General features: G+C 40.3%; 2 protein-coding genes across 3 annotated transcripts; both read right to left on the minus strand.

The window, feature by feature from the left end:
• Positions 1-48437: 48437 nt before the first annotated feature.
• On the minus strand, positions 48438-59632 carry LEPROT (leptin receptor overlapping transcript). Its single transcript, XM_082833282.1, has 4 exons — positions 59599-59632; positions 54350-54425; positions 53112-53298; positions 48438-49742 (listed from the first exon to the last, which is right to left on the minus strand). The coding sequence occupies exons 1-4, from the start codon at positions 59612-59614 to the stop codon at positions 49626-49628; spliced, it is 396 nt and encodes a 131-aa protein (XP_082689408.1). The 5' UTR covers positions 59615-59632; the 3' UTR covers positions 48438-49625.
• Positions 59633-71571: 11939 nt separating this feature from the next.
• Positions 71572-224074, minus strand: DNAJC6 (DnaJ heat shock protein family (Hsp40) member C6; the record flags this gene model as incomplete). Of its 2 annotated transcripts, none has more annotated exons than XM_082833866.1 (19): positions 223965-224074; positions 118097-118247; positions 117080-117129; positions 116822-116970; positions 107254-107376; positions 102858-102991; positions 102158-102352; positions 101145-101262; positions 96674-96753; positions 95599-95792; positions 95418-95498; positions 92733-93167; positions 89367-89501; positions 85234-85302; positions 84103-84222; positions 77641-77904; positions 75366-75508; positions 73192-73368; positions 71572-71673 (listed from the first exon to the last, which is right to left on the minus strand). In XM_082833866.1, exons 2-19 carry the CDS (start codon positions 118228-118230, stop codon positions 71572-71574), a joined length of 2703 nt encoding a protein of 900 aa, XP_082689992.1. In that variant the 5' UTR covers positions 118231-118247; positions 223965-224074. The 2 variants fall into 2 exon arrangements, with proteins under 2 accessions (XP_082689992.1, XP_082689993.1); XM_082833867.1 differs by lacking the exon at positions 223965-224074 and adding an exon at positions 163554-163764.
• Positions 224075-251701: the final 27627 nt, after the last annotated feature.

Below are 251701 nucleotides of genomic sequence, written 5' to 3' on the forward strand. Positions count from 1 at the left end.
TAAACTGAAATTCAAAGAGGTAAAAGAATAAAAAAACAGAGCAGAACCTTTGAGACGTACGAGACAATCTCAAAAGGGCAATATTTGTGAAATTGTAATGGCAGAGAGAGAAGAAAGAGATAATGGAACAGAAGAAATTGCTAAAGGATAAAAATTTTCCAAAATTAATGAAGGTCATCAGACCAAAACATAGGAAGCTCAGAGTGTATCAAGCAGAAAACATTTTTTTAAAAAATAAGCATATCATATTCAAACTACAGACAAGCAAAGACAAAATCTTTAAAAAGCCAAAAGAGAAAAAACAATGTACCTATATAGAGAAACAAGGTTAAGAATTACAAAGGACTTCTCATCAGAAATCATGCAACCAAGAAAAAAGTGGAATGAAATATTTCAGTGTTGAAAGAAAAAAACCAAAACCTAGAATTCTATATCCAGTGGTATTATACTTCAAAAGTGAAGGAGAAATAAAGACTTCAAATGGGCAAAACTGAATGAATTCATCTCCAGCAGAACTAGAGATGCAAGAAATATTACAACAAGTTCTTCAGGGGAAAAGGGAAATGATACACATACACTCATTCAATGGAATACTACTCAACAGTAAAAAGAAATGAGCTATCAAGTCATGAAAAAAACATAGACTAATGTCAAATGTATATTTCTCAGTAAAAAAAAGTCAGTCTGAAAATTTTATATACTATATACCAATTATATGACATCTGGAAAAGGCAAAAGTATAAAATGGTAAAGATCAGTGGTTCCTAGGGTTCAGAGGCAGGGGACAAGAAATGGATAGGTGAAACACAAGGACCTTTTTAGGACATTAAAATTATCCTTTATGATAGTACTCATAGATATCATTTGGATTATGCATTTGTCAAAATCCATGGAACTTTAAGCATGATGAGTGAACTTTTATGTGTGCAAATTTTAGAAAATTATTTAGGTGATCTCAGAAAGGAATTCAGAATGTGAAAAAACAATCTAACTATATTACAAATATATGAAACAACCTCATTGAAGGGAGTTAGGGAGAAAGGTGCAGCCTTAAGTATCTTTGGAAGTGAGAGGAGGCTTAATACTAAAGGCAAAAGAAATTGAACATAAACATTGCACTCTAGCTAATAAAGTTGCATTCCATGGGGGAACAGATTAACAATTCTGAAACTACTATACATGAACAATTAAGTAAATGTACAGCAGATGGCAAGAGCCAGGTTTCTCACCATCAGAGTGGGAGGAGAAGAATGATCCATGATCAAGAATGATCCATGTGGGGACTTCCCTGGTGGCGCAGTGGTTGGGAGTCCGCCTGCCGTTGCAGGGGACACAGGTTCATGCCCTGGTCCGGGAAGATCCCACGTGCCGCGGAGCGGCTGGGCCCGTGAGCCATGATCGCTGAGCCTGCGCGTCCGGAGCCTGTGCTCCGCAACAGGAGAGGCCACAACAGTGAGAGGCCCGCGTACCGCAAAAAAAAAACCAAAACAAAACAAAGAATGATCCATGTGGTAATGGATTAGAGCTGGAGACATCAGTATGAACTCATGTTTAGCTTAATACAGATATAGGTTGATACAAACATAAATATTTATAGATATAAGTATACACAAGTATTAGTATACACACATATTTTTCCTTGCTCTGTCAGCTGAAAGGGCCTAGAAGCCATGACAACCCAGTAGCAATGAACTCACCTAGCACCTAGATCTAGGTTTCTAATACCATTATCCAATAAAAGGAACCAAGAATCCTTGGAGAAATGAATGATTCTGTAGCTGGAGCAGGAAATGTACAAGATGTAGCCGAACATCTTATAATACCAGAAGGTAAGGAAGTCCTAAAACAAATAAAAAACCAAAAGCCCCACAATGATAGGAGCATGTCAAAGAGAACCAGGAGCCCAGGAGTCAATGGAAAAATCTCCCAATGGCTAAAGATGGAATAATTTAAGCAACAAAATAAGTAAAATTTTGTAAATAAAATAAGTAAAATAGCATTGGATTATAACCCAGAGCATAAAATAAATATCCATGAGTCCAAATGATATAAATAAATGATTGAATAAATAAATTAATGAGGGAGAAGAGACAAATCTACCATGCAGAAGGACTCTAAATAATTTTTGTAGAGGTGGGGCACAATTCCCCACTTCTTAAGTGTAGGCTACACATAGTGACTTCCTTCCAAAGAGTACAATATGAAAAGGGGGGAGAAAGAGTACATTTACTGTGGAGAAACCCAATAAACACTACCTCAGCCAAGTAATCAAGGTCAACATCCACACTGATAAGTCACGTTGATGAAAATCACGCTTTACCTTTGTGGTCTTCCCCCAAAAAACACATGACTCCAGTGTAATCATGAGGAAAAACATCACACAACATCAGCTGAGGGACATTCTACAAAATACTTGACCAGTACTTCTTAAAACTGGCAAGGTCATCAAAAATAAAGTTTTAGAAACTATCATAGCTGTGAAGAGTCTAAGTAGACGTGACAATTAAATGTAATGTGGTATCCTGGATGGCATACTGGAACAGAAAGGGGACATTAGGAAAATATTAAGGAAATCTGAATAAAGTATGGACTTAAGTTATGATCATGTATCAAGAGCAGCACATCAATTGTGACAAAGGAACCATATTAATGTAAGATCTTAATAATAAGGGAAACTGGGTGCAAGGTACACGGAAACTCTCTGTACTATCTTTGCAATTTTTCTTTAGATCTAAAACTGTTCTAAAACAAAAGTTTTTTAAAACTAAATTCCTTTCAGGAAGATAATTATCTTTTTAGTAAAAACAAACAAAAAATATTTGCCACTATAATTATGGAATGATAGTCCCAGGGCATGATAGATAGAAATTTGGGCAAGATAAACAGAGGACAAAATTTGGAGGGAGTGATATTCCAAGAACCAACTTGCAGAAGGAGATTAGGGGCCCAGAGGTGAGCAAAAAAGGAAGTGGACAGAAATCAGTGATATTTCAAGAGACCCTGGAAATTGAAGGGTGAAGTCAGTCCCCAAAATATTTCCAGTGGTAAAAATGGTTAAGGAATTTTAAGAACATCGTGCCTAAAATCTGATTTTAAAATGTTTTGCACCATTATTATGTAAGGTAACCTCCACCTCTGTGCTACCTCTTTCTCCATTTAAATAACTCTTCTAGACAGCTGCCTGGTATTTTTGAGAAATCAAGGAAAATGGGATGCTTTGGGGCACATTTTGGGTAGAGGAAAGAGAACAAAGCCACAAGAGACAAAATGCAGACAAGAAAAAGAATTCCAGGGACTTCCCTGGTGGCACAATGGTTTAGAATCCACCTGACAATGCAGGGGACACGGCTTCGAGCCCTGGTCTGGGAAGATCCCACATGCCGCGGAGAAACTAAGACCGGGTGCCACAACTACTGAGCCTGCGCTCTAGAGCCCACGAGCCACAACTACTGAGCTTGTGTGCCACAGCTACTGAAACCTGTGCGCCTAGAGCCCGGGCTCTGCAACAAGAGAAGACAAAGCAATGAGAAGCCCGCACACCGCAACAAAGAGTAGCCCCCACTCACCGCAACTAGAGAAAGCCCTCACGCAGCAATGAAGACCCAACAACAAAGACCCAATGCAAGCAAAAATAAATAAATAAATTTATTTTTTTAAAAAAAGAATTCCAGAAGCAGTAATACGGAACTAGAGGTGACTATGTGAGACATAAGCCCTCTGAGTACCTTCAAAGATATGGACAGGAAGCAGGGAGATAACGGGTTTCCCCTAAGTCTGGAGAACAGGGGTGACGTGTACAGTATAATTCTGTGAGGCTGTTATGTAAAGAAACACATTACTAGTAGAGTGTAAATTTAGAGGCTTTTTTAAAAAACAGGAATCATGAAAGTATTTGTCACTTGGCAACTTCACGAGTGTAAAATATTAAACTCCAGTTCACATCAACCACTTCAAACAAAAGGAAGTTTCAATTTATTTGTAACCATCTTAGTTACAATAATAAGATGTCAGCACAGAAACTTCCTTTCAATTATGTGTTCCTGGCTTTCTGCCTTCTTAAAATAAATAAAACAGCCTTCCCATCTTCCAGAACAAACACAACAGCGCCATGTAACAGTTAAGCCAAAAAGCAAAACCTCCTAAGCAGAGGCAATACCGCTTAGGCCAACTTCTAACTCTGTTGACGTTCATCTCCCTTTCTTACATAAGTGGAAATGTTTTCAAGATGCACTCTGTTTCACTGATGGCAGAATCTAGGTCTGTTAGCAAAGCAACGTTCCTGTGGAGAGCACATTAGAGGAGAACACAGGGGAAGCTTGGGTCAATTCAACTTTATGAAGCAGTTATTCATTGATTGTAACAGGCAATTTGATAAGGCATACAAAAGTCAGTAACACAGCCTTGTCCTCAAGAAATGTCCAGTCTAATAAGCGAGGTAAAGCAAGCAAATAAATAGCTGTTTAAAAATACAAAGTAAGTTTGCAAGATGAAAAGAGTTCTGAACATTGGTTGCACAACAATATTAGTGTACTTAACACTGCTGAACTGTACACTTAAAAATGATAAAGATGGTAAATTTTATGTTACATGCATTTTCCCACAATTAATTTTTTTGATTTTAAAAGAGGGAAAAGAGTGTGAGAAAAAAGATAATTGATTGACCACCTCCCCACCTTGGGGGAATACAGAGGGGAAGGTTAGCATTGGTTTGGCTCCAAGGAAGATTGGAATTTGAAGAGATTGGAAGACAACGAGGATCTTACCCAAGAGTATCCACTTTAAGAAAAAAATGACACACAAACTAGTTCAAAATCCAGTATGGGGAATCAACTATCAAATGCCAAGAGAACAAGTAGAAATACCTAAAAATCAGAGGTGCAGAGAAAAGAGGACAGAGATGGGCAAAGAACTGGCAGAGTCTGAGGAGAACTGGCAGAGAACAAGAGTGTTCCAGAAATAAGAGAAAAACTGCTGGGGCAGTCTCTGACAACTTAGGGCAAGTTTAGCTTCCTTTCTAGGTTGTTACGTAAGCAATTCAGAATGTGTCGGGACAGAGTTTAGGTAGCTAGATAATAAAAACCAATGCTGGAAAACAAATCCCAAGGGTCTGCCAAAGAGGAAGGAGGAAGGAGATCACGAAAATCTTTCTGAAGAAAGTGATCATTAAAGTGAACTTTAAAAGTGGATGGATTTTGTCGTATGGGATGCGAGAGGGGAAATCCATATGAAAAGAACAACATAACCGCTGAAACCAGGAAAGGCCACGGATCATGGTGGCATACGTAGCAGATGAATTTACCCAAAATGTAGGAAAATTAAGAGAATAATGTCAGATTACCCTGGAAAGAACACTAGGGCCACACACTCTTGGTCCTGCAAGCCAGAATGAAGCATTACACAAAACTAAACTGGCAGTAGTGTTTTTAATGTAATGTAGGGAGAGAGACTACATAAAAGACCTATCTGAAGGATTTTGCAGTGACTCAGTTAAGAAGATTGTACCTGATATGAGGTTTCATCTTGATTATTGCTGGTATTTCCAGCTGCTAATCCCTAGTACATAGTATGTAAATAATAAATACTTGTTGAATGAATAAATTAATGCAGAGTACACATTTAATGAATGAAGTAAGAGGGCTTGGGCTAAGATAATGACAATAGTAATGGAAAGTGGGGGAACAAATAGAAAAAATATTGACAAAATCAATGTAATTTAATATTAGATTAGAAGTGGAGAAAGAATATATGATTTTGAAATTAGGAGCCTGGGGACTTGCCGGGTGGTGCAGTGGTTAAGAATCTGCCTGCCAATGCAGGGGACATGGGTTCAAGCCCTGGTCCAGGAAGATCCCACATGCTGCAGAGCAACTAAGCCCATGCGCCACAACTACTGAGCCTGTGTTCTAGAGCCCGCGAGCCACAACTACTGAGTCCACGTGCCACAACTACTGAAGCCCATGCACCTAGGGTCCGTGCTCCGCAACAAGAGGAGGCACTGCAATGAGAAGACAGAGCACTACAACAAAGAGTAGCCCCTGCTCACCACAACTAAAGAAAGCTCACACGCAGCAATGAAGACCCAAGGCAGCCATAAATAAATATCAATAAATAAATTAGGAGCTTGGATGCTTTGAGAAGGAAGGGAGAAGATGCTGTCTTCCATCTCCACCTGTGGGTAGAAAAGATTTTTTACCTCTAATCTTTCTCATTAGAGGTAGAAACTCTGGTTGAGCTTGGTAAATACCTACAGCACAGAAAGAAGCATAAAAGTAGATTATAATTGACATGAAATTGAATTTACAAATTGTCTAGCTACACTTTTTAGAGTGCCCATAAACAGTGTTCCTAGCTGACTTAAGAACCTAACCTTTTAACCTAAAAGGATTCTAAGCAACCTGGATGCTTCAATGAATAGATAGCTTAGGTCCCACCCCATTTTTCTCAGCAGAAAATACAAAAAGAAAAAAAGCTAATTAAATAGAAATGCTGCCCTATAGCTCATCTCACAATTTTAGAAGCAATCCATTTTACTTTAACTACTCCTAACAGATACCTTCTAAAAGGCAAGAATACCGGTAAAAACGAAACTCAACGTTCCCAGCTCACAATGTTTCCATCTCTGCCCTGACGGATGACAAAATAAGCAAGATGATCTACATACTCATTACCGTCATATCTGGCTATTTGCTAAAAAGGATGTTTGCTCTTTATACCAGAGATTCCCCTAGGCAGTCAGTCAGAGGAAAATGGGGCTCTCTCCTAGCAGAGAAAATGTTAGAGAATGAATCACATTGATAAATCTGACGACACTTCTCTTTGAAGTCTTAAACTAAAGGGCAAGTGAAGGTTATCTTAAGAGTCTGTTATTTAGCAAAAGTGAGTTACTTAGTGAGATATTCACCAAGAAAGCACATTTCTTGCTTCAGAGTAACATGAGAAATTTGAGGTTTCTCTGAAGTTTTACAATCTAAGCACAAACAGATACAGACCTGTTAGCTGGATGTGGGACCTCTTCTGAAGTTCTTTGATCTCCTTGATACATTCTGTGTATATAGGAAATTAATTCCCTGTACCATTTACCATAAAGCGATTTTAAGTGCATAACAAATATTAACCACTTCACATCTGAATTAGCAGCAGCAAATTCTGATGACCAGGCTGATCTCCCTGCCAGCAGCAAGGACTTGTTTGGAGTAAGGGAACAGAAGCATATGATACACCCATATATATGATTGTATATTGCTCAACCAACAGTTTTTATCTTGGAGTGGTAACTTTGTAGTCATCTGGTTTATCCAATCCCCTGCGTTCCAAATAGTGTTCCATCTTATTATTAAAAGTCGAGGGACATCCAGATTCCTCAGCCTCCCCTACAAGTTTGGTCCAATATTCCAAGAACTTGATCAATTATTTACACTTCTGAAATCAACTACATCATCACAGTCCTTTCTGATTCTTAGTTTAAGTCTGAGGAAACTCACTCCGTCAGGAGGTTGGAAAATACTTCCACAAGTCATCCAAGAGGGTGCAAACCTAAATACAAGCACTTCAGCCTTGAAATGCACAGCAATTAGCTGGTAAGAACTTTTTCTTAGATCCAAGGATTAAAAATACACAGGATAGGCCATTTTCTGCAAAATGTCTAAGAAGGGATGAAAGATTAGTAGAAAATGATGTGGGGTCTTAAGACAGTGTTCATGGTAAAGAGCTGCTATTTCTCCTCTTTCCTCTAAATATCATTCTTGCCACAGCACAGACTGAAACTAGTAAGATTGAAAAGAGAAACACTGAGAAAGCCCATGGTGCATTAGGGAAAACAGACTCTCTACCAAAAAACAGAAATTTAAGAAGCACAAGGGAATTTGTTCTCACAGAAGAAGAAGCCTGGGACAGTCCTCGTAAGAGAATTCACATTATCCCTAGGACGGGCCTCTAAATAAATTGTATTACCACTGACAAATTTTTAAGATTTTCTAAACTAACATCAGGACTATCAGAAAATGTACTATCTTCTTATAAAATGTGTCTCTTAGTCCTCTACCTCACATGGTGTTTTCTATATTTATCTTTGGGGGCACTGACAGCAGACTCTCACCATCTATTGAACACTTGCTGGTGCCAGGTAGTATGTTAAGTGTTTTATAAACATGAAGTCTTTTAACCCTCATAGCAATTCCTATAAGTTGGTAGTGTTAACTCCATTTTAGATATAAAGAAACTGAAGTGCGAAGAAATTAAGAGAACTGCAGAAATGCTGTATGGCTAAGAGATAACAGAGCTAGGATTCATCTCTTATCCCAGCACGGTACTGTTTTCATTGCTATGAAAATGAAGGATAGACCAAGTACAAGCTTGACTACTGCGCTGCCATTTGGGCTACAAAAAAAAAAAGCCTCCTTCCTCATGTCCCTCTCACCCCTAAAACTGAACCTACAAGTGATGGGGGCCAGGAGGGTCCCATACAAATTGGAATTGCTGAAAAGCAGCTTGGAAATGGGTGTTTCAATGTTGGTTAATTCGACTGAAGTAAAGAATGGTATGAAGGGCCAAGTTTAATTTTCAGTTTTATTCAAGGTGCATAATCAAAGAGGAAAAGTGGGCTTCCCTGGTGGCGCAGTGGTTGAGGGTCCGCCTGCCGATTCAGGGGATGCGTGTTCGTGCCCCGGTCTGGGAAGATCCCACATGCCGCGGAGCTGCTGGGCCCATGAGCCGTGGCGGTTGGGCCTGCGCGTCCGGAGCCTGTGCTCTGCAACGGGAGAGGCCACAACAGTGAGAGGCCCGCGTACCGCAAAAAAAAAAAAAAAAAAAAAAGAGGAAAAGTCCCAAGTACATCTGCTGGTCCATAAATGTAACCAATTTAATTTATTTAAATGTGATTGAAACTTCCTCACTGTTGGATTCTGGTAGAAACCTTACTCAGTTTTTCCCTAACTATGTGTATTCATTTAGGTAGACATTTATATGAAATATGTATATGCATGTATAAAATCTCACATAACACTCCAGTTATCCACTATTTATTTACTACACTTTCAACAATCCAAAATCTAAAAGGAAAACAGGAAGTAGGCAAAATGTTCTCTTTGCACCCAAAATAAATAGAGTAAACATCAGGTGCTTTGAGCACTGTGTCATCCCTGCATGTGCCCACACTAAGAGCTCTTATCCTACTCGTTACTGCTCACGACCTCGGTATTTGGTAACCTGTTTGTTTGTTTTTCCACTGCCGATAAGAAGTTAATAGAAAGGGAATATTATTAGAGGCAACAGTCCCTGTCAGCGGCAAAAAGTGACAATTGACAGGCAAATAGCTAAACTATAAAGAGTACATTCGCATATAGTAAATAGCTTAATATACTGCTGCTGAAAGAATGGGTGAATGAGCAAACTTTCCCCAAAAATCAAATACACAATTATTTTAGCAGCAATTCATGTGAAAAAACCTGGGCCTTTTAGTTATCTGTGTTCAGAATATAAATCAAGAATTAGTGTTATACAAACTTATGTTTACCAGAGGGGAAAGGAAGGGGAGAGATAAATTGGGAGATTGGGATTGACATGTACACACAACTATATGTAAAACAGATAACTAATAAGGACCTACTGTATAGCACAGGGAACTCTACTCAATACTCTGCAGTGGCCTATATGGGAAAAGAATCTAAAAAAGAGTGGAGGTATGTATATGTATAACTGATTCTCTTTGCTGTACACCTGAAACTAACACAACATTGTAAATCAACTATACTCCAGTAAAAATTTTTTAAAAAAGAATTCATGTTATATTAGGTTGAATAAACTGTTCCATGCTAGTTTGGAAGGAATAGAATTAACCTAAGCAACCTTTAATAAATGCATGTGTGTGTGTGTGTGTGTGTGTGTGTGTGTGTGTGTGTGTGTGTATCCCTCTGTCAGAGTGGGACAGTGATTACTGCAAGAATTCAGAGATCTCACAAAGTGGAGAGAGCTGACCCTCATGGAAACTGGAGCCAGGCACTGGGGAGCCACGTGGTCTGTAGGCAGCTATGTGGTCTTTCCTCAATAGGGCTGTGTCTCTCCTGTGTTTCTCCCTGTCGAACTGCACTGTTGCTCTTGGTTCTGCTCCATGAGGCTGTAACTAGTCATGTCTCTACTTCAGCCTCAATGCTAGACCTTTCAGGTCCTCTCCTTAGAGACAGGTCTTTATTCCAAATTCCCAGGAAAGGAATCTAATTGGCCCAAACAAAATTAGATATTTACCATTATCTCAACCAGTTGTGGCCAAGCATGGCAGGGTTAAAAGGTACCCAATAACTGTCTAGAGCCCTTAAGCATTTATTCATTCAACCACTCATTCACCTGTTCCCTCACCACATAGAGCTCACATTTAAGAAAAGTTAATGGTCATATTTCATGTTTCACATTCAAAGAAATAGATGTCAAGAAAGTAGACCATGTTCATAAATGAATCACTAAGTCCATGAGAAATTTAGAAGCCATATCTCATGAAGAATTGTTCAAGACTCTGAGGCTGTTAGTGTAGAAAAGAGAAACTCATTCAGTCATTCATCAAGAAATTTCACAAGTACCTTCCTACTTTATTTCCCACACTGTTCTAGTTGCTGTGGTTATAATGGAGCACAAAATGAGACCCAACTTTCTCACATAGGAAACCTGCCTCACGATCAAAACCTGATTGCTGTCTTCAAATTTTAAAGGTTTGTCATGTATAAAATACATAATTATTCTATGCTGCTTTAGAAGGCAAAACTCATCAGAGAGTGAAAGTTATAGAAATGAAGATAGAAGAATGAACTATCTAACCATCAGAGGAGTCCAGAAATGAAATGAAAAATCCCATGAGATTGCACCTCCCTCCCCAGCTCTCACAAGTGGTGATATAACTATCAGGAATACTGTCAAAGCGATCTGGCAGAGGAGAAAAGTTGAACTAAGATACTTGCTAAAGTCCCTTATAACTCTAAAATTCCAAAATGGAGCATCAGGGAACGGAGTTCACAATCATAATACCCACATCTGAACCTCCAGTTTACCTCAGAGAGAGGGCTTCCCAACAGGCTTAATTATGTTATTCCCCATCCTCATTCTTCTCAGATGTACTCTCTGTACAGACGGCATTGCAGATATGCTCAAAGAGACTCACAGTGGCTCCAAAACAACATTTTTATGAGTAATGTTGTAGGCTGACTGTACAAATTGGTAATAGAAGCACTATAGGATCTATTGTCAGTAATCTGTTTTTAGAACAATACTGAAAAATGACACAACTTCTAACCAGAAAGGGAAATAGGCTGCGTGTGTGTGCACGAGCGTGCCTGTGATGGTAATAAAGGATTTACGTAAGCAACCTTGGAGATCATCTGTAACCCCTAAGATGCAATGCTCTCTATGGCAACAGTGGAAGGCACAAAAAGCCAAGATTTTTACACGCAGATTTCGGAGCCACCAGATGTGGGTTTGAGTCCTGTCTCCCTCTTCTCGACTCTATGCCTGTTTCCTCATCTGTAGAATGGATATAATTACATCACAGATGACTAAAAGAGAATAATACATCTATGGCACTTAGCCCAATGCAGTGCCTGGTCCATGGCAAGCACTCAACATACTCTAGTTACAAAATTTACATAATAGTGAACATGCAGTGAGTGTTCTTTTTATGCGCAGGGCAATGTGCTGACAGCTTTGCCTACATTTTCTTATTGTTCTATTCTATTTTATAGATAAGAAAATTGAAACTTAGAGGTGTTCAGTAAATTGTTCAAAGTCAGATGGGGAGTGACAGAACTGGAATTTCAACCCAAGAAGTTTTAAACCAGGAGTTTAAAGTTGACTAGTTTCTGACTACTGAATACAGCTCCACATCAAGCGTATTCTCTCTGCCTGGCATCTTTAACACCAGGCTTCTGCTTGAAATAATATCTTATTGTGGTTTTAATTTGCATTCCCAAGATTACTAATGAGTTTGAGTACATTTTCATGGTTTTGTCTTTCTCTCATTGATCTGTAGAAATACAGAATACTAAATATGTAATTGATTGCCTGATACACACACACAAATACATGTGATATATATGTATGAACTATATATATGTGTGTGTATGAACTACATACATACATATATAGCGCAGTTACACATTACCATAACATAACATATATATGTATGAACTATATATATATGTGTGTGTATGAACTATATACATACATACCATGCAGTTACACATTACTATAACATAACATATAACACGCAACATTTGCCACAACAGTGTGTGAGTGTGATTTTTTGCAGTCCAGGTCATTTTATGACACAAATAATCTTGTATCAATTCTTTCATATTATGAAAGGAATTAAATGTTGTAAGCATTTAGTTGTTTAAAATAAAGTTCCCAGGGATATGTTTGTGCGTAAAATTGCTATTGCAAATAGAATCGTACCTTTTTTTTTTTCTTTTTTTTTTTTTTTTGCAGTACGCGGGCCTCTCACTGTTGTGGGCTCTCCCATTGCGGAACACAGGCTCCGGACATGCAGGCTCGGTGGCCATGGCTCACGGGCCCAGTCGCTCCGCGGCATGTGGGATCCTCCTGGACCGGGGCACAAACCCGTGTCCCCTGCATCGGCAGGCGGACTCTCAACCACTGCGCCACCAGGGAAGCCCCATAGAATCGTACCTTTTAATTTCAACTCCTTTTCTAAGTTTTTGTTGCTATTGTACAGAAACACAACAGATTTTTGTATATTAATTTTTATCCAACAACTTATCTAAACTTGTAGTCAATTTTAGTAATGAATTTGTATTCTGTACCAATTATAAATTCCTCATAATTAAAATTTCCCTCTTTCCTGATAATTCTTACATTCTCCTTTTTCTTGTTAGTTTATTTCCTTCTGTTTGTTTGTTTTTCTTTTGTAGCAGTAAATATCTGAAGGATGTGTCTAAAGTTATTATACTTACATTTGTCAGGTTGCACATTACATCCCTAGTACTTGTTTATCTTATAAATGGAAGTTTGTACCTTATTATTTTGAGCTTTATTTTCATCTCTGTGCCTTAATTTTGTCATTTGTAAAATTATGGTGTTGGGATACATAATCTTCAAAATCCTGCCTACTCTGACATACTGAGATTCTGTGGAAGCTATAGCAACGCTTAGTTTCATGCATCCTCTGGGAGCGGAGATCCTTTATAAGAAGTCTGTATTCAACAAACTTGTCTTTAAATCCCACGAAGCAGAACTGGGCCTGGGACAAGTACTTTAATACAAAGTCCTATTTGTCTTCAAGTGGCCCTGATCGAACATATGATGCTTTTGCAGTACGTCTTTCTTTTTCAACTTCTTCCTTATCTCCTCTCTGAGGTTCTTTCCCTCTCTCTTAGTAGCTTGGGGCACTATAACAAGGTAGCATAAACTGGGTGGCTTTTAAACAACAGAAATTTATTTCTCACAATTCTGGAGGCTGGAAGTATGAGATCAGGTGCCAGCACAGTCAGGTTCTGGTTAAGTGCCCTCTCCTGGATGACAGACTGCCAACTTCTCCTTGTATCCTTACATGGAGGAGAGCAGAGAGGGGAATCAAGCTCTCTCCTGACTCTTATAAAGACACGGAACCCATTCATGAGGTTTCCACCCTCGTGATCTCAGCAAATCCGAATTACCTACCTAGGCCCCACCCCCATAATACCATCACACTGGAGGCACAGGGTTTCAACTTATGAATTTCAGGGGCACATAAACATTTACTCCATAGCACCTTCCATTTCAAATTCCTGGGTCCTTTTCCTTATCATCTCACTACTCTTTCTTCTCAAAATTGAGCTAGTTCCTGTACCAATTAATTCATTGACTAATTATATTTTAGTATATAGTATGAATGCTTTAGTCATACTATGGAATCAAATTTTTCTTATTCACTATACTATCTAGAGCTCTGTCTTCCTGGTAAAGGAATCTCAGGCATCATTAAATATGTGTGAAAGAAATTTGGAAATGGAAAGAGGTCAAAATAATCTTACAAGTTACACATATATAATTTCTCCTACCAAGATGAGGCTTTATCGTCCATATTACCTAAGTCAGGACCTAACCCCATGATGGCAGAGTATTTTTTACTAGGGTTGTGCAGAACCTATCATGAGAACACTGGTCTAAACTATCAAAGCTGACTTCTTCTTTCTTTTTTTTTTTTCATTGCTTTAGCACAGGTTACACAGCCATCTTCACTTCCCAGAATCAAAACTCAATTCTACTCCCTCACCTTGCCTTTAAAATTGCTTTGCTGAAAGCATTTGGGGATTTTTGAGCACAAGCTACCCATTCTCCTTGCATAACCCTGCAATAAACCTTTCTCTGTTCCAAAACAAAAACAAAAACAAACCCCTCAACTCTACTACAACCTACTGTCTACTGCAAGAATTCCAGATACTTGAAATAATTTCAGAGCCAGGAGTCAAAGGAAGGTCTAGTTGATCCAAAGCTAGCTTACTCGATGATTGTTTAATTGCATACTTGGGAAAAGCATTTCCCAAAGTGATTCAGCAAACATCTAGTCCATGAAATATAAATGGGCTTTGTGAAGTACAGGTGAAAGATACTATGGTCATATAAATTTGGGAAGCACTATGCAAAGCAAAAGCAAACAAGTTTATTTAGACCAGGAGTCCTCAGAAACTTAATATGCCATTGTATACTGGGAATATTTAAGAAATTCCCAAACACGCTCCCATTTTTTTTTTCCAAAGGACATCCGTGAAAGTTTGGATTAATATTTAGCAAACAGTCACTCTCTCTGCATCTACTGTAGCTAAAGTATACTTTCCAAACCCATTGATGTTGGGCTTGGAAATGTGACTTGCTTTGGTCAATGCAATGTTAGGGATATGATTAGAACAGAGACCTTAGATGGTTCTTGCATAGATCAGTTTCCCTCTTGCACTTCTCCCTTTGCCCTGAGAACCTGTCCTGGTTAGCCACTTGTCCAGAATGATGACAGATACACAGAGAAGATCAGAACCCAACCAGTCAGTAGCTTGGAATGAAGCCTTGGTGACTGGAACTCTGAAGTAGAGCCACCTGATGGAGCCCGGTCTAGATCAGCCTAACTGTTGTTGAACTGCCGACCATAAGCATAAAAATAAATGTGCATGGAGGATAAGCCACTGTGATATTGAGGCTGGCAGTCAGCAAAAGCTGACTGAACACGTCTCCCTAAAGTAGTGTGCCATGCAAAGCAGTTTGAGAAAATGAACTCTAACACCCTTCAAAATTCCTCTTTCTACCATCCTACCATCATTCTCCAGTGTTTAAGAAAATTTGTGCAGCCTTTCAGATGTAACATAATTTTACAATTTTCATGTGCTTCACATATATAAATATGTGGATGGGGAACTATAAAGTCCCCCACAACAAAGCTCACGAGTTAGGATGAGCAGCCCCATTTCCCAACCAAATGGGGGGACTTGCAGGGCTAATAATGGGCAGAGATGCCTGTGGAACTCAGATCTCCTGAGTCCTAGCCCTGCTGATTTTCCACTAAACCCTGCTACCCCTCTTAATTCTTATAAAAAGCCCTTCATGATTTTCTGTGTAATTAGTTCCAAATTTCTATTTTCAGATACAGGTCCTGATTTGGAAATTCTGTAATTAAAGAATGCCTTCAAAACAGCCTCCAGTTGAATAATATGAGTGTGGGTTGCATGTTTTGAACATTACTAATACCAAGAAGCCTCCCATTTATTTAGTTGCACAAAAATAGTCATCCAATGTACTCTACTGAAATGGCCCAAGTGACTTTAAAAGCTATTCTAAAGCGACGGAGAGTGGTGGGAAATGACTAAATAGCACAGAAAGCAGTGCTCTACTCGCCAAAGTTCAAAAATTAGTCAATCTGGGTGGTAGAAAGAAGTGAACTAAAGGAACCAGGACATAGTCCTGAGCAAGTCCCAAAATTTATAATGTGGACAAGTTATGGTCTCAAATGCTGAAACCAATAACTGGCTGAGCATGTTTTTAAAAATATTCCTATTGAACTCGTTTGAGGGAGGGTGATCTTCCGCATGGCATTGCCCCGTGCGTAGCCCCTGCTGTCGGCCAAGCGGCCCCAGGCACCGCCTGCTGCTTTAGTACTGCAGGGTTCCTGACTCCTGATGTCCTCCACAGAGCTCCTAGGAAGCATTCAAGCAAGGCCTCAGAGTCCTACCGAGCAAAACTATTTCTCTAACGTGGACACTGCCTTACACTTCTTGTAGGAGTGGCAATAGTGCAGCGTTTCTGAAGAACAATTTGGCAATTTCATTCATCCTTTTATCCATCATTCGACAAAGACGTATTAAGCCCTCTTTCCGTGCCAGGCACTCTTCTAGAGGCTGTAGATACTGCAATGAACAAAGCGGACAAAAACTCTCTGCCCTTTTGGAGCTCACATTCTAGTGGCAAGGGTGGAAAGGGCAGGAGGAACTAAGATACTCTGGAGGAGAAAAATAAATGAATTAAAATGTCTTTAATAAGTAACAGGTAAGAAATTCTATGAAAAAAACTTAAGCATAATGGGGGAGGGAATGGAAGTAGGTTATAGTTTTAAATAAGGTGCTCAGGGAAGCTCTCAAGGATAAGGTAACATTTACCCCAAAGTTATGTTTAAAAGTTTATAGCTACAAAAAACAAAGACCTAATGGAAACATACCAAGTGCTCTTTGCGATTATCTTAAAAAGATGGGATTTGGGGTAATTTTTTGTGTGCTGTATTCCATGTCTGTGTGCTTGTGTGTTTTTAATAAATGGGAATTTTTGAGAATGTCAGGCATCTCAATTTTTTGAAAGGTCCCCCAAGGCAATTCTGATGGCACAGTCAGATATAAAACTGTTTCCTTCCCACCCTATATTTTAGATTCTAGGTAATTCTAAATAAAGATCTCAATAATTCTGAGCATACTGAATTCAATATTTTATTCTTTTTCCACATCTTTATTGGAGTATAAATGCTTTACAATGCTGTGTTAGTTTCTACTGTACAACAAAGTGAATCAGCTATATGTATATGTATGTCCCCATATCCCCTCCCTCTTGCATCTCCCTCCCACTCTCCCTACCCCATCCCTCTAGGTTGTCACAAAACATCGAGTTAGATAATTTAAATCTTCCTAATATTCCCATCAATTAGTTTTCTAAAGAGTCATACATAAATACCTCATAGTGCATTGTGACAAATAAATGATGTAGTTCAAGTGAAGAGGTTGGCATCCTGCTCAATAAATGTTTAGCTACCATCACCGTTGTTATTAGTGTATGAGGCTTAATGGAGAATAAGCTATTTGACCCAGATCTTGAAAAAAGAATGGGAAAAGGATGGGTAAAAGATGTGGTTAAAGGTCAGATATTGGATTTTCTAGGCAGGAGAAATGCAAGGCCAAAGACATGGGCAATGAGCTGATCATGAGCAAAGGCACTCTTCCTTTCATTCCGTACACACTGCTGGGCCATTAGACCAGAAGCTTCCACAAGTGCTGGGACTGCATCCACCTTGTTCACTGCTTTATTCCGGAACTTAGCACAGCACACAAAAGAGATACAGATATTATTTGAGTGCTCAAAGTATTTTGACCACAACAAAAAGGTATCCATTTTAGATGTGTCCTAAAGTCACTCTATGACATCAGTCATCATTTAAATAAGGTGCTAACCAGAGCCATGCTAAGAAAAGGCGTTAACCAAGATACCCTCAAGCTATAAGAATAAAATGTAGGGCTTCCCTGGTGGCGCAGTGGTTAACAGTCCGCCTGCCGATGCAGGGGACACGGGTTCGTGCCCCGGTCCGGGAGGATCCCACATGCCGTGGAGCGGCTGGGCCCGTGAGCCATGGCCGCTGAGTCTGCGCGTCCGGAGCCTGTGCTCCGCAACGGGAGAGGCCACAACAGTGAGAGGCCCGTGTACTGCAAAAAAATAATAATAATAATAAAATAAAATGTAATCATTTGTTGGATTTGTATGCAATAACAATTCATTTATCTGACATGGTTAGGAAATTAGTAAATTCTTTAGAATGGAAATATCTCTTTAATGTAAAATGTTTAAATTTTATTTTAAGAAAGTTGGATGGAAATATTTAAAATTTTTATTACAAATACTGTGGCATACAGAACAAAATTGAGCCTTTCCTTTAATGAATCTGAGTCGATCACAGATCACAAATTGTGAACAGCCAAAAAATACCTTTGGCTACCTTAAACAAGCAAAGTATTTTATTGGGATGTTCTAGAGTAGTACCCCAAGTTAAAGGAAAACTGGACGACCAACCTTGAAGAGATCAGAGACCATGCAGGAAGCTGTGGTCTAAGTGCAAGGGAAGAATGAAGCATTTCTTCAGGGTACCACCACCAGGATAAAGCAGCTCCACTAGCTTTGAGTCACTCTACTCAACACCCATATTCCTGCAAGAAAACAGCTCAACTGACCTGGCTTGGGTGATATGCTCGACCTTATCCAGGAGAGGAGAGGACACCTTAAGTGATGGTTCCACTGGAACTGAGTACAACTTGGGAAGGGTAGTTTTCCAAAGGGAACTCACAGTGCTGCTTCCAAAAGAGAGCAGAATGAAAGCTGGACACCTGAAAACACAGAGGTCCAACACAAGAATTAGTGATCATTTTGAACATCAATTATAGCACCAGTTTATAATCCAGTGATATTCTTGGAACCTAGTCATCTGTTCAAGGTTACTTTTCCCCTTCACTTAATGGTCTCAGACTTCTGTACTTCTGGGAGTTCTAATTTTTATAATTCTTTTATCTCTCTTTTTCTTTTAAAATGATTATTTCTTTCTCGCTATTTTCAATTTGCCTCCTTTGGGTACTTTCAATTTACCTACTTCACTACTTTTTTTTTGCAGTACACGGGCCTCTCACTGTTGTGGCCTCTCCCGTTGCGGAGCACAGGTTCCGGATGCACAGGCTCAGCGACCATGGCTCACGGGCCCAGCCGCTCCACGGCATGTGGGATCTTCCCGGACCAGGGCACGAACCTATGTCCCCTGCCTCGGCAGGTGGACTCTCAACCACTGTGCCACCAGGGAAGCCCTTCACTACCTTTAATTTACTTTCCTCCTCTACTTGGCTATGCCCTAGGAAATGAAAGAAACAAGCTTATTAGATGTATGTGTATAATGAGACTGTAAGTGAGTATAGGTCTATGAGTAAAATTCAGGTGATAAACACAGACTTGGTGTCATCTACATTGCTGCTCAGATACTTATCTTGCTAATGTTTACTTGTTTAGCTGATTTGATAGCAACTAGATGGGGAATTTCTCTGTAAATGGTATGCTTCCATTTTTTTTAAAGGACACGATGTTCTTTTATCATTTTTTATTTCTTCTTCGTCATAGCACTGAAACGAAGGAAAGGGCAAATATTTTCTCAGTTTGACAAGTATACAAATGGAGCTACAGAGAGTTTGAAGTACATGTATGGGAAGGGGCTAGTGCTAGGCCCCAAGTGTCCCAGTCTCCATTCTAGTTAATAGATTCAGCTATGTCAATATCAGGAGATCTACAGCATCATAGGTCAGAGGCAGCTTAAAACTCAGGGATCACTAAGGGATAGAACAAGTAAGTGTACGGTACAGACAGAAAAGCACAGAGAAAATGTCATATGTAGAACAAGCACAAAATCCCGAGACCAGTGTATTGATAAGTAAATGGGAACAAATATAGAACAGCTTAAGTTAACTAAATGGAAACAAACATAGATTTCATTGTGCAATCACTCTCAGCAACAACTTGGAGGAAATACTGAAAATATGTTTGCCAATTTTCAGGTGACACAAAATGGGAAGTATTACTAACATGTCAGATGACAGGAATAAGATTCTAGGTGGAACTATTGGCTAGATGAAAGTTAACATGAATTTATAAAATTATATATGTGTATCTATGATTTAAATTTACAATCATGGTACAGGGGAAGCCTGGCTTGACAACAGTCATAGGGATTTTGGTTTACTGCAAATAAAGAAATAATAATACTAATATTTACTGAACATAGTGGTTGGCATCATACTAAGTTCTTTACATGTATTATATCAATTCTCACAACAATTCTGAAAAAAGTGGGCTCTATCATCAACAGCATCATTATCATAATCTCCATGTTATAGGTGAGAAAACTAATAATTTGGGAAATACAATTTCCAGAGTCCAACAGCTTATCAGTGTCAAAACCAGGCGTTAAACATACCTAAATCCATGCCTTAACTAATATGCTACCGTTATTGTTGAAAAATAAATTCCACTAATAAAAGACTCGAAGAAGTCTCTTTGCAATGCTCACATTTCTATTGGAGTACTGTGTGCATTTTTCTGGGAATCAATAACTTTTTTGATCTATATATACCTTTTATAAAGATTCAGTCACAGTTTATCCTGAGAGCGTCGGAAAGCATGCATATAAGATATGAATGAGAAAACTAAGAAAAAGAGTTTGAGATGCCTTAAAACACACAAATATGAAACAGAATTATGCATGGTGTTGAGGCAGGAGCCTAGGTGTTGGAGTTAGCCAGACTGGATCCACCCCTCTTCGCTGTGTGACCTTGCACCAGTTTCCCCACCTGTAAAATGTGCATGATGGTCCCTTCCTGACACTATTGCTGGGAGCACTGGAAACAATGCATGTGAAGCTCCTTGGTTCAGTTCTTCTGCACAGAAGTACTCGAGAGATAGTATTATTACTGCTCTTGGTGGAAGTTAAAGGAAAATGGACTTTACCTTGATATTAGGAAGAACCTTTAAAGATGGCAACTGTCAGAAAGGGAATTAGCTGCCTCATGAAATAGTGAACTGCCATTCTGGGCTGGAATAGGGGGGAGGTGGGGAATGACACTTAGTCAGTTTATACATGCCCTTTAGGAGAATACGGCGCTGCATTAGATAAGGATTTGGATCAGGTGTTCTCTGAGGTCCCTTTTAAAGCTGAGATTCTGAATAAGAACAGGTGTGCTTTCTTCCATCTCCAAACACGTGCTGACTAACCATCAGTGCGACCCACGATTTGAGATGCAGCAGTGGGGTGAGGTGAGTACATGCAGACACTGTCACCATCTTACCCACTCCCCACGGGCTCGAGGACACACCCTTTCCATAAGTCTGGCAAAGTAAAGGACTATTTATAATCCCAGGTTAGCAAGAAGTCTTTGTATTGTTAAGCAGGTGACTTTGGCATCAATCATGTGTGTATATATATATATATATATATATACATATATAAAATTTATAGCCACAGCTAAATAACCCAGATGGATAAAGTTAGTTGAATAGGGCAAAAATGGAAAAAGAAAGGACAGACAGCATGACTGCTTGTTAATATTTCTTTGGCCACTGCACCCTTCACCCTTCTCCCAGATGACAGCCCTGTTTGTGAATTATAGCATCTGGTCTGAGTTGCTTCATTTTACTACCTCACACTAGCATGCCATTGGTGAATTGATTTTATTCTTTTTGTTTTTAATGACTGTTTGGGAGTAACTCATATTTACATGATGTTTTGAAGACCTGAGTTGCCCTTTGCTTTATCTTTTGAGCCAGATTTCGTAGTGGTGTCTCTATTTACAAAGGCAGAAGAAAAGTTTTACTAGGTTACTAAAGTCTGGGAATTCATCTGGGATGATGAAAAAGAGTAATTACAAACTGACCTCAAGTGCTGGGGAAGTGTTCTGAGCATTTTGTTTACCAGCCAGAGAGATGAAATCTACCTCTTTGAAGTTTTCTGCCTGACACATTTCTGGCCAGTCTAAAGTAAAGTTATGAGATTTTCTCATGTCACGGGATGCTGAATTTCTATTTTGGACTTTGGATTTTTCACAATATGAAATTTATTAAAGTCAAAACATACTCTGTCCCATGCTGCTTGTCCTGCCTGGAAATCTCTTCCCCTCAGTCTTTTTCACCAGGCCATTTTTTACTCATCCTTCAGGTCTCTGCTTCAAGATACTACTTCCTCATAGAGCCTTCCCTCTCTACCCTGCATTAGGTCTCTGTGTTCCATGCTTTCTTAGCACTCTTCCATTTTTCTTCTCTATCTCCTCAACATTTGTAGTTATGTATTAAAGAATAAAGTAAGACATGTGGACCAAAGTTGAGCAAACAAAAAGCAGTAGTGAGGGGCTGAGTTGAACTTTTAACTTTTAGAGGAGACTTACCCTATTAGAAACTTAACATTGAGTTACTTTTCTTTGAATTAATGTCATGAAAAGTTAGAATGCACTCAATTCATTCAACATGTATTTGTAAGTAGTTCCTTCCTGAAAACATGATTCTCTGTTTGTCCATCAAAGATTCGGACAAAGGTCTTTCAGAAAAACAGTTCAACCAGATTATTTTTTGACTGGCCATGTGGGCAGAAGCATTTATGCACAAAGGTCACAAGCAAGGCAAACATTACAAAGGTACAAGATCTGCCACAGTTTCATTACTGCTTTCCCTAATACTTCCTGGGACTATATTGTTGTCAAGATAATGTTTTGGGGGAAAGTGAAAATTTAACTCAAAATATGGGCGTATTTAACCAATAGCAGTGGTTTCCAGTTTGCCTCAAAGATTTGCTTTTTGGTTTTTCCGTACCCTGACCTCATAACCCCACTCTTACTATAGATTCTTTTTTCTTTTTAATTAATTTTTTTTAATTTATTTATTTTTGGAGGCATTGGGTCTTCGCTGCTGTGCACAGGATTTCTACAGTTGCAGCGAGCAGGGGCTACTCTTGGTTGAGGTGCGCGGGTTTCTCATTGCAGTTGCTTCTCTTGTTGCGGAGCATGGGCTCTAGGTGTGCGGGCTTCAGTAGTTGTGGTGCGAGGCTCAGTGGTTGTGGTGCACAGGCTTAGTTCCTCCACGGCATGCGGGATCTTCCTGGACCAGGGCTCGAAGCCGTGTCCCCTGCATTGGCAGGTGTATTCTTAACCACTGCGCCACCAGGGAAGTCCTTACTATAGATTCTTGAGGTCAGGGACAAAGTCCACAGTATTCTTCATCTTACTCTTAGTGCCTGGCACAGAGAAGTTGCTCAATAAGCAATCATTGAGTAAATGAGTGGATCCTACCATAAGTATGGTTCTCCTTGCACAGAAGCAAACTAAAGTGTAATCAAAACAATAAATGATCCAGAAATTCCACTCCTGGCTATGTATCTGAAGAAAACCAAAAACACTCATTCGAAAAGATACATGTACCCCAATGTTCATAGCAGCATTATTTACAATAGCCAGGATATGGAAGCAACCTGAGTGTCCGTAAACAGATGAATGGACAAAGAAGATGTGGTACATATATTTACAGTGGAATGCTACTCAGACATAAAAAGGAATGAAATTTTGCCATTTGCAACAACACGAATGGGCTTGCATGGTATTATGCTAAGCAAAAAAAGTCAGAGAGGGAAAGACAAATACTGTATATTATCACTTATATGTGGAATCTAGTTAATATTACAAAAAAAGAAACAGACTCTCAGATATAGAAAACAAACTAGTGGCTACCAGTGGGGAGAGGGAAGCGGGGAGGGGCAAGATAAGGGTAGGGGATTAAGAGGTACAAACTACTATGTATATAACATCTTATGGAAAACCCCGAACGAACTTTTTGGCCAACCCAATAAAAAAACTACAAGGCCATTTTGTACAGCCCTGGGAATATAGCCAATAGTTGATAATAACTATAAATTGAGTATAATCTTTAAAAATTGTGAATCATTATGTTGAACAACTGAAACTTATGTAACATTGTAAATTAACTATACCTCAAAAAAATAATGCTACAAAAACAATAAATAAATAGAAACCTTTATATCAGCAGGGGAAGTTTGATTATAAAATAGGTAGCTCTTTAATCCAACATTACTTGATTACCATTCATCACAAGTATTGTCTTTCTTTACCACCACTTACAAAGAACACCTTTGGAGTTCCTCTATGTGAATTGTCTTCAGGAGCTGTTTTTAAACCCATGAAAAAAGACTGTCTTGATTATTACTTGTACCCTGTTTACTGCTTCCAGATGATTATCAGATGTCTCAATTATCCACTTTAGTCATCATAGTTGACTTCAAATAGTCCTTGATAAGTGTTTCTTATTTCTAGGTTTCCTATTCTATTCCATCGATCCTTGTCTACCTCTCTGTCAGCACCACACTATTTTGATTAATAAAGCTGTATAGTAAGCATTAACATCAGGAAAGGTGATTCTTCCCACACAGGTTGTTTTTTGTTTTATGTTTTTTTTTTTTCTTTAGTACGCGGGCCTCTCACTGCTGTGGCCTCTCCCGTCACGGAGCACAGGCTCCGGACGCGCAGGCTCAGCGGCCATGGTTCACGGGCCCATCCGCTCCGCGGCATGTGGGATCTTCCCGGACCGGGGCACGAACCCGTGTCCCCTGCATCGGCAGGCGGACTCTCAACCACTGCGCCACCAGGGAAGCCCCACACAGTTTTTTTTAATGTAATACATTATATGTTTGAAAATCTTTTATTGCCACTCTATTGTATTTTTCCTCAACAAAAAGTTATCTATAAATTGAAAATAAATTTCTCTTTACTTTCTGTAATAAAAGACTTTGTGTTAAAACAAACAAAACAAACCACAATTATTTAATTATTACAAAATATTTTGGACATTTTTGAAATAAAGGTAGGACCCTCCCTCATGCTATTGCTTGGATATAGAAAACACTCATTTCAATATCAAGAATGTTCATCACTTAAGGTTTCACATGAAGTTTAATTCCTATTACGTATACATAAAAGAGTTTTCATTATAAATCTTAATGGCAAAGTCATAAGCAACTTTGGGTTATCAGTGGTAAATCATCATGACTAAAATCAGAAAAAAATTTTTTCACACACACACACTGTATTTTATTTTTACAAGAGATAAATAAACTGACACCAAAAAGCATTGTAAATGGATGACCACAACAAAAGCAACAATGATCGCAATTACCAAACACAAAACACACTCATACTATGTCATAATATTGACATTCAGTCCAGGAATCCTTCACTGTAACAGCTCCTTTACTTCGCAGTGAAAATTGATTTGTATATTTTTTGCCTCTGAGTGCTTGTGGGATTTTTTTTTTATTATTCAAACAGAAAGTCACAAAAATTATAATCATCCTCATCAGTTCACTCAGTCCCATGTAATTAATTTTTTTTCATCTTGATCTTTTGTTAGCACTTTTATGAATTCATCAGTTTTCCATTAGAGTTCTGAAAATGCTTATTCATTCAGTTCAGCAGTATAGTCAGTTACCAGAAACCTGTACTTGTCAGAGTCTTTTCCATGAATTCCTTGAAGATGAAACCCTTTTATAGGAACATTTTTGCAAAAGCATCAGAGTACACCCAGAACTGTCTGTAAATGACAAAAGACTTAAAAATGACCACGGTTAAAGATTTGATGAAAGTTCATAATAATGCAATTGACAAGGAAATTTACTTATTTCTGAGATATACATTTTAAAGTAATAACTAGAATTATGACTTACAACATTATACCAGAACATATAAGATTTTTAGAAATTTCATGTAACGTCTGTAACATTTATATTAACATATTTCCATACAAATAACCCAAAGAAAGTTTAGTATTAATTGTTTTTGTTTGTTTGTTTGTTTTATACTACAGGTTCTTATTAGTCATCAATTTTATACACATCAGTGTATACATGTCGATCCCAATTGCTCAATTCAGCACACCACCATCCCCACCCCACCGCAGTTTTCCCCCCATACGTTTGTTGTCTACATCTGTGTCTCAACTTCTGCCCTGCAGACCGGTTCATCTGTACTATAAAATCAGAAATTTTTCTCTGTTTGCTTGTTTGGTAAGGAAGCAAGGGATTAGGCAGAGCCCACTAGGGATTTACACTATTTCTTCAGAGCTTTATGAAGGTTGCTAATAGTTGCTGTTATTAATTCATGTTCTTTCATAGGAGGGAAATGAAATTAGAGCTGCTCTGATTTGTTTCACTGGACAGAACTAGAACCAATGAGTAGAAGTAACAAAACACCTACTTTAATTCATTGTTAGAAAGGTCCACCATTAGCAAAATTCTACTTAAAATATGTAGCTGCCAGTTTCCTGGCCTCTGGTTTTGTGCTTTCATCACAATGGAAGGAGCTTATCATAAATCCTAGAAATGATATTTGATCTCCTCGATGATGGTGGTGAGGTAAGGATAGTTATTTCAGCCTCTTGTGGGTGAGTAAAAGGCCAGCATTAGAACAATAAGAATTTGAAATATAATCTTATTGTTTAGGGAGGAATGTGCTTATCTAATGGCCCTGTAGAATTTGAAGAGTTTCAAATAAAAATTGTGGACTAGAATTTAGGGGAAGAGATGCCTGAGGGAGGGTGAGAAGGGACAGCCAGGCGGAGAGGGAAACGTTTCCCCCCCAGATAAACTTTTTTCATTTTGTTGGCTGTATGATGTACTTAAGAAGGCTCCCTGGCTGAGTCTGCCCTAATCTCACATCAAATATCACTGCTGTGTGCTGTGTGCACAGGTGAGGCATGGGTTTCTCCCTTTTTGGCAGCTCTGGGTCAGTGCAATAATCCTTGAAGGGGTTCAAGAGGCACAAAGAGAGGAGTGAGAACGAGAATGAATTTATGGTTTGCTTATCGTTATGAAGCTGGAGTGCCCGCGGAAGCTGATCTGACTGGGCCCACATAGGCCAGCCTAACCCAGTTAGAAAGGTTATGTATGTATCAAGTAACTACAGAAGGATACACACACACACACACACACACACACACACACACTTTGGCTAATTGTTATTAATGGGCACTCTCACCTGAACCCAATTACTCTAACTGGACTCAGTATATTAATTTACTCTGTCTTTCTCTTTCTGTCTAGAAATTCCAGATGCTAATGTCAAATTTCCCGGTATAGCGCCTGACTTCTGCCCTGTGCTTTTTCGGGACGACCTAGAGATAGTCATTGGTCGCCAACAGCTTAAAGTCCAAATGCCCAGACCCAGCATAATCTAGCTCCAACCTAACTTTCTAGCCCAGTATCTTCTTTTGATGAATCTTCTCCAATCATCCAATCCCCTAAACACACCCTATGATGCTGTAACTCTTGATGTCAGCTCATGCTACTTGCCATCAATGCCTTCCAGCTGTTCTCTATATTGTCCAAAACTTTCAAGAAGATTAGGCATTGATTCCCACAGATTGATCTTCTCATAGCCCAGGACCCAGACTAACTCCACGCTTTGTACACAGACAAAGCTCTGGCTCCCCCAGGTTGGCCCACCTGGCTCAGCAGAGCCCAGTTTTATAGAGAGTAGTTGCAAACTGGCAGTGTGATGACCATGTTTACAGAAGCATTTCCTTTGGCACAGTTTGAGTATGCATGACATTTAACAAAAACTTTCTGAATTAGTTGCCAATGCTTAAAAAGTAGACCATTCCACATTATTTTTTTAAAGCTGGATTTCCAACTTCTTTCAAAATATCAGGAAATATGCATCTGAGTTTACCTTCCTGAATAGCAAAAATAAGCCAGCACTGACTGAGTAGGAGCTGTCCTTTCATTTGAGGCTCGTCTCTTTTATTTGCTACAGTTCTCAGTGCTCCCACATTTCTTATAACCAACTTGCTTTACTCATTTATTCCACCTAACTGGATGCTGTGGGTATTTGAATTTGTACATCACCACCCCTTGCACCAAGGAATTGTCAAATTTTATCCTCCAGAACCCATGGTTCTATAGAGCTATAGCCTTTCCCAGGAAGAGCCACGAGACAGCAAAGCAAAACAAGCTGGACACCCTAATTTGGTTCAGTCCTTCTCCCAACAAATATCATCTCCTCCCTCCCACACCAGAGAGGAATAGATGTCCTAGTCTGATGTGAATTGTGTTCCAACTCTCTTTTTTCCAAGGTTGTGAGACAAAACTATTCATCCTCCTCTGCCATCCATTATTATAGTAAGCTTTCTATTTTAGAATAGTTTTAGATTCAAAGAAAATTTGCTACCATAATACAGGTTGTTTCCTTATACTACCCCAGACCAAGTTTTCTCTGTTACTAACATCTTACATTAGTATGGTTTGTTTGTGACAACTGTAAACAAAAATTAATACATAATTATTAGCTGAAGTCCATACTTGATGCAGATTTCCCTAGTTTTTAACCTAATGCCCTTTTTCTGTTCTCAAGATTCTATCCACATGACATTTAGTCATCATGTCTTCTTAATCTCCTCTTGGCTCTGAGAATTTCTCAGACTCTCCTTGTTTTCGATGACTTTGACAGATTTGGGAATACTGGTCAGGTACATTATAGAATGGCCCTGACTTAGGAGGTGACTGAGATTTTTCATCATGATTAGACTGAGGCTGTGGGTTTCAGTAAGGAAGACCACCGATATAAAATGCCATTATCGTCATGTCATATCCAGAATATAAACTATTGATGAATATAAACCTCGATCACTAGGCCGAGGCTGTATTTGTCAGATTTTGGCACTGTGAAATTTCTCTTTTTTCCCCTTTCCACACTGTACTTTTTGGAAGAAAGTCACTATGTACAGCCCATGCATCAGGAGTGGGGAGTTACGCTCCGCTTCCTTGAAGACAGAGGACTTACATAAATAATTTGGAATTCTGTATGGGAGATTTGTCTATTCTCCCTTTGTTTGTTTGTTTGTTTGTCTATTCAATCATTTATATCCGTATGGACCCAAGGATATTTATTATATCCTTTGGATTATAGTCCAATGCTACTTTATTTTATCACTCAAAATTTGTCATTGGGGGGCTTCCCTGGTGGCGCAGTGGTTGAGAGTCTGCCTGCCGATGCAGGGCACACGGGTTCGTGCCCCGGTTCGGGAAGATCCCACATGCCGCGGAGCGACTAGGCCCATGAGCCATGGCCGCTGAGCCTGTGCCTCCCGCAACGGGAGAGGCCACAACAGTGAGAGGCCCGCGTACCGCAAAAAAAAAAAAAAAAAAAAAATTCATCATTGGGAACTCTTTCCCTTAGCTCCTGCTTCACTTTAACACATCCCCATTACTGTGGGATTTTTCTTTTTTTGAGCACTTCCTTACTTTCTGGTACTTCAGGCACATCTTCAGGTATAGCAGGCTTATCTTTTATTTCCTTCCTTGATGCTAAAATTGACCATTTGTCCTAGAAGACCTAATTCTTTTTCTTGGAGAATAGCATCAGAAAACAAGATTTGGTTGTTGCCAAGATTTGGTTGGTTGCCTATCATCCACTGTATATATTTTTATTTACTGACAATTCATTGTACTGGTGAGGATGCAGAACTGGGACTCATAACATACATTGCTGATGAGTATGCAAAATGGTACAGCCACTTGGGAAAACAAAATGGCAGTTATTACAAAATTAAACACACACTATTCAGTACAGAAAATGCCCTCTTAAGTATTTAACCAAGTAAAGAGACTCAGTGGTGTCTCAGACAAGAATACAGCCAGCAGCTCAGCTAACGTCTCTGGTCATTACACAATCTCATTTGGCTAAATATTATCTCCCCAAATTACTTGAGATAACATACATTTTTTCTTAGTTGGAAAACAACTTTATCCTCAGATTTTAAAATTAAGCATTGAAATGTTGAAGAGAATCGGCTCCATAATATTAACATTTTTGTATTAAGTCTTCATGTTGGATATTTTATGTACTTACAGTTTGTACTTATGTACTTAAAGTTTATGTACTTACAGTTGAGTTTCACTTGTTAGAGTTAGGAGGTTGATATAAAACATGTCATTAAGCAGTTGATTTAGTCTTCTATTTTAAGTTGACATTTTCTTGTTTATTTGTAGAAACGGAACATGTTTTTTGTGGTTTTTTTTGCGGTACGCGGGCCTCTCACTGTTGTGGCCTCTCCCGCTGCGGAGCACAGGCTCCGGACGCGCAGGCTCAGCGGCCATGGCTCACGGGCCCAGCCGCTCCGCGGCATGTGGGATCCTCCCGGACCGGGGCACGAACCCGTGTCCCCTGCATTGGCAGGCGGACTCTCAACCACTGCGCCAGCAGGAAAGCCCCGGAACATGTTTTTTAAAAAATAAGTTCAACGTCTTTACAGGTTAGAGTCCACTAACCTTAAAATTGCTAATATAGTGAAAAATTTGCAGTTAAAGAAAATTCTCTATTAGGTTAATGTAATCACTAAAAGCACCACAGGAAAACAAGTATTGACTGTTCCTGGTAATGAGTTTACCCACACATCTACTCATTCTCTTCACATTATAAAAGTCTTCAAGAAAGAAGATAAAATTCTTCTTTTTAATTCCTTTTTTAATGCCATTCGGGGTTAGGAGGACAATGGAAAGAATGATACTCGGCAGCAACTTGGCCCTACATGCAGCATATAAACCTCTCTAAGCAAGTGGCATTTCTTCTACAAAAAAGCAAATTTCAATTCTTAGTTAACCTTTATTAAATTATTTATTATTGGCTTTGCTCAAAAATGCAGTAAACATAGCCAGGGGCAGCATTTAGAATCTCTGTAGCTTGATAAAGGGCTTCTGACCTGTGCTGCCTATAAAGAGGGTTAATTTATACTTAGTTTCTGTCCATAGTTAGAGTTACTGTATCTCAGATATACCTCAGACAGTCTCAGTGTACACCTGTTTCCAAGCATAATGAATGGTACCTATTTCCACTATCAAAAGTGTCCCAGTTAGGATGGCAATCTATAACCTAGCTTGCTGTCCATATAGGTTGGCATTTGTAGAGTGCAAAATCACTACCCTTGAAGTTAGAAAACTTGGGTCCAAGTAATAGCTAGGTTATTTCTTATCTAAGGCTGGAGAGCCCAGAGGTTTTCCAAGGATGTTGCTGCTTCTTCACAGTGTTATATGCACTACATGAAAGCATGGAAATGCAAAGCTTTGTAAGCCATAAAGGACTAAACAAATACAGTATTACAACAATGAAGCAAGTGGGTGGTAGCAAAAGTGAAAACTATAATGGAATACAAGGATTTAAAATGTTTAATAATTTTTTCACCCAATGCCACACCTCTCACTTAAAGTGGTTCATCCTTTCCTCCTCTCCCCTCCTTCCTTTGTTTTCTTCCTTCAATAGTTTTGAGTCCCTACTATGTGCCAGATACTATTCTAGGTGCTATATGAAGAAAGGATACCAAAACAAAAGACTAAGATGCAGCCCTTTCCCACATTAATTAACCCATTCAATCATTTATTCAATATTCATTGAAAACTTCCTATTCTATCCCTAATACTCAAGCATAGTATATCTTTTTATTCATTTAGAGATTATATGTCCAGCAATGAAACTTTGAAATTTTTCCCCAAGTATGTATTATACATTTTTTGTAAGATTTATTTTCCTAGGCATAGTCTCTCTCTCTATATATACACACATATATATAAATTCTATTGAAAATTTGAAAATTGAAAAATTTGGAAAATTGTATTTCTAATTAGTTGTTACTGGTATATAGGAAAGTAGTTGTTTTCATATTGATATTGCATCCAGTAAGCTTGATAAATATGGTTTTTTTCCTAATAATTTATAGATTCGCTTGCATTTTCTAAGTAAATAATGACATAGACTGCAAATAATGACTTGTTTATTCCTTTTTGGTCTTTCTACCACTTATATCTCTACTCCGACAGTGAGCAAGTGGTAACATAAGCAGCCATGTTGCCAGAACTGAACTGTTTGACAACAGTATGTGTTAGTTTTGCCTGTTTTTGTGCTGTCTTTAATTTGATACGCACCCATTTGTATCTGGTTTTTTTCACTCCACATTATATTTGTGAGATTCATTCAGATCTTTGTTGTGGTTATGGAGGTTTATTCTTATTGCTGTGTAGCATTCTATCATATAAAAATTCTGCAATTTACTTATCAATTCTACTGTCGATGAATAGTGGGATTATTTCCAAGTTTGAGCTCTTATAAATAGTGCTGCTAAGAATGTCATTAAATTTGAAGCCATATTTTTCACATCATTTCTTTCAAGTCAGAGTCCCAAACCCTTGAAGGTAGCACACACCCATATAACCAAAGGATAACTACCTCTGTGTTCCCAAGTCCCCCATTATTTGGGGAATTATGTTTTCATCTTATAGTTACAGAACAAAACTAGCTTGAGCCTCAACCACATCAACAAAAAATTAATCAGTCAATCTAAGATAGAAATGGAAAAATTTATTCGAGTCACATTTGAGGATTACAACCCGGGAAGAGCATCTCAGAAATCTCTGAAAACTGTTGTGCCTGTTAGAAGTCAAGACACAGTTACATAAGGTTTTTGAGACAGAGGGCTGTACATTGGATGACATATTATTGACAGTTTACATAATCCAGATTAAGCTCCTTGTGACCCCTTATCAAGAAGGAATGTTATCTCTAAGGAATTGTCTTACTGATGCTAGCACAATATTGGTCTTTATGGCTGAGCAGGTATTTCTGACGATGGGGAGGTCTGGTCGATGCATAATGCAGGTACACAGTGCACAATAGGCAGGAGAGCGGAGGCCAGAGGGCAGAGAAAATTTTTTATGTTTAAAATTTTCTTGTCTTGCCATAAAATATGAATTCTATTTCACAACCACATAGAGCAGAGTTTCTTCCACTGGCCTCACTGTCCATTTTACTCTGAATTCTTTATCTTCACCCCGTGACTCACAACAGCTCTCTCTCTCTCTCTCTCTCTCTCTCAGCCCACATTAACCTCAACCTCATTCTCCTCTTCTTCAATCCCCCACTCCCTAGATGTACCAGAACACCAGAGTCAACACGCCAGCGTGTATCATAGGTTTGAGTGAGAGTCTGGCCAAGGGAGGGAGAGGCAGTGGGGAAGCCAGAGGGTTTCACCTCTGCTGGGCAAACGACTGAAATGTTATTAGATATCTTTGTCCTCAAAATCCTTGAGCTGTCATCTTCAAAGGAATGTCTCACTGGCACTGTGTTAGCCTCAAGTCCCAGTCCTTCCAGCCAGGATTTCTCTCTTCTTCCCCGGCCTCCTTCTCCTCTGGTGTATTCCCCTCCCCTTAGCCACACCTCTCTCATCTTTCTTCCGCGAAGCCCAATTTTCTCTCGCTTTATTATGCAAGACCCTTCCTCTGTTCTGGGTCCCAGCCCTTGACACTCAAATGGCTCCTCTGAGTATAAATAAACAAAAAACCATTTTCTCCTCAGAAAAATTGTTCTGCCAGTCAAAACAGAAACTTTCCGTCTACACATTAAATGAATTTAATAAGTGCAATCCAAGGACTAATACTAAGAATTCACTTTTCTTTTACTGACAATTGGAATTTAACCAAGTGTGAGCCCTGACAGCAAATATGCCCAAATCACACGGAAGTTAATTTTTGTCAATAGAATCGCCACCAGGGGACGGTAACACCAAAGCATTTGTATATTTCAGGACTATCTCCTACCCTCACCCACCACAGTATCCCTGCCCCTTCTGCTAAACAAATGTCAACATCCTCAGCCTTCCTGCCTCAGGCACAGACAACTCAAGTGGTCGCTGCTGGGGATGTGGACCACCAAATGCAACATTATTAGGACGTGGTTTCGGTTATTTGGGTTTTACACAGTATTCTTTGCCAAATGTATTGAAAACATGTTTTCATGAGAACCTATCTCATTCCACCTACTGCTGGCTAAATTTATCTCCTCTGAGTTTAACAACATGGAGTGATTAATTAGGGACCAAACCATTTCCTGAGTACTTTGGACATAACCGGTTCTGTGACTGTGATTCACCCTCATTGCTTCAGCCCTCTGTCCCTAATAAAATGCATTTATTTATGCTTTCCGTGGTTTGTTTACCTCTTTTTACCTTCTTTCAGATTTAGAAAAGCAACGTTGCTTATTCCTCTCTTTCTTTAAAAAACAGTTTTAATTAAAACACAATTAAAGCAGTCCCATTAAGAGCTAAGTCATACATGTTAACTTCTGCTCAAATTCCTCTAGTGGCTTCTCATCTCTAAGCAAAAGTCAAATGCTAACAGTGACCCAAAAACCCCATAGGATCTGTCTAGTCCCTGTACACACTATCTTATCTCTTTCCACTCTCCCCCTGAGTGCTCCTTGCTAGCCAACAGGCATGCTCCACCTCAGGACTTTGCACCTGCTGGTTCCTCTTCTTGGATCATCTCTCCCCACTGCCACCCCCATAACGGCATAAGTCTTCCTTCACTTCCTCCAAATATCATCTTCTAAGTAAGCCTTTCCTAGCCACTGCATCTTAAATGAAAACCATCATCACTCACCCATACCTATGTGCACACTCACTCTCTCTATCCCCTTCCTTTCTTTTTTTGCCTTAGCATTTCCACTAACATCCCATGCCTTTTACTTATTTATGTAGTTTATTCCTTGTTTCTCTACAAAAAAGTAAGCTGCCTGGGTGTAGGCTTTTAAAATATATTTTATTCACTGCTCTCTTTCCAACACCTAGAATAATATCTGGCACATAGTAGGAGCGCAACAAACATGTATTGAAAGGATGACTAAACAAAACAGACAGAAAAAAAAAAAGAATTGCATGATAAAAATAGTTCCACCACGTTTGTTCCTTCTCATTATTCACATCTCTGCTCAATAATCATCTCTATCTACACTATTTCAGTAGCCTTTCCTAAAAGTCATTCTCTATGTCTTTATCCTGATTTACTTCTTCATAGCATTCATCACTGCCAAATTTAATTACTCAAATATTTGTTTACTTTGAATAAATAAATTATTTGTCTTGCCCAGTTGAATGTAAACTCCATGAGGGCAAAAAAAAAAAAAAAAAAAATTTTTCCTGTTCACTGTTGTATCTCCTCAGCTTAGAATTTTTTTTAATCAAAGATCTTTGACCATATATGTGTGGGTTTATTTCTGAACCCTTGCTACTGTTTCATTGATCTATATGTGTGTCCTCTCTCTAATTTCACATTGTTGTAACTAATGTATAATTTTATAGTAAGTCTGGAAATCAGGTAGTACATTAATTTCTCCCCAAAATCTTCCTGGGATTTTGATTGGGATTGTACTGAATCTATATATCATTTTGGAAAGAATGGACATCTTAACAATTTGAATTCAGGGATATATGTTTGAGGATCCCATAAGCAGAAATGACTCATGCCCTATTCCTTGAAAGAACTCTAGGAAAGTGGCAACACCCAAAAGGAAAGGAGTTGATGGTTTTAAGCTTCACCAGAGATAATCTTGCACCAATGATGGCCCCAAACGTGCAGAAACGACTGCCCCTAAAGAGATCAAGTAATCAGAAGCGATGAGTATCTCAGCAGTGACTCATGATGGATAAATGATCAGGGAGGTAGAAAACTTGTTCCTTGTCTTAAGGTCTGGGCTCTATATGCTGCCCTAGGTTTCAACTCCAAGAAAACTGGAGTTGAATTTCCCATCAGTCCAATTTGATGGGAAGCACTGAGTTGAAGTTAAGGCAATATAAGGAAAATGAGAAAATTAGATGTATTAATCTAGATTCTCCAAAGAAACAGAACCAATAGGATAAATATACATATACATATATAAATATATATGATTTATTACAAGGAATTGGCTCACATAAATATAGAGGCTAGAAAGTCCCAAAATGTGTAGCTGGCAACCTAGAGATGCAGGAAGAGCCAAAAGTCTAAGAATCAGGAAAACTGATGGAGTTTCAATCCAAGTCCAAGGCTCAGTGCTGAAGACTAATGTCCCAGCTCAAAGACAGAGAGAGTGATTTTTCCTTTACTCAGCCCTTTTTGTTCTTCTCAGGCCTCCAATGAATTGGATGAGGCTCACCCACACTGGGCAGGGCAATCTGCCTTACTGGGTCTACTGGCTCTACTGTTAATCTCACCTAAAAACACCCCCATGAGCTCACCAAGTATAATGTTTAACCAAATATCTGGGCATCTTGGGGCCAGTCAAGTTGACTTGACTTGAGATCACATGAGATCATTGTTGTACCCTAATTTCTGGATTGAAATTCATACTTGTGACATTAGAATCACTTTTCTGACTTACTGTTTGAGACATAGATCCATTGGCTAACCTGAATAGAAAAGTGGAGAGGAGAAGGAAAGAAATTGCATCAGTTTTTTCACCATTTATCAAAAATGAAGGTAGGGCTTCAAGATGGTGGAAGAGTAAGACGTGGAGATCACCTTCCTCCCCACAAATACATCAGAAATACATCTACATGTGGAACAACTCCTACAGAACACCCACTGAACACTGGCAGAAGACCTCAGACTTCCCAAAAGGCAAGAAACTCCCCGGTGGGGGAAGCTTCGGAGCCACGGAGGAGAGCGCAGCGACAGGGGTGCAGAGGGAAAAGCAGAGAGATTCCCGCACGGAGGATCGGTGCTGACCAGCACTCACCAGCCCGAGAGGCTTGTCTGCTCACCCGCTGGGACGGGCGGGGATGGGAGCTGAGGCTCGGGCTTCAGTCAGATCCCAGGGAGAGGACTGGGGTCGGCTGCGTGAACACAGCCTGAAGGGGCTAGTGCGCCACAGCTAGCAGGGAGGGAGTCCGGAAAAAGTCTGGAGCTGCCGAAGAGACAAGAGACTTTTTCTTGCGTTTTTCTTTCCTGGTGCGCGAGGAGAGGGGATTCAGAGCTCTGCTTAAAGGAGCTCCAGAGACGGGCGTGAGCCACGGCTATCAGCGCGGACCCCAGAGACGGGCATGAGACACTAAGACTGCTGCTGCCGCCACCAGCAAGCCTGTGAGCACTTGTTATCATTGGTGGATTTGTTTCCTGGTTTGGTTGCTCTCTTCTTTCTTTCTTATTACTTTTTAATTTTTTTTGATAAATATAATTTATTTTAATAACTTTATTTTATTTTTTTCTTTCTTTTTTTCTCCTTTTTATTCTGAACTGTGTGGATGACAGGGTCTTCATGCTCCAGCCAGGCATCAGGCCTGTGCCTCTGAGGTGGGAGAGCCGAGTTCAGAACATTGGTCCACCAGAGACCTCCCAGCTCCACGTAATATCAAACGGCGAGAATCTCCCAGAGATCTCCATCTCAACGCCAAGACCCAGCTCCACTCAACGACCAGCAAGCTACAGTGCAGGACACCCTATGCCAAACAACTACCAAAACAGGAACACAACCCCACCCATTAGCAGAGAGGCTGCCGAAAATCATAATACGGTCACAGACACCCCAAAACACACCACTGGACATGGACCTGCCCACCAGAAAGACAAGATCCAGCCTCATCCACCAGAACACAGGCACCAGTCCTCTCCACCAGGAAACCTACACAACCCACTGAACCAACCTTAGCCACTGGGGGCAGACACCAAAAACAACGGGAACTACGAACCTGCAGCCTGCAAAAAGGAGACCCCAAACACAGTAAGTTAAGCAAAATGAGAAGACAGAGAAACACACAGCAGATGAAGGAGCAAGGTAAAAACACACTAGACCTAACAAATGAAGAGGAAATAGGCAGTCTACCTGAAAAAGAATCCAGAGTAATGATAGTAAAGATGATCCAAAACCTTGGAAACAGAATGCAGAAAATACAAGAAACATTTAACAAGGACCTAGAAGAACTAAAGAGCAAACAAACAGTGATGAACAACACAATAAATGAAATTAAAAATTCTCTAGAAGGAATCAATAGCGGAATAACTGAGGCAGAAGAATGGATAAGTGACCTGGAAGATAAAATAGTGGAAATAACTACTGCAGAGAAGAATAAAGAAAAAAGAATGAAAAGAATTGAGGACAGTCTCAGAGATCTCTGGGACAACATTAAATGCACCAACATTTGAATTATAGAAGTCCCAGAAGAAGAAGAGAGAAGGAAAGGAACTGAGAAAATATTTGAAGAGATGATAGTTGAAAACTTCCCTAATATGGGAAAGGAAATAGTCAATCAAGTCCAAGAAGCGCAGAGAGTCCCATACAGGATAAATCCAAGGAGAAATCGGGCAAGACACACTTAATCAAACTATCAAAAATTAAATACAAAGAAAAAATATTAAAAGCAGCAAGGGAAAAACAACAAATAATATACAAGGGAATCCCCATAAGGTTAAGAGCTGATCTTTCAGCAGAAACTCTGCAAGCCAGAAGGGAATGGCAGGACATATTTAAAGTGACGAAAGGGAAAAACCTACAACCAAGATTAGTCTACCCAGCAAAAATCTCATTCAGATTTGGCAGAGAAATTAAAACCTTTACAGACAAGCAAAAGCTAAGAGAATTCAGCACAACCAAACCAGCTTTACAACAAATGCTAAAGGAACTTCTCTAGACGGGAAACACAAGAGAAGGAAAAAACCTACAATAACAAACTCAAAACAATTAAGAAAATGGTAGTAGGAACATATGTATTGATAACTACCTTAAATTCATAACTACCTGGAACAGGAGAGAAAGCCCAGAGATAAACCCACACACACATGGTCACACTATTTTTGATAAAGGAGGCAAGAATATACAATAGAGAAAAGAGAGCTTCTTCAATCAGTGGTGCTGGGAAAACTGGAGAGCCTAGATGTAAAATTAGAACACTCCCTAACACCATACACAAAAATAAACTCAAAATGGATTAAAGACCTAAATGTAAGGCCAGACACTATAAAACTCTTAGAGGAAAACATAGGCAGAACACTCTATGACATAAATCACAGCAAGATCCTTTTTGGCCCACCTCCTAGTGTAATGGAAATAAAAACAAAAATAAACAAATGGGACCTAATGAAACTTAAAAGCTTTTGCACAGCAAAGGAAACCATAAACAAGACGAAAAGACAACCTTCAGAATGGGAGAAAATATTTGCAAGTGAATCAACGGACAAAGGATTAACCTCCAAAATTTACAAGCAGCTCATGCAACTCAGTATCAAAAAAACCAAGCAACTGGGCTTCCCTGGTGGTGCAGTGGTTGAGAGTCCGCCTGCCGATGCAGGGGACACGAGTTCGTGCCCCGGTCCGGGAAGATCCCACATGCTGCGGAGCGGCTGGGCCCGTGAGCCATGGCCGCTGAGCCTGCGCTTCCGGAGCCTGTGCTCCACAACGGGAGAGGCCACAACAGTGAGAGGCCCGTGTACCACAAAAGACAAAAACAAAAACAAAACACCTAAATAGACATTTCTCCAAAGAACATATACAGACTGCCAAAAAACACATGAGAGAATGCTCAGCATCACTAATCATGAGAGAAATGCAAATCAAAACCACAATGAGGTATCACCTCACACCAGTCAGAATGGCCATCATCAAAAAATCTAGAAACAATAAACGCTGGAGAGGGTGTGGAGAAAAGGGAACCCTCCTGCACTGTTGGTGGGAATGTAAATTGATACAGCCACTATGGAGAACAGTATGGAGGTTCCTTAAAAAACTAAAAATAGAACTACCATATGACCCAGCAATCCCACTACTGGGCATATACCCTGAGAAAACCTTAATTCAAAAAGAGTCATGTACCACAATGTTCATTGCAGCACTATTTACAATAGCCAGGACATGGAAGCAACCTAAGTGTCCATCGACAGATGAATGGATAAAGAAGATGTGGCACATACATACAATGGAATATTACTCAGCCATACAAGAAAAGAAATTGAGTTATTTGTAGTGAGGTGGATGGACCTAGAGTCTGTCATACAGAGTGAAGTAAGTCAGAAAGAGAAAAACAAATACCATATGCTGACACATATATATGGAATCCAAAAAAAAAAAAAAAAAGGTTCTGAAGAACCTAGGAGCAGGACAGGAATAAAGACACAGACGTAGAGAATGGACTTGAGGACATGGGGAGGGGCAAGGGTAAGCTGGGGTGAAGTGAGAGTGGCATGGACGTATATACACTACCAAATGTAAAATAGATAGCTAGTGGTAAGCAACTGCATAGCACAGGGAGATCAGCTCGGTGCTTTGTGACCACCTAGAGGGGTGGGATAGGGAGGGTGGGAGGGAGACACAAGAGGGAGGAGATATGGGCATATATGTATATGTATAGCTGATTCACTTTGTTATAAAGCAGAAACTAACGCACCATTGTAAAGCAATTATACTCCAATAAAGATGTTTTTACAAAAAATGGAAGAAAAATTAGTGTGAACTTATTCTACCAAATTTAAAAGTGTTCTTATTATAAAGCTACACATTTTTTTTTAACGTAGTACCAGTTCAGGAATAGATAAGTCAAAAAGAAGATAAAAACTAGAAATAAACTAGGTGGATATAAACTTTTACTATATGTTAAAGTTGATATTTGAAATTAAATTATTTAACCAACTTACTAGCCAGCTGAGCTACCTGGCTAAAAACACCAGGGGAAATACTCTTGTCTGATATCATTTACGCAAGTAAATTCTAAGTGAATGAAAGATAAATATTCTGTCAACGAATCTATAACAGATCTAGGAGAAAATATTTTTCTTCTCTTAGAGTAGAGAAGACATTTCTAAGAATACATACAAATTCACATTTTTAGGAAAAATTAATGTATTTGCTACACAAAACTCAGAAAATTCTGCAGGTAGGAAAATCATATTACTACCTTTTGCTAGTCTGTTATCTGATATTATCTGATTAAAATACATATATTTGTAAAATAAAAGGAAGTGTTTATAATCTTAATATGTAAAGAACTCTCACAAATCAATAAAAAAGATAAATGTCCTAAAAGGTATGTAGGCAATTCATAAAAGAGAGCGAATGGTTTTAGGAAAAGGTATGAAAAAGAATTCAATATCACCAGCTTTCAAACATGCAGTCAATTAAAAATAACAATGAGGTTAGAGTGGTTTTTTTCCTGAACAAATTAGCAATTCTTTTAAAATATGAAAACATGTTTTTTCGGTGGGGAAAGAGTATTCTCAAGAACTGCCTAGCAGGAAGATGATTTGGCACCATGAAAAATGTGTTCACTCTTCTATCCAACTTTGCTCTTCTAGAAAAGCATCTTAAAAGAGCTAATTAAGGATGTGCACAAAGATTGACTTGTGCCTCAATCTACGCAGCTCTGTCTTCTCATCTCTTTTGGGTCTGAACTCAAATGCTTTTTTTCACAGTGAAGCCTATGCCACCCAATCTAAAATTGCAAGGACCCACATACTACTTATTCCCCTTCCCTTCTATATTTTCCCCCATGGCACCTGTCATATCATGTATTTTATTTTCTTATCTAGTTTTTATTTTTCTTTTCCCACTGAAATACGAGTTCTACATGGCAAGTATTTTTGTCTGTTTTGATCACTGCTCTGGCCAGGGACAGTCCTACATTTTATGGATCCTGACACACAATTTGGGGGTTCTCCTTAAAAAAGAAGTGTTTTCCCCCCAAAATTTCAAATTTTAAAAACCTGATAAAATAAATATTATTAAATCTAGAAAAATGACAGTGCTGGTAAATTAAAGCTCAAAATTTGAATTATTTTGGTATTGGCTGGATTTCTAAAGGTATTCCTAAAGGTAAGCCTGGGAATAATTGATACACTTTTACTTTTCTTGTAGTTCAAAGAGTTCATTCACTCATTCATTATGTTTTGCAGATTTATTGAAATGCAATTCACATACCATAATACTCACCCATTTAAAGTGTGCAGTTCAGTAGTTTTTAGCATAGTCAAAGAGTTGTGCAAACATTATCACAATCAATCTAGAACATTTTTATCACCTAAGGTAAGTTTGAACCACACTTTTCAGTTGATAGACATTCAAGTTGTTTCCTCTTTTTGTTTGTTTGTTTGACTTTTTGGTTTTTTTATTAAGTTGAAATTTACCTACTACACAATTCACCTTTTTAAAGTGTACAGCCCAATGACTTGTAGTATATTCAAAAGCTGTGCAATCATCACGCTAATTCCAAATCATTTTCATCACCACAAAAAGAAACCCATACCCATGAGCAGTCATTCTTCATTACCCCTTCCCTCAGTCCCTGGCAACTACATGTCTACACTCTATTTCTGTTTATTCTGGACATTTCATATAAATAGAATTATATAATATATGGGGTTTTGTGACTGTTTTTTTCCCCACTTAACATGATGTTTTCAAGGTTCATACATGTTGTAGCATTTATCGACACTTCATCTCTTTTTATGGCTGAAAAATATTCCATTGTATGGATAGACCACATTATCCATTCATCAGTTGATAGACATTTGGGTTGTTTCTACTTTCCAATTTGGGCTATTATGAATAATGCTGCTATGAACATTTGTATTCAAGTTTTTGTGTGATATATGTTGTCATCTCTCTTGGGTATGTGCCTAGGAATGGATTTGCTGGGTTGTATGGTAACTCAATGTTTAACATCTTGAAGAACTTCCAAAATTTTCTATAGTGGCTACACCATTTTATATCCCCACCAGCAATTTACAAGGGCTCTGACTTTATCCTATCCTTGCTAACACTTGGTATTGTCTGTCTTTTTGATTCTAGCTATCCTAGTGAATGTGAAGCCCATACTGGTTTGGATTTCCATTTCCCTGATGTCTAATGATGTTGAGCATCTTTTCACGTGCTTATTGGCCATTTGCACATCTTTGGAGAAACGCCTATTCAGAATCTGTGTCTATTTTTCAACTGGGTTGTCATTTTACTATTGAAGTGGGATGAGACGTCAGTGGAGCAGAGGGGTGACATGATCTGATTTACATTTTTACAGGCTCACTCATGCTGCTCTGTTGAAACTAGCCTTAAGCGGGAAAAGGGCAAAAGCAGGGAACCAGTTAGGAGGTTAGTGCAATAACCCAAGTAAGACCATACGGTCTTGAACCACTAGCAGCAGCAAAGGTATGAGAAGTGTTTTCATCCCAGATACATTTGAAGCTAGAAGCAACACGATTTCCTGATGGAGTGCCTGGGGGATGTGCAGTAGTGAGATGTTCTAAAACACTCCAGGTCTTTTGTTCTGGAGAACCGGGAATAATAGGAAGTGTCAGGAGTTTTGATTTTGGACATGCTAAGTTTGAGATACCTATTAGGCATCCAAGTGGAGAGATGATGTTGGCAGTCAGATATACAATTCTGGGATTTAGAGAAGTCCGGGCTGGAGATTAACATGTGTGAGTCAGCTGCCTAGAAAAGGTAAAGCCATGAGGAAGCATAAGCAAGTCAGTGAGTGTAGATACAGAGTAGGAAAGGTTTTTGTTGAATAAATGAAAAGTTGACTCTTTGATGTATGTTTTACATATATGTGTGTTATAATTTTCTATTAACTAAACTTCAACTTAGGTTTGTGGGAAGGGTATTAATCCTGTAGTGACTTATGCCACTAATTAGCGCTCATAAATATGTTTTATGTGACACCTCGCATTCATCCCTCAAAGATGGGTCCAAAAAGTCCCATCTTCAAACAGCCTGTGTATCTGCCCCACAACCTTCAACTTCCCCTTACTGACAAGCTGCAGAAAAAGAGGAGATAAATGTTGATGCCAGTGTTTGGTGGGGACCCTCTGTTTCAGAGCCTTTAGCTAGGTGCTCTCAGAGTGACAGGAAACCTCCATGACATGAGAGACATGCGCAGGCAAAGTGGGTAGATTACAGAGGTGCTCACTAGCACACTGTGGGGACGTGGGCTATAGAGCATCAGCTTAGGTACCACTGTAAGACCCCATGGCAAATACTAAGTGTGGTACCTTGAGTAAATCAATCATCCAATTAAAACCTACATTTAAATTTCATTTGACTCAATTCCATCAGCAGCAAGTGGATTTCAGCAAGAGCATCGCCAAGGAACCGCAAATGGTGAGGCAGCAGGAGTGATGGTTAGAAGCGCTGGAGAATTCTGGATTTGTCAGAGGAACAAGCATACAGTTTTGGGAGGCAGGGCTGTAAGAATCATGAAACTTTACAGAATATGGTGATAAAATTTGTTTCTCAACTGCACAGGACATGAAGGCAGAAGCATGGATATGCATTTATGCTTTAAATTATTAAATGAAATAATTATCTAGCTAAGGGTGAATTGATGGTTTTATTGTTTAATTATTCTGAAGACAAAAAAAATGAATGAGCAGCTTTTGATTTAATAATATCTAATAATTTGGAAGTGTGAGAAACAGCTATAAATATCCAATTTCAGGACTTCCCTGGTGGTCCAGTGGATAAGACTCCACGCTCCCAAGGCAGGGGGGCTCAGGTTCAATCCCAGCTCGGGGAAATAGATCCCACATGCATGCTGCAAGTAAGAGCCCGCATGCCGCAACTAAGAAGTCCACATGCCACAACTAAAAAGATCCTGTGTGTCTCAACTAAGGCCCGGCGCAGCCAAAATAAAATAAATAAATAAATATTTTAAAAAATTATCCAGTTTTGATAAAGAGATAAGTCAACAGTGAAGAGCTACTATGTGCCATGTCTTCAGTTGTGTTCTTTCCCAAGTGAGTAATCTCAAGATTAAGACCACTTTGCCTATATGCCCAGTATTGAAGATGAATCCTTGTTTCAAAATGGTTGTCTATTAATTTTGCACTATGCCTGGTGACTACAGGGGAATGAACTGAAATTCATTTTCTACAAAGTTAAACTTTTAAAAAATGTGGGGAAAGGCTGGACATTTTAATTCTTTGCACCTTTATTTCTTTTTTAAAAAACAGACATTTGTTTCCTACTTCAGCAAAAACAAAGGAGGATGAAACTTGACTGATAACCTAAATGGAAATTTTTAAGAGGCATTGTAGGAAGAAAAGAAGAAAATAACTTGCCAGGTATGATTACTGGATAACAGATAATACCTTTTTATTTACATTTAGCTGACCAAAAAGATAGGCAAGTATTTTTTTAAAAAAATCTCAAGACAGAAGATGCTATGTTTAAATAACAGGTACATGATTTCTCCAGACACATTCATTCTCAGCCCCAGACAAGGTCTCTCGATGCATCCAGCATGCTTTTTCTAAATGAAAATTCTTTAATACAAGCCCTTGGACCAGAGAAGCTTCCTTGGGAACTATTTTTTCTTATGGGCATTTTACAGTGATGTTGGTATAACCAAATTTCTACTAAGAATTTAACTTTACGCTTAGTTGGGTAATACAATGAAATATCTAGCTCACTTTATTTATAATCTAACTAACTGCCTCAATCCACCTGTGAAACATCAGATCTTCCCCAAATGCTCTGTGTATAAGGGGGACACGTTACTCCTTAAGCAGTACTTTACATGTGTGCATTCTTCACTGTAGTGTACAAAACGACTCTTCAGAATATGTACAGCACTTTTTAAAAGTGTTGACTTTTTCTCTTTTCCAAAACAGCAAATTCTTGATTAACCATGTCCCACACAACCACCTTCAACCCTGGGATGTTAAGCAAAGCTGTAACTAGGGACTCGATTCCTCCCGGTTACACACATTCTTGGACTACTTCTATCAACCACAATAAATACGGGCTCAAAACTAGACAAATTCTCCAAGTTTAATTAAGATTATCCAAACAAAAACACCGGGGAAAGAAATCTGCTGGTCTCCTTTCCAAATATAATGCATCCTAAAGTAAAATATAAAAGTTTTAGTTTAATAATGTACATAAAAGTCTTTGTTCAAGTATAAATGACAAGCTTGATTTTAAAGGAAATCACCCTCTGGTGGCCTAGCTGGAGGAAGAAAAAAAAAAAAAGAAAGAAAATCATCCCCATCATATGCACATAATTGCATTCTAAAGCAATCTTGGGGACCTTGCACAGTGGGGTCACATGTCACTGCTCTACTCCAGGAACATGGCCACATGAAAGCAGATTGTAACTCATGAGTTATTATACACTGAGATTTTTGCATATAAGGTAATTCATGAGGCAGAATGGCAAAAAGAACATTTAAATGCAGAACTTATATTCATCTACAGGAATAATATTTCCCAGTTGTGAACTAATTACTATACTTGGAAAATGCTAGCATCCTCATAAATATTTTGGTTAAATTATGGTGCAAAACCTGAATTTTGCAAACTTCAAAGAGGCACATTTTTGTGACATCTCCTAAGCATTTCTCTGAGAGCCTAAGGAATGCTATTAACTTCATGAAACATTTCACTCCCTAGAAGAGTCTTCACCAAGAAGATACCTCAGAGGTAAAGACTTCCTGAGGACTGTAAGAAAAATCTGTGGGTTCATAAGTGGAGGGAAAAAACAACTATGAAATGTAGGACCAGCTGAGAACTCACCGTGAGGAACGGATGAAGTGTGATAGGCTTGCTCCTGGCCGAAAATATTACTGTCCTTCTATAAACTGCTGGAATGCTTTTTTCACTTTACTGTGAAACATTGCCATTTCTGCAAATGGGTTCCAAGGCATGCCCTTGTAAAAATGCAGCTGCAGGACTTCCCTGGTGGCGCAGTGGTTGAGAGTCCGCCTGCCCATGCAGGCGACGCGGGTTCGTGCCCCGGTCCGGGAAGATCCCACATGCCGTGGAGCGGCTGGGCCCGTGAGCCATGACCGCTGAGCCTGCGCGTCCGGAGCCTGTGCTCCGCAACGGGAGAGGTTACAATAGTGAGAGGCCCGCGCATCGCAAAAAAAAAAAAAAAAAAAAAAAAAATGCAGCTGCAGCCCCGCGTGGTAACTGCACGAGGCAGGTATGGATGCGTTCCAGATGTGGGGAAGATGATCACAGTCATTCTTTCTGGGAAAGAGTATGAACCAACTGCTTTCTCTTTAAACATCACAAGATATCAGCTCTACTAAGAAAACTGATTGGTAGCAGTAGAAAGGCGGGTGATTTCGGAATATGAAGAACCCCGGGAGGTGGGGCAGACTAAGAGGAAGCCTCTGAGTCAGGAGAGGAGGCCAGCAAACATCACAGGTTTAATGGACCCCAAGGGCATTAGGGGATAGAGAGGGCTGCAAAAATTGAAGCAAGAAAGACCTTGTTCTTAGGAAAGGAGGTGGAAATTTACGTTTTCCTTCATTCAAACTGTTGACACTACCCTGTTGCCAAGATCCAAAACTCAGGCAGGTTCCTTGAGTATTAAAGGACAGCTATGTTAGGGTTTAGCCTTCCTCAGAAAACTTGGCCACGTAACCCATGGTAGCATGATATTGTTTCTGTAGAAGTGTTTCAAAGTATAAGCCAGTTGTTTGGAACATGATAGAGAATCTCTTCATAAGATTACTCACTTCTGGGCAATTCTTTATGTGCATTCTCAGTTTTAGAATGTAATCAACGTGCTTTGAATCTCCAAAATATATTCTATGGTGTATAGAAAACAAATGAACCTTTTATAAGGAATTTAAAAATGCCCAACATTGGGCTTCCCTGGTGGCGCAGTGGTTGAGAGTCCACCTGCCGATGCAGAGGACGCGGGTTCGTGCGCCGGTCCGGGAAGATCCCACTTCCGCGGAGCGGCTGGGCCCGTGAGCCATGGCCACTGAGCCTGCGCGTCCGGAGCCTGTGCTCCGCAACGGGAGAGGCCACAACAGAGAGAGGCCCGCGTACCACACACACAAAAAAAGCCCAACATTTGTGTTACAGAGATGAAACTTTTGTACCATACATTCATATACAGCAATACTCCCTACTGACATTTATTACTTAAATGATACTAGGTGCTGCAGAATAAATGTCTCTGTTTCATACATATGGCAAATCCAATAATCCATCACTTCGATAAACCATTCCATTAGTAGGGAATAACTACAAATATTCTATATGCAAGTGCTTTATAGCATTCTGGAAATACAATCAAGAGGCAATGCTTTAGGGCTACACATTAAGGCTACCTTGGTTATTTAAAATGTGTATAAGCAACAAGGGCACTTTTGCAAAAGATAGTATAAATTAAACAGTATCTCCATCTTAGGAAAAGAGAAGCTATTACAAGCCAACTACACATCGAAAATGGTATCTTACAACTTCCTGCTATTATTCTAATGCAGGACAGATTATTGCTCACAACTGCACATTTCAGAACACAAAGAAATTTTCATATTTTTGTTACCTTTTAAGCAAGGTGACATCAGAATAAAAACTTTTAAAATTAAGCTTTTCTTTTCTGTTAAAAGTAAAATTTATTACAATACAGTAAGTGTAAGTGTTATTAAAAATGCTGGTTAAAATTATAAAGTGTCTATATAATTTTTCTAATATAAATGTTGGAAATAACTTTAACAGTTCTATACGTACATAGTACACTGAAAACATAAAATCATGCATAAGGCTGAAATATCACTTTGCATATTATCCTTTTAGGTATCACTCTTGTCTTTTGCTCCCAGGATCATTCCAGAATATGAAGGGGTTACAAACTTCAAGCTTTCAGTGTTTTGAATGTATGTCTGTTATCACACATTAACAATGCTTTAAAATCACTGCTTACATTCTAATCACGTGGTTCTAGTTCCCATATTTCCCTTTCTCGATAGGCCTTGGACAAAAAGTTGAGCTAGAAAACCTGTGATTACAGGACCCAGCATGACATGAATTCTCAATGATTCATTTAAAAGTGGCATAAAGTGTTATATATATATATATATATTTTAAAAGTCCTACAGGACATGAAAGACAAGTACATCACATGTAAATAAAATTAAGCAGCTCACCCTCTGCTTGCTTACTTGGCTCCACGTCTCTATAGAAAGGAGAAGCCGAGCCATGAAGAAGATAGGGCAAATCAGAACTGCTGGGAGTGCGTGTGTTTAGCGGGGCTGGTGAAGGTGGGTGGGCAGCAGCACAGGGAAGGAACTGGGGAGAAATGTCAGATTATGAAGGGAAATGAAACAGTGTTACTTATCCATTCTTCCCCATCTTGCTAAAGCAGGGGCCGGTTCCAGCCCAGCCTCCCTCCCCTGCCTCCCAGTGAGGGATCTGTCCCCCCAGCACTGTGAAGGCAGCCACTGCCTTTCAGACAATGTGAAGCCATAGCTGTTGCCTACTGAGAACACTTCACAAATGTGAGGAACAGCCTATAAAGTATAGGTTTGGACATTTCATGAATTCCAAGGACAGTCTGAAGTAGGCCTCAACACGAGGGGCAGGGGAAACAGTTTTTACAAGCAGCTAACAGCCAGAGAGGCTAAGGGGTTCAGTCAAGGGGAAGGCAATGCTTCTTCCTTCATGACAGCGCTTCTCAGACTTTAATGTGCCTGCGATTCACCTGGGGTCTCATCAAAATGTATTAGGTTGAGGATGGGGCCCCAGACGCTGCATTTGTAATAAGCTCCTATGGACCACGCTTCGAGATGCTGATGCTCTTGGTCTATGGACCACACTTGGAGAAGCAAGAGTCTGCAACATAAAGAGGGAGCCGCCTCTGTCTTTCTGGGCCACAGGTATATCTTGGAAGTCCTGGGCAGAGCTAAAACAGCCCCAGTGCTATGTGCCCACCCAAGCACATCCCCGGGCCAAAGGTGGAGACGCAGCACACTGAGTGAGCAACTGTCTACAAGACTGAGTTAACGTATTTTCTGAGAGCACCAGGACTCTATGAACAGCTAAACAAATAACATAATTCAACTTGAGTAAATGGAGAGGTCTACTGGCTGGGAATAAAACTAACCTTTTCCCCATGTAGTCCTCCTTAAAGTGAACATGATTACAAAGGTATAAAGAAACAGTATATTAAATTTCATAGTAAAAGGCCACATGTGCACACATATACATACAGTATGAATTCTAAGAAATTAAATGCATTTAGTCAGAATAGAGCACGTGCTACCACTGCTCCCAGCTAAAATCATCTCCTCTTCCAAATACAAGGAAAAAACCTTGAATTGTAAGGAAAATCACTGCATTGCCTGCCAGCACCAGGCCACAGGCTCCCCACTTGATCTGAAACACAAAAAAAGAGGATTAAATCTTTACTTTCTTTATACTGTATTCTTTGCAAATCTGTTATTTCCTGCTTTAGAAACATCCAATGAAATATTACATAAAACTGCTAAAAGGCTTAATAATCTAATAGACAGGAGAGAGTGAACTGTTCAGTAATTAGTCTAATTACTTCGTGATGCTTATTAATTAAGTCTGGTATCATCCTTAACGTTTTCCCCATTAGACATAATTCTATACTTGTTTCAGTAGACAATGACTGCCTTAAGTAAAATACATGAAGCAAGATTACAAAGGGTCCAATTACAAGATTGGGTACTCAAAGTTCTGTATGTATTGCCTTCTTTCATGAAAATAGGAATTGGAGAGTTACAGATTGATTTGTTTCTTTTCTAGGCAAGAAAAGGTTTTAAATAATACTCTGCATGCAAATAAAAAGAGCTTTCCAGCAGGGCAGATAGCTTTCCAGAGGCACAGTTGGGGATGAGAGTACCCTCTAGTGGGCATTTTTTGTTTTAATTTAACAAATAGAAAACATCAATGAAAGTTTCCTCATAAAACGTGATGCAGTATTTGAAAGGTAAAAATAGAAATCTTTAGGGCAAAATTTAAGAAGTACTAGTCTAAGGCACAAGAAAAATAAGATAATGAAAATATGACATCTAAAACCTTCCATGCAGACTTCCCTGATGCCGCAGTGGTTAAGAATCTTGCCTGCCAACGCAGGGACGGGTTCGATCCCTGGTCCAGGAAGATACCACATGCCGCAGAGCAACTGAGCCTGTGCACCACAACTACTGAAGCCCATGTGCCGCAACTACTGAGCCCACGTGCTGCAACTACTGAGGCCCGCACTCCTAGAGCCCGTGCTCTGCAACAAGAGAAGCCACTGCAATGAGAAGCCCATGCACTGCAATGAAGAGTGGCCCCTGCTGGCCGCAACTAGAGAAAAGCCTACGTGCAGCAACGAAGACCCAACACAGCCAAAAATAAATTTTAAAAAAACAAAAGACTTCCATGCTTCTGTTATCCAGACAGAGTTCAAACTGGCCTGGCATTCCAGACCCTTCCCAGTCAGGCTTCCCCAGCCTTTCTATCCTCAATCTCAACCACTCCCTTTTTGCTCCATCATATTGGACTGCTCTTTATTCCACATACTGCATTTTTGCACTTGGATGCCATTCCATACAATAGCCTTCCCTACTTTACACAAAACATTATTTATCCTTAGAGGCCACATCAAATGCCAGTTGTAATTTCTCTCTTCTCGGTGCTCCTATGGCATTCTGATCATGTTTTAATGACCACGCTTGGTATATTTATAGTACACTTGCCCATCAGGCAAGTTTCTGTGCTCTTTGAGAACAGAGACAGTATCTGGTTCTTATTCTTAGTGTCCTATAAATAGCATATGCTCCAAAGATGTTTACTGCATGAATAAATAACACTTGTGCAGATCTGATATTCAATGCCCCAAGTAAGAGTTTCATGAACTTGAAACAGTATGTAATTGGGGGAAATAAAAGCAAATAGTATGAAAGACAGTGAATGTCAAAGAACTGAATAAATTATACCCATAATGTGTATTTCAGAGACAAAAAGAAAAATATTATATTTGATATCGATGAAATAAGGTGTATATTTTATGTCAAGACAAGAAAAAATTAAACATAAAATTTTTCTCTGCCTGTTTGGGCCTCCTCCCTCCCCTTCAGTGTGTACTGTGCATTTGCATTAACCAGACTTCCTTCGGAGATAATTTTCCTTTTTAATCTCATAAAGGGTCACAACTGCTTAGGAGATAACCTTCCTTCTTAACCCTGTAAGGGGCCACGATTACCCATGACCCACTACTTACTTTATACATGCCAATCTGGATTGCATAAACTGTCAATAGTATGTCATTTGATATATAACCATTTGTCTCTAAAACTTATGTAACTGTGCTTTGATCTCTAACATGTGGAACAGTCGTCTCCTGGGTTATAATCCTCAGGTCGGCTCAAATAAAATTTTCCATTTCTTTTTTAGTCGATGATTGATTAGTTTTTTTCTTCAACAATATGAAGATGTCATCTTATTCACTGTATCGTCTAGTAGCTGTACAGTTGTCCCTCAATATATGCCTATTGTGTTGAGGACTGTGTCTATGATCCCATTTGCAGGAGAAGAATTTGGTATGTTGTGATTTATAATAAGAATTTGGTCTTTGTCCCCATTTCTTGCACAGAGCTTCTAAAACCCTTGGAATTTCCTAAGTGATGAGAGTGGTAAAGGTGACTTTTTTTATGTGAATGAGGTAACTTTGGAAAGCACCTAAGGATGGAAGCCGGTTGCAGGAGGAGACAACCATGGGACTAGACAGTTAGAACTTTCAGTCCCACCCCCAACCTCCAGGGACAGGGGGCTAGGGGGCTGGAGGTTGACTCAATCTCCAATAGCCAATGGTTTGATCCATCATGCCTGTGTAACGAAGTCTTCATAAAAACTCAAACGGATAGGATTCGGAGAACTTCCAGGTTGATGATTTGCTGCTCTGGGGAAAGTGGTACCCTCAGAGAGGTCATGGGAGCTCCATGGTCTTTCCCCACACCTTGCCCTATGCATCTCTACCATCTGGCTGCTTCTCAGTTATATCCTTTTACAACAAACTGGGAATCCAGTGAGTAAATGTGTTCCCTGAGTTCTAACAAATTAATCGAACCCAAGGAGGGGGCCATGGGAATCCCTGATTTATAGCCAGTCAGTCAGAAGCACACGTAACAAGCTGGACCTGTGACTGGCGTCTGAAGAGGGAGGCAGTCTTGCGGGACTGAGCCCTGAACCAGTGGAATCTGCTGTTATCTCTAGGTAGACAGAGTCAGAATTGAGCACAACTGTAGGACACCCAGCTGGTGTGTAAGACTTGCTCCTCAGTGGTGTGGGGAACAACCCCCCGAACCACACACACACACACACACACACACACTCACACACACACACACTCACACACACACACATTGGAATTAGGTGATCAGGACCCCTTTTGATGTTGACTTTGGAACTAGCAGAGTATTGCTATAGTAGTCTCTGGATGGCCCTACAATAAAAGGTAAGGATTTCAGAACAATTCTAGAAAATAGCTTACAGTAGAAAAAGCAAGAAATCACTTGGTCTGGCTAAAAGTTGTAAGAGAAACAAAGAAAGCATTCTGCAAACATGGGCAAGATACTGACAGGTGGCTCTAAAGTGGGGGAATAGAGAAACTAAAAATATGCCTGGCCTTGAGGCTTAAGTCAGAGCAGGGGAAATGAAATTTGTGGTTCCAGACGCAGGCCTGTGGAGTAAACTCAGCAATAACTGGGCAAAACAATAGACAACAAAACTTACCACGGCCACACGAGCAAGAATAACAGGAAATCCAAAGGCAGAAACAACAATTCCGGTAGTGAAAAAATAAGCCAGTTCCCGACAGGCACTACTTGTTGCATCGGAGTCATATGTTGCTCGTTTGGCAATGAAATAGGGGATGGGAGAGATGGCATGGAATATCAGGACAAACAAGGGCCAGTAAACACTGTTGGTTGCACCCAGAAGAAACCCAAAAGGAAAAGTTACAGTTACATCATAATTAAAGATATATTGCTGTTTCAAAGTTAATATTACTTTAAATGTCTAGGTCAACAATTATTTTCATTTGTCACTATTAATACATGAGATGATTTCTACCAGGAACAGTTAAGAAGTAGCCATCATTAAAAATTACTAGTCCATTAATCTGTAGATAACTTATATTGTGTTAAGAAACAACTACACAATGTAAAATCTAGAATCTTTATTGTTTTCTGTATTATTGAGCTGTCATTTCTTTAGGGACAGAATCTTAACTCAGTCATCTTTGCTTTCCCTATAGAACATAGCACAGTGCCTTGCACATGCTAATTCAATAGAGATCTTTTGAATGCACGCAGGTGGAAACTTTCGCTTGCTTGGAATAAGACCCAGATTCCTTGCCCTGGCCTACAAAGCCTCACATGATTTGGCCAATTTCTTCCATTCATTCTGTGTCATCTTCCCTTCATTCGCTCAATCTGTAGCCACACCAGCCTTTCTGTTCCTTAAACACTCCCTCTGCCTGAATGCCCTCCCCTGACTCATCAAGCCTGATAAGCTTATTTATCCACCAAGTCTCAGCTTAAAGACAACCTCTTCCATGCAGCCCTCCCTGACTCTCCCAGGGAAACTCAGATTTACCTTCTCAAAGCTCTCACTGTACTTTGTACACTCTCTACTAGAGCTGTCAGCTTACTGACTGGACTGTTTACCTGTCTCTCACTCATAACTAGAACTGTAAACTCGTTGAGGACAGGACTGTGTTTCTTCTTTCTTGTGTCACCAGCTGGTCCAGAGGAGGTTTTCAATAAATGCTCATTAAATGAATACATCAATTTTAAACAGAGCTTTGGTCTGCACAAATACAAGTGACCCAGGAAGGGACTGGGTTCATAATTTGGACTTCATTAACTCATCGGTTAGAGCTTGGTGCTAAACTGACCAAACTCCCTAATACCCATACTAACAGTGACAAAGACACACAAAAAATAGTTCTTTTGGAAATGATAACTTACCCATAATCCTCTAAGGCACATCCCAGCATAAGAAAAGTCAGCCCAATAGCCCCACTGAAGGATAATGCCACAAGAGCTGTGAAAAATAAAACCAAGAGTTATAGGTCCCCGTGGTTGTCAGAGACTGGGGGCGGGGGGAGAGGAATGCGGAGGGACTCTTTTTGGGTTGATAAAATGTCCTGGAATTAGAAAGTAGTAATGGTTGCACAACCTCGTGAATATACTAAAACCCACAGAATTTTACACTTTAAAAAGGTTAATTTTATGTCATGTGAATTATATCTCGATTTTAAATGTTTTAATAAAAAAAAGAATGCAGTGATTTACTTATTTCATTGGTTAATGTTACATTTGACTAGCAAATGACCACCTATGTGCATTTTTAAATCATCAGGTGGCGAAAGAGCTCAAGCCTTTCCAGTACTCAACCCCTATCTAACATATGAATTCCCTCTATATTTGTCCCAAGAGCCAGCCAGCCAGTTGATACAACTCCACTGAAGGGAAACTCACTACCGCTGAGGAAGGTCATTTCATTCTGATAGTCTTTAAATGCTGAAAACACTTTTTCCTTAAATTGAACCCCAAACTGCCTCCTAGCAATATATACCCTTTGATCATTGTGCCCTCCAAACCACAGTGCTTCAAGTATTTGAAGATTGGTGCTTCCCAATTAGTGTCCCCTGAATATTTATTCCCTGCATCTGTTACACTAATCTTTGAGGAGGCAGGAACATGCTTGTTTTGTCCACTGCTGAGTGGGAGACGGAATGTGAGTTGTTAAAAAATCTTGAGCTCTGAGTCACCAACATGGGTTCAAATCTTAACTCCGTCACTGACTGGTTGTGTGACCTTGGGTAGAAGGTGAACCTCTTTAAATCCGATTTTTCACCTGTAAAATGCGAATCATGGTGCCACCTTATTAGGGAGTTTATGGGAATCAAATGAGATAATCTATGTAAAGTGCTTGGATGTGCTTTGATAAAGGTAGCAATCAAAAGCACAGGACACTGAATTATCCAAATATTCCTCTGAAAAAACCCCATAATACTCAAAATTAGTCACTGACTAAACTAATTAACATTTTGATTGCTTCCTTTTACTTTTTTTTTTTTTTTTTTTTTTTTGCGGTATGCGGGCCTCTCACTGTTGTGGCCTCTCCCGTTGCGGAGCACAGGCTCCGGACGCGCAGGCTCAACGGCCATGGCTCACGGGCCCAGCCGCTCCGCGGCATGTGGAATCTTCCCAGACCCGGGCACGAACCCGCGTCTCCTGCATCGGCAGGCGGACTCTCAACCACTGCGCCACCGGGGAAGCCCGCTTCCTTTTACTTTAAAGGCAATTTGGGGAGACTTTTATAGGAAGATACCAAGGTGATTTTAAAACATCTGGGAGTATACAGATGGTAGGGGACAAGGAAGCACTGTCAGTTTTATGTATTTTTCCATTTAGCACATGTCACTTTTGGGAAAAAAAAAATGTACAAAAGTAACTTGTCCCGTATTGTTTCATTACAGATGGCCTTTTCCTCATTGGCTTTGTCCCCTGCCTGTGCCTGGTCACCTGCACTACTCTGTCCTCCGGGAGACCATTCAAAGCTAGGAATCATAGATCTCTTCCTTCTGTTCTGGGACACCAGTCACTCAAAGGTCACAATATCGCCAGTGGATGTTCTTTACCCCCCTTTTTCTTTTTCAGGAATTGCATCCTCGGCCATCTCTTAAACTTGGAGCTAACCAGGAATAGAATTTCATCTCTCTTGTCACTTTACACTCTTGCTGGGACATTGCATTCAACCCAAAGCTCCCTGGTACCACAAGGACCCAGCTACATCTGAGGCTGCAGCCCAGAGCAGGTTCTAAGAGCTTGGCCTGCACCTCCAACTCCAATCTGGACTTCTGTGGGTAGCCAACAAGGACTTCAACTTCAACATGTGTAAAACTGAAACAACCCCACCTTCTCCTCCCAAACACACACTTCTTCCCTTTGAAGGCTCTATCTTCAAAGACCGACACCAACCCTACACTCTGTTTTCTAGAAAATCAGTAAGTCAAGGTGACTCAGTCTCCCAGACCTCACTCAAACACACTGCTGAAGACTGAGTGATTGGGCTTCCCTGGTGCTGCAGTGGTTAAGAATCCACCTGCCAATGCAGGGGACATGAGTTCGAGCCCTGGGCCAGGAAGATTCCACATGCCACGGAACAACTAAGCCCGTTCACCACAACTACTTAGCCTGCACTCTAGAGCCCGCGAGCCACAGCTACTGAAGCCCGCGGGCCTAGAGCCGGTGCTCTGCAACAAGAGAAGCCACCGCAACGAGAAGCCCACGCACCGTAACAAAGAGTAGCCCCCGCTCGCCGCAACTAGAGAAAGATCGCACACAGCAACAAAGACCCAACTCAGCCAAAAATAAATAAATAAATAAAATTAAAAAAAAAAAAAAAGACTGAATGATTGTGTCCCTCCCCCCAAATTCATATATTAAATCCTAAAGTCCAATGAGATGGTGTTAGGAGGTGATAAGGTCATGAAGGTGGAGCCCTCGTGAATGGGATTAGTACCCTTATAAAAGGGGCTCCATAGAGCTTCCTTGCCCCCTCTGCCATGTGAGGACACAGCAAAAAGATGGCTGACTAGGAACCAGGAAGCAAGTCTTCACCAGACAACAAATCTGCTGGCACCCTGATTTTGGAGATTCCAGCCTCTAGAACTAAGAAATAAATGTTGTTTAAGCCACCCAGGTTATGGTATTTTTGTCCTAGCAGTCCTAAAGGACCAAGACAACCACCTCTTCTCTTGTGCCCCCAGCTACTGTCCCCGTGAAGACCCTTATCATCTCATGCCTGCCTTCATCTCATGACTCTGCCAATCCATCCTCCACACAGCAGACAATGATGTCTCAAATACATAAAGCTGGTGTCACCCCTTCACAGTTGCTTTCACAGCCTATGAGTTGTTTGAGCACTGGAGGCGCACCTCTGCCATTGTTCTAGCACTGGAGGCGCACCTCTGCCGTGCGTCACATGTTCTCTCCCCTTGGAATAAACTCTGCCCTCACCCCATCCTTTGCCAGGTGAAGCCTTACTGATCTTTTTAGATTCAGGTCAAGAATTGCCTCTTTTGCGAAAGTGGTCCCCTTCCTCCCTGGAGCAGGGTTCAATAATCCCATCTGTATTAATTTCCCAGGGCTGCTATTAATAATGTACCACGAACTGGGCGGCTTAGAAGAACAGAAATTTATTCTCTCACAGTTCTAGGGGCTTGACACCTGCTCCCTCTGAAGGCTCTAAAGGGAAGACCCCTTCCTTGCCTCTTCCTTGCCTCTTCCTAACTCCTGCAATCTCTGCTCCTCCCTGGCTCGCAGTTGCATCGTTCCAATTTCTGCCTCTGTCTTCATATGGTATTCTTCCTATATGTCTCCATGTCCAAATTTCCCTTTTCTTATAAGGACACTAGTCCTTGGGTTAGAGTCCAACTAATCCAATATCATCCTAACTTGATTACATCTGCAAAGACCCTATTTCCAAATAAGGCCAAATTCACAGATACTGGGGAGTTAGAGCTTGAACATATTTATCTGGGGGACACATTCAACCTACAACGCCATCTTTGTGCTCCCATTGTATCTGAGCACACCTTAGACATTTAAACAGTAACAATTATTTCCAGCTCTGTCAAACAACAACTTCTCATTTATCTTTTTATTCCAAGCCTCAGGCATACAGTAGTCCCTCTTTAAAAGTTGAATAATCTGCAAAAGGCTTCCTTTCCTTAGTCCTTTTCCATTTCATAGCCTATCTTCCTTGTTACTGTATCACAATTTCTAACACATTCACACATAAACATTATTATGTGATAGTTTCCGGGCATGACTAAACACAGTGTAGTGCTGATACTTGTCATCTGCCTTCTGCATTGGCTTCAAATGGATATATTTCACAATGGACACTATCCAAGTAAATCATGTTTACTAAATTAATGCCGAATATAAAAGTCAGCCAGAAATAATTTTAAAATGTGTCTGCTACTAACAGTTTCACACTCAGCTAAATTTCATAGTGAACACACACATGTGTACAAAGACACCCATACGCATGTTTACAGCACATGTTGATTAACTGGAGAGGGAAGATCTTTGCGTACAAATATCAAGGATAGGAACTCCCACGTGGAAAGAGTTATGCTACTCTATTCTAAAGATGAGAAATCTAAGGGTGTCCTACCAAACCAACAGGAAGCCTTCCAATAGCCTCTCCTAGAACTGCCATTCCCCATTCCTCTGAAGACAAATAGATGAGGGAACTGGTGTTCTTGGTACCCCTTTTTAAATCAACTGCCCCATTCAAAAACACGTACTGCACAAAGACCTACTGTATAGCACAGGGAACTATATTTAATATTTTGTAATAACCTATAAGGGAAGAGAATCTGAAGAATACATAACATACATACATATACATTTATATATATATATATATATATATATGAATAGCTGTGCTGTAGACCGGAAACTAACACGACATTGTAAATCAACTACACCTGAATTTTTAAAAAAGTCCTGCACAAACACTACCTTCTTGTCTGTCCATAAATGAATAAAGGCTGATGAAAGCAGCGATAAAATTCCACCTAATCTACTCTCCACAATTAAGACAAATACAGCATTTCAGGGCGCTTTCTGCTGACACCCGCCTGCAGCCAACTCTGCCTAGTTGGAAAAATCATCGGGAACAACAGATTTAAGTGCCCCAATGCCGAGACAATGGTTCCTCTGAAAGAATCGGGAAACTCGGCGAAGCGGCAGGAAAAGGGAGGAGAGGCATTAGGGTGGACATGTCAGGAAGTGAAAGCCCAGTTTAAAACTCGGCAGAGGAGGGGGTGGGGGGACGCTCCCAGGAACTGGGAAGGAACCAGGGAGGTGATGCCCCCGGGGCTAGCCGGGGTCTCCCAGGGAGGGACTGCTCCCGGCGAGGGCTCCGCCTGCAGCGACCCGGACACTCCGGGCGAAACGTGAAGGCCAGTATCCTTGCAGAAAAAGGGTTGAGGTTCCCCAAAACACGTCTCCACCCGTACCCCAAGGGGCGAAGGAAGCAGGCGAGCTGCTTCCCACCGGGAAAGGAGGGAAGGGTGGCAGGTCTGAGGGAGGCCGTTCCCCACCCACGCGCTGAAGGCGCAGCTCCAGCCTCATCCCAGAGCCGAGGCGGCGATCCCACGGCAGGACCAGCGAGCCGGGGACCTCGGATGTACCTTTAACGCCCGCCATGTCTCCCGAGCTGGGGCCGCGGCTGCTTCCGGCTTCTTGCCACGGCCCCTGCCCCCGCCCAGGCCCGGTCCATGGCCGTACCTAGGGTGCCGAGCCCGCCCCGCCACGCAGAGCTCCGCCCCTGCCGAGCCAGATCTCCCCCGTCCCCGCCGCTCAGAACCCCTCCCCTGCCGGTTCCTATAGATCTTCCCCACGGCTCAGCCACCCAGAGCCCCGCCCCTACTGGTCTCCACCCCCGCCACTCTGAACCCGCCCCTGCCGGTCTCGATCGACTGTCCCCCAGGCCCAGCCACTCAGAGCCCCGCCCCTGAGGGTCCCGATCTCCGCCTCCCACCCCCCTGCCCAGCCACCCAGAGCCCCGCCCCTGCCGGTCCGAGCCCGCCCCCGCCACTCAGAGCCCCACCCCGCCCCGCAGAACCCCGCCCCTACCCCGATCGCGCTGATAGGCTTGCCACGCAAACCCTCTTTCTTTCCGTAGCCGCGACTTTGCTCCACTAGCTCTCCTGCTAGGTCCTAAGCATATGCATAATCCCGGACTGGCCCCACGCTCCTCTCTTCCATCTGTGGCTGGGACCCTGGCTGCGCCGAACCGCTAGGTACGCGGGCCCAGACGCTCACCCACAGCCCACCAGGACGCGTCCAGCACGGCGCGGAAGGAATCTCTGCGTGAGGGTGGAGAAGATGGAGAGAGGACTCGGAAAGTTACAGTCGGTAGAGGAGGAAGGAATACCCTCTTACTCTGGCATTACATTCTCCAACCCTAGCGTGCGTTTGTGTGCCTGTCTGCGTTTACGTAGCTGTGGCTATGGCGGAGGTAGGGATGGGGACACCAGAGAAGAGGCCCCAAAGATCCTGTTTGTCTGGCCTTGCCTTGCTTAATACCAACTTGAGCACTTTTCGAGCACTAGCGTTTTCTTCGTTACACCCTGGTGTATCTATAGAGACAAAAACCAATAAGCTGTTTTGAGTCTGAGGCTTTCATGAACCTTTAAATAAATAGCTATTATTTTTATCCTTGGGGCCTCAAGGTCTGTAGGTAACCAAGGCCAATTTAGACTTCAAAGGGCCATTTCGTATTTTTCTTACAGGAACAGAGAGTTCTCTTGGTGGATACAATCTGCAAGAGACGTTAAACACTATCTGGTCCAAGCGCTTCATTTTACCTTTACGGAAAGAGGCTCAGAAGGGACAGGACTTGCCTGCTTCACACAGCTCTTTGGAGAAGGTTGGATTATGGGCCACTTATCTCTTATTCTAGCTGAGAAGCCCTCCACCTTATGGTGCTGCGCCTCTTCTATTGCTTTTTCTTAATTTTCAACAGGACTGAAAGATAAAGGGGTTCGTGGGAATCCAGGTTCCCCTGACTGTATAAGTACAAATTCTCACCACCAGCACCTTTCAGGATCCCTGCTCGGTTCCCTTCCCTTTTTCAAAACTGTACACTGAGCATATTATTGTCTCAACACAACGTTTAATTACTTGTGAGTTTATTTTTCTAGCTCCTCCCATTTCTCATAGATGGAAAGTACACTTATTAAAAACTGTGTTGCTCTGAGGGTTGCCAGAGGAGAGGGGCGTGTGAAGTGGGGAAAACAGGTGAAGGGGATTAAGAGGTACAAATTTCAGGTTAGAAGATAAGTTAAGTCATGGGGATGTAGTATACAGCACAGGGAATATAGTCAATAACACTGTACTTTGTATAGTGACAGATGGTAGCTAGACTTATGGTGATCATTACTATGTTGTACACCTGAAATTAATACAATATTGTAAGTCAATCATACTTCAATTTTAAAAATTAAAAACAAAACTTTATCACACACCCATGTATGCACCACCAAGACTTAGAAATACAATATTATATATACAGTTGAAGACTCCTGTCATCCCCGCTCAATTCTATTCCACTCCTATTCTCTAAAGAGGTAACTATTCTTAATTTATTTATAATTCCCATACATACTTCTATCCTTTTATAATATAAATGTATAAAAAAATTGTCTTGCACATGATTACATTTTGTATAGATGGCATCATACATGCTTCTATAATTTGTTTTTTCCCTCAACACTGTTTTTGAGATATATTGATAGTGATATAGAAAACTCTAGTTAATTCATTTTAAGTGCTGTGTAACATTCCATTAAATGACTATACCAGAAAACAAACAAACAATACTGTGTTGCTAATCCCTGGCTCACTGCAGAGCTTGCAGATCCAGAATTACACTGCATTCTTTACTTTGTAGCCGGCAATCTATTCAGGGTCATTGAGAACTTCTCTTTCCCTATGCTGAGTTAAAGCACTCAGGGGAAAGTGCCTACCACCCAAACCCTGGAAGCCTGGGTTTTTGCTCCCGTACTGAAGTACAAAACTGCACTCATGAGAAAGACTCTCCTTAATTGATGATTTTCCATGGGGTCAAATCTCCCATTTCCCCTTCCATTCCCAATCACCCAGCAGGTGTCTAGAAAGCCATATGTAAGGGTTTGCTGAAGCCTTCCATGTCAGCCTGAGGTCAGTCCCGTGGAAGGGAAATGATTTTGGAGAAAAGTGACATTACTTCAGAGGCACAGCTTGGTTTGAGTACTGCCTTGGGCTTAGTAGTTAGAAACTGGAAGATAGTGAGAAGCAAAAAGGTAAGGAGTTTGTCCCAGGGTAATGTCTGGAATCAGAAAAATGCAGAGACATTGTCTCCAACAACTTTTCTGCCCATACCAGCTGTCCTTTCCAGTTTACAAAGCACTTAAAAGAGAAAGCCATCTTGCCAGAGGCTTTAACCATCCTGAGAAATCTACTTTCCTCTTGCCAAGTGTTCACTGAAAAACTGTTCTTCTACTTACCCATTCTACATTTCCTCAACAATTAAAGAGGGGCCTGTATTGAGGGGGATTGGTTCAAGATGGCGGAGTAGAAGGATGTGCGCTCTCTCCCTCTTGTGAGAGCACCAGAATCACAACTAACTGCTGAACAATTATTGACAGGAAGACACTGGAACTCACCAAAAAAGATACCCCACATCCAAATACAAAGAGAAGCCACAATGAGACGGTAGGAGGGGCACAATCACAATAAAATCAAGTCCCATAACCGCTGGGTGGGTGACCAACAAACTGGAGAACAATTATACCACACAAGTCCACCCACTGGAGTGAAGGTTCTGAGCCCCACGTCAGGTTTCTTAACCTGGGGGTCTGGCAACGGGAGGAGAAATTCCAAGAGAATCAGACTTTGAAGGCAGCGGGTTTTGATTGCAGGACTTCAACAGAACTGAGAGAAAAAGAGACTCCACTCTTGGAGGGCACACACAAAGTAGTGTGCGCATCAGGACTCAGGGAAGGAGCAGTGATCCCACAGGAGACTGAACCGGACCCACCTGCTAGTGTTGGAGGGTCTCCTGAAGAGGTGGGGGGCAGCTGCAGCTCACTGCGGGGACAAAGACACTGGCAGCAGAAGTTCTGGGACATACTCCTTGGTGTGAGCCCTCCCGGAGTCCGCCATAAACCCCATCAAAGAGCCATAGTCTCCAGTGCTGGCTTGCTTCAAGCCAAACAAAGGGAGAGAACTCAGCCCCACCCATCAGCAGACAACCGGATTAAAGTTTTACTGAGCTCTGCCCACCAGACCAACACCCAGCTCTACCCACCACCAGTCCTTCCCATCAGAAAGCTTGCACTAGCCTCTTATATAGCCTCAGAGGGCAGACAGCAGAAGCAACAACAACAATCCTGCAGCCTATGGAACAAAAACCACATTCACAGAAAGACAAGATGAAAAGGCAGAGGACCATGTACCAGATGAAGGAACAAGATAAAACCCCAGAAAAACAACTAAATGAAGTGGAGTTAGGCAACGTTCCAGGAAAAAGAATTCAGAATAACGATAGTGAAGATGATGCAGGATGTCAGAAAAAGAATGGAGGCAAAGATTGAGAAGACGCAAGAAATGTTTAACAACGACCTAGACGAATTAAAGAACAAACACCTAGAAGAATTAAAGAACAAACAGATGAACAATACAATAACTGAAATGAAAAATACACTACAAGGAATCAATAGCAGAATAACTGAGGCAGAAGAACGGATAAGTGACCTGGAAGACAGAATGGTGGAAATCACTGCTGCAGAACAGAATAAAGAAAAGAAATAAAGACAGCCTAAAAGACCTCTGGGACAATATTAAATGCACCAACATTCACATTATAGTGGTCCCAAAAGGAGAAGAGAGAGAGAAAGGACCCAAGAAAATATTTGAAAAGATTATAGTCAAAAACTTCCCTAACATAGGAAAGGAAATAGCTACCCAAGTCCAGGAAGCGCAGAGAGTGCCAGGCAGGATAAACCCAAGTAGAAACACGCCAAGACACATAGTAATCAAACTGACAAAAATTAAAGACAAAGAAAAATTATTAAAAGCAACAAGGGAGGGCTTCCTTGGTGGTGCAGTGGTTAAGATCTGCCTGCCAATGCAGGAGACATGGGTTCGATCCCTGGTACGGGAAGATCCCACATGCCGCGGAGCAACTAAGCCCGTGCACCACAACTACTGAGCCTGCGCTCTAGAGCCCGTGAGCCACAACTACTGAGCCCATGTGCCACTATACAGAAGCCCATGAATCCAGAGCCAGTGCTCTGCAACAAGAGAAGCCACCACAGTGAGAAACCCGCACACTGCAGCGAGAAGTGGCCCCTGCTCGCCGCAACTAGAGAAATCCCGCATGCGCAACAAAGACCCAATGCAGCCAAAAATAAATTAATTAATTTAAAAAAAAAGCAACAAGGGAAAAATGACAAATAATATAAAAGGGAACTCCCATAAGCTTAACAGCTGATTTCTCAGCAGCAAATCTACAAGCCAGAAGGGAGTGGCATGATATATTTAAAGTGATGAAAGGGAAGAACCTACAACAAAGATTACCCAGCAAGGATCTCATTCAGATTCGACAGAGAAATCCAAAGTTTTACAGACAAGCAAAAGCTAAGAGAATTCAGCACCACCAAACCAGCTCTACAACAAATGCTAAAGGAACTTCTCAGTGGGAACACAAGAAAAGGACCTACAAAAACAAACCCCAAACAATTAAGAAAATGGTAATAAGAACATACATATTGATAATTAGCTTAATGTGAATGGATTAAATGCTCCAAGCAAAAGACAGGCTCGCTGAATGGTTACAAAAATAAGACCCATATATATGCTGTCTACAAGACACCCACTTAAGACCTAGGGACACACACAGACTGAAAGTGAGGGGATGGAAAAAGATATTCCATACATATGGACATCAAAAGAAAGCTGGAGTAGCAATACTCAGATAAAATAGACTTTAAAATAAAGAATGTTACAAGAGACAAGAAAGGACACTACATAATAATCAAGGGATCAATCCAAGAAGAAGATATAACAATTATAAATATATGTACACCCAACATAGGAGCACCTCAATACATAAGGCTACTGCTAACAGCTATAAAAGAGGAAATCGACAGCAACACAGTAATAGTGGGGGACTTTAACACCTCACTTACACCAATGGCCAGATCATCCAGAAAGAAGATTAATAAGGAAACACAAGCTTTAAATGACACCACAGACCAGATTTAATTGATATTTATAGGACATTCCATCCGAAAACAGCAGATTACACTTTCTTCTAAAGGCCACATATGAAAAATCCACAGCAAACATCATTCTCAATGGGGAAGAACTGAAAGCATTTCCTCTAAGATCAGGAACAAGACAAGGATGTCCACTTTCGCCACTGTTATTCAATATAGTTTGGGAAGTCCTAGCCATGGCAATCAGAGAAGAAAAAGAAATAAAAGGAATACAAATTGGAAAAGAAGTAAAACTCTGTTTGCAGACGACATGATACTATACATAGAGAATCCTAAAGATGCCACCAGAAAACTACTAGAGCTAATCAGTGAATTTGCTAAAGGTGCAGGATACAAAATCTCTTGCATTTCTATACACTAACAACAAAAGATCAGAAAGAGAAATTAAGGAAGCAATCCATTCACCATTGCAACTAAAAGAATAAAATACCTAGGAATAAACCTACCTAAGGAGGTAAACGACCTCTACTCAGCAAACTATGACACTGATGAAAGAAATCAAAGATGACACAAACAGATGGAAAGATATACAGTGTTCTTGGACTGGAAGAATCAATACTGTGAAAATGACTAAACTACCCAAAGCAATCTACAGATTCAATGCAATCCCTATCAAATTACCTATGGCATTTTTTACAGAACTAGAACAAAAAATCTTAAAATCTGTATGGAGACACATAAGATGCTGAATAGCCAAAGCAATCTTGAGGGAAAAAAACGGAGCTGGGGGAATCAGGCTCCCTGACTTCAGACTATACTACAAAGCTAAAGTAATCAAGACAATACGGTACTGGCACAAAAACAGAAATACAGATCAATGGAACAGGACAGAGAGCCCAGACATAAACCCACCCACATATGGTCAACTAATCTATGACAAAGGAGGCAAGGATATACAATGGAGAAAAGACAGTCTCTTCAATAAGTGGTGCTGGGAAAACTGGAGAGCTACATGTAAAAGAATGAAATTAGAACATTCCCTAACACCATACACAGAAATAAAATCAAAATGGATTAAAGACCTAAATGTAAGACCGGACACTATAAAACTCTTAGAGGAAAACATAGGAAGAACACTCTTTGACATAACCACAGCAAGATCTTTTTTGAGCCACCTCCTAGAGTAATGGAAATGAAAACATAAATAAAGCAAATGGGACCTAATGAAACTTAAAAGCTTTTGCACAGCAAAGGAAACCATAAACAAGATGAAAAGACAACCCTCAGGATGGGAGAAAATATTTGCAAATGAATCAACAGACAAAGGATTAATCTCCAAAATATATAAACAGATCATGCAGCTCAATATTAAGAAAACAAACAACCCAATCCAAAAATGGGCAGAAGACCTAAATAGACATTTCTCCAAAGAAGAAATACCGATGGCGATGAAGCACATGAAAAGCTGCTCAACATCACTAATTATTAGAGAAATGCAAATCAAAACTACAATGAGGTATCACCTCACACCAGTTAGAATGGGCTTCATCAGAAAATCTACAAACAACAAATGCTGGAGAAGGTGTGGAGAAAAGGGAACCCTCTTGCACTGTTGGTGGGAATGTAAATTGATACAGCCACTATGCAGAACAGTATGGAAGTTCCTTAAAAAACTAATATGACCCAGCAATCCCACTACTGGACATATACCCTAAAAAAACCATAATTCAAAAAGACACATGCACCCCAGTGTTCATTACAGCACTATTTACAATAGCCAGGTCATGGAAGCAACCTAAATGCACACTGACAGACTGATGGATAAAGAAGATATGGTACATATATACAACGGAATATTACTTCGCCATAAAAAGGAACAAAATTGGGTCATTTGTAGAGAAGTGGATGGACCCACAGACTGTCATACAGAGTGAAGTCAGAAAGAGGAAAACAAGTATCATATATTAACACATATATGTGGAATCTAGAAAAATGGTACAGATGAACTGGTTTGCAAGGCAGAAATAGAGACACAGATATAGAGAACAAATGTATGGACACAAAGGGAGAAAGTGGGGTGTGGGGGTGGGATGAATTGGGAGATTGGGATTGACATATATACATTAATATGTATAAAATAGAAAACTAAAAAGAACCTGCTGTATAAAAATAAATAAAATTCAAAAAATAAATAAATAAAATAAAGGAAGCAACTTTCACATACACACACACAAAAAAAACCCCCAGAGAGTAAGACTTTAGAAGCTGAACCCTATCCCCAACTTGCCATCAGTGTTACTTAGAAGTATATCCATGTCCTCTGTCACACTGTCCAGGACTACACAGGACTTCTTGGATAAATTTTTATATTCTCTCCTTGCATTCAATTCTCTCACACTATGAACTAGGTTTTATTATCTCCACTTTACAGATGGGAAAAACTAAAGCTCAGATCAAGCCCTAAACAGTTTAAATATGAAGTCAGACAGTCAGCACTTGAACTGTTCTCCATAGTAGATCTTATGCACTAAGAAGGCAGGAACTGCCATAGTAATTAGAAATAACATCCCTTAATGTTTAACAGGGCAATCAAATCCATTTATTGGTTTGATCTTCCCATACAGTATACACAAAATATTGGTTGAATTCACAAATATTAATAAAGTTCACCATATATAGTATCATCTTTCCCTATCCTACAGAAAAGAGCTAACCTCAACCTCAGCTCTGGGTAAACCTCTCTGTGCTTCCATTTCCTGAGCTAGGATTTACAAAACATGCCTCTCAGAACTTTTTGCAAATTAAATGAGAAAATGAATATATATAACAGCACCTAGGGTAGTGCATTCAAGATAGAGGCAGTGGCACCCTATCTGCACTGGGGTGGCTCTCAAGTCAGTGCTTAAGTTAAACGCAAGTTCGATGCAGCACTATTGTAATCAGTCAGTGTTAATTTTCCTTCCTCAATCTTCACCACCACTTTTTTACACATAGCCACTCCCTTTATAGAACCTACAATGTAAGTCCGCCATTGTATGCAGACAGATCTCTGTCAGCCCAGGGAGATAGAAAAAAGGGCTAAGGGACATTTTACTTCTGGTTGCCTTTTCCCACGCATGTTATCCACTCCCTATACCACCTGAGGTTTCAGTGTAATTCCAGCCCCAGTACCGACCTGCAGTGATACTTTGTTTTATCGACTATCAGTAACAATAACAGTAGCTACTATTTAGTGAGTACCTACCCACTTGATTAGGGACAGTTTATATACACAATCCCTAATTCCTCCATTGCAGGGTTGCTAGAATTGTCTCTGTTTTACAAGCAATAAAATTAAGATTTAGCGAGTTTAAGCAATTTGCCCAATATAACAGTCCTTAAGTGGAAAAACCAGGATTCAAACCCAGTCTTTTCGTCTCAAACCAACATTGTACCATTATGCTGAAACACCATGGTTTATGTATAGAACAACCAAAACCTGTCTACTTGACCTAAATTCCCCAATAGATGTTTCCAGCAGGGAAACTGTCCTGTTGCTGCGATAGCTGGTTCTGGAATTCAACTTGCATGTTCATTCCTTATACAAGAAGTGTTTCATCAGCATCATTAGGGTCTAACTTGAACGTTCTTCCAGACAGAGACACAACGCTGATAGTTCAAATGCTTTTGACTTGCAACATCTGCTTCCAAATGAACATGCTGCTTCTCTTCTTAAACACCTAAACGATCTGTTTTCTATGACAAAGTCTCCGACTCCCAGGATCAATCCCTTCGCCTCAGCACACAAATGAATTAATATCCTAGCTAGAACACCAGGATTTCTATGCTGATTCTTTTTGAAACATAGCATTCATGCAGCATGATCGAGTGTGTCTGTAAAAAAAAAAAAAAAAAAAGTGTGTCTGTGTATGGGGGCAAGGGTGGCAACGGGGGTGGTTAAAGTATAAACCAAGAAGTCCTGTCAGATCATGTTTTGGTGCAAATGTATTATACGCTTTTCATATTCTTTCTCCATAACTTTTCTTAAAAGTGAATCAGAAGGTATAATTCAAGCTTGTCATCATATTCCCATGAGTGCAAAAATAACTTACATTTCTACAAATATTTTTGAGCCTTTTAATATACATTACAAATATTTTAGACCAATCACATTTTGTTGGTGTAACATATTTACAAAACAAAAAATATATTACAATAAATATGAACGAAACAGTGAATCTGATCAACAACGAGCTCTGTCACAACCAGGTATTTAAAAGGAATGCGAAAACCTGTTGGTCTGCATATGTTAAGAGTTTTGAGATGAATAGGGGTCCAGAATTATAATGTATCCAGAAAAGAGATAGGGAACGTCCCAAATTTAAGTTAGGTAAGATTCTTTCTCATTGCTAATTACATAATGTTTAATGATGTTTTAAACTGTGAACATTGATGAATTATCCAAACATGATACAAAGCTAATATAGTTCTATCATTTCAAAATGTATGTGACATTCACATAATATCCTTTTAATTATTATCATTATATACTGTAGTTCACACAATATCTACAAATGTGAATGAGAAAAAAGAGTCACAGCAACATGTCTCACATTCCAGTTTTAAATAAGACAAGCACATACTGCATCAAACATTATTTTATGTTAATAAATAACACCTAGTTTTTTATGGTTACTTTGAACAGTTTACAGCTGTATATTTAAAAAGAGAACATTTTAGGCGAGTTTCACATTGTCAGCAAAAGGTAAAATAAATAATGAATCTTTATAACAAAAAAAAGAAAGAAAGGAAAGGAAAGGAAGAAAGAAAGGAAGGAAGGGAGGGAGGGAGGAAGGAAGGAAGAAAAGGAGAGAGAGAAGAGAAAGAACGAGAGAGTTGTATATAGAACATAAAGTATTTTTGACATGCTGCTTTTCTGGTACAGTCTGCCACAAGAAAATGAAAATAGAAACAAAAAAATGATTGTCGTTTAAAAACAAGTTTTGAAAGCTTTCTACCATACCGAGCACGAACCTTTTAAGACTAGAATGGAGATCTTTTTTGCCATCTGCTTTGCATATATATCTTCTGCACACTGTGTGTGTGCACACCCAAAGAGATCTACTAAAGTCACAGGCTAATAACAACTGCTTGCCCCTTAAAATGAGAAACAGCCAAAACACTGAACTGAAATCCAACCAGTCTGAAGGCTGCAAAGGTTTCAGCCTTGCTTTACTTTCACAGATGTCCCTGTGTGACTGTTGTTCCTGTGGACCCCCAGCAACTTTTCAAACAATAAACCCCACTGTAATAATCCAAGGGGTCCAATTTCCTCAGGTGGGAAAAGGAACCTGGTTCCTCAAAAAGCCAGTCCTGACAAGCCATCGGACTCAGTCTGAAGGGAGCTCGGCTCTCTCTCTGCAACTGCCCCTGTCTGGTTACTAGTGGTTAGTGTGTTGTCGTCTATTCTCTTCCCACAGCTACTCACAAACCCGGAGGACAAGGGGGTCCATACTACACATCCTTCCTGATCGACTGTGAATGAGCCAAACTGCTTCACAACCTGCTCCCAGCAAAGAGCATTTTCTCTGCTAAGCAAAAGGAAAAGCGTTAAGCCTAATGGCAAAATTAGAGGTTTCCTTCCAATCAGGTTGTTGTTACGGTATTAAGACTTTTTGTTCAAGCATCCAGTTTTCTAAAGGGAAAAGAAGGTAGCAGCCCAACTTTCTGACCAGGAATACAGATTTCTACACTCTCAGAGTCCCTATTTTTCTTTAGCCAGCATTTTCACGAAATTTTAGCTTATCCAGGAAGCGTTGGTAGTAATCACTGGATTATAATATAATCACTTCCCACATAATTCAGGTTCTTTTACATCTGTCAGTCCTCTTGACCAAAAGAAGTATACAGTATTATGCTAGAGACCATAGTAAATTTCCACTGAAAAAGATACTTGGTGCTTGTGTTCCTGGAGTCTATGTGAAGCCATTGCTCAAACAATATCTTTCCAAGAAAATATGAAAACCATTTAAGTCCACCATGTAATCTTATTATTAGAACTTTTGCTCATCGTCCTATCCTCAGACATTGAGATGGGTGCTATGCCTTTGGTGGCCTCTATTTTCCATTCCCCCACAAAACGCTGAGTAGGCTCCCCAAAGGGCAGGCTGGAATGCTGTAAAACTCTGCAAGCTCATCGGACTAAAAGTTCCTCTCCTGCTTTGGACCTTTTATGGGGGGGATCTGAGAAAACAAACATCCACATTCCTTATCAATGAGGAATTAATTTACGAGTAACTTAACAGTTAAGTACTGGATACACGTTGCTGGAGTTTTTTGGTTCACCTGTGAAAACCTCAGAACTGTGACACACACTAAGCATTAGCACAGGTCTGCAGCAGAGATGGAAAAGCTCATACATTAATACAAGGGCTTTTGGCCTTGATTTTCAAATTCAGACCAGGCATCATTGAGCTCCATGAAAATCATCTTTGCATATTGTTCATAAGGTTGCCCAGTAGCCTATGGAAAAAAAAAAAAACACACACACACACATTAGATACCACAGACCAAAGTTTTATTTCTATTAAATTTTTCACTGCTAATATGTGGGCTCTAAGGAATTGAAATGTTTTTCTATTAGGCCATTTCTCTTTTTACAGCCCCATCTACATGCCCCTAATTACTATGACCTCCCCAGAAAGCCCTCCCCCTAGGGATTCACATTTGGTAGTAGTGATCAGTCACTGAGTAGGTAACAGAGAAGTTACTGGGCAGCACAAAATGTATCTCCATTTCCAGAATTATCTATCAAATGACAAAGGTTCATGACTGCCTATCTCCAATTGATCAGCTATATTTTGAAAAACACATTTCCCCATTTCTTTTTTTTTTTAATAAATTTATTTATTTATTTATTTTTGGCTGTGTTGGGTCTTTGTTGCTGTGCGCGGGCTTTCTCTAGTTGCGGTGAACGGGGGCTACTCTTCCTTGCGGTGCTCAGGCTTCTCATTGCGGTAGCTTCTCTTATTATGGTTGTGGAGCATGGGTTCTAGGTGCACGGGCTTCGGTAGTTGTGGCACAGGGGCTCAGTAGTTGTGGCTCAGGGGCTTAGTTGCTCCACGGCATGTGGGATCTTCCCGGACCAGGGATCAAACCCGTGTCCCCTGCATTGGCAGGCGGATTCTTAACCACTGTGCCATGAGGGAAGTCCCCATTTTCCCATTTCTGAAAAAAGTTCTTGGAGACCCATAACATAGGCATATAGTTTGTGAATTTTTCTGGGCTGTTTCCCTTTCTCTTTGATTCACTGAAACACGTTATTTCTTTAATACTATCCAGATTAGTCACAAGAAGTGTGGAGAGATGAAAATCAAATATATCAAATTCAAGTACGTGTTCCCAACCAGGACTTCAGTCACAGCCTCACATCATAGGACTGGTATCCTCAGTCCACAAGACAGCAAGGGACCCAATTCTGTCAGGGAGGTTTCTGTATATTATGGTGATCTCAACTGTGCCATCCAGTAGCTGAAGTTTCTGACAACGTGCAGCACGTACATGTGTACGTACTTCAGTGAAAACATAAACTGGCATAATCAATATAGTGAAGCGTTTAGTTCCATTCTGAGTATCTTGTTAATTCTCACCAAGTTTGCCAACTACGTTCTAAAGCTTTTTTCACTTTATAATCCTGGCTAAATATCCTGCTATATCTCTAAAGGAGAACATTTTCCTGTCCAGCTCTTAGCCCACCCGTAAGTCAAGACACAGTTTGTATCTGTTCCCTGAAAATTAGTCAGTGGTGAAGCTTACACCTAAGGAAGGCCCCTATTCCATTATTTGTAATATATTATTTGATTCCTTTTCTTCTGTTTCATAAAGCGTAACTATTTGTTTAAATACCTTTTTGGAGCCCATGGGATTTATTTTATATAAATGGTCTAAGCAACAAGTTGAAAGTATGCTGCTTTGACGCATACTTGTAAACGAACGACAGGAGGCCCAGACACGCGGTGGCGGAGAGCAAGCTGTACTCACTTTATCTGGATGTACCACCAGCACAGCCTTCCTGTACACCTTCTTCACCTGCTCTGGTGTGACCAGGTCTGCCATGCCAACTGGTTTCCACTTAGTCTCCCCAGCCCACAGCATGGTATGCATCGTGGACAGAAGGGCTCTGATATTTCTCTCTTTGCCTTCAATCCATTCCAGAATCTGTAAACACAGGGGCAATTAAGAGATCCAAATGCTCTCGAGTCCAGAGGGTCTCCACTGTGACTCTGGAAACCCCTCCCGCTCCAGCAACGTCGAGTACCTGCATACTCCAACCTGCCCTCTACCTGCTTTTCTTCCTCCACCCCCGACCTCATCTTTCTGGTTAACTCTTCATCATCCTTCAAGAGCCTGCTCAGGAATTTCATACTGCTCTGCCTTTGAGAGTTTGAATACTTTCCTTCTTCTCTGGCCTCCCCCCCGAGTTAATTACTCACTCCTAAAGTATAAACTCCATGAGTGCCCACACCATGTCTGTCTGGGTCCCTGCTAGCTGCTCCATCTAGTATAGTGACACAGAGACACTAAAAAAAAAAATCCCTTGGAAAAAAGAACAAATTTCTCCGGGCTAACTTTTAAACATGCTTCTATCATAATATGTGTGACACTTTATTGTAATCATGTGTTTGTCTTTCCCTGCCACTAGGCAGACCTGTTTGAGGAAAGGTAGTGTTTTTAACATATCAATGTAACTCAGAAATCAAATAGTATGCCTGGCATGGAACAGAGCTCAAAAAGGTTGTTAAATGAGTACATTTAGTCATTCATTCCAACTATGAGCATTCATAGTTTGAATCTTCATAGTTTGAACAAATGAGATGATTAAATTGAAGGGTTTGTAACAATGCATCAGCATTTAGCACATAACAGAAGCTCAGTCGAGGTAAATGATGGCTACTCTCCCAAACGATTTAATACCCCATACCAACTAAATAACCAAGCATGGTTTAAAAGACATAAATGACTTCCTTTTATAGAAAACTGTCAGAGTTTACCTAATGAACAAAGGTTCTTGAGATGGAGCACAAGGTTTTTGGAAGGAATATAAAACCTTTTGGACGTTGTATGAAGTGCAAAGCAAATACAAACAAAGGATCCTATATTGTACTCCAAATAGTACCTGTACATCTTCAACAAACGTTCATATCTGTAGGGAAATTATGGCGAAGAACAGTAGTATACTTTTTCAAAATGTGTGACACTGACTAGCTGTACCACTCCTGATTTTGGAGTAACAGATTAGTCCCTCATCTTCCAGGCTGCTACAGGGTCAGTATATTTCGTCTTGTGGAAATTCAGCCTCTCTGTCTGTGAAGAGCAGTCCACTTGTCTTGATCTTCACAAACTCTTTCACTATCTCACACCATTCATCAATATAACCACCCTTTTGTTCCCAAATTAACCATCATCCACGATAACATCCTCAGCTATAAAGTAATGTCTCCGTTTTCTCATCTATGAAATAAGGGCATCACTGGTTTGCAAACTTTAAAAGAAAAGAAGATAATAGGGAAACATTCTCCTTCCCCAAATAGAATCTTACCTAGACTTCCAAGAATCAAAAACAGATAAAAGCAGAAATGCTCTGGTTAAAAGTGGAGGGAAGCAGTGGGGAAGCCAAGGACCTCATTTCCCTCAGCCTTCCTCCCTGCCACCTTCCCAAACCTCCAGATGTAACATTACAGGAGTGAGTAATTCCAGGTACATCAGTATTTCCCTCTCTGTCAGCAAAGAAGAGATCCTGAGGGCTTCAGTTGATCTGGTCTAATATAAAGCTCTCAAAGCAGAAATAGAGAACATAAATAATGCATTCTTCTTACCTCCAAATCATAATGACTTACCTACAGATCGGAATGCCATCTGAACAATAAGATCACCTCCTAAAGAGTGCCACTGCTTATTTGAAAATGTAAACAAAGAAAATCTATACTACCATACCATGGAATAAAGTGCATTTTATTAAAGAAACGAAACAGCATACACAGTACTCCCTGAAAGTACTTTGCTATTAAAGGACACAGTTGTACTCAAATCACAGCTATAGGAACCAAATGAAATAAAGTGGATGCTAGAAACCTAACACGGCACCTTCTATAGGTTAGTCCCACACTGACATCTCCACACACATAATAATCATCCTGGGTCAGAGGCTCACTTACCTTTAATTTCTCAGGATCCATCTCCTTAGCCATTTCCTCCTTTCTCATCTCAGCTATTGTTCGAGGGCCCTTTTTGTCTTTGTGAGCATTAAAACCTTGACCAGAGAGTAGGTCTTCAAAGTCAGCTGCTTTTTGTTTCCCTTCTGCAACATAATATTTTAAAAATTATTATGGTTTTTACTCTGAAACATAATATCATATCATTATATCACAACACTTGGTCTTCAAGGTGCTTTCACATGCACGAAGCCCTTAATCCTCTCAATTACCCTGTCATGTCCATTTTACAGATGAGGAAAGTAAAGTCTGGAGAACTTAAGAGATCATTCAGAATCATATACCATGTCCATGGCAAAGCTTGGACTCGGGGCGGGATTGCTAGATTAAGTCTAATTCCATAATTCCATATCCACTGTTCCATCTCTTTATAGATGAGGATATTCATGATTCTACCCCCTGCTCCCTCCCCCACGCCCCCCAGACCCCAGTCACACAACTAGTTAGTATCAGTGATGGGACCAAGACCTGGGTTTTGGTACTTGAAATCCATGCACGCCACTGCTTTCCTGCCCACACTCAGCTGACACTTTTAGTCCATCACAGTGCTCTTTTTTCCCAAGTCTGGTTTTAGCCTCACAATCTTTATCAGTCTGTTTGGAAAAGCAGCCTAGCATAGCAGCAAAGAGCAAAGACCCTGGAGACAAACTCTCCAATTTTGAATTCCAGCTCTGCCCTTATTAGCGATGTGACCTTGGGGCAAGTTCCTTGCCATCTCCATGCCTCAATTTCCTCATCTGTCAACCAGGCATGGTGTGCTTGGAACAGTGCCTGGCTATTTAAATGTTTGTTGTTAAAACAGAACAGAACCAAAACACAGGAGTACATGCAGTCCATGCCCTTCAACCAAAGCTAGTGTTGGAATTGAAACCCACTTGCCAGCTCTATACTGTAAGGCATTCTGAACGTACACTGTCATACGCACACACTAAAATGTGAGTGCTCTGAGACTAGGGATTTTGTCTGTCTTGTTCGCTGCGTATCCCCAATGTTTTCTACACTGAAGACGCTCCGTAAATATTTGCTGATTGAAGACATTCACCCCACATCTACTCAAAATAAGAACGGAGGGGAAGCCAGGTGACTCTATGGAATTATCCAGGAATATCCACTGCTAACTAAAGAACAAACATGATGTTGTATTCCCAATAAGAGGGTCCCTGTCATGTTAGTATTGTGAGAAGTCACCCGTGTCATATGCAGTAGAGTGTGGCGGTGAAGAGCAGGGGCTCTAGAGGCACACTGTCCTGGTTCAGATCTTGGCTGTGTCACTTACGAGCTGTACGGACTTAGGAAATTATTGACCTCTGTCTACAACATGGGGTTGGTTTGGGAAGATTATATTAAATAATATGCGAAAACTGCATAGAATAGCACCTGACGTATAATAAGCACTCAATAAATGTCAGCTACAGCTACCAGAAAAAGTAGAAGAATTTCATTTTCCATGTTCCATAGGAAGGCCTGTTTCCTTATCATGTCCCTAAACGTTTCATTCTTAGGTATAATCAAATCAACTGAAATGTAAAATATATCGTAACAGGCCTTTTAGCAAACTCGAGTTTAGCCATCCCTGCTATCCAAAATATATTATTTTTCACTCGCTGTCAAGAATCCCATTTGAAAAAGGAAGAATCCCATCCAGAGTATCCTCCAGCCTTAGCTGTTGGGCCATTTTGTGTTCTTGTAACTTTCTTCTCAGAAGAGAGGAAAAAACCATCACAGGAAACCCAATGATCTCAGGAACATCCCCCAACCAGAGGATAATCAAGACCAAACGTCCAAGATACGTCCACTCCTCTAAATGGGGTCCAAGAGCAAATGTGAACACAGTGCTTGAAAGGTTCCCAACCTTCCTCTTCTACCCTCTCTTCCAAAGGAATGACAGCTTCAAGATGCAACCACGCCTCCACTCACATCCATTCCATACCCATTTAGTGCCTACTACATGCCAGGCGCTCTGCTAGGTGCTAATGACAATGAGGCATTGGTCTCAGCGTGGAGAGAGACAGACAGGTGAGCCAGCACTCACAAGGCGATCTGTGTCAGGAGCCTGGTAAAACCTGGAGCTCCAGGCACCACCCTGGTGTAGGGATCGTGCTCTGTCTCTACAATTCAAAGACTGCCTCAGAAACTACCAGAATTGCTTCCTATCTCCTTCTTCAGACATACATACATTTGGGTACCCTACAGCCAGCCTCCATACCGTCATCCTTACCTAAATTAGCTGCTCCTTTCCCACGTTCGTTCTGGCCCCCAGGCACAGATGAGAAGCTCACGTTGTAGTTGGGTCGGTTCTGGGGAGAGGAGTGGGGCATGCTGGACTGTGGCTTAGACTGTGTCTGCTGCCAGCTGTAGCCACTTCCCTGCTGCCACCCTCCACCCATAGGCTGGGGAGATGCTTTCTGTGGCGAGCTGAGAGGTGGAAATCCTCCACCCAATCCAGTTGGTGTGGAGGGTTTGCTGGCAAATGAAGAACCACCTACAGAACAAATTAAAAAAACAACAAAAAAAGGAGAGAGCGAGAAAGAAGGTAATGCTATTTTGAGGAGCCTCTAACTCCTGTGTCTCAAGTTACTGTTTACAGTGACTTCAGTGGAACTTCCCTTGACTGGTGGCACAATCAGCCTTGCTAATAGTTAAATAAATTGCAGTCATATATTTCCTTTAATCCCCACAATGACACTTTTAGGTATGTATTAACAGCCCCATTTTTTCTTTGGATGAACAAACTATAGCTCAGAGTAGTTAAGTGACTTTCTCAAAGTCACACAGCCAGAAGGTGGCAGAACTGGGACTTCAGTCCAAGTCTTTAACTCCAAGCCAGAAGAGCCCTGGCTCTTCCACTACGCCATCCCAGCCCTCCTTCCCACCCTCTCAGCAGACTCTACTTCACTGGAGTAAAAACTATCAAACGACAAGAACAGGGAATAAAATAAAATACATTCACTCATGAAGGTGCTACTTAAACTTCAATGAGCAGGATCATTCATGGTCTGTTATAAATACAAGCATGGTTAGTGCCCATGAGTAAACCAAGAGGTTTTGAAATTTCATAAATAGGTTTCAATTTCACACTACTTGCATTTCAGTGCAGGAGAGTAAACACAGCTAACACTCTGACAGCCTTGAATAGGGCAAAGAATCTTATTCGAGATTTAAGAAATATTACTTTGTGCTGGGAATTTAAGTAGAATCCTGATTCTGTAACTCCTAACTTTTAAGTACTCACTGCATATATGCTGGGCTTTTTCTAAAATATGAAGACCAGGTGTAGCTCATGTTTAAAGAGGTAAAATGAGAAGCTGAAACATGGTGATCTACAGGGACCCTTTCAGGCACCAATTCCAAAACAACAGTGATAATAAAGTAACATTTGTATAGCTCTTCAGAAATTATAAAACATGTTTCTAAATATTACTGCCTTCAATCTATACAACACCCTTCAGAAGTAGGTAGTATTACTAGCCTCACTTTATTTATTTATTTTTCTTTCTTTATCAAAATTACCATTTAAAAATTATTTATTTATTTATTTATTTTTTTGTGGTACGCGGGCCTCTCACTGTTGTGGCCTCTCCCGTTGCGGAGCACAGGCTCCGGACGCGCAGGCTCAGCGGCCGTGGCTCATGGGCCCAGCCGCTCTGCGGCATGTGGGATCTTCCCGGACCGGGGCACGAACCCGCATCCCCTGCATCGGCAGGCGACTCTCAACCACTGTGCCACCAGGGAAGCCCAATTTTTATACAATTTTTAAAGGTTACTTTCCATTTAGTTATTACAAAATATTGGCTCTATTCCCTGTGTTGTACAATAAATACATCCTTGAGCCTGTCTTACACCCAGTAGTTTGTACCTCCCACTTCCCCACCCCTATATTGTCCTTCCCCTACTCCCCAACACTGGCAACGCCTAGTTTATTCTCTATATCTGTGAATCTGCTTCTTTTCTGTCATATTCACTAGTTCGTTGTATTTTTTAGGTTCCACGTATAAGTGATATCACATAGTATTTGTCTTTCTCTGTCTGACTTATTTCGCTTAGCATAATGCCCTCCGAGTCCATCCATGTTGCTACAAATGGCAAAATTTTGTTCTTTTTTATGGGTGAGTAGTATTCCATTATATATATATATATATATATATATATATATATATGCCACATCTTCTTTATCCATTCATCTGTTGATGGACCCTTGGTTGCTTCCATATCTTGGCAATCATAAATAATGCTGCTATGAACATTGGGGTGCATGTATCTTTTCAAATTAGTGTTTTTGTTTTTTTCAGATATAGACCCAGGAGTGGAATTGCTGGGTCATATAGTAGTTCCATTTTCAGTTTTTTGAGAAATGTCCATACTGTTTTTCCACAGTCTGGCCCCATTTTAAAGATGAGGAAAGCAAGGCTCAGAGAGGTATACTGATATGCTCATGATCACACAGCTAGTTAATGGAGCTGGGACTTGACTATGGGCTTCCTATCTCCACATGTTATGTTCATTTCCTGCAGCCATAATCCCTAATCCCTCCCTAAATCTCTGAGTCTTTCACTACAACTCATCCCTTACTTACAGTGTCTTCTTTATATAGATACTGTTCCTCTGCTCTGATCTGGGCTCCTCTTTCCTTTCCTACTAGGAATGTTGTGTTATGACCATCGGACCCAGAGTCACTCTGAGTTTGAGTCTCTGCTCTGTTGCTCACTCGTGCATTCATTCTTGCATGCACTTATTCATTCCTTCATTCATAGAGTCATTCATCAGTATCTGTTGAGCATTACTAAGTACCAGATACTGTGCACTGGGAATATAGCTGAAAAACATCTACAGAGAATCCTTGCTCTTCTGCAGTTCAGTGAAAAACTCATCTCCTTGACCTCAATTTTGTCACCTGTGAAATCAGAACTATGTCTAAGTCACAGGTATATCATGAAGGCACAATGGCTACGTGAAAGTTCTTCACAATCCCTGAGTTAAGCGAATAAGAGACGTTATTTTAAAATAATGCAATTTCACATGCCCAGCATGCACCAGGACACCATAAGGGCTCAATAAATACTTGGTAATAGGAAAAAGTAATGACAGGGTTATATTCTGCAGGTAGGCATTGCTGTCAGTGTCTAACTCAGAACATGAAGTCCCTCTTTGTGAGCCCCTGGGCCCTTCTGCCAACAGTGCATCAACATATACCTTAGGCTGGGTTTGCTTTCTGCACTGGGAGTTCATTTTATATTTTAAGGATGCTTACTATCTTCTTTCTGAATATATATATGTTTATTATTTAAAAATTCAGTAACACAGAAAGACCTGAAGAACTTAAAAAATACTTCCATATTCCCACCACGCTGTCATTTATTTGTCCATTTATAAAACACCAGCGAGCATCTTCTCCACGCCAGGCTGCAGATACAGTGGTGAACAGGCAGATGCTGACTCTGATCTCAAGCTGTTCATCAACATTGTAGGACTTTCTGATGTCTACCCTTCCGGAATATTTTCTACCCATGGTTAGCAATTCTAATTTTCAACGCCACCGAAGCGGAGAGCTGACAGAAATACAAAGCAGTAGCTAAACCCAGAGGCCACTGCAATCCTCATTAAAAGCAAAAGCAGTGGTCGTCAGACTCAGCTGTGTGTTAGACTCACTTTGGGAGCTTTAAAAACTGTTTATAACCAAGCCACAGCCAAACCAATTAAGTCAGAATATCTATGGGAAGACTACAGTGTTGGTATCAGAACTGTTCAATGTGAAAATACCTAAAGTTCTCAGAAGGATACTACCTTTTTTGAAAAATTGCAGCTACATAATTTGGAGGTTTAATTTTTACTCTAAAGCAATTACCTAAGAGTCAAAAATTCTAATGTGTAGCACTTGCTTATATACCTGTTCACTGTGCGGCTTCAGGAAAGTCACTTACCTTTCCTGAGCTATGTGAGTTGAAAAATGGGGAAATTTAGGAAACTAGTTTCCCCAGCAGTTTTTAAGAATTACTGCATTTTAAAAACAACAAAGAACTCTTGAACGCTTCCTAGTAGGTATGCTGTTGCAGTGATATGGACGCAGCTATTCTGAAACTATTTTTGTTGTCTGTTAATGTTGAGATCCAAGGAAACGGAAGATACACATATGGAATAGGGGAAAGTAAGGAAGAACCCTGTGGTCGTGGATGGAATTATATATTGATATATGTATTTATATCCACACATCACCTATCTCCATCTCCTGAAAGGCAGAGCAATGACACCCACCCCCATACCAAAAAACATACTTAGAACAGATTCTGGTTTCTAAATACCACTCCCCACAAAAAGGAATGAGGATGCTTGGAAATGCCTGATTCCAGGACTGGGGTGTAAAAAGTTCAAGATAAGCCTAGAACATCTTGTGCCATAAAGAAAGAAAGTTCTCAAAAATGATGGAATCCAGTGAAAAAGATATAGAAGCCAGAACAAAGGAGCTTTCACAAACTAAATGTGGGACAATGTAAACATTAAATAATGACAATAATAGATGATAACCAACTGAGTCCAAAAAGAATCCACTAGTCTGTTATGATGTGAGAGAGGGAGGGAGTCAGAAAGGAAGGGGGGAGGGGATGGAGAGAGAGGAGATTCTGCCTTAGAGTGAAATGCTAATTAATATACATAGAAAGAAGGACAGAATCAGACAATCACAATTCTGCAGATATCATGGTAATGCCTGCTTTAGGCAAGAATCACTAATGAATGCTAAAATGCTAAAATGAATGCTTCCCATTCCAAAACCTCCTGGGTAAAAGTCAGATGGAGAACAGGATATTCTCAAATAGAACAGTCTCAAATTATCTCCCCAGATTACTCATTAATTACTATAGGGAAAAATGGTAACTTTATGGTGAAGAAACCTGGCAGACATCACCTTAACCAAGCGATCAAAGTTAACAAATCGAGACGTTCTCAACTGGCCTGTACCCTTCAAGTATCGATGTCACGAAAGGCTGAGGAATGATTCCAGGTTAAAGGTGTCTAAAAGGACATGAAAAACCAGATGCAAGACACGATGCTGGAGTTTTTAAAAGAACTTCCTATAAAGGTCACCTCTTCAGAGAGGCCTTCCCTAACCACTTGATATCTAAAATAACACCCCAGCCCATCCCCTACTCGCCATCACTTTCTGCCTTATTTTTTTCACAGCACTCTGCACGGGGCTTATAGTGCAAACTCCAGACCTAGACTTCATGGTGTTGAAACCTTGTGATTTGGGCAAGTTACTTAAACTTTTGTGTCCATGTTTCTTCATTTAAAAATGAGGACTATAACAGTTCCTACTTCAAAAGATTATTGGCAAGATTAAATGAAATGATACGTGTAAAGCACTTAAAATAGAGCCTGGCACTTAGTAAAACCTCCAAATAAACATTAATTGTTTTTATTACTTGACATTATATTATATATTTATTCATTTAGTATTTGTTTCCCCTTCTAGAATATAAGCCTTACAAAGGCAGGAATTTTGTTTTGGTTTTTTTAGTTTGGTTGGTTGGTTTTTACTAAAGGAGTGTTAGCACGTAGAAGGCACTTAGTAAATAGTTGTGGGATGAATAAATGGGTAAAAAATGAACAGTGGATAAGATTTTATTTGAAGTAGAACTTTGCCTGTTATATATGATGTTATTATTCTAAAATGTGAAGTTTATTTTAAGATATAAAAAAGAGAAATAATTTTGAGAGTTCTTAAAAGGAAAAAAGGTCTAAAGGGTATAAAAGAAAAGGTCAAGATTCTGACATAACTACAGGCAAAAAATAAAAAGGCAGTCACGTTCTCATTCTCTGCAGACAATTTGGTTCTAAATGCCTCAGGAGGGCTTTCAGAGAAACTAAACTATCAACGTGCCTCATTTAATCCTTCGTGTGAGGGCTGCCCCACCTTTATTTAACAACTCTGTACTGCCCAGAGAAGGAAGGAGGAAGAAAAGGTTTCAGAACACACTAGTCCAATGAACTACTCCTTGAAGAAAGGTTCCTTGGTGAAATAGTTTGAGAACCCTGCGCACTGTGTTCCCCTATTGGGAAGCATCTCCATGAGCACTGATTCTCAGAAGTTTTTGCAGTAACCCAACTCCACCGAACCCAGTGTTTCCAAAATTACTTCCTCATGAAACACTTATTTTATAACAATAATTAACATATGATGAAAAACGGTTTGGATATACTATAAAGAGAGTCTATTTTCTGTATGGAATTTTAGAAACGGACCCGAGAGCACTGTCGCCAATGGAGAGAAGAGGGGGACAGTACGGGGATCTCACTAGCAACTTCACAGTAAGGCCTATGCACAGCTGGCCCTACATGGCACAAATCTGACCAGCCTCATGTCTCAGTGTTTTTCTACACATTCATTACTTTTGCTGCAGCCAAACTCTATTGTCAGATGCTCCTGGAAGTTCTAACTTTATTTATGCTACTACTTCAAAATGAGTCATTAGAGAAACGGATTAATAGGGGTTAGTTCCAACCCAATATTTGAAGCCTGCTTCCTTTTTTAAAAAGTCAATCTCGGGTTTTAGAGTATAGCTTAAAAATACACATGATTTTAGATCCCAGGTAACAATACCAGCTTATTTTAACACCAAAGATTTAGATTTGAGGCTTGGTAGCCATAAGTAAATGTTATTTATATCTTAACCTGCTACATTTATACCTAATGTCCCAAGGTCGGCAAAAGGATCCAGAGTCCGGGGTTTGTTTTGATGGGTGGGAGTACCATGCAACGAGCCTGTTGGGCTGGTGGCAGCTGACTTGCTTCCCATTCCAAAACCTCCTGAAAAAAATAATAAGGTCATTGAAAATGAGTTAGTTGTCCAAGGCTGAATTCTGAAATTCAGAAATCCAGAGCTACTGCTCACCTTGTCTCTAAAGGCAAATTAGGACAGGGTTTGCAAATGTGTTAGGAGTTGCTAGATTTATTTCCCTGACTACTAAGTGAGTAGCGGCCTGGAGCAGAAACAGGGAACAGAGAAACCATACGTTATTTCCTGGCCACCCCTGCAAACTATTACGTCTAGCGTTTATCTCACATGTCACCTGACTTCATTCTTTCCTATGGGATTTGGAGTCAGGCCTGAATTCCGGTTCTGCCACTTCCCAGCTGAGTGACGTTTGGCATGTTGCTTAACTTCAATATTTTCTCGTTGGTTAGATAAAGAAACAGCAACTGCTTTAGAAGGTTCTGTGATAAACATGAAGTGTGTGTGTGTGTGTGTGTGTGTGTGTGTGTGTGTATGTGTGTAACTTGCACAGCATCAGGAAACAATCACACAAGATGGCTCTCAAGAAATACAGTACTAGCCATCAGAAAGAGAATTTATTTATTATAGACAAATCCAGCCCCCAAACAAGTCCTTTGTGAAGAAAGAAAACCATTCAGATTATGCAACACCTACTCTATGCCAGAAAATCTCACATAAGTTATTTCACTTAACTGTGTGGAACAAGAATTAGGAGCCCCATTTTACAGATAAGAAAACTGAAGTTAACACTTGTAAAAAATCCAAGAGCTTCTAAACGGTTGAGTTAGATATAAACCCAGATTTGTCTAACTCAGTTTATTGTCAAGGCATTTAGCAAATGAGACTTAGACAAGTTAAATACCATATACCATGCAGCACAACCATGCCATCAAGGGCAATGTGAAAAGCTCCGCCAGACTGGGAGCCTTTAGGAACTTTCTTAGGTGGGCTTAACCCTCTGTACGTACTCACTTCATCTTGGGTAAAGGATTATGCTTCGGCAACCGGTTAAGTGTGCACAAAATTAATCTGCTGACCATTACCTGGTTTAGTATGCCAGTCCCAACCTCCTGAAACATCTGGCTGAATGTTCACAGCAGGTGTACTAGAAGCTGCAAATGAGGAGAAGAAGAAGAATCAGGACAACATAGCTCAGAATCCACTTTTCTGTTATACACTACCAAACGTAAGGTAGATAGCTAGTGGGAAGCAGCCGCGTAGCACAGGGAGATCAGCTCGGTGCTTTGTGACCTCCTGGAGGGGTGGGATAGGGAGGGTGGGAGGGAGCGAGACGCAAGAGGGAAGAGATATGGGAACATGTGTATATGTATGGCTGACTCGCTTTGTTATGGAACAGAAACTAACACACCATTGTAAAGCAATTATACTCCAATAAAGATGTAAAAAAAAAAGAATCCACTTTTCTGAATTCACACAGGAAAATGCTCTCCCTCTCATGAGGCCTCATGACCTGTCCAGGTCCCAGGTGATTCAACTCCCCCTCTGAGCTCTCCCCACATTCTGCAACATTGTTATTTCGTGCTTCATCTATGGTTACTTACATGAGCACCGGAAGAAGCCATAAACTGTCTCTGCTCCTTCTTTGGCTCACTTTTATTTTACCTCATAACTACACTTTGAATTATAACGGTGCACATGTCTGTCTCCAATAAACTGTGAGTTTCTGTGAACTGTGTAACTGTGAAAATTATATTATTCATCTTTGTGTGTCCCATCTCTACACTTAACACAAAGTCGGCTGGCAATTAAAAATAGTGAAATGAAACTTAAACTCAATTTGCCTTGAATTGGCATTAACAAGTGTACGAGAGGCACGGGCAACTTAGAACTGAAATTTTGTTTTCACCTCCGCTGTGACATGAATGGAGAATGATGAGTCAATCAGAACATGTACTGGGGACTGACTAGACACCACCCACCATGCTGGTGTCAGGTACGTACATACTGTCACTCAAAAAAAAACTCACTGCAGCTTCAAAATTGATCATTCTGACCCTTCTCGAAGTTCCAAATGTAGAATTTAAAAGAAATGTTCAGCTAAAGAGAATGGGATATATTAGAGGAGCACACACTGGTAGAGTAAGTTTTTTTCTACATCTATAAAATTCAAATAAGAAATAGGATGCCATAAGACAGAATTTCTTTCTAAGACTCTTCTAGGTTCTGTTCATTAAATCAGTGAGTACAACACAAATACTAAAATAACTTTGCAAGTAGGATTTAAGATACAACACACACTCCCCCACCGCCACCAAAAGGATCATGAAAGGACCAAGATTAGCTTTACCAAGCCTCACATTTACCTGTTTTGTTTGCTTAGTACGAACCAAGACATTGTGTACCTTCCCATCATTGAGTTAAACAGAACATGCCATTATCAAAAATAACAGTTCTTCCCTTTTAGCTCTCCCCTTCCCTTGTTCCATAGTAATCCATGAAAACTGAGGTAGAAATTAGACAATTTTACTAACACTTGCTCTTTGATTTCCTGTAAACTCTGACCTTAGTCTTACATCTAACTAGGATGCAGAACTAGGAATTAGTACTTCAACCTTATTACTAATCAAACCCTCAAATCCTTACCACCTACCACACATAAGGCACCACACTAGAGAACAGGGAGCTTAAGGACACAGTACCTCTCCTTAAGAAACTTAAAATCTGCTGGAGAGAAAGGAATAAACAAATGAACCAGTAATTACCCAATATTTTAAACTTCTATTTTGCCTTTTATTATGGTTACTTGTTTAGTTTTTCTTCTCAAATTGTGCCCCAAATGATTATTCTCTTCAGAGTAGATATTCAATAAATATTTGTAAAACTCAAAGGCAATATTTCTTGATTCTCAGAAGAGATTGATGGTGCCTTGTAGAAATCCAAGGTGGGCAATCTGACCTCCCAATATGACACCTGAGTCTCACCTGTATATGAAGAGGATGCAACTGACCCACTAACAGTGGAGTAATTCCCTTCTCATCAAGGATAGTGGAAAATTCTTTCACTCACCAGCACGGCACAGATCAAAATAAGAAGTGTAGCCACAAAACGAAGGAGTGCTAACTGTCTGAAACTGAGCTATAAACGTCTTCCAACATGCTCACAAGACAGAACTGAGTCCACTACTGCCATGCCAAAGTATGAACATCTATACCCATGGGACATAAAAGGTAGTACTCATATGAAAACAGTAAATTCAAAGTATTAAAGTCAGGAAAATATATAACCTTACTAACATTATCATTATGCATCGAAGAGACTTAGATAGGAAAAAGTTACAATTCATTTTATATTTATATATTATATGGAAAGACAGATAGATAAAACCTACCGTGTGCCAATAACTCTTCTAGGCACTACAGAAACATTCATAAACAAAACGAACAAAAATCCCTGCCTTTGTGAGCTCATGTTCTAGTGGGGAGAGAAAGACAACAAAAATAAACAACACATAAGTAAATTATTGAGCATATTAAAGTTGGCAAGTACAACGGAAAGGAAAATGCAGAGAGGCAGGAGGCTGGGTTTTAATGTGAAATGGGGCAGTCAGAGTAAACCCCATCGGGAAGCTGACAGCTGAGTAAAGACCAAAGAGGTGAAGGAATTAGCTATGCCGATGTCTTGGGAAGAGGGGACACCCAGTGCAACAACAGAGAGGCCAGTGTGGCTGGAATGGAGTGAGCAAGAGGGACAGAGTGGGGAAGGAGGTCACAGCCCTGGGTGCTAGAGCACAAAGGGCCTACACAGGCCATTTCAAGGACTTTGGCTTCCATGCTGATTGAGGCATGGAGATTTTGAGCAATGACGTAAACTACACTTCAAGTAAGTGAACAAAAACAACAGCTTTAACCTATCTGCCTGCGTCTTGCCTCTCAGGGTAGCCAACTTCCAATCAGGAGATTCTTTTAAGTGGGCACTACTCAAAGGTCAGAGGTGAATTTCTTGTATGTTGTCCTGTGGACCCGCTTCAAATAGTTTGAGATTTAAGACCAACAGGAAATCACCCATAAAGGTTGTTCTTGGACTGCTTTCTCCTTTTCGGTCGTTACAGTTTGACCAGTGTTGCACAACTCATCTTCCTTTTGCATTTGCATGGCTTCCATGAAGTCAAGCTGATGACTGGACCACATTCTCCAAGGGGACTCAGGGTGTCTTCAACAACAAATACATCGTCCTCTAGGTTGAGGCCAATGATGTTCAATATCCTTCAACATCAGGAATGAGCTTCAGTTTTCCAGCTCAAAGTCATCTGTCCTTCACTGAAGAGCTTTGGTTTTAATCAGTGTTACCTAAGTGATACCTTTTCACTCTTGCAAATAGATGTGTTTACGATTCTTTCTACACAACCTAATTCTCTAACACAGAAATATAATGTGGGCCATGCATAATTTAAAACTTTTCTAGTAGTGACATTAAGAAAGTTAAAAAGACACTAGTAAAATTAATTTTAACAAAATATTTTATTTAACCCAATATATTCAAAAAATTATATCAAGTGACCAATATAAAAATATTAGTAAGATATTCTACTTTTTTTTGTACTGAGTTTTGAAATCTGGTATGCACTTTACACTTAGAGTGCATTTCAAATCAGACTGGCCACATCTCCAGTGCTCAAAAGCCACGTGTGGTTAGTGGCTTCATATTAGAGCTAGTCTAATATACCAGGATACTGTATTCTAAACTGTTCTGTGGAATACTAATTTTGTGAAATGCTCATCATATCACCTTTTATTAACCTGGGACTCATTTTTTCACATTTCAAAGACTTCAACTAGTATGCACCTTCCAATCAACTAAAAGTGGCAGTGTTTTATTTCTTTCTTAATAGTACATAAAACAAAGATATGTGCTACAATTAATGATGTCCTATAATTCTGTGCATGTAGCTCTAATGTAAAAAAAAAAAAATTCCAAATTAAATTTTAGGAAAGCTGAGTAAAACAAAGTTAAGTAGACTTCTTTACTGTAAAATATCTCAGAGCTTTTAATATGTTAATGTGAACTGTTAATTTTCAAAAGAGAGATGCATTATGTAGCTTTCCAAAAAAACAAAAACCAGAAAAACCCCACCTACAGGGTGCTTTTATATCTGAGCACCTCCTGCTATCGGTGGAAAACCATGCTCCACTGAACACAATATAAAATACTTCCTTACCATGCACTGTAGGTGAAGGGCTTCTCGTAGGCTGAAGAAAGGGGTCACTGGAAGCACTGGCTGTATTCAGAAAAGAACCCAGCAAATCCTGACCTGATGGTTTAGCAGGTGCTCCAAATGGGTCAAAGGTGGCACCTAGAAAACAAGAGGAGAAAGATATTTCTCTGTCCTATGAGTTCACACATTCAACAACTACTGAAGAGCTGTCACTCTTACAAGGCCGTAGGCCAAATACTTGAAAAATCAGGATGATGCCTGCCTCACAGTCTGTTCTACAGACCCATCCTATCCTTATAGCTTCCTCCAGGGTTAACAATGGATCCCAAGGATTCCTGACCACACATGAATAATCCCTTCTTTGTGGACAAAGGAGAACTCTGGATTTACCTGTTGGATGAACCATAAACACTACAAGCAAGGGCCCCTTGGGCCTTCGGGCGTCTTAATAACATAAAATAAGTCAGCCAATCTTACAGACTAATAGATGAGTGGTGAAACAATGCCTGGACTATAGGAGATACCCAATGAATGCACTGTGCTCATATTCAGTGAATTCGTGGACCAAAACCAGGCGGGGGGCCCTGCTATTAAGGTGAACAATAGAAAACCTCATTGACCAGGTTTTGTTTAGTTTTGTTTGTGCTCTTAGTGGTCTCTGGCTCACTGAAAGTTAAAAAGGGAAGAAACTGAGCATGACAAAAACTGAACTCTTATCATACCTTGTCCTGTGAAGCTAAAATATTTCTGAAACATTGCCTGTCAACAACTAGATGCAGATGTAGTGAAATGAGAAAACATTGCCAGAAACTAGATGCAGATGTAGTGAAATGAGAAAAAGTTTGTGAATGAACCAAGGATACTAGAACAAAGTGGCAGCTGAGGTTTCTAGCAAAAATGCAATAATATTAATACTGTATCATTTCTTCAGGGTTTACCGTTGTCCTACATAAAGAATACCTCAGTTGATCCTTAATCTCTCCCTGTCAGATAGAAGCGATATTATCTTCATTCAACAGACAACAAAACTGAGGTTCAGAGAGCCAAGTTTCTTGCCCAATGTCAAGCAAATGATAAGGCTGGACTCATGTTCAAGTTTTCTGACTCCAAATTCCAGGAATTTCCCAAAGGCATCTCACATTCCTCACAGGTGTGAAGTGAATGTGATGAAAACCACGCAGAGAGGCACGTATATAATTGGGCTTTAATTTCTCATTATTGGTCAAGGGACAAAATTCCCTTTAGCTCCCTGTAGTAAGATGTCACTTCCTAATTTGTAAGTATCAAGCTAATGGGCTCTTCCTGGAGTGAGAGTGACCTATTCTAGGAACAGACAACTAGAATCAAACAAGCTAAGGAATAAATTCCACTCTCAAAACCCAGGTAGGATATATGATTTAATACGTGTTCAGCTATGACTTCATTGGCATAATGCTCTCCTAATATCTGCTGGGCAGCAGATGAGCCTTGTGTAGCAGCAATGAATCAATGATATGTCAGGCACTCTGTTACATGATGTATATCCCTTACCTCATTTAAGACTTACAAAACTTTATCCCTTCTATAAAATGAGAATACTGAGATTTATAGAGTAACTGTAAGAGGACATTGGGTTAATTCTTCTACACCTAAGTTTGAAGTCAACCAGTAGAGGATGCTAAAATCTTTTCACTATTACTTGGTATACTTTTAGTATCAACTTACGTTAAATTAGCAACATTCTCTAATAACTAAAAGTGAACTTCCCAACACAAGACAAGAGCTAAAATTTAGTCTTTACAACAGTGCTGATAGGTAAGTATTTCCCCATTTTACAGCTAAGAAGATTAAGGTTTTCTAATAAGCCTACACAAATAGGTAAGTGTCAGTCCTGACATTCAAATCCAAGCCTTTAACTCTGGACTCAGTGTTCTTTCTACTTCCTCTTGGAGGACAGAATACCTGAGTTCCAGATCTGGATTGGCACTAATCAGCTGTGTATCCTTTGACAAGTCAATTAATACAGCTGGCCTCAATTTCATTGTCTATAACCTGAGGCACAGATTTACCTAATGTCTGAAAGGTCCCCTCTAGATCTGACTCTGGAACATAATTACCTGCCTGGGACTATGATGAATTAAATCAGTGAAAGTCACATAAGGTACACGGTCTTAAAAACATGACCATTGAGTACTATGCTATCTTGGATCCCAGGGACTTCTTTTCCTGACAGAGCTTTTGTTCACTGTGGTGAGTAAGATCTGCTGAAGGGTAGAGGAAATGGCCTGGGATTCAGGGCACCTGGCTTCACATTGTGGCTCCATCAATAACTAATGTAGGAACGTGAGCCTCAGCATCTACAGTCCATGATTCTGAAACTCACTCATGTAAAGAATGGCTCCAGTTGAACCACCATAAATCAAGACCAGCCCAAAGCCTTCTGAGAAGTGAAGGATGATCCTGGGAAAGAAAGTTCCTACAGGTTAGCACATGCCTGGAGAGTGGAGACACTCCTCTCTACTCTTCCTAATGTGATGTCATCTTGGTTAATGGGGGATGATAACAAGGGCGGCTAGTTCTTTAGAAGCTATAATGGACCTCTGCTTACCCAACTCTACTGTCTTGCAAATGTTAAAGAACGGTGGATGACCAGTCACAGAAAGGGTTGAGTCTGTGGCAATGAGCAGAGTGAAGCTGACTGAGCCTCATGGGGCTCCAACTCTGTATCTGGCACCAACTGCTCTGCTCTGCCAGCTGTGCTGCTGGCAGCAGTCCCTTAAATATATCTTGAAGTAAGCAAGTACTTCTCTGCACAGCCAAAGTGTATTCAGAAAACTACAATTCCAGGAAGGCATTACAGGAAAACTGAGGGAAAGCTCTGGAGTCAAACGGCCTGGTTTTGGACCCTAGGACTAGCTGTATAAAAGTATGCTACTAATTTGACCCTAAGCCTCTATTTCCTCAACTATAAAATGGAGATAATAGCACCTATTTACTGTGTTTTTATAAAGATTGAATTTATGGTTAGTGTCAAACTCCATGTTTGGCAAATAGTAAGTAGCCCACAAATAGTACCTGTTATTATTAACAACAATTCATCAATTTACATCTCCGAGCAGAAATAACTAAAGCAGCTCAGGGAAAAAAGCCCTGAAAAAAAAGTTAAAGTAAGGGTGACAAGTTCAAATATTCATTCTTAGACTGTCCTACCAAAATGGACACTATTTCTATTTCCTCTTGTGGTCCCCACTGAGATGAAGATACAGACCTTTTGGGGACTACTAGGGAGATCAGAGAAGTCTAGATTATAGGAAAGTTCGATTCCACCTGCTTGGCCCAAAAGTTATAATTCAACACTGAGAGGTACAGCGCAACATGAAAAACAATTACCTTCTCCTACTCTCAGTGTTGGAGACGCAGAGGTGGAGGCGGTGGACCGGCGCGGTGTTGACTGGGTAGATGTAGGTCCACTCGGATGAAACACGTCGTCCACCCCTGACTGTCCAGCCCGGGCAGGGCCGGCTGCACCTCCACCCCCAAACAGGTCACTCAGAAGTTCGGAATTGGTGGGAGGAGCCGCCGGTGAAGAGAAGTTCTTACTCACTGCAGACCCTTCTAGACCCAGAAGGTCCACGTCCTCAGTGGGTGGAGGGGCAGCTGGCTCCTGCTGCTTTTTGCTGGGCTTCCTGGCTCCATGAGGTTTGTCGCCATTGGCATTGCCATGTGGGCTGGAAAGGGTCAGAAGTTCATCATCCGACTGCTCACTTTCCTGATTCACTAGGGCAGCGTGGTCCTCCTCACAGAATGATTTCTCCGATTTCTGATCTAAGGAAGGCCATTATGCCAGGAAACAGTTAGTTACCAGCCACGGCATTATTGCTTTTTATTAGAGTCTATGTACATAACTTCAGAAAGAGAGGAAGAGAAGCCTGAAAAACACACAATGCTTTTAGACCCTTACCAATGGAAAACCTGGATGTATTTCACATTACATTCAATGACTACTTGTTGAGTATCTGAGAGGCAGTATAGCATAGGAGTGAAGAGCAAGAACTCTAGAATCAGCCTGAGTTTGAATCTCATCTCTGCTACTTACTGGCTCTGTGACACTGAGAAAGTGACTTTACTTCTCTGTGCCTTGGTTTTCTCCTCAGCAAAATGGGAGTAATAAATAGAACCTAGCTCACATTGACTATTGTGAAAATTACATGAGATGATATATGGAAAGTGCTCAGATCAATAGGAAGTAGTACTTAAGTGGTTTTTATTATTTTTTAAAATTACTACTATCATCATCATCTTCTTCTTTTTCCCAGCACTATGCTCGGGGCTTTGAAAAAAACATTATATCCTAGTCCTCTGCTGCCTCCTCTCACTTTTTCTTCTCCACGTGGCCTGCAGCCAAAAGCAAGGTCTTTCTCCCACAGTCTGGAGCAGAAGTGAAGCCCACACCTGATAAGTGAATAGAGGGAACGGCTCTGCTTAGGATGGTCCTTACACCAACCTAGGAGGAGATCCTTTCTGCATAAAATGGGGCCTCTTCTGGGGAAGGAATGGAGAGGCTGGTGAGTGACTTTCCAGGCCCTCCTTGAAACAGATCCCTCTTTCTAACTCTGTTACTTACTGTCAGATGGACCCACGTTCCAAATCAAGTACAGATCCACATCCCTCATCCCCAATTCTGAAATGCAAAAAGCTATGAAAAAGGAAAGGTTTCCCTAAACTGGTGGAAAAATCTGACTGGGACTGACATGAAAGTTATTTACAGTCTTCATTGATTTCACTCAGGGTTATGAGTTATGTTTCACTACAGACATTTTCACATGTTTGATAACACACTGTCTGAGATGCCACTGGGGGTTCTAAGTAATATGCAGTTTATGTACCGCATCATCTTTCTAACTTGCAAAAAATTCTGCATTCCTAAACCCATCTGGCTCTGCTGGGTTCAGATAAAAGATTGTGCATATGTGCTTAACCTATTTTATAGCCTGATAAGAATGATTTCTAAATTACTTACTAAAATAGCAGTGGAGAGTAAAAGTAAAGTTTTCTTAAAAGCCTTTATGTGAGGAAGAAAGATATAGGTGAAACTAAGAGGGGGTTGGGAAATCTACCTGCTATCTAGATTTCACTGGGTATTCCAATTTTTAAAATGTTACTGGTCCCATTTCTCAGTAGAAAATTCTGAAAGCAAGACTTCGATTCAAAGGAATGCTGTGAACAATTTTTTTATCGAACATGGAAAACTCTGTGTAGGCAATGGGAATCCTGTCTTATGTTTACATGGCAAAGGAAGGTCAATCAGGAGGATTTTAAGTACACTATCACCAAAGCCAGTTTCCTACCCTTTTCTTAAGAAAGTCCTTACCATGGAATTCTACATCGAACTTTGCAGTTAACCTCAGCAAACTCTAAAACAAGGATGGCGAATGGGTATCGATCAGAATGCCAATGCTAGTCTACTAACGGTAGCAGTCTGAAGTGTCACATCGGGAAGGATTCTAAACACATCTCCAGGTTTGGCAAAAAAGGATACTGTGATCGAGCCCAATTTCTGCCAAGGTTGTTAAAGCAAGTAGCGGAGATATGTAGGCAAAGTTTTGCCTTCCCTGTCCCAGGGGAAGCTCACCTCTGCCCTGCTAGTGGTTAGAGCCCTGGGCGGGGTGGGTGGAGTAGTGTGCCAGGTTTTATATTTTTAAGGGCAGGAGATAGAGTCCTTTGATAATTTCTTTGTGTGTCAGCAGTGTAAAGGGAGATCCTAGAAAATATCATGATTATTCATAAATCCAGGAAAGATGTGATCCAAAACACTGCATAGATAGAAAAGATAAAGTTCAGCTTAAAATGGCCTTTGGCATCAATCTAAGACATCCATGGAGTTCAAAGCAGGGAAGCTCCTGATCTGGAAAAGGAATGAGCAGGAAGACTGTGAAACAAAGACGACCCTAGATGGATGACTTCCAAATGCTGCTTTACTTTAGGCTGCTTCGAGGACGCATCCTCTTTATATATACAAGAACCACATAACTTAACCACCTAACCATGCAACTTGGAAGAAATGCTTAGAAGTACCTTGCCAACAGAGAGTGGAAAAGAAGCCGCCTTGCCCAAAATGTCTGGGGTTGTCTGGAGGGATGTCTATTGGAGCCTGTCCTATAAGACAAAAGACATCAAGGAAGCACAGGAAATAAGTCAATGTGAGAAATCACACAGAGGCTTCGTCCTGAAAACAAAACCACCAGGTGACTCATACCTCCTAAGACCAGAGTATCTTGATGCTCCTGGTGAGAAGAGAAGAGGATGCTGGGGTTGACATCTTTTGTGCAGTAATGTTCCCATGGGGGGGTTAAGTCTATCACTTTGTCATGGGGCTGTAGTTCCACATCCAGAGTCACCTGAAATAGCTGAGGATATTTTTCTGGTACATCACATGCATCCAACTCAGGCCTAAATAGGGATTTCAAAGAATAAGATCAGTGAAAAACAATGAAACCAGTATGATGTTCGGCACAGAAACCATTGTAGATTGATTCTTAGTTTCACTCTGAGACGCATTTCTAGGGAAAAATCAACCATTAACCAGATGAGAGACTTTACTTTTCTGAGTCTCAGTTTCCTTATCTAGAGAAAAGAGGAAAATAATGCCTACCCATAGAATTTAAATACTACTGCATGTGAAAGCATTCTAGATAGCAGGGTGGATATATCCAGACAGTAAGCACTGGCAGGACCAAATCAGTTGTTAAAATAGTGAAATAAGCCCAGAGCTACCACCTTGAGCTCTTGAATGTCTACTCCTAAGCTGACCCCAGCAACTCCCACCTATCACCCCACCTTCAGCCACTCCCTTGAGTTCTCTAGGCCACACTTTAACAATAGCAACTAAGGGTGCTATAATATTTGGTGCAGGGGGTCCCCCAGGACCCTGCTTCAGTGCTGTGGCCTGGCACCCATTCTGACTGGTCATTGCTCATATCACACTGCTGATTCCACTGCCTTCCGTGTTGCAAAACACAAAGGGATACACAGACGCAAAGGATCACGGTATTGAAACTTTGTTCCCTCTTTGTTCACTCTTGTTCCCTCAGATGGTATTTTAGACCTTTCAATTTGAAGTCTGATCCACTTGTGTTTAGGACAAATCACACCCAGCTGAAAGTTATAAAATGCAACCAGCCTCTGTATGTCGCTAAGCCACACGCTACAGCCCTGAAGCACAGGATTTGGGGGGAAGCTACAGCATGGCACTGATGAGCCTTTAGCACTTGACTCCTAGCATTTCACAGCTGCTTGGATTGAAAAGGGATTTTGGCCCAAGTAGCACTCACTTGGTGAACTTTAAAACTGTTGTGTCCAGTGGAATGAATCCAGTATGAAACTGAAGCTGGAATATCTGAGTGTTGGTCACCTAAAAATACAAGAGAAGCACATTACAATCAACCACTGAAAAGGGAATCAGATCAAAAGATTATGTTTGGGGGAGTCATACACCATCAACTGTTTCTATAGCGTCTTTGTTTTCTATGAATATTAAACAACCTCCTCATTTGGAGCTGACCCAGGTTCATTTCTAGCCTCTCCTCTCCACGAACTCTGCCTTGGCAAGCCATTCCTTTATCTGCTAATGCCCTATGTTCTTACACCTTGCAAACTTTGACTCATCCCATTCCCTCTGTCCAGGATGCCCCTGCTCCAACCGCATGAACTCATCCTTCAAGGACCACCTTGAAAGGTCACATCCTCTGTAGCCTTTCTGAACCACCACTGGATAAAACAAACTGTTCCCATTATGACATTTCATCCTACCTCTACAATGGTAGTGGATATTTGTACATGTGTGAATTTCACCTGAGCTCCTTAAAGGCAGAGATACAGTTTTACTCTTGTCAATCCTAAACCCCTAGGCAATGACTGGCACACAGTATGTACTTAGCAAATATTTAATGAATTAAAATACAATTACTTGCTATGAACATTAGGGTGCATATACCTTTTTGAATTAGTGTTTTCATTTTCTTCAGATAGATACCCAGGAGTGAAATTGCAGGATCATGTGGTAGTTCTACTTTTAATTTGGGCAAGGGGGCGGGGGGACTCCATACTGTTTTCCATGTTGGTGTAGCAATTTACATCCCCCCCAACAGTGTACTAGGGTACCCTTTTCTCCACACCTTTGCCATAGTAACACTTGTTATTTCTTGTCTTTTTGATAATAGCCATTCTGATGGGTGTGAGGTGATAACTCACTGTGGTTTTGATTTGCATTTCCCTGATGATTAGTGATGTTGAGCATCTTTGCATGTGTCTGTTGCCCATCTGTATGTCTTCTTTGGGAAAAAAGGCCTATTTAGGTCTTCTGCCCATTTTTAAATCGTGTTTTTTTGTTTGTTTTTTAACATTGAGTTCATAGCAGCATTATTCACAACAGCCAAGATATGGAAGCAACCTAAGGGCCCACTGACAGATGAATGGGTAAAGAAGATGTAATATATGGTTATTACTCAGCCATAAAAAAGAACGAAATCTTGCCACTTGCAACACAATGCATAGACCTGGAGGGTGTTATACCTAGTGAAGTAAGTCAGACAGAGGTAAATACTGTATGCTTTACTTATATGTGGACTCTGAAAACAAAACAAATGAACAAACATAACAAAACAGAAACAGACTCACAGACACATGGAACGAACTAGTGGTTGTCACAGGGGAGAAGGGTGAAATAGGTGAAGGGGATTAAGAGGCACAAATTACCAGTTATAAAATAAATAAGTCACCCGCCCATTTTTAACTGGGTTGTCTGTTTTTTTGATATTAAGCTCCATGAGCTGTTTGTATATTTTGGAGATTTATCCTTTGTCCATTGCTTCATTTGCAAATATTTTCTCCCACTCTGAGGTTGTCTTTTCATCTTGTTTATGGTTTCCTTTGCTGTGCAAAAGCTTTTAAATTTCATTAGGTCCCATTTGTTTATTTTTGGTTTTATTTTCATTACCCTAGGATGCGGGTCAAAAAAGATCTTGCTGTGGTTTACGACAAAGAGCGTTTTTCCTACAGTTTCCTCTAAGAGTTTTATAGCGTCCAGTCTTACATTTAGGTCTTTAATCCATTTGGAGTTTATTTTTGTGTATGCTGTTAGGGAGTGTTCTAATTTGATTCTTTTATATGTAGCTGTCCAGTTTTCCCAGCACCACTTATTGAAGAGGTTGTCTTTTCTCCATTGTATATTCCGGCCTCCTTTGTCATAAATTAGGTGACTATATGTCCATGGGTTTATCCCTGGGCTTTCTATCCTGTACCACTGATCTATATTTCTGTTTTTGAACCTATTTGTAGGGCAGGAATAGAGACGTAGATGTAGAGAACGGACATGTGGACATGGGCGGGGGAAGAGGAGGGTGAGATGAATTGAGAGACTGGGTTTAACAAACCACTACATGTGTAAAATAGCCAGCTAGTGGGAACCTGCTGTATAGCACAGGGAGATCAGCTCGGTGCTCTGTGACAACCTAGATGGGTGGGATGGTGGGGGGTGGGAGGGAGGTCCAAGAGGGAGGGGATATATGTATACATATAGCTGATTCACTTCATTGTACGGCAGAAACTAACACAACACTGTAAAGCAATTATACTCCAATAAAAAATAAATAAATAAATAAGTCACAAGGATGTAATGTATAGTACAGGGAATATAGTCAATATTTTATAATAACTGTATGGTGTGTAATCTATAAAAATAATGAATCACTATGTTGTATACTTGAAACTAATGTAACATTTTAAGTCAACTGTACTTCAATAAAATTTTTTTAAATGCAATTACCTGTAGCGTTATTTGTGATATCCAAACGGTGGCAATATCGTAAATGTTCATCAAATGATGAAGAGATTAATAAAAGCTATATAACCGTACAATGGAATATTATCTGGGTATATAAAGAAGTGCTGATATATGCTACAACATGGATGAACCTTGAAAACATTAGGCTAAGTGAAAGAAGCCAGTCACAAAAGACCGCACATTGTATGATTCCATTTACATGAAATGTCCAACGTAGGCAAATCCATAGAAACAGAAAGTAGATTCCTGGTTGCCTAGGGAATGGAGGAGGAGGAATGGACAGTGGCTGCTAAGAGGTGTAGAGTTTCTTTCGTGGGTGTTGAAAATGTTTGGTAATTAGCGGTGCTGCACAACTCTTTGAAAATACTAAAAATAACTGTACACTTCAAAAGGGTGAATTTTATGTTATGTAAATTCTATCTCAATTTAAAAATTGGAAAAGTATGATTACTTAATCCCACATCCTCAATAGAAATATCTCCTCTCACCCCGATCCAAATAGGGCACTATAAAAAAGGCACAAGTTTCTAAAGAGCAAGGTTTGCTCTTTAGTCCTTGGGCTTCCATCTTCTGGCAAAACCATCTGGGCAAGTCAAAACCTCTGAGGCTTAGTTTCTTCCCCTGTAAAATGAAGGCAATGGGCGTTAAGTAATCTTTTTTTTTTTTTTTTTTTTTTTTTTTTTGCGGTACATGGGCCTCTCACTGTTGTGGCCTCTCCCGTTGCGGAGCACAGGCTCCAGACGCGCAGGCTCAGCGGCCATGGCTCACGGGCCCAGCCGCTCCGCGGCATGTGGGATCTTCCCAGACCGGGGCACGAACCCGTGTCCCCTGCATCGGCAGGCGGACTCTCAACCACTGCGCCACCAGGGAAGTCCTGCAGTTTTCTTTTTTTTATTGAAGTATAGTTGCTTTACAATGTTGTGTCAGTTTCTGCTGCACAGCAAAGTGATTCAGTTATACATATTTATACATTCTTTTTTATATTCTTTTCCATTATGGTTTATCACAGGATACTGAACATAGTTCCCTGTGCTATACAGTAGGACTTTGTTGTTTATCCATTCTATAATAGAATAGTTTGCTTCTGCTAATCCCAAACTCCCAATCCATCCCTCCCCCACCTCCCTCCCCCTTGGCAACCACAAGTCTGTTTGCTATGTCTGTGAGTCTATTTCTGTCTCTTAGATAAGTTCATTTGTGTCATATTTTAGATTCCATATAAAAGTAATATCATATGGTATTTGTCTTTCTCTTCCTGGCTTACTTCATTTAGTATGATCATCTCTAAGTTCATCCATGTTGCTGCAAATGGCATTATTTCATTCTTTTTTATGGCTGAGTAGTATTCCATTTTATATATATATATATATATATATATATATATATAAAAAATCGAATTTTTATATATATATTTATATATACATATATACACCACACTTTCTTTTTCTTTTTCTTTTTTCTCTCTGAATTGGGTCTTCGTTGCTGTGCGTGGGCTTTCTCTAGTTGTGGCAAGAGTGGGGGCTACTCTTCGTTGTGGTGCGTGGGCTTCTCATTTGCGGTGGCTTCTCTTGTTGCGGAGCACGGGCTCTAGGCGCGCGGGCTTCAGTAGCTATGGCATGCGGGCTCAGTAGTTGCGGCATGTGGGCCCTAAAGTGCAGGCTCAGTAGTTGTGGTGCACAGGCTTAGTTGCTCCGCAGCATGTGGGATCTTCCCACACCAGGGATCGAGCCCGTGTCCCCTGCATTGGCATGGGGAGTCTTAACCACTGTGCCACCAGGGAAGTCCCTCTACCACATTTTCTTTATCCATTCATCTGTTGATGGACATTTAGGTTGTTTCCAAAGGTACTCTTTAAATGTTTTTTCTGATTCTAAAACCAGAAGTCACTCAAGCCCAAAGTGATGTACACTCCTATTAAAGGATCAGCTGAGCTTATATCATAATTCTTTCTGAAACCATACCTTAGCCTGTAACCGGCTTCCAATGGTTGACCTCAAGTGATACATGGAAACAACCACATCTCCTTGCACAGTGATGCTCAAGGGAATGAAGATCTTTCCATCTTGGACACGGTACTCTCTTTAAACAGAGACAAAAGCATACACTGAGAGAGAGTCTAGTCTGGCACAATAACACAGGTATACAGGCAGTCTTCTGTGGCTCTGGCCAAGGCACCTGTTGGCCCTGAACCCAGGAACCATTTCTTATCTTAAGCAAAGTCAGGAGCACAGCAAGTGCCAACTGGATGCAAACTGGTTCTGCCACAGGATGCCACTGGTCTTATGCCAGGTCCTCTCTCTCGAACCCATCCTGGTTTCTAGATAAATCAATTGCCCATTAGCAGAAAACGTTTTCCCCAAATACATGTAGCCCTGATGTATTTACCTTGCCCTAACTGTAAATTTATGATAAAAACAGAGAGAGAACAAAGAAGTCTAACTGAGATCAATACAGAAACAGCAGTGAGATGCTCTGTGAGTATCTCATATACCAATTTTGAAATGCAATCTATTTCCAATCAATTTCATTGTCTGTTATCATCTAGTCCCTTCTTCCATATCTCCCACCACCTCCCACTGGTACTTGCTCTTTATTACAGAGTCTATAACTTTTTAATTATATGACCATCTACCTAGTTGCTCACCTAGAAACCTCATTCGTTCCTGATTCTTCCATTATCGTCACCAATTCTTATCAAGGTCATCTCCTTCTTAAGTGTCCAGGTCTTCTGCCCTACACCACTGTCTGAACCCTTATTATAGCTCATGTTAGTCCCTTAGTTTGTATCACCATTTGAAGGGGGGCTACGGCATCCCTTGATTTAATTGTGCTTTTCTATGATTACCACCTATATTGAACATTTTTTTAAAAATCAGGCATTTCATAATGTAGTCCTCAAAGGAAGAATAGGATCCAACTTACACAGGAATGGAGCAGTTCACAAGAAGAAATGAAGAAAAGTATCATGACTTACTTCATTCGTTCAAAATCTGCACAAGTTGTATATATTTTGGTTTCTCCAATCAGTACATCACAGTAAGGGCGACATCCATTTCTCTGCTTGTTGAAAAAAGGAACTGGACTGACAGTGATCAACTTAATAGTGAGAGGCTTGAAGTGAGGGCGGTAGGGTTTGTCTGCTAGGAGGTCACACATGTAGCCCAGGTACCTAAAACACAAGACAGACATTCTGTTGGTGCGACCACAGCAGAAGAAATAAGCAGTCGGTTTGCTAGAACGTTTGCTCTCATAAATTATTAACCTACAATAAAAATTGTTAATTCTTTAAACATTAACTGGCAAAAGAGAATGCTGCCGTAATTTAGGAAAGCTTTTATCTAGTGACACTGCTGTACTTCCCCCTGAAGAGCTGACAAAGGGGTATTTATTAAATGAAAAAGCTTATGGGCATTTTACACTAGCTCAATATTTGATCTAGCAGATTAAATTTATCAGTTAAGGGCTAGCTTTAGAAAAAATATCAGAATTTATCATCAGACGCAGTTTTAACCCAAGAGGAAGTAAGGAGATGCAGTTTAAATAAGAGAAAGAAGAAACTGTGCCCAAAGAGAGAAGACAATACATCGATTATATAAAAAGGTTTTTCCCCTTTTTTGGGAACATGATACAAATTAGACCCTGTCTGCGCCAACCCTGCACCTAGCTGACTTTACCTCCTGTGGGATGGCGAAAGTCCGATTCCTGGTCGCTTTGCGTAGAGTAGTCGAACAGCTGGGCCAGGAGTAGAGTAGAGATTACAGAAAATGAACATAGCACCAACCAGAATTGATGATGCTGCCCGTCCATCCTATCAAAGAAAACGTATAAACTTGTCATAAACATGAGTCGGTCAGGCACTCAACACTGAGAGTGGCTGGTACTTGCAATTAAAAGAAAGAGGTGAAGGGTGGGGAGTCTGGGCGTGGCGTGTGGAGGACAGAAATCTTAACTACATGTGCCTGTCAGTTCAAAACTGTTCACCTGAAAACCCAAATCTATCCCAGCTATTTAAATCACAAAGCAGCAAGGGAAGACGGATTCTTAGGATACAACTGACTCTCTGCTAACCTAAGAAACCCAGCAATATAAATTAGATTTGTACATATTTGCTGAAAAATAATCTAGGTTTCAAAGTAACTTTGGACTTGTAGGCTCAGAATAGTTGAGGTCTCTCAGTGTAGGGTGAAGGTAAAGAGTTCTCAGGTTAGGCAAATACTGCTTTTTGGAATATGCGATGTGTGTATTTTACCCAAAGTTATGTTCCTAGATGGATATAAAATAAAGAAGCTTCACCTGATTCAACCGCACTCAGTAAAGGAATGCAAGCGATGACATTCCTGACAGATGGTGAGCAGCCTCTTCTAGAAAACTTTAAGTGACAAGGAGCATCCTGCTTCTGGACGGACTTCACAAAGTTCTTCCTTATACTTGAACATGCTGAGTTGCAGTCTATTCCACTCAACGATCCTCATTCTTCCTTCTCTCTGGACAAAGTGTAAACCTACTCCTTTCTCCCTGGGACAACCCTTCACATATCTGAAATACTCTCCCTTTCCATCAACTTTTCTATTTTCCAGGTTGAAAACATACCCAACCTGTGATAATTTTATGTCACAACTTGATTGGACTGAGAGATGCCCAAAGGGCTGGTAAAACATTATTTCTGGGTGTGTCTGTGAGGGCGTTTCTGGAAGAGATCAGCATTTGAATCAGTAGACTGAGTGGAGATTCACCCTCACCGAAGTGGGCTGGCATCATCCAACCTGTTGAGGGTCCAAATAGAACAAAAAGGCAAAGGAAGGGAGAATTCTCTTTGTCTTCTTGAGCTGGGACCCCCATCTTCTCCCTGTTCTTGGACATCAGAGCTCTTGGCTTTCAGACCTACACCAGCGGCTCCCTTGGTTCTCAGGGCTTCAAACATGGACTAAATGTTACCACTGGCTTTCCTGGTTCTCCATCTTGCAGGAGGCAGACTGTGGGACTTCTAGGCCTCCAGAATCACTTGAGCCAATTCCTATAATAAACCTCCTCTTACCTATGTATCTCTACACATATCCTGTCAGTTCTGTTTCTCTGGAGAACCCTGACTACTACACAATCCCTTCAATTCTTCCTCATTTGATGTTCCATTTTAAGAGACATCATCTTTCAGTGGACTTCCTCTTAACAGACTCCAGTTTTAAAACAACAGCCTTAAATGTGCTGCCCAGATGTGAAATGCAAGATATAAGATGTGCTCTGACCAAACTAGAGAGGAAATATCATCTTCCTTAGTGTGGTAAGAACCCTCTGCTTTTATTAACATAACCCCAGGCTAAACTAGTTTAAATGTAAGCTAAATCACACCATGAGCTCTTATTGATCTTTCTATTCACTAAAACTGTTAGTTCTTTTTCAAATGATGTGTTAATGGACAAACACACTTAATCTTTTAGAACCTGAATTCAGGACTTTACATTTACCCTGTGTTTAATTTCACACTGGTAGTTTCTATGAAATGACCCATCTGAGAAAACTGAGAAGCTTGCCTCCACATTTTCAAAGCTGTAATAAAAGGGCAACCAAATGCAACCTTTTCCTGGGAGGATGCTGATCCATTAGTCACCTATCTTTGGAAGCAATATTCAGCCAATAGTTGTCTAAATGTCTAAAAATTTAGCCCCAATTTCTCCATCTTGAATATAAGAAATGGGGAAATATCTCGCAGGACTCCAATAAACTATCTCTACTAATCTATTCGTCTTGTTCCGAAAGTCCAGTTGGTTTGATATGTGTGTTCATAACAAATCGATGTGGACTCCTTTTTTCTAAGAGTCTCAAATCATCTGTGCACAAACTGTGTTCGAATTTCGCCTTGAATTGCCATCAGGCTCATCAGCCTGTAACTTTCCAGGATCAACCTCCTCCATCTTTTGGAAAAAAAAATCTCCTCTCCTTTCTTCACTGGCACTTTTCTTCCTGTTTCCTCATACTGCGTAAGGAACCCATAATTGCTTTTCCAAGTGCTTTTAGCATTCTGTCACATAATTTAAGTCTAGAGAGTGGATTATTTTTAAGTACTGTGACGCTCTTTTACTATCTCCCTACCTCTCAGCTTTGTCTTAATTATCAGCGTTACTCCCTTTCTAGCTTGACATCTGTTCCCCCGATGAAGGAACAGAATAAAGGACTTAAGATTATACCGTGTGCCTCCAGCATTTGCTGTTGTCCTTATTCCAAGGACAGTTTTTTTTAAAAAGACATTTTTCTCAATCTCAATTCTTTTTAGAATTTAGTCTTCCTGACACTCTTTTAACAGGTTCATGGCTCTTAGATATGTGTTCCCTCCTTTTATCAGCCATGCAGGTCTTTTTTAAAGTTTTCTTAGTTTTTTTAATTAAAAGATGAATATATGATTATTTTTAATAAAACAGCAGTATATATAGGATAAAAATAAATGCTCCCACCTCCAGCTGCAATTCCACTTCCAAAGACTTGGTGCAGACTTCCAACTCATGCATGTCCTTTTTCAGTAAGCCTAGAGAGCAGGCTATAGGGTCTTCACTCTTTGTATGTCTCTTCTTTTTTCTTCTTCATTGGGTTTTTATTTGTTATGATTGTATCATTAGAACTGGGAGCCTCTGGTCTCTCTCGAGCCATCTTCTCTTACAAAGCTGCCAGACCTAGGCTCGCTGAACTTTTAGGAAGTTCTCGAGTGAAGAAAAAAATCACCAAAGTACCTAAAGGCTGCTTAGTCTCTAAAAATAATCTGTCCTTTATACAATCTGTTCTGTCTCTGAAAGGAAAACCCTTTGGCCTTTCACATTAAACTCCTATGAAACACCAAGTGTTCTTCTTTTATTACCAAGAATTTGGGGATGTGAGATGGAAAGAAGAAAAAATCTCAGCTTTCATCTCTCTTTTATCCAACTAGCTCTCAAGAAAGGGAGAAAATCATCAACTAAGATTATAGCAAAAAATACACCTTGAAGTTTATAGAAGCAATGAATAGTTCTAGTATTTATGCTCAGATTTAATTTGTGTGTTCATTTCTTTATATATCCAATCGCTTATTCAAATCTTCCATACCTTGTGACTTTCTGTTCGAATAGAAAAAAAAAAAATCCCACAAGGACTCAGAGGCAAAAAATATACAAATCAATTTTCACTGCAAAGTAAAGGAGCTGTTACAGTGGACGATTCCTGGACTGAATGTCAATATTATGACATAGTGTGAGTGTGTTTTGTGTTTGGTAATTGCAATCACTGTTGCTTTTGTTGTGGTCATCCATTTACAATGCTTGGTATCAGTTTATTTATCTCTTATAAAAATAAAATACAGTGTTAAAAAAAAAATCTTTCATACCTGGGATTCCAAAGTAAAAAAGGCACAGTTCTTGCCCACAGAATGCTAACAGTCTAGTGGGGAAATAGGCAGGCCACCAGATTATGATGATGCAGTATATTAAATGCTTAAATCCAAAGACATTTAGATATATAGGTTGAATGTCCATATTGTCAAAAAAGATTTTACCTAAAGTTGAGTTTTAAACAATAGGCAAGAGCCCTCCAGAGGAAGGGTTGGGGAAAGGGACTCTAGGAAGTCAGTGGTCAGAAAAATCATCAGTCCCACTGGGAATTGCTATAAAATACAGTCAATCTATGTGACTACTTATAAGGGCATAGATGTCTTTTTATTTCATTTTTATTCAAACATAAAGGTAAGAAAAGAATATTCCAGTGTGCTTATGTCAATTCTATTCACCCAAAACTCAATGGCATTTTTGCCTAGCACACACAGCTCTTGTTTCTATCTCCTTTATAATAGTTAGCACATTCCAGAGGCCCTGTATTATGTGGGTTGTATCATATCTGCCTCTCCCACTGGTATTCGAGCTTTAGGGCAAGAATAATAAGTTTTCCCCTCATTTTATATCCCTCACATCACCTAATTCCTAAGTGGGTCCTTAAGAAATGCTTATTCAACTTAAGCACTACCTGGTTCACCAGTCTGTGTAAGGCCATTTGTATTTGACCAAACCAAACCAGCACGAACGATAGCCACAACAGCAACAAGAAAAGGTTACTCACCAAGCAATGGACAACACAGACGTTTTTGGGATTCTGTAGTAGCCAGTTATACATATTCCGACACACAGCAAAGAGGTTGTGCAGACTGGGGGCCTGCCTGATGGGCCAACTGCATTCTGAGACCTAAAGGAACACAGCGGAAGGAAATGAATTCGCCAAGCGACTTCCTCTCCATGGGCAGGTAGCACACCAAACAACTTCTGGAAGTGACACTACATTCTCTTTTAATACAGCAGAAAGAGTTGGGAACAGGGTCCAAACACAGAAAGAAGAGTTTAATCCTGCAATTTTTTTAATTTAAAAATTCTGTTTCGGTAAATATATTTTGAAATATTGGGCTGGCCGAAAAGTTCCTTCGAGTTTTGGTAAGCTCTTACGGAAAAACCCGAACGAACTTTTTGGCCAATCCAAAACATTTTAAATTAAACTAGATGATTTAACATACATATTTGGATTTTTAAAGTTTCCAATATTTGGATTTCAAAGGTTCAGTGTTCCACTGCATTTAACTTCTATTTAGTATAAAATGTTTTGACCTGCCTACTAGATGCTTAATTATAGGATTACAATATAAATCCTGCACTATCCCTAATTTTATCCAAGATGATAAAAGTGAAAACACGAAAAGGTGCTGCTGAATAAGCTAAAGATAGGCTTTTTCAAGGGTCTTATTTCTTCCTCTTTTAATGAGGGAACCTACAACTCCATGGGGGCAACCTCTAGCATTTTTATTCATCTAACACACATGTTCATTTTAACACATTATAGGATATCAGCTATGTTCCTAGAATTCTGCTGGGCTCTGAACTGTACAACAGTCATATAAGACAGGTACTAATATGGTCTCTATTTTGCAGATAAGAAAACTGACTCTCAGAGGTTGTCTTGTCTAACGTCACACTGCTGGTCAGTACCAGCATTGCAACCCAGGTCTTCTGAGTATAAGTCACTTTGCTACAACAGTATACTGGTTGAGATTATCATTTGCCTCAAAATTCTAGGCATGAGCCTCAATCGATTAGGTATTTATTAATTTAACAGCAAGTAAAAACTTAGGCAAACTTCATGACCTCTCTAAGCCTTTCTCCATAAAATGTCATGAGTGATACCTACCTACCTGCCTCATAGGGTTGTGGCTGCTACATGAGAATGTATTTCAAGGGCTTAGCTCAGTATCTGACATACACAAAGTGATCAATTAATACTGGCTATCATTATTATTATTATTATTTTATCAGGTAACTGTCAGTGCAAAGCCCTAAGGTCAGATAGAGCTAGCTATGTTTGGAAAAAATGAATGAAACCCTATATGGCAAAATCATAGACTGAAGGGTCAGATCATACCAGGCCTTGTTGAGAACTGAGAGAAGTATTTAAGAAGGAGAGTGACTCTCACATTTTCCAAAGACCTCTCAAGGTCCAGTATGGAGAACAGATATAGATGACACAAGACAAAAGTCAGAGAGTACAGTCAGGTGGCTATATTAGGAATTTAAGTAAGAAATGATGGTGGCTTAGGCTGGATGAGTGGCAGTGGGACACACAAAGACTTGAGGGATTCAAAAAATAGAGAGGAAGTGGAATGCCTGTACAAGACTCAGGGACTGATCACAGGGTGGCAGTGCATGAGTATGGAGGGGTATGTGGAGGGGGAGGAATCAAGGATGACTGCTAGGTTTCCAGCCTGAATGGCTGGATAAAAGGATAAAAGGATGGCAGGTGCCACTGGCTGATACAGGGAATTCTGGAGAAAACAACAGGTTTTATACAGATGGCGTCATCAGAAAGTGTCTGCAACACTAACACCACGGGTCTAAGAAAACCCAAACGTCCCAAATTCTTTACATTTAAGAGTGGGGAGAGAGAGGCAGGAATAATCTGTTTGGTTCATGCTTTTCTAGTAACTAGATAATAACTAGTCAAAATATAAGTGGGAAATTATCTGTGGTCTCTAGAGCTGACACCTGAAAGCAAACACACAGAGTTTCTCTCTCTCTGTGGCTGCCAAAAAACCCATTCTTTTTGGTTAATTTGTAACTTTTTTCCTACAAAATGATTGTGGGTAGCGTCAGGGGACCTTCCAGGTTATTAATTTTCCTAGACCTTTGAGAATGACAGGTATAGTTTATTAAACAAAGTAGAGGAAATGCCTAACAAAGCTACCAAACAATCCAGGGTGACCCAGTATTGGGCCTCTGTCGATTTAAACTCCATAACAGCTTGCCCCTTTCACCCAACATGACTTGGGTCTATTTCTGGCCGATTCTTTATCCTCAGATAGATTCCCCATTGACAAGTTCTCAAGGAATGGAAATAATGTATTGATTAAAACCAGAATAATTGGGAAGAAAAATTTTGCCATCAGAGGAATTGCAAAATATACTTTTATACAAGCTGCTTCCTGCCTGTGATGTTTTTCTTTCCCTTGGTAAATTTCTATTCATACTCCAAAGCCGAAGTTCAAGTGTTCTCTTGTCTCCCACAGTTTCTCTAACACCCACAGGCAGAAGTGCTTAGTCATCTCAGTCATCTTTGTCCATTTTCACCTGTTATAGCTTTCACCAGTAGAGCAAAATGGTGAAGCCACAGTTGGGTTTTCACCTTAGCTTTACCACTTACTACCTGATTCACCTTAGACAAGTTGCTAACCTCTCCAAGCCTCAATTCTCTTGTGTGTAAAATAAAAATGGTGGTAAGAATTAAGGAGCACAATGTAAACACCGTAAGTGCCAGCTTATTGTATTCAAATTAACTGTTTATGTCTGTCTCCCCCTCTAGACACTAAGCTCCATGAGAAGAGAGACCATTTTTCATTTTTGTAACCCAAGTCCAGAGTCCACGTGCTAGTCCAATGGCAGGCACTCAGTAGGTATTTGCTGAGTGAATCAATGAGTGAAAGAACGAAGAATGAACCCTATTTGGCAATCCCTTTTTTTTTTTTTTTTTGTGGTACGCGGGCCTCTCACTGTTGTGGCCTCTCCCGTTGCGGAGCACAGGCTCCGGACGCACAGGCTCAGCGGCCATTGCTCACGGGCCCAGGCGCTTCGCGGCACGTGGGATCCTCCCGGACCGGGGCACGAACCCGCGTCCCCGGCATCCACAGGCGGACCCCCAACCACTGTGCCACCAGGGAAGCCCGGCAATCTCTTCTTATAATAAGATTTGTCTTTGTCTACATGTAAAGTACCTTGAGGAAGGAACCGATTTTGTTGTTTTTTTAAGTTGCGACCATGTAAAAGTGTAGGAAATTTGTTTTCTCAGGCAGTATCTTTAAACCTTTTAGAAACTGTATGTCACTCCTACAAACACTAAATGTCAATATCTGAGTCTCAGCTAAAAGCTGGCTAAATTGTTCTTAGCACAATAGGCTAATTGTTCAGAATCATTAAACCAATCAAGTAAATAATATTAATTTAAAGTACTGCATAATTACATATTTACTTGATATATAATTATACTCCATTAAGCAAACATACAATTAGAATTTTTTAAAAGCATGTGCTCTGTCTAAAGGGGAAAAACATTTAAGGCATCAACAAAATCAAAAAAATTTTTTAAACGAATTCAATCCCTGCAAGTGATTTCTGTAGCTCTGTGAGGTTCACAGCTTCATGCAATAAGCACAATCCTTGGGCAGGTGACACTTCATGATGCTGCCTCCAGTCTCTCTGAACCCCTCCCGGAGCTGTAGAGCATCAGAAAACGCCATATGGATTACAGGCTGCCATGACACCACCCAGTGGGAAAGGAGGCCAGAACAGCACCAGGGCTGGATGCCATTTGGTTTTCATCTTTCTGTCTCCCCAAGCACGAGATAAGAAGACAGAAGCATCCCATTTGCTGAGCCTAAGAGCAAAAGGGGCTACGGAGAATCAGACTGAAGAGCCATATCCAGTGTCTTAAGAACCTGACACCATTTTTGGAGGACAGGAGTACTTCAGGCGATAATTTATTTGGCATTTTATTATTATTAATGGTAATTATAGCTTCCACTTACTGAATGTTTACTCTAAGCCAGACACTGCTATCAAATGTCTTCCTTACAGCAAACCTAAAGAAAAATTTTCTATTTGTGAGATAGGAATCCTTGTTATCTCCATTTTATACGGGAGAAAACCGAGCTTTAGATGAGGTGAAGTAACTTACCCAGGAAGAGGAACAGCTGAGATGCGAATCTAGGATAATTTTTAAAATTCAAAATTTGTGCATATTATATGAATTTCACCTCAATAAAAAAATAATAAAAGTTTGTATACTGTCTGATGATTATTAACTAGAATTCCATCTTACATTTGTGAGACAGTTATGGGATCAAGTGATGGCTATTTTTTTACCAAAGTTACTAAGACATTCAATTCACTGAAGGCTGCAGAACTAGAACGTGGGGCTTCCTGGTCCTCTGGCTCCCAGGCCAGGGATATTTTTCTGTCCCATTATTTCCTGTCCTTACACTGATGCACAGTGGCAGAGGACAGATGAATATAATCTATAAAGTCTCTCCGCTATGGCCAACTCCCTTCACCAACCAGCAAACCACAGCAGAAACAACTGGGAGCTATGGTGACCTCTTTGATGAATTCTGGAAGGAAAAAGGAAAAAAAAAAATGTGACCTTCAAACAATCCTTTAAGAAACCCAAGTTGATCATATATTTTCCTAAAATTAAGTTCTTTGCAAAGAGGAAGAAATTCTACAAGATTATGCAGTTTAGAAATAGTCGAAATAAAAGAAGATTCTAAAAGAACCAGCTGGGTTTATCTTTTCAGTGCTACTAACTGGGCTCCTTCAGCACACCCCTTCCTGGTGAGACAGAGGAAGGAGGCTCAAAGTGGCACTGGAATAGCATTATCAGAATGTAAGAACTTTAGGGCAGGCTAGACTTGGTGGCCATTCATCTGCTTTTCCACTTATTGCCAACAGCAACACCAAGAAATGTGTAAAGCAGTAGTTCCTGACATTCCAGGGCAGAGCTATAAAACCTTCTGTGCAGAAATGGAACCAGTGCACACACACGTACACACAGAGTAAATGGCTATAGCGTTTACTTGGGGGATGATGAACAAGGTTTGGGTATAGATACTAGTGATGGTAACAGAATATTGTGAGTGAATTTAATGCTGCTGAATTGTACACTTACAAATGCTTAAAATGGTAGGTTTATGTTATGTGTATTTTCCCACAATAAAGAAAAAACAGGAGTGAAAACAGACGGTTAAACTCTCTGAAGCCCATGCATGGATCGAAATATACAGTGGAACCATGTCTTTTAAACTCAGATTCAGAACATCTGGCTTAGATGATGCATCTCATTGGTCTACAGGACTTCACTGTCAACATCAGGATGTTTATTTCCTCAAGGTAGATACTGGCTAAGAAGAGTCAAAACACTGACATTCAATATCTCCTCTGCAGTCCTGAATAGGTATTCTAGCACTCTGAATGAAGGGCTATCTGCCATGTTTTGTTTTAAGTCAAATCCTCTGCTAAAATTGAAACTAAACACAGAGTCCTATTTTAACATTCTGTTACATATGCAAATACTAAGGAATTGCTATTTAATTATTTCATATGATTCCTGTCAACCCATGTGGTTTCTAAGCCTAAAAGTGAATCAAAATACGGAGTGATGCCCCTCAGAAAAGTAAAATCTTCCTAGAAACAGTCTGTCTCTGTCACCACCGTCTTTATCTCCAAACACACGTCACATAATAAAAAGGTAAAATGACTGAGTTCAGGGTTCAAGGCATAGAGATATAGACACAGCTGGACTCCTGTGAGTCTATAAATAAAACCAGTCTTGTGTTTGGTCTTTTCCAACAGTGGTATTTATAGAAGCCTTGGCCATCTACATTTATTAAAATAAGAATTAGCTGCAGACCTAGCACTCCACTGGTCTGGAAGGAGGAGAAAATGATTTCAGGCCTCAAGGACTGGAAGATGAGAACCAAGAACACTTTTCTAAGTCATGCAACAGTGGGATGCAAATCAATTTGCGGTGTTAGTGCTGGGAAGAGAAAGGACTAGGAACTTGAAAAGAGATGTAGCCACATCAAAAACAGAGCTAAGGGGCTTCCCTGGTGGCGCAGTGGTTGAGAGTCTGCCTGCTGATGCAGGGGACACGGGTTCCTGCCCCAGTCCGGGAAGATCCCACATGCCGCGGAGCGGCTGCGCCCGTGAGCCATGGCCGCTGAGCCTGTGCGTCCGGAGGCTGTGCTCCGCAACGGGAGAGGCCACAACAGAGAGAGGCCCGTGTACCGCACACGCACACACACACACACACACAAAAAAAAAACAACAGAGCTAAGATGAAAATACTAAGGCTGTGGGACTGTCCTAAGATGCAACTGAGGGTTGAGGGAGCTAGGTCAGAGGGTCCTCTTCCAGTCCCCAGAGTTCTGGGACTATCTATAAAGAGCTAAAGGTGCAGTGCAATCCTGCATTTTAGGGGAAAGAATTGGAAAAGACTTGTGGCATGTGGAAATCCTCCCCTTAGCGAAATGTGGCGAACAAAGAAGGGGTGGGGGTGTGGCATGCGTGGCCTTTCAGGGAGTGGGAGCAGCTCATGCAAAGAGACTGTGCGTCTCCCCTGGTGGGAGCATGGTTCTCATACAGCGGAGAACGGTGAAAGATGAGGTAGAGAGGCACAGAGGCGAGATCTTGCGGAGCCTGGTAAGACACAGACTACAGTTTGCATGGAGAAGAAATAACCCCACCGCTTTCACCTAGACAAGACTCATGCGTCAAGGTCCAGCTCTCACTGCTGGCTCCCTTTACTAAACTCCCTCAGTAGGTACTGTAAATATTATTGTCTTTAGAACGTCCTGACTTCTCTCTCCAGCTAGGCTTAAGTGCCTTGAGAATAAGAATCAAACTATTTTTAGTTAATTAATTAATTAATTTTATTTTTGGCTGCGTTGGGTCTTTGTTGCTGTGCACGGGCTTTCTCTAGTTGTGGCGAGCAGGGGCTACTCTTTGTTGCGGTGCGCAGGTTTCTCATTGCGGTGGCTTCTCTTGTTGCAGAGCATAGGCTCTAGGCACGCGGGCTTCAGTAGATGCAGCACACGGGCTTCAGCGGTTGCGGCGTGTGGGCTCAGCAGTTGCGGCACGTGGGCTCTAGGGAGCACGGGCTTCAGTAGCTGTGGCGCATGGGCTCAGTAGTTGTGGCTTGCGGGCTATAGAGTGCAGCCTCAGTAGTTGCGATGCACGGGCTTAGTTGTTCCAGGGCATGTGGGATCTTCCCACACCAGGGATCGAGCCCGTGTCCCCTGCACTGGCAGGTGGATTCTTAACCACTGTGCCACCAAGGAAGTCCCAAGAATCAAATTTTTATTTGATATCTATGTGTTCAACAATTCTTGGCAGGCACATTCAATCTTCTGAGAGACATTTCTTAGCCATGCCAGGCACCGTTCCAGGTAGCAAATAAAATTAACGTGTTCCCTGCTCTTCTAGGGCAAGTGAGAGCAGTCTGGGGCAGATATTCCCTATGCAATTCCTGGTTTCTTTGGTAAGACTGTTAAGTCTGGTCACAAAATACATAGTTACACTAATTGATGCCTTTCTTTAAATATCTTTATAAAAGAGCTTGCTTTTATAAATCATATATACATATAAGAGATACCTTTATATGCATGAATGCTTCTATAATGATATTACACCCTTATTTACTTCCAGAGGGAAAATTTTTCAGATTATCATATTTCAAGATTAAATAAAATTTCTATGAAATATTATACAGGATGTTCCATGGTCCTCCAGTTATAAAAATGATGGCACGATGTGTATCACTGAGTCACTTTGCTGTAGAGCAGAGACTGGCACAGCACTGTAACTCAACTATGCTTCAATAAAAAACAAATCAGAAAAAAGAAAGAAAGAAAGAAAATGATGGCACTGAGTCTCCAAACAAGAAAAAATCAATTCAAAACATTTGCATCTGAATTAGAAATAAAATAGCTACCCACATTTTTATTGGATGCTAATTCCCTTGCTCTGAATTAGGTAATAGACGGAATAAGAGGTGGAAGGGCAGTTAACTACGGGGAATATTAAAGAGCTGCATTTGAAATCTCCGTTATAGAATGGGAATTGGGACGAAACCACTTTAGAATGGTTTTATCAGTGCTTCTCAGAGAGTGGCTCACAGGGCAACAGTAGAAGTAGCACCCAGGAAGTTGTTAGCAATGCAGATTCTCACCACACCCCTCTGCTGAACCAGAAGTGCCAGGCCCAGGTGTTTAACAAGCCCTCCAGGACATTCTGATGTACACTAAAGCTTGAGAACCACTGGGTTACCTCTTGCCTATTTTGAAAACACTCTGGGAAAAGAGAATCCTTCACAAAATTCTCCCTTATCTTACTGAACATTAGGGCAGAAAGTGGTCTAAGACAGCATACAGACTCTCTTCTAGTTTTTACTGATCAGGAAACTGACGTCCAGAGATTATTAATGGCAAGTAAAATTTGGAGCAAAATGTGTTCTGGCACCAAAGCTGAGATCCTCAATACACAGTACACACAACCAGCTATCATTTTGCATCGTTGAAATCAAGTTTCACTTAAAAGGGTCCATGTGTAAAACCCCTTTCTATTTATTAATAAATCCAGATGTAGCTGAAGAACCAATCATATCTAAAGGCTAAGGCAAGATTTTTGAAAATGTTCCTGAGAGAGAAAAAGCCTGATTTGAGTGAGTAAATCAAGAATTCAGTGGCCAGAAATATCAGGCTTAACATCAGATTCAAACCAAAGCCAGCTCTCACAGCTCCTTACCTAGACTGAAACTAGAACTATTTCTCTGCCTAGTTCCAAAAGCTCCTTGATAGGATAATCCAGGTTTCCAGGTAATACTGTCAGCCCTGAGTAATGGCTAAGACACATGCCTGTAGTCTTGGGCAAGTTACCTTGCCTCTCTGTGCCTCAGTTTCTCCATCTACTTCAGAGGACCGTTGAGAGAATTAATGAGATATTGCATGTAATTTTCCTGGAACACTGTAAATGCTCTAAAAATGTTGCTGCTGCTCTCACTGCTCTAAATATTAGCAATAGTATCACCAAACCTACAGTGTGGACTGTTTATGTGCTACACCTCACTTATGAAACACATACCTTTACCAAATGTCAGAAAGCTATTTCCATTAATACTGGTGTGTCTCTACTGGTTTAGCCACACTGCCTCATCGTGATGCCAAAGCAGCAATAAGGAAGGGTGAAAGGCATCATTAGTGCTCCAGCATAAGGGTCTCCAACTGCCCTACGTAGCAGTCGATCTCCACTGAGCCGCACAGCAATGTGCCCTAACAACTGAGCAACCAGCCACAGCTGATTTGAGGCCCTCAATTAGATGGTATCTTATTGACAGAGAAACTTTCCTACAAATATCCTCACCCGAGGAAAAGCCTCAGAATATCTCATAACAGCCTAATAAAAATTTTGTGGATAGAGAAGTGTCCAGAGTATATAGTTTTTCAGCTCCATGTGCCTAAAGGCAAAGGCTTTGAGGATAGCTCTTATGGGGGAAAATACCCTCTTATATCTTCAACCTTGTGATCAGAGCTAAAATTCCTTACCCTGCTATGAAACTTGGCAGTTCGATAAGACTTGGGCGACAGATTGTACACCGTGTAGTGGTCAAGATGTCTGGAATCCAAAAAGCTTCGAATGTCATCAACCTGATTTCTGAATCCTATGTCAACACTGTCCAGAGGAAAGGACATCACTGGAGGAAGGGTCACACAGAAAAAAAATTGGTTAAACAGGTCCGCTGTCGCGATGGGCAGCCATTGAAAGCTGAGCTACTGGGCAGTTAATAAACATGAGAAACTTACCAATAATTCTGGAGGTAACATAAGTGAAGTCTAAATCTCCCTTCGTGTAGCTAAAAGCAAGACAGGAAAGGGCACTCATTAAAATGATCCAAATGTCCCACGATTTCTCTCTCTCAATCACTTGCACATCATGACCTGGGACATTTCCATCCAGTAGCTATATTCTGACTTCCCTTCAGGCCTTCCCCCTAACAAGTAAGCACTGTTGATAGAAGACAGCCCACACCCTCAGGAGCATACACCTAGCGCTCCAAACAGGGCATGCAGCTAGTGGGTAGGGGAGGAAGTGATGGAGAAAGAACAAAGGACCCTTTTTTTTTTTTGCCTACCAGGCGCTAGTTGGGGATTGAAAGTAAAGGATACAATTACTGTTGAAAAAAATTAAAATGTTGATTAATATGTTGGACTTCACATTTGAATTTCTGATTTAAAACCACATATTTTAACTTAAAGTGACCCTACAACTGTCTAATTCCTAAGAATAAAAAAAGAATTCATATGGCCTGCTTGTAAAAGTTTCACACAGTAGAAGGGTAGAAACTTCTCCCAGTAAATAAGTTTTAAAGGGCTATTAAGATATGAAAACAAAATTCTGTTTTGATTACAATCCATAAGTATTGCTTATTTGGATTGCATGTGCATTACTGTCTCATTTAATTCTCAAACCACCTAAAGACATAAATCTTACCAGGGTATCAAAGCAAAGCTCAGAGAGGTTAATTAATTTGCCTTAGGTTAACAAGGGGAGATACTGCATTAGAATTCAGGATGCTGGATTCGAAAGCCAGGGATGGCAACCACTATCCTCTAACGTACCAAGGGGCCGAGTCCTCCCAGCCTATGCCTGTAGCTTCTGAAGGACTCAACTTTGCAGCTTCAATGGCATTCCTAGTCAATCAGATCCCATGCAGCTGCATCACAAAATTGATAGTCTTTGAGCCAGACAAGCAGTTGGCAGGTAATCAGATCCTTTGGGGGCACGGAGTCCATTAACTTAATGGGGAAGGACACACATACCTGGTAACAGATTGTATAACTCTGGAAGACGTGTCTTTGAGGGTGTCTTTCAAGTTGTCCTTTAGGTTACTGAAGAGCCTCCCTGCACCTCCTTTCACCATGTCAAAGAGACCTCCCCCATAGCTGGGCTCCATGTCTGGAGACGAGGCACCTGCCAGTGAAAATCAGAAAAAGAGGTAATAGCACAGACTACACAGGAAACCAATCCCTCTTTGTTCCTGAAACATACGCAGACCGTCTTCCGGAGTCTGGGACAGATATTCCTGCAAGTTATGTCATGCTTCCAGAACTTACTGACTCTGGGTTACAGACAGCAGTCTGCTGGTCCTCAGACGAGACCAAGGAAAGCCCCTCACCAAGTTCTAGAACAGAAACCTCCAGAGCTGCATATCCAATACTGTAACCACATGTGCCAACTGAGCGCTGGAAATGTGGTTAGTCTGAATTGAGACGGTGCTGTGAGTATCGAAGTGTCAAAGTGCAAAAAATGTAAAATATCTCATACTTTCTTTTACAATGATTACATTTAAAATGATAATATTTTGGATATATGGAATTAAATAGATTATACTATTAAATTAATTTCACCTGTTCTTTTTTAACGTGGAGACTAGAAAATTTTAAATTGTATACGTGGCCTGCATTATACTCCTCTCAGGCAGTGCTGAGGAAGAGCAGCAGTCAGCTGAGAAGTGAGTCCAGGGGCCTCCTCTGGCCTTCGATGGAGTTAACTGTGTTAGAAGACTCCTTCTATGGCTATCTCGCAAAGTCATAGTTCACTTCCATCCTGGGAAAGTATTTTCTGAAGGGCCCTTATAACAGCTTTTAAGCTTGAGTACGCATAGTGGTCACTGGTGTTATTTGTCAAGTATGTCAGGTTCTCCTCCCTGACAGTTTCATAAAATTGTACTTTCTGGCTCTTTGTGACTGGCTCTAGTCCAGAGCCTCTCAACCTTGGCACTATTGACCTTGGGGCCGAATACTTCTTTGCTATATGTGTGTTGTGGTGGCTGGCAGGGGGAGGGGTGGATTGTCCGGTGCATTGTAGGTCGTTTAGCAGCATCTCTGACCTCTGGTGACTAGGTAGCATCCCCCCCCTTCTCCAGCTATGACAGCCAAAATGTCCCTAGACGTTGGCAAAATTAGCCCTGTTTGAAAACCAGCACTCTCGTTTATAATGTGAGTGGAAATGTTGTGTGTCTCTCTCAGTCTGGAGCATTTAACTGTTAGGGTGAGATTATCCATAGTTCTCATTCCCATATATTCTCTCTCTCTCTCTCTCTCTCTCTCTCTCTCTCTCTCTCTCTCTCCATAGCAACCCACAAAGTCTGAGATTGTGGCTACTCTGTCCAGGACTCCTGGCTCCCAGAGTAACGAGCTTGTGGCAGAGCTCTCAGCTGACCCTTGATGAATATGTACCATGAATGAGGAATAACCCTTTATTATTAGAAGCTACCCTATTCCCATTTTAGGACTGTTCATTAACATAACTTAGCTTATAAAGATTGATACAGGAAGGAAGTAGGAATCTGTGTAGAGGAAGCTAATGTAAACAACAGCCAGGTAGGCTGTACAGACCAGCAGTCAAGAGCGTGAGTCACTCTTACCTGGGTTCTGGCAGGAAGAAAGATTCCTGACTGTAAAACAGGGATTAAAAATAGTGCCTACTTCATAGGGAAACATAAAATGAGTGTACCTTAAGCATAGTGCCTACCACATTTAGGGGTTAACAGATTGCAGCTATACTATTATTATGCCACACCCTGAAATTCCTATGTTGATGATATTTTTTAATCTTTGTTCACTTATCAACTCTTTGATGACAATGGGCAAGAATGACATCTCTTCTTTTTAGAAAATTGCAGTATTTGTTCTATACTTCAAAATATGTTAGGAGGATAGATCCCTGGATCTCAGGTACAGCAGAACACAGGAACTTATTTAGCTTACAAGAGCAAACCTCTGTAACTTTGACTCTGTTGCTGAATAAGCATCCTTCCGTGCTTTCCTCAGGACAAGGGGGGTGCATATCTATGTTCCAACCAGATCAGTTATTTTAAGTGACAGGTAGATGCATGCATGTGGACAATGGTTAAATGTGCTTGTGGAAAGTCTGGAGAGAAAATTTTAAAACAAACAAACTAATGAAGATGGATCTCACATTAAGTGTTCTTACAAAACAAAACCAGAAAAAAAAAAACAAGCCACACAAAGGAACACAAGAAACTTTTTGGACGTTGTGGTAGTGTGATGAGTATATGCATATGTCTAAACTCATCAAGATGTATACATTAAATGTGTGTGATTTTTGTATACCAGTTATACCTCAATAAAGCTAAAAAATTAATTGCAGAAAAAGGAAAGTTGGAGGAGGAATTTGTAGATTAAAATGTCTTAAAAGATAAATCAATAAAGTATAATGCATGGAACTTAATCCAAAGAAATTATAAAAAGTTAATGACATTTATGGGCAATTGGAATTGGAACAATTAACTGAGTATTTGATGTTAAGGATTTATTGTTAATTTCAGGTGTACTAATTATACTGTAGTTATGTTACATATAGTCTTTATCTTTTAGAATACTGAAACATTTATTATACATTTTTAAAAACTGCAATGTTTAACATTTAAAAAAATAAACAGAGAATAATAAAAAATACTCATGTAATTAGAACCTGAATTGCTAACGCTTATATAGCACTTACTATTTGCTAGGTATTATTCTAAACATTTTACCTACGCTCACTCATTTCACCCTCACAGCATACCTATGAGGTAGATAATATTATTTTTCCATTTTATACATCAAAAAACTGAGGCACAGAGGTTAAGCAACTTGTCTAAGGGTATACAGCTGGTAAGTCAAGGGCAGAGTTGGGATCTGGGCCCTACGCAAACCTTACAACCATATCTTTCTTCTCCTAATACTATCTTGAATTTAATATTTATCATTCCAAATAATTTCTTTAAACTTTTATTTCATATGTAGGTATCCATAGGCAATACATTAATATTGTTTTTCACACTTTCAAACTATATATAAATGGCTTTCTGTTTGCAACTTTATTTTTTTCACGCATCATTATTTAAAATTCTTCTCTGCTGATACCACATATACCTTTAGCTCACTTAAAGTATGCATCCATTAGCCCACAGATGGATACTAAGATTATTTTCTATAACAAACAATGTGGTGATGAACACATTGGCTTGATTACATGTGAGAGATCTCTCTAGGTTACGCCTAGGAGTGGAAATCTGCTTGGAGATGGGATACACACACCTTCAAATTTCTAGATATTAACACATCATTTTCCAAAGTAGCTGTATCAGCTTAAACTCCCACTAGTAGTACATATGAGCTCCGTCACTCTACATTCTCCTTAACACTTGGTATTGTCAGACTTTAACATTTTTGCCAATCTGGTGAATGAGACAATATCTCCTCTTGGTCTTATTTGTGGTTTCCCCCAATTATTAGTAAGGTGAAGTATTTTTTATTGTGCTTACTGGCCAGGCAGCTGTTCTTTAAATCATACTTCACGTATCTACTAAACTTCTATGAGCCATTTAGATGTTCATACGTATACCTATAAATACATGTTAACTATTATGTACTTACACCCTGATCACAAGAGGTTTTGATGCCTAAGTCACCATTAGGCATCTATTTGAAAACAAGGCTCTATTAGAAATTACAAAGAACAATCAATGCAGGTGAATAAACAAATGAATAGACACACGGACAAACACTGATAATGTCTACCACTTACTGAGCTCTCCCATGCACCAGGAGCCCCACTTGGACTTCTATGTTAGTACAATTTCACGTTCTGGGAAATAAGGAGGGTGTTTATTATCCCCATTTTATAGGTGAAGAAATGGAGGCTCAAAGAAGGGAAGCAACTCACCTAAGATCTCAGCTAACAAGCGGTAGAGCCAGGGATTCAAACTCAGGTCTGTACAATTCCCAAGCCTACACTGCATCTCCAGGTCACGCTATTCCACGGCCCCATATTAGCCCACAATTCTCACAGCTGTAATCAGGACAATCCTTGCCTGCCTTACACACAACCACCCCTCTCCTATCCCTTGCTCTCCTCCACCTCCCACATGTATGCCGTTCATCTGGCTGCTCTCAGCAGCAGGTGTCCTCCCAACGAGCACTCCCATAAATCACTGCATCTGTCAGACCAACCAAACCAATCTCATTACCGCAGGCAGCCAAGCCTCTGTCGCCCACACTGCTTCGCAGCCCTAAATAATTGCCAGGAGCTCGTCTGAAGAGCAGCTCCACAGACCAGGGCTACAGCCACAGATTTGAGAAGGTTCTCTTGTGTTCTGTTTCCCTATGACATAGGGCATATGATTTCCCTTTAAACATATCCACATATAAAAGTCTGTATTGTGTTTTCATTTTAAATACAGCAAGGATAGAGCAACATATGCTTATAACTCCTCATTTCCATCCCGAGCCTGAACGCCCTTCTGATACATTACTGTTCTAAGAGATGACCCCAAACTGATTATCCAGACCTCTCTCTGACTCTCCATTTCATGCTGGAACAGCACTCCAAGGCACCACCCTATTTAAAGATATAAATATCCTTGATTATCTAAAAATCAGACTCTCACCATCACTCAGGCTGCATGCTCTATTCATTAGAGCCTTAGAACCCTGCAGAAACCAGAGCCATTTGCCAGGGTTACAAAGTCTGCAACCTCCATATACCCAACTTATCTGTCAAACTAGCCAGGACACACAAAAGAGAAGAGGGACGCTATCTGATTTTGCCCTAACGGTTCTTTTAGGTGGGTGTTCTGACTCTCCTTAATGAGCTACATGAATGTCAGAAGCACAGATTCTCAAAAGGATACTGGAGCCTCAGCCTGCTGAGAGGAAGGGCAGAAAGACTTCAAAAAATGACACAACAAAGAGGGAAACGGTGCAGTCAGAGAGTGATATGCAGAAGAAAAATAATGACTAGTAGATCAGGGGTCGACAAACTACAGCCCATGGGCCAAATCCAGCCTGCTGCTATTTTTATATAGTCTGTGAAATAAGAATGGCTTTCACGTTTTTAAATGATTGAAAAAAGTCAAAAGAAGAATAATGTTTAACAAAGTGAAAACTATATGAAGGTCAAATTTCAACGTCTATAAGTAAAGTTTTACTAGAATACAGCTACACTCATTCATTTACATATGGTCTATGGCTTCTTTCACGTTACAGTGGCCGAGTTGAATAGTTGTGACAGAGACCTTATGGTCCACAAAGTCTAAAGTACTTACTATCTGGCCCTTTACAGAAGTTTTCTAATCCTTGCACTAGATGGTTGAAAGATTTCGCATTCTTAGGAATCCAAATCTTGCCACCTCTGATACTTTTCTAAATGCTTTGGCTAAAATGGCACCTAGCACTAAGAACATACCCTGTACTTATAAAGGGTCTTTGGGGATTTGAAGGTCTAAGAAGGTGGGAATGGGGAGGTCAGAGTTGAGACAGCCTGAGAATGCCACCCAAGGAGAAAGCGTCCAGGTCTGTGAGGCTAAGGTTCCAGGTAGAAGCTTGTTCTGTGACGTCTTGTCATTTTAAAATCTAAGCCCACCAAAGATAAGCACCAGAGAACTGCACTCTGCCCCCTGTGTCATTTCCAAGGATGTAATAAACAAGTTTTTCTTGGAATTCCTTATGTTTAGGAAACTAGAAACAGCATCCTCTCTCTCCCAAGTCATGGGAACTCACCATGGATATGACCTGACCTGTTCTCACTCACAGAGTCACATAAAATTTGTATCTCCTGGGAGAGAATCTGTTTCCCACTGGACTGTTAGTTAGCTGTTTGCTCATTTACTTTAAGTTTCAGTCCAAAAAATGTTTGAAATGATTCGACTGTTGTTTGGAATAAAAAATATGTATCTTAAAGAAGACCAGCAAAATGTTAAGGATGGTCTTAACTGCCTTAATGTAACTAGAAATATAAGAAAAGTACACGTGGCTACTTTTCATAAACATCTTATTCATTTGTTAGCTGTGGACAAAACACCATGAGAAGCATTGTGGAAGAAGAAGGAAGATGCTGACAAAAGCCTTGCCTTGGAAAGTCCATAATGCACCGTGGTCATTCCCCACGTATGTTCCCACTGCTTATACAATATATATGCTCATGGCACCCTAGGCTGCATATAATTTCACTTGGTAACCTCTAAGAAAGGATGCTCCCCCATAAAGTACTGTCATCAAAAGAAAAAGAAGGTATGTAAATATTTATCCAAAACGATGTTCATTGAGGTACTGCATACAATGGCAAGAGACAATAAAGGATGTATAATTGATTACCTCTAACAATGTAATTAGCTATTAGCTATTAAATTAGCTATTAAAATCACTTTGTAGAAGAACACAGATGCTCACAACAGAAGGCTAAATGAAAGATAAAGAGCATACTAACATGCACAGTACAATCTAATTTTTGCAAAAGAAAAATATTTGAGTTTAGAGAAAGAATTCAGATGATTTAATAAACATAAAATAAAAATAACAGCAATTCAAACTTACTGAATGCCTACCATGTATCAGGTACCAATCTAAATTCTTTATAGGTAGTATTTAATCTTCACAGCCACCCCGTGAAGGAGATACCATTGCTCTCTCCATTTTCCACATGCGGAAACTGAAGCAGAGACACATCAGTGACTTGCGCCAGGTCCCACAGTTACTAAGCCAGGATCTGTACCCAGGCAGGCTGGCTGCCCCAGAGTCCAGGCTCTTAGCTGGTACATTTTCAAAATAATTACAGCAATAATATCTAAGTGGGAGAATGATAAGTGATTTTTTGTTGTTGGATTGTAATTTCTAAACTTTCTGTAATTTACATTCATGAGGTTTATAATTTAAAATATGTTATGTAAAATAAAGACAACAGCCAAGTGATATGCCATTAAAATTCAAGTTGTCCTTCCTCAATAGATGTAGAGACCTCCCTTCTCTGTACATAAGTCATCCTAGTTCACAGTCACAACGGTTTCTCAGCCCAGCCTATGAGATGTAGGCAAATGTTGCCCATAAGACCTTGAGTAGCTCTATGTGGATCTTTAACTCCAAGCAGGCTGGGAACTTGCCAGGAACATCTTTGCAGTACTTGACTTTTTCTAAGACCTGAGACCCTGCTTCATCGTGGTAGCAACTGCCTCAGCTCTGGTAAAATAATCCAGTACATTAAGAACAGGGAAAAGGGGGCAAAGGACTCTTGGCAACAATTGAAGTTCTTGGGACATCAGCCCACCTCAGTGGGTCCTCTGGGTCTCCACAAAAACATGTCCATAGAGCATCAGCCTTCCCATTCCTGGGAAGTCTCTGTCATTCAGTTCTAGTAATTATGAGTTATTATTCCATAGTGTTCAGGATCAGCCTGTATCGGGGATAACTGATAATCTGAATTTTGGCATCATGATCTCTTCATATTCTTGTTCTTTTTCACCAGCAAGGCATTTTCCTCTGCAGTTATTTAAGTGTCATAAAGCTACAAACGTCCATTCCTGGATTCTACCAAGTTGGCAACTGCAGGATAGAAATTCCCAAAACTAAAGGGACCTTGCAGAGATGTACCACTCGCCCCTATATTAGGAAAATACTATTTCTTCTCCACAACACTTGGCAGGGGACAAAGAACCAGTGTCATCACCACTGAAGGCTTCATCATCCTTGTTTCTAGCAGATTTTCCAGCTCTTGGCTTCCCACAATTCAAGAAATGCATAACATGGGGATAACAACTAGATATATCATGGAAAAGCCCACTACCTTGGCTTCTAAAATCAAAGACAGCTTACACCTCATTCCCAATTCATCCCAGTTCAGGGAAGCTTAGAGAAAACAGGATGGACTTTGGGGAGACAGGTCTTAAGACTGGAGACTTCATTTTTTCACTTAAAATCTGTGTGAACCTAAGCATGATATTTAACTCCTTTAAGGCTGCTTCTCCCTTTATAAATTGGAACAAGAAAAAACAACTTTTCTACATGTCAAAAGGTGTTAAAAGGATCAAATGAGATCATGTATGTCAACGTGACTTTTAAGTAGTAAGATTTTCTAAAACAGTCAGGAATTTTTATTTTAATTCTTAGAAATTCAGCTCTCATGTAAATGAGTCGTTGTATTATACTAAAGATAACAATTTCACGGAAAAAAAAAGTTAAGTGAAAAAATTGACACTCCCTATGCCAAACAAGAGGTTAGGCGTGGGACAAAGCCTCCACAGTCAAATTATGGGGTTTAAGTCAAAATATGGGGTACAGATTCAACTTCTGCTACCAGCTGGATATACAGCGTAGCAACGTTAAGTAACTGATCAAGGTCTTGATATCCTTATCTGTAAATTGGAAGCTTCAACAGAATCTCACATAGGATTGCAGTGAGGATTATATAAGTCAAAGTTCTATAAACTCTTAGCACAGTGTCTGGTGTGTTGTGCACACTTAATAAATTATAGCTACAAGGTGGCTCTGGGGAATGAAAAGAATAAAGCCATGAAAATGCTGTCTCCAGCAGAGTTAGGCAGCCTCAGCAAAAAAAAAAAGGCCATGCTGTTCAGTTTCAGAGTTGATGAAGACAGACAATAGGGACGTGTGCGACAAGGACAGAATCTCTTTCTGGAGCTTCTGTTACAGCACAGGTAAATTCTTCACTTCTGATAGTTCAGAATCACGAGTGTTTAACAGAGGTGAACCTCTTTATAGCTTTGGGGTTTCCTCTTCCCATCTTGAAGTGATCTGGTACCTAATACGGGGAACGATTATGTGCTCTTTGCACAACTAATATTCAGGTTCACACAGATTCACGGATACTGGTTTCTGAAATAGCTCTGTACTATTGGGCACATAATATGAGCTACAAAAACTACAAGTCACTTGATGACATTGCATAGCAGTGGCCCAAGACATGGACCAGTCTGGCAGCTGCTCAACAGACCCTGGGGGCAGAGGCCTGGGTGTGTGCAGCGTCCACCAGCAGATCCAAAGGAACTCAGCACCACTGGCAGGTACAGGGCACAAAGCAGGCGGTGCCAATGGTTCTGGCTTTGAGGGTCCAAACCATGAAGGACCCTCAAAATGTATCACAGCCCTGACAGGTCAGTAACACACTCAGTCCTTCTTGAGCTGGAATAAGGTGCCGGGGCCTCTGAGAGAGTCAACTTAACAGGGATGTTGCTGGAAGGATCTGATGCCATTCCCTACATCAAACCATCACTTGGAAATGGGGATCATTTAGCTAGCGACAAGGATACTCTAGAGAATGTCCCAACGCAACAAAAAAAGAGGGACATTAGCATGATGATGTGTGCTATAAAGATTACCACATAGTAAACAATTATATGTGCATGTGTGTATTTGCTTGTTTAGAGAATGAAAGGGACTACACTTTATATTTTATATATATTTATACATTAAATTGTATTATCAGGACAGTTTTAAAATATTTTATTATCACTCTTGATACCATCAAATCAGTATGTACAGTATTTCTTTACCCACTTTTAGGACTTTGATGGGAGGAGCAACCCCAGCTCCTTCCTGGGCAATGTGGCCATAACAGAATCACAGACTCTGGGTCTCAAAGAAGATACAAACAGGGGAATGAACTTAGATGATTCCCTAAGTCTCTTCCGGTTCTAAAATTCTTTGAGACTGTATCATCATTGTAAAAAGGTCATCTGTTAAGCACATACTCTAGACTAGGCACTCTGCTAAGTAGTCTCCACACGCTACTAAATTAGACCCTCACACGAATAAGCACAGCGGCCCTTGGGTGTCCCACTGAGAAAACGGAGGCTTTGGTAAAGTCTAGTGACAGTCATGGCAGAACGAGAGTGAATCTACGTTTGGCTGGATCCAAAGCCTCTGCTCTTACTCACCTCCACATCCTGAAGTCTTTCACAAGAACTTTGTCTCTCCCGTCCTCATTCTCTCACCTCACTTTGCACCTCCATCCTAGGATGTGGTGGAGCTGTCTGACTGACACAGAATTATTTGTGAATGGGTCTGGCCCGCCCACCTTAATCCCAGCAACTCTTGAGTCTTCAGTAACAGGAACAATGTTTCATGCTACCTCATACCTTCCTAAAAGGTATTGTGCCATACCTTAGCACAGTACCTGGCACATAGTAAACGCTCAATAAATGTACATGAAACTGGGCTGCTGCAGAATATAAGAATCAGAGAGAAGATGGCAGAGGCAGAAAGGAAGACCAAACAGATCAACCTTGGGAGAGATTTGGTCTGGGCCTAGCTGTAGGCAGCAAATATAACCAGATGCTTTCACTGTCTCCTCATATTTCTCTGAATTTCTGATTGTAGCACTGTATCATTCAGCACCCACTGAGCATGCTTGCCTAAGAGACGGAGATTTCATGAAACTCAACAAGAGCTGGTTATGTTTGCTGCCTACAGTTTTTATACTCAGACAGATAAGAGGAGCTAATTAAGTAACCATCTCTAGCTCCTCTTTTCCGAAAGGATCCAAGGTATTTAAAAAGAATGATAAGAGTAGAAAGAATGAGAAATAGAGTCAAAGTGAAGAGCAAACTGAGACCAAAATTGGCAAGGCTCAGTGGTTGCGAACAGTCCGGTAGTGCTAGGGCAACTCCAGCTACATGGATGGAACACATTTTGTTCCTTCATGGATCACTGAAGTCAGGCTACAGTTGTCCATCCAAATTCTACACAGTAAATTCTCATATAAAACAATACATAGATATTCCTTACTTTGATTCAACAAATATCTTAAGTACTCATGATGTGCCAGGGAAGCAGATCTGTCTAGGAGATCTTTACTCTCCAACAGTTGGGCCAAATAAAGAGGTTCCCCCCTATGAAATAATAATGATCAAATCTAACGAGATCAGAACTCAGTGGAATTCTGAAGAAACAGAAAAGTTTCTGCCTACCACATGGCCTCTCAACTCCAGGAAGTGAGGGACCATCACATTTTTTCCCTCTTTTCTTTAACCAAAAGGTCAGGGCTTAAATTGCATAAATGGACCATGACATTTCCCTCTAATGACTAGTCTTGTTGCCTGGAACAGAGAAAACGCCCTCAGTGTTATTTGACCCTGTCCATCAGAGGACAGAGATAGCAAAGAACTGAAGGCCTGCTGAGAGAATACTACCAAGAAAAAAATCAAGCAAAAATCTTCTTTTCACCATTTTGGTTCTATTTAATGGGGAGAGGGGAGGCAACAGAGGCTTCAAAGGGTGACTGAGAACTCTAATGGTCCTCCCAAACAACTACCAGATACACGAGAATCTTAGGAAAGCACTGTTTGTTATGCAGATGAAGTTCTAAGAGGAGTCTCTCACCCTCCCTCCTTCCAACAAGATTGTCCTCTCTTAGCAACGCCTAGATGGAAATTCTAGAGCTGTCACTGTAAGCAGACTTCTGAGAGAAGGATCCCACCGTTGCTCTCCAAAGGAGCAGCAACTATCATGGACGGATATTGTTTGTTGTTTACAAGCTCAGAGTAGATGTATGTACACTATACACACACACACATATGCTGCACATATGCCAGAGGAGCCTTACTACATGCTAAGCATCATGCTAGGAACATACAATACCCCACACAGTAAAACTGGCAGATATTTTTGCTCTCATTTTTCAGATAAGGCAAGTGGGCCTCAAAGAGGCAGATTCATTCACGCAAGCCTTCTTAGCTAGGATATACAAATGCCTATGTGATGCCAAGACCCGTGCTTTTTTCATTTTGTCAGTCACAGTCGGGTACCTTCAACCACAGAGGTGGAAGTTCTGCTTGAACCTTGAGAGGAAGCAACCCAGACGCATAACACTTCAAAACTCAACGGGATATTAGTAACATATTCCCATGCCTCACACGAACACACTACGAAGCCCAAATTATTCTCCACAAAGCATTAATGTGATTAACTTTTCTAAAAAACAGCTCTACTGACATATATAAAATTGACATATAATAAACTACACATATTTAAAATGTAAACCTTCAATAAGTATCCACATATATATGTATGGGTGTACACACACACACACACACACAAAGCATTAACTCCAAAGCCTGAGTCCCTCTTGCCATACTCTCCAACAGAGTCCAGAGCGGCAGAAGATAAGACAAATGCAAGATTCACCACGAATTACCATCCATGCTCCCATAAGGCTGTCCCCATTGCCACAGCCATTCTCTCCTACAGCTCTGTGTTGTGCTAAGAACTAGGAACTGGCTCAATTACTTGAGACAATTCAGAGAAAACGCTATGTATAGCCATGTATCACAGAGCTCAAGACAGGCATCAACCAAAAGATATAATAAAGAATTCTAGAATTTTAGATCTGAGGGTACAACTGGTCAAGATATCTTCATTTGTCTGTGTGTGTGTGTGTGTGTGTGTGTGTGTGTGTGAGACTGTGAAGTTGAGAGAGGGAAGGAAAGGGGGAAAGGAAGTACTAAACAAATATGCATTCCAGTTTCTACTGTAAAAAAGGTTTTCGGGGCTTCCCTGGTGGCGCAGTTGGTTGAGAGTCTGCCTGCTGATGCGGGGGACACGGGTTCGTACCCCAGTCCGGGGGGATCCCACGTGCCGTGGAGCGGCTGGGCCCGTGAGCCATGGCCGCTAAGCCTGCGCGTCCGGAGCCTGTGCTCCGCAGCGGGAGAGGCCCCAACAGTGAGAGGCCCGCGTACCGCAAAAAAAACAAACAAAGGTTTTCGTTCAGATTAAAATACAGTATATATATAATGTATATGTTATATATATTTTTATATCATATTTTATTATGTAACATTATATAATATGTATTTTATTATAGAATAATATATATACTGCAGAGGTCATTCATATTTAATATGGAAAATCTGAGCACATCTAAGGATACCCATCAAGAACATTAGGAAGAAAGCAAATAGAAAAAAGGAAAGGATGGGGGATGAAAGGAGGAAAAAAGAAAATCTAGGATAAAACCAGAGAGGGGTCTGTGCAACGTAAAGACTGCAAAGCAGTATGATTAAGTCACTTCTCTGCACCTGAGGTCCACTAAAACCAAAGAAAATGGAATTAAAACAGAGAAGAAAATAAAACAAGAAACAAACAAGGGTGACCCTGTTAACATTTTGGAGAAATGTACAACCTCGCATTTTTAGTTCTGTGTTTTTGTGGACATGCACGCATATATATTATGTGTTCTATGCACAGGCACACAAAAATAAGATCATACTATATATAGTTTGGACCTGCCATTTTTCCCACTTAACAGTGAAAAGCAGTCTTCCAAGTCATGAATATTTTTTCTCCAAATCTCTCATAGAGCTGCACCATAACTGTTAACTGCTTTTCTCTTGCTCAGACTTGCCAAGCATTATTATATATATACGTGCATATAAAGTGAACAGGAGTTCAGAGGAGCATATTTCCAGCTTGAGGAGAGGGATGCAGGTTGCTGGAAGTAGGAAAGGGGAAGGCTTTATGGAAGAGGTGGTATTTGAATTACAGTTTGGGTAGAAATAGGCTGAAGGACGTATCAGGCTGAGGGAGGAGAGAAAGCACAGACCAAGAGACCAACAAGTCAAGGACATACATAAGAAGGAAAAGAACCATAGCTGAGCACCAGTTATAACTGTTCTGGGGACCAAGCTAAGAAAACTGAGAGATGGGTTTTACAGTCTCCACTAAATGTAGAGGGAGGAGAGGAGATGGTAAATAATCTGTCTAAGAGACCAACTGTAGTGCACACTGCAACCAGGATATCATGCTGTTTCTTCAGGGAACTGGGAGGATGTAGAGGGTGTGTTAGAGAAAGGGGGGAAGTGAGCCTGGGAAGTTGAGTAGTCCTCGGATCCCAGAAGGTCTGAAGGTCAAGCAGAAGAGTAAGAACTCTTGCCTGCTCTCTGTATAACTGCTTGTGGGATTTGGTCCTCACACTGACATAACAAATGACAAAAAACGGTGATCATGAGATTTCTAAGAAGACCTTCACAGAGCAGATTAATGCTGCCTCAGACAAGTGGAATTCCCCAGGGATGGCACACACACACTTCAGGGCACATTTCAAAAGCCAGAATTCCATCCGAGGACACCTGAAGGAAATTTCAAGGCAGTACCTTCAGCATCTAATCATCAGATAAATGTATTAGTAGGAACCTCTGATGCGCCGTCTCTGGAGTAAGCCTTGCCGAGCATAAAAATGCTCAGTGAGGGGCTTCCCTGGTGACGCAGTGGTTGAGAGTCCGCCTGCCGATGCACGGACGCGGGTTCGTGCCCCGGTCCGGGAAGATCCCACATGCCGCGAAGCGGCTGGGCCCGTGAGCCATGGCCACTGAGCCTGCGCGTCCGGAGCCTGTGCTCCGCAGTGGGAGAGGCCACAACAGTGAGAGGTCCGCGTACCGCCAAAAAAAAAAAAAATTGCTCAGTGAGGATCAGTGAACTCAGAGTGAGGATACATCTAAATGCTCACTAAACAGGGAATATGGAAATACTCTGAAAGTGAATCCTGAGACAAAAAACAAAAACAACAAAACAAAACAAAACCCCACAGCAAGCAATCGGAGGAAAACCTGCTACCGAAGTGCAGAAAGAACCTTCAACTCCTCATTTCACTGGTCTCAGGACGAAGCTTCCGGCATGGACTTGTCCGGGAGACATTCTCATAAGGGCCTCACCCGTACCCTCTCACATGGAAAAACCAAACACTGCGCAAATTTAAGCAAAGGCAATGATGGAGACACCTGGGTCTGGCCCAGGCACACAGCAGATGTGAGCTAAAGCTCAAGGGCACACCTTCACTTGCTGGGTGGTAGGTTGGTTTCTAGCCTCTCTTCGGACCCCCTCCGCTCAAAAAATGCCCCTCCACGTGTTACTTGTCTCAAAGAGTCTCAACTCAACAATAAGCACTGCTGGAAAACCAGAGAAAAGAGAAGAAGCATTTGGTACCAGCATGAAAGGACCTATGCTTTGCAAATAAGCAGACCTGGATTAATGACACTGACCTTCCTTCCTTACTACCTGCATATCAGTGGGCGGGCTAATTAATCTAAGCCTCAGTTTCCTCAACTGTAAAAATGGGGGCAGATAGTATCTTCCTTCCATGTATGTGGTAGGGTTTAAACACGGTAATGACAGATAAACATCTGTCACCTGGAAGGCAATCATAAAGAGTGTTTTCCTATACATGCCTATATTCTTATTCTCCTATGTGAAAGTGGAGGAGATCATCCTGAGCAGAACAACCACAAGAAAGGGAAGGAAACAGGCACTTGGGAATGGTCTGCATCTAGGAACTGCCGAATTCTGCCATCCATTCAGTGGAAAGGCCACTTACTATCTGTATAACCTCATGCAAAGAGAAAGCCTATGATACCTTCCTCACAGAACCATCACAAAGATTAAATCCACTGTCTGTAAAAAGCACACTGTTACATTTCCCACTTAGTAAACGGTAACTTGAGGTGGAGGTATATGTGGTGGCACTGAATTAACCACAACATTGTTCACAATGGATCACCAACTGGGACTCTGAAATCCTTTCCCTGTCTGGAGTTTTTTTTTATCGTATGGGGATTTGAAGTGCACAGAGATCAGACATGCAGGAAATGGTCCTCAGATGAAAGTCCTCACATGCAGCCCCATGCTGCCTGAGGCAGGCTTACCAAGCAAAGGAAGGGGGTCCCTCCCTGGCTCCATGTTAACTTGCTGGTCTGGCTGTCTTTCTGGCTTAATTATGCTCCAATAATCCTGACAAGACTGGCTGGGCTGCACTGTAAATCATGACAGTGGAAATCCTAAAATAAAAGCAAGATTCATGATATGACCTCAATCTTGGCATGAAGGCCCATTAATTGGAAATCATGGACTTAACCGAATTCTGGGCATAGAACAGCCAGCTGGATTAAATTTTCTGAGACCTGTTTCTTCACCCACATGAAGATAACTGGAACGCACCAATGACAACAAAGCCAAACATTGGGTGTTGCTGAGGAGACAGATAATTGTTTCCCTGGCACACTAGCTCCCCAACCATCAGTCATGCTTTGGAGGGGCCACTGCCACCATTTCAGCCACCTTCCCATCCTCTACATGCTCAAGGGTGCCACGTAACCTCTTAGAGGCTCAGTTTTGAGATTACTGTTAACTTGAAATATATACATGTATTTACACACACACATACACAAGTGCTCGATAAGAAGCAGCCGTTTTCATCATCCCATATTTGCCATCGTCTGCTATTATAAGGAGCTTGGAGGGGAGGAGGGGAACAGGAAAGAGCTGTGTGGCTCTTCTTCTGCAAGCTGCAGAAATGGCACCACAAACGGCACAGACAAATCACTGTACACCCAGGGCCTCCCTGCGTTCAAGGCAGCTTCTGCCTCTCCTTGCCATTTGACAGATGCAGATTCCAGTGTGTCTCTTCTTTCCTTCAGTCTAGTCCGTGTGAGGCTACCCGCTCTCAGAACCAAGATTTACAGGCATGAATCCTCACCCAACACTGAGATGGGTAGCACACTCTTCACCATAGAGAAGGAAGGATGGTGCGCAACGTGTCTAAGGCATTGATTATAGAACACACTGGAACCAGGATATCATGCTGTTTCCTCAAGGAACTGGGAGGATGTAGACAGCGTGTTAGAGAGGGTGGGAGGCAAAATTAGGAAGGTGAGTCGTCCTCAAATCCCAAAAGGCTTGAGGGCCAAACTAACCTTCAACAGAACAGAGTTATTTAGAATTATTGGGAGGGATGTGGGAATGCTTTTGTTGGAAGCTTCAAATAGACAAATTAATGTGCAAGAAAAGCTTAGTGAGAACAGAGACAGTGCTTAATTTATGTCTGTACCAAGTACCCAGCAGGTTGCCTACCAAGGTATAAACAGTCCAAAATAGGATGCTGAATCAAATGGAATTAAATCTGTCAAGAAACCAAGAGCACAACTTCACTCTTAAACCAACTGCAATTGCTTTGAAGTGCTGCCTGGTAATACTGGCAGTGGTTATCATTCATTACTCACCTTCCGATTGCTGGGAACTGGGCCTCCAGGTTTTACATCCATTGTCTCATTTGATCCTCACAATTACGTTGCCAAGTAAGCTCTATCATCCCCCATTTGCAGATGAGCAAACTGAGGACCCAAGACACAGATACAGTCACACAGCCAGGGCTCTTCCCCAGACCTGTCTCCCTCCAAAGCCTGTGATCTTCTCATGACATTTTACATATTAGTTAAAAGCTTAAAACATAAAGGGAAACAATCAAACCAGCAATCAAACAATCAAACAATCTGCCAGAGCAGAGAAGCCAGGTCCTGCGATGTCTGCTCTGTATATGATGTAAGGATATTTTTAAGACCAGGTCCTAAGAAGGGGAAACCTCTAAACATCACTTGCTGGGAAGGCACAAATGAATGAAAACTACATGCTGAGTCTTTAGCAGACAGGAGAGGAAAGCCGAGGCCCGGCTCTACTCATGGTCCCTTGCGCAGACTATGTGGTCATGCACCGGGATGGGGGCAGCGCCTTCACAGGCTCTCTATATGTGGAATCTGAAAAAGCCAAACTTGTAAAAACAGAGAGTGAAATGGTGATTACCAGGGTCTGGAGGGTGGGGGGAGAGGACTGAGGTTTAAAGGTACGAACTTGCAATGAGCGGTAAATAAGTCCTAGTGATCTAATGCACAGTATAGTGAACACAGACAACATTATTGTATTATAATCATCGAACCCGCTAAGAGACTAGATCTTCGTTATTTCAACCACAAAAAAGAAATGATAATTATGTGACGTGATAGAGGTGCTAAGTAATGCTATAACGGTGATCATATTACAACATATAAACGTATCTAATCAACATGTTGTACACCTTACATTTATATAATGTTATATGTCAAATATATTTCAGTAAAAAAAAAATAAAAGGTGCTCTTTCCTAAACTTGTCTCTTCTTGCTGCCCAGTCCCACCCACCCGACAGGCACAGGCGCTCTTTAGGGTCAGCAGCTGCTCAGATTTTGATCCTCCTGTTCACCGGTCATGTGTACAAGCATCCTAGCGGCGGCAGCAGAGGTCACGTATCTAACGAACAGCAGGGTGAGACACAAAGCAGGTTTGCCTGGCCCTAAATCCCACGCCCTCCCACCATCCTATTCTTCATTTCCCCATTAGAGAGAAGAGCAGAGGTCTCAGTGCAATTGCCAAAGTGCATGGGTGGCTGTACCTCTGAAAGAGCCCCAAGATGACCTTGCCCAATATAAATGAGACATAAGAAATGCCTACGTCCAAGACACCCAATTCTTCCCTCAGCAGCCACTGTCACTGTGCTTCTCACAAGGGTAGAAGCCTGGACTCGCCCAGGATGGTGGGGGGCAGCACATGAGTAGAGCCAACGTCTCTTCTCCCCACACACCTACACGCTTGAGTCCACTCCCTCCCAGGCATGAGTCCAGGCATTTGGGAATCTGTATTATCCGACTCATGAGAGTAACCAAAGGAGTTCAGTTCCAAATACCAGTGTACCCTGAAGCAGACGGCTCTCCCCCTCTGGGCAAAGCCTCTTCCTCTGTAAAATGAGGAGGTAGAATTAGCTGCTCCCTAAGGTCCCATAACACTGGAGACTCCATGGTTCACAGACTCTCTAAAACGTGATTATTAAATTGTGATTTGTGCTACAGGGCAAGGCACTGGTAGGAGCCCCACCAAATTGGACATGGAGCTGAAGTTTTAACTGCTACTAAAGGGTGGCATTGGTCAAATCAAAAGCATCCCAATCTCCATCATGGCTTCTGCTTTCTATTTCTGTCCAGGAAGACCTGGTGAGGGCTGTTATGTAATAGGCTGGCCAGCTGCAAGCTCCTTCTGTCCTCTTTCTCTGTACTTGGCATTAATCCCAAAGGGACTGATCTCTCCCTGGCTACCCTTTTTTTGTAACCTTTAAACATCTGCATCTTGCCTTTATAACTGTAAGCTCCTAGAAGGCAAGCTGGGTGGGTTAGACAAGACTGCATACACAGTGCAGAGCACAGAGCTGTGGACACAGTGGTAGTAAGAGTACTCTAGTATTCTGCTACTAAAAATGACAAACAGTAACTAAAATAGGCTCATACTTGAGAGCCTACTCTGTACCAGGCATTGTTCTAAATGCTTTACAACTCTATGAGGTACGTATTACTGCTATCTTATATTTTGTAGGTGTGGAAACAGATATAGAGAGGCTATCTTACTTGCCGAGGTCACACAGTTAATAAAGGCAAAATGTGGACAGTCTCCCACAACCATTTGTTGAATGAAATTACCTAGACAACAGTTGGGACTGTGTTCTTTTGGCATTGGAGAGACGTGGGTCCAAACTCTAGCTCAGCAATTTACTAGCTGTTTCTTTAGATAAAGCCAACTAAACCTTTCTGAAGCTCAGTTTCTTCATCTGTAAAATGGGATAACAGTATCTACCTTATGGGGTTATTCTGAAGATCAGAGATAAGTGCCTGTCAAAGAACCTAGTGTGGTCCCGGCCTAGTCTTTTATTCATGTATTTACTAAGCTCCTACAGTGTAAAAGGCTCTGTGGCAGGTGGTGGGGAAACAGAAGAAACCCTGTCCCTACCCTCAAGCTGCTCAGGCAAACATACACAAAAAACTATATACCATGAGGAAGGGACAATGTTCTGCACTGGGTATCACCTGAACCCAGCGGAGAGCACCTGAGGGCAAGGACAGCTGAACAGAGTCTGCGAGGATGAGTGAGGCTAGCCAGGCCCACTTGGACAGATGATCCCATTGGCCCCAGGGTACTGATCATGACCCTGTTCTCATATCTCACATTCAATCTCTCAGAAAAGCACTGTCTGTGCTGCCTTCAAATTTTGTCCAGAATCTAAAATGTGTGTAGAGCTTCCACTTCTCTTTTTTTAAGAGAAAATGGAGGAGACATGGGGGGTAGGGATATATTTTTATATACACACCACTCACACACTTATATTTACAAAGTGAAAAGATAAACCCAAAACTACCTATGAGGCAGGAAACAGGGTATAGGGGACAGGGATAGAAGCTGAAATTCTTTGAATACAACTTGTTTTCTAGATTTGAATTTGGAACTACATAAATATTCTACATAATTAGAAACATAAAAGTAACTCATAAAAAGTGAAAGCAAAATGAAGCAAATTAACCCAACTAAGCACCAAACTGATGATATAAACATATAGAGAGAAATTATCTCAAGTGACCTTAAAACACAAATTAATTGTCTTAAAATGAAATCTATCCAAATCCTTCCCCACTCCCCAAAGTTTTAAAAACCCAACCATTTTACAACCTTATACTGTTTTGGTGGTAGTGTTGGTATTATTATTCTGTGATTACTTATTATGGCATAAAGCAAATAAGAAATTATATTGGTGTAGTTGAGAACCAGGGTTTTGGGCATGGGAGAAAAGGAGATACAGATGTAAGAGGCATTGATATAAAAAAATCAATGAAATTAAGTGAAAACCCCATGCTCCTGAATCTGAGTTGAAATTATCATTGTGAATCCGTGATATATTTTATTTAAAAAATTGTTTCTAGCTCTGCCCACTGAAAAGGGCCGGACACAGAGACCAACCCAGTAGCAGAAAGGCACCCGTCACACCAAGATTATGGTCTTGAAAGAACACTGCCCTCTAAAAACAACTAGGGCCCTTTGAAAAATGGCCGATTCTAAGATTGGGGCAGAAAATGTACAAGATGAGCCTGGTTTGTGATTACCAGAAACCAAGGAAAAAGGAAATGACTATGGCAGCGTGTGAAAAGGACTCAGATGCCAAATTAAAAGGCTCCCACTAGCCGAAGATGGGTCCAATGATAAGCCCTTCAGTAGAATAATAACTGCAATGGATTGAAACATAAATATATATTTGTAAACATGAGTTCATAATAATAAGATAATGAGGAAAAAGAGAGAGAGAAACTTCATAGACACCTTTGGAGAGAAGGCTGGGGAACCAATCTTTATTTTTGAAAACTAATAGATGAAAGAATCAAGCCTTTTCCTGCCTTTGTTATATGAACTGTACTTCAGGGTAACTAAATATTTGATAAGGGAGTTTTTTTCTTCATGGAAGAATTTCCAGCTAACAAAGAGAAATGATAAAATTCAGCATTTGCAACTCCTGATAAAATAATGGAAACAGGCAGTGATCACAAAAACAGAAACAACCATGCATTATGTACTCCCAATGGAAATACAAAACACAATCAAATAAGACAGTTTTGCAAAAATCTAATCTGAATCTAAATCTTATCAAGCCTCTAGAGCTAACTACCAGGAACACATGGGACAGAGGAATAGATTAAGTGCCACTACAGGGATGCGGTCAGAAAAATCCAGACTTTGGGAAAACCTACAACGCAAATTACCTGATTTATGTCAACAAAGATATGCAGGGGGACAAAAAAAAAAAAAAGGAAAGAAAATTTTGGAAAATAAAGAGAATTATGAGACATGTCAACCGACCTCAATGCATGAACATTATTTGGATCCTTGTTCAAACAAATTGTAGAAAGGAAAAAATAAGACTCTCACTTTAAAAACTGGGAAATTTTGAACAGACTGGATATTTGATGATATTAAGGAATTACTATTAATATTCTAGATAAAATGAGGTATTGTGATAATGTTTTTAAAAGAAGCCCTTCTATTTAGAGACACATTGGATGAGTTGATTATTATGGCTGAGATTTACATCACAATAATCCAGGGGGCAGGTACAGATATAGAAGAAATGAGATTGGTCACAGGTAGATAATTGTTGAAGCTAGGTAACAGGGATATGGGTTTCCACTTTCTACTTATGTTGTTTCCCCTTCCTACTTTTATATATATTTAAAATTAGATGGGGCTTCCCTGGTGGTGCAGTGGTTAAGAATCCGCCTGCCAGTGCAGGGGACACGGGTTTGAGCCCTGGTCCGGGAAGATCCCACACGCAGCGGAGCAACTAAGCCCGTGTGCCACAACTACTAAGCCTGCGCTCTAGAGCCCGCGAGCCACAACTACTGAGCCTGCGTGCCACAACTACTGAAGCCTGCGTGCCACAACTACTGAAGCCTGCGTGCCTAGAGCCCGTGCTCTGCAATAAGCCCGCGCACCGCAACGAAGAGTAGCCCCCGCTCGGCGTAACTAGAGAAAGCCCGCACACAGCAATGAAGACCCAATGCAGCCAAAAATAAAATAAATAATAAAAATAAATAATTTTAAAAAGAAATTAGAAAATTGTACATATTTTTATATATTATACACATTATATGCCATAATACATAATGTATATATTTTTATATACACATATATAGATATAATCCACCTTTTCTCATTACCTATAGTGCTACCAACCACAGATCTAAGTCATCATCATTTCTCACCTGAATTACTGCTACAGCCTCTTAACTGGTGTCTTTGCTTCCACCCTTGCCTCCCTGCACTCTGGTAAATAAAGAGCAACAAAAGTGTTCTTTCAAGAAATAAGGCAAGTCATGTTACCCTTCTGCTTAAAATCTTCCAATGGATTCCCATCCCACTTAGAGTAAAAAGCAAAGTCCTCACTATGGCCTAAAGGCTCTACAGGAGTTGACCTCTGCATACCTCTCCAGCCTTATTTCGTACCTCTCTTTCCCTGTCTCTTTCCTGTAGCCAAACTATTCCTCTATTTAACATACAACTGCCTCACCGCCTTGGCATTTACTTATCCCACTGTTTCCCTGATATCCACATGGCTTGCTTCTTCACTTCCTACAGGTCTCTGCTTAAATGCTTCTTTTACAGAGTTTTCCAGATCACCCTATATAAAGTAGCGCCCCCAATCTTCTTATTTTAGTTTATTTTTCTTCATCGTACTTTTTACCTTGATTTTTTCCCACTAGAAAAGAAGCCCTATAAAAGAATACATATTTTTTTGTGTTGGGCACTGTTATTTCCCAAAGTGTCTGGCTCAATACATACTGTTGATTTTGACCTTAAATTCTGAGCTATAAACTAGCCAGCAACACTGCACAGGGAGTGCTGAGCAAGGTGGTAGAGTAGGTAGGAACCGCAGTATGGTAGGCTGTGTGCCCCTTAAAGACACTGAATTTTATCTTGTAGGTGATGGGGAGTCTCAAACTATACACAACAGGCCTTCAAATTTTAGTTACACTCATTCTTGCCACCGTCATTATTATATTAAAGGAAACACATGTGTTTTGGTGTTTATATGGTATATACACTACAAGGTTTATCAGCTTCTAACTAAAGAAGCTGAATCACCATACTTCTGGTTAGCCACTTAAAACAATTGTTTCCTCCTGAATTCGAATTAAAGGTCCCTGAGTAAAGAGATATGGGCATATACAAAAAAAAGGTAATCATTTGCCTGTAAGATTCTTTGAATAAAAAAGCCCCAAGGACATTAGCAACTTGGGGTGAGAGTGGTTATTAGTTCAAGAATCAACAAATCTCTCTTATTTATTGGCCGCAAAAGCACTGATGCCCACAATGATTTTATGGCATAGAAAGTTATGGGGTAAGAATGGGTGGATACAAAGAAATCTGAGAATCAACTTGTCTCCTCCTCTCCCCCCATTCCGGTTCCCATAGGCAAGCACCAAATCTATCCCTCCTTTCTAGGAACCCACTACTAGCTAGTACCTTAGTTCAGGCCACTTTCATCTCAATCAGGACAATCTCTCCTGAGTGTCCAGCTAGCTGATCTTCCTACCACCAGCCTTGAACCTCTTCAATCCTCTCCAAAGGCATCTTGTTAAAATGCAAATTTGACCTTATCACTCTCTTCTACGAAACATTTAGGTGCTCCAAGTAACAGGGTTTACAAGCCTGGAATGATGGGGAGCTGCCTGCCTCTACAGTCTCACCTCCCGAATTCCTCCCAGATCCTCCGGCTCCTTGTTCCAGTCCCAGGGAACCACCTGCAGCTCTTCCAACAGCCCATGCTCTCACTTTCTGGAACTTTGTACATGCTTTCCTAGGTATCCTTTGCTGTCTCGAGAGTATTTTTGCTGTCTCCTCTCCAGGAACAATCCTGCATGTGTTATATGTATTATATTTTGTGCTCTATCCCGAGAAAAGCTACTCTAAAAAACCTCATATTATTTACCACCTTGCCAGAGGCTGTCAGGCTTAAGGGTTTTGTAGTCTATGTCCTCCTAATTCTTGTGTCAAACATGATTACATCTTATACTTGCAGCTTTCCTGTCAGCCTAGAAAATTTTGCAAGTATAATCTCATCTGGGAGTCCTCTTTTTCTTTTGCTATTAAGTTTTGTTATTGCCCTCTCCCAAAGCAGGGATAGTTAAATTAACCTAACAAAATCGCTACCTTTCTCTCTCTATTCTATCTAGTCCAAGGGACTCAAAATATATCTTTAAAAGAATTTCTTACAATGAGTGAATCAGATATGAACATGACTAAAGCGTTGGTTACTTTGCAAAATAATTTTATTTCTATTCATATCTATGCTTCTTTTTTTTAAAAAAAATGGTCATTTAAACAATCTACAAATCCTTAATAATGATTCTCCAGGCTCTGCTTTCAACATGATATAATTAAACACAAGGTGATATTAAAGACTGAAGCTGGGGAAAAATCAAATAGTCCTGAGGAATTCTGGACTCAGGGATGTTACAGAACACATTATTAGGGTTAGTATAGAACAGAATTTGCAGTTATTTCCTTAAAATGTTTAAAATAATATTCACGGAGGAAAAAAATCCCTAAGTCATTATCCTAATGATGGCACTGATGCTTTTCAAGATTTTAAAGCTACAATGTTTTTCAGAAATTATGACTACAAGTGCAACATCTGCGTTGCAGTCCTGATTCTGTCACCTGCCAACTATGTTGTGACCTTGGGCAAGTCACTTACCCCTTTTGAGCCTCAGGCTCCTCAGCCATAACGTGAAGATGATTATACTCAGCTCAAAGGCAGTTGTAAATTGGAGTAAAATGATGTCTGTGGAAGTGCTTTGTAAACTAAAAACAAGGCACTGATGTTGTGTACTTACGGGCAATGCCAAAGAGCAATGTGATGAAAGATAAAGCTCTTCCCAGAACCTCAGTTCCCCACCTGAGTCTGCTTATTTCTCCAAGCTGGTATTTTTATTGTTATTGGAAGTATATCAGAAGGATCTCTGCTGATCCTGGGCAGATACCAAACAAGTCCAGAATGTACTATTAAGTTCCCACAATTAATTACTAGGCTTGTGTTCTTTTTGCTTTTTTAAATAACCTCTTAGTATGTTACAAAGCTTAATATGAATAGCTGAATTAGCATTAGATGAAGAACCCAAGTGCCCAAACTGGAACCATGTGCAAATCTGCTAGTGATGGATGGACTGCTGCTAGTGGATGCACATCTGTGAGGCTCTAGTCACTGTAAAAAAAGAGTCTGCCACTGTTTTCAGAGCAGCTCAGCCACTCTGCCGACAGAACACCCTCTGAGTACCCTCCCATTTTCTATAAATTCCAGGTTTGAGATTCTAATGCAATCATCTGATTTCTAACTGTTTAAGTGCTTGAATGGATTTTAAGAGAAAAGGGTGATTTAAATATTTTTATAAATCATTGCTAATATCAAAAACATCACTCCTTTCTTATATTCACCCATTCAGAAAGGTGTCCTCTCTCACCAGCTCTAAAGTAGCCCCCATCACTACCCCGTAATTCACCAAATATTTGTTATTCCGAAATATCCAGGTTTCAAGTGCCCCTCTTGTCGTCTATACATGCTGATTTGGGGTAGGAAAAGAGACTTGACCATAGAGACATGGTTTCCTCATAGAGTGCCCCATTGTTAATATTTGTATGTATAACTCATTTGACATATCCATAAGAGGAAAAAAACCAAGCAAATGATAAAAAGCAAGGCTATCCACAAATGAGGGCCTAGAAATGTCTGTGGTAAATCAGGGCCTATAATCTCTAACCAAGCACAGCAAAGCTAGCAACCTAAGGCTTGGCACAGGTGCTAGGGTACGCTGAGAGACTTCAGAACATGAGGAAGCAGGGTTCAGGCCCATCAAAGTAATGAGCATGAGGCAGCGGGCGAGTTAAGATTCCCAGCTTGGCATCAGATCCACACGGAGCCACATCCCAACTCTACCACATGTCACAAGCCCTACGATATCTCTGTGCACCTGTTTCCTCAGGCAAACAAAAATACCCCAAGGAACACTGCTGATGGCAAGATGGAACACAAGGACAATGGCTTTGGCCCATGTGGTGACCAAATATTTCTTTCTGACCTAAGCTCACACTCGGCCAACAAGATGTAAAACCCGTCCTTTCAACTCAGGGCTCATAACCTACTTAAAACAACACTTCCTGCTCAGGTTATAATTAGGAGTGTCTGGCTATTATGAGGATCATGAGACCGCTTTATGGAGTGTTAATGAGCAACCTTAATTCATCTGGCATCAGCGTGAAGAGGACGATGACCACAGGCCGCCAGCGCACTAAGATAAACAGGCGGCAGTTTCATTACGTGTTTGCTATGTGACCTTGGGGAAGTGACTTCATCTCTCTGGAAAATTTGATCTGTAATTTGGGGATTAATAATAGTACTTGCCTCCTAGGAATCTTCTCAGAATTAAATAAGATGATTAATGTTAAATATTTAACACATGCACAGCAGATAAATAGTAAAAGCCCTAAACAAAGAGCAGCTACTTTTTACCAGTGTGACTTCCTCATCAAAGATTCTGAATTTCAGTCTTTCATGAAATTCTGGAATTTCTCTTGACTACTCTAGGGGGTCCTGCTTTGCTATCTTTCCTAGAAATTGAATTTCATAAGCCTGGAAGGCCAGTGGCTATAGAGTACTAACCTCGGGCCTATCTTCATGGAGTTGAAACACAAGGAGGGATGTGGCAGAGACTGCATTTGTCACACTAATATCCATTATCCCCTTCTTTTTCTCTTCTTTTTATCTGGTAACATGGCCTCCCAGAATAAAAGACTACATTTCCCAGGCTTCCCTTCAGTGATATGTGACCATGTGATTCAGTTCTGACCAGTGAGATGTGAGTGGCAGAGTGCAACTTCCAGAGTGTTTCTGAGAGAGACGAGGTATGCTGGAAAACAAAAGTGTTACTTGGCCATCTCAGACAACGAGGAAGAGGGTAACACCCTAAGGAGCATAAAGCAACCAGACAGAAGGAGCCTGGGACCCCAGTTATTCCATAGAGTAAAGGTGCCATCGCAGATCAGGCTTTTATATGAGCAAGAAGTAAGCTTCCATGTGTTTAAGCCATAGATATCATGGCCTTTGTTACCTGCAGCCCAGGCTATAATCTCACATATATTGTAGAGGATGTGGAGAAAAGCAGAAGAAAGGCAGAATGTGATGGAGGGTTACAACATGTCCCTGGCACATAGTAGGTTCTCATATTTACTTGCAGAATTAAACATCCTCTCTAGAACTCCAGGCAATCAAACCAAATTTGGAATATTGAGGTCAGCTCCAAAGACAAGAGGGAGAGTGGCCAGCTGGAGTATTCATAGCAGAATGACTAGGGCCATGGAAGCTTGAAAAAACCCATCTCGTGAGGAAAGACTATAAGAGCTAGAAGGAGAGAGGTAAACCAAAGCATCAGGATTAGGCTTCAAGTAACTCAAGGGTAGTAAGTTGAACAGGGCCCCTCTTTGTACTCCAGTGACCTCATCTGTAATAGATAAGACCAGAAAGTTATTAAAATCCTTGCACAAAAGGACAGAACCACAACCTGCCTAGATATAGCACTGAGAGAGTGATGGACAGATTTCCACTGAGAAAGACAAATTCCAGGTGATGATTCCTGTCCAGCAGGAGAACAGCTGCCTTCCACAGTATGGAGTTATCTGATGGGAAGAGTTCAGTCAGGGGCTAGACAGGCTCCTAGAGGAAGTGCTGAGATTTGGAGGACGATGGAATTAAAACAGCTTCTTCCTACAGACTGTTCAGAAAAGCGGGCTTTATAGTAGACAGTCCTGGATTTCAATCCAGTTCTGCCACTTACTTGGCTACATGATCCTGAACAAGTAATTCACCTTTTTTTCAATCTCAGTTTCATCATTTTAAAAATGCGGGAAGTAGGGCTTCCCTGGTTGGCGCAGTGGTTGAGAGTCCGCCTGCCGATGCAGGGGACATGGGTTCGTGCCCCGGTCCGGGAAGATCCCACATGCCGTGGAGCGGCTGGGCCCGTGAGCCATGGCCGCTGAGCCTGTGCTCCGCAACGGGAGAGGCCACAACAGTGAGAGGCCCGCGTACCGCAAAAAAAAAAAAATGGGGGAAGTAAAACATAATTTGAAGTCCATTGTGTTAAAAGGGGATAATACATATCAAGCAGGTAGCACAGTGCTAGGCTCACAGCTGCTTATAGAGGTCATCAATATTAACTTTAGAAATGGAGAAGGAAAAGAGAAAAATGTGAGGAGCTCAGAAGATGAGCTGTTCATCCGGGTGGCAGCATCGGCAGGTAGAAGACTGAAATTTGTGGACTGGGCAAGTAGTTGCTCAGCTAAAATAAGCTTAGGGCTTGTCATATACATGCTGGGAAGTGCAGGCAGCGTCAAAAGCCTCTCAGAGAGTAGGAGAAGAAGAGCTGGAAGTTGGAGTCTCATCAGAAACTGAGGAAGAACTCTTATCCAGACATTATCCACCCATCCAACACTTACTGATTATCTGTGAGCAATAAGATGAGAAAATACCACAATGAGGAAAATACAGAGTATAATCAGGGCACAGAGGAGAAGCATCGGACCCAGAGTTAGAAGGTCAGATGAGGGTTTCCAGAGAAAATGAGAGTTAACTTAAGACCTGCATTACTGAGGCAAAGGAGTTTAAAGTGAAGGGTAGGGAGAGAGCTCAAGTTGATAATGTGTTTGAAGGAGACCAGAGAATCATAAACTTCTTCACTACCCTTCTAAAATTCCCATATTCTGAGTGACCAATCAGACGGCTAAGTCCATTCCAACTCCAAGCTTCTACAATTACGCTTTGGATGAAAAAGCAAAGTTAATTCAATGCACTACACGTTAGAGTTGACTGCATTTTTAAAAGAATAGTGGTGGGTGTGGATATGGTTATAAAAGGGCAATATGAGGGCTCCTGGTGGTATGCTGTGACTGTTCAGTATCTTGACGGTGGTGGTTGATTCAGAAGTGACACAAGTGACAAACAGTATGGAACTTACACACACACACACACACACACACACTAATACAAATAAAACCAGGGAAATATGTCAATATCTTAGCTGTGATATTACACTATAGTTTTGCAAAATATTACCACTGAGAAAAGTAGGCAAATTTTACAAGGATCTCTCTCTATTGTTTCTTACAACTGCATGTGAATCTTTAACTATTTAAATAAAAAGTTTAGCTACAAAAGTAGATACAGAAAAAGAATACAGTTATATACAATTATAGTTATGAAATGTAAATTCATTGTTGAAACTGTAGCAAAACACATAAAAATAGCATGTTAAAATCACTGGTACCCTACTATCCAAATATCCTTTTATAATATTTTGATCTAGTTCCTTCATTTTTAGACTATTACACATCCTTAAAATGATTTTCTTGGGTGTATATACAAACATATGTGTGTGTCTTTACATAGGTTAATTTAGCATGTAGTTTATCTTATTTCATGAATTTTATATTTTAAGGCTCTTCCCATATTAAAAATTCCTTGAACGATTTTTAAAATTTTATTGAAGTATAGTTAATTCACAATGTGTTAATTTCTGCTGTACAGCAAAGTGATTCAGATATATATATGTGTACACACACACACACACACACACACACACACACACACACATTCTTTTCCATTATGGTTTATCACAGGATACTGAATACAGTTCCCTGTGCTATACTGTAGGACCTTGTTGTTGATCCATCTGAACAATTATTTTTTAATGGCTATTTAGTAATACCATATAGGCATATCATAATTATCTGAACCAATCTCCTATTTTGGAACATTTTAGGTAGCTTTACATTTTTTTCTATTATAAGCAATTCTACAATAAATTAAACCTAACCGGTTGCCAACATTACTGAGATGAAAGAGAGCCAAGTCCCTGAATACTGAAATGTTAGAAGAGACCTTAGAAATCACCTGCCCAAACAATCCCCCTAAAACAAACATACACTCACACAAAAATCATTTCATAGTTATAGAAATTATGTATGTATTCCCGCTTTAGGAAGTTAGGACAATGCACAATTTCAATAGCTATTTAAAAAAAATTAAAAGCATGAGCCACTACCCTTGCTCTACATCATTTTTGACCTTGTAGAATCAAGTAGAAAAAGCAGAAATGTCAATGGACACTTAGGTTGCTTCCATGTCCTGGCTATTGTAAATAGTGCTGCAATGAACATTGTGGTATGTGTCTCTTTTTGAATTATGGTCTTCTCAGTGTATATGCCCAGTAGTGGGACTGCTGGGTTATATGGTAGTTCTATTTTTAGTTTTTTAAGGAAGCTCCATACTCTTCTCCATAGTGGCTGTATCAATTTACACTCCCACCAATAGTGCAAGAGGGTTCCCTTTTCTCCACACCCTCTCCAGGATTTATTGTTTGTAGATTTTTTGATGATGGCCACTCTGACTGGTGTGAGGTGATATCTCATTGTGGTGTCCACTGACAGATGAATGGATAAAGAAGATGTGGCAAACATATACAATGGAATATTACTCGGCCATAAAAAGAAACGAAATTGAGTTATTTGTAGTGAGGTGGATGGTCCTAGAGTCTGGCATACAGAGTAAAGTAAGTCATAAAGAGAAAAACAAGTACCGTATGCTAACACACATATATGGAATCTAAAAAAAAATGGTTCTGATGAACCTAGGGGCAGGACAGGAATAAAGACGCAGACGTAGAGAATGGACTTGAAGACATGGGGAGGGGGCGGGAGGCAGAAGTTGGGACAAAGTGAGAGAGTAGCAGTGACAATATATACACTACCAAATGTAAAATAGATAGCTAGTGGGAAGCAGCTGCATAGCACAGGGAGATCAGCTCGGTGCTTAGTGATCACCTAGAGGGGTGGTTTAGGGAGGGTGGGAGGCAGACGCAAGAGGGAGGGGATATGGGGATATATGTATACGTATAGCTGATTCACTCTGCTATACAGCAGAAACTAACGCAACATTGTAAAGCAATTATACTCCAATAAAGATGTTAAAGAAAAAGCATAAATGAAGAAACTACAGAGAAAAAAATTTTAAGACTAAAACGTTCTAGATATGGTTCATATTCTCATTCTCTATGACACTGGAGAAGCAATTTAACTATTTTAATTTTGTTTCTTCATCCATTAGCATACCTTCCTTCTAGGAAGTCTTCAATAAATATTTGTTGTCTGAGTGAATGACTGAACTTTCTGACACATATAGGTACTCATAGGTACTCAACGCTCACTATAACCCAAACATTCCATGTTCTTCCACCTTTCCAGTCAGCTCCTATGTGTAACGTCTCCCTCAGCTCCTTCTTGCCGACACTTCAGAGCCAGCACTACTGTCCATCCTCAGAGTAGGCTTCATCAACCCACTAACTTACTTCTTGCCCAGATTCTTTACCTCCTACTTTGTTATAGATACACAGACGCCTGTCTCCACTGATGGTAAAGGAGCAACTTGCAGGTCACGCTGTTTCATTTTCAAGTTTGAGTAGGGCTTTGCCAGCAATGTTAACACGACAAGACAGGCTCCTCACATCTTCCACCCTGGCTGCAGCTACTGGATGAGAGGTACACATGTAACACCTATTAAGCCAACTGGATTCTCTCCTGAAATTTAGAGTTTGGGATTCAGAGACAGATGATCAGTGAAGACTGAATGCTTGAATTAGTGACATGTAAACTGGGAACTTTGGGGAAGCTATTCTACAAAGAGAAGACCAGAAAGCTGGTCTACAGAGAGAGGATGAAGGATAAAGCAAATGCATAGGAAGAAGCAAAACAAGAACCGTGAAGCACTAGAGAGAAGGGCTGCCGGGAGGCTCTCAGTTCTGGAGTTCCAGGCACAAATGAGGCAGGGCTCCACTCTCTGACCCTGGGACTCAGAAGGTAGCCTGTGACTTTGTAACAACTCCCTTCCTTTGGTTTTCCATTAACATGTTTTGAAATGGCTTTTATTACTTGCAACCAAAGATAATTCACTAAGACATGGAGCCTTCACTAAAGACTCTGAATGATTTTTCCTCCATCCCTTTATCACCTTTTTCTTCCTCTGAAAATATTCTTTCTTGCTTTATCTGAAATGTTCAAATTCTACTCATCCTTCAAGACCAGCCCTAAGTAAACCTAAGCACGGAGAAGTCTGTCTCTGTCTTCTCTCAACTCCCTCCCAGTGCATGTTGCTGTGCTTGGCACATGCACAGCAGAGTGATTTGTGTACTTGCCTTATCCCCCCTTTAAGTCACTTCCTCTCTCCAGGCCTCGGTTCCCTCACTCTCAAAATCAGTAGACTAGGTGAGCTCAGTGGTTGTCAAGCTGGATGCTACTCAGCCCCAGGTTCTGCAATTACACACAAGAAACCACTGCTGAGGCAGGAGAGGCAAGTGGTCCCAAGAAAGCAGTATCCCAGCCTCCCAGCCTTATTTTAACCAGAGTTGCTCTGTTTTCATGCATTGCATACAGTAAGAGTCTGGGGAAGGCTTTATTGAAAAAGGAATCTGGTGCTAATCAAAATGAAAACCCTAAACTAGATAATCCACAGGGCTCCAAGATGCCAGTAACAGTAGTGAACTAAAAATAACAAGAACATTGTATTGAGATAGACACTGTTCTAAACATCCTATGTTTGTCAACATTTTGATCATTACAACAATCATGTGAGGTAGATGTTCTTAACCTCATCGTAAAATCACAACCTGAATCACATAAATTACAAGTGGCAGAGGCAGAATTTGAGCCCAGGATATAATCCAGATCCAGATCTGAGTTCTTAACCACAATACTGTCTTCTATGCTCTTCTCGGGCAGATACTGTGATTTTTGTTTCTTTCTCTTTTTGATTTCACAGCACAGTTATTTGGCTGGTAGTCATTTAATAGTGTTTGCTGAATGAATACATGCTTGAATGAACAAAGGAAGTCATCTTGGATTCCAAAGAGACTGAGACACAAACTTGAACTTTCTAGGACTTCGGCTGCCTCCAGGTAATAATCCCAGCCAAACAGAACCATTTTATAACTTAGGCCTTTCCCACACCATCTTTCTGAAAAGCAAAGGAACTTCTTGCAGCCAGGAAGAAATTCCTTTTAGGTATGGTTTAGTTGGTAGCCTAGCACTGACCAGTACCATTAGTTTGGTGGGTCCATGAATGCATACTTCACCACGTTCACTATCTTTAACTCGTAATCAATATATTCATTCCATTAACATCAGAGTTTCTTAACCTTAAAACTACTGACATTTTGGGTCTGATAATTCTTTACTGTGTGGAGCTGTCTGGTGCACTGTAGGATGTTTAGCAGTACCCTGGCCTCTATCCACTAGATGCCAGGAACAACCCTTCCCCCACATTGTGACAACCAAAAATGTCTCCAGACATTTTTGAGAACCACTGCTTTACATGAACTAGCTTCTGTAGCAATACTGGGATAAATAAATAAATAAATATAAGCAATGACTAATCATGCTTAGAACATAAACTGTAGATTCCTTTCATCCTTGGAAAGTTCCTGGGTTTCATCCTCCACCCTGAAAATTCTCCTTCAACTGGGCTGTCCTGAGGACCTTATAATGTATCAAGCCTGTTGACCGCCTCGTCCAAGAGTTCTGCTGATAACAGCCCTACACATTTATGAGGACTACATGGTAACCACACATTGTCTTAAAGCTTATGAACAATCCAAGAACGAATATAACAAAGAAAACGCTCAGAACCTTGTAAAATGAAAGAGTAAAATAATCCACTTTGAAGAAAACTCAGGATAATAAAATATTCCCAACATGGGCTCACTTAGCTTCAACCACTTGATGCAGCCAACACTTATCAAGCATCTACTCTAGGGCAGGGAATGCACGAGGCACTTTTCTATACCTTATCCCATTTGATTTTCCTAACAATCTGGTGAGAAAGGCACTGCCCAAGGTCACAAAGCTAATCAGTGATTTCAAAACTTGAATCTAGAACAATCACTGGCTCCAACTCCAGTGCTCTCGCCACTGATGTACTGCAGCATTCTACAAGAAGACTAGTAGCCACAATTAATGGAGAGCCAATAAGGTAACAGAAAATCTTTTCATTCATATTTTTACACATAGATAAGAGACAAAAGGATCAATTCCAAAATGTTAATAATGGTCATCCATGAAAAACAAGTTTATCAGTTATTGTGTGTGTGTGTGTGTGTGTGTGTGCTTTTCTGCATTTTCTAAATTGTTTTTCCCTAGATATATATTACCTATGTAATAAAAAGTAATCAAACCCCATTTCCAAAAGCAAAAATAACTCATGGAAGTATCAACATGTAATGCCAGTTTTAAACAAAGCATTCTCACTATTTCTCATTCATGAGACTGCCAAAAATTAAGAAGTTTGATAATACTCAGCCTCGACAAGGATGTGGGGGGAAAAAGTAATCCCATACACTGTTAGGAGAAATCTAAGTTGGTACAAGGTTCTTAGAAAGCAATGCAGCAAGATCTATCATAATGTGAAATGAATAGGCTCTTTTTCCTAGCAATGCCATTTCTAAGAATTTATCCCAGAGGTATATACCACATATGCAATATACAAAAATTTATGTTCAAAGATATTTACTGCCTATCAATAGAGGAACTTGGACAGTGGAATTCAAAGCAGTCATTAGAGAAAATGAGTTACATCTCTAGGTACTAATGTAGAAAGTTATCCAAGATATAGTGTTAAGTAAAGATCAAGTTATATAACAGCATATATAAGATTCCAGGATATACAAGTATACATTACATATGAATGCGTGTATGTGTATATGGGTGTGCAGGAATCTGCATGTGTCTATGCGGTTGTATATAAGCTTACATATGCTTGCATATTCTCTAAGTATATACAAGAAATCATTAATATTAATTATATCTGGAGAGTAAAACTAAAAGCTGAGAGAAAAAATGTGGACTTTTATTTTCATTTTTATACCACTCTCTGAATCGTTTTAAATTTTCTTTTCATAAACAGGTACCACTGCCATAAACAAAAACAGGGGCTTTTGTTTTGGTTTGGTTTTGGTTTTTGAGACAAGAAGCCCGGCTCTCACGCAATGGCTTGAAAACAAAGCAACATATGAAATAGAACTGTATTCTGTTAGGACTGCAAATGCTCACAAAACAAGACAGCGTGAAAGCCTGCCAGGCTGTGTGTACCAGTGAGAGGCATAACGGAGACACTTCTCTCCTGGCACATCGAGAAACAAAGCCAGCCTCCTACCCTGGGAGGGGGTTTAACGGCTGGGTGTTAAGACGAATAATTAAAGCGAAATCCTGCTATATTTTTTTGAGGCACCTAATAAGCCAATTTCCCTAACAGCTAAAACCTAATTTTTCCTGTTCTATCCCTCCAGCTTGTCTTCTCCTAAAGTAGCTGACACATCTTGGTCAATGGGTGCCCAAGATCTCAGGCCTCCTCCTTTGCAATCTCTGTCACACTCCGATATGTCAGAAGACCTGGGCCCTGCTGCTGGCTTGGCCTCCACCACCCTGAGTTGTCCTTTCTCACTCTGGTCCCCTCCATGGCATTTAACACTCCATATAATCCTTTATCTTTGCTTACTGGATTGTGTCTCATCCTGCATTGTATCTCTGTGCCTAGAACAATACCAGCACATAGTAGGCAGACCACAGACACTGTGAAGTGAATAAATGAAGGGTTATTCACTGCACGGTGCTATCAGCTACATTTCACCTTGCCTGTGAAACAGGCAGGGTCAGTATGATTGTTCTCACTTGAATTACCTGCCCAAGGTTACAGCCTGCAAATGACAGAGCCAGAGCTTATATCTGGGATTTCTGACTCATGATTCCCTAATACCCCCACTACGCAAGAGCACCAGCAAACTGAACTGTGAAGACTGAAAACACAGCAATTTATCTAGGCTTCAGCAGTAGCAGAGGGGAAGAGAAAGAGCTGCGTTCCTGCAGGGGTGAGGTAGGAGAGACAGGGAGGGGGAAATGGAGCGCTATGATCTTGCACTCCCTAGTTGCGAATTAGGAAGAAAAATTCTTTCCTTCATCTGAATGAAATGCAGTTACCTCTGGGATGGAGGCTTATGAAACCTCTCATCACCAAGTCACAGCCTGGAATACTTTGCTAATTGCAACAGCAAGTGAAATTTTAGGTAGGTCAGATGCAATTACCCAAACCGGAAAGTGACACCACTGTTCACACCTATTGGACCACATGCAGCAGGCTGGGTTCTAAGTTTCACACACACACACACACACCCCAAAACTACAGTCATCCACACACTTCTTATGCTATGGGGCTCCAAGTCTCCCAAAACATGCTGACTCACTGACTGGGGAGAAGGGAGGAGATCCAGACAGGAAAGGGGAAAAGAGAGAGAACAACAGAGCAGAAGGGTAGCAGAGGCAAAGGAGGAAAGAGGGAGACGAGGCAGTTGGAGACGGAAGTGAAGGAGAAAGAGAAAGAAAGAAGCAAAGAGAGGGAAGAAGGGCTGCAGAGGAGGAGAGAGAAAGGAGAAATGAGGGCTTCTGTCCTGCTAGGACTTGTGCTGCAATGCTCAAGTGGCCCAATGCTGGTACAAGCAGACCTGGAGAATTCCTCGGGTCAGGGTTTTTTTTCAGGCACTTGTCTGTTTCCATAGAGACCGAGAATTCCTGCTGCAGTAATCATCTTCCAAGTTTCTTCGGTGTTTGAGCTTTCTTCCTGTGCCTCCATCACCAGGCAAGGAACCAGAGCCGAGGGCTCATCTAGTGAGAATGGGAGTAAGGGCAGGCTGGCTACCCTACACGGTCCTGGCCTCCGGCCTCGGTCCTGGACTCAGCCCAGTGCCACAGAGCTTCGGTTCTAGCATTTCCACCGATTACCTTACTCCTCCCTCCAGGCAAACACAGGCTCTGCTCCTGCCTCCTGCCCCTCCACAGCACTGCCCTGGAGATCTGCACAGCCTGATGGGCAGGTTACCAAAGAGCTGAAAGCCTGGTGAAATCTTGTGCCAAGCTGACAGCATATTCAGCCCTGCCACACGCGTGCCTGTGGTGCATCTGCAGCAGAGAAAACCAGTTGGTCACATTTTCCACTTCTAGCAAAGACTGGAAATACTACCTCCTCTCCTGCTGCCATCCAGGCTAATCATCTCTAGCTTTCTCTAGGCCTCCCGCCCCACATCCGGTCAGCTGTCAGCCGGTCCACTCTTCTGCATAATGCTTTCAGGAGCGGCCTCTTCCTTTCATTCTCACTAGCACTGCCCTGGCTTGGGCCTTAGTTATTTCTCAGGGCATCAACTAAACTGCCACGTAACTGTTCTCCCTGTCCTCCAGGCGCATACGCTCTCTCTTTCAGTACACCTCCTCCCTCCTTAGCAAATCAGAAATTCCTGGAGCCTAGGAATCAGTGTTTTCAACCAGCACTTCAAGAAAATATGATGCAGCCAGGACACAGGTAGGAAACACAGATGGACTCCATCCCTTACACAGATGCAAATTATCCTCAGGATTCACACACTGCATTCTTCTCTCTGGAGCTGCAAGAGACTCTGTGGGCCCTGGGGCACTTCTGCCTTCCTGTGCCCATTCCCCCATTTTAAAAAAAGTTTACATATTTTTTTACTGCATTGATATAAAGATGAATTCCTTACTGTTACTTATTTATTCCAGTTTTTAAAAGAAATTGAAATTAAAACATTTTTGTGGGCCTTAAAATTATTGTGGTCCCTAGGCACTATGCCTGTTGGATAAGTCGGGCTTGCCTCAGCACCACTCCCAAACCTTCAGCGACCTCCCCCAGCCTACAGAATAAAGTCCAAGCTCCTCAGCAAACTCACCCGGACCTATCTTCCAGTGCCATCCACTAGAGCACTTCCCACCCATCAGGGCTTCAGCTTCCAGGTCTAAATGCAGGTCTCTCAACACACTGTGCATGATGAGGCCACTGTGTCTTAGCCCTCAGCCCCAAACAATTTTCCTTTCCTTCTCCACCTACTGACATCTGGCTCAAACATCACTTTCCACTGTGGCCTTCCCTAGTCCTCCTGGTTCAAAATTATGGCTTCTTCTTCTGCACCCCCTTCACACTTTCTCTGTCTCTTATTATACCACTTATACGCCCAATTCCAGCGTGCACATCTTTCACAGCATAATATTTCTAAAATCAGGAAATGGCTTACAAGGTATGCCAAACAAACTTGCCAGCCACCAGGTAGAGTACTAGTTGCAACATGCAAACAGGAATTTTTTGCACATGCAAATCCAACACTGCACAGAAGCTACTGGGTCATCTGATTGCTTCTGTGGTGGGGCTATTTCATTGGTAACACCACACACAGCTGAATTTTAATTTCTATCCCCAGTTAAAATTATGCTTTGATGCATTATTGAAATAAGAAGGTATTTTGGGGCTTCCCTGGTGGCGCAGTAGTTCAGAGTCCACCTGCCAATGCAGGGGACACGGGTTCGTGCCCTGGTCTGGGAAGATCCCACAAGCCGCTGAGCGGCTGGGCCCGTGAGCCATGGCCGCTGAGCCTGCGCGTCCAGAGCCTGTGCTCCGCAACGGGAGAGGCCACAGCAGTGAGAGGCCCGCGTACCGCAAAAAAAAAAAAAAAAGAAGGTATTTTGGATCTAGACTATAGCCTGTGACATGTCAGGTAAAGCAATTAAAGGTAACAGAAACTGCCAGATCTCTTAACACATGTCATGAAATTTCCTAATTCCTTTGACCGTGAAGCACTAATTCTCATACACTGAGCTGCTCTGTCGAAAGCTTCCAAGTAGATTTCAAGAGAAACTGTTTAATATACACTAACTGTAATTTATTTTTTTTCCTGAGTTACAAGTTTTGGCAACAAGGAAATGTACAATCTAAACTGCAGGATTCTTCAATCCACCTCAAAATTATAGATTCCTTCCAAAAGGAGTTCAAGATGAGTACAGGTGATAAAAAGCAGTAAGTCACCATAAAGCTTGTATATAACTACACATGGCCAAATGTTTAACACTAAACCTGAAAGTGGCTAAGATTCAAACCTTGTGATACGGATGAAACACACAGATCTACAGAGAAAAGTCATCTATTGTTAGTGTATTTTTTTAGTTGTATATACTTAGTGTTTCTGTTTTTCTGCTGAAAAAGTTGCCTTGATGAATCATACAACAGATTGCATTTTTTTTGATCAAGAAAGCAGTCTTTCGTTAAGCTAATTATTTACACATTAGAAAATTCTTGGGAGTCTGGGACTATGTATTAATCATCCTTCTCTCCCCTCTGGTATCCCTGCATATGAAAAATGCTCATTATTGAACTGGTCTAGCTTTTTGCCAACAGTTTCATTTCTTTCAAGTCTGGCCTCATTTCCGTGAAAATCTAGCTGTATGCTTATTTTTAGGTTTGGATGGGCATATTTCATTATAAATGCCCTTTTTAAAAATTCAACTCCGTTCATGCTTTCATTCATTCGAAGAGTATTTATCAGGCTCCTAATGAATGCCAAGCAGTGACAAGAATACAAAGGTAAATAAGACAGGCTTGCTCTGAACTTTACTTACTGTCTAGATGGAGAGACATGCTAGGCAACATATCACAACTCAATGTGATGACAGCTATGACAGGGACGTGCAAGCCACTGAAGGAGCATGGAGAATGCTCCATCTCATGCAGCTTATAGGGTTTAAGATTATGGAAACCACGTCCTGAAGAATGAATAGGAGATAACCTGGAAAAGTGGACATCTAGATGGCTATGGGATAAGCTGGCCTAAGCTGAGGGAACAGTGTATGCAGAAGCATAGAGATGCAGGTGGGAGGCAAGGGACCTACCAGTAAAGAAAGGACATGAAGTTCTATTGGGCTGGCTTTCAGAGGTACTACAGGGGACTTCTGACGTCCAGTTAAGAATACTCTGGACCTAATTCCCAGAGCAGCAGGGACTCATTTTCATTGGCAAGATATTGTTCCATAAATTTATGAAGCTGCACCAATTATACTCTTTCCTCAGCGTTACATCAGGATTTAATAAGCCTTATCCAATACTGTTTTTGCTCTATTTCCTTACTTTCCAGCATTTTAAAATTCTTTATGTTATATTTAATACAAAAGGAGATACTTGTTTCATGAGATTCAACGTGAAAAACAACGACATTTATTTCAGCTCTCTCAGACACTCTTATTTCTTCTTACCTCAGGGAAAGAAGCAGATAGAAACATTTACTACTAAGTTCTTCATTTGCAATCTTATAGGCATTTCTCTATGGAATTTTACTCAATATAGAATGAGTAGAGCCTGTGTAACCTCAGGCAACTTGCTGAACCTCTCTGTGCCTCAGTTTATTCAACTATAAGAGGAAAGTAACTATCACCCACCTTAAAGAATTCTTATGAGGGTTAAATAAGATACCATATGTACAATGCTTAGCACAATGTCTGGATTGTAGTCGTTAAATTGTAGCTATTTTTATCATTAAACATTATTGAACAATTGTATATAAAAGTACATGGTTACAACTTTGAATCTGTATTTTATTACAGTTTTAATCTTATATAAGCACACATATATATACACAATATATTTTTGGTGGGGGTTTCTTATATAAATGTATTTATTTATTTTTGGCTGCATTGGGTCTTCATTGCTACACACGGGCTTTCTCTAGTTGCGGCAAGTGGGGACTACTTTTCGTTGCAGTGTGCGGGCTTCTCATTGTGGTGGCTTCTCTTGTTGCGGGAGCACGGGCTAAGTGCATGGGCTTCAGCAGTTGTGGTGCGTGGGCTCAGTAGTTGTGGCTCGCGGGCTCTAGAGCACAGGCTCAGTAGTTGTGGCGCACAGGCCTAATCGCTCTGCAGCATGTGGGATCTTCCTGGACCAGGGCTCAAACCCGTGTCCCCTGCATTGGCAGGTGGATCCTTAACCACTGCGCCACCAGGGAAGCCCTATATTTGTTTACACAAACTTTCAATAAGGGTTATCTCTGGGTCAAGGACCTAGAAAATCAGGGAGGGAGAAGGTACATTTCTACATTTTTCGTTTCATTCCTTTATGAAATCTTTTATTCTTTTTTAGCCAAGAGCATGGAAAACTGTTATAATAAAAATTGATGAAAACCTTTGGAAGGGGGTTAGATTTATTTTGAAACATAGAGGACAGAAAGGCTGATTTTTGCCTAGATAAAAGAAAGTACTCTGTACCAATGAGAGCAGTCCAAAGGTACTGCCTCAGAAGGCAGTGAAAGCTTCCTCACAGAAAGTGTATATCATAGGCTACATGGATTCTCCTAAGTCTATGAAACATGGCAGTCTCCAAGCATTTGAAATTTGACACGGGTGCATCCTTAAATGGTTATCCAGAGTCATTCAAACTTTAGCCACAACTAAATAAGTTGGGTGAATCAACTTTGCCTTCAACCTTCAAGACCCTTAAATGGGCAGGTATTCCTAAGTAAGTAATATTAGTACATATATGCTGATGATATTTCAATGAATTATGAAGTTATCCAAGTAAATGTTTCATAAAGTTAAAGCCAGATTCAAAATGTGGGTGCTGTGTTTAAACACTACCTGGAATAGTATTTGTTAAAGATAATTTTTGTTTTCAGTCAGATTCATACAAGGCAAGAAAACATTTTAGCATTCTTCATCACCCTTACACTTTTAAATCCCATTAAAATCTGGATTTTAGTTGGTCTACTGTCTTATGACTTGTCATTATGAACTTTGTAAATAAAGTCTTATGTTGGAACACTTCAGTGACTCAAGATTGGGCATTCTACTTCTGTGGATTCTACTTTCCGTGGAAGGCAAAATGCACACAGGAGAAGTATGAAGTTTCTGAGCTAGTGAATTGGTATAGCTGCAATGCCATGTGGGATATAAGAGGATGACCTTTGAATGACACTCTTCTAGAGAATAATTTCAATGAAGAGAAAGTGAGACTTCGCTGGTAGCACACTGGTTAAGAATCCACCTGCCAATGCAGGGGACATGAATTCGAGCCCTGGTCCGGGAGGATCCCACATGCCCCAGAGCAACTAAGCCCGTACTCCACAACTACTGAGCCTGAGCTCTAGAGTCCGCGAGCCACAACTACGGAGCTCGCGTGCCACAACCACTGAAGCCTGCGCACCTAGAGCCCGCGCTCCGCGATGAGAAGCCCGCACACCGCAACAAAGAGTAGCCCCTGCTCGCCGCAACTAGAGAAAGCCCGCACACAGCAATGAAGACCCAACGCAGCCAAAAATTAATTAATTAATTAATTTTAAAAATGAGAAAGTGAGCCAGGACAGGCAGACAGCTCTGCAAGACAAATCCAGCAAAGGGGCTGTTCTGGAATCTATCTGGAATCTGTTGACTTATAAAGTCATTAAATTCTCTGAACGTCTCAGGAAAAATCAAAGTAGATAATATTGTTTCCATTTCAACAATGATATTATGCCTATACAGAAAGATAGCTTAGCTCAATGGGGAAAAACTTAGACCTTAGAGTCAGAAGACTCGAATCCGGCTGTCATTAACTTGCTATTTTACCTTGAACAAGTCTCCTGCCATCTGTAAGAATAACTTTCCTCATCTCATAAATTGGAAGGGCACAGACAGCAAAAAGAAGAAAAACTGCAAAGGTATTCTCATGTTGTTTCAAGCCTCAAACTTAAGCTCTATGGTGAGAACAACTATGATGTTCTTAGTTTTATAAAAAGGGAACTGGCTTAAACATTTCTAGGTTTTCTAGCTAGTAACAATAGTGCAGAGGTTTGATCCCAAGTCTCTAGGCACAGACACATGCTGCTTACCCAAGTCTCTAGGCACTTACACATGCTGCTTCTATGTAATAGAATTCTGGGGAAATGAAATAAGATAAGTGTCCTATCTATTATAAGTAGCTATACAGATGTAAGGTATTGTTAAGACTAAGCTTTAAATTCTCTAAGGGATCTTGACATATTTTTTTCATTCTTAAACATTTTCGTTAGAGCAAAAGCCCCATGAACCACCTGTCCTATCCAGCATGTCACAGTACAATCAGTTGAATAAACGGGCAGATTACTGCTGGTTTAGAAGTGATCCATGAGTTTAATTAAATATCTTAAACAAATGGATATATTTACATTGCACAAGGCCACTCTTTGAAAATCTTAGAAGAAGGAACTATAATTAGACAGGACAGATATAGTTGCTCTAGTAAATGAAACTTGCTACCCGCTACAAGAAAGCCCACTCTCAAGAACCAATCCCTCATCCAAACAGCATTCTCCCGAAATGCAATGCGTGTTGAAACAAAGCCACAATATTCTCTTAGCCTAAAGGGGGTGGATGGCGATCCCTGCAACCTCTTCATATAGTGCTAGTTTGATCAAGCTGAAGAATCAACTCCTAGCAAAAGCACTTTAGAGATAACAGTATTATTAATAAAAATGCTTTTTCATTACAACAATTTATCAAGGCAATTCATTCTTTTTCTCTAAACCTATTGGAAAAGTCTGATTTTGTGAAGCTAGGGAAAAAACCCCAAAAATCCAGAACTTAGCATAAGCTGCTCTGCGTTCAAGTTACCGCCCTTATTGTACGATGGCCCCGTAGAGGTCAGAATTGTCTCATTTATGACTGTCTTCCCTACAGTGCTTAGCACAGTGCCTGGCATATAACCAGGCTCAGGAAATATATGTAGAATTTATTCTACAATGTTAACATACTTATTTAAAAATTCCAATTTTTAAAATGAAAATCTCTATGAAAAATTGAAATGTTCAGAATTTCATATTTCATTTCCCTGAAGCGAGGCTCCTCTATACTCATCTGGAAATGTTCATTTTCATTTCAGTTATTTGTTTATATGCACACTATGTTCCCAAAGGATTATAGTAGCATCATTTAGAGTATATGAATCTTTTTTGTAAGATTTAAAGGAGATCACATCCAGTCAAAAGATGGTTTGTACTTTGATACATCACAGATTTGGAAAAACATAAATCAAATAACCATGTACAACCCCAGTACCAAAGCCCTTGAAACCATCAGTCCCTTAGGGAATAATTTTAGCTTTAATTTAAAATAGTACTGAGAAAACACACCACCAATATCTTATTTAACTTCAATAGGAGCTTACATGGATAAAATTAGTTTTCAGCCTGGACACTTGAACATCTGTGGACAATATTTCATCCCACTTATAGGATGAGGAAAATAGAAAATGGTAGCCCAAGAAGAGCCATTACACGATTTAAAGAAACAAGCATTTGTTTGCAAAGTGCAGGAATTAAATTCAGTTTGGTTTCATGACTGCCCAAACAACTCAACACAAATCTTTCCTCTGGAGTTCTCAATTGTCCAGTATTAAAGTTACCAATATAGAACAAACCACTGAGCACCTCAATTATAAGTTATCTTTACGTAAACAATCCTCCTATCTTGGTTCCTTGAAAAGGTAAGCAAACAGCTATAATGACATTCCTGGTCCAACATGGATATATTAAATAACTGCTATGCTATGGAAATCGCCAGAAGAACATTTCCAAGAGAAAATCCAACTTGCTAAAACACTTCCTAAAAGACGGTCGCAAGCCCAGACGTAAAGTTTAGAGGCATTTCCATTTTCCTTACATATAGAGGTTGATGAAATATTAATACACTCAGTGCAAAAGTATAAAGATAAACAAGATCAAAGCCAACAACAGATGAAATAAAATTTCATTGTGCAAATCATAAAAGCTGTGTAAAAGGGCTCTAGATCCCAGGTAAGATTTGCTCAAGTAAGGTAACAGCATTAAACCTAGCAGACAGCAGAGTAGAGAAGAGGCAGAGCTTTACAGAATTGCAAATAACATCAGCATTACGAGAATAATAATTGGAATAAATACCATCAGCAGTCTGCAAAAACCATCAGCACACTTCGTCCTTCACCTCTTCCCCTCATCCAGCTGGGTAGTGAAAGCAGCTGCCTCTCCCCGCCCCCTTCCCAACTGCTCCTCGAACCACCCCCTCCCCTATCCTGTCCACCCCTCCCCTCCCCTTTCCCCTCCTCTCCCCGCCCCCAGCTGGTGTATTTAGCAGCCTAGAGAGATTAACAGGCGATCCCTACGGTCACTGGGCCTCCGGACTGATCTAACGTTTCCTAGCTCCCTGGACTACAGAAATTAGAGACGCGACACCCTGGTGGTATTAGGTGCCTTCGCCTTCATCCTGTCCTCTCCGAAGCCGGACTGGGTTGGGAGTCAGTGGACTGGGCCACAACTGGAGGGCCCTGCAGAGTTCAGCGGGGCGCTGCCCGCCCGCTGCGCTACCTGAGCTGTCCATGGTGCTGGCGCGGTCCTGAGGCTGCCGGGCGGGACTCCGCGCCGCTGCCGCCCCGGCGTTCACTCTCAGCTTGCCGCCTCCCCCGCCGCTCCCTGCATTTAGGTCCCCGTTACTGTCCACCAGCTGCAGGGATTCATAACCATCGTTGCTGGTCTTTTTCCGGTAGCTTCCGAGCAGGCTCATGGGCAAGCTCACAGAAGAGGAAAAAAATATCAACCTGGGGAGACGAAGGGGGAGGTGGAAGGTGGAAAGGGCTAAAGGAGGATTTTTTTTTAAGGAAAAACAAAAACAAAAACCATCAAGTGCCCCACATGACGCAAAGAGGAGGGAAAGAGGGAGCGGCCCCCGGAGAGGAGCGTTGCGGGGCGCGGCGAAGCCACCGCCCTGGGCAGAGCGCGGCTCTGGGCGCCGGGCGCGAGGGCGGGAGGGAGAGAGGGAGAACGCAGGCGGGCGGGTGCGCGCGTCCCCAGTAAAGCCGCCGTGGAGCCGCCGGCCCAGCAGAGCTCCGGACCCGGGCCAGCCCCCCTATGGCTGGGGAGTGCCCGGAAGCAATCCTATAGGTGTCACCGCGTCGCCCCGCCGCTCGGCAGGGCAGCTCCAAGCGCGGCTGGCCCGCGGGGAGGGAAGGAAAGAGGAAGTAAGGGAGGGGAGATTCTTGGGGAGGGGGGGCTGAAGGCGGAAAATGGGGCGGGGTGGGAGGGGGAGGGGACTACTACCGCTAGGGTAGAGGGTGTTTGCGCACGTGAGGTAAAGAAGAAAGGGGCTGGGTGTCTCTGCCTGGTAAGCTTTGGGGACGAGGGGGGAGGGTCTCTTGGTAAGCTCCAGACACGCCCATTTTGTATAACTTAGCCTATACTTGCTGGAAGATTCGGCGAGTCAAAGCCACCCCTACCGTTGCCGTCCTGGAGGACTGACTTGTAACTCAACTTAACAGAACAAGACCGCATGTTACCCCAGGCTATATGTGTGCCAGGACAGAAAGAAACAGCAGCACGGCCCACATCTCCCAGAATGGGTAAAATCCCTAAGTGAGACATCAAAGACCTGGTTATCCTAACGCTAGCAGGCAGTTAGAGCCCATTCCACCTAGTGAGTAGATGTGACTAGTAACTATTTGTTGAAGGACAAAATTGGCGGGGGGCGGGGCGGGGGGCCGGGGGGGCGAATCAGGTGCAATTTCAGTTCTGACATCATTTACCTTGGGACCTGGGGAAAGGTCTATACCACTCAGCTGGCTTGGGGAGGATGCGTGGGAAGAAAGCTAGACGAGGATTTTCTTTCTAGGGCCCTCCCCCCTTTTTCATAATTCTGGGCACAGAGAGCCGACACTAATTAATCAGAGGAGAATTTATTGAGAAGTTAATGAAACTTAAGAGTCAGTGCCCTTTTTCTGGAGAAGTCCCTTTCAAGGCTGTGCACCTAATTTTATATCTGTGATTTTGTATTCTTAAAGAGGACCTCAAAATTGTATGTTTCAAGCTTTATGAAACGTGGATTTAACTCTGTTAAGTTTCAAAATGCAATTACCAAGTGCCCATTTTCACCTGAAATAATAAGATTGCAAAAGTATCCTTCGTTCTCATCATTTCAGGTGAAAATATTGGCTTAAAATTGTCATTTTCCCTATTAAGATTTGGAATTACTGAGGTGCTTTTCAAGTCATCTGACAGAGTTTCATCACCAAAACAAGAAAAAAGTACATGCATGTAAAATTTCCTTAAACCCATACACAAACCTAGATTTGACATTTCACCTTTCATGACTTTCTCTTGTTGTTATTATTATGATATCTTTAAGAACACAAATCAAACTATAGCATCTAAGAGACCTCAGTCTAAATCATTTGGGACCCAATGAGTTTCCTGGGAGTTCTAGCTCTACACAGGTCTACATAAAATAAATTAATTGGATTGAGAGTCATTTTCCTGTTGAAGGATCACTCAAATGCAAATTCTTATAAGAAGGGGATAAATCAGTAAAAGCCAAGAGTGCTTGCTGTCTTCTAGATCCCTCCAGTCCCTCTGAAAAGGTAAATTATCTGACCAGTTGCTTTCCTAACTGCATTATCTGATGAACATGTGGTCTGACCCAAATCACAAATCACAGTTAATGCTCATTTACAAGATCAAACAACTTCAGTGGTGGCAGTTAAAATTGTAATAAAATTTAAACATAAACTTTATACTTTCAATTTTCCCAATCTGTCAGTTTGAGCTATTTTAGATACTTGACTAATACTCTGTAAGGTCTAGTAAATAAATCTTTTCCAATAACATTTTAAATAACCTTTTTCTGCACCTTTCCTTCTCCTTTAATTTATTACTGACCCACAGGGAGAGGAAATACCTAGTATCTATCGTGTGCCTTGACAAATACTGGATTTATACCCTGGATTAAGAGAATTTAGAAAAGACCATTTTTGAAAAGTGAAAATTATTATTTTCAAAAAAAGCACTCAGTTATTTTTGCTCAACTTTTCAGAGTTGCAGACATATTGCTGGAAGAAATTATAGATTAAACATAGGCCTTTGTATTTTGAGATATCTATTTCCCCAGTTTACAAATTTAAAGAAAAACATGAGTGGGATACAGGGACCATTTTATTTTTTATATTTACACTTAATTTAACATAAATACAACCAATCAGAATAACTATTAATAACCCTACAAAATTAGGGATATAAAGAACATAATAAGGCAGGAAAATACAGTAACTAGATTAATTTACAACAGTTTAAAAATTACTTTAGGGCTTAAATTAAATACACCAATTTCAACACTAAAATTTTCTTTACGATCCTAAAGATCAAATTCACAAAGAGTTCACAGATCCATGAAGATCTCACTTTTGTCTTCTATAAAATAAAGTATAATAAAGTACCATCGTTATATAGTTGAAGTAAGAACTAAACTAGTACGTAACACGTATAAAGTAAGTACTTAGCAAGTGCTCTCTATTATTACTATTAGTGGTCTGGCTTGGGCACAGCTCTATCCTCAGCGCTGACAGTCCGACTTCCTCCCATGGGAGGAGCTCAATAAAGGCTAAGTATTATTTTCTCCAGGACTATACTAATGGAAACTTGTCTATGTGATTTTGAATGACAGCTTAGGCTTAAGGAAGAGAGGTGGTACTGGTAAAATCCAAGGTGAACATTTAGAGTCAAACTCTGTTTTTCCAAGATCAAGATTGTTCCATAATTTATTTTATCTCAAGAATATCACATCACATATGGGGCACAGCCAAAGGACTAGATGCCCTCTTTGGGAGAGTGTTCCTTCCCTTTGCCTTTTCCATTGCTGACTCAGTCACTTTTATTAACTTGGTGAAGATTATCCACACTGAGAAATGTTTGAGAGGCTCTATTTGAGACTCTATTCCTCCTCATCCCCTCCACCCCCAAAGTGCTCTCCTGTCACAGCAGATGTCGCACAACTTTCGTGGTGGTGCTGGAAGATGAATATGTACCACAACCTAGGATCACAAACCTGGGATTATGATCTGTACTTTTCTGTCTCTGGGAACTATAAAACATTGCTTACGACTGAGATTCTAGCACCTTGTTTCCCAGGATTGAGTCCTAGTTCCATGGACTATTAGCTCTATAACCTTAGGCAAGCTACCCTCTCTGCCTCACTTTTCTCCTCTATAAAATGAGAATTATAGTGTCATCATAATAAGGTTGTAGTGAGAATTAGTACCTAACACATAGTAAGTGCTTAACAAAAGCTATTATCAGTATCACTGTTCTATTTTTATGTCACTTTTTCAAAAACATAATTTCCTACTTAAAATTAGGCTAAAATCTGTCTTGTGTACTTAAGAGATTTATTGTCATTATGATTTATGATAATATAAAAGCATTATGTATGACGTGAAGTGATTATTCTGCCTTGAGTTTTTAGATATTTTAATGCATGTCTATCCTGTTAGGTTTTGGACTCCTTAAATACAAAAATCCATGTTTTGTTCATGTCTGTACCCCCATGACACCAAAAAGAGAATCTCATACTCATTAGATATTGATAAAAGTACCTGCCGAATTTTAAAATTAATGAATAAATTCTAAAAATGTATTAGTATCACCCAGTCTAGTGAGTTTTTTAAACCGCATGCTGTGGTCTACGAGTGGACTATAAAATAAACAGCAATTCATGACTATTATTTTCATAAAAATGAAGTAGGTTGGAAAACATCAGTTTTTAGCACATGGTAAGATGTTATTTCTTGAAATATTGTTTTGGGCTTGTAGGGCAAAATCTCCAGTACTGGGCTTCCCTGGTGGCGCAGTGGTTGCGAGTCCGCCTGCCGATGCAGGGGCACGGGTTCGTGCCCCGGTCCGGGAGGGTCCCGCATGCCGCAGAGCGGCTGGGCCCGTGAGCCATGGCCGCTGAGCCTGCGCGTCCGGAGTCCGGAGCCTGTGCTCTGCAACAGGAGAGGCCGCAGCGGTGAGAGGCCTGTGTACCGCAAAAAAAAAAAAAAAAAAAAAAAAAAAAAAAAAAAAAACCTCCAGTACTGAGACTGGTGAATTCCCAGTGTGAATGTCCTACGCACTGTGACATCTGAATTCACCTGGATAATTAGACAACAAAGAATTCTGGCTAACCAAACTGTAATTGAGGGCAGAGCTTCTATCCTCTGTTGCAAAATGTATTATGATCTGTTTTTTAACATTAACTTCTTCAATTTTCACTTCAACTGATATAAATCAATGAATAGTACTAAAACTTTCTTTGGCAACATGCCTGAGTTACATGATTCAATTATCTCCTTACTGAATATGGCCTATGGGTATAGATGGTGCAAGGCATTCAAACTGGGGACCAGGAAACCACATCCGGCCCCAGACATGTTTTGTTTGTACTGTACTTTTAAAAAATTTTTCAGCTTAGATGCCTTTACAAAAGGTACGCAGGCTCCAGTTTGAGTGCCACACTTCACTACCACTTCCCAGTGTATGATTCCCAGCCTTCCCCACTCTGTCAACCCTGTGAGCATATGTATTTGAGACCTGTAATGCAGTGGCAAACCTGGAGGAATAACAACATCAAGAGAGATGCCAAAGCCACATCTTCAAGCCACAGTCCAGAAGAAAGAGCAACAGACTGGGAATTCTCTTCTGACTCTATTATTACCTAACTCTATTATGAATCAGAAGAGAGGCCCTGATTGCTTCTCTTCCCCTTAGCAGTAAAACTGAAAGTGCTGAATTACAGGATTCTCTCTAGTTCTTAAATTTTCCTATTTTTCTCAGCACTTGAGTTGTCATTTCCTTCTTTCTCCTCCAAATGAAGCCCAGAGGGAAAAACCATGGCCATTGAAGTGTTCCAGTTGCTAAGTCCCATTTAATCAAGGTTTTACCATAGAACGCATGCATAAATAGTGTCAGCTCTCAAGAGTTACACATAGAGCAATACACAAAAAAAAGAAGAGCAAGTATGCTGGAGAACACGAAGTGAGCTAATATGAATAGACGTCTCAATTATTCCTAAAATATTCCTCAGGAACGACGTGGTCTGTTCTTGGTGCTTGGTGGAGTACTGGGTCTCCCAGAAAATAGGACAGATTTTCCAGGCAGGGCATATTCTTAAAGATAACTCAATACCCTGAAGCCTGTGCCTCCCTGAAGCACTAGTCTAGCAGTAATAAAAATAACTGCCACTGATTACTTACCATTTGCCAATTACCTAACCCACCTTAACTCTCACCTTTCCAACAACCCTGCAAAGGTGTTATCCTTATTTTGAGGCAAGCTTGCAGAGGGTAAATAACTTGCCAAAGCTCACACAGCTAGCTATAGGCTGGGATTCAAACTGCCGTCTAGAAAGATCATGCTTTGGCCCCTGCACCAGTCATAAGAGGTAATTCCAGTGGTCAAAGTGAAAAGCTGGAGGGCATCTGGGTCATTCCTTGGCTCTGACCTGCCTTACTAAGTGTGGTCCGTGAAAATGGTCTGGGTGCCTTATGGGAGCTACTCTTGGTTTACTAACCCCACAACAGGTTCTGCTCAGTGAAACCTGAATGGTTTTAATTAATGTGGCTTCCCAATAAGCAGCTTGTTTTGTAACCATCTGAGTTAGAAGACTTTTTACACTGTGCTCCTGAAAACTGATATGTGGCTATAGTTTGGCCTAGTTTTAAACCACGAAAAGGAAAAAAAAAAAGCATTGTTTTCATTAAAAGCAAGCTCCTTGCTTTAAAAGAAGTTAGACCTTCATTGTGTTCACATGTGTATGTGTGTAAGGAGATTAAAGAGACATCAAGGTATGGTGGAAAACCACTAGCTTTGGAGGAAAAAAATACAACTATGTTTGAGTCCTAGACCTGCCACATCAAGTTTTCTACAGTCGGCTTACCACTCACAGCCATATTCCCTTTCTATAAAGTGGACTACTCATCCTCCCTCACAGGAGGAATCAAATGAAATAAGGTACATGAAAGCACATAATAAACACAAAAGCCCTACTCATCACATCTATGAATCATCCAGTTTAAGTTGCAGCATTAAAAAAATATATTACTGGTCACATATGACACATGATATACTATTAATTTAAGATGCTTCAAGATTTCATAAATGTTAATATATTTTTAAGCTGTTTTAGAATTGATGAAACAAATATTATTATTTGACTATATGTTAGCCCAAGAATTTTATTTGTCAATTTATAATTCAGGTATTTTAAGCAACTCTGGTAGGTAAAGGTAATATGCACCATGTATTGCCAGGTCTAGCACAGTGCCTGCCAAGCAGTAGGTGCTCAATAAGTGTCTGCTAATTGAATGAATGAAAATGCAAAAAATTGTCTGGGAGGCCATCTTCAGCTTATAGGAAAATTCACCACGGGGTTCCTTAGTGAGCTCACTGAAAACACAGTCCCACCTGCTAACATTCAACTCACCCTCGACTTTTCAAGGACACGCTCATGGTATGACACTGTTACACATACATTTCAAGAGTAACTCATGGAAGCACCTGTCCCTTTCATTTGTCATCTTACAAGCCAGGAAACTTCAGCTTCCTGGACAGACGCTGACAGACTACCATAAGCTGGCCCTGTGCTCAATTACTCTCATTCTTGGGTAAAACAGACTGAAAAGTTCTGTGTGGTAAATAGGTCCCCAAGGTCAGGTGAAAATCTACACTGAAGTGAAAGTTTCCCTAAATCCTAGATATTCCCATGTTTGGCTCTGAGCTCATTATATATGATTTTATGTTCAAGATCATTAAAATACAGATGCTTATTCTCTGTAACCCCATTGTGCCTAAAAGTTCTGGGCTCTCGAGCATGTGGCAAATCCTCTATGGTGGTGAAGAGGAAAGTAGTGACCACCTCAGATGCAGGGAAAGCCAGTTCTTGGGGTGCTGAGTCTCCAGGCAGAGTCTCCCGGGCACCCAACCACTGCTGCCCACTTGACCACATCTACCTGGAGAAAAAGAACTAGCATTTCCTAAGCTCTAAATTAAGTGTCTGGGTTTTTCCGTATATTTATGCATTTAAATATGAAAGGTCTTTTTGAGAAGAATTACCATATCCATTTCATACCCAAGGAGACCAGAGCTCTGAAATGCAGCTGAGTGTGAGCTAAGCAGTGATAGCTAGTGATCTCCAATATTCATTATCATCTTCTATGCTAACAGAACCCCTGATCTTTATCTGGGCACAGGGTAGCACAGTTTTATTGGGTTGGTCAAAAGGTTCATTCAGTTTTTTCCATAAGATGGCTCTAGTAGCACTTAGCTGTCTTTAACTTCATTTGAAACAATTTTGTTAGATTATATGTGACAGCTGTCATATCAGCGTGCATTTAAAAAAAGACATCAAAATTGGTGAATTTTTGTGAAGCCACTTTAATATTGAAGATGAAAGAAAAAAAGCAACATTTTCAGCATATTATGCTTTATTATTTCAAGAAAGGTAAAAACGCAACCGAAATGCAAAAAAAGATTTGTGCAGTGTATGGAGAAGGTGCTGTAACTGATCAAACGTGTCAAAAGTGGTTTGCAAAGTTTAGTGCTGGAGATTTCTTGCTGGACAATGCTCCACGGTCGGGGAGACCAGTTGAAGTTGATAGTGGTCAAATCAAGACATTAATTGAGAACAATCAACGTTATACCAGGCGGGAGAGAGCCGACATACTCAGAACACCCAAATCAGGCGTTGAAAATCATTTGTACCAGCTTCATTATGTTAATCACTTTGATGTCTGGGTTCCACATAAGTTAAGCAAAAAAAACCTTCATGACCATTATTTCCACATGCGATTCTCTACTGAAACGTAATGAAAACGTTCCATGTTTAAAACAAATTGTGCCGGGCGATGAAAAGTGGATACTGTACAATGATGCGGAATGGAAGAGATTGTGGGGCAAGCAAAATGAACCACCAGCAACCACACTAAAGGCCAGTCTTCATCCAAAGAAGGTGATGTTGTGTATATGGTGGGATTAGAAGGGAGTCCTCTATTATGAGCTCCTTCCGGAAAACCAAACGATTAATTCCAACAAGTTCTGCTCCCAGTTAGACCAACTGAAAGCAGAACTCAACGAAAAGCGTCCAGAATTAGTCAACAGAAAACACATAATCTTTCATCAGGATCACGCAAGATCATGCGTTTCTTTGATGGCCAGGCAAAAACTGTTACAGCTTGGCTTGGAAGTTCTGATTCATCCGCCGTATTTACCAGGCATTGAACCTTCAGATTTCCATTTACTTAGGTCTTTACAAAATTCTCTTAATGGAAAACATTTCAATTTCCTGGAAGACGGTAAAAGTCACCTGGAACAGTTCTTTGCTCAAAAAGATAAAAAGTTTTGGGAAGATGGAATTATGAAATTGCCTGAAAAATGGCAGAAGGTAGTGGAACAAATGGGTGAATATGTTACTCAATAAAGTTCTTGGTGAAAATGAAAAATGTGTCTTTTATTTTTACGTAAAAACTGAAGGCACTTTTTGGCCAACCCAATATAAAGAATATATTTCTCAGTCTTCACGTCTTGGACCTGCCACATGCAAGTTTTCTATAATCTACTAGGTACATACATGGGGCTAAGTAAAGGTCATTATAATATAGGTAGAAATGATGTGTGTAACTTCTGGTATGCATCCTTACAAGGGAAGATGGGTGGTATGTCCTTCTTCCATTCCTTTTCCCTTTCTTCTGGTTGAATATGGAGCTCCAGCAGGTATCTTGGACCATGAGGTGACCTTGAAGATGGAAGACTTTCATAGTGAAACAACAGGATAGAAGGACTCTGATCCCCAGAGAACATGGCAGCCCTGGAGCTATTATCTCTAGACTTCTTAAAGGTGAGAAAGAAACTATTTTGTTTTAAGCCACTGTTATTTTGCTTTTTTTCTGTTATGTGCATCCAAAATTAATCCTTACTGGGATACAAACTGCAACCTAACCACTGGATTTCAGTTATTTATTTATCATAACATTTACTGGGAATTATGTAAAATCCATGTGATCATGGACAAATTATATATAGCTTCTCTATGCCTCGATTTCCTAATCTATAAAATAGTGGCATTGAACTAATAAGGCAGCTGTTAGAATTGCTTGATATAAAGTACACACAGAGCTTAACATAGTGCCTGGCATACAGTGAGAGTTCAATGAACGTCATCTGTTTTGTTATTTCTTGTCATTGCCCTTCGACTGATAACATAGCTGAGTCTATCATGCCTGACTTCAAAACCAGTGACCTCTCCACCTCACCCTGCTATCCAGAGACTGTCTTCCAGGGTGGACCAAGCCCAGAGCAGCAGAGCCCTTGCCCATGTCATCAACAAAATCCCTGGAAGAGTTGCCCCTTCCTTGGAGTGTAATTCTTTCTTTGATCTGCCCATATAATCTCAATGCAGTCTGGAATATTTTAAGCCACCAAAGTTGATACAAAATTTAAAGCACAGTGTCACTGTTTATGACACAGCAGTTCTGAGTCTATTTATTTCAATACAGCCAAATGAGAGAGTCTGACTTTCTCCGTTTGTGCTAAAAGTAAATAAAGAACTTGAGTAATAAATTGGCGCATTTTTATAGTATTATTTTACCTTTTATTTTCTATTATGAAAATTTTCAAACATATACAAAAGTAAATTATATAATGGACTTTCTGGGCCTATCATTCATATCTACAATTACTAAGTCATGGTCAATCATGTTTTATATGTATAAACCCATAATTTAAGCAAATTCCAGACTTCATCAGCAAATATCATTTCATCAGTAAATATCTCAGTATGTAGCACTTTAATTTTTGGAAAACAACTATCAGATTTCATCCGTACTAGAAGTGGGGCCAGGTGCCATTCCATCTGTCTGCTGAGAGGCTAAAGCCCACCAGTTCTCTTTCAGGAGACTGTCAGAGGAACTTGCATAACCTTTCTGTTTCTTTATTTCCCAGTGGAAATGATATATTACCCATTCAGCCCCCTGTCCCCACTCTTACCCACTCCTTTTCCCACAAAACCACCTCTTTAAGCACTAGTTGTAATCACACACTTTGCTACCCAAGAGATCTGAAGTCAGCATGGAATTAAGTTTTTCCATAATAGCAGAAATTTGTGGAATATTATAGATGGAAGGAGCTGTAAAGGGTAAACTATCCATTTCAATTTAGAGACAAGAAAAATGAGACAAAGAACTGAGCAAATTGATTCACATTTGAACTTTCTAAAATGCAGATCCAATTATGTGATACAGATGCTTAAAACCATCCAAGGGTTTTGCACAGCCCTCAGTCTAAGGTATTCAAAACAATGGACCTCCATATTCTAAGGCTAGCTACTTGCCTCTGGAGACAGCCCTCACCACTTCTGCTTTCTCCATTCTCTCTCTAAGTCCAGACATAGAGCTTCTTTAAGACTCCCTGACTGAACAACCCTGATTGCCCTTCAGACCCCTACATAGAAAGCACTTCCCCCCAGGAAACCATCAAAGTTCTCAAAACCAAGTCAGATGAAATTCCATGTGGTCCCATAGAACACTGTATGTCTTCTAACATAGCACTTACAACACATTACATTGAAATTTCCTGTTTACACGTACGACTTCCCACATCAGATTGTAAGGTCCATGATGGTAGGACCATGTTTGGTACCTAACTCCATGCCTGACACAATGCAGACCCCTTATAAATACTTGTTAGACAAATGAACGACTAATGACACTGGGAAGAGTCCATGAAAGACTTAAGAGAAAAGTGCTCTATATACTGTTTAGCACCCAACAAAGGTTTCCCATTGCATCTACTGCTGCTTAAGGCCACAGGGCTACATGCAAGGGACTGGTTTTCTGACCAGTCCAGGGAAAAGATCGTAGCATTCCATCACACTGCATTAATAAGAATTCAGCCAATATGTCACTTATTGATCTTTTTCTATGTAAATGAAACCATTTCTACTGAGTTAAGAAAAGCACACTTAGACTTGTAGCCTTTTGAAGTCATTTTTCTTTGAAAGTATTTACTTTTTGACCTGAATAAGAGATTCACAAACTCTAGATCACTTTTTTCTAAAAGACTTATAGATCATCATTTTAAAAGAATATTTCCTTCGGGAGACAGCAGAAGCAAAAAGAACTATAATCCTGCAGCCTGTGGAACAAAAACCACATTCACAGAAAGATAGACAAAATGAAAAGGCAGAGGACTATGTACTAGACGAAGGAACAAGATAAAACCCCAGAAAAACAACTTAATGAAGTGGAGTTAGGCACCCTTCCAGAAAAAAATTCAGAATAATGATAGTGAAGATGATCCAGGACCTCAGAAAAAGAACAGAGGCAAAGATCAAGAAGATGCAAGAAATATTTAACAAAGACCCAGAAGAATTAAAGAAAAAACACCTAGAAGAATTAAAGAACAAACACAGATGAACAATACAATAACTTAAATGAAAAATACACGAGAAGGAATCAATAGCAGAATAACTGAGGCAGAAGAACGGATAAGCGACCTGGAAGACAGAACAGTGGAAATCACTGCCGCAGAACAGAATAAAGAAAAAAGAATGAAAAGAAATGAAGACAGCCTAAGAAACCTCTGGGACAACATTAAACGCACCAACATTCGCATTATAGGGGTCCCAGAAGGAGGAGAGAGAGAGAGAAAGGAACCAAGAAATTATTTTAAGAGATTATAGTTGAAAACTTCCCTAACATGGGAAAGGAAATAGCTGCCCAAGTCCAGAAAGTGCAGAGAGTCCTAGGCAGGATAAACCCAAGGAGAAACACACCGAGACACATAGCAATAAACTTGACAAAAATTAAAGACAGGGCTTCCCTGGTGGCGCAGTGGTTGAGAGTCCGCCTGCCGATGTGGGGAACACGGGTTCGTGCCCCAGTCTGGGAGGATCCCACATGCCGTGGAGTGGCTAGGCCCGTGAGCCATGGCCACTAAGACTGCACGTCCAGAGCCTGTGCTCCGCAACGGGAGAGGTCACAACAGTGAGAGACCCGCGTACCGCAAAAAAAAAAAAAAAAATTAAAGACAAAGAAAATTATTAAAAGCAACAAGGGAAAAATGACAAATAACATACAAGGAAACTCCCATAAGGTTAACAGCTGATTTCGCAGCAGAAACTCTACAAGCCAGAAGGGAGTGGCACGATATATTTAAAGTGATGAAAGGGAAGAACCTACACCCCAAGATTACTCTACCCAGCAAGGATCTCATTCAGATTTGACAATGAAATAAAAAGCTTTGCAGACAAGCAAAAGCTAACAGAATTCAGCACCACCAAACCAGCTCCATAACAAATGCTAAAGGAACTTCTCTAAATGGGAAATACAAGAGAAGAAAAGGACCTACAAAAACAAACCCAAAACAATTAAGAAAATGGTCTCCCCTTCAGAAACATTTGTCATTTTGTTTATGTACATTCATTAAGTCCTTATTTGGTTAAGATCTGCCCACTTCTCCCCAGATTGACAGCTCTTCAATTTATCTCCACGTTCATCACACTCTCTGACAACTCAGTATTAGTTGAACAACTGATTAAAAATATAAAAGATAAAATTCTAAATTTATTGAGATAGTGCAAATTATTTTGAGCTACTTCTTTGACACTGAGTTGTAGCATTTCACTTATAAAAAATATTTATTTATAAAACATAAAGAGCAGTTTACCATGCTATTTGTCACTCACACCTTAATAGGAATAAGGAGTATCAGAATTGGTCTTAAGATGGAGAAAGAGGAGAATTGAAGAGAGCTATCAAAAAAGAAGAGCAGAGATTGCTTTATAAAGGAGGTGGATACAAAAGAGATAAGGGAAATTTTTGTGAAGGGCCAGTTAGAACTGAAGGGAGGACAGTAAGAAACTATGAAAGGGCATAGTATTCAGGGAGTCACAAAAAAGTCAATGCTACTGACACAGGTGCTTCCTCTTCCCATTAATGGTCTTCTTATTTATTAACCAACTTTGGTAACATTTGTTTTAAATTAAGGCAACATTTATATACAATGAAATGTGCACATTTAAGTGTATAATTCAATGATTTTTAACTAATATATACAACCTTGAACCCAATGCAGAGAACATTTCCATCATACCAAAAATTTCCTTCATGCTGCCCTACAATCTTTCTCAGGACTCATAGGCAGCTACTGCTCTGATTTCAATCAATATATACCACTTTTACCTTGTATTTGAAGTGTTTACAAATTGTATCATATGGCAACATTCTTTGGTGTCTGGATTCTTTTATTCAACCAAATGTTTTGCTGTTTTTGTTGTTGCTTAATTCTTCAGTGTTATTCATTATACAGTGCCATATTCTATTATAAATGCTGAGTAGAATTCCATCATATGAATATATAAGAATTTATCCTTTTTTCTCTTAAGGATATTTGGGTTTTAGCAGTTTGGGGCTACTATGAATTGCTATAAACATTTTGGCACACTGCTGTTTGTGAACATATGCTGCATTTCTCTTGTAAATACTTAAGAGTGGAATTTCTGGGCAATGGGTTGATGGAGTATTTTTAACTTTGTAAGAAAGAGCCAAACAGTTTTCCAAAGGGGTGTACTGCTTTGTACCCCCACCAGTAACATATGAAAGCTCTACTTCCTCCAAATCATCACATTTAGTATTATCAGTCTTTAATTTAGTTCTTTAAATAAGCATGAAGTGGTTTTTATTTAACCCAAGTGGAGAACGGTTCAGTGGGCTTTTGGCCTGCCTTATCTTTTGATAAGTGGCTGTTCAATTATCTAACCTGTTTATATTGGCTAGTTAACATTTTATTAATGATTTGTAGAAATCATTTATGTATTCTGGATGCAAATCCTCTGTCAGATATATGTATTATGAATATTTTCTCTAGCCTGTGACTTGCATTTTTATTTCAATAATGGTATCTTTTGATGGATACTTTAAAAAAAATCACTTTGGTGAAATTCATTTTAAAATTTAATCTTCTTTATGTCTATTGCTTTTTGTTTCCTTGCCAAGAAATAGTCACATAACCCAAGGTCATAAAGGTATTCTCACATTTAAAAAAAAAATGGTAATAGGAGGAAGAAATAGGAAATATGAACAGACCAATCACAAGTAATGAAATTGAAACTGTAATTAAAAATCTGCCAACAAACAAAAGTCCAGGACCAGATGGCTTCACAGGTGAATTCTATCAAACATTTAGAGAAGCGCCAACACCCATCCTTCTCAAACTCTTCCAAAATATTGCGGAGGAAGGAACACTCCCAAACTCATTCTATGAGGCAACCAACACCCTGATACCCAAACCAGACAAAGTTACTACAAAAAAAGAAAATTACAGACCAATATCCCTGATGAATATAGATGCAAAAATCCTCAATAAAATACTAGCAAACAAAATCCAACAACACATTAAAAAGATCATACACAATGATCAAGTGGGATTTATCCCAGGGATGCAAGGATTCTTCAATATATGTAAAACAATCAATGTGATAAACCATATCAACAAATTGAAGACTAAACACCATATGATCATCTCAATAGATGCAGAAAAAGCTTTTGATAAAATTCAACACCCATTTATGATAAAAACTCTCCAGAAAGTGGGAATACTGGGAACCTACCTCAACATAATAAAGGCCATATATGACAAACCCACATCAAACATCATTCTCAATGGTGAAAAACTGAAAACATTTCCTCTAAGATCAGGAACAAGACTCTCACCACTATTATTCAACATAGTTTGGAAGTCCTAGCCAAGGCAATCAGAGAAGAAAAAGAAATAAAAGGAATACAAATTGGAAAAGAAGAAGTAAAACTGTCACTGTTTGCAGATGACATGATACTATACATAGAGAATCCTAAGGATGCCACCAGAAAACTACTAGAGCTAATCAATGAATTTGCTAAAGTTGCAGGATACAAAATTAATGCACAGAAATCTCTTGCATTCCTATATACTAACAACAAAAGATCAGAAAGAGAAATTAAGGAAACACTCCCATTTACCACTGCAACAAAAAGAATAAAATACCTAGGAATAAATCTACCTAAGGAGGAAAAGACCTGTACTCAGAAAACTATAAGACACTGATGAAAGAAATCAAAGATGACACAAACAGTTGGAGCGATATACCATGTTCTTGGACTGGAAGAATCACTGAAAATGACTGTACTACCCAAAGCAATCTACAGATTCAATGCAATTCCTATCAAATTGCCAATGGCATTTTTTACAGAACTAGAACAAAAAAATCTTAAAATTCGTATGGAGACACAAAAGACCCCGAATAGCCAAAGAAATCTTGAGGGGGAAAAGAAACAGAGCTGGAGGAATCAGACTCCCTGACTTCAGACAATACTACAAAGCTACAGTAATCAAGACAGTATGGTACTGGCACAAAAACAGAAATATAGATCAATGGGACAGAACAGAAAGCCCAGACATAAACCCACGCACATATGGTCAACTAATCTACGACAAAGGAGGTAAGGATATATAATGAAGAAAAGACAGTCTCTTCAATAAGTGGTGTTGGGAAAACTGGACAGCTACATGTAAAAGAATGAAATTAGAATGCTCCGTAACACCATACACAAAAATAAACTCAAAATGGATTAAAGACCTAAATGTAAGGCCAGACACTGTAAAACTCTTAGAGGAAAACATAGGCAGAACACTCTATGACATAAATCACAGCAAGATCTTTTTTGACCCACCTCCTACAGTAATAGAAATAAAAACAAAAATAAACAAATGGGACCTAATGAAACTTAAAAGCTTTTGCAGAACAAAGGAAACTATAAACAGACAAAAAGACAACCCTCAGAATGGGAGAAAATATTTGCAAATGAATCAACAGACAAAGGATTAATCTCCAAAATATATAAATAGCTCATGCAGCTCAATATTAAAAAAACAAACAACCCAATCAAAAAATGGGCAGAAGACCTAAATAGACATTTCTCCAAAGAAGACATACAGATGGCCAATAGGCACATGAAAAGCTGCTCAACATCACTAATTATTAGAGAAATGCAAATCAAATCTACAGTGAGGTATCACCTCACAGTGGTTAGAATGGCCATCAACAGAAAATCTGCAAACAACAAATGCTGGAGAAGGTGTGGAGAAAAGGGAACCCTCTTGCACTGTTGGTGGGAATGTAAATTGATACAACCACTATGGAGAACAGTATGGAGGTTCCTTAAAAAATTAAAAACAGAATTACCATATGACCCAGCAATCCCACTACTGGGCATATACCCTGAGAAAACCATAATTCACAAAGACACACGCACCCCAACACTGCAGCACTATTTACAATAGCCAAGTCATGCAAGCAACCTAAATGCCCATTGACAGATGAATGGATAAAATGTGGTACATATATACAATGGAGTATTACTCAGCCATAAAAAGGAACGAAATTGAGTCATCTGTAGAGACGTGGATGGACCTAGAGACTGTCATACAGAGTGAAGTGAGTCAGAAAGAGAAAAAACAAATATCGTATACTAATGCATATATGTGGAATCTAGAAAAATGGTACAGATGAACCAGTTTGCAAGGCAGAAATAGAGACACAGATGTAGAGAACAAACGTATGGACACCAAGGTGGGTCAGTGGGGGAGGAGGTGGTGGTGGTGGGATGAATTGGGAGATTGGGATTGACATGTATGCACTAATATATATAAAATAACTAATAAGAAACTGCTGTATAAAAGATAAATAAAATTCAAACAAATAAAAGACAAAAAAAAGAATATTTCCTTTGGGACAGATATTGTGTATGTGTCACAGAAGATGACTCTTTCATCTTTGTCTCTGAAATCACTATGCCCATGTGGTACAGAATATAGGGAACCATGCGTTGGTGAAAAATGAGATGGAGAAGTTTCTAAAAGAAGGAAGATGATCACAAATAACAGAAACAAAATGCCCAAGTGGTGATAAGTATGTTTTAAGCTTATTACTACAAAAGATAATTATGGTAGAGCTTTTTTATGACCTTTAAAGCTTTGGCTGCAAGATCAGAGAGCACAGGAGTATTGGTTTTCAATTCAAGAAAGATATACTCGGTGTTACCATGGGGTCAGTTTCCTTACATTCATTCTCATCATAAGTTTTAAGGGGAAGCGATCTGGTACAAGGGAAAAATAGCAAATTGTATAATTCAGTAAAACTTAAGTCAACACAACTTAACTCTCTCAGTGTAGTGTTTAAGAACATGGGCTTTATAGATAGATCTGTGCTTCTGGCTGGACGTTTGTACTCGGACAAAATATGTAACTTCTTTTTAGTTTCCTCATCTAAACAGGGGTATTATACCCCCCTACACAGAATGGCTGTACTTATTAAATTAGTTAGGGTAGGTGTAGTGTAGACTTATTCTCTTATCAGCCAAGAGCAGCACTTTCTTTTCCTGGGAAATCCTCCTCTGTGTGGTTGACATTTGAGCTGCCGTGTCCCAGGAGTGGGCACCTGAAACCAAGCTAGGTCACTCATGGCCTTTTCACATGACTTTTCAATTTAAAACCAGAGAGACAGTAAGTCTGAGTCCTTCGCTAGAGCAAGGATGACAGGCAGGAGTTGTAGGAGACATACTTTCTGACATGTGGAGATAGGTGGTTTACGAGAACAGTGTTGCCAAGGAGGGAGAAGTAAATTTGAGAGAAGAAGAGAGAGTGAGAGAAAACAGCATCTACATCCCAGGAATTCAGGAGGCTCAGATGCATTCCTACCCTTTCCATGGTGACAAGATCCCCCTTTTTTAATTCAGTTAATTCAAATTGGTTCTCTGTCATCTGTAACCAAAGGACTCCTACCTAATGCAGTACTTAGCACAATCCCTGCATCATCTTAGCTCAATGCACTGAAATTATTACTAGTTGCTCAGATAATTGGATTCTTACACCCACCTCTACTCCCCTGATACATGTAAAGAGGAAAAATTAAGATGCCTAAACAAAAGCTTGCTTAGAGACTTAGTAAAAATAATAAGCTTCCTGCTATCACTTAGAATTCTTATCCATTCAATTAAACCTTCTACATTTTCTGGCTATAACTAACATTTATTCTGTATGCTATGTTCTGCCGAGAACGTTCATGTAGTGTAGCACTGTCCAACAAAAATATAATGCAAGACACAAATATGAGTCATATATGTAATTTTAAAATTTCTAGTAGCCCCACTTTAAAAAAACTAGAAAGAAACAAGTGAATTAATTTTAATAATATACTTTATTTAATTCAATGGGTACAAAGTACTGCCATTTCAACATGTAATCAACAGAAAAAAGTAATCAATGAGCTATATTTTTCACACTAAGTCTTCAAAACCCAGTGTGTATTTTACACTTACAGCACATGTCAATTTGGACTAGCCACATTTCAACTGCTCAAAAGCTACTTACAGCAGTGATGACTGTATTAGACAGTGCAGATGTAAAATGTCTCAATCTGCACAACTCTAAAAAGATTAAAGCTTTTGTCATTGAAACTCAAAGAAATCAAGTACAGTTGACCCGAGAACACCCCCCAGGCAGTTGAGAATCCACATAAAACTTTACCGTAAGCCCCCTGCATGCACAGTTCCTGTGTATCTGCTGATTCAACCAACCACAAATCCTGTAGTACGACAGTATGTATTTATTTGTTAAAATCCACGTATACGTGGATCTGCCTAGCTAAAACCCATGTTGTTGAAGGGTCAACTGTAAGTTGTTCATAGTCAACAGCTAGACAGTGCACGACCAGGCTCAAACCTTGGACTTTGGCCTCCAAATTTTATGCTCCTTATCACATTATGCTGACTGTACAATAAGAACTGATGTTCAACATAATCTGTTTTGAAACAGTCCGATCAATCAAATAAATTAATAGTGATGTGGCTTCACCTATAAAATGAAAGGTTTGGAAAGGTGCTCTCTATGTATAAGGGCTGTAGTTTGTGATTGACCACTCAGGACAGAGAGCCTGCCAATGGAACAGAGGAGCTCAAATGGGAACAATCCCCCAAAATCCACCCTTCTCTATATCTATTGGTTCGTGAGATTCTTACTGTCACAAATCCATACGTTCCCTCCATCAGTTCCTTCTCTAGCAAGCTATTACTTTATTCACAGAATCAAAATCAAAATGATTGCAAATAAAATTGTTCACTGAAACAGTCTGTAACAGCCTTCAGTGCAGCTTTAACATTGGGGCTAGTCCAGTAAAATTGTTTCTTTAAGCAACAGGGGGAAATGGAGAGCACACAGCCTCATCTACTGCCAATGGCCCAACCCTCCCATCATTTACAACATGGAGACGGCCTTTTCCTAAACAGCTAGAGCTGACGGGTTAGGCTCTCAAGACAAAAACAGGCATTGCTGATATATCTTAACCATTATAATTTTCTCTGGATCTTTTCACACAAACTCTATTTTTTTTTCTTTGCAGCAGTAAATGAATTCTTTGGTGGTAGAATGTCAATCCTGCAAATTAACGAGAAACTTGTTTTATAGTCAAGATAACTGTGTGAAAGTGCTTAGCATAGTGCTTGGAACACAGCAATTTATGCTGGTTTCCTTTGCATCACAGAGCAAACCACATTGTCAAGGAATATTTAATGTCTGAGAAAATACCTACAATATAATGGTAAGGGGAATGAACAGAACACAAACCTGGTTCTAAAATGTGAATCATGTTCTTTAAAAAAAAAGAAAAAGTCTACCTCTATATGTGCATAGACAAAACAATGGAAGAAATACACTAACATATTAACAATGGATATCTCTTGATGGTGGTATTAGGAATGATTTAAAGGATGTTTATTCTTGTATGTTCTAGAAGATTGTTTATAAAAATGGCTGCAGTCATTCAACCTCCCACCTCCCACCCCCACTCCTTGCCATCCACACTACTTTGTAACATTACTGCACATTTCTTCTCATCAAGAAGTACAGTTTACTTCCGCATTCCTAGAATCTGGGCTGGCCTTATTGCACTGCTTTGAACAATAGAGGATGTTATGAATTGAATGTTTGGGTTCCCCACCCTCCAATTCATATTTGTAGCCCTAAAATCTAATGTGATGGTATTTGGAGGTGGGAGATTTGTGAGACAATTAGGTATAGATGAGGTCATGAGGGTGGGGCCCCCAAGATGGGATTAATGTCCTTTTAAGAAGAGGAAGAGAGACCAGAGCTCACTCACTCTCTGTCATGTGAAGACACAGCAAGATGGTGACCATCTGCAAGCCAGGAAGAGGGCCCTCACCAGGAATCAAATCTGCAGGCACCTTGTTCTTGAAATTCCCAGCCTCCAGAACCGTGAGAAATAAATGTCTGTTGTTTAAGCCACTCAGTCTATGGTTGGACTAAGACAGAGGGGAAGTGACATTGTACCAGTTCTGAGCCTAGGCCCAAGAGACCTTGTGGAATTCTTCTTGCGCTCTTGGCTTTCCTTCTTTTTCCCTAGAACAACCCGAAGTTAGCCTGCCATAGGATGGGAGACCACAAGGAGGAGTTGGCTCAGTCATCCTAGACATGTAAGCAAGCCTCACTAACAGCGGATTTTGGTCCAGATCAGAACTGCGCAGCTGAGCCCACCTACTGGCCAAAAGAACTGTGAGCTGAATAAATGTATACTATCTTAAGCCACTAAGTCTCGGGGTGGTTTGTTATGCAGCAAACCTAATTGATAAATATGTGTTTTCCAGAGTTTCTACAATGAAAAGCATAACATTCATTTAAAAGACAAAAACCAACCTTCTTTGTAAAGAAGAAAGGGAAAGAGGGAGGTTAAGAGAATCTGGTCTGACTCCACCATTCAGCAGCTGCGTTAGCCAAGTTATCCAAAACATATCAAACTTCCCTAATACCACCTACAACATAGAACTGCTTTGTAAATTAAAGGTGATGATACGTACAGCATCTAGCACAGTAGCTTAGTGGGCACTCAGTACATTCCAGATCCCTTCCTTACCTTCTTCCTTATATTCCCAGCAATGCCTTAATTTTATGGAAAAAGCTTAGCTTTATCTCATTTGAGCAGGCAATGCTATATAGTTCAGTTTTATTTTTAATTCATTTTCATCTCCTTTCCCAGATCTAACAAGCCAAGTTACTTAAAACCCATTTAATTATGTCCTTATGTACACTGAAAAGAGAAAATGTTAAATAATGGCAGTGTATGACTTCATTAATAGCTAACTTTTCTCTAAAGATTTTATTATGAAAATTTCAAATATGACAAAAAGTTGAAAGAATTTCACAATACCCACATAATCTAATACTTAGATTCAACAACTGAAAACATTTTACCTGTTTGCTTTATCTAGATATTTGAGGTATTTTCTTTTTGCTTAACTTATTTCAAATAAGTTGAGACATCATATTACTTTACCACTCATGTCTTCTTCATCATGCATCTCCTAATAAGGACATTTTTATATACAACCACAGAATTAATAATTCCCTAATACCATCTAATATCCAGTCTATATTTAAATATCCTACATTGCCCCAAGAATGTCTTTTATAACAGCTGACTTTTCAATAACAGTTTACATTTAGACAGATGTGATACTTTCAACAATACTTTCAGGTAGATATTATTATTCCCAATTATTATTCCCATTTATAGTTGAGGAAGTTAAATTCAGAATGCTAATTTGCCTTACCAAAGATCACAAAGGCAGGGAGTTTGTGGCAAAGTCATTATTTAAAACTATTTAATATTTAATTATTTTCAAAAGATCAGGCTGACATGCGGACAAATGCATTTAAATTTTTTTTAATCAACACATTCTAAAATAATAAAGCTTTTAGAAGCATAAAACAATATCTTTATAGCATTGGGGCAAGCAAAATTTCTTAAACAGAACCCCAAAAGTACTAACTTAATAGCAAAAACAAGTGAATTATACTATATTAAAGAATTTCTGTTCATCAAAAAACATCATTAAGAGAGTGAAAAGGCAAGCCACATGTGTGAGATTTCTGCAATACATTTATCCAAAGGATTCATATCCAGAAAATATAAATCAATAAGAAATATTCACATCAATAAGACAGACAACCCAACAGAAAATTTGGCGAGAGTCATAAACAGGCCTTTCACACAAAAAACTACATACAAATGGCCAATAAACTTCTGGAAAGATGTTTAACCTCGGATTCATCGTGGAACTTCAAATTAAAACCACAGTGATCAGCCACTACACACAAACCAGAATCACTAAAATTTAAAAGACTAACAGTATCAAATGTTGATAAAGATGTAGAGCAACTGGAAATCTCATACACTGCTGATGGGAGTAAAACTTGCTACATTCACTTTGTAAAACTGGTAGTATCAACTAAAGCTTAATGTACACATATGCTATGACGCAGTAATTTCACTCTTAGTGTATCAACAACAGAAATATGTACAGATGTGCACCAAAAGACACATAAGAGAATACTTATGGCAGTACTTTTTGTAATATGCCAAAACTACAAATTACCCAAGTGTCTGTCAAAATTAAAACGAAAAAAGTAAAGTGGTATATTCATTAGATGGAATACTGTGGAGCAATAAGAATGAATGAACTACAAATACCATACAACATGGATATATCTCACAAAAATGGCACTGGGCAAAAGAAACTGGAACAAAAAATTATATACTGAATATTTCCATCTATGTAAAATTCACAGACAAGCAAAACTAATCTACAGTGTTAGACCTCAGACTGACTAGTAGTTACTCAGCAGTTGTGGGGGGTGGGGTAGTAACTAGAAGAGGACTTCTGGATTGCTAGTAATAACATATTACTTGATTTGGACACTAGTTTCACAAGTGTGTTAACTTTATAAAAATTGATCAACCTGTACACTTAGAAATTGTGTGTACTTTTCCATATTCTTAAAAGTTTGCTTAAAATTCAATATTTTCAGGGCATTATCATACTCACAAATCAATATGAAGAATTCTGATGCCAAACCTTACCAGTTCATCTCCTGAGAACACTCTAAATTTATGTAATGTTCTTATTTACTTTTATATATTGCCAATTTGGCCTTTTCCCAGTGTTGTCATTAGTTATAAATTTCTCATGTTATAGAGTTAAGCTTCTTTTTTTAATTATATAAGTTTCAAGTATACAACATTATAATTTGATATCTATATACACTACATAGTGATCACCCCCAAACAGTTAATCCCCTGCACCCCGTTCACCCACCCACCAGCCACCTTCCTCTCTGGTAACCACCGATCTGTTCTCTGTATTTACGTTTGTTTTTGTTTTGTTTTGTTTGTACGTTTGTTCTTGGTTTTTGTTCCACATATGAGTGAAATCATACGGTATTTGTCTTTTTTCTTCTGACTGATTCCACTTAGCATAATAACCCATAGATTCATCCATATTGTCACAAATGGCAAGATTTTATTCTTTTTTATGTCTGAGTAGTATTCCCTTGTGTGTGTGTGTGTGTGTGTATGTGTGTATACACACACATACACACACACACACACACACATCACATTTTCCTTATCCATTTATCCATGGATGGACATTTAGGCTATTTCCGTATCTTGGCTATGGTAAATAATGCTTCAATGAACATAGGAATGCAAATATCTTGTTGAATTAGTATTCTCAAATTCTTTGAAGAAATACCCAGAAGCAGATTCGCTGGATCATATGGTAGTTCTATTCTTGATTTTTTGAGGACTTTCCATACTGTTTTCCATAGTGGCTGCACCAATTTACAATCCCATGAACAGTATATGAGTTCCCTTTTCTCCACATCCTCTCCAATATTTGTTATATATTGGCTTTTTGATAATAGCCATTCTAACAAGTATGAGGTGATATCCCCTTGTGGTTTTGATCAGAATTTCGCTAATATTTAGTGATGTTGAACATATTTTTATGTGCTTATTGGCCATCTTTATGTCTTCTTTGGGAAAATGTCTATACAGATCCTCTGCTTATTTTTTTCTTTTTTTTTTTTTTGCGGTACGTGGGCCTCTCACTGTTGTGGCCTCTCCTGTTGCGGAGCACAGGCTCCAGAAGCGCAGGCTCAGTGGCCATGGCTCACGGGCCCAGCCGCTCCACGGCATGTGGGATCTTCCCGGACTGGGGCACGAACTCGTGTCCCCTGCATCGGCAGGCGGACTCTCAACCACTGCACCACCAGGGAAGCCCTCTCTGCTGATTTTTTAAATCAGGTTGTTTGGGTTTTTTGTTGTTGAGTTCTATGAGTTCTTTATATATCTGAGATATTAAGCGCTTATTGGATATATGATTTGCAAATATATTCTCTCATTCAGCAGGTTGCCTTTTCATTTTGATGATGGTTGCCTTTGCTGTGCAGGAGCTTTTTACTTTGATGTACTCTCATTTGTTTATTTTTGCCCTTGTTTCCCTTGCCTTTGGAGTCAGATCCACAAAAACATCACTAAGACTAATGTCAATGAGGCTACTACCTATGTTCTCTTCCAAGAGTTTTACAGTTTTGGATCTTACATTCAAGTCAATCCATTAATTTTTGTGTATGATGTAAGACAGTGGTCTAGTTTCATTCTTTTGCATGTGGCTATCCAGTTTTCACACCATTTATTGAAGAGACTTTCCTTTCTCCATTTTATGTTCTTGGCTCTTTTGTTATAAAATAATTGACAGTATATGTATGGGTTTATTCCTGGGATCTCAATTCTGTTCCACTGATCTGTGAGTCCGTTTCTGTGCCATTACTATACTGCTTTGATTACCATAGATTTGTAGTATAGTTTGAAATCAGGGAGCATGATACCTCCAGCTTTGTTCTTCTTTCTCAAGATTGCTTTGACTATTTAGGATCTTTTATGGTTCCATACAAATAGTTCTGTGAAATATGCCACTGGAATTTTGATAAGGATTTCCTTCAATCTGTAGATTGCTTTGGGTAGTGTGAACATTTTAACAACATTAATTCTTCCAATCCATGAAAACAAAATATCTTTCCATTTATTTGTGTCTTCTTCAATTCCTTTCACCAGTGTCTTATAGTTTTCAGTGTACAAGTCTTTCACCTCCATGCTTAGATTTATATCCAAGTATTTTATTCCTTTCAATGCAATTGTAAATGGAATTGTTTTCTTAATTTCTCTTTCTGATAGTTTATTATTGGTGCATAAAATGCCACATATTTCTGCATATTAATTTTGTATCCTGCAACTTTACTGAATTCACTGATGAGTTCTAACAGTTCTTTGGTGGAATCTTTAGGGTTTTCTATGTATAATATCATGCCATCTACAAACAGTCACAGTTTTACTTCTTCTTTTCTGATTTGGATGCCTTCTATTTCTTTTTCTTGCCTAACTGCTGTGGCTAGGTCTCCCAATATTATGTTGAATGAAAGTGATGAGAGTGGGCATGCTTGCCTTGTTCCTGATCTTAGAGGACATGCTTTCAGCTTTTCACTGTTGACTATGATGTTAGCTGTCTGTTTCTCATATACAGCCTTTATTTTGATGAGGTACATTCCCTCTATAGCGACTTTGTTGAGAGTTTTTATCATTAATGGGTGCTGAATTTTATCAAATGCTTTTTTTCTGCATCTATTGATATAATCATATGATATTTATCCTTCATTTTGGTAATGTGGTGTATCACATTGACTGATTTGCAAATGTTGAACCATCCCTGCACCCTTGGAATAAATCCCATTTGACTGTGATATATGATACTTTCAATGTATTGTTGAATTTGCTTGCTAATACTTTGTTGAAGAATTTTGCATCTATGTTCATCAAGAATATTGGCCTATAATTTTCTTTTCTGTGGTGTCCCTGTCTGGTTTTGGTATCAGGATAATGCTGGCCTCATAAGTGTTTGGAAGCGTTCCCTCCTCTTCAATTTTTTGTAAGAGTTTGAGAAGGATAGGTATTAAATTCTTTGAATGTTTGGAAGAATTATTGGTGAAGCTGTCTGGTCCTAGACTTTTGTTTGGAGGGAGGTTTTTGATTACTGATTCAAACCCCTTACTAGTAGTTGGTCTATTCAGGTTTTCTATTTCCTCATGATTCAATTTTAGTAGACTACATGTTTCTAGGAATTTGTCCATTTCTTCTTGTCCAATTTGTTAGCATATAATTGTTCACAGTACTCTCTTATGATCCTTTATATTTCTGTGGTGTCAGTTGTAACTTATCCTCTTTCATTCCTGATTTTATTTATCTGAGTTCTCTCTTTTTTTCTTGGTCAATCTAGGTAAAGGCTTGTCTATTTTGTTTATCTTTTCAAAGAACCAGCTCTTAGTTTCATTGATCTTTTCTATTGTCTTTATAGTCTCTGTTTTATTTATTTCTGATCTGATTTTTATTTCCACTCTGATCCTTCCTTCTACTAACTTTGGGCTTCATTTGTTCTTCTAGTTCCTTTAGGTGTACAGTTAAATTGTTTTTTTGAAATTTTGTTTCTTGAGGTAGGCCTGTATTGCTGTGAACTTCCCTCTCAGAACTGCTTTTGCTGTATCCCATGTATTTTGGCATGTCGTATTTCTGTCTTCATTTGTCTCTATACCTAGAGATTTTTATTTCTCTTTTAATCTCCACATTTTTGTGCTTTTTCTAGTTTTCTTCTTATAATTGGTTTCTAGTTTCCTACCACTTTGGTCAGAAAAAATGATATGATTTCAATTTTCTTGAATGTATTGACACTTGTTCTGTGGCCAAACCTGTGATCTATCCTGGAGACTGTTCCATGTGTACTTGAGAAGAATGTATATTCTGCTGCTTTTGGATGAAGTGTTCTACACATAGCTGTTAAGTCAACCTAGTCTAATGTGTCATTTAAGGCTGATGTTTCCTTATTGATTTTCTGTCTGGATGATCTATCCATTACTGCAAGTGGGGTTTTAAAGTCCCCTATTGTCATTGTATTGTTTTCAATTTCTCCCTTTAAGTCTGTTAATGTTTGCTTTATTTTGATGCCCTATGTGGGGTGTATATATATTTATATATGTTATATCTTCTTGCTGGGTTGACCACTTTATCATTTTGTAGTTTCATTCTTTGTCTTTTATATGGTCTTTGTTTTAAAGTCTATTTTGTCTGATATGAGTAAAGCTACACCAGCTTTCTTTTCATTTCTATTTGACTGGAATGTGTTTTGCCATCCCCTCACATTCAGTCTGTCTGTGTCCTTACTTCTGTAGTGAGTTCCCTTGGCAGCATATAGATGGGTCTTATTTTTTTATCCATTCAGCCACTCCATTTCTTTTGATTGCCAAATTCAGTCCAATTACATTTAAAGTAATTACTGATAGCTGTGTACTTTTGCCATTTTGTTAATTGTTTTCTGGCTGTTTTTGTAGTTGTCTCTCTTCCTTTTTTCTTCTCTTTCTCTCTTCCCTTGTGGTTTGCTGACTCTCTAGTGTTATGTTTACATTCCTTTCTCATATTCTTTTGTGTATTTACTATAGATTCTTTTCTTTGTGGTTACCATGAGGTTCACATATAACATTCTACGTATATAGCAGTCTCTTTTAAGTTGATAGCTACTTAACTTTGAACACATTCCAAGCTTTATATATTTACTCCCTACTCCATGTTTTATATTTTTGATGAAACCTTTTATATTTTTTCATTTTATACTTCTCTTAACTAATTATTATAATTAGTTAATCTTACTACTTTGTCTTTTAACCTTCATACTTGCTTTATAAGTGATTGATCCAATATCTTTACTATATATTTACCTTTCTAGTGAGATTTTTACTTTTGTATGTTTTCTTGTTATTAATTAGTGCTTTTTTTCTTTCAGCTTAGAGAAGTCCCTTTAACATTTCATGTAAGACCAATTTAGTGGTGATGAACACCTTCAGCTTTTGCTTACCTGTAACTCATCTTTCCTTCAATTCTGAATGATAATCCTTCCAGGTAGAAAATTCTTGGTTGGAAATTTTTTTCCTTTCTTCACTTTGAATATGTTATGCTACTCCCTTCTGACCTGTAAAGTTTCTGCTGAAAAATCTGATAAGCCTTATGGAGTTTCCCTTGTATATAAGAAGTTGTGTTCCTCTTGCTGCTTTTAAGATTCTCTCTTTACCCTTAACTTTTATCATTTTAATTATAAAGTGTCTTGATGTGGTTCTCTTTGGGTTCATCTTCTTTGAAACTTAAAATCCAAAGAGTTAAGTACACCACCTTTCAGCACAACTGCTTATTTTATTTCTAAGAATTATATGGTCCCAGAAGCTGTACTTATCTACAAAAATGGCAAAATCTTACTAAAAACAACTTAGAATTACAATAGCCATTATGAGGAATGTTCCATTTACACAAAATCATTCATTTAAGATGTGCACTTCAAAGTAAGGGACCCAGGCTTCCCTGGTGGTGCAATGGTTAAGAATCCGCCTGCCAGTGCAGGGGACACGGGTTTGAGCCCTGGTCCAGGAGGATCCCACATGCCATGGAGCAACTAAGCCTCTGAACCACAACTACTGAGCCTGTGCTCTAGAGCCCGTGCTCTGCACAAGAGAATCCACCACAATGAGAAGTCCGCGCACCACAACAAAGAGTAGCCCCCACTCACCGCAACTAGAGAAAGCCCGCATGCAGCAATGAAGACCCAACACAGCCAAAAATAGACAAATAAAATTAAATTTAAAAAAAAAAGTAAGGGATCCCATATCAAGCAAACAGTATGGGATTCCTATTTTAATTGGTATGTAGAAGTTTCCAAAAGGCTTCAAGATTCCAAAATAGCTTCATTCAAAGATGTGTTGCAAAAGGCTAATGAAAAATTAAAAATATAAGAGGTATCCAAAGCAAAAGAGACTAACATAAATAACTAAGACTAACATAAATAACTAAGACTAACATAAATAACTAACATAAATAACTAAGACTAACATAAACTCCTACTGCTCCCCTCTATGCTTTTTTATTTTGAGTACTCATTCTAGTAATCCTTTGTCTGAATTACCTTTCCACTCTAAAGAGACTATAAAACAGTTACCTCTTCATCCTTGGTCAAAGGCCAAACTCAGGCCTATAGCTAAAGAATTTCCAAAACCCAAGGAGGACACTCAAAAGCTTTTGTAAATGGATTATATTCAGAGCCTGATTTAAAAAACAGTATAGGTCCTCTCCCTTAAGCTAAACTAAAACTCTGTACCCAGAGAGAAAAATTGTTTTTTAAAGCCCTTGTAAAAGGATTTATAAGTGAACCAGTCTATGATGTCATTCAAGTTGCAACCCATTCCTTTAAGAAATTGAAAGCAACTGTGGGACTTCCCTGGTGGCACAGTGGTTAAGAATCCGCCTGCTAATGCAGGTGACATGAGTTCGATCTCTGGTTTGGGAAGATCCCACATGCCACGGAACAACTAAGCCCACGTGTCACAACTACAGAGCCTGCGCTCTAGAGCCCGCAAGCCACAACTACTGAATCCTACACACCTAGAGCCCGTGCTCCACAACAAGAGAAGCCACTGCAGTGAGAAGCCTGTACACCGCAATGAAGACCCAACGCAGCCAAAAATAAATAAATAAATAATTTTTTAAAAAACGGTTGCAAAATTATTTTTAAAAAATAATAAAATAAAAGCAACTGTTTTTGTCTTATAAATCGAGTCTTTACAGAACTGAGGTTGGGCTCCAGAAACAATTAAAAAATCCCCAACCCTCCCCTTCATCTCAATAGCCCTTCATCTCAAAGGGCTATTGTAGCAAGCATGGTAAAAATTCTGGTCTTAGTGAATAAAAGTCCTTCTTGAAGGAGCTTTCATTCTTTCCCTGTGCCTCTGAGACATAAATGTTCTACCTGGTCTTCCCAGGAAACTCTTATATTCTTACCTAGGTCATCTGTTTAAAACACAAACATCAGGGAGATAATTCTTATCAGAAGAAAAACAAAAGGGGGGGACAGTTATTTGGAACTTGGGCAAATGAAAAATCTTTAATATCTACTCCACAAATATTAGTAAAAAGCTGTAGCTCTGAGCAAGTGAACTTAACTTATTCCAACTGTCAAAACGTAATTCGGATCCAACTGCTCTTTTATAAACTAATAAGTTTTACACTACCGTACCTGTCTCATGTCTAAAATTTTAAAACAAAACCTATAAGGTCACTATTTGCATCTGTCTGTAGGTTTATGTGTGTGTGTGTATATATATATATATATATATATATATATATATATATTATGGATGTGTGATAGTTTTTACCTCTGAATGGTATTGACAAAATTAATCTGCCTAAAGAGCTCTATTTCGTTGGGTTGAAGGTCAACCCAAAAGTCAAATTTATACCCTTATCCACTATAGTATTTATTTACCCTGGAATTTGAATTATCCTCCTATATCATAAACATTGCCCAGTTAAAGGTAGAGTTTGAATGGTTAAAGTGCCAGTTTCTTGATCTTTTTTTTTTTTTTTTTTCCGGCCACGCCACACGGCTTGTGGGACCTCAGTTTCCTGATCAGGGACTGAACCCGGGCCACAGCAGTGTAAGTGCCAAATCCTAACCACCAGACCACCAAGGAACTCCCCTAGATCTTCTTTTAATAGCTGAAGGCCTGGTTATTATTATGAAATATTATGACTATAACAGTATTTTGCAGACACTGAAAATGTGGAAAGTGGGCAGTCACATGTAAAGAAGAAAATATGATCTCAACAAAGTAAAGCACATATATGGAGATATAAAGATATGCACAGAAAGGGGATATATTTTCTGTGGGAATACAACTGTTTTAATAAAAATGATCTCTAAAGCATGGATTAATAGACAGTTTTACAGGCTTCTCTGTGCTTTTCTGAATTTTCATAACTTCTTTTGGGGAACATCTATTCTTTTAAATTACACTGTATTGAGTACCTACTATGTCACTGTGTCAGGCACAATACTAGGTGCTTTTTCGATATTATTTCTAATCTCATAACAACCCTTTGAGTTGCGTACAGGCATACCTCAGAGATGCCACAGGTTTGGCTCCAGGGCCACCACAATAAAGTGAATATCACAATAAGTCAAGTCACACAACTTGCACATAAAAGTTATGTTTACACTATACTGTAGTCTGTAAGTGTGCAATAGCAGTATGTCTTAAAGAAAACAATGTACTTTAAAAGATACTTTATTGCTCAACAACTTAACCATCATCTGAGCCTTCAGCAAGTTATAATCTTTTTGTAAGAGTAACATCAGAGATCACTGACCACAGATCACCATAACAAATATAATAAAAATGAAAAAGTTTGAAATATTCCAAGAATTACCAAAATGTGACATAAAAACAAAAGTGAGCAAATGCTGCTGGAAGAATGATGCTCAACACAGGGTTGCCGCAAACCTTCAATTTGTAAAAACACAGTATCTGCAAAGTGCAATAAAATGAAGTATACCTGTATCACCCTTTCAATTTTGAAAATGAGGAAATTGAGGCTCAGATACTCAATTTGTCCACCTTGTCAGTCTCTGAGAGGAGGGATCCAAACATGGCTTCCTTTTCTCTTTCCCCTCTGTCCCTCCCTCCTTCTCTTCTTTCCTTCCCCCCCCCCTCCCTTTTACAGTATATTCTGAAGGTCTGTGATATGCCAGAATTTAATCTAGTAATTAAAATCATGGGAAGTGACATGAAAGGGAAAACATAGGATGCTCTGGGGGTGCGTTATAAGGCAGGGCATGGGGAGGGGGCCTGGAGTCAGAGAAAGTCTTCCAGAGGAAGTTACTACTTGAAAGAGGAGTAGAAGAACTGAGAGCCAGGCAAAGAGGAAGGTAAACATATTCCAGGCAGAAGAAACAGCATTTTGGGAACTCAAAATCTAGCCTTTGAGAAAGTAAAATGTATCCAGCATGACTTAATGACTCACTACCAAGTCCAAGGTGTACATGTGTGTGCCCATGTGTGCATGTGTGTGTGTGTACATAAAATACCCTCACCACATCCTCAGTAGGCCAAGTCTTGCCGAAGCAGGAGGGAAAATGGAGATCCTCCCTACTGTTTCTTCTTACCGCCCCTCGCATTCCAATTAAGGCAAGTACCCTCCCCTGCCACCCCCTCTCTTGAGAGCCCTCTTTTTTTTAACACTGGTTCCCAGATTTTCCCATTTATTTCACAGCAGCAAAAGTCACAGCTGGGTTCAATCTCTGCATCACCACCCCCCGTTTGAAAAACGTATTCTAAATTTAAACCATACCGCACCAAACTAAAAATGGTTGAGAAAGGGGAACAAACATACCTTGTCCTGGGCTCTTGTTAGACTTCATAGGCACAAATTACCCTTTTTCCTAAGCACACAGAGTCAAATGATTCTTCGGTGATAAAATAGCCATCTCCAAGTTTGCATGAGATAAACGTTACCTGTTTCTAAATGACCAGGGAAGAGGTTGAAGAGGGCAGAAAAAAGAGTAGGGAGTTAACTGCTGACTCATGCAAGATGCCTTTGGGGTTCTGAGAATGTCATCCAGCTCCGGTGTTAAGTGCGTGCTGGATTTTTCCTCATTCTTCATTTCCTGAACCAACCAGTTAGAAAAGTAAGACAGAACTAGGAGTCAGAAAGCCTGAGTGCCAGTCCCTGTTAAATGAGACACTCCACCAACCCTCATGTAATTTCCCCTTTCCAAGCTTCAGTCCTCTCTTTCTTAATCACCTTACGGATTGGAGGTTGAACTAGATCAATGAGTCTCAAGATTTCTTGTCTTTGGCACTTTTTTTGTATTTGACATTAAAACATTAGTTCTCTTTAAAACTTTTACTGACGTGCAAAAGACATACTAAAAAGTGATCAAATCATGTGTTCAGCTCAATGAATTTTCACAAACTGAATGTACCTAAAAAACCAGCAGCCGGATCTATTAACAGAACACTACCAGTATTGGAGTAGGGAAACACATCTGCTAAGACTGAAAAATAAGCACTAGCTTGTTTCATTTTAAAAGAAAATTTGGAAACACGTGTAAAACATTTCCACAAGTGGGTATGCACCAATCATTTTGGTCACCTTTTTGTTTTATGTCACATTTGAGTAGAGCTATTTATCGCCCTGATCTAATTCCTAGAACTATCTTAATGTGTCTATGAGAAGAAAGGAGACTGTAGTACATAAGTGCTCAAAAAATGAGATGAACAAGTGAATGAACTGAACTCGCATTTTAAAAACTAAGGACATGGGCAGCAAAATGAAGGTCATGGATGCAACTAGCACTATAAATAACCTGCCTCCTGGGAAGAATGTTGGGAAAAAGACATACTCCACTATGGTAAAAGGTTTGAATCAAGTGTTCTAAAACTTTCTGTAACTCAATCATTCAAATTATTTTGTAAATTTCAGAATCATATCTGAACTTGGGAAGTGAAAGTTGACAATTCCAAATCATAAAGTCACAAAAGTAGTAAACAGCAGGATGGAGGACCAGATTCAGGAAAATGAAAAAGTCATTTAGTATACATATTCTCTGGAAGAAAGCAACAAAAATGTGTAAGCATTTCAGAGAAAATATGGGAAAAGAAGACACAAGTTTTTAATAAGCAAGAAACAATAGAATGACTAGAATAATAAAGAGTAAGTAGAAACCAACTGCACATACCTTTTATAATTGACATAAGATGTTTAAAATGTCATTGATATCTTGGGTTTTTTGCTTTTTTCTTAATATAATCCACATTAAAAAGACAAAAACAACAACAACAAAAAAAACACGTTCTGGTTCAACTTCCAGCTATAACACAGTGGAATGCAGCAGACCAACATTTCTGCTGAGGGCAATTAGAAAAGCCAGATAAAAGCCAAAAACATCTGTTGAAGTACCAGGAGAGCTGCTGATTAGTCAGGATTTGAGGAGCCGGATAGCCAGATCTGGGAGAGATAGAAGGCTCACTGAGGTAAGCCCAACTTTCTGCAAGGCCATTTTTCCCTCAAGGGTATTTGCTGATTCCTGGCATGGGGCAAGAAGTTGAGAAGCCAGGCAGAGAGTAGCTGCTAAGAAGCAGAGAAGCCTACAGGACTTTAGCCACTCTTATGGGGCTGTAAAGACACAAAGTGGAGTTCAAGACTGAAAAGACACATGCTGGATGGGCTCAGAGAAGTGAGTCTGACATGAGCTTTTTCGCAGAAGTACTGCTAACTCAGCTGTACAGGGCTAGGGGCTCAGAAGCCGAGGAGAAAGGAGATGAAAAGCAGAATGAGCATTTTTTGCAGAGCAGAGTTTTCAGCAGACTCACAGTATAAGAAGACAAAAATTGGAGTTTAGGACCTGCTGAGGTTCTCATCTCAGGCTCTCAGTCAGCACCCCTGGGGATCTAGGGTTGAGGAAACCCAAAAGTGGACCAAATCTTAGGTGTCGGCAAAACAGCCTTAACTGGACTGAGTGCCTGATTGGATTGAGGCACTCTCTTTTCTACTGTGGGCAAAGAATATGGTAAATACTCTCATAAGAGAGAAGACATCATTCAGACCATCTTCATACACAATGCTGGACATTTAATAAAATATTGTCAAGCATATGAAGAAAGAAGCCAAGAAGAAAAACAGAAAATGTAAACATACTCACAACTGACCCATATATTGGACTTATTAACCATGGTCTTTAAAGTGACTGTGATTAATATATTTGAGGAAATAGATGACAAGATGGTGAACCTGTTTTTCAATAATAAAATAAAAACTCTAAAACCGAAAAATACAAAATGAAATTAAATAGACTGTGTAATAATAAATTAGACACAGCAAAGAGAGCTAGTGCACCTTAAAATAACAAAAAATAATCAAACTGAAAATGAGAAAAAGTAAGAATACAGATAATAAAGTAAGGGATACATGGAAGAGAGTAAAAAGTTCTAACATAAAAGACCCAAAAAGAGGGGAAAGAAGGGAGCAAAAATAATATTTGAAACAATAATGGCAGAGAATTATGAGAATTACAAAAGTCATCAAGCTTCACATACCCAAGAAGGGCTGAAAACCCCAAGCAGGATAAACACAAGGAAATAAAATCATGCCCAGAAAAGCAGTTGAAAAACAAATATACAAAGAAAAGTGTTAAAAGTAGGCAAAGAAAAAAAGATGCAACATCAAATAGCAACAGTAAGACTGACAGCCCACTTTTCCAAGAAAGGATAAAAGCCAGAGACAGTGGAATGGCATCTTTAAAATGCTGTGGGGGCGGGGGGGGGGGGGAACTGCATTCCCAGGATTCTATTCATCCAATGAAATTATCTTCAAAAGCAAAGGCAAAGATAATTCATTTCCAGACCAAAAAAAAACCCTGAGAATATTCTTTTACAGAAAATATGACACAGAGGTAGTTGAGTATCACAAAAAAAAGAAAGAAAGAAAATATGCACTACAAGAAATACAAACGAAGTCTTTTTTTTTTTTTTTTTAATTCAGAAGGAAAAGATCCCCAGGGGGAAACACAGAAATTTAGAAAGTAATGAAAAGCAATGGATAGGGTAAATGTGTCAGTAAACCTAAATGAAAATTGATTGTAAAAAACAATGACGCTAGTGTCTCATGGGGGTTGAAATATAATTTAAATGAATTATAATAATGACACAAGAGGCAGAAGGTGGGGGAGGGAGGATGGATAAGGGGAGGACACAGGGTAGAGTGAAAGTGTTCTCAGAGTCTAACACTGTCTGGAATGCAATAAGTAAAAGCAGCACTGAGGTAATCACATATACACAAAATGAAAAGTAAAATGGGAACAAATGTGTAACATGCTAGCAGAGAGAAAAAAGGGAAAGTTAAAAATAATGCATGATTAGTCCAAAAAATAAAGCAAAAAAAGAAAGGAAGAAAGTGGTACATAAAACAGATGGAACACAAATAGGAAACAAACGTGAATAATTATATTAAATGCTTTAAATACTCAAACTAAAGACCAAAACTGTCAGGCTGGATTTTTAAAAACTCATTTACATGCTGCTTAAGAAGATTCAGAATAAACATAAGGGCATAGAAAAACTGAAGTATAAACATGGAAAAAGATATACTATGTATATATTGGCCCAAAGAAAGCTGTTATGGTTCCATTAAAATTAGAAAGGTAGACTTTAAAGCAGGAAGCAATACTAGAGAAGAGGAGAGATACTTCACAATAAAGATACATCAATTCTAAATTTATATAGTATGCACCTAAAAACAGAGCCTCAAATTTAATAAAACCAAGAGTTAGCAAATATAAAAAGAGAAACTTGAAATCTATAATCATAATGGGAAAGCTTAACCCTCTCTCAGTAACCAATAGATGAGAAAAAAATATTAGTGGGGATATAGAAGACTTGTACTGTAACATTTTTAAAACTGACATCCTAGCATATATAGAATGTGTAACCAAACAACCTCAGTATGTGCATTGTTTTAAAGTAGACACACAAGATATATATATAAAAATTGACAATATGCAGGGCCCTAAAGCAAGTAGAAACAAATTTTAAAGAACTAAAACCATTCAAAGTATATTCTTTGGAAAAAGAATAAAGGGAACCCAAACTGGAAAAGAAGAAGTAAAACTGTCACCGTTTGCAGACGACATGATACTATACATAGAAAATGCTAAAGATGCTACCAGAAAACTACTAGAGCTCATCAATGAATTCAGTAAAGTTGCAGGATACAAAATTAATGCACAGATATCTGTTGAGCTTCTATACACTAACAATGAAAGATCAGAAAGAGAAATTAAAGAAACAATCCCATTTACCATCACATCAAAAATAATAAAATACCTAGGAATAAACCTACCTAATAAGGCAAAAGACTTCTACTCTAAAAACTATAATATGCTGATGAAAGAAATCGAAGATGACTCAAACAGATGGAAAGATATACCATGTTCATGGATTGGAAGAATCAATATTGTAAAAATGACTATATTACCCAAGGCAATCTACAGATTCAATGCAATGCCTATCAAATTACCAATGGCATTTTTCACAGAACTACAACAAAAAATTCTTAAAATTTGTATGGAGGACTTCCCTGGTGGTGTAGTGGTTACGAATCTGCCTGCCAATGCAGGGGACATGGGTTCGAGCTTTGGTCCAGGAAGATTCCACATGCCACAGAGCACTTAAGCCCGCGAGCCACAACTACTGAGCCCGCATACCACAACTACTGAAGCCTGTGTGCCTAGAGCCCATGCGCTGCAACAAGAGAAGCCACCACAGTGAGAAGTCTGCACACCACAAGGAAGAGTAGCCCCCACTCGCCACAACTAGAGAAAGTCCGCAAGCAGCAACAAAGACCCAACACAGCCAAAAATGAATAAATTAATTAAATTTGTATGGAGGCACAAAAGACCCCAGATAGCCAAAGCAATCTTGAGAAAGAAAAACAGAGCTGGAGTAATCAGTCTCCCTGATTTCAGACTATACTACAAAGCTACAGTCATCAAAACAGTATGGTACTATCATAAAAATGGACATATAAATCAATGGAACATGATAAAAAGCCCAGAAATAAATCCACGCACCTATGGTCAATTAATCTATGAAAAAGGAGGCATGACTATACAATGGAGAAAAGACAGTCTCTTCAATAAATGGTGCTGGGAAAACTGGACAGCTACATGTGAAAAAATAAATTAGAACGTTTTTTTAACACCATACACAAAAACAAACTCAAAATGGATTAAAGACCTAAATGTAAGACTAAATGTAAGATACTAAATGTAAGATACTACACAACACTTATAGGAAAATACAGGCGGAACACTCTTTGACATAAATCACAGCAATATCTTTTTCGATCTCTTACTGTAATGGAAATAAAAACAAAAATAAACAAATGGGACCTAATTAAACTCAAACGTTTTGAACAGCAAAGGAAACCATAAACAAAACAAAAAGACAACCCACAGAATAGGAGAAACTATTTGCAAATGATGTGACTGACAAGGGATTTATCTCCAAATTTTACAAACAGCTTATGCAGCTCAATATCAAAAAAAAAAAAAAAAACCAACCCAATCAAAAAATGAGCAGAAGACTTAAAGAGACATTTCTCCAAAGAAGCCATATACTTGGCCAAGAGGCAGATGAAAAAATGCTCAACATTGCTAATTATTAGAGAAATGCAAATCAAAACTACAATGAGATATCACCTCACACCAGTCAGAAAAGCCATCATCAAAAAGTCTACAAACAATAAATGCTGAAGAGGGTGTGGAGAAAAGGGAGCCCTCCTACACTGGTGGTGGGAATGTAAACTGGTACAGCCACTATGGAGAACAGTATGGAGGTTCCCTAAGAAACTAAAAACAGAGCTACCATACGATCCAGTAATCCCACTGCTGGGCATATATCTGAAGAAAAACATGGTTTGAAAGGATACATGCACCTCAATGTTCACTGCAGCACAGTTTACAAGAGCCAAGACATGGAAGCAACCTAAATGTCCATCGACAGATAAATGGATAAAGAAGGTGTGGTACAAACATACAATGGAATATTACTCAGCCATTAAAAAGAATGAAATAATGCCACTTGCAGCAACATGAATGGACCTGGAGATTATCATACTAACTGAAGTAAGTCAGGCAGAGAAAGACAAATATCATATGACATCATTTATATGCAGAGTCTAAAAAATGATACAAACAAACTTATTTACAAAACAGAAACAGACTCACAGACTTATTAGAGGACAAATGTGGTTATCAGGGGGAAAGTGGGAGGAGGGACAGATTGGGAGTTTGGGACTGACATGTACACACTGCTATATTTAAAATATATAACCATATATAACCAACAAGGACCTACTGTATAGCATGGGGAACTCTGCTCAATACTCTGTAATAACCTAAACAGGAAAAGAATTTGAAAAAGAATAGATGCATGTATATGTATAACTGAATCACTCTGTTGTACACCTGAAACTAACACAACATTGTTAATCAACTGTACTCCAATCTAAAATAAAAATTTTTTTAAATAATAAAATTAAAAAAATAAAACAAACTGTAGTCTCTGACCACAGTAAAAGTAAACCAGAAACAAAGAGCAAAAAGATAACTAGAAACTCCACCAACTGCTTAGATATTAAGAAGTACATTTCTACATGACTCTGTGTCCAAAAAAATCACAATGGAAATTATAACTTAAACTAAATGACAATTAAAATATGACATAACAAAACTTGCAGGAGGCAGCTAAAGCATGCTTAGAGGAAAACTGATAGCCTTCAATGAAAATAGGTTTTATAAAGAATACTGAAGGACTTTCAAGATAGCGGAGGAGTAAGACATGGAGATCACCTTCTTCCCCACAAATACATCAGAAATACATCTACATGTGGAACAACTCCTACAGAACAAATACTGAATGCTGGCAGAAGGCCTCAGACTTCCCAAAAGATATATATTTTTTTTCCTTCTTTTCTTTTTGTGAGCATGTATGTGTATGCTTTTTGTGTGATTTTGTCTGTATAGCTTTGCTTTTACCATTTATCCTAGCGTTCTCTCTGTCTGTTTTTCTTTTTCTTTACTTCTATTACCTTTTTTTTTTTTTTTTTTTGCGGTACGCGGGCCTCTCACTGTTGTGGCCTCTCCCGTTGCGGATCACAGGCTCCGGATGCGCAGGCTCAGCAGCCATGGCTCACGGGCCCAGCCGCTCCGCGGCATGTGTGATCTTCCCAGACCAGGGCACGAACCCGTTTCCCCTGCACCGGCAGGTGGACTCTCAACCACTGCGCCACCAGGGAAGCCCTACTTTTTTTTTTTATTTTTAATAAATTTTTTATTTTAATAATATTTCATTTCATTTATTTTTTTCTCCCTTTTCTTCTGAGCCATGTGGCTGACAGGGTCTTGGTGCTCCAGCCAGGTGTCAGACCTGTGCCTCTGAGGTGGGAGAGCCAAGTTCAGGACATTGGTCCACCAGAGACCTCCCAACTCAACTTAATACCAAACAGCAAAAGCGCTCCCAGAGATCTCCATCTCAACGTTAAGACCCAGCTCCACTCAATGACCAGCAAGCTACAGTGCTGGACACCCTATACCAAACAACTAGCAAGACAAGAACACAACCCCACCCATCAGCAGAGAGGCTGCCTGAAGTCACGATAAGGTCACAGGCACCCCAAAAGACACGACTGGGCGTGGTCCTGTCCACCAGAAAGACAAGATCCAGCCTCATCCACCAGAACACAGGCACCAGTCCCCTCCACCAGAAGGCTACCCAACCCACTGAACCAACCTTTGCCACTGGGGGGAGACACCAAAAACAATGGGAACTACGAAACTGAAGCCTGCAAAAAGGAGACCCCAAACACAGTAAGTTAGGCAAAATGAGAAGACACAGAAACACACAGCAGATGAAGGAGCAGGTAAAAACCCATCAGACCAAACAATTGTAGAGGAAACAGGCAGTCTACCTGAAAAAGAATTCAGAGTAATGACAGTAAAGATGATCCAAAATCTTGGAAACAGAATGCAGAAAATAAAAGAAACGTTTAACAAAGACCTAGAAGAACTAAAGAGCAAACAACCGATGATGAACAACACAGTAAATGAGATTAAAACTTCTCTAGAAGGAATCAATAGCATAACAACTGAGTCAGAAGAACAGATAAGTGACCTGGAAGATAAAAAAGTGGAAATAACTACCACAGAGCAGAATAAGGAAACAAGAATGAAAAGAATTGAGGACAGTCTCAAAGACCTCTGGGACAACGTTTAATGCACCAACATTCGAATTACAGGGGTCCCAGAAGAAGAAGAGAAAAAGAAAGGGACTGAGAAAATATTTGAATAGATTATACTTGAAAACTTCCCTAATATGGGAAAGGAAAGATTCAATCAAGTCCAGGAAGAGCAGAGAGTCCCATACAGGATAAATCCAAGGAGAAACACAGCAAGACACACTTTAATCAAACTATCAAAAATTAAATACAAAGAAAAAATATTAAAAGCAGCAAGAGAAAAACAACAAATAACATACAAGGGAATCCCCATAAGGTTAACAGCTGATCTTTCAGCAGAAACTCTGTAAGCCAGAAGGGAGTGGCAGGACATACTTAAAGTGATGAAAGGGAAAAACCTACATCCAAGATTACTCTACCCAGCAAGGATCTCATTCAGATTCGAGGGAGAAATTAAAACCCTTACAGACAAGCAAAAGCTAAGAGAATTCAGCACCACCCAACCAGCCTTACAACAAATGCTAAAGGAACTTCTAGGCAGGAAACACAAGAGATGGAAAACACCTACAATAACAAACCCAAAACAATCAACAAAATGGTAATAGGAACATACGTATTGATAACTACCTTAAATGTAAACAGATTAAATGCTCCAACAAAAAGACATAGACTGGCTGAATGGATACAAAAACAATATATATGCTGTCTACAAGAGACCAACCTCAGACGTAGGGACAAATACAGACTGAAACTGAGGGGATGGAAAAAGATATTCCATGCAAAAGGAAACCAAAAGAAAGCTGGAGTAGCAATTCTCATATCAGACAAAATAGACTTTAAAATAAAGACTATTAGAAGAGACAAAGAAGGACACTACATAATGATCAAGGGATCGATCCAAGAAGAAGATATATCAATTGTAAATATTTATACACCCAACATAGGAGCACAATACATAAGGCAAATGCTAACAGCCATAAAAAGGGAAATCGACAGTAACACAATCATAGTACGGGACTTTAAAACCCAACTTTCACCAATGGACAAATCATCCAAAATGAAAATAAATAAGGAAACACAAGCTTTAAATGATACATTAAACAAGATGGACTTAATTGATATTTATAGAACATGCATCCAAAAATAACAGAATACAGTTTCTTCTCAAGTGCTCATGGAACATTCTCCAGGATAGATCATATCTTGGGTCACAAATCAAGCATTGGTAAATTTAAGAAAATTGAAACTGTATCAAGTATCTTTTCCATCCACAATGCTATGAGACTAGATATCAATTACAGGGGAAAATCTGTAAAAAATACAAACACATGGAGGCTAAACAATACACTACTTAATAACGAAGAGATCACTGAAGAAATCAAAGAGGAAATCAAAAAATACCTAGAGGGGCTTCCCTGGTGGCGCAGTGGTTGAGAGTCTGCCTGCCGATGCAGGGGACACGGGTTCATGCCCCAGTCCGGGAGGATCCCACATGCCGCAGAGCGGCTGCACCCGTGAGCCATGGTCGCTGAGCCTGTGCGTCCAGACCTGTGATCCGCAATGGAGAGGCCACAACAGTGAGAGGCCCGTGTACCGCAAAAAAAAAATAAAAAAAACCTAGAAACATATGACAGTGATAACATGATGACCCAAAACCTATGGGATGCAGCAAGAGCAGTTCTAAGAGGGAAGTTTATAGCATTACAATCCGACCTCAAGAAACAAGAAACATCTCAGAAAAACAACCTAACCTTATACCTAAAGCAATTAGAGAACGAAGAACAAAAAAACCCTAAAGTTAGCAGAAGGAAAGAAATCATAATGATCAGATCAGAAGTAAATGAAAAAGAAATGAAGAAAACAATAGCAAAGACCAATAAAACTAAAAGTTGGTTCTTTGAGAAGATAAACAAAATTGATAAACCATTAGCCAGACTCATCAAGAAAAGAAGGGAGAAGACTCAAATCAATAGATTTAGAAATGAAAAAGAAGTAACAACTGACACTGCAGAAATACAAAGGATCATGAGAGATTACTACAAGCAACTACATGCCAAAAAAATGGACAGCCTGGAAGAAATGGACAAATTCTTAGAAAAGCACAAGCTTCTGAGACTGAACCAGGAAGAAATAGAAAATATAAACACACCAATCACAAGCACTGAAATTAAGACTGTGATTAAAAATTTTCCAACAGGGCTTCCCTGGTGGCGCAGTGGTTGAGAGTCCGCCTGCCAATGCAGGGGACGCAGGTTCGTGCCCCGGTCCGGGAAGATCCCACATGCCGCGGAGTGGCTGGGCCCGTGAGCCATGGCTGCTGAGCCTGCGCGTCCGGAGCCTGTGCTCCACAACGCGAGAGGCCACAGCAGTGAGAGGCCCGCGAACCGCAGAAAAAACAAAAAAAAAATTTTCCAACAAACAAAAGCCCAGGACCAGATGACTTCAGAGGCGAATTCTATCAAATATTTAGAGAAGACATAACACCTACCCTTCTCAAACTCTTCCAAAATACAGCAGAGGGAGGAACACTCCCAAACTCATTCTACGGGGCTACCATTACCCTAATACCAAAACCAGAGAAAGATGTCACAAAGAAAGAAAACTACAGGCCAATATTACTGATGAACATAGATGCAAAAATCCTCAACAAAATAGTAGCAAAGAGAATCCAACAGCACATGAAAAGGATTACACACCATGATCAAGTGGGGTTTATCCCAGGAATGCAAGGATTCTTCAATACATGAAAATCAATCAATGTGATAAACCAGATTAACAAGTTGAAGGAGAAAAACCATATGATCATCTCAATAGATGCAGAAAAAGCTTTCAACATAATTCAACACCCATTTATGATAAAAACCCTCCAGAGAGGAGGCATAGAGGGAACTTACTTCAACATAAATAAAGGCCATATATGACAAACCCACAGCCATCATTGGTCTCAATGATGAAAAACTGAAACCATTTCCTCTAAGATCAGGAATAAAATAAGGTTGTCCACTCTCACCACTATTATTCAACATAGTTTTGGAAGTTTTAGCCACATCAATCAGAGAAGAAAAAGAAATAAAAGGGATCCAAATCGAAAAAGAAGAAGTAAAGCTGGCACTGTTTGCAGATGACATGATACTATACGTAGAGAATCCTAAAGATGCTACCAGAAAACTACTAGAGCTAATCAATGAATTTGGTAAAGTAGCAGGATACAAAATTAATACACAGAAATCTCTTGCATTCCTATACACTAATGATGAAAAATCTGAATGAGAAATTAAGGAAACACTCCCATTTATGACTGCAACAAAAAGAATAACATACCTAGGAATAAACCTACCTAAGGAGACAAAAGACTTGTACGCAGAAAACTATAAGACACTGATGAAAGAAATTAAAGATGATACAAATAGATGGAGAGATATACCATGTTCTTGGATTGGAAGAATCAACATTGTGAAAATGACTATGCTACCCAAAGCAATCTACAGATTCAGTGCAATCCCTATCAAACTACCAATGGCATTTTTCACAGAACTAGAACAAAAAATTTCACATTTTATATAGAAACACAAAAGACCCCGAATAGCCAAAGCAATCTTGAGAAAGAAAAATGGAGCTGGAGGAATCATGTTCCTGAATTTCAGACAATACTGCAAAGCTACAGTAATCAAGACAGTATGGTATTGGCATAAAAACAGAAATATAAATGATTGGAACAGGATAGAAAGCCCAGAGATAAACCCACGCACATATGGTCACCTTATTTTTGATAAAGGAGCAAGAATATAGAATGGAGAAAAGACAGCCTCTTCAATAAGTGGTGCTGGGAAAACTGGACAGCTACATGTAAAAGAATGAAATTAGAATACTCCCTAACACCATACACAAAAATAAACTCAAAATGGATTAAAGACCTAAATGTAAGGCCAGACACTATAAAACTCTTATAGAAAAGCACAGGCAGAACACTCTATGACATAAATCACAGCAAGATCCTTTTTGATCCACCTCCTAGAGAAATGGAAATAAAAACAAAAATAAATAATGGGACCTAATGAAACTTAAAAGCTTTTGCACAGCAAAGGAAACCATAAACAAGACGAAAAGACAACCCTCAGAATGGGAGAAAATATTTGTAAATGAAGCAACTGACAAAGGATTAATCTCCGAAATTTTCCAAACAAAATTAAACAAGTAGCTCATGTAGCTCAATATTAAAAAAACAAACAACCCAATCCAAAAATGGGCAGAAGACCTAAATAGACATTTCTCCAAAGAAGATATACAGATTGCAAACAAACACATGAAAGGATGCTCCACATCACTAATTATTAGAGAAATGCAAATCAGAACTACAACGAGGTATTATCTCACACCAGTCAGAATGGCCATCATCAAAAAATCTACAAACAAGAAATGCTGGAGAGGGTGTGGAGAAAAGGAATCCTCATGCACTGTTGGTGGGAGTTTAAATTGATGCAGCCACCTTGGAGAACAGTATGGAGGTTCCTTAAAAAACTAAAAATAGAACTACCATACGACCCAACAATCCCAATACTGGGCATATACCCTGAGAAAACCATAATTCAAAAAGAGTCATGTACCCCAATGTTCACTGCAGCTCTATTTACAATAGCCAGGACATGGAAGCAACCTAAGTGTCCATCAACAGATGAATGAATAAAGAAGATGTGGCACATATATACAATGGAATATTACTCAGCCATAAAAAGAAATGAAATTGAGTTATTTGTAGTGAGGTGGATGGACCTAGAGGCTGTCATACAGGGTGAAGTCAGAAAGAGAAAAACAAATACCGTATATTAACACATATATATGAAATCTAAAAAGAAAAATGTTCTGAAGAACCTAGGGGCAGGACAGGAATAAAGATGCAGACGTAGAGAATGGACTTGAGAACATGGAGAGTGGGAAGGGTAAGCTGGGACGAAGTGGGAGAGTGGCATGGACATATATACACTACCAAATGTAAAATAGATAGCTAGTGGGAAGCAGCCACGTAGCACAGGGACATCAGCTCGGTGCTTTGTGACCACCTGGAAGGGTGGGATAGGGAGGGTGGGAGGGAGACGCAAGAGGGAGGAGATATGGGGATATATCTGTATGTATAGCTGATTCACTTTGTTGCAGGGCAGAAACTGACACACCATTATGGAGCAGTTATACTCCAATAAAGATGTTAAAAAAAAAAAAAGAAATACAACTGTCTTTATTTATAGAAAACCAAATACATACAAAAATCTAAAAACTATTTAATAAGTTAATTTAGGAAGGTCACTGAAATAAGGTCAACAAATAAAAATCAACTATATTTCTATATTCTAACAGCAAACAATTAGAAAATGAAATTTTAAAATGCCAGTTACAGTAGCATAAATATATATTACCAGTGACATCATTTTTTAGATTTATAACACCTATATCCCCGTATTTCTGCCCTTAAAGAGGGCAGTTTATGCTCACCTCAATCTTGTTGTAGATTGTCCTAATTTTATTAAAGGAACCAGAATTATAGAATTGAATATATAATCTCCAAAAGTTTTGATGTTGGCTGAAATTCTTTTAAATTATTAAAGAGGTAAAAATAAAGTCATTTTGTATACTCTGAGTAACACATATATACACAAATAAAAAAATATTTTGTATTTCCTTGTTTAGTATCTCAAAATGAAATTTAAAGATAAAATATCCTTCCTAACACACAATTAAACAACAATAACTATACCACACATACCAACAACAGTGTAAAAGAGAAAGGAAAGAAAAGTTAATAAATATAGCAAAACAATATGGATTTCAATATGCAAATACTCAAGTAAGACTATATTAGATGACATTAATAGTCACATACATGTACAGGTACATAGATTGAATGAGACAGGTGTGTCGTTTTGATGTCTCAAAGCAATTGACGCTTTGGGTAAGTGATTTTTCCAAACAAAATTAAGTGTAATCTTTCCTTGCTTTACACAACATTTTTAATCCCAGAAACTTCAGTGTATATGTAATACCAACTTATATTCTAGGCTCAGAAAAGTATAGAGGGTTTACACTTATGTCTTCAGCAAAACATCTGAAAGTTGCACAGGACAAGAGATAATTAAATTCATCATTAAATGGAACAGTCCGGAACATTGTAGGACATCTATCATTTCCCAGTGAATGCTGCTACAGCCCCTTGCATATTTCTAGTATGTTCCACAGGAAGCAGTATTGTGTCCATTTGAGAAGCAATGGCATAGTCCAGGCTCTAAACCCAGCTCTATCTCATGCTAGCCGTGAAAGCTGAGAACTCACTCAGCCATTTACAGATCACCCCAACCAATACACATCGTTTGCCTGACCTATGCAGTCCCAAGCAGCAAGCACAAATTCTTGAAAGAATCTTGAGTCTTCTCTAAAGGTAGTCATGGTTGTTAAAAAAAAAAAAAAAAAAAAACATTTTTGGATTTCCTTGCACTTACTTCATTTTGAATTACAGATTGGGGGATGTACACCATAGTGTTTTAAATATTTAGGGTTTAAAAGTCTGGATCTGACCATATTCAAACTCCCAATCAGATTCTGTAATAACTTTCAGGAAAAAATCAGATTCTTTCAGGAATCAGTGTGCTCTAATCCTAGTTTTACCATGTTAAAATGTTATGCATAACTTTATTTGCTCACAAAATGTCATGTTTGTTATTTTGAAATAAAACATAGAAAAATTGAAAAGAGAACTATTTGCCCTAAACTGTTGTAGGGAAAAAAGAATGTTTGCACCCAAACTTTCAAACTCTCCACTCCTATTCTTTCGTATCTCTGCTTCTAAAACCTTACTCATAAAAGAGAGAACTTACAAAATAAAAGGAAAATTTGCAGCTGAACTTAGAGTTAAAATGCCTACTTTCCAAATAAACACAATCTAGAAAAACACACAAAAGCCATCATTTTCTATGGTTCACATTTCCCTTTTTATAATAAGTAAATTAATTCTAGCTATAAATGATGTTGAAAATTTTATTAAAAACTCTGCAATTTTCCCACGCTACTTATTCTCAAAGCCCTTGCCTACCACGCGAATGGTTTTGAAGGTAAAATGAGCTGGGTTTGAATCTCGGCTCTGCCACTTACTAGCTATGTGCCCTGTAAAAAGTTCTTAATCCATTTCTTTACATGTAAAATACCCCCAACCTTGCAGTGCTGTGACAATGTGTAAAGTACCTTGAAAAGAGCTTTTCACATACTACTTGTTCATTAAATAGGAGCTATGGCTGTTAGTATTATAATTAGCTGTCATGCTTGCCAATACCTACTTATTAACTCATTCAACTATTTTCTTCTGAGTTGCCTCATACAGAATTTTCTTTCCTGGTTTGCAAAGCATTTTGAGATATGCTGGGTAAATGTTATACAATGCCTTTTGTGTTTAAAAGCCTCACTGGACTGTCTTAAGACAAGATGTACTAAAAAGAGAAAAAAGAAAGAAAGGCATTTATTAAACCACAGCTTAACATTTACAGAACACTAGTCATGTGATGGTAGCTTACAAAATTCAGTTTTTGCCTACCAACAGCCTGATGCTTTATTTGTCCCTGTCAACCTCTTAAAATTTTACCTGGTGCTTGTTTTCAAGGAGAGTTGACTTCTAAACAATGCACAACATTTTAATAGTTTTCCTGTGGTACTTTTCAGCACAAAGACTCTAATTTTTAGATATTTGTGTTTCATATTCAGGTCACCAACTGGCACTTTGGAACCTACAAATAGCTCTCATGGTATAGTTACCACGGTCATACGTTCTCTTCAACATGCTCACACACCCCACCTCACATCTCACACTCAGCTGGTCCTGTCAACACATGCCCATCTCCCGGCCCTGAAAGGATTCTTTGATCCCTAAGAGGTTAGCTTAGAAGGGCCTTGGGGGAAACACAATAATTCATAACTTATTTGGGGTCTTAGACCCCTTGGAAATTCTGAGGAAAACTACTGACATTCTCAACATACATAAACAAAAATGGACTGCATTTCATAGACTCCTTGACAAACGAGGAAGCTGTGATTGATTTCAGTGTTTCTCAAACTCTTTTGACAGGGATTCACAGCGAGAAACTGATCTGACATCAATACAGCCCGTATCTACATACATAAACAAACATAAACATCTAAAACAGAAGTCACAAGAAACAATTATTTACACTGACCATATGCAATGGTTTCTGACATTTTCTATTCCATTTCATCTTTCTAAAAGGTTGCTTGAGGCTCACTAAATTGCTTTCTTACCACCCACAATCTGAAGAACGGTCATCTGGTCTAACAGTTATCCATTTTAGAGATAAGGAAACAGGTCCGAAAAAATCATGGGTATTGTGCTCGGTCACCAACGAGTTAGTGGCAAAACAAGCCAGAACCTAACCACCCTGACTTCCAACCAAGGCTCCTTCCAGAACAAAGTGAAACAAAAATTCTAAATACCAACTCCCCTGAAAAAGCAGCTGGGGATTTGAAGCCTAAAGCATCCTGCCTGATACACTGAGAAACTGGGAGTGTTTCAATTCCAAATGGGGGTGAATATTAACCTAACATGAGCCTCCAGCTCAGGCAGTCTTAACTTTTTCTAAACCATGCCCCTGGCCTAGCATGACATGGCACATAAGCACATTTTTTTCTTTCCAGAAACCTTTTCTCCAGCTACTGAAAACGACACAGGAAAGGCCAACATTCTCCCTGAGTTTATTTAAAATGTTCTGATTACACAGACACAGGTTTTATTTGTCCATGAGAGCTTGGCTTAGAAACAGCAGTAGACAGGCACTCTTTGCATTTACCCGGGCCATGCAAATCTGTTTTCCTCCTCGCTAAGGCTGTTTAATCAAAATTTAAACATCAAAACCGCAGAGATCGCTATGTGGAACCGACACCAGCTATCCCAGACCCTTTTAAAGCCTCAGTTATAGTAAGTGAAATTGCTTAATGAGCCTTCATCACAAGCAGCGTGATAGATTAAAATACCAGCCTTCCTACCGGCATCAGGCTGTGTGTGGTTTTGTTTGGTTGGTTGCTTTTTGTTTGTTTTTAATATGGAATAAACATCACTGTTCATTACAAGTTGAGAATCTTATAACATGCCAGAGCGTGTGCCTGAGGACTGGGCTGGTGAAGGCCAAGCGGGCGGCCCTGCATGCAGTTAGGAGAAGGCTTGGGGCCTGGGCGGTCTCACCAATGAAGAGAACCACCCAGCTCCGGTGTTGCGGAGGGTCGGTGGGCGTGAACAACCTGCTCCGGCGCTGTGTGCCAGCCTCCACCTGAGCACCCAAGCCCGGTGCCCAAGGGCAAAGTGCTGGGGCCTCCTTAAAGCAGAGCGTGCTGGGAGGAGAGGGAGGGGTGGAAATTGCTGCAGAGAGGCTTGAGGTGAGATCAGCGAACGCCTGCTGGGGAAAAGGGGGGCGGGCAAACCCTAAAATTAGCTGGGGGGAGGCAGGGGCTGAGCCAGGCTACGCGGAGATTCGGCGGCTGCCCCGGAGCTTTCCCGGGAGCCCAGCCGCCCTGCGCCTTCCTCCTGCGGCAGGACCAGGAGTCGCACCTACGCAACACCACGGAAGGGCTCCTTCCTGGAAACAGGATTGGGGAACGCGTGTAGCCTCCCGAGCCTTGGGATCTATCGCTCCTCCCCCATCTGCGGCAGAAAATGTTAAAGACCCTCGGAATTTGAAACCCCAGAATCCTCCAGAATCCTTGTTGTTGAACTTAATATTTATTTGGCTGGCTCATTTGAGAGACCTGACCTTTCCTGAGTTTTCATTTAAATCCGTTTCTCTCCTCCCCCATGCCTCAAGCGGAATTGGCCGGGGGTTGGGGGGGAGGGGGCGAGAGCGGGGGGTGGGGGGGGATGCGAAGGGGGGTTGTTACCAGGGATCTAGGGGATGGAAGCTAGCAGAGTGGGGGGAGTTTGCATCTGAATATCTCTCTGCACGATAAACACTTCTGAAGGTCAGTGACGGCTCCCCATTGGATCCTCCCGAAAAGGTGAATGTTCATTAAAGGCTTCTCCCTCTACATTTTTCTTAAGAACCCAAACTGTAAAAGTCCGAAGTATTTCAGATATTGCAATTCCAATAATGCACCGGAAACCTATATATTAATTAAGTATTCTGAACACTTGCAAAATAAAAGGGAACTATTATAAGGAAGTCTGTGAAATGTAAATATGTGTTATTCAGCCAAGATTAAATGAAGAATGCAAAAATGTTATATTTAGTAGCACAAAAACGGAAAACTGAATGACAGTATTTGGAAACCAGAAATCAGTTATTTTTAAAAGTCACGTTTATTATTATATACTAGAATTTTTAAATAATATATGCACACTAATTTTAAATCAGCCATTTAATAGACACTAAACATGTCCATGGAGTGACATCTTATCCCTAGCCTCTTCTACCTACCCTCTGCAGTCGGCCCCTTACCTTTATTTTCAGAATCTTTCATTCTCTCCTTCCTCCCTCTGCTGCAAAGGAGCAGGAAAGTCCGGCTGGTTCTGCAACCCTGACTTTGGATTTGTCATTCAGACAGTCAGCGGTCTTGGGGGAGAAGTCCCTCAGCCGAGGAGCACCGGGCTCTGGTAATTGCATGCAAGTCAGTGTGCAGGGGTTATAATTTTGCTTATGCTGGAGCAGAAAGGATGGGGAATGAAGACAGACGTAAACACAAATTCCAAAACATGGCATGGAACTGGATCTGGAGCCTAGGCTTGCCTTTCCTTGCAGTAGGTTAGGGAATCAACTGTTTAGTGCCTCCTCGTCTCTGGAGAGATTTGATTCAAGTTGAAAGAGGACCACATGTGCCGTGCACCAAGCTTATTCTCAAATGGAGACCTTCACTTTGGAGGGGGATTAAGAGCCCTGTGCTTGTTTCCTCTTACATATTCATTCATTCAGCAAACACTTCTTTTACCTCTCTGTGGACCAGGCTCTATGCTAAGTACTGCGGACAGAACAGTGACGGGAACCAGCCCCAGTCCTCAAGCCACTCACCGGCTGTTACAATGCAGAGGCATACAGTGCCATCCAATGACCTATGTCTGCTGAATGGACCTGGGTTATTGAACCCAGTTCACCCAGGTGTAAGTTGGTACTCAAGGCTTTAGTGATTGGTCTTAAGCCACTGGATGGCTGAGACAGAAATGGATCTGTGGAAGCCAGACCAAACCCCTCTCTGTTAGACAGCAAGGAGTACTCAAGCAAATCTTTCAATCATCCAATGCAAACTTACTTTCAATCATTACATACCTCAGATTCATTCTTTCATTCATTCACTCAACAACGGTTATTTGTGCCAGGCACAACTCCACCTGTTAGCAATTCAAGAGTGCAGGAAACAGACCAAGTCCCTGCTCTCGTGGCTATCACATTTGGGTGGGAGGATTCAGACAGGCCATAAACAAACAAATATAAACATATAATAAATGGCAGTAAATGCCATGAAGAAGAATGCAGCATGATAATGAGGTAACAGAGCTGCCATTTTAGATAGTGTGGCCAGGGGAGGTGCCACTGAACTTGTTTTACAGAAAATGAACCAGTCATCACAGTCCCTTCCAAACATCTTCACTTAGAAATTGTTTTTTGAGTTCCAAACCCTCACAACTTCCTCTGCTCCAAGTGCACTCACTGATGGGTAGTGTTTATTCCCCAATATACAGACTGGTAAACTGACATCCAGAATGATTAACTGACCCAATCCAGGACCTCACTCACCTCCAAGATGGAAGAAGAGCAACAAAAAGAAATGCACCAAGCTGCGCTCATCCCCAGAAATTGCTGGGTTAAGTACAATATTGAAAAGGAAAATTTGCCAGAGTAGGAGGTGAGAAAAGAGGGTTGAAGACCTATCTCTACCACTATTACCTGAGTGGCGCAGAGCAGGTGATTTAACCTCTCTGGTGCCAGTTTCCTCATCTGTAAAGTGGGGCTAATCATCTGTGCCCTGTGCGTGGTCCAGGCTGTTCAGAAGATCAAAAGGGAGAGTAGATGTGGTACTTTGTAAACTAAGTTCTACATAAGTGTAAAGGATAATTATCAACATACTTGGGCACATTAAGAGAACTAATTGCTAGTGTTTACCTGCTCGCTATGGCAGCCTGAGAGTCAAATATAGCTATAGAGGGAAAGCCTGTCGTGGCCACTAGGGGTCCTGGAGTTGATTTCTAGCCGCCACAATTTAAAGACTCCCTTAAAGTTTGGGGAAATTTTATTTTGTTTTTGTTCCCATCTTTCCTTGACAGTGGATAATATCCTTATGCATCCTTGACAACTTAAGGCCAATGAGGAAAATCTGCCTTCATTGGAACTCTTCACTGGCCACCAAATGAGGCATGTTGGCCCATAAACCACATCAAAGAAATGGGCATCTCCATCTCCAAGGACCAAGGCCAGGGCAGCCAAAACGTACCCAGTTAGGAGCACCTTTAGGGGCAGATAGGGTGAAGGAGGGGGTGATGAGAAGACACCATCCGTGTACTCTTTCATCCAATAAATATTCATTATGCCAGACACTGCTCTGAAGACTGAGAATGACACAGTGCTGAACAAAACATTCTGTCCTCAAAGAGCTTGTGGTCTCAGAACAAGAGGTTTCTACAACGTATGCTGATTTACTGAGTTAGGCCAAGGACTGGGTCTGAATAGTAGGGCAAGGGCTATAAAGCAGGAGAGACCAGGTTCAAACATGGGCTCTGCCACTTCCTGGCTCCTAAAGTAAGCTGGGATATGTTCCTGCACCTCTCTAAGTCTCCATTTCCTGATCTGTAAGATGAAGATACTGAAGGCACCTACCTCCTAGGGTAGGATGAGGCTCAAATGAGTTAATGCATGTAAAGTACAGAGCACAAAGCCTGACACATAAAGGGAGGGCTCCATAAATGCTGTAAGACTAATATTATCACCTACTGACCTGGATCAAGTGTACCCCTCTGCACCTCAGTTTCCTCATAAAATGCAGAAAATAATAACTAGTTTATATGGCTATTGTGAGAATTACATATCAGGAAGAAGATAAAGCCCTGGCGTAAAGGATTAGCTCACCCCCTGCCAGGCTCACTCCAGGCCCTTTTTCATCAAGCAGGCTCCCCAGGAAAAAAGACAAAGCCTGGGAGGAGTGAGGAAGTGGGAGAGAGCCTGCCACTTATGTTAACAAGGAAGCAATTTTTTTACAAGAGTATGATCATTTCTAGGGTTACCTGCATTTTACTCAACACTGTATTTTGAAAAGTTTCAAAATACAAAGAGTTGGAAGAATTGCATGGCAAACATCTTCAAGTACATTTTGCTAAATTTGTTCTGTCACATAGATGTTCATCTTTCTATTCATCCTTAATAGATTTTTTTTAAATTAAGTTGAAAGAGATTTGAAGTCCTCTTCAGATAAGAAGAGCCTTTATTTTCCCTGATACAAATTTTACAGAAGCCTTACACTGGCTGATTCTGTGGCCATTCCAAGCAGGGTCAGGTAAATTCTTAGAAGCCTTGTCTTGCCCACAGTAAACCTCAAGGCCACACCCAGCTGAGGGATAAGGATAGACTCAAGCCTTGGAGCCTTCCAGAACAAGGCACTGCCTCATGCTTCCAATAAACTGGTACCAACCACCATTCTGAACATCCATTAATGGAAACGATGCTCCAGCTCAATAACCGGGTTTAGGGAAAGCTTCAGGCAGGCTCCACTGGCCACAAGTCCCTGCACAGCTCTGCACAGTCCTTGTCTTGTTGGGTGCCACTTCTGAGTCATTAGACCGGTGAGTCATGCCCAGCAAGGGAGGCCATCTTGAGAGCAAAACCAAAGAGAATTTTCAAGAACAATGAGTGACACCCTGAATTGAAAGAGAATAAGGCTCTTCATTGTCCTAGCAAAACAAAAATGAAAGAAAAAAAAACGCTGCTGTTAACACTGTGGGTTCAACTTCCCAGCTGTAAATTTTACTCCGAAGAAAAACTCAGCAACAAAGGCTTTTATATTCCCTTGGAAATCTGAGAGCAAAAGAGACTGGGAGGATATTTCTCAAATTGGGCAGACCCAATGATCTTTCGGTAACTTGCCTGGACCCTCTCTTCTGGATTAGTCATTCATTTCTAAAACATGCCAGGGTGGGGTGACAGGAGAATGACTTCACCTGCACCACCACAGTCGGTCTTCCCCCAACCACGCCTGTCTGGTTTGCTCAGAGCATCCAAGTGGCCGTAAGCAAGATGAACTGGAGTGAGAAAACCGCTGACTGGGGGCTGGGGAGGGGATGGGGCTTTGTGATTAGGGTCACCGCAGGGAAGGGCAGCATGACTATAAGAAAAGCTGGGTGTGCTCCGATGAAGCCAAGCCACAAGGCAAGGGGAAGAGAATTAACACATGGAGTACCCACTGTGTGCAAGGCAGTCTTCTTATCATCATCACCATCCTTTCAAAGAACTTATTTGCCAAGCATGGCCTTTAGAGCGAGGACTTTCACAGCACACTGCCTGGGTTTGGATCCCAGCTTACTAGTTGTGTAACTTTGGAAACGTTACTTATCCTCTTTGTGTTTCGGTTTTCTCGTTCATAAAATAGAGACTGTAAAACAGGGTTATTGTAAGAATTAAATAAAATTAAAATATTCACAGGTTTAGGGCCACGGCTGGCACACGGTAAGCAAGGCATGCACGTTAACGCTTGCCAGTCTGTCTTTTTTAGATGAGAAAAAATGAGGCAGAAAGAAGAAAGGAGACTTGCCAAAGGACACATAGCAAAAGAGTAGCAGAGCCAGGATACTGCCTGTCATTTACTTCTCACAACACCCCTGTGACGGAAGTGACATCATCTTCCTTCTATTGATGAGAGCTTGGAAGCCCAAGAGCTTAGTAACCTGCTCATCGCACAAGCTGGCAAATGGGAGAGTTAAGACTGAAAAACCCACATTCACTGTCTTTAAAGCCTTTGCACATCCCACTAGGCCAACAGTTCTCAAAGGTTAGCACACACCAGAATTACTGCAGGGCTTGGTAAAGCACAGGTTGCTGGGTCCCACCTCCAGAGTCTCTGCTTTGGTAGCTCTGAGGTGGGCTCCAAGAATTTGCATTTCTAGCAAGTTCCAGGAGACACTATTGCTGCTGGTCTGGAGACAACCCTTGAGAACTACTACTCTACAATCAGGCACCTGTACGCAGAACAGAGGGTAGGAGAAGGTATGGGGCCTAATGGGTATAGGTCCCACTCCGGCAAAGGGTTGGCTACTTCACAGAGCCTAGCAAATATATTTTGCATTTATATGGTCCTTTTATAGTTATGATATCATTTGATCTTTCCAATATCCCTAGGTAGTGACCATTATCTCCATTCAATATGATTTGTTTTTAGGGACATATGGCCAAAAAATGGCAGTAAGGATAAACTACAGGTCACCTGACAAGTGTTCTGTCCTTTCCTCCAGGTAACTAGTCCTGGAAAGCACTACCTGCGGATAGCCTGACTCCAGGTCCAACCTGTGTCTTCCCAGGGAATAACTGAAGTTCAGGAAAGGGCACTTCGGCCACCAGCGTTTGCAGGGGGCAATTTCTGGGGGAAGAGCTCAGGACTGGTTTTCTACCATCATTTCAAGGACTAGGAAAGCCTACTGCTCACAAAATACTTCCACCAACTATCCGCTCCCTTCTCTATAACCTAAAGCTTTGATATTTGACGTAAATCTGGTTCTCTGCAAAAGCTGGAAGCAATTTAGGGGCTTAATTTCTACTGGACACAGCTTGTTCATTTAGAACAGCTTGCATGGTTAGTAGATTTTTTAAAGTTGCTTGGACATATAAGCAGGTAAATCATTGGTATCCAGAAGATTTCAAGAACTCCTATGAGCAGATTTTTAAAAAAAACATGAACCACCAAAAAAAAAAAACATAAACAGGCGTTCACACATGTCTTGGTCACACATGGCCAATATTCATGTGAAAAGATCTCCAGCTTCATTATTCGTCAGGGAAATTCAATATAAAAGCACCATGCAGTACCACTTCATACGCATCAAAAAATTCTGACAGTACTGAGTATTAGCAAGGAAGTAAGGGATCAATATATACATCCCAGAGGATTCATTCATTACTTAACCAGTCATTATTATCCAATAACTAAATAAACATATTTATTGAATGTCTTCTATATTCAGGATACAATATTAAGCTGAACAGATGCCAGAGGTCCCCAGAAGCTATGCTACTTCTCATCTGTAGCCTCCTGCTGAAAAAAAAAGGAAGGGAGGGTAGAAAGAAGGATAGTGATGTAGAAGGCCTTCTGATTGGTCCAGAAGGGATTGCGGCCCCTGAAGAGCTTCCAGCCATGTTTTATTCCCACCGCTCATTGAACTTTCCATATTTGGGGTGTGATCATATGGTGCAATATCTGGACTAATATTAATAAAAATAACAACCACCACCTTGTGAGCTACTATGTACCAAGCACTTTATATACAATAACCCATATAATCATCACAGGAACATTATAACATAGGAGTATCATAGGAGTATCATTCTTATTTTACGTATGATAGATAACTGAGTTTTAGAAAGATTTAGCACCCTGCCCAAGATCACACAGCTTATTGGTGTGCCACTTACTAGTGGCAGATTCAAATCATCGTCTGTCGGGCACCAAAGCATATGATTGTAGATGCCCCAAGTGACGCTGACATCATCGTGAGAAATTCAGGCCACCTTTAAGAAAAATTAAATAAAATTGGGATATGGATTTCATTCACTGCATAATATTTATTAATTTTACTTCTTCCCTCCATGTGTATAGATACTGGAACATGTTTATTTTGTGCCGATGTGGCAGAAAGGAAGCTGTGTGGGTAGTCAGGCCTGAATTGGCCACACACCAGTCCTATGACCTCTTGCAAGTTACTCTGTCTCTTGCTTCACTTTCCTCATCTACAAAATGGGGGAAATAAATACCATCTGTCCTCCCTCCTTCCAAGGTTAGTTAAGATCTAAACAAGACTTTATAGTTGACCTACTCCATAAACTGTAAAGTATCATATAACATAAGACATTATAATGGCCTCATCTCCAGGTTGTAGGGGGGAAGGGGAAGTAGGGAAATACAGTGATCTGCCAAGATCCTACCTAAGAAAAGAGAGGTGTGGCGTGGCAATGGGCCCCAGGTAAGCCATGGGTGAACTCTACAATGGGAATAAAGAAGAAAAAGACAGGATGGTTGTGTACACAGTATACACCTGGGTTTAAAAATTATAAAACTAAAAAACTTATTCTAACCCAATTTACTGCAGTGGGAATGCCCATTTATTCCTCTTTTGTAAAACATTCACACAACACCTGGAATAACACTATGCATATAAGGATCACTCAAGGAACACTTGTTGCAATTACCAATCTATTCAACTACTCAGGCAAGCTAAAGAAAAGGGGCGGTCAGCCTTTAGACCTACTAAGTTTCCGCAACAGTTCTTGATGCAGTGTGGAAGGAATTTAATCGGCGCATTCACTAAAAGTAACAACACATCCTTTGAAAGCCGGCAAGATGACAAGGCCAAGCCACAGAGCCTCCCTAACCATCAACAATAGAAAAGCTTGTTTCTAACACAATAATTGGTGTTGTTTCTAACACAAATATTTGAAGGATAATTATTTTTGCTCTTTGTCAAATTTCTTTTTAGAATGCTTACTATGTGCCAGCACTTTACAATTATTAACTCATTAATTCATTTAATCTTCGTAAAAACCCTGGGGTGGAGATGGGGGTGATGCGGCCCTGTTGCAGTCTAGCTTCTGCCCTGGCTCAGGTCGGCCATTTTAGAACTCAAGGCATGTCAGCCTCTGAAGAATCCTCAGATGATGGACACAGACGAAAAGGACATGATAGGACACACACACACACACACACAAGCAGACAGGTATCTACAAAGTACCCAGCTCTGACTTAGCCTGGTGGGGGATGCAAGGATGAAGTGGATGAGAACCTGCCCACATGGAATCTATAATAGCAGATGAACAGTGACAAATGATGATGAAATACCAGCAGACAGGTTACAGGTGGCACCTATCCCAGGAAAGGCTTCACAGAGGAGATGCATTTGTGCTAGTCCTAACGGACGGGTAGGAATTGGCCAGGCTGAGAGACCAAGGCATGGCCACTGCAGATAGAGAGAAGGCAATGAGCCAGCAGATCGTGTCATGTCCCTGTGCTCAGAACATGTTAGTGGCTTCCCAGCTCACTTGGAATAAAATCCAAACTCCTCATCATATACTACCCAGACCCTGACCCAGGCCCTGCCTGCCTCACTTTCCCCTTGCTTAGCTCAGGCACACTGAGAACCTTTCCACCTGCTATTGCCCCTGGCAGGAAGCTCTCCCCTGGCTCCATGCTGGAGTAACTCTGAATCAGTCTTCACGCTCAGCTGTAATTGCATGGCCGCAGAGACGCCTTCCCTGTCCACCCCCCAAGTAAGCTAGGGCCCCTCTACCTTTTTTTCTCTCCCAGCAGACGATTTGATTCCTTCCAAGCACACAGAGCAATCTGCAATGGAGACTTTTACCTATTTGACGTGTGTAACGTCTGTTTCCCCCTTTAAAAGTAGTTCCATGAGCTGCGGCCTTGCCTATCTCGTTCAATCCTGGGCCCTGACACACAGGGGAGCTCGATAAAAATTATGGAATGAATGAATGCAGTGAGTCAGTGACTGAATAAATGTGAGTTAAGGCCCTGGTGAGGATAGGGTGGAATGTGTTTGGGAAATAGTTAATTGTGACTAGAGCTTACAAGATAACAGATGGGTTGGAAAGAGGGTGGGTCCAATGGGGAGGACCTCCAAGGCAGAGTTGGGTGCGGATTAAATCCCCCAACGGGTACTGCATTGCAGGTGCCGGCCAGGTTTTGGGGGGAGGGGGATGCAAACTGTTTTCCAGAGGCACCCCGGATTCCCTCTGTCCAGAGCCAAACGGACAGACAGGGACTTGTGCGGGAAATTAACAAGCTGCAACCACCTGGGCCAAGGGGAGATACGCTTAAAGGGTGGAGGGGGAAGAAGGGACTGTCGTCGAGCGGCCCCGGGGGAGCTTGGGGACTGCTGTAGTCCCCGCGGCCGAGGGTCAGGGAGGAGGGTCGCCCAGGCAGGGCCAGACGTCCCTGCGGCGCGGCCCCCGCCCGCGGGCCCCGGGGGCCGAGAACCCAGCGGGAGATGCCGCCCACGGCAGCAGCCGGAGCCACCGCGGCCCCGCTTCAGCGGGAGGCCGGCGCCCGCCGCTCGTGGTAACAGGTCCCGCGGCCGCGCCCACACTCACCCTGCGCCGCCTTGGAAGCTGAGCGCGTCCGCCACAGCCGCCGGGTTGCCTTCCACGGCCGCAGCGAAGAAAACAGCCTCCGGCTCTTCTTGCAGCTCTTCTCAGTTGCTCCCATCTGTGCGCCCGCGCCCCTCCCCCGCCGCCCGCCGCCGTCCGAGGATCGCCTCCCGCTTCCCCGGCCGCCGCGCTTCTGCCAGGTGCCAGGCAGTCGCCGGGGAGGACGCGGCCGCGGGGGGAGGAGCTTGCGGCCGGATGCGGGGCGGGGAGGGTGGGGACCTCGCTCGCGCTGAGCCTGCGGGTGCGGCCGACCGAGGCGGGGACGCTGCAGGGATGCGCCAGCCGGGGGAGCGCTCAGACCCTGGCAGCTCACAGGTGAATGCTTTAGTCTTTCCCTCTTCGTTCCGGAGATGTTGACGGAGTGCCCAACTACTGCTAGGCATCATTAATTAACACACCCCCCCCCGGGATGTGCACTGATTTTTATCCCCAAATTACAAATGATAAAATTGAAGCTCCGAAACGTGAAATAATCTGCCCAGAGATCACACAGCCGCTAAATTATGCCGATATCCAAGTCCTGGGCTCTAGCTATATTTTTTCATCCCTTTCTACTGCCTCAGAATGATTCCACATTATGTTGGATTTTTTTTTTGAAGTTTTGCTTTTTTATGCTTCTATTTTTTCTTTTTTTTCTTTTTTTCTTACATCTTTATTGGAGTATAATTTCTTTACAATGGTGTCTTAGTTTCTGCTTTATAACAAAGTGACTCAGTTATACATATGTTCCCATATCTCCTCCCTCCTGCATCTCCCTCCCTCCCACCCTCCCTATCCCACCCCTCCAGGTGGTCACAAAGCACCGAGCTGATCTCCCTGTGCTCTGCGGCTGCCTCCCACTAGCTATCTATCTTACGCTTGGTAGTGTATATATGTCCATGCCACTCTCTCGCCTCGTCACAGCTTACCCTTCCCCCTCCCCATATCCTCAAGTCCATTCTCTAGTAGGTCTGTGTCTTTATTCCTGTCTTACCCCTAGGTTCTGCATGACATTTTTTTTTCTTAAATTCCATATATATGTGTTAACATACAGTACCTGTCTCTCTCTTTCTGACTTACTTCACTCTGTATGACAGACTCCAGTGGATTTTTTTTTATTTAAGTCTGATAGATATTCCTGTTTTCCTCATGCAACAGATTAAGATAATCACTCTTTTTTTTAAATTTATTTTTGGCTGCATTGGGTCTTCGTTGCTGCACTGGGGCTTTCTCTAGTTGCTGCAAGGAGGGCCACTCTTCATTGTGGTATGCGGGCTTCTCATTGCGGTGGCTTCTCGTTGTGGCACACGGGCTCCAGTAGTTGTGGCTCACGGGCTTCGTTGCTCTGCTGCATGTGGGATCTTCCCAGACCAGGGCTCGAACCCGTGTCCCCTGCGGATGCTTAACCACTGCTCCACCAGGGAAGCCCTTTTTTTTTTTTCTTCTTCTTTTTTTTAAGAACCTATTCTATGTGCAGGCACTTTTACACATATGCCATGAAACCTCACAGCAACCCTGTGGGGTAGGAGGCGTTTCCCATTCGCCAGATGAGGAAACTGAAATGTCAGAGCTGAGGTGGCCCAGCCCCCACCACTTTATCTCTGTCGTGATTTTGCCTGTAGTTAAGAGTCGGAGAGGAAGAGCAAAACCACGATCCCTTAACACTGCCTGACTGAAATAATAATAGCTAACATTTATGGAGTGCCTCTCATGTGCCGGATTTTACATACATTACCTTATTTAACTCTCCCAATGATACTCATGGGAGAGAAATTATTAATATCCTCACTTAACAGATGGGGGAAACTGAGTATCAGAGAGGTCAGGTTACCTACATAAACCCATATAAAGCTTATATGTTAGGTTGAATCATGAAACTACCATTTTTGTAGGTTCAAACAAAAGGCTCAATTCATCATATGACAGTTTCACCAGATGATCAAAATTTAAATCACCAATGGAGGGAGATGATAATCCAGTGCATCCAGATGATACACTGAGGGACATATCACCTTTGTCACATTCTGGCCAAGAATGCACGACCTGAATCTAATCATGGAGAAATAAGTTAAACCCCAAATGAGGACTTTACTATGAAAACTGGGGTACGGGGGAGGGGGCGTCAGGGCAGGGATGTTATATTCGTTAAAAATGTCAATGATATAAAAGATGAAGAGGGACTTCCCTGGTGGTGCAGTGGTTAAGAATCCACCTGCCAATGCAGGGGACACGGGTTCTATCCCTGGTCTGGGAGGATCCCACGTGCCGCGGAGCAACTAAGCCCGTGCGCCATGACTACTGAGCCTGCGCTCTAGAGCCCACGTGCCACAACTACTGAAGCCCGCAAGCCACAACTACTGAAGCCTGTGCACCTAGAGCCCATGCTCCGGCAACAAGAGAAGCCACTGCAATGAGAAGTCTGCACACAATGAAGAGTAGCCCCCGCTCGCCACAACTAGAGAAAAGCCCACACGCAGCAACAAAGACCCAACACAGCCAAAAATTAAAAATAATTAATTAATTTTTTTTTTTTAAAGATGAAGAAAGGCTGTGGAGGTGTTCTAGACTAGAGGAGGCTAAAGAGATATGACAGCTAACAGTAATACCTGACTCTAGAATGGACTGTGTTGGAGTTTGGAAAAAAGACTCCAAGGGACATTACTAGGTCAATTTAAATATATATATATGATTAAATAAATGTCAGTGATAAACTACTGAAGTTGATACCTATACTGTGGTTATGTAAGAAAATATCCCTATTTTTAGAAAATACACACCAAGGTATTTAGGAGTAAAGGGTCATGATGCATTTATTTTACCTTCAAATGGTTTACAAAAGAAGTTTCATATATATGTTTGGGGAGAGGGGGAAGCAAATGATAAAGCAAATACCAAAATTATAGTAATAGGTGAATCTGGACAAAGAATATATGGGTGTGTTTTGTACTGTTCTTATTCTTGCAACTTTTCTGTAAGTTTTCAATTTATTCCCAACTGAAAAGGTTATAAAAAAACCTTTAAGTTTCATAGAAAAAAGAAAATAAAGTGGGAAGACTGTACCTGATATTAAGGCCTACTATACAGCTATAGTTATCAAAACAGTGTGGTCTTGGCAGAGGGATAGATGCATAGATTAATAAAGAACCCAGAAACAGACCTGCACACACATACCCAACTGATTTTTGACAAAGGTGCAAAAGCAGTTCAATGGAGGAAAGACAGCTGTTTCAACAAATGATGCTGAAGCAATTGGACATATATTGGCAAAAAACCATTAACCTTGACTTAAACCTCACACCTTATACAAAAATCTAGAAAAATGGATTATGTTATTTTATTCTATGTTATTCTACAGAAAATAATAAGAGAAAATCATCTAGGATCTGGAGCTATGCAAAGAGGTGTCACCAAAAGCATGATCCATAAGAGAAAAAAGTTGATAAATTGGACTTTATCACACTAACAAACGTAGTAAGGTAGATAGCTAGTGGGAAGCAGCCGCATGGCACAGGGATATTGGCTTGGTGCTTTGTGACAGCCTGGAGGGGTGGGATAGGGAGGGTGGGAGGGAGGGAGATGCAAGAGGGAAGACATATAGGAACATATGTTTATGTATGACTGATTCACTTTGTTATAAAGCAGAAACTAACACACCATTGTAAAGCAATTATACTCCAATAAAGATGTTAAAAAAAAAATTAAATACTTTTGCTCTGCAAAAGACCCTTTTAAAAGGATGAAAATACAAGCTACAAAATGGGCAAAAATAGTTACCTGACAAAGGACTAGTATTTATAATATATAAAGAATTCTTAAAACTCAACATTAAAAATAATCCAATTAGAAAATGTGCAAAAGACATGAGCAGATATTTCACTAAGGAGGATGGACATACAGATATCAAATAAGCACATGAAAAGATATTCAGCATCATTAGCTATTAAGGAAGTACAAATTAAAACCACAATGAGATATCACTGCATACCTCAGAATGGCTAAAATGAAAAATAGTGACAACACCAAATGCTGGTGAGAACGCAGAGGGAGAAACTGGATCATTTACACATTGCTGGTAGGAATGTAAATGGTACAGCCACGTTAGAAAAGAGTTTAGCAGTTTCTTATAAAACTAAACACAGCTACCATAAGACCCAACAATGGCACTCTTGGGTACTTATCCCAGAAAAAAATGAAAACTTATGTTCACCCAAAAACCTATACAGCAATGTTTATAGTAGCTTTATTTGTAATAACCCCAAACTGGAAGCAACCCAGATGTCCTTTGGGTGAATGGTTAAACAAGCCGTGGTATATCCCTACCATAGAGTACTAAGCAATAAAAAGTAACAAAGCTATTGCTACCGGCAACAAACTATATGAATCTCCAGGAATTATGTTGAGTGAAAAAAGCCAATCCCAAAAGTTATGTACTATATGATTCCATTTATATAGTATTCTTGAAATGGCAAAAATTATATAAATCAAAAACAGATAGTGGGACTTCCCTGGCGGTCCAGTGGATAAGAATCCACCTTCGAATGCAGGGGATGCGGGTTCGATCCCTGGCGGAGAAACTAAGATCACACATGCCGTGGGGCAACTAAGCCTGTGCGTCGCAACTACTAAGCCCATGCCCACTGGAGCCTGTGCACCACAACTAGAGAGAAACCCATGCACCACAATGAAGATTGTGTGTGCCGCAGCTAAGGCCTGACACGGCCAAATAAATAAAAAATAAATAAATAGACTTATTTAGAAAAAGACAGATAGTGGTTGCCAGGGAGGAGGGAGATGAGCATGGCTATAAAAGTACAACAGGAAAGGCCTGTGGTGATCGAACTGTTCTGTATCTTGTCTGTATCAATGTCTACATACCGGTTGTGATATTAGACTATAGTTTTGCACAATGTTCCCACTAGAGGGAATGTGTAAAGCTGTACGTAGGATCTCTGTATTATTTTTTACAACTGCATGTGAATCTACAGTTATTTTAAAATTAACAGTTTAATTTTTTAAAAGCCACATGTCTGCAATTTCATATAGTTCACTCTAATACGTAAATTGTACTTGAGCCAAGATTCCACTGAGGCCCACGCCTTCATGGCCACACTCAGCTTTCTTGTGACGGCTGGCTCACTGTGGGAGACCAAGGACCATCTGCCAGGTTCCAGGGCGGAGACATGGAAGACTCGGAAAGGTCACAGGAGCATGGAGACCCAGGTCAGCCAGGGAGTGCTAAACTACTCTCCTGTTTGGAATGAGTCCCTTGGGGGTCTAGATAAGGGACACTCGAAAAGTAATTAATGGCCAGACCTATTTTGTTCTTTCTCTAATCCAAGAAGAATAGGAAGATATAAATATGAAATAAAGAAGGGGAATGGGAGAGACCAGGAAGAGGGTGGAAATCGAGAGGTGTCCTCTCTATCGGCAGTAAGCTGTATTTTCTTCTACACCAGACTTCATTCTCCATGCCATCTAGACTAACATCTAAAGAAACAGACCCTTAGAAGAAACAATCTAATTAACAAAGCTACTCAGAAATAGCAGCCACATGCCAGCAACTCCTACCCTAGACAAGGGTTGCCCTCTGCTCCTGGGACTTCTTACTTGGCCTTGCGGTTAGGACACCTAAAATCGAATCCTGGTTACCAGGACCACCTGCAGAATATTGGTTATGTCCCTTCCCCTCCTGGCTTACTGTTTTAATCACCACGACCTCCACTCCCATTAATGAATGGGATTTAACCACATGACCTAGAAGTTTCCTTCCAGGGTTTCCCACCATCCTTCCCTGCATGTCCTAACTCTCACTAGTTTTGGAATACTGCTACGTATCAGTAACCCCAGTGCCTGGCTTAGAGACTCACCTTTTCTTCTAGTGTTTGGTATATCCAGTGGATTACAGTAGCTTCTTGGAAGGGCGCATTTGCTCACTGCTTAGACGTCACGGGTCAGGGTGGGATGAGAGAGACATTCTTCAGCTTGCCCTTTTAGTCCAAGCATCATGTGATTTCATGGCACCCCTCCAGCTTGGAGCTGAAACCGGCCAGAAGTCTCTGGCTCCCACGGTTACAGCCTGCTCCAGTCAGATCCAGTGGGAAGCCTTCCCAGCAGTCCCTGGAGCCCATGGGAAAAGAATGCAACCTGAGAGAAGATCTTCCACCCAAGTAGAAACATGCAAGTGCCCTGAGGCACATTCATAAGCACTAGCAACATGGAATTTCTTTTCAAATGTCGAAAGTGCAAAACAAATATTGGGCATAGGACAAAAAAAAGACTCCCCAAACTGAATTCCATTCATGTCGTTTTGTTTACAAAGCTAAGTCCAGAAATTCAAAGATGGCAGTGCTCAAAGTCAAAGGGATACAAGACTGTGTGTGTGTGTGTGTGAGTCTGCGTGTGTGCAGTGTGCGAGGGGGCTAATAGAAAGGAGCTGTGTGAATCCTGGCTCTGTCACTAACTGTGTGACCTTATCCAACTTGCCTAACTTCCCTAAATCTCAGTTTTCCCATCTGTAAAATGGAGATAGTAAATAGTACCTACCTCACAGGGTTGTGGTAAGTTTTACTATCATATGTAAAGAATCAAGTAGGCTAAATTAAACAAAGGAGCTTATTATAATACTATGTCCATTTAGAGATACAGATAAAAAAGAATGGCATCTCCTTTCACAATGAATAAATAAATTGTGTGTGTGTGTGTGTGTGTTTGCACGTGTCTCGAGAGAGAAAAATGGGACGGTTGATAATTGGTGAAGATCACATCCTTCAAACTTCATGATTTAATTCCATGTCTGTCTTCTTTTACGCCTGAGGTGTCCTGTTACTCACCCTCCCTTACAGAAAGTTCCAGAATGTAAACTAAACTGTATAACCTAAAGGCAGCTCAGGTGCCTCTGGAACCACTGGATGCTGTTTCACGTTACCCCAATGGCAACGCCAGTACGACTATCATTAGTACAGGAAACAACTCAGGGTAGTCTCCACTTTAAACTTATTTTTCAGTCTGAAGTTCTGAAGTTTATATTGTATTGAAAATAAGTGCTTAAAAATCTTTTGTCTTTCCTCCAGAGACTAGAGCTCCCATTTTTGCATCTGACACCTGGCTTATTAATCACAGGATTCTCTGCACTCAGCACAGACTTGGCAAAGTAGACGTTCTCATTAAATGTATTCTTATTCTGTTTGCGGTTTACATCAGAACAAAGGGACTTTATTGCAGGGGAGTGGTGATCATGAGGCAGTACAGAGAAGAGTCATAGTAAAAAGTCACTACCACTCTAGGCTGGAAGGGCAGAAGGAGAAGGCGTTACAGCAGCCCGGGGGTTGGGGCCACCGGACGGAAGATGGAACCAAGGGGATGGATGCCTAGGAGAAGAAACAGCCTCTGCAGGCATTTCAGAAAATGTTTTCTGACCTGTACCTCAATGTGCAGCCCCACATAGCCCAGACATCCCTCACTTCCAAGGAGCTTTTCCAGAAATCCTCCTTCCCTGTCTTCCCTTATGTTATCTGGGATTTAGGAGCAGTGGAGAAGAGTGATGAAAGTCACAGAGTTGATCACTTCTGGGCAACCCTTGGCAAGTTACTAGCCTCTGTGTGCCTTAGTTTTCTCCTCTGCAAAATAGGGAAATTCATATGTGTCTCGAAGGGGCACGCTGGAGATGAAATGTGAGATTACATTTACAAAGCATCTAGCCTTGTCTGGCATAAAGCAAATGTTCAAATTATGCTAATCCTCGCCCTCCCTTTTTAAATGACACAGAACATGCTGTAACAAAAGGTTTTTGTATTCCTCTCTTTTCTATTAGAGAAGAACTATTGTATGGAGCCTGGAAAATCTATCAAAGGGCAAGGGATCTTTCTGGAAATGTTGGCCCCATGGCTCAGAGTTTAACTGTAGGCTCTGATGGAGGGGAAATGAAATACAGGGTGAGTGGTTATCTACAGACACATAGTTGGGGAGTCTTCAAAGTAGAGAAGGACAGGGCCATAGGAATGGCTGATGGGGGCTGAGGGAGGGTGATTTGGGGGTCCCTCCTCCTGTCTTCAATCTCCTTGTCAGAGACTTTTTTGAAAATGACAGTCCAATTGTGTAATGATAAATGATTTTTTTCTTCATGTCTTTCTAATTCTTTTCTTTTTTTCAAGCTTTCTGTGTGTGAATCTTAACTTGTATAATAAGAAAGAAAAAATTAAGTGCAAAGTTTTAGGCCAACTGAAAAAGCTGACTCTGTTGGTGAGGCTTTAAAATGAGTGGTAATAGGAAAATGGAAATAAGGTGGGTTCTACTAGGGACTCAGCTGCAGCCGCATGGGAGAGCGGTGGCCATTTCAAACCAGTCTCACCGGCTGGGTCTGCAATCCTCACATCTTTTGTTCTCCTGGAGAGTGCCTTTGCAATACTTAGTATTGCGGTGTAATGCCTTCAGGGAAAGCCGACATGCTTTTAAACCTTAGAATGTGTACATATCTCCCTTTTTTTTTTTCCGGTTGAGGTATAATTATAGTTAAAATTGGAGTTTTTAACCCCTCCTTTGTTTGCTATGTATCTCTGTTATCACAGTATTAATTTGCTTTTGTGACAGAGATAGCTGGTGCTCACCAATATCCATGTTTCTCTTCTTCCTGGGCACACAGCTAGACTGCTTTCCCAGCCTAACTTGCAGTTGGTCATGGCCATGTAACTGAGTCTGGCCAAGGGAATGGGGAACAATGATGTAAGCCGCTCAGAAGCCTGGCCTCTGAAACTTTTCACATAACCCTCCAAGCTCTCTTTCTTCACCTATCAGCTGACTGGAAGCTGAAGATCCAGGTACTGATTTTGAAGCCCAGAAGTAGGGTGGAGCTTTCAGATGGAGGGAGCCTGGGTCCCTGAATGACTGCATGAAACAAATCTCTCCCGCTCCTGCATCAATCTCATTGGACTGCAGTGTGAGCAAGAAACACCTCTGTCATGTCCAGAATTGAGATTCTGCAGTTGTTTGTTACAGCAGTCAGAATACTCTTACTAATACACCTAAAGAGACTGCATACTGGGGCAGAAATATCTAATTCTGAGTGGTATCCCGGGTGACCTGATGCCAGATGGACACTTCCAAGGAAGATTCTTCAACATCGGACTTGAGCATTTTATGCGCATGCATGGACTTATAAAGAGGGTCCGCTTGCTGTGCATGTAAGTTAAGAACAAAATCACTGATAAATTAGGGTATAAACATTGGAATCACATCTGCAAATTGTGGTGGCGGTGCTTTACCGAAATTCATAACTGACCCTTCGGGATTTGGTCCTATTTCGTTATCTTAACCTTTGGGGCTTCTAACAAATTGCGCAAAGGTTTGTCATGGTCCTTCACTATATATCAGCTATCAAATGCTTTTCAGATCGATGAATGACCGCATAAAATTATTTATTACACACAAAATGTTAATTAAAGAATGATTACTTAATACTTGAATTGCTAATTAAAAATAATGATTCAATATTTTCTTTTTCTTCCAGGATTTACGTTGAATATTGCTAATCGACCATAGCTGGAGCTGCATATCAACATCTCCCAAGGGGCCGCAAAAAGCAAATAAGACCATTGGATGGAACATCTAAGGACAAATTTCTCTCAATTACATTTGCTGGTTTACGTTTCCCTCTTCCATGAAAAACTACCTCTGCTTCTTACTTTCAACTGTGGGTCATTAATGATGATGGAGAGAACTGAACTGGGTGGATAGTAAAAGGTGTTACAAAATGGAGAAGACTTTTGACAGTTTGAATATTTGAGAGGGTTTGCTTCTGTGAGCTTGGCTTGAAATATTACACTGCCTTATCCTGTGATGCTGACATGCCTCCATGAGTTCTTTTTTTTTTTCCCATGAATTCTCTCTTTCATTAAACAACTACTCTGAACAAATATCCCGCTAGTCCCTTAGGATATAACTCTGAACAACTGAACAACTGTGGTTCTTTTACTCAAGGAGCTTTTGGTCTAATGGAGGAGAAAGACATTAAATAACCAATTACCCAAACAGATAATCATGCAAGTGGAATAAGTGCTATGAAGGAAAAGCCCAGCGTACCAGCACTGTTAGAACATATAATGGTGGAGATGGAGGAGGGCGGTGACTAAGCTCACTGAAAGGGAAACATCTCTCTGAGAAAATGAATGGACTTCAAGACCTGCAGGATGACCAGTTGCCCAGGCAAAAAATATATAAGATATAGGAAGCAAATCTTAATGTAGGAGGACTATTATTACTGGTAATACTAATCAACACTATTATAATACTTATTATATGTCAGGTAGTGATCTCAGTACATTACATATAGTCACACATTTAATCCTTTCAGCAACCCAATGAGGTAAGTACTATTATTCTTTTCATTTTACAAGTGAAAAAACTGAGGCAAAGAAATGTTAATAAGTTACTAACAAACGGCAAAGGAAGGAGTTGCACTCCAGCGATCTGGCTCCAGAGTTTGTACTCTTAGTCACAATGGTCTGCTGAGGTTTGGTGCATTCTAGGCGGGAACAGAGAAGACCTGCATGGGTGAAGACTGGTGAGCAATGGAAAAGGTGGCACAAAGTGAAACAGGAAAGATATGGATTTGAGATTCCTCTGGGGTTGGGGGAAGCTATGCCATGCACTAAGAGGTCAATAAAGTCCCCTAAAATTCTGCAAGCCATCTTGATCTTTGTTTTCTCCACGTGAATTTGGTGACCCATGAACTTTGGAGGGCACGACCCCAGGGGCATAGAGAGGTTGTCCTGCCCCGTTAGCAGCTTGCACATCCAATCAGCCATGAGTTCTTCCCTATGGAGTTTAGTTTAGTTCTTCCCTCTGGCTGATCTGCCTGGGGGCTACCTGGACATCCTACCAATGGGTTCAAAGTTCCTGCGGCTCTGAGAAGTGAGTTTTGCTGATGCTGCCTGTGACTCCTCAGCCAGCCTGATACACCCCCCGGATGAGCCCAGGGCACGCTGACTACATCTAACTCAGCACAATCATTAGCCTTGTGCACCCTCCTCACACAGTTCACCCCTCTTGCAGTCAAGTGCAGGAAATGCAAGAAAAATCAGTTTCTAGAGTTATGTTGTTCAATACAGTATCCACTAGACACATGTGGCTATTTAAATTTAATTAATAAACTTTAATAGAATAATTTAAAAGTCAGTTCCTCGGTTGAACTAGTCACATTTCAAGTGCTCAATTGCCACATATGGCTAGTGGCTACTATATTGACAGCATAATTGAAGAACAATTCTATTGTTCTAGAAAATTCGATTGGACAGTGCGGCTCTAGAAACACGCTTCGTGTCTCTTGGGCTCATCTCAAGATCTGTAACCATGGCAGAGTGCATTTTATTCCAAAGCCCATTCTTATTACACAATGCTTCATTCCCATTCATAGATTACTATTTCTGATTCAACTAACGCACACTGAGCATCAACTGTTGTCAGACTCTCTGCTGGATGTTGAAATAGGCTGAACTATCAATTTGCTAAAAAAGTCTTAGATGACTAGAACAAAAAGTGTTTGAAATACGGATGCACTGGACTATTCCATTTTTTGTGGGTTTGTGGGTAGGCAATCAAACCTTGGGCAAGTTACATAAGCTCTCTCAGCCTCATAGCACTGTTGTGGGTATTAAATGAGATAATATATGAAACACACTTAGTAAATACTCAATAAATGGTAACCATTATTGTTCACATCATCATCATCTTCCCAGTTGACAGGGAACACAGTAGGATGGGAACTCAGCCTTACTCATTGTGGGATAGTAATAACTGTTATAGACCTTCTTTGTATTGATCATAGATCTATCGTCTTTATAGCATTTAGTCACCAGTCTTAGCTCTGTCTTGGGCTGCTCATTAGATATCTGAAAAATATGCCCTCTTGTCCCCTCCCCACACTCAGCCCCAGGTCCTTCACCTACCTACCCCCCTTCTGCAGCTTCTCCTTTTCACTCTCTTCTGAATATTTTCTTCTTTCAAAATGGCTTTCTAAAAAGTAGAACCCAGAACCTCCCCAAGTACTTCAGGTATTGCCCAAACACTCTATATTCAGTGTCTATCAAGATACGTGGCCATGCCAAGGGATTCACTTAATAATTTTTTAACATTTAAAAAATTCATTTTGGGACTTCTCTGGTGGCACAGTGGTAAAGAATCTGCCTGCCAATGCAGGGGACACAGGTTCGATCCCTGGTCCAGGAAGATCCCACGTGCCACGGAGCAACTAAGCCTGTGTGCCACAACTACTGAACCCATGCACCACAACTACTGAGCCCACACACTGCAACTGCTGAAGGCTGTGCACCTGGAGCCTGTGCTCCACAACAAGAGAAGCCACCGCCATGAGAAGCCTGTGCACCACAACAACGAGTAGCACCCGTTCGCCACAACCAGAGAAAAGCCCGCACCCAGCAACAAAGACCCAGTGCAGCCAAGAAAAAAAAAAAAACATTTATGAAGGTTTACTTTATAACCTGAAATTTGAAACTGAATTTTGAAAATTAAATGTAAGACTTAGTTCATATCCACTACACACATACACACACACGTTTTTTACATAAATGGTATCATAGTCTACATTTTGTTCATAATTTTTGTCAGCAATATATCTGGAAATATTTCCAACACTGAGTACAATATAAGTCCTCCATTAATCTGAACACAAAACTATATTCCTATTATAGGAGCAAAGATCCTATTAGCTGTTTTTTAGTGGGTGGAGGAGTTTTAAACCTTGGATTAGGCTAGTGTACGGTTATCTAAAATCTCAGAATTTTTTTTCATAAAATTGTTATCAAGCCAAGTTCCTCCCATTCTATACTCTGCAACTGAATGTTTTAAACCTAAATGTAGGACTTGGCATTCATTTCCATTAAATTGCATTTTGTTGTTTTGACCTAGCCTCAAGGTCTTTTGAATCTTGAGTCTTTTATCCAGAAGGCAATCTCTCCCAGCTGTAAATCTAATTAATATAATTTTACTTCCACTAAATCACTGAAGCATCCTAGGCCAGGAACAGAGGCCAATAATAAGACAGGTGTGACCTTTCTCCAAATACATGGATCTGTTTCCCCTTCCACTAATCTTTCAGGTATTTTGTCCTGGGACTATGTGTTTTATTGGATCCTGACCCTTTGCTTTCCCCCTCCCTCCTTTTAGGTTTTCCTCTTTACATTTGAACCAAAGACTGTCGAGCAGGTTGCAGCTGAGAATGCATTCGTTTACTTTACTACTCCTTACTTTACTACTCCTTAACTACTCTTTAAACTCCTTTACTACTCCTTACTTTCCTAACTCCTTTGTTTGGTGACAAAAACAAAGTTCATCGCAAGAATTTGAAACAACAGAGATAAAATAGGGTTTTGGGGTCCACTAAAGATTCCAACTGGAAATTAAATATAGATCAGAAACTCATTAGATGAATCCATTATTTATTAATCCTATCCATTAGGAGGCGATGAATGAGAGGTGACACCCACTCTGCTTGTAAAGAGTCAGCAAACAAGGAGGGAAAAAAGGAGTATCTCGTAATGTCACTTTTTCTAAACCTCTAGTTTGGAGTGTGTGGAGTCGTTAGTGGGTTCTCAAATGTCATTCTCTTTCTCCCATCAGGCATGCAGCAGGGTTGCAGCTCCCTACTCTTCACAGCCTTCCCCAGAGGCAGCAACTGTTAACTGTTTGACATATACCTTTCCAGACCTTTCTTCTACATTCCCACATATGAATAAATATGAGTAAAAAATATCACTAGAAAAAATTCAGAGGGACTTACTTACCTGGTGGCGCAGTGGTTAAGAATCTGTCTGCCAGTGCAGGGGACAGGTTCGAGCCCTGGTCCGGGAAGATCCTACATGCCGTGGAGCAACTAAGCCCATGCGCCACAACTACTGAGCCCACATGTTGCAACGACTGAAGCCCACGTGCCTAGAGCCCATACTCCACAACCAGAGAAGCCACCGCAATGTGAAGCCTGCGCACCGCAACAAAGAGCCGCCCCCGCTCACCACAACTAGAGAAAGCCCACACACGGCAATGAAGACCCAACGCAGCCAAAAATTTTACAAAGTATAAAAATAACTTTAAAAAATAAAGAAGATATTTAGAAATATTAACCAAATTCCTTTCTTGCTGTAACTCTCCAATTCAAACACCTTGGCTCTTTTGTGCTCGTTGAGAGAGGGATGAGAAAAAACAAGTATGAGGGCTGTGAGGGTCTTCCCCTGGCTCTGGTTTTCCAAAGTTTGAAACCCCGGGAATGAGGATGAATCTTAGTTTATACACATGATAAGTAAGAAAAGTAGAGGATTTGAGGACAGAGGGATGGCCCACTCATCTTCTCCTCACCCTTGGATATTTCCCTGGGAGGAGGGGAGCAGGGAGTCTGAAAGAAAGAGGTGAAGGTATAGATTTTGGAGTGTCCTGGAATGAGGGGCTTGGCAGCCTGTCTCTGAGGCAGCATCCTGAGACGTTGACCGCAGACAGTCTCTCAGACATTCCAGTGCCGTGGTAGGGAAAAGGATCAGCAAAACGGGTCCTGGGCCTGAAGAATGATTTCTGTGCCCATGGGCAAGATGGAGAAGAAGCAGGAAGAACATCTTGAGCTGACAGGATGGAAACACCTATGTGACTGATGACCAAGAATCACGAAGATGGATATCTTGGCAGATGCTTGTGTTGACAGAGGACCTCGAGTATCAGGGACCAGTTGCTATCCCATCTCCCAGTTCCTTGGAACTCAGATGCAACCCTGGAGAAAAGGAATGAGAAACTTCAAATTCATTGAGAGTATATCTACAAGGTTGATGTGGTGAGGATTAGAAACAGAAATTAGACCAAATTATAAGAGAAAATTATAAAAATTTTTTAAAGTTCTATTTCGGAATCCCCTGGTGATCCAGTGGTTAGGACTTGGCGCTTTCACTGCCAAGGGCTCGGGTTCAATCCCTGGTTGGGGAACTAAGATAACACAAGCCATGAGATGCGGGCAAAAAAAAAAACAGTTCTATGTCTTGTACACCTGAGTTATGGACTTACTATCCATCACACACATACACACACACACACACAATTTTTTACATAAATGGAATCATAAACTACATATTGTTTATATTTTTCATTAAGAATATATCTGACAATTTTTCCAGTACACAGTGTTCCACATAAAGATAGAGTATGATTTACGTATTACTTAACCATATCCTTAGTGTAAGATATTTAGGTTGTTTCTAGTTTTTGCTGTTTCAACCAAGACTTCAATGTACATTCTTATGTATATAACTTTGTGCACATATGTATTTCTGCAGGAAGAATTCCTTAAAATAAATAGTATATAGAATCAAAGGACAGGTGAATTTTTTTTTTTTTTTGTGGTACGCGGGCCTCTCACTGTTGTGGCCTCTCCCATTGCGGAGCACAGGCTCCAGACGTGCAGGCTCAGTGGCCATGGCTCATGGGCCCAGCTGCTCCACGGCATGTGGGATCTTCCCGGACTGGGGCACGAACCCGTGTTCCCCACATCAGCAGGCGGACTCTCAACCACTGCGCCAGCAGGGAAGCCCTGGACATGTGAATTTTTAATATTGATATATACTAGCAACTTGCCCTCCAAAGTCACTCTATCAACTTGTATATCCTGTGACAGTATATGTTTCCCTTTACATTATAACCTCACAATCCTGAATATCATCAGTATTTTTAATTCTTGAGAGTTTAATAGTTAAAAATGTTTTTCATCGTTCACTTCAGGGTAATTGTAAAATATGAAATTTTCTTCCTCTTTCCAGCTTTGGCCAACTGGCATATCCCACCTTAGGAACTGAGGAAGTACAAACTTCTAACAAAAGAACAATGGTTAGCCAAACCAGATTTCGAATAGAATCTTATGTTAATATATTGCAATGTAATTCTGATTAAAAATCTCATTTTTCTCAGATGCAACACTTAATGAATTTAATAACAGAACTCACTTATAGTTGTCCATAAGTTAAATGCATATATGCAATAATAGAGAATATATCTTCTTTTCAAGAATTCATGGAGAGTCACAAAACTTCATAAAAGAATATTCAAAAGTTCCATAAAGTAGAAATCATACCAAAAAATTTTTGACCACAATGCAATACTGCTAGAAATTAATATCAAAATTAAAAATCAAAAGCCCTTCCACATAGAAATTTAAAAGAAAAACTATTAAATAGCCTTTGTGTGAAGAGAATATACAAAGTAAATACTATAATGAAAACACTGCATCTCAGAATTTGTGAGATATTGCTATGACAATAATCAGAGGAAAATTCACAGTCTTAAACATGTATAAAAATAATAGAATGAATATAAATGAATTAAATTCTCAACTTAAACAGCTAGGAAAAACAACAACAACAACAACAAACTGAACCAAGAAAGCACAAGGAAGGAGATAATAAAGACAAAAACATAAATCGATGGAATATGACATAGATACATAATTAAAACTTCTTAGGAAAGAATCAATGAAAGGAACATAGCTAACTTTTGAAATGGAGGAAAGTTAAGAAGTCTTATTTATGGAGAAACATGAGTCTAAGGCTAGAAACAAGATAAGGTTGCCATTGTCTCCACTACGACTTAACACTGTATTGGAAATATCAGCCAATGCAGTCAGTCAAGAGAAAACAATTGGAACTAAAAAGTGGAAAATAAGTAAAACTATTTCTATGTACAGATATTCTACATGAAAGACCCAACAGAATCAACACTATAACAAAGAAATAATAAAGGAATTCCTTAAGATAGCAGAAAATAAAGCTAACATACAAAAATCAACAGTCAACTGCTAGTGGTCTTCAAGAAAATAAGGAGCTAGAACCAGATGTAAATCAACTAGGCCTCTAGGCACACTATTGAACTGGACTAGCAATTTTTTTAGAAGAAAAACTTCCTAATTTCTGAAGAACAAAATGAGTTGATTTGGGCTTCCCTGGTGGCGCAGTGGTTGAGAGTCCGCCTGCCGATGCAGGGGACACGGGTTTGTGCCCCGGTCCTGGAAGATCCCACATGCCGCGGAGCGGCTGGGCCCGTGGGCCGTGGCCGCTGGGCCTTCGCATCTGGAGCCTGTGCTCCGCGGCAGGAGGGGCCGCAGCGGTGAGAGGCCCCTGTACCGCAAACAAACAAACAAACAAAATGAGTTGATTTATATAACACTGGGAGTAGCACTGGGATAAAGCAAATAAATAAATATATTAATGTGAATAGGAAATAAGATTTTCAGTCTGAGAAGAAAGATATAAAAGAGGGTATGGAAAAATTCTGTAATGAATAAATTGGAATTAGAAATATCAGTATGAACTTATAACTTAAAATGTATATATTTCTTAATTCTATCTAATGTCACCACGTAACGATGAGCATACATGGTGTCAAGATCTTGGTGGTTTCTAAATACCCTACTACCCCACTAAAAGAGACCAGAGCTCTGTGAAGAAATGACTAATTCCAGGTCTTAGAAGGGAAAGTACAAGATGACACTGTGAACTCTTATGCCAACAATCAAGTAAGTGTTCAGTCACCAATGGAGCCATGTCAAAAAGAAACAAGAACAACTTAAAGGATCCTACTTGCCAAATTTGGGATGATTTGAGCGTGAGAAAGAATAATTATTAGAGCTAAAAAAAAGCATTTAGCAAGATGTCAGTACAAAACATCAATATACAAAAATCAATTGTATAGCTGTACTAGCAAAAAACAATCTGAAAATGAAATTAAGAAAACAATTCCAATGTTACAATAACATTAAGAGAATAAAATACTTCGCAATAAGTTTTTAAAAAAATAGCAAAAGACTTGTACACCAAAAGCTACAAAATATCAGTGAAAGAAATTGGAGAAGAATTAAATAAATAGAAATGCATCACATGGTCATGGATTGGAAGACTTAATATTGTTAAAATGGCCATACTCCCCCAATGGATCTACAGATTAAACACAATCTCTAGCAAAATCCCAGATGTCATGTTTTGCAGAAATTGAAAAGCTGATCCTAAAATTCAAATGGAAATTCAAGGGACCCAGAAGAGCCAAAACATTCCTGAAAGAGAAGATCAAAGTTGGAGACTCATCAACTATACTCCAATAAAAATTAAAGAAACAAAATAAAAAAGTTTAGATACTCACATTTTCTATTTCAAAATGTACTGCAAATCTACAGTAATCAAGACTGTGTTGAACCGGTTTGCAAGGTAGAAATAGAGACACAGATATACAGAACAAATGTATGGACACCAAGGGGGGAAAGCAGTGGGGGGGTGGGGGGGATGAATTGGGAGATTGGGATTGACATGTATAACTAATATGTATAAAATCGATAACTAATAAGAGCCCACTGTGTAAAAAAATAAATAAAAATTTCTATGACCTGGGAGGAATGGTTCTCAAAACAGAATTTAATTTTAGGTATAGAAAAAAAAAGACTGTGTAGTGGGCTTCCCTGGTGGTGCAGTGGTTAAGAATCCGCCTGCCAATGCAGGGGACATGGGTTCAAGCCCTGGTCTGGGAAGATCCCACATGTTGCGGAGCAACTAAGCCCATGTGCCACAACTACTGAGTCTGTGCTCCAGAGCACGCGAGCTACAACTACTGAGCGCTCACGCCACAACCACTACACGCCTACAGCCCATGATCTGCAACAAGAGAAGCCACTGCAAATGAGAAGCCTGTGCACCACAACAAAGAGTAGCCCCTGCTCACTGCAACTAGAGAAAGCCCATGCATAGCAACGAAGACCCAACACAGCCAAAAATAAATAAAATAAATAAATTTTTTAAAAATTAAAAAAAAAAAAGACTGTGTAGTACTGGCATAAGGATAGACATATAGATCAATAGGAGAGAATTGAGTCCAGAAATAAAACCATATATCTATAGTCAGTTGATTTTCAACAAAGGTACGAAGACAACTCAACAAAGAAAGAATAGTCATTCCAACAAATGTTGCTGGACAATTGCATATCCACATGCAGAGGAATTGGAGCCCCTACCTTATGCCATATACAAAAATTAACTCATAATATTTAGATCAAAGACCTAAATGTAAGAATTATAAAATTCTTAGAAGAAAACATAGGGATGAATCTTTTTGAACTGTGGATTAGGTAATGGTTTCTTAGATATGACACCAAAACACAAACAACAAAAGAAAAATTAGGTAAATTGCACTTCATCAAAATTAAAAACTGTTGTGCTTCAAAAGACACTATCAAAAAAGTGAAAAAAACAACCCATACAATGGGAGAAAATATTACAAATCTTATAACTGATTACAGTCTAGTATGCAGTACATAAAGAACTCTTACAACTCAACAATAAGAAGACAAATAACCCAGTTTTTAAATGGGCAAATTATTTAAATAGACATTTCTTCAAAGAAGACGTACAAATGGCCAATAATGAAATATGGAAAGATGCTTGACATCATTAGGGAAATTAAATCAAAATCACAATAAGATCACATCCACAAGAATAGCTATAATAAAAAAAACACAATAGCAAGTGTTGGCAAGAGTGTGAAGAAATTGGAACCCACTGGAACTCATTGCTGGTGAGAATGTAAAATGGTAACAGCCACTCTGGAAAACAGTTTGGCCATTCCTTAAGAAGTTAAACATAGGGTTACCATATGACCCAGGAACTTAATTCTTTGTTTTTATTGGAGTGTAGTTGCTTTACAATATTGTATTAGTTTATACTGTACAGCAAAGTGAATCAGCTATACGTATACATATATGCCCTATTTTTTGAATTTCCTTCTCATTTAGGTCACCACAGAGCACTGAGTAGAGTTCCCTGTGCTATACAGTAGGTTCTCATTAGTTATCTATTTTATACATGTATCAATAATGCATATATGTCAATCCCAATCTCCCAATTCATCCCACTGCCCCCTTTCTCCCTTGGTATCCATACATTTGTCCCAGGAACTTAAGTTTTAAGTATATAATCAAGGGAATTAAAAATGTATGCCCAGGGCTTCCCTGGTGGCGCAGTGGTTGAGGGTCCGCCTGCCGATGCAGGGAACATGGGTTCGTGCCCCGATCCGGGAAGATCCCACATGCCGTGGAGTGGCTGGGCCCGTGAGCCATGGCCGCTGAGCCTGCGCGTCCGGAGCCTGTGCTCCACAAAGGGAGAGGCCACAACAGTGAGAGGTCCGCGTACCGCAAAAAACAAAAATTAAAAAAAAAGTATGTCTACACAAAAACTTGTACACAAATGTTCATAGCAGCATTATTCATAATAGCCAAAAAGTGGAAACAACCCAAGTGATGACTGGATGAACAAAATGTGGTATATCCTATATAATAGAATATTATTCATCCATGAAAAGGAATGAAGTACTGATCAATGCTACAACATGGATGAACCTTAAAAACATGATGCTAAGTGAAAAAGCCAAGCAAAAAAGGCCACATATATTGTTCCATTTATATGGAATTTCCAGAACAGGCAAATCCATAGACAGAAAGTAGATTAGTGGTTACCAGGGGCTGGGGAGAGGGAGGAATTAAGAAATCAGTAAATACTCAAAATAGTCAATACATTTTTAAAGTTAAAATTTTTTTGCCACTTAGTAATTAAAATTTTTCCCATCTGTAGAAAAGTTAAAAGAATACTACCCCTGGTGCCCTTCACCCAGAGTCATCAACTATAAACTTTCTTTTTTTTTTTTTTTTTTGCCACATCTCCTTGATAACTGAAGGTCAGCTTGGCTAGATATGAAATCCTTGGTTCACACTTTCTTTCCTTGAAAATACTGTGCCATTGTTGTTTGGTTTGTACATTGAATCACTTCGTCTTTTTGCCTGAAGGCTTAGAGGAGTTTTCCTGGACATACAAGAATATGTCTTAGGGAGATCAGCTCGGTGCTTTGTGACCGCCTGGAGGGGTGGGATAGGGAGGGTGGGAGGGAGGGAGACGCAAGAGGGAAGAGATATGGGAACAAATGTATATGCATAACTGATTCACTTTGTTATAAAGCAAAAACTAACACACCATTGTAAAGCAATTATACTCTAATGAAGATGTAAAAAAAAATATATGTCTTAAAGTTGACTATTCTGAGTCAATTTTCAAAGTTCCATGATGTAACTTTCAATATACAGTGTCCTTTTCAATATATAGATTAAGGATATATTTATTTATTTATTGGTAAGTTTTTATTGAATTATAGCTTTAAACATTGGCTTTATTATTTGTTTTTCTTTACAGAATCAGTTATAGGTGTATGAGGTCTTCTTTGTCTATCTTCTATAGCCATTATTTTCTTTGAGCTTTTCACTTTTTCTTATTTTCTTTCAACCTCATGGAAATTTTCATTTCACTTTTCTATATCTCCTCTGTATACTTTGTTGAATCTATTCCCTCTTGTACATCTTGTAATTTAGTCCTTATTTTGGAGATCATTGTCATTTCAATCACTTTCTTTTCTGCATTCAGTCAATTCTTATTCCACACCTCTTTTTGTGCCCACTTCTCTTTTGCATTTTTGAATTACTGATTTGTGATGTTTTTTCATAACTTTTTTTCTTTCATAACTTTTATGCCTTGTCTAACAATATATGATTCATGTTGGAGTGTTGTACTACAGTGTCTTCTGGTTGAAGGTTGGGTCTCGGGTGTTTTCATCAGTTGAAGATTTTTTTTTTTTTTTTTTTTGCGCTACGCGGTCCTCTCAACTGTTGTGGCCTCTCCCATTGAGGAGCGCAGGCTCCGGATGCGCAGGCTCAACGGCCATGGCTCACGGGCCCAGCCCCTCCGCGGCATGTGGGATCTTCCCGAACCGGGGCACGAACCCGTGTCCCCTGCATCGGCAGGTGGACTCTCAACCACTGCGCCATCAGGGAAGCCCAGCTGAAGATTTTTGATTCTCTGTTTCCTTTTGAAAGTGACTTTGTGTGGATGTTGGCTGCTTTCACCCGTTCATTTTCAAGACTTTTGGATTTTTCTGGATGGACCAGATGTTTCTACAGATAGGGTTGAAGGATTTGAGTGACTTACTAGTTTCTTAGTTCAAGAGTCCCCTCTTCAGTTGGTATAGTGAAATACAATTTCTTTAACGAAGAGGCTCTGTGGGATAAGGGAGGATGATTAGGGAGAGTTTAGAAAAACTTAATTTCCACCAACTTCTTTATTCTTCCCTCTTTGTCACTAACTCTCCAAGAGATATCTCCTCCTTCCAAGCTCCTTGTTCTCTCCCAGAAGCTACACCTCTTCATACATGTTTAGAAACATTTAGCCCCATGTACCTTCAAGCCCCTTCCTTCCCCCATTAGTGAGGTCTCTAATCCAGCATGGCTGTTCTCAGTATTTTTCCACTCAGTGTGGGACTCTCTGGGATGCCACTGCACTCTCCTTTTTCCAAATAATCCCTGCCTCACTCTCCATTTCCACATGGGCTCCATGCTACTAATTACAGATATTTATTTCTCCACTCAAATGCAATGAGAGTTCGCAGTCTTCTGTTTCCTGGTTATGTGGTAGATTTAATTGTGTTATGTGGTGAGTTAATTGTGATTTTGTTTGCTTTCCTTGATCTCTATAGTTTGGGGAAGACATGTAGAAACAGTAAGATTGAGGCATGTCATCTTCAAAGAGCCCTCACCATCTAACCTCTATTGATAAATACCAACATTTATAAATTTTTAGGTAAGGTTTTCATATGAACACTAAATAATTGGGCTGTTTTATTGGCTTCATATGGGGGAAACAGCAGTGTTTTTTTTATATACAGATAAAATATGGAAGATGGTTCAGTCAGGTCTTTAAGCAATGTTAGCCTGTACCCGCTTCTCCCTGACCCTGCTGGGCTGATAGAAGGCTTCCATATTGTGCTGAGTGCATATGATCAATGTGCCCAGGGTACATTTTGGAGGTCAACATGTCCAGAGTAGTCTGAGATGGTCAGTGCACCCAGGGTGGTTGATGGAATATAACATAGTGGATCTAGAGTGGTCAGTGTATTTGGGCCATTACTGTGAAGAGAATGGCTGATCTGTCTTGACTAATCTGGATGTGGCCCATTCCTTTTTGTATCCCTGATTCCTCCTCAGCAGGGAATCATTTTCTCAGGGTGCATGGACTTAGAATGGGGGGTGCAAGATGGCAACGCCTGATGGGATATGAGACCTAATCTCTCCATGGGAGGTCTTCTTGCCTTGTTAAAGGGACTGGCGCTAGGATCCTGACTAGGAGAAAAGCTGGTCACAGGAGAAACTCAACACTGCTCAGGCCCTAGTCACCTCCAAGTGGTAAGGCTCTCCACCCTGACTCCTGCAAGTCCTGCCCAAGGCCAAAGATGCCTTGACTGCAGGCCCTTTAATTGTGGTCCTTCTGGGTCTTTGGGTAGTAAGAGTCAGAATGAGGAAGAACAGCTGAATAATCATAAGTGAGCACTGGAGTTGAAGTCTTCATTCTACTACTTACTGAGTAGGTGGTCTTGAGCAAATTATTTAATTTCTCTAAGCTGAGGTTCATCATCTATAACTGGTATACAATGCTTGGCCCATTGCCTGTCACCACAGAGTAAACCTTCAGTAAAACTGTAAATGTTATCTTCTGTAACATAGGCATATATGTACACACATATACATATATAATTTTATTTACACACACATATATAAAATGCATATACAACATAACTAGTTTAGGAAGGTTCCCTCAAGTATGGGTATGGTTTTCATTTAATTATTGGTTGCTTACATATTCAGTGGCTGAAATGGGGAAAATATATGGGGAAAATATGGGGAAAATCATACCCAGTTGAACTCTGGGAGAAAAAACTCAAGTGATTTATTTAAGCAGGTGGTGTTCTCTGATAAAGCAAAATTCTATATAACTATGCATTTCTTTTGGTCATCAAAATTAGAAAATCGTCCCCTTCATAGTGCCTTACCCTTACATATCCTACCCCCTCACTTCATAGATATCTAGACTAAGACCCTCATTCCTACCTCCTGAGTGCCTCTGATCCAGCAGTCCCACACCAGCTTAAAATGATATGCTGTTTGGCCCCTGCAATGCTTTCTAACGTTTAAATTGCCAACATTTAAAAATAAGATTTCAAGGGAATATATGTCTATGTATGGCTGATTCATTTTGCTGTGCAGTAGGAGCTAACACGACATTGTAAGGCAACCCTACTCCAATAAAAATTAATTAAAAAAAAAGGTTTCACACAGTGGCTCCCCTTTCAGCAAAAGCAGTGTCCCCCACACCACCTCCCCTCACTCTCGTTTCACTCATTTTTGTTCCTGACTTCTCCCTTGGAGGCATTTAACTCTCCTCTGGAGGCATTCGTTATAATCCAACCATTCCTTTTTGGTGAACCCTACATCTTAGTTCAGACCTGTAGTACAATTACAATTTTATCATGCAAATCGGATAAGTCACTTCCCAGCAGAGTCTGTACTGTCTATTGCAAATTTTAAGACCAGGTCAATACAACTTGATCTTACCTTTATCTCCCCAGTCCTGGCCTCCACCCAGCTTACATGCTTATACTTCGATACACATCCCATCCCCTTGGCCTGCGTTCCCCTCTTTCCTGCATCACTCAGCTCAAATATTAACTCTCCCTTGGTCTCTACTTAGCCAGCCAAGAGTCACTCCACCTATATTCTGTCAAGTGTAACCCAGTGATTAACTCCAATGGTTATGTGTAGTTATTGAATCGTGTCCATCCCCTCCAGGAGACTGTAAGGAAGTCAAGGACAAAAACTGGGTCTTATTCATCTTTGCAGCCCCACAGCCTAATAGTGTTGATAAGAGAAAGTTATAACTGGATGACATATTCATCTTGGACCCATTTCTATCAGTCAGCTTGGGATGAATTATGCTGTGGTACCAAGCTCCACCCAAATCTTAGTGGCTTATAAAAATAAAGGTTTTTCATGCACACTACTCGTCCATCACGGATTGGCTGCATCCCTGCTCCAAGTCTCTACCTCAGGATTCAGGTAAAAGAAAAGCCCCATGAGGCTGCCAGTCTCGTTACAGAGATGGGTGCCCATGCTCTGGCTCCTAAGGCTTCTGCCCAGAAGCGTCACCTTCATTTCTGTTCACAGTCCGGTGGCTAAAGCACATCACATACCCAAGCATGAAGCCAATGGGGCAGAGATGTAAAATCCTCCTGAAAGGTGAATGGTTTGAACTTTAAAACGATCTCCCACATTGCCATCATGTCCAGTTCACCTTTCAGGGCCATGGAAGCCTGGAGAACGCGCTCCCCAGGCTCCTGTGTTAGCTGGCTTCTGACCGGCTGCAGCTAACAGAAGGCCCCTTTAGGAGACGGGAGAAGATGAGGTTGGGAGAAGCCAGGGCGTTTGCCCCTCTCCCTGCCACCGGGAGCTTCTCCTGCAGAGGCTGTATTTCCTCCATGCCTCGAGCTCCCACCAGACAGGCCTGGGGGTTCTGCTTCTGCTGAGTAAGCCGGGACTCTAGGACCTTAGAGTCACGTATTCCACGTATTCTGATCCAGTCTCCTAATCTGTAGGATGTGATCTGTGTAGGATGTGATGATGGGATCTGCTCACATCATCCAGCTGTTTTAAGAATAAACTAAAGAAGGTCCATGGGGCTTCCCTGGTGGCGCAGTGGTTGAGAGTCCCCCTGCCGATGCAGGGGACACGGGTTCGTGCCCTGGTCCAGGAAGATCCCACATGCCACTGAGCGGCTAGGCCTGTAAGCCATGGCCGCTAAGCCTGCGCGTCCGGAGCCTGTTCTCCACAATGGGAGAGGCCACAACAGTGAGAGGCCCGTGTACCGCAAAAAAAAAAAAAAAAAGAAGGTCCATGAAAATATGTTAATAAAGTGCTGGAAAATAAGGAGCTTGAGGGTAAACAAAGTAAGGCAACATGATGAACAGACAAGAAAATGAGACTGGGGGTCATAACTCTTGGTTTCAGGGTCTCACTCTGCCACCAACTGTCACCTTATCCAGCGAACACCATGTTCCTTGTTTTCCCCATCTACAAATTGTAGAAAACACTGTTGACGATGGGGTGGCTGCACAGTGGCATAAATGAGAATCTCTGTGAAGATGTGTATTTTCCCAAGTGTAAAAAGCTACAGAAATGTTAAAGGAACTCACTAGTTATAAGCGGAAAAAAAAAAACTTTATTTCTATCAAATTAAAAAGTATGAATCAATCTTCAAGCAAGATAAAATCAATAACACAATTAACAGTTAAGAGAGCAGGTACAGATTAGACTACAGGTTTAGAATCTTTGAATTAAGCACATACACCGAAATCAAGAGGGCCGACGATTTTCACACTGAGGAAAAGCACTGACTCATCGTAAACACATGACTTCTGGGAAAATGGAGCTGACATCTCACAGGACAGTAAACCAGAGACAAGTTGCCATTAGGTTAGAGAACTGATTTAAGCTCGAGAGGGATCATAGTGAAATGTCTCTGTAACTCAACAATTTCCCTAGATCTATGCATCTCAAAAACAAGAACATATAAAAATCAGTAGTATAAATTCTCATAAAACTAGAAAAGCCCTCTAAGCCCCGACACCCTGTAGCTTACATAAAGACTGAGTTTTTGTTTTTCTTCCCTTTATTCTTCTCTAAATTAAACACAAAACATTGTTTTTATTTAACACATTTCTGACTTTATATCCAAAGCTTTAAATGAAGAAGAGAAAGGTTTTATGAAACGAAGTTAGACACACATCAACCCCAGGGAGAATCTTTAAGGTGCGCTGCTCTTTGACATGTGTTTAAACAGGAAATCTTTTATTTCAAGAATTAACACTGTGCTTTCTGGAATAGCCTAATTATCACCAAAGAAGGAATGAATATTCTCTCTCTCTCTCTCTCTCTCTCTCTCTCTCTCACACACACACACACACACACACACACACACACCAATTTAGGGAATTCCCTGAAGCATACAGATAATGGCATTTATTTTGGCAAGAACTGTGCAATTTGTTAAAAGATAAGGTACGGCATTTCTCAACACTTGTAATTATGTCTCAACAGATGCAGGAAGCAGATTTTTCCTCATAGTTGAAATACAGCTTCATGGTTCCCCGACACCTGGGTCTTGCACACTTTTCATCTGGGAACCAGACTGGGTCAGTTATTTATGGAAAGGGACGATAACTTATGACCAGACCACATTCCCTTATTAAAAGAAGTCTCTGCTACTGGGTTCTTCTTTTGAAACAGCAAATAGACAAGGAGTACTGAGAATGGAGGAGAATAGAGAGAAAGCAATTCATACTACGAATATACCTCTGTCTTATTTACCAGAATTGCCTTTCTGGTAAAACTACTGCAGTGAGAAAAGGTATCGTCTATGAAATGAAAAGACATGAAATTCATCAGGTAGATACGAATGCCTCCCGAGATCCTGCGACCCAGCAGAGTACAGATGAGACACATGCCCTCTGCATATACAGTGTGCAACTACCACCAGGACCCACCCAGTGCCCACTTCCTGTCTCAGCACCAGAGCCAAAAGCAAGGATTCCAGGTGGGAGCAAATATATTGTTTCACCTATTCATGAGAACAGGGAGCTCAAACTACAGAAACGGACACAAAAGGCCTTTTTGAGTTTCCTGATTAATCCCTATAGGTAAAGGAAAAGGTTAAGGAGACAGGATTATTTCAGTTTTTAAATCCAAGGAGGCAAGATCACTG

This window comes from Leucopleurus acutus, assembly GCF_964270905.1.
Source record: "Leucopleurus acutus genome assembly, chromosome: 2".
NCBI classification, from domain to species: domain Eukaryota; kingdom Metazoa; phylum Chordata; class Mammalia; order Artiodactyla; family Delphinidae; genus Leucopleurus; species Leucopleurus acutus.

What these genes read in the sequence shown, in the direction of transcription:
- LEPROT (XM_082833282.1), bottom strand. An exon ending in TGTGCCTTAGAGGATTATGG is followed by an intron (nt 53,299 to 54,349) that starts GTAAGTTATCAT and finishes TGCAACCAACAG; the next exon opens with TGTTTACTGGCCCTTGTTTG. An exon ending in TTCTTGCTCGTGTGGCCGTG is followed by an intron (nt 49,743 to 53,111) that starts GTAAGTTTTGTT and finishes TTTGTGTTTCAG; the next exon opens with ATCAAGTGGGGAGCCTGTGG.